General features: G+C 46.0%; 4 protein-coding genes and 1 non-coding gene across 7 annotated transcripts; 3 read left to right on the top strand and 2 right to left on the bottom strand.

The window, feature by feature from the left end:
- Window positions 1-40,472: 40,472 nt before the first annotated feature.
- Window positions 40,473-40,545, top strand: TRNAV-AAC (transfer RNA valine (anticodon AAC)). Its single transcript has one exon. It is a non-coding gene; the product is annotated as a tRNA-Val (tRNA).
- Window positions 40,546-40,804: 259 nt separating this feature from the next.
- Window positions 40,805-71,927, top strand: MYNN (myoneurin). Of its 2 annotated transcripts, XM_075340645.1 has the most exons (8): window positions 40,805-40,834; window positions 46,961-47,251; window positions 52,431-53,173; window positions 55,177-55,336; window positions 58,476-58,654; window positions 65,525-65,608; window positions 65,759-65,845; window positions 68,407-71,927. In XM_075340645.1, the coding sequence occupies exons 2-8, from the start codon at window positions 46,986-46,988 to the stop codon at window positions 68,667-68,669; spliced, it is 1,782 nt and encodes a 593-aa protein (XP_075196760.1). In that variant the 5' UTR covers window positions 40,805-40,834; window positions 46,961-46,985; the 3' UTR covers window positions 68,670-71,927. The 2 variants fall into 2 exon arrangements, with proteins under 2 accessions (XP_075196760.1, XP_075196761.1); XM_075340646.1 differs by lacking the exons at window positions 65,525-65,608; window positions 65,759-65,845; window positions 68,407-71,927 and adding an exon at window positions 63,246-63,573.
- Window positions 71,928-104,884: 32,957 nt separating this feature from the next.
- On the bottom strand, window positions 104,885-169,437 carry LRRC34 (leucine rich repeat containing 34). 2 transcript variants are annotated; one of them, XM_075340642.1, is made up of 11 exons: window positions 169,336-169,437; window positions 141,141-141,319; window positions 139,593-139,711; window positions 128,890-128,954; window positions 128,720-128,803; window positions 128,492-128,620; window positions 122,043-122,138; window positions 121,455-121,609; window positions 117,506-117,661; window positions 112,814-112,940; window positions 104,885-105,168 (listed from the first exon to the last, which is right to left on the bottom strand). In XM_075340642.1, the coding sequence occupies exons 2-11, from the start codon at window positions 141,242-141,244 to the stop codon at window positions 104,968-104,970; spliced, it is 1,236 nt and encodes a 411-aa protein (XP_075196757.1). In that variant the 5' UTR covers window positions 141,245-141,319; window positions 169,336-169,437; the 3' UTR covers window positions 104,885-104,967. The 2 variants fall into 2 exon arrangements, with proteins under 2 accessions (XP_075196757.1, XP_075196758.1); XM_075340643.1 differs by lacking the exon at window positions 169,336-169,437 and adding an exon at window positions 142,095-142,199.
- On the top strand, window positions 169,417-192,179 carry LRRIQ4 (leucine rich repeats and IQ motif containing 4). Its single transcript, XM_075340641.1, has 6 exons — window positions 169,417-169,497; window positions 177,324-178,443; window positions 187,506-187,679; window positions 188,114-188,252; window positions 188,345-188,541; window positions 191,815-192,179. The coding sequence occupies exons 2-6, from the start codon at window positions 177,349-177,351 to the stop codon at window positions 191,965-191,967; spliced, it is 1,758 nt and encodes a 585-aa protein (XP_075196756.1). The 5' UTR covers window positions 169,417-169,497; window positions 177,324-177,348; the 3' UTR covers window positions 191,968-192,179.
- A 7,673-nt stretch (window positions 192,180-199,852) lies between these two features.
- LRRC31 (leucine rich repeat containing 31) lies at window positions 199,853-264,556 on the bottom strand. The gene is made up of 10 exons (XM_075338558.1): window positions 264,323-264,556; window positions 257,319-257,555; window positions 233,718-233,855; window positions 228,652-228,819; window positions 223,963-224,130; window positions 221,832-221,999; window positions 218,057-218,224; window positions 207,753-207,920; window positions 207,265-207,432; window positions 199,853-200,212 (listed from the first exon to the last, which is right to left on the bottom strand). Exons 1-10 carry the CDS (start codon window positions 264,333-264,335, stop codon window positions 199,896-199,898), a joined length of 1,713 nt encoding a protein of 570 aa, XP_075194673.1. The 5' UTR covers window positions 264,336-264,556; the 3' UTR covers window positions 199,853-199,895.
- Window positions 264,557-288,358: the final 23,802 nt, after the last annotated feature.

The raw sequence follows: 288,358 nt of genomic DNA, 5'->3' as shown, positions 1-288,358 counted from the left end.
GGAGGAAGAGAATAGGCGAGGCTGAAGTCCCATCTGATCAGCAGTGCGTCCTCCGCATGAGGTCGCTCCATCAGATTCAAGGAACAGAACTGGGGAACCTTCCTGTTCTGGCGAGTCGCAAAAAGGTCTATCACTGGCATACCCCACTTCTCTGAAAGAAAAAAAAAATACGGACTAATTTAAGGCCCATTCCCCCTGCCACAGCATGCTGTGGCTGAGAAAATCTGCAGTACAATTTTCCTTTCCTCTGATATGAATTGCAGTCAGCGACTTTAGAGAACTCTCGGCCAGCACGAAGATTCTGGTTTGCTACTTCCATGAGATCTGGACCACATACGCCCCTGGTGATTGAGGTATGCTAGGTATCCGGAGATGGCCCTTAATGGAGCTTTTCAACATGCTCTTCATAAACAGAGGAGTTCCCTGCTAGTTCCAACTATAAAAAGAACTAACCCGGATGAGATCAGGGTTATTGGTACTTATAATGTGCAGGCGGAACGAATCTTTGGAATTTTGAGGAGACATTGGGGCATTTTGAAGGCGGATGAATCCATAGGAAAAAATATCTTGGAAGATCCTAAGATAACTTTTAGGAGAGGTAGGTCATTAGTAGACCGATTGGTGCATAGCCACTATAAAAAAACCAGTACTGGAGGGGACCTGGTTGAACCGTCGGGTCTGTGGTACTTTTAGATGTGGTAGATGCCACTTCTGTGGTTGGATTAATGTCTCTAAGTATTAGGTCAGTGTAGCTACAGGGATTAAGTACTTTCTGAGGGACTTTGCAAATTGCCTGACAAAAGGGGTAGTATATGTGGCAACATGCACATGCCCAAAGAACTATGTTGGGAAAACGTGACGCGAATTTCGAAGGCGTATAGGGGATCATTTGGGAGATATCCGGCACAAACGGGATACCCCCATATCCCGTCATGTTTGGGAAAATCATGGAGGCGACTCAGGCGTACTTAAATTTGAGGTCTTAGAAGTAATCACACCAAGTGAAAGAGGAGGGAATTGGGACAATAAGATTCTTAGGAAAGAAACGGAATGGATATTTCGTTTGGGGTCGGTACAACCAATGGGCCTTAATGAAAATCTAACATATGGGTGTTTTTTTGGATTAACGGATATTGGGTTGTGATGTATTTGGGAATATACTGAGATGGTTTCACTGGGGGGGAGGGTACTTCTTCCCTTACTATTTTTTGTGCATGGTCCGGAGGTATTGGAAAGACTAGATGAGGTTAGATTGAATGGTAACCTTCCTAATATAAACCCCCATTATTGATAGTGGGTTTGGTTTTATCAATAGTATCAGTAAGCTAAAGGTCAAGAAATTATGAAGAGAGGGGTATAATCAGTGTAGGTTAGGGTAAGAATGTCCCCCCTGTTTCTGGGAGTATTGAATTGACCCTTAATGATTGTATTAACTAAGTCTATATATGTATGCAGAAAGGCCCCTTGATTTTTTAAATACATCTGGTTTATATTGTAACTATGAGATCAGTCAGTAAGCTCAATCCCCTCCATGTGGCCCTTTTTGTTATTTGGAATCTTGTGGCATGTTGTTTTTAGCCTGTTTGCTCTTAATACCTCGGGCGCATGCGCGGCGCTGCGCTATGGGAACTACGCATTGCCGTTTGGAGAATATGGGCGGCTGCGTGGTTGGCGCGGGTCTGCGCATGCGCGGTGGCTTTGATGAAGCAAACAGGAAGTAACATCGGGTTTGTATATGAAACAATGTGAATGACGTGACTGCGCCTGTGCGCGGTCGTGATGAATGATGGGAGGCGGCTGAACCGGAAACATAATGGCGCCCGCTCTCATTTAAAAAGCTGCCGCATGGCTGCTGGCAGGTGTGCCGGTGTCCTCATTTGGGGATTCTTTGTGACGGATGTTATCATGGCATCTTAGCCAGCTCATACTGTCTTATCTTATTTGGACCCCTAAACTATTTCTGTAGTGGTCCGGTTCGGCATACCATGCTTTATTTGAGGCGATTTTGGGGTAAGTGATATCGGTTACATCTATTATATATTTAAAATCAGCTGACCGATTTGGTATATGTGGTCATTGATTTGGGTACATGTATACATATCTGTGTACTCCTTTCTATTTGTAAGGAGTAGACTTATATTGATGTAGGGAATATGTATATTGAATAGGGCAATTTGTATCTAGTGGGACTATTTATAGCCTCATTTTGAGTAAGACCCTGATGGTGTAGTCTTCTTATATATATATATGTTAGGAAGTGTATGTCACCTTTATTGAGAGATTGTATATATTTCTCTCCTCCTCTTTTAGATCCATATTGAATATTGATATTGAACTCATGGATCAATAAAACCTGCTGATGAACCCTTTGGCTCTATCATACAAGGGGGGAAACGCGTCGAGGTGTAAGGTGTAAAGCGTATCCCAAGAGTGTGAAGCTATCAAGCACAGAGTGTCTAACCATTACCAGAAGGAACCTGTGACATATCATGTGTCTGAAATCAACTATCTTTATGAAGAGGAATACTATTTTTTAACCTCAAGGGCATATGTGATCAATATTCCATCTATCAAGAATTTTATCAAGGAACAAATTATGGTTATTGGACTTATTCTGTGTTATCTTTGGCATATATGTGTTTGTTGCTTTGCTGAAAAAAATCCTTTTTCTAACAGTTCAGATGATGGCGTTGAGCCAGTATTAGGCCTCTGTTCTGCAGTGAATGACCTTTTGGCATTCTATAAGGTGGATGGCATCTAAAATAACAGTTCAGTAGATGAGTGTACACTATATGTTGGGTGTTGGTTCTGTTAGGAATAACCTATGGGTATTCCAGGATGTGCCTAGTTTTAAAGTTATCCCTGTTTTTTCCTCTGTAAAATTGACCAGCTGTGGATGTGATCTGGATGTTGAATAGCGGTCATAAAATACATCAAAAGGAGCTATCAGGGATGACACTTGTATTACTGTGGGTATATGGTCTCTAAAACTGGACAGGGGTTGGAACTAGATATAGAGACGAAATATCTTTTTGTCTCTGTTTACAGTTCCTAAACCACTGTGTAACAGTGAGTTTAATAGTTGTTTTTTTAAAAATATTTAATATGAACAACGGTATGAAACATATATAAATCCTTGAAAAATTTCAATTTTTCCCTCTGAGGAATTGTTTAGGAGGAGAAATGTATATTGATCTGTGATTGAAGGATGAATTATTGCTATGTATCTACCCCTGTATTGGCTGATTCCAGTTGAGACATTGTATTTTTAGCTTTGATATAATAAAGGAGAATTTTTTTAGAAATTTGGGGTTAATACTTTTTTGAGATAAAATTGACCCCTGGAATATATCAAATTGTATTTGAAAAGAAAAAACCACTCCCCCTGCCACAGCATGCTGTGGCTGAGAAAATCTGCAGTACAATTTTCCTTTCCTCTGATATGAATTGCAGTCAGCGACTTTAGAGAACTCTCGGCCAGCACGAAGATTCTGGTTTGCTACTTCCATGAGATCTGGACCACATACGCCCCTGGTGATTGAGGTATGCTACCGTTGCTCAATTGTCCGAGAGGACTCTCACTTGATGACCAGACAGGAAGGGCAGGAACTGGTACAAAGCTTCTTCTACTGCCAATAATTCCTTGGTGTTTGAGGAAACATGATACTCTTCCAGACCACCATCCCTAGATCAGCTGAATCTGCAGACTTGCGTTAGTTGTAAGAACCTTGGATATTTGAGTCATCCAAAGTACGCCTCTTTGTAAGTTCTCCGGAACTAGCCACCATTGTAGGGTGTCGACTGTCCTGGGCTGGAGTATAATCATCCTGTCCATATGTCCCCCATGATCTGCTTTGTCTTTCAGGATGTCAGATTGAAGGACTCTGATATTTACCTGGGCTCAAAGAGTTGCTAGGATGGTTGATGTAAGGGAGCCCAAGAGGGACATCCTTGGAGATTTCATCGCCCGGACTACCTAGATCTGGTGATTCACCATCTTGGATTCTGGAAGGCAACATTCTTGAATTCCTGAATCTAAAATGAGACCTAGGATAAGCTGGATTTTGTCTGGACTTAAACTGGGGGGGGGAAATAAAAAAAAATAATCAAGATTAAGAGCCATCAAGGGGCCGCTAGAGAGGAACACACCTCTTGCAGTGGTGGGCAGACCTGCTGACAATTAGGAAGTCATCCAGATATGGGATTATAAGAACTTCCTACTGCTTGAGATGAGCTGAAACCTCTGCTATTATTTTTGTGAATATTTTCGGTTCTACTGCGAGACCGAACGGGAGGGCTGCGTACTGGAAATGTTCGATCTTTCTGTCTACATATAGGACTACTCTGAAATTTGGTGTGTATTGGGACATGGTAATACGCATCCTTCAGATCCAGCACCGCCTTTTGAAAGCCTGGAAATAGATGTTTTACTGTGGATCTGAGACTCCATTTTTAGGCGCTCTATGGCTAAATAGGCGTTGAGGCCTTTCAAGTTGATTATCGTGAGATATGTGCCATCTGGTTTCTTACCAAAAATAGGGTTGAACAGAAACCTACTCCTTCCTCCTGAATGGGAACTTTTTAGACAGCACCTTCTTCTGTACCAGATTCTGAACTTAAAAACAAGCTGTTCCCTTGGTGAAGATCTTAGAGGCGTTATCACAAATTATTGAGGAGGCAAGTTTTGGAACACAATTCTGAGGTCAGATCTTATAAGGCTTCCATTTGTTGGAGGATATCCTTTCCCAGGTCGGAAGGAATCAAAGTATTTACCCGACCTGATGGGGACAAGTCACTTACGGGATCTTTTGACATCCTTAGTGGAATGTTTAAACATGAATCCTTTCCTTGGTTTTCTTCTGTCAGACCAATTACTCCGATCTCTAGTGGGCGTTCTTCTGTCAAACCTACTCTTCCAAAAGGACTAAAGGGCGTACTTAGAAATCCTTTCTTCTTATCCTTTGCTTTTTCTAAAATCTCATCAAGAATAGTCCGAACAGGATTCCCCCTGGCACGGAATAGTACAACGTTTTGATCTGGTCTGAATATCCCCCAGGGCAACACTTAAGCCATAGTGAGTGCTCTTCTGGCAGCATTAGATAAGGCTGATGACTTAGCTGCCAGCCTAGCTGAGTCTGCGGAAGCGTCTGCCAAGAATGCCGCTACTCCACGTAACAAGGGAAGAGGTGAAACAATAGACTCTCTTTGCGTTGATCCTTGAGTTGACCAATCTAGAAGCCTACGGAACGTGTTGTGCAGGTAGCTGCAATGGCCGGTCTTAAAGCTCCAGTTGAAGATTCCTGAGCATAAATAAGGAATTGGTCCACTCTCCTATCTAAAGGGTCTTTTAAAGATCCCATATCCTCGAAAGGCAGGGAAAACTTTTTGGATGCCCTGGCAATAGCGACATCCAGCTTAGGAGCCTTGTCCCAGAAGGAACAGGCTGCATCCTCAAAGGAGTACTTTCTCTTGAAGGGTGCCGGTATGGAACTTCTCTTATCCGGCTTCTTCGATTCCCTGGAAATGAGGGACTTTACCCTGTCAACAAATGGGAAGGCCAGTCACTTTTTCTGATGCAGACCGCTAAACATGCGGTCCTGAAATGTTTTTTTGGGTCTTCTCTTCTAGGATACCCATAACAGACCTGACTGCTTTTACGAGTGTTCCCGTGTTTTCAATTCGGAAGCACTAACAACCTTTCGAATCACTATCTGAGGTGGAAATAGAAGCAGAGTCAGATGACTCGGACTCCCCTTCAGACTTGTCCGACTCATTATTAGGGGAGGCATGGATATCCTTTTCAAGACTATGACCCCTCTTAGAAAATGAGTTCAAGGATTCTTTATAATCTCCACTCTAATTAAATGATCTCAGATCTGAGGCAAACCCCGGGGTTTCCACTGAGAGTCTGCTGTATGCAGGCCTGGCAAAGTTTCAGGACCACGAACTGGACAGTTCCTTGCTGCAGAGTGCGCATTCCCTATGCCTGGTCTTAAGCCTGCTTTACATGTTACGATTTCGCATACGATATCGTATGTGATCGTAACCGCCCCCATTGTATGTGCGACACGTTCAATTTGTTGATTGTGCCGCACAAACGATTAACCCCTGTCACACGTACTTACCCGTCCATACGACCTTGATGTGGGCGGCGAACATCCACTTCCTGGAGTGGGAGGGACGTTCGGCATTACATCGACGTCACGCGGCAGCCGGCCAATAGAAGCGGAGGGGCGGAGATGAGTGGGACGTAAACATCCTGCCCTCCTCTTTCCTTTCGCATTGCCGGCTGGAGCCGCGGGAGGCAGGTAAGATCTGTTAAATGTTCCCGGGGTGTCACACACTGCGATGTGTGCTACCTCGGGAACATTGAACAACCCGACGTGCAATTCGTCAGGATTCAACGACGTGTATGCGATGAACGTTTTAACATTCAATCGCACGTACCTGTCACACACTATAATGTACCTTACAATGCCGGATGTGAGTCACTTACGACGTAGCCCCGCCGACACATCGTAAAATATATTGTAGCGTGTAAAGCGGGCTTTAGAGGTGCATTTTTTAGGTCTGTCCTGAACTGGGTTAGGAGGAGGAATAATTTCCGCCGACAACTCTCCTCTGGAGGATTTCCTGGGTCTACTAGGCTTTAGGCTCCGCTGGCTGGACCGAGCGTCACTTCTTCCAGAGTGTCGACCACCAGAGCCAGTAGCACTGCTCTCTCAACTTTGCTGGGCCCACTTTTCTGCTGCTTCTTTGCAGTAACGGCCTGTGGCTGTGGAGACCGCACTGGCTGTTGCTGCTCCTCATCATCCATTTTTGCTGGAGGCAAGGTTGAATGTACCCTAGCCTGCTTCCAGCCAGCTCGGTCTTTAAATTTCCCTCTAGACCAAAGCCGCATCACTACTGGGAATGAAGTCAACACCGTGTCATTCAGGAACTCTCACTAGCCGGAGAAGTTCCCGCGCATGAGCAGACTGATACACCATTCAAAGATGGCACCACCCTGCATGTGGCCACGCGCTGGAGCACCGTGATCCCCAGCACTTACCGGATAAGTGCATACCTGGCAGATGGTCAGGACTGTAGCGCAGGCGGCCTCCCGACACATCGATCTGACCCCCGTGAGCTGATGTGGTTTCACTTCGATCCATAAAAGAACTATATCCATGCGCACAGGTGTATCTCCCAGTTCCCCTTCCGACTGAGGCAGAGCCTGTGCAGCTGCCAAAACTGATCAGACAGGAATGGGATGCTTACAGGCTTCAGCCCCTATGGGCCCTTTAAACCGCAGTTCCTGGAGGTTTCTTGTTCAAGGACAGGAAACCAACTGATGTGGGGAGAAGTGCAGCCCCTTTTTGTCCTGTAGGTTTCCTGTCCTTGATGGATGGATCCCCTCTCTAGTGCTGCTGTGATGGGTGCTGGGAAAAACTCAAATTGAACATGGGTGGGGACTGTGGGGCTGGACAGGAAAGGGCAGTGGTTTGGTATTGGGAGGGCTGCGGATACTGAGAGTACAGCAGGTACTGGGAGGGCAGCAGATAATTGGTCCTGCTGCTGGATTTTCCAGCAACTTCACCTGGAATACGTGGAGGCATTATCCACTTCAAGTCATATAGTATTCTGATGAGTTCACGTGGCTCATTTTGTCCTTTAAAAATGTCAAGCACGGTGGCTATGGCTGCAATGCAGTGCAGCCTCTGCTCCAGAGCAACCCCACAAAGGAAGAGGCCAGATCCCGCATGAACACCTCTCCTGACCCCTCTGCTGAGGTACGTGAGCATATGTTTATCAATAAGTGCCCACGTTGCTTCAGTAGACACTCAATGAGGGGTGTGGCAGCATCACCTTCGTGGAGCAGAAGGCATGCGCTGTGCAGCAGCCACAGCAGCCTCTGCCTGTTCCAGAGGGGGAGGGAGATTGGTGTAGGTATTGGGGAGGATAGGGAGATCGGACTGACTGTCATGAAATAGTCATCCAGGTTGTCTGTGGCTCTGTGATAAACAATCATTAATGTCTATATTTTGGAGATAAATACGTATTTCTACACTTCTTTTTACATTTTACTTACGGTCTTAAGTCCATCACGGGCTTGAGGAAGGAGGGCTGCTGGCTGTGTATATATACAGCCGTTTTGCAGCCCTCTTTTCCCACTCCTTCCTTTTTTTATGAGCTTGCGACGGTACTGGTCACGACATGAGTTCCATCGTCGCTTACATACGTCAACTGTAAAGAAACAAGCACAATCAGTTAGAAAAAAAAAAATGCACTATATTTTTAAACTAGACTTCTATCACATACTCCCTTGACACGATCAAATCATGTCACACACAATACGCACGCTAAGCTATACTTTCAAATATTCTATACACTACATTTCAAAAGTTTAGGGTCATTAGATATTTCTTTATTTTTGAAAGAAAAGCACATTTATTTCGATGAAGCGAACATTAAATTAACCCCTTAACGACCCATGACGTACTGGGTATGTCATAGATAGTGTGAGGTTAATCCCCGCCCCCTGCCGTGGGCAGGTCGCGGCGATCCGCGCACATATCAGCTGTTTTCAACAGCTGACATGTGTGCCTGCTAGTCACGGGTGGAATCGCTTCTGACAAAATCTGGCAGAGAGATGTATATGCGCGCCGCTATGACAGTGACTTACCCCGCCCCCACCGGAAGTCACGTGACATGATTACGTGACTTTTGGTGGTTGCCATGGTAGTACAGGGTCATGTGATGACGCCTGTAGCTAACATGAGTCATTTTCTCTCAATGCCGGAATACAGCCGGCATTGAAAGTAAAAGCACCAAATCTGCAGTTCTCAGCTCTGTAGCTGTGATCTGCAGATAGCGATCAGCAAACCAATCGCTCTGCCCTATAGTCCCCTAGGCCTAGGGGGACTAGTAAAATAAAAAAAAAAAAAAAAAAAAAAAAACACATTTGGTATCGCCATGTTCAGAAATGCCCGATCAAAATAGAAAATCAATTAATCTGATCAGTAAACAGCATAGCGACAAAAAAAAATTCCAAACGCCAAAATTACGTTTTTTGGTCGCCGCAAATTTTGCGCAAAATGCAATAACAGGTGATCAAAATGTAGCATCTGCGCAAAAATGGTATAGTTAAAAACGTCAGCTCGAGACGCAAAAAATAAGCCGTCACTGAGCCATAGATCCCGAAACATGAAAACGCTATGGGTTTTGGAAAATGGCGCAAAACATGCACCACTTTTTTTTTGGACAAGCTTATGAATTTTTTTTAACCCCTTAAATACAAGTAAACCTATTCATGTTTGGTGTCTACAAACTCGCACTGACCTCAGGCATCACAATGACACATCAGTTTTACCATATAGTGAACACTATTGTGCGATCACACTTTTTTTGCAATTTTTCCGCACTTGGAATTTTTTTGCCGTTTTCCAGTATACTATATGGTAAAACTTATGGTTTCATTTAAAAGTACAACTCGTCCCACAAACAAACAAGCCCTCATATAGCAAGATTGACAGAAAAATAAAAAAGTGAAGGCTCTCAGAAGAAAGAGGAAAAAAACAAAACGGAAATACACAATGCCCGGGGGCTGAAGGGGTTAAACAGAAATACACTCTATACATTGTTAATGTGGTAAATGACTATTCTAGCTGCAAACGTCTGGTTTTCAATGCAATACGTACATTAGGTGTCTAGAGGCCCATTTCCAACAATCACCACTCCAGTGTTCTAATGGTACATTGTGTTTGCTAACTGTGTTAGAAGGCTAATGGATGTTTAGAAATCCCTTGAAAACCCTTGTACAAGTTGTTAGCACAGCTGAAAACAGTTGTTGATTAGAGAAGCTATAAAACACCTTCCTTTGAGCTAGTTGAGAATCTGGAGCATTACATTTGTTGGTTCCATTAAACTCTCAAAATGGCCAGAGAAAGAACTTTCATGTGAAACTTGACAGTCTATTCTTGTTATTAGAAATTAAGGATATTAAATGCGAGAAATTGCCAAGAAACTGAAGATTTCCTACAACGGTGTGTAATACTTCCTTCAGAGGAGAGCACGAACAGGCTCTAACCAGAGTAGAAAGAGAACTGTGAGGCCCCGCTGCACAACTGAGAAACAAGACAAGTACATTAGAGTCTCTAGTTTGAGAAATAGACGGCTCACAGGTCCTTAACTGGCAGCTTCATTAAATAGTACCCGCAAAACGCCAGTGTAAATGTCTACAGTGAAGAGGCAACTCCGGGATGCTGGCCTTCAGGGCAGAGCGGCAAAGAAAAAGCCATATCTGAGACTGGCTAATAAAAGGAAGAGATTATTATGGGCAAAAGAACACAGACATTGGACAGAGGAAGATTGGAAAAAAGTGTTATGGACAGACGAATCGACGTTTGAGGTGTTTGGATCACACAGAAGAACATTTGTAAGACACAGAACTACCGAAAAGATGCAAAATGAGAGATTTGTACAATGTAAAAGGTATTTTGAATTGAATAAGGAAGGCTATCACTTTAAGGAAGCCTACGATTTTTCAAGCCATGCCTTACCCTGTGGACAGCCCCTGAATTAAGCCAATTTCATCCTACAACAGGACAATGACCCAAATCACACCTTCAAATTAAGCATGAACTATTTAGGGAAGAAGCAGGTAGCTGGTATTCTATCTGTAATGGAGTGGCCAGCCCAGTCACCAAATCTCAACCCTACTGAGCTGTTGTGGGAGCAGCTTGACCGTATGGTACGCGAAAAGTGCCCATCAATCCAATCCAACTTGTGGGAGGGGCTTCTGGAAGCATGGGGTCAAATATTTCCATCTTACCTCAGCAAATTAACAGCTAGAATGCCAAAGGTCTGCAAAGCTGGAATTGCTGCAAAGGGGGTATTTTTTGACAAAAGCAAAGTTTAAGGAGAAAATTCTTATTTCAAGTAAAAATCATTATTTCTAACCTAGTTAATGTCTGGACTATATTTTCTATTCTTTATGCAACTCATTTGATAAATAAAAGTATGATTTTTCATGGAAAAGACAAAATTGTCTGGGTGACCCCAAACTTTTGACCGGTAGTATACTTTCACTTTAAAAATGGCATAGGACATGGGTGCACTTATTTTTTGGGGTGAGTATTTCACATATGTACGGACCAAGTTTTTTCTTCTGTGACCTGGTAGCTTCCTCCCACCCTTCTCCAAATACAGCATGTGCCACCGATTTCCACGCTGCGTCTCTCAGACGCCGATCATGGTACTCATTTTTGTGTCCCAGATTGCTGGGCGCTCCTGTACGTACACAATTTTCCTGGATCCACAGAACCCATGTCTCTTCTCCTCACACTCTGCCTGAAATTAGGCTACAGTACCATCTGGTCCTAAGGAGTTTCTGCAGGGGTCATAAGGAGATTCCTAATATCAAAACTGCAGGGGTTAAATATATGGAACACGGAAGCCACACAGAAGTGCTACCATGTGGCTTCCGTTTTTGTTCTCTTTTTGTGCCATTCATTTTTTAGACAAAACACAGAAAAAGATGGTCTTGTCATTTAAAAGCTACTAGGATGTGTACGTTTTGTATATTTTTGTACCCTATTTTCTTACCCATGGACAAAAAGACTTGACAAAAAAAAAAAAGCTACTTTGGTAGGTTACACACATAGAAAGCAAAATACAGCAACAGTCTACAATATTGCCAGTCTACAATATTGCTATTGAATATAACAAATGGCACTTACTTGAAATGGTGAATATTATGTAGATGGAAAGGGGTGCACGGCGGACCCCATGCAGCAGTGGATACCGCGTTGTGTCACGAGCACCATCCAGTTTCCCCATGTGCAACTGAAGGTCTTCTGTGACCGAAAACGTTATTTATGCACATCCACTGTTAAATAAAATCACAGCATCAAGAATTTTGGGAGTGCCTTGTGTCTATACTTACAATATTGCTATAGCATGTATAGTTGTAAAAATAGACTAGTAAAACAGTTATGAAAATATGCAAATACTTACCGGTAATGTCTTTTTTCGGAACCCACGACAGGAGTCACAGAGAGAGGATCCGCCCTTCTAGCACAGGAAACCTACTGAATAAAAAGGCAGTACCTCTCCAACGCATAACTTGCATTATAGAGCATGAGAGGACCTCCGGATAAAACGTTTTTAACCTAACCTACATCCAATCACCGAATAGGCTATGTCCACTGTAGTCATCACATATACACATGTGAAGATCTGATTTCCCCCTTTTTGTTTTTTTTTTTTTATATATAAAAGTAAAAACAAAAAACACCCCACATGTGAAGAGAGGGAATATACGGGTGCTGTCATGGGTTTAAAAAAACAAAAAAAAAACCAACACATTACCGGTAAGTAATTCCGTATTTTTCCTACCACCCATGAGAGCACCACGGAGAGAATTACAGAGAACTCAGCTAGGGAGGGACCACAGCCTCTAGAACCCTTCTACCAAAGGTGAGATCAGAGGAGGATGAGAGATCCAGCCCCTAGTTCTAATAAAAATATAGAGGGTGAAGACCATGTTGCCGCCTTACAAAATGTGCTAGATGGAGACATCAGATTTTTCTGCCCAGTAGGTTGCCACCGCTCTTGTGGAATGAGCCTTTAGCCCTTCCGGGGTGACCTGCCTGCTCACGTGTAGGCTAAACTAATGGGCTCTCGAATCTAGCCCTGAAAGGTGACAAATAATGCCCTCTCTTGTCTCCAAGACTCTGTGGCCTCAAGATATCTTAACAGGCAATTCCAGACATCTAGGGTATGTAGTTTCTCCTTCTGATTCCTGGGGCTACTGCAAAAAAGAATGGGAGAACCACCTCCTGAGACCTAGAGAATTTAGAAACAACTTTTAGGAAATATGCTGCATCTGGCCTCAACACAATCCTATCCTCTAGAATCTAGGTGAAAGGAGGGTCCGCCAATAGGGCCTGGATATCACTAATCCTACGGGCTTATGTTAATGCCACTAAAAGAATAGTTTTAAGTGAAAGCAACTTAATTGGTGTTGAAGCTATGAGTTCAAAGGGAGGCTGAGTCAGGGCCGTCATTACCAGATTTAGATCCCAAGTAGGCATTCTAGGTCTAACAATAGGAGTTGCTCTGGAGCGGGCCTTAATAAATCTGGAAATCCATCGGTTATGTGCTAAATCATAATTATTATATAAAGACTCAAGTGCGGACACCTAGACTTTTAGGGTGCTAGTGGAAAGCCCAAAATCTACTCCTTTCTGCAGGAATTCCAAGATGGAACCGACAGGGACCTCATCAATGAGCTGGACTCCTGGAGTAAACAGGAATCTGTTCGAGGTTTTGGCATAAATTTTGGTGGTTAGTGGCTTTCTACACTTGAGCAAAGTTGAAATCAGAGAAACCTTTACTTTCTAGCAATGACATCTCAAATTACATGCCGTTAGATGAAGGCTGTAAATTTGAGGACAAGTGACTGGTCCCTGCAAGAGAAGGTTCGGGATGTCAGGAAGTACCAATGGGTCAGAGATGGACATCCTCTGTAACCAAGAAAACCAGGACCTTTTGAGCCAAAATGGAGTTATCAGGATGACCCTTGCTCGATCTCTGATCTTCCTCAGTACAGCTGGAATCAGTATCACTGGAGGGAAGGCGTATGCTAGAGTGAAGTCCCATCTGACCAGGAAGGAGTCTAGTGAGTGAGAATTTTCTTTGGGGTTGAGGGATCAGAATGTTTCCACCTTCGGGTTCTGTCTGGTTGCAAACAGGTCTATAACTGGTTGCTCCCACAAGTCCACAATTTGGGAAAATACTGAGTGATTTAGGACCCTTTCCCCTTGTCATAGCCGATTGCAGCTCAAAAAAAAATCCACTTTGCAGTTGTCTTCTCCTCTGATGTGTAGGGATGTTAATGACTGCAGGTGTTGCTCTGCCAGTTAAAATATGCGGATAGGTGTCTCTAACAGGGGTTCTGGAATGAGTTCCCTCTTGACGGTTGATATAGGCTACAGTTTCTGAATTGTCTGAGAGGATTTGCACGTGACATCCTACTAGAAGGAATAGAAAGTTTAGCACTGCGTGTTCTACCACCATCAGTTCTTTAAGGTTTGAAGAGGTCTGTTTCTCCCTTTCGAACCAAAGCCCCTGAACTAGATGGTCCTGCAGATGAGCTCCCTGGAGGAATTCTGTTCTCCATCTAATCCTGCAGTTGCTACAATTCTCTTCTGCAAAGAAAATTGGATCACACTAACCAGTCACTGATCAGAGTCCATTAGCATAATAGGCCTGATTCTCTCACATAAGAATCTACGCTCATGTGAGCAAGCCCTAATACTGATGCTACCTAATGTCCTTGGCGGCCATATGCACTGTTATGCCTAATATTCACGTGCTCAAATGGGTGGGTATATCGTCTGGAAGAGAGATGATAGAGAAAATGCTACTGCTTGTGAACCTGAGTTCTAAATCATAAATGCACTTGGCCTGTAACCTTATGTTTAGTCATAGAATTCTTGAATGCTTGAATGCTTGCTAGTATTTTTATACAGGAGTGGATTCACTATCAAAAAAAAAAAAAAAAAAAAAAAAAAAGAAAACCACACACACCGAAAACACATCTACATTGCAAGCATTTCTTTTTACATTTCCAGGCTCTCTCTGACAAGGTGCAGTTTTGGTTGCAGAAAAACTGCAGCGTGCGCATGTAGCCTTAGGTTTTTAAATCCAAGAAAGTAAAGTTTATAAAATCGACAGCTATTTGAGTGACAGCAGCTGAGGTTTAGATAATATCTGGGGGGTATACCTAAACATCCAAGCTAACCACTACAGGTATATATAGAATCAGCCTGATCGTGCCAGTATAGCACTGGCTTTATGTTCTATACGAAAATCCTGGTGATTGGTTCCCTTTAACTCCAAATTTTTTATTTTGTAAAAAAGGTTTAAGGGAACCGGTCACCTAGAATATGCATTCTGACCTAACAGCAGACGCATGTGTGCCCTAATTACACCTCCCTACCCATCACTGTGCTGTAAAATTGCATAATATGAAAGTAATAAAAAATTTTTTATTAACTTCATATTTCCTATGTAAATAGCAGGGTATTTGGTCCCATGGGCGGTGACTTGCCCTATGGACCTCTGCATACTTTCCGTGGTATCACGCCCCTGTGGGCGTGATACTATGCAGTCACATGAGCGATGTCCCCGTCGCTCATTCTATCCTGCGCGCATTGTTGCAGGCAGCGATTTGAAGCACAGATGTGCTGACAAATCGCTGCATACATTTCAGCATGTACAGTGCGCACACAGCCTAAGGGCTCGGGCACACAATGCGTAATTGCATGCATTTACGCTGCATATTGCACTGCAGCGTAAATGCATGCGTCCTGCGTCCCTGCACAATGTAGATTGTGCATGACACGTGCGCACGTTGCTTTTATGAACACAGCTATTTGGGTGCTAAAATTTTGTCCCAAATAAGCCCGTTCATAAAATGAGCATGTAAATTATTCCGTGCGCTATGGATGCAGCTCCCACTCTGTCTATGGTGGGGGCAGCAGCCATAGCGCATGAAAATCTGCTTTTTTCTACAAAAAATACTGCATCCATTATGCAGTGTTTCTGCGGCGATTTGTGCTGTTGAAGATTACCGCACCTGCATCAAATCCGCGGGAAAAACGCATGCGATTTTGCAACGGTTTTTCCGCAGGTTGGTCCCTGCGTTTTTTTTTTCGCTGAACAGAAATAAATAATATTAGATAAATCGATAGATGAATAGATAGATAGATGAGAAAGACATATATAATGTCCCACCCCCCTGCATATTCTAAGCTGGCACCCTTTAGTGACTTTCATGTGGCACTAAAGGGTGCCTAGCCTTGTATTTAGCTTAAAAAAAAAAAATAAAAAAAAAACGTGGGGTTCCCCCTATTTTTGTAGCTGGCAAGGGTAAAGCAGACGGCTGCAGCCTGAAAACCACAGCCGGCAGCTTCACCTTGGCTGGTAATCCAAAACAGAGGGCACCCCACGCTGTTATTTTACATTAAGTAAATAATTTAAAACAAAAACTTGGGGTCCCCCCCCCCCCCAAATTGGATCACCAGCCAAGGTAAAGCTAACAACTGGGGTCTGATATTCTCAGACTATCGGGAGGTCCACTGTTATTGGACACTCTCCAGCCTAAAAATAGTAGGCTGCAGCCGCCCCAGAAATGGCGCAGCCATTAGACGTGCCAATCCTGGCGCTTCGCCCCAACTCATCCCGTTGCCCTGGTGCGGTGGCAAACGAGGTAATATATGGGGTTGATGCCAGATGTTTAATGTCACCTGGCATCAAGCCCTGGGGTTAGTGATGTCACGCGTCTATCAAATACCCGACATCACCAACCCAGTCAGTAAGAAATAAAAAACAAACAAAAAAAGTTTTATTTGAAGAAAAAAAGAAAAAAAAAACCACTACCCACATTCCTTCTTTTACCAATTTATTGATAAGAACAATCAATTCCACGTCTGGCATAATCCAATAAGGTGGGGGCGTCCCACGGCGATCCATACCATAGTCACTGTCCCAGTCCATGAAGAACAGAATGTTCTCCATTGGCTGGGAGAGCAATGCAGTGACCTGAGCTAACATCAATAGCCCAGGTCACTGCAGGGGATGACGAGCGCTGCTGTCAGGATGAGATCATTACCTGCTGTGATCATCTCCTGTACTGCTGACGTCAGCTCTGTCACTGACTTCTATGCCCACCTCGTTGTCAGCCGTATCGCGAGTGAGAGCCCATGACGTCACCGCTAGTGACAGTCTCGGGCCGCTCAGGAGACGGGCATAGACAGCAGTGACATCAGGAGATCGTCACAGCAGGTAATGATCTCATCTCACCTCCTGACAGCAGCACTCGGCATCCCAGTGGCTGGACGCACTGCTGTGTGTCAGTGTCTGCCTGCGCTGCAGGGTGACAAGCTGCTGACACAGCAGGCAGACACTGATACTGCTGTGCGTGTAGCGGCGGGGGTGCAGCAGGACACAGACTGCATGGGCACCTGCCGGACGTCACACGGAAGAGCTTCTGTGCGGCGTCCAGGGAGTGTGACGTGTGTGTTTACTCTGCTCCGCTTCCTCTTCTGTCATGACATCACTTTCTGCAAAACCACAGGCAGCGATGAGCATTACCGCAGGTAAATTGCAAGTATACCGCACATCATTTGCTACCTGCGGTATACCCCCGGAATTTCGCAATTACATTACAGTCAATGGAGTGAAATTCCGGGGGTATACCGCAGGTAACTGCGGAAAAGAAGTGACATGCACATTTTCTCGAGAAATTCTCTCAAGAAAATCTTCACTAAGAATTTTCTTGAGAAAAAAAAACACAGCGTGCGCACAGCTAATTTTTTTTCCCATAGGTTTTGCTGGGAAATGTCTGCAGAAAGATTTCTCAAGAAATTTCCACGGGTAAAACGGCCTAGTGCACACATAGCCTAAGACGTTCTGCCAGTGTCATATGTAAACTGCAATGCATTGCAACAGCAATCAGATTGATAAAAGTTAAGGCCCAAGTAAAAGAATTATAAAATAAATAAAAATGTATGCAATAAACAAATTTCTGCAATGTATGCAACAAATACAAAACATTTCTGTAATATATAAAACAAGGGTTTAGTTGTAATTGTACTGACCTGAGGAATAAAGCTGTGTTATCACTCATCATATAGAACAGCATATAGATAAAAAATTAAATTTCTGAATTACTGGTTTTTGTTCATTCTGCCTCCCCAAAAAAAAAACAAACACAAAACAAGCCCTCACTTGACTGTCAGCAGAAAAATGAAAAGAAAAAAAAAAAACCTCAAAATATGCATTTACGGAAACAAGACTGACCGTTTTATTATATATATATATAAAAAAGCCACAAAAGGCTCAAAATAAAAGCCATATTAAGGTGTTGGTTTTTGTTTTATATTTAGGGATTAAGGTCCCCCATGCCCAGCCAGAACAGGGCATTATACCTCCAGCTTTTCGCATTTTGAAAGATACAGTATAAGTAGTGTATGGTGCCCTACTCGTTTAGATGGCATTGTAGCTTCGGAGAGCTGCCACTAGAGGGCGTCCTCTGCACATTGTCCTGCTGAGCTCCGTATATGGACACAGTCCCTCTAGCGGTGGTTCCACGACACGACACAAAAGTAAACCAAGTGCAGAGTGTGACGCATGCGCACTACCCCGGTGTCTACAGGACGTCACTATGGCAGCAAGAGCCAGTTATTACAATGGAAGTATTGGGAGATTTCCGTACACCCCACACACAGGGAACCCGGGCAGGAATGTCGGAGCCGTGTGAGCCGCACACCCCACACACAGGGAACCCGGGCAGGAATGTCGGAGCCGCACACCCCACACACAGGGAACCCGGGCAGGAATGTCGGAGCCGTGTGAGCCGCACACCCCACACACAGGGAACCCGGGCAGGAATGTCGGAGCCGCACACCCCACACACAGGGAACCCGGGCAGGAATGTCGGAGCCGCACACCCCACACACAGGGAACCCGGGCAGGAATGTCGGAGCCGCACACCCCACACACGGGGAACCCGGGCAGGAATGTCGGAGCCGTGTGAGCCGCACACCCCACAGCTCCGGGGCGGCAGGTAGCGCGGCTCGCGTTTCTCTCCCGTGCTCGCACGCCGGGACCTCATACTGCGCTCGCGGCTGCTCAGGCTGACAGAGACGAACTCTTCGCGACCACCAGTGACGGCGGACCGCGGCCTCAGGAGTGGAAGCTGCCGGAGCATTTGAGCGAGACCCCCGGAGTGGAGACGCCGGGTGTGGTGGGGACAGGAGGGCTCACGGCTGCCGTTTTTTTGTTCTGGGTGTGTTGAGCTCTATCGCCCGCTGAAAGGCAACCTGGAAAACAACAGGCGCCACAGAAGAGCCCACAGCCAGCGCATTAGGGTTAGACGACTGCCCTCCTGCGTGATCTCCACTGCCAGCTGCAGCGGCCGGTCAGGCTTATATACTCAGCGTGACGTCACCGTGCGCCTTTGAATTAGACATGGCGGGAATCTTACAGCCTATCACGGGAGGCCCTGCGCACCACATGATCTGAGTGTCGCTCTTATATCAGTGACATTTGCCCGGCGTTGGGAGTAGTGTCTGGGGAGGAGCCGAGCTGCAGCTGTTGGTGACATGGGAGGGCGGGCTGGAGAAGGTGCCATGTCGTCATGGCTGTGCTGTAGTAATCAGTTCTCATCGCAAATTGTCTCCTATGATTGTAAATAGCAGCCATTTACTGATTCTTTGCCATCCTTCAGATATGAAAACGTGTATTTACAGCTCATTGCCTTGCTGACCCACCACCACTGCTGGACAACCGACCATGTTTTCCAGCTGGCCAGGAGCGCACTGTTAGGCTCTGTGCCCACGTGTGCGTATTGCACCGCAGCGTAACTACATGCGTCCTGCGTCCCCAGCACAATCTATGAAGATTGTGCATTATCCATGCCCACGTTGCGTTTTAAAACGCAGAGATTTCCATGCTGCCAAAACGCTGCGTTCTAAAAAGCAACATGTCACTTATTCCGTGGCTTAGGATGCAGGTCCCGCTCTGTCTATGGTGGGGGCTGTATCCAGAGCGCATAAAATCTGCTTTTTCACTGCAGTGCTTCTGCAGCGATTTGAAGCGCACGTGTGCTGTTCAAATTGCTGCAGAAATTTCTGCAGGGACACAACGCAACGGGGGCACATAGCCTTAGGCTGCTGATCCCGGCCAGCTTCAAGCAGGACTGCAGCAGTGGTCGGTTTCCTAGGCAACAATCTGAAAAGAAAAATAACATCTCAAGAACAGCTGCAAATGTTTATTATTATTATTATTTATTATTATAGCGCCATTTATTCCATGGCGCTTTACAAGTGAAAGAGGGTATACGTACAACAATCATTAACAGTACAAGACAGACTGGTATAGGAGGAGAGAGGACCCTGCCCGCGAGGGCTCACAGTCTACAGGGAATGGGTGATGGTACAATAGGTGAGGACAGAGCTGGTTGCGCAGTGGTCTACTGGACTGAGGGCTATTGTAGGCTTGTTGGCAGAGGTGGGTCTTGAGGTTCCTCTTGAAGCTTTCCACGGTAGTGGAGAGTCTGATGTGCTGAGGTAGAGCATTCCAGAGTATGGGAGATGCACGGGAGAAATCTTGTACACGATTGTGGGAAGAGGAGATAAGGGAGGAGCAGAGAAGGAGATCTTGTGAGGATCTAAGGTTGCGTGCAGGTAGGTACCGGGAGACTAGGTCACAGATGTAGGGAGGAGACAGGTTGTGCATGGCTTTGTATGTCATGGTTAATGTTTTGAACTGGAGTCGTTGGGCGATGGGAAGCCAGTGAAGGGATTGGCAGAGTGGCGAGGCTGGGGAGTAGCGAGGGGAGAGGTGGATTAAGCGGGCTGCAGAGTTTAGGATAGATTGGAGGGGTGCAAGAGTGTTGGAAGGGAGGCCAGAGAGCAGGAGGTTGCAGTAGTCGAGGCGGGAGATGATGAGGGCATGCACTAATGTTTTTGCAGATTCTTGGTTAAGGAAAGCATGGATCCGGGAGATATTTTTGAGTTGTAATCGGCATGAGTTGAAGAGGGCTTGGATGTGTGGCTTGAAGGATAGAGCAGAGTCGAGGGTCACTCCAAGGCAACGAGCTTGTGAGACTGGGGTGAGTGAGCAACCATCAAGTTTGATGGAAAGGCTTGTTGGAAGAGATGAGTGAGCAGGAGGAAAGACATTAAACTCTGCTTTGTCCATGTTAAGTTTTAGGAATCGTGCAGAGAAGAAGGATGAAATAGCAGACAGACATTGTGGTATTTTGGTTAGTAGAGAGGTAATGTCAGGTCCAGAGAGGTAAATCTGTTTGTCATCGGCATAGAGATGATACTGGAAGCCGTGAGACTCTATGAGCTGTCCCAGGCCGAAGGTGTAGATGGAGAACAGCAGGGGTCCAAGAACTGAGCCTTGAGGGACACCGACAGATAGGGGGCGAGATGAGGAAGTGGTGTGAGAATGGGAGACGCTGAAAGTTCGGTCAGTTAGGTATGAGGAGATCCAAGATAGGGCCAAGTCTGTGATGCCCAGAGATGAGAGAATCTGTAGTAGGAGGGAATGGTCTACTTTGTCGAAGGCAGAGGACAGGTCCAGGAGGAGGAGGATAGAGTAGTGTCGCTTGGCTTTGGCGGTTAGTAGATCATTGGTGACTTTGGTTAGGGCAGTTTCGGTAGAATGATGTGGTCGGAAGCCAGATTGAAGCCGGTCAAAGAGGGAGCAGGAGGAGAGGTATGAGGACAATTCAAGATGGACATCCTGTTCCAGTAGTTTTGAGGCGTAGGGGAGAAGGGATATGGGGCGATAGTTTGACACAGAGGATGGGTCAAGGGAGGGCTTTTTGAGGATGGGTGTAATAGAGGCATGTTTAAAGCATGAAGGGAATACACCACTTGCTAGTGATAGGTTGAAGAGAAGGGTTAGTAACTGAATAGGATAACTGAAGTGAGCACTAATATATATATTATGAGTGCAAGCCAAAAAATACATACTATACAAAGGATAAGGCTGCACATCAAACATAGATAATGGTATAATGCCTCAAGCATATGGAAAAATATTGGAATATACAATGAAAAATGCTACTTGCTAATTTGAACATGTGAATAATGAATTGCATACCTGCTATGAATATTAGGAAAAAGGAGATATTTAGCAATCGCATTGATCAATGTAACTGAGCCCCAAAGCCTCGTCAAGGCATATCTCTATATTGGGGTCCCTAGCTCTGTGACCCTAACTGTGTGTCATCTCATTGCAATTAAAAACTGCTGTGGGTGGAGAGGGGTAACTAAGGACTTTCTTATATAGGAGATGGAAAAAACATGGCCGAAAGGGGCGGAGCTGTGTTCACATTCAGAAAAAAAACTACATATAACTGAATAGGATAACTGAAGTGAGCACTAATATATATATTATGAGTGCAAGCCAAAAAATACATACTATACAAAGGATAAGGCTGCACATCAAACATAGATAATGGTATAATGCCTCAAGCATATGGAAAAATATTGGAATATACAATGAAAAATGCTACTTGCTAATTTGAACATGTGAATAATGAATTGCATACCTGCTATGAATATTAGGAAAAAGGAGATATTATCTATGTTTGATGTGCAGCCTTATCCTTTGTATAGTATGTATTTTTTGGCTTGCACTCATAATATATATATTAGTGCTCACTTCAGTTATCCTATTCAGTTATATGTAGTTTTTTTTCTGAATGTGAACACAGCTCCGCCCCTTTCGGCCATGTTTTTTCCATCTCCTATATAAGAAAGTCCTTAGTTACCCCTCTCCACCCACAGCAGTTTTTAATTGCAATGAGATGACACACAGTTAGGGTCACAGAGCTAGGGACCCCAATATAGAGATATGCCTTGACGAGGCTTTGGGGCTCAGTTACATTGATCAATGCGATTGCTAAATATCTCCTTTTTCCTAATATTCATAGCAGGTATGCAATTCATTATTCACATGTTCAAATTAGCAAGTAGCATTTTTCATTGTATATTCCAATATTTTTCCATATGCTTGAGGCATTATACCATTATCTATGTTTGATGTGCAGCCTTATCCTTTGTATAGTATGTATTTTTTGGCTTGCACTCATAATATATATATTAGTGCTCACTTCAGTTATCCTATTCAGTTATATGTAGTTTTTTTTTCTGAATGTGAACACAGCTCCGCCCCTTTCGGCCATGTTTTTTCCATCTCCTATATAAGAAAGTCCTTAGTTACCCCTCTCCACCCACAGCAGTTTTTAATTGCAATGAGATGACACACAGTTAGGGTCACAGAGCTAGGGACCCCAATATAGAGATATGCCTTGACGAGGCTTTGGGGCTCAGTTACATTGATCAATGCGATTGCTAAATATCTCCTTTTTCCTAATATTCATAGCAGGTATGCAATTCATTATTCACATGTTCAAATTAGCAAGTAGCATTTTTCATTGTATATTCCAATATTTTTCCATATGCTTGAGGCATTATACCATTATCTATGTTTGATGTGCAGCCTTATCCTTTGTATAGTATGTATTTTTTGGCTTGCACTCATAATATATATATATTAGTGCTCACTTCAGTTATCCTATTCAGTTATATGTAGTTTTTTTTCTGAATGTGAACACAGCTCCGCCCCTTTCGGCCATGTTTTTTCCATCTCCTATATAAGAAAGTCCTTAGTTACCCCTCTCCACCCACAGCAGTTTTTAATTGCAATGAGATGACACACAGTTAGGGTCACAGAGCTAGGGACCCCAATATAGAGATATGCCTTGACGAGGCTTTGGGGCTCAGTTACATTGATCAATGCGATTGCTAAATATCTCCTTTTTCCTAATATTCGTAGCAGGTATGCAATTCATTATTCACATGTTCAAATTAGCAAGTAGCATTTTTCATTGTATATTCCAATATTTTTCCATATGCTTGAGGCATTATACCATTATCTATGTTTGATGTGCAGCCTTATCCTTTGAAGAGAAGGGTTAGGGCTGGGATGAGGACTGCGGTGATGTTGGGGATGAGGTGCGATGGGAGCGGGTCCAGTGCACAGGTGGTTAGATGTGATCTTGAGAGTAGAGTGGAGAGATTGTTTTCTGCCATGGTGGAGAAGCTGGATTTGGAGGAAGAAGGATGAGTAGCTATGATGAGGGGCTGTGGTGATTGTGGGCCAAAGCTTGCTCTGATGTTGTCAATCTTCCGCTTGAAGAAAGAGGCAAAGTCTTCAGCTGAGAGGAGAGGAGAGGGAGGTGGTGCTGGAGGACGGAAGAGAGAATTGAAAGTGTTGAATAGCTCTTTAGGGTTGTAAGAGAAAGAAGATATGAGGGATGAGAAGTAGGTTTGTTTTGCAGCAGTGAGTGTGGACTTGAAAGTGGTGAGGGACTCTTTATATGCAATGAAGTGCTCAGTGGAATGAGACCTCTTCCATCTGCGGTCAGCAATTCTGGAAGCCCGTCTTAGTTCTTTAGTCTGCCTTGTGTGCCAGGGTTGCCTGTTGATTGTGTGGGTTTTGGTGTGTGTGAGGGGGGCAGCTGATTCGAGAGCTGCAGAGATTGTAGTGTTGTATAAAGTTGCAGCGGCATCTGCATCATGTAGAAATGCAATGTCTGTGAGGGGGAGAAGGGACTGAGAAAGGGCGTGTATATAAGCAGTAAGTTACAAGTGTATGCTTTTATTTTTCCCAATACTGGAAAAATCATATCCATCTATGATGGGAATAACCCCATAATATATTCTCCACGTCTTACCCAAATTTTCTTTAGAAACTGCAATCGTATAAGACCCTCCTTGTGTCTGTAAGCTTTCCGTAATGTATCTATTTGTAATGTAAGATTTTTCTGTAATATCTGCAGTAAAATCCATTCTTTTTGCAGTTTCAACTGAGATTTCACCCCTTCCATTGCTAAGAATAATATCCTCACTGTAATCAGCACAAAGAATTAGCAGATTGTGAAGTCCATACCACATGCTCGTGTCTGCAAAAATGTGTCGATCATCTTCTTTATAGAGCTAGTTCTGTATCAAACTGGATTTTCTGCACCGGAAAAAGTCACCAAACACTAAGGGACATTCTTACTAATAGTCCCAAGCAGAATGCTAATATGGAATTTTAGTATAATGGATAGGAAAGGGTTAAAGGGAACTTGTCACCAGATTTGTGAGGTTTAAACCAGAACTAGCGCCTTAAACAACGCCTGTGCTGCATTCCCTAAAGGTGCATGTTATCCTTCAACTCCTCCGTACACCCAACAATTACCTTTTCATATTCTCCCACGCTCTATGTAAATTGTTGGGTCCAGTCCTATGGGTGTCCTTGCTTGCGACTTCTGTCTCTCCTCTCCACACTGATCGCCATCCTCTTGTGGTGAGTGACGTGGATGACGCCTCCTGCGCCATCCACGTCACTGTGCAAAATCTTGCGCCTGTGCAAAGACATTTTGCCGGCTCGCACAGGCGCACTTCGGTGTACTTGTGCGAACCAATGAAGTGGCTGCGCAGGTGTGAAATCTTGCCTCGATATGTAGATGACACAGCATACGTCATCCACATCAATCACCACAGGAGGACGGCTATCAGCGCAGAGACTAGGGACAGGAGCCACAATCAAGGACGCCCATCGGAATGGACCAAACGATTTACATAGAGCAGGGGAGAATATAAAAAGGTAATTGTGGGGTGTACAGGGGAGTCAGTGGATAATATGCACCTTTATACTGTAGAATGCAACACAGGTGCTGCTTAAGGTGCTAGTTTTGGTTTATACCTCAAAAATCTGGTGACAGGTTACCTTTAAATATGCACTGCTAATAGAGGAAACCAGGATGGATGAAAACAGTACTTTATTGAGTCTACGCGTTTCAAAGCATGAGGCTGCTTTAGAACATAAAACTGTATTGTATACTTGGTATCAGTGGCGTACCGTCAATAGAGGCAGACAAAGCCACTGCTACGGGGCCCGTGAGCTGGAGGGGCCCGGAGGCAGCTGCCCACTGTGTGTACATTTTCACTTTCTCTTTCATGCCCCCGTGGCGTCACCAAGCAGCTGATTAAGGCCGCTGGGTACCCGCACTGATTCTATAGATGCAGTCTCACTGCACACTGTGTGCAGCCTGTGCTGAAGAGGAGGGAGTGGCCAGGCAGCTTCCTCTTCCAGTCAGAGAGCAGTGAGAGATGCCAGGAGAAAAACAGCCAAGCAGGAGAGGAGGCGGAGCTTCTTCAGTAAATCGCTGCCCATGGCGCACAACATCGCCCAGACCAGTCACACTACTTACCAGCCCTGCGACGTCGCTGTGACCGGCGAAACGCCTCCTTTCTAAGGGAACGGTTCATTCAGCGTCACAGCGACGTCACAGCTGCGCCACTGAACCGCCGCCCAATAGAAGTGGAGGGGCGGAGATAAGCGGGACGAACATCCCGCCCACAACCTTTCTTCCGCATTGCGGGCGGGAGGCAGGTAAGGAGAAGTTCTTCGTTCCTGCAGTGTCACACGTACCGATGTGTGCTGCCGCAGGAACGAGGAACAACTTCGTTACTGCTGCAGCAACGATATTACAGAATGGACCCCCATGTCACCGATGAGCGATTTTCACATTTTTGCAACGATGCAAAATCGCTCAAAGGTGTCACACGTAACGGCATCGCTAAAGCGACCAGATGTGCGTCATTTGGTACAAAAAGTATTCAGACTCCTTAAAATTTCACTCTTTGTTTCATTGCAGACGTTTGGTAATTTCAAAAAAGTTCATTTTTCTTCTCATTAATGTACACTCTGCACCCATCTTGTCAGAAAAAATACAGAAATGTAGAAATTTTTGCAAATTTATTAAACAAGAAAAACTGAAATTTCACATGGTCATAAGTATTCAAATCCTTTGCTAAAATGGTGAGCCTGTCATGTGTTATGTACTCATAGCAATCCGTTCGTCAAGGATTCTCACACTTGCGAGTCCCTACACTGAATTAGTTAGAAAAACCACAAAGAACTATATCAAAAAAACACCAAAAAGGAGCCAAGACAAATGATATGTGCACACACAGAATGTGGTGAGCCTTCCTCATAAAGATGGCTGCAGCCGAGGTGCAAGATGCTGATGTCACAGCCACTCAACCTCCACACTAGGGGGGAGGGGCGGCTGCTTAGCATAAGACATGCACACTAATAAGGCTTGCACTGGGAGCCCATCATATAATGAGTGAAATGCACAGTGTCTGAACTGTGACCTATAAATGACGCCAGAAACCCAGGTCAGGCGGGCAAAACAGCACTATATAGGTGCATCTCGCACGGATACACGAGACGCACAGTGTCTGAATAATGGCCTATAAATGACGCACAACACCAGGTCCAGGCGGGTCAGTTAGCACTATGAGTACATAACACATGACAGGCTCACCATGTAACCACCTGAATTCAAAAGGTCTACACACATCCTGCAAAAATGGATAAAATGTGCCATACCTCTAATAGTGAGATATTAGTTTAATTAAATGGTGAGCCTGTCATGTGTTATGTACTCATAGTGCTAACTGACCCGCCGTTTGTTGTGCGTCATTTATAGGCCATTATTCAGACACTGTGCGTCTCGTGTATCCGTGCGAGATGCACCTATATAGTGCTGTTTTGCCCGCCTGACCTGGGTTTCTGGCGTCATTTATAGGTCACAGTTCAGACACTGTGCATTTCACTCATTATATGATGGGCTCCCAGTGCAAGCCTTATTAGTGTGCATGTCTTATGCTAAGCAGCCGCCCCTCCCCCCTAGTGTGGAGGTTGAGTGGCTGTGACATCAGCATCTTGCACCTCGGCTGCAGCCATCTTTATGAGGAAGGCTCACCACATTCTGTGTGTGCACATATCATTTGTCTTGGCTCCTTTTTGATGTTTTTTTGATATAGTTCTTTGTAGTTTTTCTAACTAATTCAGTGTAGGGACTCGCAAGTGTGAGAATCCTTGACGAACGGATTGCGAGCTTACATATTTTGGGCCAAAATATAAACTAATATCTCACTATTAGAGGTATGGCACATTTTATCCATTTTTGCAGGATGTGTGTGGACCTTTTGAATTCAGGTGGTTAAATGGTGAGCCTGTCATGTATTTGAGAGAACCATTGTTTTTCAATATAATATTGAACTAGACAATAAAAAATATGGGTGAACCACTCTTTTAAGTCACATGCTGTCCATTTCCTTGCGATCCTCCTTGAGATGGTTCTACTCCTTCATTGGTGCCCAGCTGTGTTTAATGAAACTGATAGGATTTGATTTGGAAAGGCACATAGCTGTCTATATAAGACCTTACAGCTCACAGTGCATGTCACACTAAATGAGAATCATGAGTGGCGTGATCCTTGAAACACGTACCAGAAAAACATGTACATTGAAAATAAAAAGCTTTTTATACTCACCTTCTCCAGCGCTGCTGTGTTCAGCCACTGATGACTGCTGCTTTCAGGCCGGCTAATTATGCTCATGCATATGCATTTATGCACAGCACAGCCGACCCGGAAGTAGGCGGCCGGAAACACAGCAGAGCTGAAGAGTTCAGCACCATGGACAGCAGGAGCAGGGACAGGTGAGTATCACGGATAGCACATGGATAACCCACATGTGCCGTGAATCACGGCACACGGCGGGACTTATGCGTTTTTTACACATCAGTGAAAAACGTGTGTTTTTCACTGACGTGTGAAACAGGCCTAAAACATATGAAAGTCCGCATAGAGTTTGCAAAAAAACACACGAAGGACTCCCAGACTATGAGAAATAAGATTCTCTGGTCTGATGAGACAAGGATAAAACTTTTTGGTGATCATTCTAAGCGGTATGTATGGAGAAAACAAGGCACTGCTCATCACCTGCCCAATACAATCCCAACAGTGAAACATGGTGGGGGCAGCATCATGTTATGGGGGTGTTTTTCAGCTGCAGGGACAGGACGACTGGTTGCAATTAAAGGAAAGATGATTTCGGCCAAGTATAGAGATATCTTGGAAGAAAACCTCTTCCAGAGTGTTCTGGACCTCAGACTTGGCTGAAGGTTCACCTTCCAAAAAGACAAGTGTGGTTAGCGTAGGAGGCGTCATGCACCTGGGCCTGCAAAGAAAGAGTATGGCCATTGCAGCAGAGAGGAGGTGCTGGACTGGACCGCCCCCTACATGAGTATTATAAAAGTGTTTTTTACATTATACAGATTGGCCTGGGCTGTTATATACAGTATTCTGGAATGCTGTATATAAGGGCTCACTGGTGGTGGCCTCAGCCTTATAGTCACCAAATCTGGTGACAGGTTCCCTTTAATACTTACTCTTTTCAGGAAATAGTACATGCATATTAGCCACAATAAACAGACTCTGACCCTGTTTTTTGTATTCAAGTGCCTAAGGAATGTGTGCAGGTCATAGTGGAAGGGAGCAAGGTCAGCAGTCAGATCGCCTATTGAGTTTGGTGAATCCTTTTGTTAACAGCTGTGTATAAAGATGTACCTGTAGAGATACGCGAATCTGTGCAAGTTTAGTTCGACGAGGTAAGCCGGACTTTAGATTAAGTTCGGTTTGGGACTTGGACTTGACCTGAACCCCAATGAAAGTCACTAATTGGGCAGATCGGGTTTGCGCCCACATGCAGCCAGACATAAACACAGCATTTCCAGAGGGTGGATGGGGTTTTTCAATTTTTGTTTTTTGTACACACTACATTCGATCACACTGTTATTACCCCCAGTGTGAGATGTTCAAACACTGCAAGTAGCTTGCAGCGGGCTGAGTACCGAGCATACCCGAGCCCAGCGATGCTCACTCAAGTGGTCAGCATATGTAAAGCACCCAAACTCTGTGTTTTTGGTAAAGTCTGTGTTAAGTATGAACACCGAACTTCAGGTTTGCTCATCTGTGTAGTGGCTCCTAGTATACTGGTGGAGGTGATTCCATTTCCATCCCTCTTGTCATACTGGACTACGAACAGGATTTCACTACATTGAATCCTGCGGTCACCCTTTCTCAGCAGTTGCCCAATTAGTGACTTAAGGAGGCCACTCTTTTAGGCCTCGCTCACACAAGCGTATTCAGACAAGTTAAATTCACTCAGACCATTGTTAGTCAATGAGTTAGAGCAAGTGGTCACTTTTTTTTTCCATCCAGATTCTGGAAGAGAAAAAAGTTGCAGCATGCTGCGAATGAATGCCGAAATCATGCAAGACTCGCCAATACAAATCAATGGGTGCAAGAAAAAAAACGGATGGCACACGGACCATCTTATTGACATCCATTTTTCACAGATACATTGCTATTCTATAGCATAGAACACTGTAAATGGTCCTGTTAAAAACTGTAAATGAATAATACAGTCATGGCCAAAAGTTTTGAGAATGACACCAAAATTATATTTTCACATGATCTGTTGCCCTCTGGTTTTTGTTTGTCTGATGTTTACATCACATACAGAAATATAATTGCAATCATATTATGAGTACCAAAAGGTTATATTGACAGAATGAGTTAATGCAGCAAGTCAATATTTGCAGTGTTGACCCTTCTTCTTCAGGACCTCTGCAATTCTCCCTGGCATGCTCTCAATCAACTTCTGGATCAAATCCTGACTGATAGCTGTCCATTCTTGCATAAGCAATGCTTGCATTTTGCCAGAATTTGTTGGTTTTTGTTTGTCCACCCGTCTCTTGATGATTACCCACAAGTTCTCAACGGGATTAAGATCTGGGGAGTTTCCAGGCCATGGACTTAAAATCTCTATGTTTTGTTCCATGAGCCATTTAGTGATCACCTTTGCTTTATGGCAAGGTGCTCCATCATGCTGGAAAAGGCATTGTTGGGCGCCAAACTGCTCTTGGACAGTTGGGAGAAGTTGCTCTTGGAGGACATTCTTGTACCATTCTTTATTCATGGCTGTGTTTTCAGGCAAGACTGTGAGTGAGCCGATTCCCTTGGCTGAGAAGCAACCCCACACATGAATCGTTTCAGGATGCTTAACAGTTGGCATGAGACAAGACTGGTGGTAGCGCTCACCTCTTCTTCTCCTAATAAGCTGTTTTCCAGATGTCCCAAACAATCGAAAAGGGAATTCATCTGAGAAAATGACTTTACCCCAGTCCTCAGCAGTCCACTCCCTGTACCTTTTGCAGAATATCAGTCGGTCCCTGATGTTTTTTCTGGAGAGAAGTGGCTTCTTTGCTGCCCTCCTTGAAACCAGGCCTTGCTCAAGCAGTCTCCGCCTCACAGTGCGTGCAGAAGCACTCACACCAGCCTGCTGCCATTGCTGAGCTAGCTCGGCACTGCTGGTAGTCCAATCCCGCAGCTGAAACAGTTTTAAAATACGGTCCTGGCATTTGCTGGTCCTTTTTGGGCGCCCTGAAGCCTTTTTGGCAACAATGGAAGCTCTCTCCTTGAAGTTCTTGATGATGCGATAGATTGTTGACTGAGGTGCAATCTGTGTAGCTGCGATACTCTTCCCTGTTAGGCTATGTGTCCACGCTGCGGAAAATGCGCGGATTTTGCCATGGATTTCTCGCGGAAAAGCCGCGGATTTCCCGAAAATCTGCAGCTCAGGCACTTCCCAGCCATTTCTATGGCATTTTGGAAATGCTGTGCCCACGCTGCGGATTTTTCCGCAGCGGATTTTGTGCGGATTTTGATCCGGAAAAATCTGCAACATGTCAATTATTGTTGCGGATTTTCATCCGGATTTTGGCTTTAAAATTGGGGAAAAAAAAAATCTGCATCAAATCCGCACCTTTTCAAAGATTTTGCGAGAAAGCTGCGGATTTTGATGCAGAAAAATCCGCAGCTACATTCTCTCGTGGACACATAGCCTTAGGCCATTTTTGTGCAGAGCAATGATGGCTGCACGGGTTTTTTTAGAGATAACCATGGTTAACTGAAGAGAAACAAGGATACCAAGCACCAGCCTCCTTTTAAAGTGTCCAGTGGTGTCATTCTTACTTAATCATGACTGATTGATCGCCAGCCCTGTCCTCATCAACACCCACACCTGTGTTAATGGCACAATCACTAAAACAATGTTATCTGCTCCTTTTAAGGCAGGAATGCAATGATGTTGAAATGTGTTTTGGGGGTTAAAGTTCATTTTCTTAGCCAATATTGACTTTGCAAGTAATTGCTGTTAAGCTGTTCACTCTTTATGACATTCTGGAGTATATGCAAATTGCCATTAGAAAAACTTAAGCAGTAGACTTTGGAAAAATTAATATTTATAGCATTCGCAAAACTTTTGGCCATGACTGTAGTTTCTGTGAAAAAAAACTGATTGCATATGTACAGCACAAGTGAGAAAAAAAGTGTCCCACTTTTCTGGATGAAAACGTGACCCAATTTAATACGCTCATGTGACCCCAGCCTTACACACAGTATACTGTGGTAGCTCTGGCACAAAGGGACTTGAAGAGTGGGATGCTGGTGGAGAAGAAGCCCACCTATGTAGAGGTGGTAACCCTAGTAGGATCACCAATTCCCACCTAATTTTTTCACCCTCATCCAAAAGAGGGTGGCATTCCCTTCATAAATCCTAAATCTGCGGGGTTTTCCCCTGGCACTTTCACACAGGATATACATTTTTGGCAGGTATTGTCGGGATTTAAACAGGTTGTCCACTACTAGGACAAGACCTCAATCCCTGTGTTTGCTCTTAGTAAAATAATGACCGTGCTTCCAGCCTCAGCTATCCTGGTGGATCACCCCACACCAGAAACTATGCACACGTAGCCAGGGTACACATCGGGTTACTAAGCAAAGCGCTTTGCTTAGTTACCTGACATTTACCCTGGTTACGTGTGCAGGGAGACAGTGCTAAGCGGTGTACACTGGTAACCAGGGTAAATATCGGGTAGCTAAGCAAAGCGCTTTGCTTAGTAACCCAATGTGTACCCTGGCTATGTGTGCAGGGAGCCAGCGCTAAGCGGTGTACCCTGGTAAGCAGGGTAAATATCAGGTAACCAAGCAAAGCACCTTGCTTAGTTACCCGATATTTATCCTGGTTACCAGCGTACGCTGCTTACACAGAGTCGGTGCTCGTTGGTTTCCTGCCGTCAAGCACGTCGATTTGTGCTGCACAGCGGGAGACCAATGAGCAAAAAATGAACCAGAAGAGTGTGTAACGATCAGCGATTTCACAGCAGGGGCCAAGTCGCTGCTTAGTGTCACACACAGCGAGATCGCTGATGAGGTCACTGGTACGTCACAAAACCTGTGACTCAGCAGCGATTTCGCTATGTGAGAAGTACCCTTAAGTCAAAAGACAAGAGCCATTGCTGTCAGGTGCTCCTTTTTGTATGCTAACTTGTTGAATGCCTGCTGTTTACAGGTTGCATCAGCTCCCAGTGGTGTACTTGACTGCATCATTTGGAGGACAATTATGCAGTCTAATTGAACTGGCCAACAATTAGGGAATAGCCATGTTTATCTCCCCCCAATTCTGTGGGGCACCATGCCCTGAAATGGGAGCTGAGCACCTGACACTGGTGTGCGTCTACTGGACTTCAGCCTAGGAAGAATGCTTTTTTTGTTTTTTTTTCTGACAATATAGACAATACAATGTATTATTGTTTTCTTTTTGCAGGATGAGTTGAACTTTTAAAAGATACCATTCATTTTACCATATATTGTACTGGAAAACGGGGGGGAAATTCCAAGAGCTGTGACATTGCAAAAAAAAACGTGCAATTCCACAACAGTTTCAGTTTTTGTTGTTTTTTTATTTACCATGTTCACTATATGGCAAAACTGACCAGACAATATGATTTTCTAGGTCAGTACAAGAGCGTAGATACCAAACGTATAGTTTCCTTTTGTATTTAATTGGTAAAAAAAAATTGGAAATTTGTCCAAAACAAATGTCACTTTTGTCGCCATTTTCCATCACTCGTTTTTCAGGATCTGGGGCTGTGAGATGTCTTATTTTTTGAACCTTGAGCTGTTGTTTTTACTGATAATATTTTGGTGTAGATACAATATTTTGATCACCTCTTATTGCATTTTATTGCAATATTTCAGCTGCCAAAAAACATAATTTGTTTTTTTTCATTATGCTGTTTACTGATCGGATTAATCTAATATATATAGCTGAGTGTAGGTATGTATATATATATGTGTGTGTGTGTGTATATGACTGCTAAAGGAATCTGCACCGTCGCATGTACAATCACGAAATTTTGCACACACCTCATGTGACTCAGGGAATGTCATAGGCGGGCTTTGCACGTTGCGACATCGCAAGCCGATGCTGCGATGTCGCACGCGAAAGTCCCCGCCCCCGTCGCAGGTACGATATTGTGTGATAGCTGGCGTAGCGAACATGATCGCTACGCCAGCTTCACATGCACTCACCTGCCCTGCGACCGTCTGTGGCCAGCGACCCGCCTCCTTCCTAAGGGGGCGGGTCGTGCGGCGTCATAGTGACGTCACACGTCACACGGCAGGCGGCCAATAGCGGTGGAGGGGCGGAGATGAGCAGGATGTAAACATCCTGCCAACCTCCTTCCTTCCGCATATCCTACGGAAGCCGCGGTGACGCCGGTAGGAGATGTTCCTCGCTCCTGCGACTTCACACACAGCGATGTGTGCTGCCGCAGGAGCGAGGAACAACATCGGACCGTCGCGTCAGCGTAATTATGGATTACGTCGACGCTGCACCGATGATACGATTACGACGATTTTGCGCTCGTAAATCGTATCATCTAGGCTTTCCACACTACGATGTCGCATGCGATGCCGGATGTGCGTCACTTTCAATTTGACCCCACCGACATCGCACCTGCGATGTCGTAGTGTGCAAAGCCCGCCATAGACTATGTTTTGAGGGGGAATTTTAACCCTGCGCTTTATTGTTATTTGTCAAAAAACTTGCTTCCATTAAAGTCAATGGAGCTGGGAGCTACAGGTCATTAATAGGAGCTCTGATTGGTTGCTATAGGTAACGAAGGACATTCTTATTATAAGACAGCTTATGTGTGAGGTAGTATTATGTTGGTGGAGAGACAGATAGAGAGAGAGACAAACTGAGAGACAGACAGACATAGTCACAGGCAGACAGAGAAAGAGGCAGACAGGGAAAGAGACAGACCGAGGCAACCAGGGAAAGAGACAAAGAGGCAGACAGGGAAAGAGGCAAACAGGGAAAGAGACAGACAGGGAAAGAGACAGAAAGACAGAAGCAGACAGGGAAAGAGAGAGCCAGGGAAAGAGACAGAGAGGGAAAGATACAGAGACAGACAGAGGCAGACAGGGAAAGCGACAGGCAGACAGGGAAAGAGGCTGACGGAAAGAGATAGACAGACAGAGAAAGACAGCGGCAGACAGGGAAAGAGACAGAGAGACAGGGAAAGAGACTGACAGGTAAAAAGACAGAGTGTCAGACAGGGAACTAAACAGAGGCAGACAGGGAAAGAGGCAGACAAAGACAGATAAACAGGGAAAGAGACAGAGAGACAGACAGATAAAGAGCAGACAGAGAAAGATGCAGACAGGGAAAGAGACAGACAGAAAGAGGCAGACAGGGAAAGAGACATACAGACAGACATGGACCGAGACAGACATGGACCGAGACAGACATGGACCGAGACAGACTTGGACCGAGACAGACAGGGACCGAGACAGACAGGGACCGAGACAGACAGGGACCGAGACAGACAGGGACCGAGACAGACAGGGACCGAGACAGACAGGGAAAGAGGCAGACAAGGAAAGAGGCAGACAGATAGTGAGAGACAGACAGAAATACAGACAGAGACAGACAGTGAGTGGAGGAGTGGGAAAGAAACACTTAGTTACTATCCTGGGCAACACCGGGTACTACAGCTAGTTTATTCTATATTTTGATAGATGGGATATTTCTGAACTCAGCGATAACAAATATGTGTATTTTTTTTGCGGCGTCCCGCAATGAAGTTACATATGCGCCGATGGGAACGATGCACTCCCCGACAGGGATTGGTCTATTTCGCTGTCAAAGATTGACAAGTGGTATTTAACTGGATAACAGATCGCGGCTGTTGAAGGCACATGACGGCTGATCAAATGAGCTGTCATGTGTGGGGAAAGATCTCTGCTTGGCGTGCAAGCCCGCATCAAAGCAAGGGACATGACATATCAACTAAATATACGTTATATATTGTGAAGAGCTTAAAATAATTTTATATTTTGATAGATCCCCTATTTAATTTTTTACCGACATTGGACGTACTGGGTACGTTTTGCATCATGTCGGTATATTCACTGCCAGCTGCTGCGGTGAGCTGGCGGTGAGTTCTGCACATGTCAGCTTATTTGAACAGCTGATGTGTGGCTATCGGGCACGAGTGGATTCGCTATCCACTCGAGCCTGTTAACCCCTTGCACCTTGCTGTCAAAATGTGAGTGTGGAGTACAGCCCTCCACGAAAAGCACTCACCCGGCTCCATTGGAAGTCACGTGACGTGATAACGGGGAGCCGATAGTTGCCACGGTAGCTCAGGGTCATGTGATGACTCCTGTTGCTATTATGAGTCACTTCCTCTTACTTCCAGCAGAGCGCTGTCTCTAAGGGTAACATCTCACTAAACAACATACCAGTTATTCCAACCACGATATGACCTGGTCAGGATCGGTGGTGCGTCGCTACATGGTTGCTGGTGAGCTGTCAATCAGGCAGATCTCACCAGTGGCCAGTGACAAGCCAGCAGCGACTCGTGGAAACGATGCTGCGCTTGGTAACCAAGGTAGATATTGGGTAACTAAGCAAAATGATTTGCTTGGTTACCCGATAGTTACCCTGGTTACCAGCACACACCGCTTAGCGCTGGCTCCCTGCACTCGTAGCCAGGGTACACATCGGGTTACTAAGCAAAGCGCTTTGCTTAGTTACCCGATGTGTACTCTGGCTACGAGTGCAGGGAGCCAGCACTGGCAGCCTGAGAGCGGCGTACACTAGTAACCAAGGTAAATATCGGGTAACCAAGCAAAGCGCTTTGCTTAGTTACCCGATGTGTACCTTGGTTACCAGCGTCCGCAGCTTCCAGATGCCGGCTCCCTGCTCCCTGCACATTCAGATCGTTGCTCTCTCGCTGTCAAACACAGCGATGTGTTCTTCACAGCGGGAAAGCAACGAGCAAAAAAAAAACCAGAGGAGTGTGTAACAATCAGCGATTTCACAGCAGGGGCCATGTCGCTGCTTAGTGTCACAGACAGCGAAATCGCTAATGAGGTCACTGGTACGTCACAAAAACTGTGACTCAGTAGCGATCTCGCTAGCGATCTCGCTATGTGAGAAGTACCCCTAAGAGGAGAGCAGCTTTTCTGCAAATTAGAGCAATGCAGCTGTAATCTACAGAAATGAACAAGCGATCAGACTGCTGATCCTTATAGTCCCCTAGGGGGACAAAAAAAAGTAAAAAAAAAAAGTTTTAAAAAATTGAAAAAAAAATCTAAAAGTTCAACTTGCCCCCCCCATTGAAAATTAAAGGGTTAAAAAAATAAAAAAAATATACACATATTTGGTATCGCCGCGTTCAGAAATGCCCGATCTATCAAAACATAAAATCAATTAATTTGATCGATAAACGGCGTAGCGCCAAAAAATTTCCAAACGCCAAAATTACATTTTTTGGTCATGACAAATTTTGCGCAAAGTACAATAACAGGCGATTAAAATGTAGTATCTGCGCAAATTAGTACCGTTACAAATGTCAGCTCGAGACGCAAAAAATAAGCCTTCACTGAGCCATAGATCCCGAAAAATGAGTATGCTACGGTTTTTAAAAAAGGCACAAAAAGTGCGACAAATGTGTTTTTTTTTCACCCCTTAGATAACAGTAAACCTATACATGTTTGGTGTCTACAAACACGTACTGACCTGAGGCATCACAATGACACATCAGTTTTACCATATAGTGAACATGGTGAATAAAATATCCCAAAAACAATCATGCAATCACACTTTTTTTGCAATTTTTCCGCACTTGGAATTTTTTGCCATTTTCCAGTATACTATATGGTTAAACTTATGGTTTTATTTAAATATACAATTCGTCCCGCAAAAAATAAGATTGACAGAAAAATAAAAAAGTTACGGCTCTCAGAAGGGGAGCAAAAAACAAAAACGGAAAAACTGAAAATTGCCCAGAGGTCAAGGGGTTAAATGCTGAATTTACAGTTTGGCGGTGACAGATTCCTTATAAACTTTTGTATTTGTATCACATTATTTTTCAGTTCTCTTAAGGGACTTAAGGGGGCTTTACATGGTAGCAATATCGCTAACAATTTGTAGCGATAGCGAGCATGTAAGTACCCGCCCCCGTCGCGCATGCGATTGTTTGTGATCGCTGCCGTAGCGAACATTATCGCTACGGCAGCGTCACACGCACTTACCTGGTCGGCGGCGGCGCTGTGACTGCCGAACAATCCCTCCCTCAAGGGGGAGGGACGTTCGGCATCACAGCGACGTCACCGCAACGTCACTAAGCGGCCGGCCAATCAAAGCGGAGGGGCGGAGATGAGCAGGACGTAACATCCCGCCCACCTCCTTCCTTCCTCATTGGGGCCGGCGGCAGGTAAGGAGACGTTCCTCGCTCATGCGGTGTCACACATAGCGATGTGTGCTGCCGCATGAGCGATGAACCACCTGGATAAACAACCCCTACCGATTTTTGAGTTTGGGACGACCTCTCCATGGTGAACGATTTTCACCATTTTTGAGGTCGCTTAAGGTCGCTGGTCAGTGTCACACGCTGCGATATCGTTAATGACGCCGGATGTGCGTCACTAACAACGTGACCCCAACCATAAAACATTAACGATATCGTAGCGTGTAAAGCCCCCTTTAATACTGTGATTGTTCGACCACTTATTCTATACAATGTGCCGATGGGTTGTCATGTCAGCCGGGGGTCAGCTGATGACCTCTGTGAGCCGGTGTTCAGGAGATTGTGATTTCTGCTATACACAGCATTACTGATGCACTACTCTGTATAGCAGAAATGAGCAGACGATTGTAGTTTGAAGTCTTCTGAGGGGACTAGTGAATAAACCCCACAAAAGTTCAAATGACTCCCCCTTCATAAAGCAAAAAATACCCATATTTGGTATAACTGCGTTCAGAAATGTCCAATCTCTCAAAATACCGTGTTTTTCCGAAAATAAGACCTCCCCCAAAAATAAACCCTAGCGGGGATTTTCAGCATTTTCGGAGCAAGGCTTAAATATAAGCCCCCCCAAAATAAGCCCTAGTCGCAGATCAATAATGAAGTGTCCGTGCAGCTAAAAATTCTACAGATACTGCAGGACACTTTCATTATAGACAGCGGGCACCCGGCAATCACACTCCCCAGACACCGAGCATAGAACCTGCAGTGACCGCACCCCCACACACATCAGCTCTCACAGACACAATCATATCTCACACACACACCAGATCTCACAACAGATCACACACACAATCAGATCGCACACACAAACCTCGGATCACACGCAGACATTTGATCGCACACACATCAGATCGCATACATAATCACCACATCCAGCGACACCGATCTCCTCACGGGCAGAATCCTGAGAGGCAGTGCGGTGGAGCGCAAGGACCTGCGGCTGCACACGGGACTTCCTTCCATTATTCCCTGCTGCCAGTTGCGCTGGATGTAATGTGTGCGTGTGCGATCTGCTGTGTGTGTGTGATCTGCTGTGTGTGTGTGATCTGCTGTGTGTGTGCGATCTGCTGTGTGTGTGTGATCTGCTGTGTGTGTGTGTGTGTGTGTGATCTGCTGTGTGTGTGTGTGTGTGTGTGTGTGTGTGTGTGATCTGCTGTGTGTGTGTGTGTGTGTGTGTCTTTGTGTCAGGTGTGTGTGCAGCACCCACCAGAGATCACAGGAGGACCTGAGAGCCATGCAGACGTCCGGGTCTGGTGAGTATGAGTCTCCTGGGAGGTGGGGGATAAACTTACCCCCCAACCATGTTTCTCCAAGAATAAGACCTCCTACAAAAATTAGCCCTAGTGCTTTTGGGGGGGGGGGGGGGGGGGGGGGAATATAAGACAGTGTCTTATTTTTGGAAAAACACGGTATAACATAAATTAATCTGATCGGTAAACAGCGTAATGGGAAAAAAAATCAAAATGCCAGAATTAAGGGGTTTTTGCCACCGTAACATTACAATAAAATACAATAAGAGGCGATAAAAACATCATATCTGCACCAAAAAATGGTATCAATAAAAATGTCAGCTCAGAGCACACAGCCTCAGATCCTGAAAAATATAAAAAAAATACGGGTCTCGGAAAAATCGCACTAAAAGCAAATCTTTATTTATTTATTTTATTTTTATTTTTTTTACAAATTTCTGATTTTTTTTCACCTCTTACATTAAAAAAAGCTACACATGTTTCATATCCACGCACTCGTTCTGACTTGGGGAATCCTAACGCCAGGTCGGATTTACTATATAGTGAACATGGTAAATAAAAAAAATCCACCCCCCTCAAAAAATGTTTTTTGCAATCTCGCCGCACTTGGAATTTCTTTCCCGTTTTACAGTACACTACATGGTAAAGTGAATGCCGCAAAATAACAAGCCGTCATGTGGCAAGATTATCAGTAAATTAAAGAAGTTATGGCTCTTGGAAGAAAAGGAGGAAAAAATGAAAACGCTAAAACGGAAAATGGCAGGGTAGTGAAGGGGTTAAAGGCAAACTGTCACCAATGTTATTAGTGTGTGAATAAGCGCCACTATGCTTTCTAGCTGCTGTACTGCATTCCAGAAAGGTGTCTATCATTACAGGGTTGTGCATAATACATACAGTATATACAGTTTTCCAGAGACACTGTATATAATTGTCATATGGTAAATATGCGTACAGTTGGAGCGTGTACTGTTCTGCAGAGGGATATACCTTATTTACCCAGCACTGTGTATGAAGGTTTCCGTAGTGTAGTGGTTATCACGTTCGCCTAACACGCGAAAGGTCCCCGGTTCGAAACCGGGCGGAAACACATTTTTATCCTCTTCCTTATTTTATTTCTTTTTTCATAGTAAATTTCATCCCAACTAGCGTTTTATTTCCAGGCGCTATCTCCGGTGTTTAACCCTTACATTACTACATATTGCGGTAAGTGTTCACATGCGCTGGTGTTTGTGATGCCGGTCACGTGCCCTTACGATCTGCGCGCAGCAGAGATCCCGCTCCAGGCACTACAGCACACCACACCACTCTGCCAGTGTCATCTGCTCCCGAGTGACGTCACTCGGTGACGTCGTTCCGGCTACAACAATGGCTGACTGGTGAGATGAGCGGCGCGGATGGTGGGGGTTCTCCTGGCCGCGGGGACGCGTATACTGCGCTCTGCTGACAGCGCCTCTGATCGCTCAGAGGTCGCACACGATCTGATGTTTGGGGCGATGTGGTGTATTAGCTGAAAATGCTCCAGAATGGAATCTGCCACTATTTACATTTAGAGATGATGAAGATCCCTGTGTGAATAGAGACCACCGCTCTATTCACTTCTATGGGACGACTAGAGACAGCTCAGCTGTCAGCCAGATGTGAGTAGTGGTCCCCACAGATGTGAGCGGAGCGCTGGTCCCTACAGATGTGAGCGGAGCACTGGTCCCCACAGATGTGAGCGAAGCACTGGTCCCAACAGATGTGAGCGGAGCGCTGGTCCCCACAGATGTGAGTAGTGGTCCCTACAGATGTGAGCGGAGCGCTGGTCCCCACAGATGTGAGTAGTGGTCCCTACAGATGTGAGCGGAGCGCTGGTCCCCACAGATGTGAGCGGAGCGCTGGTCCCCGCAGATGTGAGCGGAGCGCTGGTCCCTACAGATGTGAGCGGAGCGCTGGTCCCCGCAGATGTGAGCGGAGCGCTAGTTCCCACAGATGTGAGCGGAGCGCTGGTCCCTACAGATGTGAGCGGAGCGCTGGTCCCCGCAGATGTGAGCGGAGCGCTGGTCCCCACAGATGTGAGCGGAGCGCTGGTCCCCACAGATGTGAGCGGAGCGCTGGTCCCTGCAGATGTCAGCGGAGCGCTGGTCCCCACAGATGTGAGCGGAGCGCTGGTCCCCGCAGATGTGAGCGGAGCGCTGGTCCCCGCAGATGTGAGCGGAGCGCTGGTCCCCACAGATGTGAGCGGAGCGCTGGTCCCCACAGATGTGAGCGGAGCGCTGGTCCCTGCAGATGTCAGCGGAGCGCTGGTCCCTGCAGATGTCAGCGGAGCGCTGGTCCCCGCAGATGTGAGCGGAGCGCTGGTCCCCACAGATGTGAGCGAAGCGCTGGTCCCCACAGATGTGAGCGGAGCACTGGTCCCCGTAGATGTGAGCAAAGCGCTGGTCCCCACAGATGTGAGCGGAGCGCTGGTCCCCACAGATGTGAGCGGAGCGCTGGTCCCCGCAGATGTGAGCGGAGCGCTGGTTCCCACAGATGTGAGCGGAGCGCTGGTCCCCGCAGATGTGAGCGGAGCGCTGGTCCCCACAGATGTGAGCGGAGCGCTGGTCCCCGCAGATGTGAGCGGAGCGCTGGTTCCCACAGATGTGAGCGGAGCGCTGGTCCCCGCAGATGTGAGCGGAGCGCTGGTCCCCGCAGATGTGAGCGGAGCGCTGGTCCCCACAGATGTGAGCCGAGCGCTGGTCCCCGCAGATGTGAGCGGAGCGCTGGTCCCCACAGATGTGAGCGGAGCGCTGGTCCCCGCAGATGTGAGCGGAGCGCTGGTCCCCGCAGATGTGAGCGGAGCGCTAGTTCCCGCAGATGTGAGCGGAGCGCTGGTCCCTACAGATGTGAGCGGAGCGCTGGTCCCCGCAGATGTGAGCGGAGCGCTGGTCCCCGCAGATGTGAGCAGAGCGCTGGTCCCCGCAGATGTGAGCAGAGCGCTGGTCCCCGCAGATGTGAGCAGAGCGCTGGTCCCTACAGATGTGAGCGGAGCGCTGGTCCCTACAGATGTGAGTAGTGGTCCCCGCAGATGTGAGCGGAGCGCTGGTCCCCGCAGATGTGAGCGGAGCGCTGGTTCCCACAGATGTGAGCGGAGCGCTGGTCCCCGCAGATGTGAGCGGAGCGCTGGTCCCCGCAGATGTGAGCGGAGCGCTGGTCCCCGCAGATGTGAGCGGAGCGCTGGTCCCCACAGATGTGAGCGGAGCGCTGGTCCCCGCAGATGTGAGCGGAGCGCTGGTCCCCGCAGATGTGAGCGGAGCGCTGGTCCCCACAGATGTGAGCGGAGCGCTGGTCCCCGCAGATGTGAGCGGAGCGCTGGTCCCCGCAGATGTGAGCGGAGCGCTGGTCCCCGCAGATGTGAGCAGAGCGCTGGTCCCCGCAGATGTGAGCGGAGCATTGGTCCCTACAGATGTGAGCGGAGCGCTAGTTCCCGCAGATGTGAGCGGAGCGCTGGTCCCTACAGATGTGAGCGGAGCGCTGGTCCCCGCAGATGTGAGCGGAGCGCTGGTCCCCGCAGATGTGAGCGGAGCGCTGGTCCCCGCAGATGTGAGCAGAGCGCTGGTCCCCGCAGATGTGAGCGGAGCGCTGGTCCCCGCAGATGTGAGCAGAGCGCTGGTCCCCGCAGATGTGAGCGGAGCATTGGTCCCTACAGATGTGAGCGGAGCGCTGGTTCCCACAGATGTGAGCGGAGCGCTGGTCCCTACAGATGTGAGCGGAGCGCTGGTCCCCACAGATGTGAGTAGTGGTCCCCGCAGATGTGAGCGGAGCGCTGGTCCCCACAGATGTAAGCGAAGCACTGGTCCCTGCAGATGTGAGCAGAGTGCTGGTCCCTGCAGATGTGAGCGGAGCGCTGGTCCCTGCAGATGTCAGTGGAGCGGTGGTCTCCTGCTGTTACAGGTTGTCCTCAGGTGTCACAGGTGATAATGCCACATCCCTCCTGTACATTAAAGGGGATTTCTGGGATTTTCCTTTCCTTCAGCTTCACTGTACACATAATAAAATAATCTTTACTCCCGAGGAATGGAGATAATGTTCTCCACTTTTTTGCCCTAAATGATGGCTTGTCGGCCCCCTGATCGCAGCGGAGGTGCTGCTCCATCCCTGGTGCTTTCCATAGTCCTTGACAGAGGTTTTATCTGTAGCGTTATTGGGCCGGGTATGAAAAACCAACTTAGCAGAATTATGTATCTTATAGAAATGTAGGAATAGGATCACATGGGTCTGGAAAAAATAGAGCTGATTGTGTCAATGTGAACAGAGCCAAACCTCGGTGCATTGATGGTGTCAGTGTGATCAGAGCCTAACCTCAGTGCATTGATGGTGTCAGTGTGATCAGAACCTAACCTCAGTGCATTGATGGTGTCAGTGTGATCGGAGCCTAACCTCAGTGCATTGATGGTGTCAGTGTGATCGGAGCCTAACCTCGGTGCATTGATGGTGTCAGTGTGATCGGAGCCTAACCTCAGTGCATTGATGGTGTCAGTGTGATCAGAGCCTAACCTCAGTGCATTGATGGTGTCAGTGTGATCGGAGCCTAACCTCGGTGCATTGATGGTGTCAGTGTGATCAGAGCCTAACCTCGGTGCATTGATGCTGTCAGTGTGATCAGAGCCTAACCTCGGTGCATTGATGGTGTTGGTGTGATCAGAGCCTAACCTCGGTGCATTGATGGTGTCAGTGTGATCAGAGCCTAACCTCGGTGCATTGATGCTGTCAGTGTGATCAGAGCCTAACCTCGGTGCATTGATGCTGTCAGTGTGATCAGAGCCTAACCTCGGTGCATTGATGGTGTCAGTGTGATCAGAGCCTAACCTCGGTGCATTGATGGTGTCAGTGTGATCAGAGCCTAACCTCGGTGCATTGATGCTGTCAGTGTGATCAGAGCCTAACCTCGGTGCATTGATGGTGTCAGTGTGATCAGAGCCTAACCTCGGTGCATTGATGGTGTCAGTGTGATCAGAGCCTAACCTCAGTGCATTGATGGTGTCAGTGTGATCGGAGCCTAACCTCGGTGCATTGATGGTGTCAGTGTGATCGGAGCCTAACCTCAGTGCATTGATGGTGTCAGTGTGATCAGAGCCTAACCTCAGTGCATTGATGGTGTCAGTGTGATCGGAGCCTAACCTCGGTGCATTGATGGTGTCAGTGTGATCAGAGCCTAACCTCGGTGCATTGATGCTGTCAGTGTGATCAGAGCCTAACCTCGGTGCATTGATGGTGTTGGTGTGATCAGAGCCTAACCTCGGTGCATTGATGGTGTTGGTGTGATCAGAGCCTAACCTCGGTGCATTGATGGTGTCAGTGTGATCAGAGCCTAACCTCGGTGCATTGATGCTGTCAGTGTGATCAGAGCCTAACCTCGGTGCATTGATGCTGTCAGTGTGATCAGAGCCTAACCTCGGTGCATTGATGGTGTCAGTGTGATCAGAGCCTAACCTCGGTGCATTGATGCTGTCAGTGTGATCAGAGCCTAACCTCGGTGCATTGATGGTGTCAGTGTGATCAGAGCCTAACCTCGGTGCATTGATGGTGTCAGTGTGATCAGAGCCTAACCTCAGTGCATTGATGGTGTCAGTGTGATCGGAGCCTAACCTCGGTGCATTGATGGTGTCAGTGTGATCAGAGCCTAACCTCAGTGCATTGATGGTGTCAGTGTGATCAGAGCCTAACCTCGGTGCCTTGATGGTGTCCGTGTGATCAGAGCCTAACCTCGGTGCATTGATGGTGTCAGTGTGATCAGAGCCTAACCTCAGTGCATTGATGGTGTCAGTGTGATCAGAGCCTAACCTCGGTGCATTGATGGTGTTGGTGTGATCAGAGCCTAACCTCGGTGCATTGATGGTGTTGGTGTGATCGGAGCCTAACCTCGGTGCATTGATGGTGTTGGTGTGATCGGAGCCTAACCTCGGTGCATTGATGGTGTCAGTGTGATCAGAGCCTAACCTCAGTGCATTGATGGTGTCAGTGTGATCAGAGCCTAACCTCGGTGCCTTGATGGTGTCCGTGTGATCAGAGCCTAACCTCGGTGCATTGATGGTGTCAGTGTGATCAGAGCCTAACCTCGGTGCATTGATGCTGTCAGTGTGATCAGAGCCTAACCTCGGTGCATTGATGCTGTCAGTGTGATCAGAGCCTAACCTCGGTGCATTGATGGTGTCAGTGTGATCAGAGCCTAACCTCGGTGCATTGACGGTGTTGGTGTGATCAGAGCCTAACCTCGGTGCATTGATGCTGTCAGTGTGATCGGAGCCTAACCTCGGTGCATTGATGCTGTCAGTGTGATCAGAGCCTAACCTCGGTGCATTGATGGTGTTGGTGTGATCAGAGCCTAACCTCAGTCCATTGTGTTCTCATGTATGTGTGCACCTATAGAAATGTCTAAAAATACCTTATTAAAATATGTACAGTAAGATCTTCTTCACATGTTGTATTTTTGCCACATTTTTTCTGCTTGTTTTTGCCATGAAAAAAACCTCCCCACATTTTCCTGTCCCAGCGGTGAATGAGATCTCTGAAATCTGCACACATGCCTATTTTTTTCCTTTTCAGCATTTTGTTTTTCATATCTGCATCTTTCACCCTCTCAAGTGAATAGGAAAAATATGGAGTAAAATTGCACAGAAATCCACGCTCATTTTATGCGGCATTTTTCTGGCCAACACTGGGGTTTTTTAACAGAAAATCTGCAGCGAATCCTGAATGGTGCACACAGCCTTATAGGGGTTGTCAGCTACTTTTACAGTGGTGGCCTATTCTTCGGGTAGGTGATCAATGTCTGATCGGCCGGAGTCCGACACCCCGCACCCCCGCTGATCAGCTGCTCTCAGTGCCGGCGGTGACAGTAGGGGTGGCGGAAATCCTCAGTTCTGGAGCTGCGTCATCTTCTGATCACGGCCTGGTACTGCACATCTGCCTCCTATTGATTTGAATGGGTGGCGGCTCTGCAGTATCTGGCTGTGGCGGCTATCAGGAGACGAGGCAGGTCCAGAACTGACCCCGAGAACACCGAGCACAACTGATCAGCGGGGGTGGGGGGTGTCGGACCCCAGTCAGTCAGACATGACCTAACCTAAGGATAGATCATCAATGTAAAAGTAATGGACAACCTCTTTAATCATCTCTCTAAGGCGTCATACACACTCCAGCTATAAACACTGGTACAAAGTATTTTTCCTCATCACTTCTTTGAGTAGAAAAAGTTCAAAAATGACAAATAAGTACATGATGTAAAAGATCCATTGCCAGTCGCATGGCTTGAGAAAGGGAAGGTCCCCAAAGTCTCACACAGGTGCCGATGGTGGGTCCCTAATGCAGCGTCTCTGCAGAACTTGGCTGACATGGAGCCATGACAACCTTGTTTTATTGCACTGATTCCGCTTCGGTGATGGGGTTTTTGCACCATGTACTCGTGTTGCCATTTTGACCTTTTTTATATTGAGGAGTAATACTTTGTACTGGTGTGTGCTCATTGTGATCTTCTCTTCCAGGTAAGACTTCCCAGGCCTCGCCAACATGGCCCGTGCTGAGCACTGTATACGGCTGTCAGACATGTTAATGAGACAGCGAGAGGCCGGCTTCCTGTGTGACTGCACCATTGTGATCGGTGACTTCCAGTACAAAGCCCATAGGAATGTGTTGGCTTCTTTCAGTGAGTATTTCACTGCCCTTTTCAAGGACACCATGGACTGTAACATTCTCCTTGACCAGAAGCAAGTGACAGCAGCTGCTTTCCAGACAATGCTGGATTTTATTTATAGCGGTGACCTTCATGTGGACAGGTGAGATGCTTGTCTTTTACCTTACCTATAAAATTTACAATGCGATGTTGTTGGAAGGGGTTTTTTTATATCAAAAATCCTCCACCAGACATTACTTCTGTGAGGATTAAGCAGATCTGGCAGTAGATTTCACAATATAAACTTCATACGTTACAAAACAGATCTTAAGGTGGCTTTACACACTGCTACATCGCAAACGACATCGCTGTAACGTCACCGGTTTTGTGACGTTATAGCGACCTCCCCAGCGACATTGCAGTGTGTGAAACACATCAGCGACCTGGTCCCTGCTGTGAAGTTACTGATCGCTACAAATCGTTCAGGACCATTCTTTGGTCCTTTGTTTCCCGCTGTGCAGCAAAGTTTTAGTGTGTAAAGGGGACTTTACAGCGACTTCGTTAGCGACTTCCCTTTCAAAAAGCTGCTTTACAACGTCCCCAATGACTAGCTAGGTCGTTCTGCAGGTCCGGATCGCTGTTGCGTCGTTGGCCACCTGGCCACCTGCCTGTTAGACAGCTCACCAGAGACTTTGTAGCGATCCCGGCCAGGTTGGGATCGCTGGTGGGATCGCTAGAAAGTCTCAGTGTGTAAAGGGGCCTTTAAGGCTGCTTTACACGCAGCGACATCGCTAGCGATAGCACCCGCCCCCGTCGTTTGTGCGTCACGGGCAAATCGCTGCCTATGGAGAACAATTTTGCCGGTACGCGTCACACCATATTACCTTCCTGACAATATCGCTGTGGTTGGCAAACAACCTCTTTTTTTAAGGGGGGGTTCGTGCGGCGTCACAGCGATGTCACACAGTGGGCCACTAATAGAAGCAGAGGGGCGGAGAGCAGCCACATGAACGACACTCCCACCTCGTTGCCGGAGGACGCAGGTACGGTGTAGTTCCTTGTTCCTGGGGTGTCACACGTAGCGATGTGTGCTGCCTCAGGAACGACTAACAACCTGCGCCCAGAATGAGCAACGATATTTTGAAAATGAACGAACTGTCAACAATCAACGATTTGGTGAGTATTTGGGATCGTTAGCGGTCGCTCGTAAGTGTCACACGCAACTACGTCGCTAACAAGGCCAGATGTGCGCCACGAATTCCGTGACCCCAGCGACATCTCATTAGCTATGTTGTTGCGTGTAACGGGGCCTTTAGACAAATCCATATCCGATTGGCTGTATAATCCTTTATGAACTTTTAATGCCTGCTTTACACGAGTCGATCTATTGTGTGATAGCACGAGCGATCATACCCGCCCCCGTCGTTTTTGTGTCACGGGCAAATCGTTGCCCGTGGCGCACAAACTCGTTTAATCCCCATCACACGTACTTACCTTCCGGACGACCTCGGTGTGGGCGACGAACGTCCACTTCCTGAAGTGGGAGGGACGTTCGGCGTCACAGCGGCACCCGGCCAATAGAAGCGGAGGGGCGGAGATGAGCGGGATGTAAACATCCTGCCCACCTCCTTCCTTCCATTAAGCCGGCAGGTGCCGTGGGACGCAGGTACGCTGTGTTCATCGTTCCTGTGGTGTCACACGGAGCAACGTGTGATGCCACGGAAACGATGAACAACCTGCACCCATGACAATAAACGATATTATGAAAGTTAACGACACTCACGATTTGTGAGCGATACTGCGTCACACGAGACAACGACGTGCGCTATGCCGGATGTGCGTCACGAAAACCGTGACCCCGACGACATATCGCACGATATATCGTCTCGTGTAAAGCCTGCGTTACTAAATCTTCATCCACCTGGCCTTATTGTCACTGTCCCTCCTCCTTGCCGAGACCTTACACTGCTCAGAACAAGCTACAGCTGTCAGTCAGACTGGGTGAGCGGAGACTGAACACACTTTGTCTTACAAGATATTTCCTTCTACAGTAAAAGGTGCTTTACACGCTGCGACATCGCTAGCGATGTCGAGCGCGATAGCACCCACCCCCGTCGTTCGTACGACATTTGGTGCTCGCTGCCGTAGCGAACATTATCGCTACGGCAGCGTCACATGCACATACCTTGTCAGTGACGTCGCTGTGAAAGCCGAACAATCCCTCCCTGAAGCGATGGTGCGTTCGGCGTCATAGCGACGTCACTGCGGCGTCACTAAGCGGCCGGCCAATAGAAGCGGAGGGGCGAGAGATGAGCGGGACGTAACATCCCGCCCACCTCCTTCCTTACGCATTGCCGGTGGACGCAGGTAAGGAGATGTTCGTCGTTCCTGCGGTGTCACACATAGCGATGTGTGATTCCGCAGGAATGACGAATAACATCGTATGTGTGGCAGCAGCGATATTAAGGAAAGGAGCGACGTGTCAACGATCACCATTTTTGAACGATTTTGCGATCGTTGATCGTCGCTCCTTGGTGTCACACGCTGTGATGTCGCTAACCCGGCGCCGGATGTGTGTCACTAACGACGTGACCCCCGACGATATATCGGTAGCGATGTCGCAGCGTGTAAAGCACCCTTAATGCTCTTCATCATAGCTGGACTATGCAGCCAATCTGACATGGATTTTTAAAGTAAATACATCAGCTTCATCAGGTCTAAGAGATCTCTAATATTGTATATAGTTTATATTGTTAAATCTAGTGACCGATCTGCTTTAAATAATAAATAAACACATAGAAAAAGGTTTTACTATTACTACTCCTGCTGCTTGTGGGATATAAGATAAGGCAGAAGCAGGTGAAGCTGTGACAGAACACATTAGATGTACATGGGATGAATCTGCTAATTCTGTCTGGAAGTACTGTACTGCCTAATGTGTGGGGGGCCTCCTGACTCCCCCAAACTAGGTGTTTCGGGAAACAATGATAAGGCAGTGGCAATTTAACTGTCGACTCGTTTGCTCTCTAGAACATTAGTTAGCGTAGTAGACATCTGAAAGCAGCTTCCTCCTTTCTTCACTTGCACACTTAGCTGAACCAAGCATCCATGTGTATGTGAGACCAGGAGAGATGAAGCCAAAGCCATCAGGCCGAGAGAGATGAAGCCACAGCCATCAGACCGGGAGAGATGAAGTCACAGCCATCAGGCCAGGAAAGATGAAGTCACAGCCATCAGGCCAGGAGAGATGAAGTCACAGCCATCAGGCCAGGAGAGATGAAGCCACAGCCATCAGGGCCGGGAGAGATGAAGCCACAGCCATCAGGCCGGGAGAGATGAAGCCACAGCCATCAGGCCAGGAGAGATGAAGCCACAGCCATCAGGCCGGGAGAGATGAAGCCACAGCCATCAGGCCGGAGAGATGAAGCCACAGCCATCAGGCCGGGAGAGATGAAGCCACAGCCATCAGGCCGGGAGAGATGAAGCCACAGCCATCAGGCCGGGAGAGATGAAGCCACAGCCATCAGGCAGGGAGAGATGAAGCCACAGCCATCAGGCCAGGAGAGATGAAGCCACAGCCATCAGGCCAGGAGAGATGAAGCCACAACCATCAGGCCAGGAGGGATGAAGCCAAAGCCATCGGGCCAGGAGAGATGAAGCCACAACCATCAGGCCCGGGAGAGGGGAAGCCACTGCTATCTAATGTGCTTGGTTTCCAAAGTATGACTGACCCAATAGCACTGAGATTTCTTGGGGCACTGTGCCTTTTATTGTTTTAGAGACAATGTTGGGCCTATTAATCAAAGTGTTTTTGCCAAAAAACTGTCATAAAATACTTTAAAAAGCTGCACTTTTTTTTTTACAACTCCGAGTTGCGCATCAAATTCAACAGATGTGCCAGTGTTTCTTATCCAAAATGATACTCCAGTTCCTGGCTGTAGTAATGAGCTGCACGGGGGCGCATGTGTGACGCCCTGGCCTATCAGGTCGTCACAAGGGTACTGTGCCAGTCTGCCCTTATGCATGGTACCCGCTCCTCCTTGGTTATTGGGTCCTGTCCCTTTGGTGTTGCTAAGAACAGGTATACACAAATCCTGAGGAACACTCTGCACCACCACCTACCAAACACCCTTTGGGCAGCCTGAGGGGAATAGGGTCGCCCAGATGGAGGGATGGTAGAAGGAGGGCCAGAAGTGTCAGTTGTAGTCAGAGAGTGTCAGTGAGCAGTGACAGGAAAGGTCACGCTGCGGAGCTGGGCTCCTGTACCCGTCCCAGGTGCCAGACGTTGGCCTGGCCTAGAAGGAGCTGGAACCCCGGTCGCAGGGGGTAGTAGCAAGGGGCACGGTACTGCCACGGAGGGCAGTTCGGCGACCTTGTGCTACAATCGGGCAGGGGCCAGGGCACGACTGGGGTACGGCGGACCCTAGGCAGGGAAGTAGCTTTATACAGCCCAGTAATTCACCAGACGAGGACGGAATCTTCATGAACCACTCTCCACCCGCTCCAAAATCAGGGTACTAGCGCAACAAGGGGGATAGGACTTCCCCAAAATCGTCCAGAAAATCCCAAGCGTGAACCCTGAGAGCAGGCTCACCTTGCTAGCCACGCTGGTGAGCGGGACCGAGTAGTCATAGGCGAAAGGGATCCACCAAGTTACACACAGTGCCAAGGATAAGGCTTCAGACCAACCAGCAACGCCAAAAGGGCACAGACCCAGCGTGTTCGGCTTAAGGCCGCAGGACATTCAGGACTTTGGTTTACCCGGTGTCCTTGTCAGCATCTCTGGACTGTGTGAGTATGTTGTGCCCCTTTGCCTCCAACGGGTCCCCCAGCCTGCCCAGCACCGAGACCCGGGACACCTTCCCCTGCCCAAGGAGGGGTTAACATCTCCAGCTGCCATCCCATCACTCCCGGGCGCTCCCCCAACAGCAGCGGTGGTATCCCATTTTTACACTATCCAATCCACCCTTTCACCCCCTTTGTATTTTCGAGCGGCCGTGCGATCCCGCCTCGGGTCCGGAGACCCCTTGAGCCACTCCGGATCCGAGCGGGGGGCGGCACACATGCCTCTGAGAAGATGCGCCAAATTCATCCATGTTGTACACGTCATTGAATTTGGCGCATCATACTCCAGTGAGTCCTTCGTAGACCATTCCAGACTTAATGGATCAGCCTCTGAGACGTTTATAAGAACATTGTAGTACAGCTGAGGAGGTAAAATAAGGTTGAATGATATTCATATGAAATTGCTGTCTCCTTAGAAGCAATGGGATGACTGTTATTTCCTACCATGCTATCCCTGCACAAGTTACATAAAATATCTTACTAACTTTTTCCTACAGGTGTCATTTAGAAGAAATCCTTACTGCCGCAGAATATTTGAGGCTAGAAGAAGTCATTTTGACGTGTAGAACTCAATTGGACTGCGCTATGATGAAGAAATCCTGTAGTACAGAGCTGCCTCCTGCTGACGACTGTCCTGACACCAATACATATCCAGTATATACGGCAACAACGGAGAAGAGAAAAAATATCTGCCGGTCCAAGAAGTTGACAAATAGGAAAACTGCAAGGAGTAAAAAATGGAAAAGGAAAATACCATCAACCCAAAAAACTCCCAAAAAGATGGCGGAGCAGCAGAACTCTACGTCAGACTCCTGCCTGCCTATCCATAAACGCGGAGAATCTGTAGAAGATCGTCCCACTCAGGAAAAGGATAATTGCTCACTGCCACTTATGGCTGCCCTGGACTGTGAGAGTTTTCTCCCCGAAGCTAATGCTGCGGCTACATTGAAGCAAAGGCAAGTCAAGCCGCCACCAAGCAGTGCATTGAAGGAACACTGTATGGCGGATATTACAAGTGCATCTAACATGTGCAAGTTGGAAGGTATAGTGAAAGACGTGGATGAGAAATACTTTAAGAATAAACCAACGTGCAATATTTGTGGGAAGGTTTTCTCAGAAGCCAGCAGTCTTCGGCGACACATGCGGATCCACAAAGGTGTTAAACCTTATGTGTGTCATCTGTGTGGAAAAGCGTTCACTCAGTGCAACCAACTAAAAACTCATGTAAGGACCCATACAGGTAAGACCATTATTTGTCTTATGGGGCCCTAATCACCAGAATTATTTTACTAGGTTTTGCTGGTTAAATGGAATAATGCAATACTCAAAACAGCTGCTACTTTGTGGACAGCAGTCCCTCTGTCCTGTCAAAGAGTTGATGGGTGAGGGTGCTCAAAGTAGGTACTGCTGATCAAAGAATAGGACATCAATATTCTGAACCTAATTCCTTGAACCATAATTCTTTAAAGAGCAACTAAACCTGCTGTAAGTGCTGCTTTAACTGCCTAGTTCATACTCTTTTAGAAGCTGCTTTGAACTGCTGCTCTAGTTAGGCTCAATACTCAAACACTTCCCTGCCTGAATATGGGGTAGAGGCAGAGACATTTACATAAGCAGAGCGTTTATAAATATTAGTTGTCATCCTATTTGTGCTTCTTCTTATTCACGGATATGAACTTGGTAGCCTTGTCTGCCATGTTACAAATGCATTGAAGCTTAGCAGTCGCTGCCTCTACAAACCTGCTTACACTCATTGCATACACCACCCGTCCTCTCGCCCCTAACATATTGCAGGGACAGAGACTACGTGTGTGAGTGCCAATGCTGCTGTCATCTGAGGCTATTATTAGTTAGCAAATCTAATATCGAATCGTTTTACTAACTGACTAGAAGGACCAGTGCTGATGTCATGCCCATGTGACCAGAAGGGGCGGGGCCTCATCCAACAGAAAAATAATGTTGCTTCCTGATATTAGCTATATTGGCTGAGGCCCTGCCCCTTCTGGTCACATGGGTATGAAATCAGCACAGGTCCTTTTCGTCACTTAGTAAAATGATTCTATAATACAATTAGCATAAATAACAGGGAAAAGCTGGAGGCGGGAATCACTATGAATACCCATCCCAGCTATCAGCTGATCGGCAGCTGCTGTCATTCAAAAAGCTGCTAATTTTACAAATTTTACTTGTATTTGAAAATTTAGACATTTTAGCTGACAACTAAAGGTATGCATAGAATCAGCATGATAGCGCCAATTTAGTACTGGCTATAGGTTATATAGGAAAATTTTGGTTAATGGGGAGCTTTAGGGGTACTTTGCACACTACGACATCGCAGGTGCGATGTCGGTGGGGTCAAATCGAAAGTGACGCACATCCAGCGTCGCTGTAGACATCTGAGTATGTGAATCCTTTTTACTACGATTAACGAGCGCAAAAGCGTCAATCGTATGATCGGTGTGGCGTCGGTCATTTCCATAATTTCGGAATGACCGATGTTACGATGTTGTTCCTCGTTCCTGTGGCAGCACACATCGCTGTGTGTGAAGCCGCAGGAGCGAGGAACATCTCCTTACCTGCGTCCCGGCTGCAATGAGGAAGGAAGGAGGTGGGCGGGATGTTTACGTCACGCTCATCTGCACCCCCCTGCTTCTATTGGCCGCCTGCCGTGTGACGTCGCTGTGACGCCGCACAACCCGCCCCCTTAGGAAGGAGGCGGGTCGCCGGCCAGAGAGACGTTGCAGGGCAGGTAAGTGCATGTGAAGCTGCCGTAGCGATAATGTTCGCTACTGCAGCTATCACATGATATCGCACCTGCGACGGGGGCCGGGACTATCGCGCTCGACATCGCAGCATCGGCTTGCGATGTCATAGTGTGCAAAGTACCCCTTAGACCTGATCATGCAATTTATGAGGCTCTGTTTAAAACAAATTGCACTTGGAAGCCATCAGCTTTTAATGCCTATGTTCTTTTACATCTGCAAACATGAGCATCATTGTCTCAATATGCCCTAATAGTTTATAAAATAGAATTGTAGATGGTGTTCCTAGGACTGCTTTTTGGATAAATTACTTTGTGGTCCTTGCAATCAGAAGCCACAAAATGCCAAAAAAGCGTTGTGTACAAATACAGCATAAACCAAACCCGACACCGTGTATTCAGCAACCCGTACAACTGCTGATCCATTCATATCGTAAACACGGTCCACACTTCAGTCACTTCTATTTGTGCTCTGGTTTCAGGAGAAAAGCCATATCAGTGCAAGCTTTGTGATAAAGGGTTTGCGCAAAAATGCCAACTGGTCTTTCACAGCCGAATGCATCACGGAGAAGAGAAACCATATAAATGTGATGCGTGCAATCTACAGTTTGCCACCTCCAGCAACCTAAAGATTCATGTCAGGTCAGTAAGAATAGTAATGTTGTTCTACAGGATGATATATATATATATATAATGTCCATCTATCCACAGTGGTAGGATTTGTCCCACTTTTTCAGGATTCTCCATCCTCTATAATGTTTAAAGGGGTTTGGGCTGAAATAAAAAGTCTGAAGTAAACTTATTATTACATGACACTTTCCATTTGAAATAATAAAGTCAAAGACAATATTCATGAACGATACAAGGCACATACTGATACAGGAGGATATATGTTTATTAATTGTATCTTAAGGCTAAGTTCACACTTCCATTTGTAGAACACTTCAAATTGAACTTTCCCTTTGCTTGTAGCATTATTAGGAACAGAATTGATGACTAATACAGATCCGTGTCATACTTGATGCATATAAAAGCAGAAGGGGCCTGCTAGTTATTACGGTGTCTGTTTGGGGTCCATTATGTCTGTTTTTAGAGCAGATAGAAGAAGTCCTGCATGCTGTACTTTTTTGTCCACACCAAAAAAACAGATTTATAAGGGTACCCTGAAGGACCCCCTAATAAGCCTCTGTTTCCATTTGTATCAGTTATGTTATGCAACATTTTTCCATTAAGCGGTGGTTCACTACTTATTTTTCCAAGCCACATTAATATACTGTTGAGAAACAAGGTTTCTCTCAAATACCTTGTGTTGCCAATAGTGTCTGTGAGCGGCGCTATTGCTGTCCACTCATCCCCTTCTCATGACCTCCCGGGCTCAGTGACTTCTGATGACCGGTGATGTCACGTCAACTTCCAACTGACCTGACATCGCCGCGGCCGGCCCCAGGCTTCCGTGAGTGACTGGGCTGTGGGCAGCATCTCCAACAGTCCCTAGACTTGGGAGTTTCCCCACCTGATGAGACAAGAACGAGTGACATGTTTTGCGCTGCTAGAGTAGAAGCACAGTTCTTTCGAACAATGATATACTTGCCGCTGCTCGGTTAGCTTAACGTAATCAACCTGCATCAGTTTTGGAGCGGCTACGGCGTTGGAGTCTGGGTGATAAGAGGGCTCTGGAAGGATGGAGCTAGGTGCAGTGGTCATCTCTCACATGCCATTTTTTTTACTCAATCCTGGAACATGAGATCATCCAGGTAGCTACGGAGATGAGATCATGAAGGGTAGTGGGGATATCATAGCCAGCCAGCTCATCATTGATCCTCCTGGACAGACCTTCCCAGACAGTGGTTCCCAGAGCATCATTAGACGGAATTGCACCACATATTGACCTACAGTCTGACTACCTTGACACAACTTGAGAAGTAAGGATGCTGCAGAGGAGACCCAACCTGGCTTGTCGATGACCTTGTGGAAGGCCCCCAGGAAGACCTGAATGTCTAAATTGATAGGGTCTCCTCTCTCCCACAAGGGTTGATCCAGGTGAGAGCCTCTCCTCCTAGTGTGCACTGGTTGATGAACCCTCGGCATAGTTTAGGGTCACTTTCAAATTGTGTTGGGGCGGAGAGACATGCATCAGTTCCGGGTGCAGGCTGAGGATGCAGCATGGGCTGGCGAAGGAGAAACAGCTGGTGCCACAGTGTTCAGACGGACGTTCACCGACTGCAGGAAGGTCAAGAATAGATCCTGCTGTTCTCGTTCGCTGGTCACCGAAACAACTCTAAGAGTGGTGGAGGATTAGAGTCAGGGGTCCGTGGCCTGAGCAAACTGTGTTATGCTAATGGGTGTGGACCCACTGCGCCACGGACCGGGCTTATTCTGGAGGGGCATGAATAACTGCCTACTAAATTTTTATGAGCTGGGCTACCTATAAACACAAATTACCCCTCCAGCACAGTTTCTTGTACTGCAGTAGCTGAACCGAGGGTCAGGGAAACAGGTACGGAGGTTAGGCAGGAGTCAACATGAGTTTTTATCTCAGGCTGAGTCGGCATGAGATTAAAAACCGCTAGGCGGCACTGCCCCATAGTATAATATTGGAGCGAGTGCTGTCCGATAGCACTCTACCGAGTTATACTCTAGCTTTACATTAGTGTGAGAGTACCTATAAAGTTTAACCACAATTAGTCAGTATCATAAGATACTCAAAAATGTTGGGAAATGGATGCAGTTTTGTAATAATGCTGTCATATACAGTACAGACCAAATGTTTGGACACACCTCATTCAAAGAGTTTTCTTTATTTTCAGGACTCTGAAAATTGTAGATTCACATTGAAGGCATCAAAACTATGAATTGAAACATGTGGAATTAAATACTTAAAGTGTGAAACAACTGAAAATATGTCTTATATTCTAGGTTCTTCAAAGTAGCCACCTTTTGCTTTCATTACTACTTTGCACACTCTTGGCATTCTCTTGATGAGCTTCAAGAAGTAGTCACCGGAAATGGTTTTCCAACAGTCTTGAAGGAGTTCCCAGAGATGCTTAGCACTTGTTGGCCCTTTTGCCTTCACTCTGCGGTCCAGCTCACCCTAAACCATCTCGATTGGGTTTAGGTCTGGTGACTGTGGAGACCAGGTCATCTGGCATAGCACCCCATCACTCTCCTTCTTAGTCAAATAGCAGTTACACAGCCTGGAGGTGTGTTTGGGGTCATTGTCCTGTTGAAAAATAAATGATGGTCCAACTAAACGCAAACCGGAGCATGCCACTGCAAGATACTGTGGTAGGCATGCTGGTTCAGTATGCCTTCAATTTTGAATAAATCCCCAACAGTGTCACCAGCAAAGCACCCCCACACCATCACACCTCCTCCTCCATGCTTCACGGGGTGAACCAGCCATGTAGAGTCCATCCGTTCACCTTTTCTACAAAGACACGATGGTTGGATCCAAAGATCTCAAATTTGGACTCATCAGACCAAAGCACAGATTTCCACTGGTCTAATGTCCATTCCTTGTGTTCTTTAGCCCAAACAAGTCTCTTCTGCTTGTTGCCTGTCCTTAGCAGTGGTTTCCTAGCAGCTATTTTACCATGAAGGCCTGCTGCACAAAGTCTCCTCTTAACAGTTGTTCTAGAGATGAGAAGGTGTGTCCAAACTTTTGGTCTGTACTGCATGATCAGACCAAGATTATGCCACTTGCAGTTCTCTTGTTGATGTGTTTAGTAGAGCTGTGTGACATTTTTCCTTTTATAATAAGATTTTGTTTTCCCCATGTTAGAAAACACAGTGGAGAAAAGCCATATGTCTGTGACCGGTGTGGTCAGCGATTTGCGCAGGCGAGCACCCTGACCTACCATGTCCGGCGACACACAGGAGAGAAACCTTATGTCTGTGACACCTGTGGAAAAGCATTTGCTGTCTCAAGTTCTCTAATTACTCATGCAAGGAAGCACACAGGTAACTGAATTATTATTTGATAGTATGTAAAATCCTATTTTTGTGTCCTTCAGCAAAGTGTATGCAAATAGTCCCTTCAGAGAAAACTTGAACTTTAGTGCCACCCATTGGAAGTAGCAATCCTAAAAGTCATTATCATTCACTTTAACGAGTTTTGCCATATGACTTGGGGTAAAAGCCAAACCAGAATTTCAATTTGCAGACTTGGTGTTTTGGGGTGTTGCACCTCGGTAGTGCAAAGCTTCCTTTAGGCTACGTCCACTTGTGGTTTTAAACCACCGCAGCCCATGCAACTGCGATATTTCTGCAGTTCTTTTTTACTAGAAAGATCTTTGGCAGCAATATGAGTAACTAACAGTAATGCCATGTGGTCCACTGGGATCTCTCCAATTCCAACAGAATATCCAAGATAAATCACACGCCGACCACAATGTTTCAGCCAAAAGGATTATTCGCCTTTATATAAACTTCAACGCCACGTACAATTCTTTTGTCATGATGGCAAGAAAACATAAACTAATAATTTCAGCATATTTACCACATACGATGCCCTTAGCCCAAATAGTCACAGACCTCTACAACCCACAGAGGACATTTTCATTTCATGTGTGACCATGACTGATTTAATGCCTATGTAGGATATTTGAATGAGCAATATCAGTCAATTATTTACAGTTCTTTATATCACTTGAGATGCCGCACAGTGATTGCATTAAGAACTGCATACCTGGACGTTTTGGGATTGTACCTCCTTCTTCAACCCCTTGCTGACAATGTACGTCCTGATAGCCAGTGCGCTCCTGACTAAGGATGAACAGGGTACATCCTAGTGATCGTGCAGGCACAGGATTTGTGCCTGTGCAATCACTGCCGGGACTTCACTTTTCCTGCACCGTCCCTGGCTGTTTAACTCCCCTAAATGGGGCAATTGCAGCATTTAGAAGTCTAGGATAAGGAGTGCGCTCTTTCTCCCCTCCAATTGGTGCCCCCGGGACATCACCATGAAGGCCCGATCATTGCCCTGGAGTTCCGAGGTCATTATAACAACCTCCAGGTACAGAAAGCTTCTGTGATCATGCCAGGAGCATGATCACTGAGGCTCACATAGGCATGCAAACTTTTGGGCACCCCTTGTTAAAATTACTGTTATTGTGAACAGTTAAAAGGAACCTGTCAGGTGCAATATGCACCCAGACCCACGAGCAGTTCTGGGTGCATAGTTCTAATCACTGCCTAACTGTCCCTGTATCTAGTAGCATAGATAAAGAGATCTTTAGAAAACGTATTTCTAAAGATCCTTTCTAATATGCTAATGAGTCCAGGGATTAGTCGCAAGGGCATTAGTTCCCTTGGCTAGTCGGCCCCCTTAGCATGTTAGTACGTACCTGTGGGTGTGGTAACAGGCTAATGAATGCGCAGCATCAGAGGCATGGTTGCTCACCTCTGTTGCCACTGCTGGTTTTCGTCTCAGTGCGCACGATCAGAACATCTCTGGACTTCCGGTCACGTGCACTAAACTAGTTTGAAGCCAGGACATGTACACCCAGCTTCATAGTACGCATGACTGGAAGTCTGGGACCTCTGATCATGCGCACTGAGCCGAAATCCAGCATCGGGCGTGGTGGCAGCAGAGAGCAGTGAGATAGACCATGCCTCTGACGCTACACATTCATTACCATGTTAGCATGCCCACAGGGGCGTGCTTACATACTATGGGGGGCTGACTAGCCAAGGTAACTAACGCCCTTGCGACAAGTCACTGGCCTCATTAGCATATCATATGGGATCTTTAAAAATACTTTTTCTATAGATCTCTTTATCTATGCTAGTGTATACAGGGACAGTTAGGCAGGGATTAGCAATTTTCACCCAGAACTGCCTGTGGTTCTGGATGCAAATTGCACCTGACAGGCTCCCTTTAAGCAAGTTGAAGATAAAATGATCTCTAAAAGGCATAAAGTTAAAGATGACGCATTTGCTTTGTATTTAAGGCAAATAAAAAAAAAATCATCTTTTACATTTCTAAATTAACAAAAAAGGAAAACTGACTGATGCATACATTTGGGGTCCCTGCATTGCTAGCACCTAGTAGCAACCCCTTTGGCAAGTATCACTGCTTGTAAATGCTTTTTGTAGCCAGCCAAATGTCTTTCAGTTCTTGTTTGAGGGATTGGAAAAAGTCATCCAATGAAAAGTTCCTCGTCTTGGAATAATTAAAAAAAAAAAATCTGTTTTTGATATTTTTCATAGCAATAGTTTTCCTAAATGTAAGTGATTGTTGTAAATGCTTCTAGATTTGGCTTCTCTTTTGAGCAAATACCAATATTTAATATGGCCTTTGTATTCTGACAGACGAGGATATGGATAGTTCTCGCTGGTCATCTTTTTTTTCTTTCTTCTTACTTTCATCTGCTTACGGTGACATCCGTGCCGGTGCTTTTCCCCTCTGTTCCTGCTCCAAGCAATAGTCGACCGACCAAGGGAGACTATTCACTAGACCTGGTTTACTCCTGGGCTTTGTGGCTCTGGCCAGTCCAGAAGCTTTGGGATTGAATCCTTGTTGGGTTGCCTTTCTTCTTGCTGTCAGCCTTGGGTTGGGCTGCTCACTATTTTAGCCCCTGAGAATCAGTTCCCACTGCAGTTATAACCTAACTAGCTCTGGTGTTGTGTGCAATTTACTTATCCTGTGTCTTAGGGGTGCTTCACACATAGCGACAGCGACAACGACGTCGCTGTTACGTCACCATTTTCTGTGACGTAACAGCGACCTGGTAAGTCGCTGTTATGATCGCTGCTTAGCTGTCAAACACAGCGACGCAGCAGCGATCATAACATCGCTACATGTGCAGAGAGCAGGGAGCCGCGCACACTGCTTAGCGCTGGCTCCTTGCTCTCCTAGCTACAGTACACATCGGGTTAATTAACCCGATGTGTACAGCAGCTACATGTGCAGAGAGCCGGAGCCGGCAGAACAGGCAGCGTGAGAGCTGCGGAGGCTGGTAACTAAGGTAAATATCGGGTAACCACCTTGGTTACCCGATGTTTACCCTGGTTACAGCTTACCGCAGCTGCCAGATGCCGGCTCCTGCTCTCTGCTCGCTTCATTTCGTCGCTCTCTCGCTGTCACACACAGCTATCTGTGTGTCACAGCGGGAGATCGCCTTTGAAGAAAACGAACCAGGGCTGTGTGTAACGAGCAGCGATCTCGCAGCAGGGGGCAGATCGCTGCTCAGTGTCACACACAGCGAGATCGCTAATGAGGTCACTGTTGCGTCACCAAAACCGTGCCGTAGCAGCGATTTCGGTAGCGATCTCGCTATGTGTGAAGCACCCCTTAGTCAATATTTCTGATCTTGACTTTGATTTGTTTACTGACATTTACCTGCCTGATGATTTTGTACCTACTGCGACCTCCTGGCTGTGATCTGGCTACCTATTCTGGCTAGCTTGCACAATACAGCAGCTGACTTGGAGGTCCATGTATAACTCCTGGTCTCTCTACGAAGGTTAAAGCAATATTCCCATCTCCAAGATCCTATCCCAATATGTAGTAGGTGTAGTAGTAGTAGTAGTAATAATAATAATAATAGTAAACACCTCAAATGTAGTATAGTTCTCCTTTTGTAGCCTTGCCTCTTCCATCATGTGCAGGGCATTACAGCGTAGGTATCCATGGTTATGTCCACTCATATAGTGAGTATAACTGTAAGAGGTTCCGCTATGATACAGTGATGCCACTGACAGGACAGATGAGTTTTCCGGAAACTATGATAAATCAATAAAGATTTATTACCAAACTTGCCCCTGTTTGTATGGGGAAGGAAAAGGAACTAATAGCATAAGCATTGAATATCAAACAACTCATACAAGGGAATTATGTTTCTAGTTTTCTTACCAGGAGAACAGCCACATATTCTTGGTGTTTGAAGAGGGATGTCTTCCCTGGGGCCAATAATACCACCCCCCTCCCCTAAATAGGTCTGGATTTTACTCCGGGTTACTTCCAAAAGGGAAGCCGTAATATGTGTCTTTTCTGCTGGTTCACAATCATAACACTATTCCTGATTAGTAAACTCCCCGGGATCCCAATATGACCAGACTCAGCTGTACAGCTAAGCAGAATTCAGCCCACGTTTACCTACAAGAATAACATAAAATAAGTGACCATATTCAATTCCCATTTACATGAAATACAATTATTAACAATCTCATTTGATTAAGATACTCTGCGGGAAAATCCAATGCAAGCAGGAGGGTGCCTTGTGGACTTCACCACGGACTGTGGCCTTCCTGAACTCCACACCGCGGTATCAACAGTCGTTGGGAAGATGAATACAGTTCACCTCACTGACACCGTCCCATAGAGATCAGTTATTTAGGTTGGTCTAAGCACCTGGCTAACCCTAGCTAAACCCATTGGACCGATCAAGGAGAATTTAATATAGAACGAAAAACATGAGGTACCTCATCCTTGTTTTGGGTATAGAGTGCTTTATCCTTCCACGGGCACCGTGTCACACTTCACAAATCGTCCGTCTCTTTTCAATTACCTTCCGTTGTTGGTTTTCTTTCTTTTTCACTCTCTCCACAGAAAGGAAAATGAGGATTATTGTCCCAGACGTCACCAGTCACAGGAACACACAAAAAACACAGCTCGTCTCAGCTTCATCTCCATGGCAACCAACTGACTTCTGTTCACCACAAAACTTTATTCATCCTCAACTTGACTGACAGAGCAATGGTGCAATAAAAGTATTTTATAAATCAAGCAGCAAAATCGCATTTTCACTGCACAGTTCGGCTATTATTTACATCACAGTACTCACAAAATGATTCAAGTATTGTTTTGTTAACACTTAATAAAATTTAGAACAACAGTGAGTGATGCTGACATCTAGTGGTCAGATGCCATCGTTACAGGTGTGCCTTTTGCTCATAGTCAACACCAACACGCATATCTCTATACACCTTTCTACATAACCATGGATATCTAAGCTGCAATGCCCTGCACTTAAGGTAGCAGACATGGCTATATCAGGAGAACTATACTACATTTCTAATTGAAGGTATTGACTAATATTATTATTATTACACCTTCCACATATTGGGATAGGATCTTGGAGATGGGAATACCCCTTTAATGCTTTGTCAACCCCTGGGATCTGAAAAACGGAGTAGCTGCGCCGAGCCTATTCATGGTAGCCATGATTAGAGCTGCCAGGTGACCACAGTGTCCCAATGACACTCACATTCATATTTTAGCTACTTCCTCCATTACTCGGACAATCTCCTCTTTTTTTTTTATTTCTTCTTTGTTCATATTTTTTAATCATCCTGACCTTATTTCTATGATACTCATCACTGTTACAAATGTGACCTGCCTGCAAAAATTGTTTGGGGTTTTTTTTGTATAGAGACAAAGGTTTGGAGAACAGAAAACTATCTCTCCTTAATAAATAGTTTCTCTCCATATGTTCAGGATATAAAGTGGAATCCAAAAAGTAAGTTTATTCATCTTCATTTTAACATTCAAAAAGTGCATCATGTCTTCATCAACTTCTATGGAAAACTTAATTGACTGATATTGTTAATTCAAATATGCTAAAAGGGCATCTGATAGCTCCTGGTCGCACTCCATTAAATAAAAATGTCATCTATCAGCTGTAAAGGACTGTCAATATTTATACTTAAGTCATCTTATGTGTTGAATATACTGAAATTATGAGTTTAAGTTTGGTTGCCATTAAGAAAAAAAATTTGCATGTAGATTTGAAGTTTATATATAGGTGAAGAAAACTTTTGGCTGAATTATCGTGGTCTGAGTGTGATTTACCGTATTTTTCGATTTATAAGGCGCACCGGATTATAAATTTAGAGATAAAAAAGGTAATAAAAAAATGGAGTCCGTCTTATACTCCGGTGGTGTCTTACCGGAGGGGAGGGCGGCAGCAGTGGTGGGGCGGGGTCACAGGAGGCAGGGGCGGTGCTGAAGTAGGTCGATGCTGCAGGCGCTGCGGTGGAGCTGTGCTGGTTGCGGTGGGGGCTGTGCTGGCTGCGGTGGGGGCTGTGCTGGCTGCGGGCACAGTGCTGGCTATGTGAAGCAGGGTGTGGTGCGGCGGGTGTCACAGATGCTTTGTCGGTGGTGCGGGCTTCAAAGAAATAGCACTCAAAGTCGGCGCATGTGCAGATTGAGCTCTCGGCTCAATGACAACGCGAGATCTCATCTGTACACACGCCACTTCCGGATGCCATTTTCTTTAAGTTTATTGCTGGGAGATCAATAGGCCGGAGGCGGCGAATGCGCAGATGAGATCTTGAGCCAAGAGCTCCATCTGCGCATGCGGCGACTCCAGGCGCCATTATTTGAACCCTGCACGGATGACAGACCATCTCACCTGCCATACTGCCCTGTTCCACACAGCCCCCACCGCAGCCAGTACAGCACCCACTGCAGCCAGCACAGCATCTATTCTTCACCTTCGGGTAAGCTACATTCGCAATATAAGACGCACCCCTCATTTTCCTCTCAAATTTTTGGCTGGAAACGTGTGTCTTATAAGCCAAAAAATACGGTAAATAGTTTTTTGGGGTTTTTTTAAAGGTTTTCCTGCATAATCATTACTATGCGGTCTATTGGAATGCTTATGTAGGATGAGAATCAGTGAGTTCCCTGCAAATTTAAGAGAATGCGCAGGGAAACCATGGAAAGATCGCTGCTGCACAGGGCTTCTGGGGTGTAAAGGTGCAGTCTGACCCCCGCATGTGAATGCATCCTGAGAGATAAAACTCTATTCCGTAACATCACATGCCTATCTTGGATTGTTCTCCACTCACCTTTACTTAGTTATCTTTAATGTCTGTTAATTGTAGGGGAGAAGCCTTATATCTGTGGAGTTTGTGGCAAGAGTTACATTTCTTCTGGAGAACTTAACAAACACTTTCGGTCTCATACAGGTAGGTGACAGTGGAAAATAGTTTACAAGTCTTGTGATTGCAGAATTGATCAGTGCAATCCATACAAAGGCCAAAATGAATGCGATCAAGAAGTGTTTGCCTAATGACTAAAGCCTAGGGCATGCATTAACCATACTGTCCAAAATATAGGAGAAAGGCCTTTTGTCTGTGACGTGTGTGGAAGCTCATATACTGATGTGAAGAATTTGAAGAAACACTCATTGAAAATGCACAGTGGTAAGTCCTGCCACTATACTTTTATAAAAATGTAAATCTATAATCCATGGAAATTTTCAAGTGTCTTTTGAGCAGCCCTGTTCTCCAGACAGGTGGAGGTCCTGATGGTTAGACCCCAGTGATCAGTAAGGTATTCTCTATCCCATCTAATAGATAAGGAGTAACCTTCAATCTTGATAAAAACCTATTTAAGGCCATGTGACCACGGGAGCTTTTTGCTGCGGGGTTTGCCGCGGAAAACCTGCGGATTTTTCTGGATTTTCCAGATAAATCCGCAGGTTCTAGCATGTACAGGCACTCCCCATGTTACCCTCTGGGACATGGGGAGTGTCTGTGTCCACGCTGCGGAAAGTGCGGATGCGGAATCTCCTGCGGAGATCCCTCAGCCGCACCTAACTGCATGTCAATTATTCATGCGGATTTACTTGCGGAGATCCCGGCCCTCCGCTATGGAGATAGAGGCCGGGACGTCTGCAGGTAAATCGCGTGAAACTCCGCATGTTGCGGGAAACATGCGGCCGTACCTGCGAATATATCCGCAGGTACGAGCTCCCGTGGGCACATGGCCTAAAGGGTCATTTCCATCTCCAAGATCCTATCCCAATATGTAATAAGTGTAATAAGAATATTAGTAAATACATCCAATTAGAAATGTAGTATAGTTCTTGTGATTCACTATGTCGCTTACCTTATGTGTAGGGCATTGCAGGACCCTAGGTATCCATGGTGATGACTATGCATATAGTGACACTTAAGGCCCCGTTACATGCAACGACGGATCTAACGATATATCGCCGGGGTCACGGATTCCGTGGCGCACATCCGGCATCGTTAGCGACGTCGTTGCGTGTGACAGCAAGGAACGACCGTTAACGATGGAAAATACTCACCTTATCGTCCATCGTTGACACGTCGTTCCTTTCTAAAAAATCGTTGATTGTTGCAGGCCGCAGGTTGTTCGTCGTTCCCGAGGCAGCACACATCGCTACGTGTGACACCCCGGGAACGACAAACTGCAGCTTACCTGCGGCCGCCGGCAATGCAGAAGGAAGGAGGTGGGCAGGATGTTACGTCCCGCTCATCTCCGCTCCTCCGCTTCTATTGGGCGGCCGCTTAGTGACGCCGCTGTGACGCCGCACGAACCGCCTCCTTAGAAAGGAGGCGGTTTGCCGGCAACAGCGGCGTCGCTAGGAAGGTAAGTACGTGTAACGGCTCCAAACGATTTTGTGCGCCACGGGCAGCGATTTGCCCGTGGCGCACAAACGACGGGGGCGGGTGCTTTCACCAGCGATATCGCTGCGTGTAACACCCCCTTTAGTGGCCATAACCATGGATACCTCTGGTCCTGCAATGCCCTGCACATGAGGTAAGTCACATAGTGAATCAGAAGAGCTATACTACAATTCTAATTGAAGGTATCTGCTAATATTATTATTATTACACCTACCACATATTTGTATAGGATCGTGAAGATGGGAATACCCCTTTAGTCATGAAATGATCACATAGTGTTATCTATTCGGGAATTAACGGCCTGTGTTTGATCTCCCTTCAATTCCACCAGTGATTATATGGGGCCAAATGAATAGGCTTAGGCTGGTTTCACACTACGTCTTTTTAACATCCGTCCTTAACGTTATTTTAGCGGACAAGCGGATCCAGTGCAAATGCGTTTTCATTTCAATGCATTTGCAATGGACTCGCGTTAACATCCGTTCACCTGCGTTTGCCTGCGTTATAGTGAGGATCCAGTGACTTGCAGTTTTTTAACATGTTTCAAAAACGCTACTTGTAGCGTTTTTGAGCTCCGTCCAAATACTGCAAATTGCTGGATCCTGACTATAACGCACGCAAACGCAGGTGAACGCTGGCGTGCTGATAGACAGGATCCTGCTTTTGTACTGAGCATGCCCAGAAAGTACTGAGCATGCCCAGAACCAGTCTCGCGTGATCTGTCTATCTCTCTACTCCCTCCCTCACCCTCTCTCTCTCTATCTCTGTCTTTCCCCCTTCCTCTCTCTCCCACCTGAGAGCTGCGGACACTCGTAACCAAGGTAAATATCGCGTAACCACTTCTCTTAGTTACCCGATGTTTACGTTGGTTACGCGTGCAGGCAGCCCTGCTCCTAGCAGCTGCAGACACTCGTAACCAAGATAAATATCGGGTATCCAAGGCCGATGTTTACCTTGGTTACCAGCGTCTGCAGCTGTCAGAAGCCTCCTCCCAGTCTAGCTCCCCTCACTCCCGATCACATGACTCCAATGCCCGCCCCTAAACATCCAGTGCAGGATCCTGCAAAATAACATATGCGTTTGCATACGTTATTTGCTGTAAAAGCAGGATCCGTACTTCCGCTAAAAAAACGTTTTCAGCGGATGTTAAAAAGACGTAGTGTGAAACTAGCCTTACAGACATGACTGATCCTCCAGGACAAGAGATGCTCTTTGTACTCTTTCTGGCTGATAGATAAGGGTCTATACAGGAGGGCTGCTTTTATAAATTTCGATTTCCTTAGAACATTATTTGAAAATTGTGTTTTTTATCATTGAATGCACTGCAGGAAATGTAGAGGAAGACGAAGCAGAACCTACGGACGGAAGCGTTAATGAAGAAAGCCCAGCAAACCATAGTCCTGCTCCAGACTGTCTGGATTTGAAGCCATCTGAGTTATACCTACCTCTCACTCTCCACATTGGCCCAGAAGACCATCAGATGTTGCTTCCGGTCACAGATAATCAGTGTCTCTCTTCCGATGCTTTGCTGAGAACATCGGTGAACAGCTATTCAGAGCCACAGTTTATATTTTTACAGCAAATGTACTGATAAAAAATTGTCTAAAATACTTTTTCTATCAGACTCCAAACAGAATTTTTGCATAGTGAGCGTAAGCTGGAGTTTTAGACCCACACTTTTTTTTGCTTTAGACAGAGATTTTATTTTATGTGATGTAGATGTTTATTATACCATCATACATTTTATTATTGACGTTTTCACCAGCACATTGTTGTTTGCCAGGCTTATTTCTTAACGAAAGATTATATGTTGTGATGTGTTAGATTGTTTACAGAACTGTATTTTGTTTGATGAGCATTTACATCTAAAGCGAAGTTTAGGCAGGCGATGGTTAAACTGCTGATCAGCTACATTCAAGCCCAATGGTGGTTGCTTAACGTCTTGTTTAGACAGGCCGACCATGATTCAGTTTAATACAATAGTTCAGTGCACATAAAATATAATGTACTCAGCAGCACGTATCCTGGTTACACAGAATAATGTGCTGCCGAGAAAAATATTTAGGCAAGCTTTTTCCTTGCTCATCGGGTCATTGCCGGCCTATGTAGACAGGCCCATAATTAGGAAGTAATAGTTATTAGTAATACCCATTTTCTATTATAAGCCAGCATAAATGATCCCTCAATCTAAACCTCTGCTCTGGGTATTTGAGGAAGTTTGCACAGTGCAATCATGGTGGTGACAGTGGCAGGTTTACAGATTACCTAGCTGCCCTAGTGGATCATATACAATAAAGCCATTCTTTATTACTTGTTATTAAAATTGCCTTGTCCACCAACAACATATAGGTAGGTCAAGCCACTTAAAGAGATCCAACCAACAAGATTTTGCTATATGACGTAAAGGCAGTGCCATACAGATACTAAGATGCTGATTGCAGGCATACCTGTTTTAGAAAGATCCAATGCTTGGTTGATGAGATATCTTTAATCAAAGTTGTAGAAATACACTGCACTTTGATGTGTGCAACAGGGGTGGGCCTTTGTGGGTCTGTTCGTTGGCGTTTATTCCGACTACGGCATCCTTCTGGCTTGCCCCTATTCTTTATTTGAATATCACCCCCCCCCCCCAATTTTCTTTCTTTGGATATTGTGCCGCACCGCCATTGCTGTTGTTGGCGGCAAATGCGCATTGCCACAGTAATCCTGTCTTCATTAAAATGGCACCGGAGTTCGCGCATGCACGTACCGCGATCTCTGGCGCCATTTTATTGAAGACACTGCGGGGAAGACTATGACCGGTAGAGGAGCGTGCGCAGATGTAATAAAAAAAAAAATCTGTCCACGTGCCAATGCCTCTCATGGTCTTCACCGCAGTGTCTTCAATAAAATGGTGTCGGAGATCGCGGTACGTGCATGCTTGAGCACTTTACTGCAGGGATATCAGCATTGCCAGGACCTGATGGGTTTAATACTTATTAATAAGTGCAATAATTCATTTCCTTTTGTTCAGAAAGACTGTTAGGCCTGGGACACATGACGAGAAAATCGGAGCGAATGAAATGCGATAAAAACCTCACATTCCACTCGGCCCAGTATTGCTCTACGGGGCAGCTCCCATGTGCGATTATTTTCTCAGCTCTAATCAGACCGAGAAAACAGTCGCAGCATGCTGCAAGTGTAATGCGATCCTGTTTCTCTCACACCCATTCAAGTCTATGGGGCAACAGAAACTTTGCATTACAACGGTGTAATGCCAGTGCAGTGCAATGCTCGCAGCAGTCGGCAACGGAGGAAATAGGGAGATAAATCCCTCCCTCTCCTTCGCAGCGTCGGCCCTCCCCTTCGTAAATGTGGTCTGATCGCATGATCGGACCACAGTCGCATGACCCTTGCATGACACTCGGCTCCTGCTGTGCTGCGAGCGAGAGTCGAGTGTCATGCGAGGACACGCAGTAATCCCCGTGTGTCCTCAGCCTTAAGTGTGCTGACCTATACGTTGTTGGTGGACAAGGCAATTTTAATAATAATTAATATAGAATAGTTTTATTGTATATGATCCACGTGGTCAGTGAATGTATTTAATATTGTGGATTCTACTAAGTGACTATACGTAGCTTCCCTCCATCATGAGATTGTGCCAGTAAAGAAAAAACCTATTGTTAGTGAAAAATGTTGCAACTTCACTTTCTGCTGCCCTAAAGCTGTAGGGAGCATGCAAAATACCATCAGCAATTAAAGAAGCGCTAAAGTTTAAAGAATACTCAATAAATCCCATCAGTTCCCCTTTAATATTATACCTTATTTGAATACATAATCTCAGATAATCAAACCTGTGCAAATATATAAAGAATGTATGCCTGTCTCCCTGGAGAACACTTATTGCCTCCACTACTCACGAAGCTGAGATTAGACCTGTTTTTGGTGGTATGGTAACAGGCTGCAGCAGAAGTCCTCCGCCTCACATTACTTTTTATGCAGCAGCAGACCAGACATGGCAAACCTTCTTTTAGGGGTCATTATTCAATATTTTATCTGTTTTAGAAGCTTATAATAGAAAACACTGAGGGCACTTTTAAGTCTCTTTTTTTGTATTATTAATTTTAACATAAATTTTATTTTTCTATGTTGACTGTTTCTTTAAAGCGGTATTTTGGCCAGTAACTTTTAAGTCATTCTTGCCCCATTGGTCGTTTTTTTGTGTCTGTAAAAAGGTATGCTAAAAGTACGCACACATGCCTGATTGCTCATAAGATAGTGATCATAAATCAGAAATAGTTATTTTTAATTCCAATACCTTGCTATTACCGTACTGTGCAGCCCCCTATATAATGCTGTTCATAACTGCTTTAGGTGGGATCAGCAATGTGAATGACTCTAGTTTCACTACACCTTTTAAAGAGAACCTGTTAAGTCCCTTAGGCGTTCTAACCTAGAAGCAGGGTGATGTGTGGCCTGGAAACCCATTCGTACCCATCCCTGTGTTGTAATATTGTGTAATATGAATGTATAAAAAAACGTTTTATAACTTAGAAAATGTGCAAAGGATTCCGGCGCAGTTTTGTAATTTCCATAAAATCCTTAGATTGAAATTTTAAGAATTTATAACAATGAAGACAAAGATTTTATGGAAATTACAAGACTGCGCTGAAATCCTTTGCACATTTTCTATATTACTGGTGACCTCAATCATCTGTGCGCCTGGCTTGGAACCTATGGTGACTGCATCAAGTTGGTGAGCTAAATGTGTCTATATTTTTTGTTTTATAACTTACGTGTTCCCTATGTAAATATGCAGAGGGTCTAGTCCCCAGGGTGTCGCTTCGCCCCGTGGGTGTTTGCATGCTTTCCCTGGTATCACGCCGCTGTGAGCATGATACCATGGATTTACATGAGCGATGTCAGCTTCTGGAGATCCCGCGCATACGCACTTGCCATTCGTGCAACCTTCTTATCCGGGTGCACGCTTGTCGGTTTCACAAGCGCACTGCGCATGATCAGAAGACTCCTGTGGTTCCGACCACGCGCAGAACGCGTCTAAAGTCGTCAAGTAAACACCCGATAAGAAGGCTGCGCGAATGAGAAGTGCGCACGCGCGGGATCTCCAGGAGCTGACGTCGCTCATGTAAATCCATGGTATCATGCCCACAGCGGCGTGATACCACAGAAAGCATGCAAACGCCTACGGGGCGAAGCAACTCCCTGGGGACTAAACCTCATTTACATAGGGAACACGTAAATTATAAAACTTTTTTTTTTTATAAATTCATATTACACAATATTACAACACAGAGATGGGGAAAAAAAGGGAGCCAGCACGATCTGAAATTGGCATGCATCATATAAAAAGTGAAAATTCACAGATTTATTCCAACTGTACTATAATAAAAAAAAATGAGATTTTTAGCAAATAATTGATCAATTTTTTGAGCCACCCCTGCCAACGTCACGGCAAATCTCAATAGGGGGGTCCTACTCTATATTCTGTATTTCATGTGCCATGCGGCCTCCTAGATAAAGTTAAAAGCAGAACCATAATGGAGCACACATACCTGTAACCTGTATATAGCCGCTTCCATGTTGCAAAAAAGGCAATTGTGGATAGAGACCAGCCCAGGTCCCAGCATGTGGAGCAAGCTCTACACATACCAGGACTATATCAGAACTGATCCTCCCAGTGCCAAACAGCAACCATTGATAAAGGCGGACCAGATCCAAGAATGGTGCTTAATTAGCATTGCCTGTGGAAAGGGGTGAGGTAACTGAATCTGAACAGCTACCAACAGGAGGAATACATTGCAAACCAAAATCAGGCGTGCATGGTATGGTGATGGTCAGTCACCAGAAATTGTAGCATAACTACGGTCATAACAGAGAAAAAAAGGGAGCCAGCACGATCTGAAATTGGCATGCATCATATAAAAAGTGAAAATTCACAGATTTATTCCAACTGTACTATAATAAAAAAAAATGAGATTTTTAGCAAATAATTGATCCATTTTTTGAGCCACCCCTGCCAACGTCACGGCAAATCTCAATAGGGGGGTCCTACTCTATATTCTGTATTTCATGTGCCATGCGGCCTCCTAGATAAAGTTAAAAGCAGAACCATAATGGAGCACACATACCTGTAACCTGTATATAGCCGCTTCCATGTTGCAAAAAAGGCAATTGTGGATAGAGACCAGCCCAGGTCCCAGCATGTGGAGCAAGCTCTACACATACCAGGACTATATCAGAACTGATCCTCCCAGTGCCAAACAGCAACCTGCCGTGACGTTGGCAGGGGTGGCTCAAAGAATTGATCAATTATTTGCTAAAAATCTCATTTATATTACAGTACAGTTGGAATAAATCTGTGAATTTGCACCTTTTATAGGATGCATGCCATTTTCAGATCGTGCTGGCTCCCCTCTCTCTCTGTTTGGTTGTAGTTATGCTACAAATGTCTGGTGGCTGGTCACCACCATGCTATGCACGCCTGATCTTGGTTTGCAATATATTCCTCCTGTTGGTAGCTGTACACATTCAGTTGCCTCACCCTTTCCACAGGCATTGCTAATTAAGCACCATACTTGGATCTGGTCCGCCTTTATCAATGGTTGCTCTCTGGCACTGGGAGGGTCAGTTCTGATATAGTCCTGGTATGTGTAGAGCTTGCTCCACATGCTGGGACCTGGGCTGGCCTCTATCCACAATTGCCTCTTTTGCAACATAGAAGCGGTTATATATACAGGTTACAGGTATGTGTGCTCCATTATGGTTCTGCTTTTAACTTTATCTAGGAGGCCGCATGGCACATGAAATACAGAATATAGAGTAGGACCCCCCTATTGAGATTTGCCGTGACGTTGGCAGGGGTGGCTCAAAGAATTGATCAATTATTTGCTAAAAATCTCATTTATATTACAGTACAGTTGGAATAAATCTGTGAATTTGCACTTTTTATATGATGCATGCCATTTTCAGATCGTGCTGGCTCCCCTCTCTCCAACACAGAGATGGGCAGGAAGGGGCTTCTAGGCCACACATTACCCTGCTTGTAGGTTAGAACGCATATGGGACCTGACAGGTACCCTTTAAAGACATTTACAGTCCTGAATATATTGCTACTTTAATTTGTAAATTAGTGCTGTAATCACTCCATTTGCTTTGCTATTCTTTTACTCACTGCATGTTCTGTTGCCCAGCATGTGAAACGCAATCCCACCAGAGAGAGGGGGAAAGGGGTAATATACAGATAACAATGCAAATAGACGGCATGTGATGTATGATGTATAATACTATTAAGGTAGGGATAGGAGATATGATCACAAGTATCATGGCCACGTGACGACATACGAGACTGGTGTACTGAGGCATCTTGGTTCAGCCAACACATTAGTAAGTTACTAATCTTACTGCATATAAATCATTTGCACATTAATTTTAGATTTTGAAAACCCTTTTAAGATAATTGTGAGCAAATGGATCAGATTCTATCTGCTCTGATGATTCCCAAAGAAGATCCAGGACAAAGAGTTGCAGAAAGTGGTTTAAAGGGCTATTACACAAAGTGTGTACCATTTTTTTTATTTTTTAAAAAAAAAAAGAAACCAGTGATCAGCTGTTCTCACCAACGGAAGCTGTCTGCATTACATAGTAGTCAACTCATTTAGTGATACCTATCAGTAGAATAAAATCTGGAAGAGACAAAATGGCAGAAATGGTGTATTATCTTAGTGAAACGGAAAGAAGGAGATTTGGAAAAACTTACCTTCGGGAGTTATGAGGGTCACAACTACCATTAGAACATAGTGTCAAACCATGTTGGCTGCCGCGTACCCAGTAGATTCAAATAGTAACAGGAGGGATGAAGGGGTTAATCGTGCTGCCTTGGATATAAGCAGGAGATGAATCCATGTACATAGCCATAATGGAGAGACCACGACCCTAACATTTGTGGCATCTAATGAGCAGGTGCAAAGGTCACTGTGAAGGAAGATGGAGTAGGGTCAGCTGTGACCGCCTATTGTTACTGCTGGAAAAAAAATATGAGTACTAATTTTTTTTTTCATGAAAAAAGGAAACCTAAAGCACAAAAATCTGATGTACTCTATAGATCCATTTCTGATTATAGCTTCCCTTTAGTTTACGTTTGAAGCCAATTGTGAATAATGTTAGATACGTTTTCCTTTTGTTTTAGGCTGTTTTGCTATCTGGCCAGACAATTCTATTGATAAAGTGCCAATAGCTTAGTAGGATTTACAGTCGTTGCAGCCTTGCTCTTCTGCCATGTGAGAGACTTGCAGCACTGTAAGTAGATGGTATACATAGCTGTATATTTACTATATGATGCTACAGGTGCTTCTCAATAAATTAGAATATCATCAAAAAGGTAATTTATTTCAATAATTCAGTACAAAATGGGAAACTCATATTACCGTATTTTTCGCTTTATAAGACGCACCTGATTATAAGACGCAGCCCCCAAATTTGGTAAAGGAAAAGAGAATTTTTTTTAATGTTAAATGGGGTCAGTCTTATAATGCCAGTGTCCGTCTAACAAATTATATAGGGTATATGTCCCTCATAGCCCCCCCATCCTAAAATTAGCCCCCTTAATCTGGATATGGCCCCTTTATATTGAATATAGCCCCCTTGTGCTGGCACACGTCCCCCAGTGATGCCACATGTCCCCCATTGATGGCACACGTCCTCTATTGCTGGCACATGGGCCCTATTGATGGAACACGTCCCCTATTTATGGCACATGTCTCCTATTGATGGAACACGTCCCCTATTTATGGCACACGTCCCCCTGTGTTTGATATGGCCCCCTATGGATGGCACACCTCCCCCTGTGTTTGATATGGCCCCCTATGGATGGCACACATCCCCCTGTGTTTGATATGGCCCCCTATGGATGGCACACCTCCCCCTGTGTTTGATATGGCCCCTTATGGATGGCACACCTCCCCCAGTGTTAGATATGGCCCCCTATGGATGGCACACCTCCCCCTGTGTTAGATATGGCCCCCATGCTGCTGCCCATAGTAAATAAAACACTTTCCTTACCTTCTTCAGCGTTGCACTTCCTGGTTCTCGGTGCCGGTCATGTGATCGGCACAGCAAAGTGATATCATCTCTGCATGCCTGATCACAGCGGCAGCAGAGAGACCGGGAGATCAGCGCTGGAGGCAGTAAGTAAAGAGTTTTTATTTTACTATGGGCAGCAGCATGTAGGCCATATCTAACACAGGGGGCATGTGCCATCAAAGGGGGGCGCAGGCAGATATAATATGCGCCGCTCCCCCAGCCCATCACCGCGGTGCGGTTTCAGCACCACGGTGATGGACAGTGGCAGTGCATATTATATGAGCGGGTGCAGGATATCTCCCGCTGCCTCCTGCAGCTTTCACCAGCGTCCAGCACCGCTCCAGAGCTGCTCCCACCTTCCCTGGGCCCTGTAGTGTGTGTATATAATATATATATATATATATATATATATATATATATATATATATATATATATATATATATATATATATATACCCTTGTATTCGGATTATAAGACGCACCCCCTACTTTCCCCCAAAATTTGGGGGAACAAAAGTGCGTCTTATAAAGCGAAAAATACGGTATATAGAGTAATTGCAAACAGAGTGATCTATTTCAAGTGTTTATTTCTGTTAATGTTGATGATTATGGCTTACAGCCAATGAAAACCCAAAAGTCATTATCTCAGAAAATTAGAATAATTACCACAAAACACCTGCAAAGGCTTCCTAAGCATTTAAAATGGTTCCTTAGTCTGTTTCAGTAGGCTACACAATCATGGGGAAGACTGCTGACTTGACAGATGTCCAGAAGGCAGTCATTGACACACTCCACAGGCAGGGTAAGCCACAAAAGGTCATTTTAAAGAAGCTGGCTGTTCACGGAGTGCTGTATCCAAGCATATTAATGGAAAGTTGAGTGGAAGGGAAAAGTGTGGTAGTATAAAGTGCACAAGTAACTGGGATAAACGCAGCCTTATTAGCATTGTTAGAAGAGGCCATTCCAAAATTTGGGGGAGATTCACAAGGAGTGGACTGCTGCTGGAGTCAGTGCTTCAAGAGCCACCACACACAAACGTATTCAGGACGTGGGCTATAACTGTCGCATTCCTTGTGTCAAGTCACTCATGACCAATAGATAACGCCAGAAGCGTCTTACCTGGGCCAAGGAGAAAAAGAAATGGACTGTTGCTCAGGGGTCCAAGGTGCTGTTTTCAGATGAAAGTAAATTCTGCATTTCATTTGGAAATCAAGGTCCCAGAGTCTTGAGGAAGAGTGGAGAGCTGCTTGACGTCTAGTGTGAAGTTTCCACAATCAGTGATGGTTTGGAGAGCCATGTCATCTGCTGGAGTAGGTCCACTGTGTTTTATTAAGACCAAAGTCAGCGCAAACGTCTACCAGGAAATTTTAGAGCACTTCATGCTTCCCTCTGCCGACAAGCTTTTTGGAGATGGAAATTTCATGTTCCAGCTGGACTTGGCACCTGTCCACACTGCCAAAAGTACCGATACCTGGTTTAATAACCACAATCACTGTGCTTGAATAGCCAGCAAACTCACCTGACCTAAACCTCATAGAGAATCTATGGGGTATTGTCAAGAGGATTCCATAACACCTCAGCACTGCCACAGGCTGATAGCCTCCATGCCACTCCACATTGATGCAGTAATTCATACAAAAGGAGCCCTGACGAAGTATTGAGTGCATTTCCTGTACAGACTTTTCAGTAGGCCAACATTTCTGATTTAAAAATTGGATGGCACACCTCCCCCAGTGTTAGATATGGCCCCCTATGGATGACACAAAAAATTTTTCTGGTGGTCTTAGCAAATTAGAATATTTTATGAGATAATGACTTTTGGGTTTTCATTGGCTGTAAGCCATAATGATCAACATTAACAGAAATAAACACTTGAAATAGATCAATCTGTAATGACTCTATATAATATATGTGTTTTCCTTCTTGTATTGGATTACTGAAATAATTTTTGATGATATTCTAATTTATTGAGAAGCACTTCTATCTGTAACATGACATCTGAATCTCCATTGAATTATTAGAGCAGATATACGGTAACTTTTGACAACAAGACTCATAATTTTCCAGTCACTTCTGTAACATAATGGCTTTTATACCAGCATAAGCTATCATATCAGGTCCCCTTTAAGTGCATCACATAGGATTTACCCATTTTATATACAACAAACTTCAAGTAAATGACTGACGTCGGCACACGTCTGTCTCCCCACAGTTTCCTGAGAACATTCTACGTGCCTTAATGTTAGTTTTGGAGTTATAATTAGGGCGGCATTATGTAACAGTACGTTTTGTGTGCATTGTCTTCTTGTGATTTCACAGTACCTTTTTGGTGAATTATGTGCAATAAATTCTAAATAGTTCTAACACTATAAGGAATACCTTGCACTAAGAGAACTTTGGAAATGTTTTAGATGTGGTTATTAAGTTCACTTGTACACCTGCTTTGTGATAGCTGCATTTTTATTGTTTTAAATAAAAGTGCATTTTCTAAATCCTAATGTACCGCCTGTGTGTTCTTACCTAATGTGCATAATTACCATAAATGTAGGTATCAAACGTACAGGTGAAATATATCTTTGTACCATGTTGGCCAATAGTATCAAACTTACAAAGTCATATTTGTATATGTGATTCTTTCTTCCATGGGTAATGGTATATGCCCATTAGGTTGTCCTCTCCGGAATACGAGTATATGGGAGAAGGAGACGTAGGAGAGCATTGGGTGTAATGTGCATGTACCAGGCTTTTGACTTAATTTACATACATTGCATATGCCATGGACCTATTACCTGACATCCCAAAAATACAATGATCTAAAGCCGTTAGGCAAAAAATTAAATAGAACATGAGGTTCTTTGTTACCATTCTGATCAGATTGTATTAGGCCCACCGCCACGTCACGGCGAACCTCTGAGTGGGTCCCTAATCTAAACCTTGTAGTGCGGCACTGTGCACTAACTGCTGCTGCAGCGACAAAGCACCATGTCTGTTTCTTCATAGTGTGATTATATATATCAGTTGAAACCAGGGTACATATATACCAAGAAGAGAAGCAAGAAAATACACTGTGTTCCAAATTATTATGCAAAAAAGATTGTTTCATATTTTCCTAAATTAACTTTATGAATTGCAGTCATTGTTATTTTCTAGTCATCTACTATTCGAGTATAATTGAAATGTTTTTGATCAAACTGTCTATGAAAACAGTATATTTTTTAAAATAATAAACACTCAAAATGCATGTTCCAAATTATTATGCACAGCAGAGTTTTCAACCTTTTTATTTTTATTTTGAAAAACAAAATGGTCTATTGTGAAGTTATAAGCATTATCAGCTTATTACAAAATGAAATCAAACAGTTTTCAAGTCAAAACTTAATTCTAGGTGATGTTACATTTGCACATAGGACCCCTTGTTCGAAAGAAGCTTCTGAACTCTCTCGTCCATTGAATTTGTCAGTTTTTGGATGGTTTGTGCTTCAATTGTTTTGCATGTGAACAGAATACCCTCCCAGAGCTGTTGCTTAGATGTTAACTGCCTCCCGCCATCATAGACACTCCTTTTGATGATGCTCCAGAGGTTCACAATGGGGTTGAGGTCAGGGGAAGATGGTGGCCACACCATAAGTTTGTCTTTTTTTAATGCCCAAAGCAGCCAGAGATGCAGATGTGTTATTTGCAGCATGAGACGGTGCATTATCATGCATGAAAATGATCTTGCTGCGGAATACACGGTTCTTCCTCCTTACCATGGCAGGAAGGGCTGTTTTAGAAATTCCACATAGATTATATAGTTCATATTTACCCCTTCAGGGATCCTAAAGGGGCCAACAATCTCTCTCCCCATGATTCCAGCCCAAAACATTACTCCACCTCCTCCTTGTTGGCGCATTAGCCGTGTTTTCATGGGGAGTCCATCAACTAGCTATCCTCCACTCCATCCATCTGGACCATCGATCGTTGCACGGCACTCATCTGTGAACAAAACAGTTTGGAAGTCAGTCTTCATGTATCGTTTGGCCCACTGTAGCCATTTTTGCTTGTGTGCAGTGGATAGAGGTGGTCGACAGGATGGCTTACGCACAGCTGTAAACCTCTGAAGGACCCTGCATCTTGTTGTTCGTGGGACGTTGGAGGCACCAGCAGCTTCAAAAACTTGTCTGCTGCTATGACAAGGCATTTTAGCAGCTGCTCTTTTAACCTAAGGCAATTGCCTGTTGGAAAGAGTCCTCAATTTTTTCTTATCAGCACGCACACGTGTGTGCTGTGAATCAGCTACATGATTGTGCGATGATCACGATGAAGTGTCTTGGCAATGTTGATTGTAGTCATGCCTTGACCTAAATACTCCACAATTTGTTGCTTCTCAGCAGCCGACACATCCTTTTTCTTTCCCATTTTGAAAAAAATGTAGGCTGCTTAATAATGTGGAACATCCTTCTTAAGTAGTCTTGCCTTTATTTGGACACACCTTCCAAACTAATGTGCACAGGTATCTGCAATTGCTTTCAGTGATATAAAGAGCCCTGACACACATCACCATCAATGAGTTTAAATGACAAACAAAAAATTTCTAACCTTATCACTCCAAAACTCTTTTTGCATAATAATTTGGAACACAGTGTAGAAACGGCGCTTGTAAGGAACCAGCTTGAAGTGGTTCATATAAAATATCCAAATTTATATAGAAAAGTTGCAAATAAAAATACAGGACAGTCATGACTATCTCCTTGTAGGACTAGATGGTCAGTGGGGACAACGCATTTCTGCCAATTTCTTGGCCTTAATCATGTATCAGTCCGGCATGTTTCTCTGATCTGTTGTCAAATATTTGGGGACCCATTTTGCAGATAGCTTCCTCATGTCCAAATGTTCATGGATAATGACACAAACATGTTCACATGAAATCCAAATGATGTCTGCTATTGCTTTAGCTGAGATTCGTCGATTCTCCAGTATGAGGTTGTGCACAGCATCGACGACCTCCGGCACAACAATAATAATAATATTTATTCATTTATATAGCGCGATTGATTCCACAGCGCTTTACATACGTTGGACACACTGTGCCCATTGGGGTTCACAATCTAAATTCCCTATCTGTATGTTTTTGGAGTGTGGGAGGAAACCGGAGACCCTGGAGGAAACCCACGCAAACACGGGGAGAACGACCTGAGCGCTGCAAGACTGTAGTGGCATGACCGTCGTCAGCGACGCGTTTCGAGTGACGCAGCACTCCTAATCATGATGTCGGTAAAGGTATAAAATCACATATATATGGTAACATAACAGGTGCATCAAATGCTTCAATCTAATATATAAAGCTGTATGTGTGTGTGTGTGTGTGTATGTATGTGTGTATGTCCGGGATTGGCATCTTCTTCCGTCGCAGCTACAGCCACAAAGTTTTGCACACTCACACGTTTGGACCCCGAGAGCGTCATAGGCTATGTTGTGAGGCGAAATTTTACCCTGCGCATTACAATTTACCAATCAATTTTGCCCCTATCTACATAATGGGGAAAAAGTGAAACGAAAAGTGTATCCGCACCGTCACATTTACGATCACAAAATTTTGCACAGACACCTCATGTGACCCAGGGAACGTCGTAGACTATGTTTTGATAGGAAAATTTAACCCTGCGCTTTACAGTTACTCTCCAAAAAACATGCCTTCATTAAAGTAAATGGAGCCTGGAACTACAGGTTATTAGTAGGAGCTGTGAGTGGTTGCTATAGGAACAAACGACATTCATAGTATAAGAAGCTTATATGTGAGGTAATAAGATATCGGTTGGGAGACAGATAGAGAGAGACAGACAGGGAAAGAGACAGAGATATAGACAGATAGGGAAAGAAACAGACCTGGAAAGAGACAGATAGGGAAAGAGACAGACATACAGACAGGGACAGAGACAGGCAGACAGGGAAGGAGGAGACAGGCAGAGAGACAAAGATAGATGGGGTAAGACACAGGCCTTGATAGAAACAGACGGGGAAAGAGAAAGAGAAATAGAGACAGACAAAGACAGGCAGACAGGGAAAGAGACAGGAAAAGACAGAGACAGATACGGAGAGACAGACGGGGAAAGATACAGACCTGGGAAAGAGACAGACCTGGAAAGAAACAGAGAGATAGAGACAAAGAAAGAGACAGAGACAGGCAGACGGGGAAAGAGACAGACTGGGAAAGAAACAGACGGGGAAAGAGACGGACAGAGGCTGACGGGGAAAGAGACAGACGGGGAAAGAGACAGACTGGGAAAGAAACAGACGGGGAAAGAGACAGACAGAGACAGACGGGGAAAGAGGCAGACGGGGAAAGAGGCAGACGGGGAAAGAGGCAGACGAGGAAAGAGACAGACGGGGAAAGAGACAGACTGGGAAAGAAACAGACGGGGAAAGAGACAGACAGTGGCAGACGGGGAAAGAGGCAGATGGGGAAAGAGGCAGATGGGGAAAGAGGCAGACGGGGAAAGAGGTAGACCTGGAAAGAGGCAGACCTGGAAAGAGGCAGACCTGGAAAGAGACAGACGGGGAAAGAGACAGACCTGGAAAGAGTCAGATCTGGAAAGAGACAGACGGAGCACATTACTTAGCCAATTTAGTTAAATCTGTGTGGAATATCTGTGGTGATGAAATATATGTTGTGTAATGCTTCTATTAGCTTAGTTTTTGCCTTTAATAATTACATTTCTATCTATTTGTTTTGTGGTTTTTGTGTGCAGAATACATTTTTGTTAATACATTCTATTTTGTTAACAGCAGTTAGTAACCCGGGCGAAGCCGGGTAGTACAGCTAGTATATATATACAAATGAAGTTTACATACAACACATATGCTTTGTTTCTCACTATCTGACAGACAGATTTTCTCACTATCTGACAAAATTTACCTTTACTTTTTCAGGTCAATTAGGATTGCAAAAATCTATATATATAATTGCCTTATGTCTGACACAAAAATGACGTTATTACAGTGACAACCGTCGTATTGGCTGCTCGGCCCCGCTCCCCCGCACGGATTGGCCGATCAGCTCGGCCTGGCCCCGCACCCCGCACGGATTGGCCCCTTGGCCAGGCCCCGCCCCCTCACGCATTGGGTGCTCGGCCTGGCCCGCCCCCCGCAAGCATTCCCCAAACCCACACGGAGCCCCAACTCCCAGGTGAGTGCTGCACCCCCGGGAGCCCACACCGGCAACCCAGCTGAGACATACCCTCGCATTGCTGGGGTTGCCGGCGTACGCTGGTAACCATGGTACACATCGGGTAACCATGGAAACCACTTTGCTTAATTACTCGATTGTGTACCATGGTTACCAGTGTATGTTGGCTCGCTGCCCATTCAGATCGTTGGTTTCCCACTGTCAAACACGCCGATGCGTGCTGCACAGCAGGACACCAACAAACAAAAAGTGAACCAGCACTGTCACTTTGAATAGTTACCTGATGTGTACCATGCTTACTAGCTTACCCCGACTCCTAGCACACGTGTCCCGGAGCCGGCCTATGCTGGTAACCATGATACAGATCGGGTAACTATGGAAACCGCTTTGCATAGTTGCCCGCTCGGCCACTCCCCCCACACACTCTGCCCGCTCAACCACGCCCCATACACACTCTGCCTGCTCGGACACGCCCCCACACACTCTGCCCACTCGGACACGCCCTCCACACACTCTGCCCGCTCGGCCACAACCCCCCACACTCTGCCCGCTTGGTCACGCCCCCCACACACTCTGCCCGCTCAGACACGCCCCACACAAACTCTGCCTGCTCGGCCACGCCCCCCACACACTCTACCCACTCGGCCACGCCCCCCACACACATTGGGCACCTATACACCTCCCCCAGGACTATTCCACCTAATAGACACCTCACCCCAGGACTACTCCACCTATTAGACAGCTCCGCCAGGACTACTCCTATTAGACACCTCCCCCCAGGACTACTCCTCCTATTAGACTCCTCTCCCCCAGGACTACTCCTCCTAATAGACTCCTCTCCCCCCAGGATTACTCCTCCTATTATACTCCTCTCCCCTAGGACTACTCCTACTATTAGACTACTCCCCCCAGGACTACTCCTCCTATTATACTCCTCTCCCCCCAGGACTACGCTTCCTATTATCCTCCTCTCCCCCTAGGACTACTCCTCCTATTATACTCCTCTCCCCCCAGGACTACTCCTCCTAATATACTCCTCTCTCCCCAGGATACTGCTCCTATTATCCTCCTCTCCCCCCAGGACTACTCCTCCTATTATCCTCCTCTCCCCCCAGAACTACTCCTCCTATTATACTCCTCTCTCCCCAGGACTACTACTCCTATTTTCCTCTTCTCCCCCCAGGACTACTCCTCCTATTAGACTCCTCTCCCCCCCAGGACTACTACTCCTATTAGACTCCTCTCCCCCCCAGGACTACTCCTCCTATTAGACTCCTCTCCCCCCAGGACTACTTCTCCTATTATACTCCTCTCACCCCAGCACTACTCCTCCTAATATACTCCTCTTTCCCCAGGACTACGCTTCCTATTATCCTCTTCTCCCCCCAGGACTACTCCTCGTATTATCCTCCTCTCCCCCCAGGACTACTCCTCCTATTATTCTCCTCTCCCCCAGGACTCCTCCTCCTAATATACTCCTCTTTTCCCAGGACTACGCTTCCTATTATCCTCCTCTCCCCCCAGGACTACTTCTCCTATTATCCTCCTCTCCCCCCAGGACTACTCCTCCTATTATACTCCTCTCTCCCCAGGACTACTACTCCTATTATCCTCTTCTCCCCCCAGGACTACTCCTCCTATTATCCTCCTCTCTCCCCAGGACTACTCCTCCTATTATACTCCCCTCTCCCCAGGACTACTCCTTCTATTATATTCCTCTCCCCCCAGGAGTACTCCTCCTATTATACGCCTCTGCCCCCAGGACTACGAGTCTTATTATCCTCCTCTCCCCCCCAGGACTACTCCTCCTATTATCCTCTTCTCCCCACAGGACTACTCCTCCTATTATACTCCCCTCTCCCCAGGACTACTCCTTCTGTTATATTCCTCTCCCCCTAGGAGTACTCCTCCTATTATACTCCTCTGCCCCCAGGACTATGCCTCTTATTATCCTCCTCTCCCCCCCAGGACTACTCCTCCTATTATCCTCTTCTCCCCCCAGGACTACTCCTCCTATTATACTCCCCTCTCCCCAGGACTACTCCTTCTGTTATATTCCTCTCCCCCCAGGACTACGCCTCTTATTATCCTCCTCTCTCCCCAGGACTACTACTCCTATTATACTCCTCTCTCCCCAGGACTACTCCTCCTATTATCCTCCTCTCCACCCAGGAATACTCCTCCTATTATACTTCTCTCCCCCCAGGACTACTCCTCCTATTATCCTCCTCTGCCCCCCAGGACTACTCCTCCTATTATCCTCTTCTCCCCCCAGGACTACTCCTCCTATTATCCTCCTCTCTCCCCAGGACTACTCCTCCTATTATACTCCCCTCTCCCCAGGACTACTCCTTCTATTATATTCCTCTCCCCCCAGGAGTACTCCTCCTATTATACTCCTCTGCCCCCAGGACTACTCCTCCTATTATACTTCTCTCCCCCCAGGACTACGCCTCTTATTATCCTCCTCTCCCCCCAGGACTACTCCTCCTATTATCCTCCTCTCCCCCCAGGACTACTCCTCCTATTATACTCCTCTCTCCCCAGGACTACTCCTCCTATTATCCTCCTCTCCACCCAGGACTACTCTTCCTATTATACTCCTCTCTCCCCAAGACTACTCCTCCTAATATACTCCTCTCTCCTCAGGACTACTCCTCCTATTATCCTCCTCTCTCCCCAGGACTACTCCTCCTATTATACTCCTCTCTCCCCAGGACTACTTCTCCTATTATACTCCTCTCCCCCCAGGACTCCTCCTCCTAATATCCTCCTCTCTTCCCAGGACTACTCCTCCTATTATACTCCTCTCCCCCTAGGACTACTCCTCCTAATATACACCTCTCTCCCCAGGACTACTCCTCCTATTATCCTCCTCTCCCCCCAGGACTACTCCTCCTATTATCCTCCTCTCCCCCCCAGGACTACTCCTCCTATTATACTCCTCTCTCCCCAGGACTACTCCTCCTATTATACTCCTCTCCCCCCAGGACTACTCCTCCTAATATACTCCTCTCTCCCCAGGACTACTACTCCTATTATCCTCCTCCCACCCAGGACTACTCCTCCTATTATACTCTTCTCTCCCCAGGACTACTCCTCCTATTATCCTCCTCTCCACCCAGGACTACTCCTCCTATTATCCTCCTCTCCCCCCAGGACTACTCCTCCTATTATCCTCCTCTCCCCCCCAGGACTACTCCTCCTATTATACTCCTCTTTCCCCAGGACTACGCTTCCAATTATCCTCCTCTCCCGCCAGGACTACTCCTCCTAATATACTCCTCTCTCCCCAGGACTACTACTCCTATTATCCTCCTTCCACCCAGGACTACTCCTCCTATTATACTCCTCTCTCCCCAGGACTACTCCTCCTATTATCCTCCTCTCCACCCAGGACTACTCCTCCTATTATACTCCTCTCTCCCCAGGGCTACTCCTCCTATTATACTCCTCTCCCCCCAGGACTACTTCTCCTATTATCCTCCTCTCACCCCAGGACTACTCCTCCTATTATCCTCCTCTCCCCCCAGGACTACTTCTCCTATTATCCTCCTCTCCCCTCAGGACTACTCCTCCTATTATACTCCTCTCTCCCCAGGGCTACTCCTCCTATTATACTCCTCTCCCCCCAGGACTCCTCCTCCTATTATCCTCCTCTCCCCCAGGACTATTCCTCCTATTATTCTCCTCTCTCCCCAGGACTACTCCTCCTATTATACTCCTCTCTCCCCAGGACTACTACTCCTATTATCCTCCTCTCTCCCCAGGACTACTCCTCCTATTATCCTCCTCTCCCCCCAGGACTACTCCTCCTATTATACCCCTCTCTCCCCAGGACTGCTACTCCTATTATCCTCCTATCCCCCCAGGACTACTTCTCCTATTATCCTCCTCTCCCCCCAGGACTACTCCTCCTATTATACTCCTCTCTCCCCAAGACTACTACTCCTATTATCCTCCTATTCCCCCAGGACTACTCCTCCTATTATCCTCCTCTCCCCCCAGGACTACTCCTCCTATTATACTCCTCTCTCCCCAGGACTACAATTCCTATTATCCTCCTCTCCACCCAGGACTACTCCTCCTATTATCCTCTTCTCCCCCCAGGACTACTCCTCCTATTATCCTCCTCTCCCCCCAGGACTACTCCTCCTATTATACTCCTCTCTCCCCAGGACTACTACTCCTATTATCCTCTTCTCCCCCCAGGACTACTCCTCCTATTATCCTCCTCTCTCCCCAGGACTACTCCTCCTATTATACTCCCCTCTCCCCAGGACTACTCCTTCTATTATATTCCTCTCCCCCCAGGAGTACTCCTCCTATTATACGCCTCTGCCCCCAGGACTACGCCTCTTATTATCCTCCTCTCCCCCCCAGGACTACTCCTCCTATTATCCTCTTCTCCCCCCAGGACTACTCCTCCTATTATACTCCCCTCTCCCCAGGACTACTCCTTCTGTTATATTCCTCTCCCCCTAGGAGTACTCCTCCTATTATACTCCTCTGCCCCCAGGACTATGCCTCTTATTATCCTCCTCTCCCCCCCAGGACTACTCCTCCTATTATCCTCTTCTCCCCCCAGGACAACTCCTCCTATTATACTCCCCTCTCCCCAGGACTACTCCTTCTGTTATATTCCTCTCCCCCTAGGAGTACTCCTCCTATTATACTCCTCTGCCCCCAGGACTATGCCTCTTATTATCCTCCTCTCCCCCCCAGGACTACTCCTCCTATTATCCTCTTCTCCCCCCAGGACTACTCCTCCTATTATACTCCCCTCTCCCCAGGACTACTCCTTCTGTTATACTCCTCTCTCCCCAGGACTACGCCTCTTATTATCCTCCTCTCTCCCCAGGACTACTACTCCTATTATACTCCTCTCTCCCCAGGACTACTCCTCCTATTATCCTCCTCTCCACCCAGGAATACTCCTCCTATTATACTTCTCTCCCCCCAGGACTACTCCTCCTATTATCCTCCTCTGCCCCCCAGGACTACTCCTCCTATTATCCTCTTCTCCCCCAGGACTACTCCTCCTATTATCCTCCTCTCTCCCCAGGACTACTCCTCCTATTATACTCCCCTCTCCCCAGGACTACTCCTTCTATTATATTCCTCTCCCCCCAGGAGTACTCCTCCTATTATACTCCTCTGCCCCCAGGACTACTCCTCCTATTATACTTCTCTCCCCCCAGGACTACGCCTCTTATTATCCTCCTCTCCCCCCAGGACTACTCCTCCTATTATCCTCCTCTCCCCCCAGGACTACTCCTCCTATTATACTCCTCTCTCCCCAGGACTACTCCTCCTATTATACTCCTCTCTCCCCAGGACTACTCCTCCTATTATCCTCCTCTCCCCCCCAGGACTACTCCTCCTATTATACTCCTCTCTCCCCAGGACTACTCCTCCTATTATACTCCTCTCCCCCCAGGACTACTCTTCCTATTATACTCCTCTCTCCCCAAGACTACTCCCCCTAATATACTCCTCTCTCCTCAGGACTACTCCTCCTATTATCCTCCTCTCTCCCCAGGACTACTCCTCCTATTATACTCCTCTCTCCCCAGGACTACTTCTCCTATTATACTCCTCTCCCCCCAGGACTCCTCCTCCTAATATCCTCCTCTCTCCCCAGGACTACTCCTCCTATTATACTCCTCTCCCCCTAGGACTACTCCTCCTAATATACTCCTCTCTCCCCAGGACTACTCCTCCTATTATCTTCCTCTCCCCCCAGGACTACTCCTCCTATTATCCTCCTCTCCCCCCCAGGACTACTCCTCCTATTATACTCCTCTCTCCCCAGGACTACTCCTCCTATTATACTCCTCTCCCCCCAGGACTACTCCTCCTAATATACTCCTCTCTCCCCAGGACTACTACTCCTATTATCCTCCTCCCACCCAGGACTACTCCTCCTATTATACTCCTCTCTCCCCAGGACTACTCCTCCTATTATCCTCCTCTCCACCCAGGACTACTCCTCCTATTATCCTCCTCTCCCCCCAGGACTACTCCTCCTATTATCCTCCTCTCCCCCCCAGGACTACTCCTCCTATTATACTCCTCTCTCCCCAGGACTACTCCTCCTATTATACTCCTCTCCCCCCAGGACTACTCCTCCTAATATACTCCTCTCTCCCCAGGACTACTACTCCTATTATCCTCCTCCCACCCAGGACTACTCCTCCTATTATACTCCTCTCTCCCCAGGACTACTCCTCCTATTATCCTCCTCTCCACCCAGGACTACTCCTCCTATTATCCTCCTCTCCCCCCAGGACTACTCCTCCTATTATCCTCCTCTCCCCCCCAGGACTACTCCTCCTATTATACTCCTCTTTCCCCAGGACTACGCTTCCAATTATCCTCCTCTCCCCCAGGACTACTTCTCCTATTATCCTCCTCTCACCCCAGGACTACTCCTCCTATTATCCTCCTCTCCCCCCAGGACTACTTCTCCTATTATCCTCCTCTCCCCTCAGGACTACTCCTCCTATTATACTCCTCTCTCCCCAGGACTACTCCTCTTATTATACTCCTCTCCCCCCAGGACTCCTCCTCCTATTATCCTCCTCTCCCCCAGGACTATTCCTCCTATTATTCTCCTCTCTCCCCAGGACTACTCCTCCTATTATACTCCTCTCTCCCCAGGACTACTACTCCTATTATCCTCCTCTCTCCCCAGGACTACTCCTCCTATTATCCTCCTCTCCCCCCAGGACTACTCCTCCTATTATACTCCTCTCTCCCCAGGACTGCTACTCCTATTATCCTCCTATCCCCCCAGGACTACTTCTCCTATTATCCTCCTCTCCCCCCAGGACTACTCCTCCTATTATACTCCTCTCTTCCCAAGACTACTACTCCTATTATCCTCCTATCCCCCCAGGACTACTCCTCCTATTATCCTCCTCTCTCCCCAGGACTACTCCTCCTATTATACTCCTCTCTCTCCCCAGGACTACAATTCCTATTATCCTCCTCTCCACCCAGGACTACTCCTCCTATTATCCTCTTCTCCCCCCAGGACTACTCCTCGTATTATCCTCCTCTCCCCCCAGGACTACTCCTCCTATTATTCTCCTCTCCCCCAGGACACCTCCTCCTAATATACTCCTCTTTTCCCAGGACTACGCTTCCTATTATCCTCCTCTCCCCCCAGGACTACTCCTCCTATTATCCTCCTCTCCCCCCAGGACTACTCCTCCTATTATACTCCTCTCTCCCCAGGACTACTACTCCTATTATCCTCTTCTCCCCCCAGGACTACTCCTCCTATTATCCTCCTTTCTCCCCAGGACTACTCCTCCTATTATACTCCCCTCTCCCCAGGACTACTCCTTCTATTATATTCCTCTCCCCCCAGGAGTACTCCTCCTATTATACGCCTCTGCCCCCAGGACTACGAGTCTTATTATCCTCCTCTCCCCCCCAGGACTACTCCTCCTATTATACTCCCCTCTCCCCAGGACTACTCCTTCTTTTATATTCCTCTCCCCCTAGGAGTACTCCTCCTATTATACTCCTCTGCCCCCAGGACTATGCCTCTTATTATCCTCCTCTCCCCCCCAGGACTACTCCTCCTATTATCCTCTTCTCCCTCCAGGACTACTCCTCCTATTATACTCCCCTTTCCCCAGGACTACTCCTTCTGTTATATTCCTCTCCGCCCAGGACTACGCCTCTTATTATCCTCCTCTCTCCCCAGGACTACTACTCCTATTATACTCCTCTCTACCCAGGACTACTCCTCCTATTATCCTCCTCTCCACCCAGGAATACTCCTCCTATTATACTTCTCTCCCCCCAGGACTACTCCTCCTATTATCCTCCTCTGCCCCCCAGGACTACTCCTCCTATTATCCTCTTCTCCCCCCAGGACTACTCCTTCTATTATCCTCCTGTCTCCCCAGGACTACTCCTCCTATTATACTCCCCTCTCCCCAGGACTACTCCTTCTATTATATTCCTCTCCCCCCAGGAGTACTCCTCCTATTATCCTCCTCTGCCCCCCAGGACTACTCCTCCTATTATCCTCTTCTCCCCCCAGGACTACTCCTCCTATTATCCTCCTCTCTCCCCAGGACTACTCCTCCTATTATACTCCCCTCTCCCCAGGACTACTCCTTCTATTATCCTCCTCTCCCCCCAGGAGTACTCCTCCTATTATACTCCTCTGCCCCCAGGACTACTCCTCCTATTATACTTCTCTCCCCCCAGGACTACGCCTCTTATTATCCTCCTCTCCCCCCAGGACTACTCCTCCTATTATCCTCCTCTCCCCCCAGGACTACTCCTCCTATTATACTCCTCTCTCCCCAGGACTACTCCTCCTATTATACTCCTCTCTCCCCAGGACTACTCCTCCTATTATCCTCCTCTCCACCCAGGACTACTCTTCCTATTATACTCCTCTCTCCCCAAGACTACTCCTCCTAATATACTCCTCTCTCCTCAGGACTACTCCTCCTATTATCCTCCTCTCTCCCCAGGACTACTCCTCCTATTATACTCCTCTCTCCCCAGGGCTACTTCTCCTATTATACTCCTCTCCCCCCAGGACTCCTCCTCCTAATATCCTCCTCTCTCCCCAGGACTACTCCTCCTATTATACTCCTCTCCCCCTAGGACTACTCCTCCTAATATACACCTCTCTCCCCAGGACTACTCCTCCTATTATCCTCCTCTCCCCCCAGGACTACTCCTCCTATTATCCTCCTCTCCCCCCCAGGACTACTCCTCCTATTATACTCCTCTGCCCCCCAGGACTACTCCTCCTATTATCCTCTTCTCCCCCCAGGACTACTCCTCCTATTATCCTCCTCTCCCCCCCAGGACTACTCCTCCTATTATACTCCTCTCTCCCCAGGACTACTCCTCCTATTATACTCCTCTCCCCCCAGGACTACTCCTCCTAATATACTCCTCTCTCCCCAGGACTACTACTCCTATTATCCTCCTCCCACCCAGGACTACTCCTCCTATTATACTCCTCTCTCACCAGGACTACTACTCCTATTATCCTCCTCTCTCCCCAGGACTACTCCTCCTATTATCCTCCTCTCCCCCCAGGACTACTCCTCCTATTATACTCCTCTCTCCCCAAGACTACTACTCCTATTATCCTCCTATCCCCCCAGGACTACTTCTCCTATTATCCTCCTCTCCCCCCAGGACTACTCCTCCTATTATACTCCTCTCTCCCCAGGACTACAATTCCTATTATCCTCCTCTCCACCCAGGACTACTCCTCCTATGATCCTCTTCTCCCCCCAGGACTACTCCTCCTATTATACTCCTCTCCCCCCAGGACTACTCCTCCTATTATCCTCTTCTCCTCCCAGGACTACTCCTCCTATTATCCTCCTCTCCCCCCAGGACTACTCCTCCTATTATACTCCTCTCTCCCCAGGACTACTACTCCTATTATCCTCTTCTCCCCCCAGGACTACTCCTCCTATTATCCTCCTCTCTCCCCAGGACTACTCCTCCTATTATACTCCCCTCTCCCCAGGACTACTCCTTCTATTATATTCCTCTCCCCCCAGGAGTACTCCTCCTATTATACGCCTCTGCCCCCAGGACTACGCCTCTTATTATCCTCCTCTCCCCCCCAGGACTACTCCTCCTATTATCCTCTTCTCCCCCCAGGACTACTCCTCCTATTATACTCCCCTCTCCCCAGGACTACTCCTTCTGTTATATTCCTCTCCCCCTAGGAGTACTCCTCCTATTATACTCCTCTGCCCCCAGGACTATGCCTCTTATTATCCTCCTCTCCCCCCCAGGACTACTCCTCCTATTATCCTCTTCTCCCCCCAGGACTACTCCTCCTATTATACTCCCCTCTCCCCAGGACTATGTGGCGCCCCTGACCTGGTCAGGCACCACTGAGTACTGCACCCATGCTGGGGACAGTACAATACAGGTAATCCAGAAGGCTGACCGAGGTGTGACTACACAGGCGCATAGTGATCAGGTCTCACACATGTACCTTTGAGAGGACCCCTGGGGAACCCAGGAGGGGGCAAGCCTTCACCTCCACTGGAATAGTGGAGGGGGTAGAGCCTCCATCTCCAATCAAGGGGTGTGGTAAGAGAATCTGGTTGCTAGGTGGCGTAGGCAGGCACAAAAGGGAAAAGAGAAGGAGGAGTAAACAGTCTAGAGTCTGAAGCAGAGTGTGGAGGAGTGAGGAGCAGGAAAGTGGAGCTCAGACAGGAGCAGCAGTGAAGGTCCCAGATGTGAGCCGGTTCAGTGCAGAGTCCAGGGAGCTCAAGTGAGGAGCAGATCCCGTGGGCTGCTGTAGTCTGACAGCGTCCGCGCAGTGGCTACCAACGGGGGAGAACGGTCAACTAGGAGTGCTACCCGAAATCCATCTTCAGCTAAAGAGAGGGCACGGAGTGGGAAGTAAGGAGACTGCTAGAGAGTACCAGGCCCAAACGGGCGGCAGATCCCGGAGCGAGGATAGATTCACCTTTCCCTGCCAAACCTGCCGGTGTGGGGCCCTCAAAGCCCACACCACCACAACCAAAAGCCGCAGCCACGTAGCCACAGTTAGGGCCCATAGGTCGCAGGAGGCAAGTAGCTGGAGTGGCCTGGTCCAGGCGACAAGCACACGGCAACCGAAGGGGAGAGAGGCTGCAGCATCTTCCCTGGGTGATCCCCATAGGGACTAAAAGTCGGGGTCACCCCAAACCTAAAAGGGCTAAGGAAGGCGAGTTGGTAGTCACCATCAGAAGTCAGCCTGAAGGACACCTGGTTCCCACTTGGTCCATCCCAGCTATGCCCGGGTCACTCACCTTGCCATCAACTGTGAGTAAAAACCCTGAAAGACATCCTGCTTGTGTGGAGTCATTCTGCGCCTTGTAGTTCTACACATCTACACAGGGCCCTGGGGCTTGCCTCACTCTCAGGAGGCTACTACATCCGACTGCACCCACCATCAGTCCCAGGCAGCCCTTAACCTGCAGTGGCGGTCCCCACTGACCGCAAATCTGAGAGTGGCGTCACGACAAATAGAAGATTTCCTACCTGTAACAAGATACAGCCGAGTGGAGTCCCTGAAGGTAATGCACCGACACTACAACGCCTGTGGGGCTTCACAACTACTCCTTCTGTTATATTCCTCTCCCCCCAGGACTACGCCTCTTATTATCCTCCTCTCTCCCCAGGACTACTACTCCTATTATACTCCTCTCTCCCCAGGACTACTCCTCCTATTATCCTCCTCTCCACCCAGGAATACTCCTCCTATTATACTTCTCTCCCCCCAGGACTACTCCTCCTATTATCCTCCTCTGCCCCCCAGGACTACTCCTCCTATTATCCTCTTCTCCCCCCAGGACTACTCCTCCTATTATCCTCCTCTCTCCCCAGGACTACTCCTCCTATTATACTCCCCTCTCCCCAGGACTACTCCTTCTATTATATTCCTCTCCCCCCAGGAGTACTCCTCCTATTATACTCCTCTGCCCCCAGGACTACTCCTCCTATTATACTTCTCTCCCCCCAGGACTACGCCTCTTATTATCCTCCTCTCCCCCCAGGACTACTCCTCCTATTATCCTCCTCTCCCCCCAGGACTACTCCTCCTATTATACTCCTCTCTCCCCAGGACTACTCCTCCTATTATACTCCTCTCTCCCCAGGACTACTCCTCCTATTATCCTCCTCTCCACCCAGGACTACTCTTCCTATTATACTCCTCTCTCCCCAAGACTACTCCCCCTAATATACTCCTCTCTCCTCAGGACTACTTCTCCTATTATCCTCCTCTCTCCCCAGGACTACTCCTCCTATTATACTCCTCTCTCCCCAGGACTACTTCTCCTATTATACTCCTCTCTCCCCAGGACTACTCCTCGTATTATCCTCCTCTCCCCCCAGGACTACTCCTCCTATTATTCTCCTCTCCCCCAGGACACCTCCTCCTAATATACTCCTCTTTTCCCAGGACTACGCTTCCTATTATCCTCCTCTCCCCCCAGGACTACTCCTCCTATTATCCTCCTCTCCCCCCAGGACTACTCCTCCTATTATACTCCTCTCTCCCCAGGACTACTACTCCTATTATCCTCTTCTCCCCCCAGGACTACTCCTCCTATTATCCTCCTTTCTCCCCAGGACTACTCCTCCTATTATACTCCCCTCTCCCCAGGACTACTCCTTCTATTATATTCCTCTCCCCCCAGGAGTACTCCTCCTATTATACGCCTCTGCCCCCAGGACTACGAGTCTTATTATCCTCCTCTCCTCCCCAGGACTACTCCTCCTATTATACTCCCCTCTCCCCAGGACTACTCCTTCTGTTATATTCCTCTCCCCCTAGGAGTACTCCTCCTATTATACTCCTCTGCCCCCAGGACTATGCCTCTTATTATCCTCCTCTCCCCCCCAGGACTACTCCTCCTATTATCCTCTTCTCCCCCCAGGACTACTCCTCCTATTATACTCCCCTTTCCCCAGGACTACTCCTTCTGTTATATTCCTCTCCCCCCAGGACTACGCCTCATATTATCCTCCTCTCTCCCCAGGACTACTACTCCTATTATACTCCTCTCTCCCCAGGACTACTCCTCCTATTATCCTCCTCTCCACCCAGGAATACTCCTCCTATTATACTTCTCTCCCCCCAGGACTACTCCTATTATCCTCCTCTGCCCCCCAGGACTACTCCTCCTATTATCCTCTTCTCCCCCCAGGACTACTCCTCCTATTATCCTCCTGTCTCCCCAGGACTACTTCTCCTATTATACTCCCCTCTCCCCAGGACTACTCCTTCTATTATATTCCTCTCCCCCCAGGAGTACTCCTCCTATTATCCTCCTCTGCCCCCCAGGACTACTCCTCCTATTATCCTCTTCTCCCCCCAGGACTACTCCTCCTATTATCCTCCTCTCTCCCCAGGACTACTCCTCCTATTATACTCCCCTCTCCCCAGGACTACTCCTTCTATTATCCTCCTCTCCCCCCAGGAGTACTCCTCCTATTATACTCCTCTGCCCCCAGGACTACTCCTCCTATTATACTTCTCTCCCCCCAGGACTACGCCTCTTATTATCCTCCTCTCCCCCCAGGACTACTCCTCCTATTATCCTCCTCTCCCCCCAGGACTACTCCTCCTATTATACTCCTCTCTCCCCAGGACTACTCCTCCTATTATACTCCTCTCTCCCCAGGACTACTCCTCCTATTATCCTCCTCTCCACCCAGGACTACTCTTCCTATTATACTCCTCTCTCCCCAAGACTACTCCTCCTAATATACTCCTCTCTCCTCAGGACTACTCCTCCTATTATCCTCCTCTCTCCCCAGGACTACTCCTCCTATTATACTCCTCTCTCCCCAGGGCTACTTCTCCTATTATACTCCTCTCCCCCCAGGACTCCTCCTCCTAATATCCTCCTCTCTCCCCAGGACTACTCCTCCTATTATACTCCTCTCCCCCTAGGACTACTCCTCCTAATATACACCTCTCTCCCCAGGACTACTCCTCCTATTATCCTCCTCTCCCCCCAGGACTACTCCTCCTATTATCCTCCTCTCCCCCTCAGGACTACTCCTCCTATTATACTCCTCTGCCCCCCAGGACTACTCCTCCTATTATACTCCTCTGCCCCCCAGGACTACTCCTCCTATTATACTCCTCTCCCCCCAGGACTACTCCTCCTATTATCCTCTTCTCCTCCCAGGACTACTATTCCTATTATCCTCCTCTGTCCCCCCAGGACTACTCCTCCTATTATCCTCCTCTCTCCCCAGGACTACTCCTCCTATTATACTCCCCTCTCCCCAGGACTACTCCTTCTATTATCCTCCTCTCCCCCCAGGAGTACTCCTCCTATTATACTTCTCTCCCCCCAGGACTACGCCTCTTATTATCCTCCTCTCCCCCCAGGACTACTCCTCTTATTATCCTCCTCTCCCCCCAGGACTACTCCTCCTATTATACTCCTCTCTCCCCAGGACTACTCCTCCTATTATACTCCTCTCTCCCCAGGACTACTCCTCCTATTATCCTCCTCTCCACCCAGGACTACTCTTCCTATTATACTCCTCTCTCCCCAAGACTACTCCTCCTAATATACTCCTCTCTCCTCAGGACTACTCCTCCTATTATCCTCCTCTCTCCCCAGGACTACTCCTCCTATTATACTCCTCTCTCCCCAGGACTACTTCTCCTATTATACTCCTCTCCCCCCAGGACTCCTCCTCCTAATATCCTCCTCTCTCCCCAGGACTACTCCTCCTATTATACTCCTCTCCCCCTAGGACTACTCCTCCTAATATACACCTCTCTCCCCAGGACTACTCCTCCTATTATCCTCCTCTCCCCCCAGGACTACTCCTCCTATTATCCTCCTCTCCCCCCAGGACTACTCCTCCTATTATACTCCTCTCTCCCCAGGACTACTCCTCCTATTATACTCCTCTCCCCCCAGGACTACTCCTCCTAATATACTCCTCTCTCCCCAGGACTACTACTCCTATTATCCTCCTCCCACCCAGGACTACTCCTCCTATTATACTCCTCTCTCCCCAGGACTACTCCTCCTATTATCCTCCTCTCCACCCAGGACTACTCCTCCTATTATCCTCCTCTCCCCCCAGGACTACTCCTCCTATTATCCTCCTCTCCCCCCCAGGACTACTCCTCCTATTATACTCCTCTTTCCCCGGGACTACGCTTCCAATTATCCTCCTCTCCCGCCAGGACTACTCCTCCTAATATACTCCTCTCTCCCCAGGACTACTACTCCTATTATCCTCCTCCCACCCAGGACTACTCCTCCTATTATACTCCTCTCCCGCCAGGACTACTCCTCCTAATATACTCCTCTCTCCCCAGGACTACTCCTCCTATTATCCTCCTCTCCACCCAGGACTACTCCTCCTATTATACTCCTCTCTCCCCAGGGCTACTCCTCCTATTATACTCCTCTCCCCCCAGGACTACTTCTCCTATTATCCTCCTCTCACCCCAGGACTACTCCTCCTATTATCCTCCTCTCCCCCCAGGACTACTTCTCCTATTATCCTCCTCTCCCCTCAGGACTACTCCTCCTATTATACTCCTCTCTCCCCAGGGCTACTCCTCCTATTATACTCCTCTCCCCCAGGACTCCTCCTCCTATTATCCTCCTCTCCCCCAGGACAATTCTTCCTATTATTCTCCTCTCTCCCCAGGACTACTCCTCCTATTATACTCCTCTCTCACCAGGACTACTACTCCTATTATCCTCCTCTCTCCCCAGGACTACTCCTCCTATTATCCTCCTCTCCCCCCAGGACTACTCCTCCTATTATACTCCTCTCTCCCCAGGACTGCTACTCCTATTATCCTCCTATCCCCCCAGGACTACTCCTCCTATTATCCTCCTCTCCCCCCAGGACTACTCCTCCTATTATACTCCTCTCTCCCCAAGACTACTACTCCTATTATCCTCCTATCCCCCCAGGACTACTTCTCCTATTATCCTCCTCTCCCCCCAGGACTACTCCTCCTATTATACTCCTCTCTCCCCAGGACTACAATTCCTATTATCCTCCTCTCCACCCAGGACTACTCCTCCTATTATCCTCTTCTCCCCCCAGGACTACTCCTCCTATTATACTCCTCTCCCCCCAGGACTACTCCTCCTATTATCCTCTTCTCCTCCCAGGACTACTCCTCCTATTATCCTCCTCTCCCCCCAGGACTACTCCTCCTATTATACTCCTCTCTCCCCAGGACTACTACTCCTATTATCCTCTTCTCCCCCCAGGACTACTCCTCCTATTATCCTCCTCTCTCCCCAGGACTACTCCTCCTATTATACTCCCCTCTCCCCAGGACTACTCCTTCTATTATATTCCTCTCCCCCCAGGAGTACTCCTCCTATTATACGCCTCTGCCCCCAGAACTACGCCTCTTATTATCCTCCTCTCCCCCCCAGGACTACTCCTCCTATTATCCTCTTCTCCCCCCAGGACTACTCCTCCTATTATACTCCCCTCTCCCCAGGACTACTCCTTCTGTTATATTCCTCTCCCCCTAGGAGTACTCCTCCTATTATACTCCTCTGCCCCCAGGACTATGCCTCTTATTATCCTCCTCTCCCCCCCAGGACTACTCCTCCTATTATCCTCTTCTCCCCCCAGGACTACTCCTCCTATTATACTCCCCTCTCCCCAGGACTACTCCTTCTGTTATATTCCTCTCCCCCCAGGACTACGCCTCTTATTATCCTCCTCTCTCCCCAGGACTACTACTCCTATTATACTCCTCTCTCCCCAGGACTACTCCTCCTATTATCCTCCTCTCCACCCAGGAATACTCCTCCTATTATACTTCTCTCCCCCCAGGACTACTCCTCCTATTATCCTCCTCTGCCCCCCAGGACTACTCCTCCTATTATCCTCCTCTGCCCCCCAGGACTACTCCTCCTATTATACTCCTCTGCCCCCAGGACTACTCCTCCTATTATCCTCCTCTCCCCCAGGACTACTCCTCCTATTATCCTCCTCTCCCCCCAGGACTACTCCTCCTATTATACTCCTCTCTCCCCAGGACTACTCCTCCTATTATACTCCTCTCTCCCCAGGACTACTCCTCCTATTATCCTCCTCTCCACCCAGGACTACTCTTCCTATTATACTCCTCTCTCCCCAAGACTACTCCCCCTAATATACTCCTCTCTCCTCAGGACTACTCCTCCTATTATCCTCCTCTCTCCCCAGGACTACTCCTCCTATTATACTCCTCTCTCCCCAGGACTACTTCTCCTATTATACTCCTCTCCCCCCAGGACTCCTCCTCCTAATATCCTCCTCTCTCCCCAGGACTACTCCTCCTATTATACTCCTCTCCCCTTAGGACTACTCCTCCTAATATACTCCTCTCTCCCCAGGACTACTCCTCCTATTATCCTCCTCTCCCCCCAGGACTACTCCTCCTATTATCCTCCTCTCTCCCCCAGGACTACTCCTCCTATTATACTCCTCTCTCCCCAGGACTACTCCTCCTATTATACTCCTCTCCCCCCAGGACTACTCCTCCTAATATACTCCTCTCTCCCCAGGACTACTACTCCTATTATCCTCCTCCCACCCAGGACTACTCCTCCTATTATACTCCTCTCTCCCCAGGACTACTCCTCCTATTATCCTCCTCTCCACCCAGGACTACTCCTCCTATTATCCTCCTCTCCCCCCAGGACTACTCCTCCTATTATCCTCCTCTCCCCCCCAGGACTACTCCTCCTATTATACTCCTCTCTCCCCAGGACTACTCCTCCTATTATACTCCTCTCCCCCCAGGACTACTCCTTTTAATATACTCCTCTCTCCCCAGGACTACTACTCCTATTATCCTCCTCCCACCCAGGACTACTCCTCCTATTATACTCCTCTCTCCCCAGGACTACTCCTCCTATTATCCTCCTCTCCACCCAGGACTACTCCTCCTATTATCCTCCTCTCCCCCCAGGACTACTCCTCTTATTATCCTCCTCTCCCCCCCATGACTACTCCTCCTATTATACTCCTCTTTCCCCAGGACTACGCTTCCAATTATCCTCCTCTCCCCCCAGGACTACTTCTCCTATTATCCTCCTCTCACCCCAGGACTACTCCTCCTATTATCCTCCTCTCCCCCCAGGACTACTCCTCCTATTATACTCCTCTTTCCCCAGGACTACGCTTCCAATTATCCTCCTCTCCCCCCAGGACTACTTCTCCTATTATACTCCTCTCCCCCCAGGACTACTTCTCCTATTATCCTCCTCTCCCCTCAGGACTACTCCTCCTATTATACTCCTCTCTCCCCAGGGCTACTCCTCCTATTATACTCCTCTCCCCCCAGGACTCCTCCTCCTATTATCCTCCTCTCCCCCAGGACTATTCCTCCTATTATTCTCCTCTCTCCCCAGGACTACTTCTCCTATTATACTCCTCTCTCCCCAGGACTACTACTCCTATTATCCTCCTCTCTCCCCAGGACTACTCCTCCTATTATCCTCCTCTCCCCCCAGGACTACTCCTCCTATTATACTCCTCTCTCCCCAGGACTGCTACTCCTATTATCCTCCTATCCCCCCAGGACTACTTCTCCTATTATCCTCCTCTCCCCCCAGGACTACTCCTCCTATTATACTCCTCTCTTCCCAAGACTACTACTCCTATTATCCTCCTATCCCCCCAGGACTACTCCTCCTATTATCCTCCTCTCCCCCCAGGACTACTCCTCCTATTATACTCCTCTCTCCCCAGGATCACAATTCCTATTATCCTCCTCTCCACCCAGGACTACTCCTCCTATTATCCTCTTCTCCCCCAGGACTACTCCTCCTATTATACTCCTCTCCCCCCAGGACTACTCCTCCTATTATCCTCTTCTCCCCCCAGGACTACTCCTCCTATTATCCTCCTCTCCCCCCCAGGACTACTCCTCCTATTAGACTCCTCTCCCCCCAGGACTACTCCTCCTATTATACTCCCCTCCCCCCCAGGACTACTTCTCCTATTATCCTCCTCTCCCCCCAGGACTACTCCTCCTATTAGACTCCTCTCCCCCCAGGACTACTCCTCCTATTATCCTCCTCTCCCCCCCAGGACTACTTCTCCTATTATCCTCCTGTCCCCCCAGGACTACTCCTCCTATTATCCTCCTCTCCCCCCAGGACTACTCCTCCTATTATACTCCTGTCTCCCCAGGACTACTCCTCCTATTATCCTCCTATCCCCCCAGGACTACTCCTCCTATTATCCTCCTCTCCCCCCAGGACTACTCCTCCTATTAGACTCCTCTCCCCCCAGGACAACTCCTCCTATTATCCTCCTCTCCCCCCAGGACTACTCCTCCTATTATCCTCCTCTCCCCCCAGGACTACTGCTCCTATTATCCTCCTCTCCCCCCAGGACTACTCCTCCTATTATACTCCTCTCTCCCCAGGATTACTACTCCTATTATCCTCCTATCCCCCCAGGACTACTCCTCCTATTATCCTCCTCTCTCCCCAGGACTACTCCTCCTATTATACTCCTCTCTCCCCAGGACTACTACTCCTATTATCCTATTCTCCCCCCGGGACTACTCCTCCTATTAGACTCCTCTCACCCCAGGACTACTCCTCCTATTATCCTCTTCTCCCCCCAGGACTACTCCTCCTATTAGACTCCTCTCCCCCCCAGGACTACTCCTCCTATTATACTCCTCTCCCCCCAGGACTGCGCTTCCTATTATCCTCCTCTCCCCCCTGGACTACTCCTCCTATTATCTTTTTCTCCCCCCAGGACTACTCCTCCTATTAGACTCCTCTCCCCCCAGGACTCCTCCTCCTATTAAACTCCTCTTCCCCCAGGACAACTCCTCCTATTATCCTCCTCTCCCCCCAGGACTACTCCTCCTATTATCCTCCTCTCCCCCCAGGACTACTTCTCCTATTATCCTCCTCTCCCCCCAGGGCTACTCCTCCTATTATACTCCTCTCTCCCCAGGATTACTCCTCCTATTATCCTCCTATCCCCCCAGGACTACTCCTCCTAATATCCTCCTCTCTCCCCAGGACTACTCCTCCTATTATACTCCTCTCTCCCCAGGACTACTACTCCTATTATCCTCTTCTCCTCCCAGGACTCCTCCTCCTATTAGACTCCTCTCCCCCCCAGGACTACTTCTATTATACTCCTCTCTCCCCAGGACTACTCCTCCTATTATCCTCTTCTCCCCCCAGGACTACTCCTCTTATTAGACTCCTCTCCCCCCCAGGACTACTCCTCCTATTATACTCCTCTCCCCCCAGGACTACTCCTCCTATTATCCTCCTCTCCACCCAGGACTACTTCTCCTATTATCCTCCTCTCCCCCCAGGACTACTCCTCCTATTATCCTCCTCTCTCCCCAGGACTACTCCTCCTATTATCCTCTTCTCCCCCCAGGACTACTCCTCTTATTAGACTCCTCTCCCCCCAAGGACTACTCCTCCTATTATACTCCTCTCCCCCCAGGACTACTCCTCCTATTATACTCCTCTCTCCCCAGGACTACTCCTCCTATTATACTCCTCTCCCCCCAGGACTACTCCTCCTATTATCCTCCTCTCCCCCCAGGACTACTCCTCCTATTATCCTCCTCTCCACCCAGGACTACTTCTCCTATTATCCTCCTCTCCCCCCAGGACTACTCCTCCTATTATCCTCCTCTCTCCCCAGGACTACTCCTCCTATTATCCTCTTCTCCCCCCAGGACTACTCCTCTTATTAGACTCCTCTCTCCCCAAGGACTACTCCTCCTATTATCCTCCTCTCCCCCCAGGACTACTCCTCCTATTATACTCCTCTCTCCCCAGGACTGCGCTTCCTATTATCCTCCTCTCCCCCCAGGACTACTCCTCCTATTATCCTCCTCTCCACCCAGGACTACTCCTTCTATTATCCTCCTCTCCCCCCAGGACTACTCCTCCTATTATACTCCTCTCTCCCCAGGACTGCGCTTCCTATTATCCTTCTCTCCCCCCAGGACTACGCTTCCTATTATCCTTCTCTCCCCCCAGGACTACTTCTCCTATTATCCTCCTCTCCACCCAGGACTACTCCTCCTATTATCCTCCTCTCCACCCAGGACTACTTCTCCTATTATCCTCCTCTCCCCCCAGGACTACTCCTCCTATTATCCTCCTCTCTCCCCAGGACTACTCCTCCTATTATACTCCTCTCTCCCCAGGACTACTCCTCCTATTATCCTCCTCTCCCCCCAGGACTACTCCTCCTATTATCCTCCTCTCCCCCCAGGACTACTCCTCCTATTATCCTCCTCTCCCCCCAGGACTACACCTCCTATTAGACTCCTCTCCACCCAGGACTACTCCTCCTATTATCCTCTTCTCCCCCCAGGACTACTCCTCCTATTATCCTCCTCTCCCCCCAGGACTACTCCTCCTATTATCCTCCTCTCCCCCCAGAACTACTCCTCCTATTATCCTCCTCTCTCCCCAGGACTACTCCTCCTATTATCCTCCTCTCCACCTAGGACTACTCTTCCTATTATACGCCTCTCTCCCCAGGACTACTCCTCCTATTATACTCCTCTCCCCCCAGGACTACTCCTCCTATTAGACTCCTCACCCCCAGGACTACTCCTCCAACACACACACACTGCACAAAACATACCTCCCTTCAAAACACACACACGCACCCCACACACACACACACCCACACAAACCGCGCAACACAGAGCACCACACACACAACGCTGCAGACTCACAGCGCTCCACAAATAACGCAACACACACAACGCAACACACAAACAACACCGCTCTCACATACACCCCCACCCAGACAACACCCAGAACATGTACAGCGCCCTACACAAACACTTGGTAACTACAGACAACAACATCTATATATTTAACAGAAATCATACATTAACTACACATAAATTCTAGAATACCCGATGCGTTAGAATTGGGCCACCTTCTAGTATATATAAGGCATTTTAAAAGGGTTTGTCCAGTAGTGGACATCCCTTTTTATTTCTATTTAAATGTGATCATGAACTACAAGAGAAACTTAAGTAGTATGTTATTCCAGTTTTAATATGGTTGGGATTATAAAAATTGCATATATTTTCAAAATAGATTTAACGTAATTTTGTCTTTCAGAAAGTATGATTATTTATTATCGTGAGAACGGAGTTGCATACAGGATCATTGGCAATTCCATACGATGGAGTCCAGTAATAATGCTTCTTTAGACCATGACAAAGTTCTGCTAGGTAGACACGACCGTCAACCATATACGGCCGTACATCTGTTGAAGAGGCATCCAGGCGACCAGTCGAAAGAAGCTCTGAAAATGCCTGAAATGGTACACACATATATTATTAGGGTTGTTTAGACCCACAGTACAATAAACCGCCACCCGACATCAAATTTCAAAGGTATCTTAATGCATAGGGTGTTGAAACCATTGAATAGAATAGTATAATAAAGCTGTCAGCTCCCTCTTCTATCACACAGCCTGAGCGTCTGAGTCTCAGGGCAGCAATAATAATCATTTTTATTTCTATAGTGCCAACATATTCACAGACCTTTACAATTCAGAGGGTACTTGTACAGACACTGTGAGAGATTTCAGAGTAATATAATTCAATAGATTTTAAGAGGAGTGGGGTCCCTGTTCGCAAGCTACAATTTATGAGGAAATAGCGGAGGCACAAAAGGTAAATGGTAAAAAGTGCTTGTGTTGTCTGGTCCAGCCATCAATAGGGTTCTTAAATAATGCTGCAGGAACCGGTCACCAGCCAGTATGTGTATAAGTACAGGTATAAAGAGCAATCATGTGCATGGAGGGTGTAAACAGAGGATACAAGGACCAGATTTGGAAGGAAATTTTGTAACGGCAAAATGCGAACAGCAAGCGCAATGATGTTGTGGCGCCCCTGACCTGGTCAGGCACCACTGAGTACTGCACCCATGCTGGGGACAGTACAATACAGGTAATCCAGATGGCTGACAGGGGTGTGGAACACAGGCGCATAGTGACCAGGTCTCACACATGTACCCATGAGAGGACCCCTGGGGATCCCAGGAGGGGGCAAGCCTTCACCTTCACTGGAATAGTGGAGGGGGTAGAGCCTCCATCTCCTCTCAAGGGGTGTGGTAAGAGAGTCTGGTTGCTAGGTGGCGTAGGCAAGAACAGGAGAGGAGGGGCAGTGAGCCAGTTCAGTGTAGAGTCCAGGGAGCTCAAGTGAGGAGCAGATCCCTGGAGCTGTGCAATCTGACAGCGTCCGCGCAGTGGCTATTGACGGGGGAGAACGGTCAACTAGGAGTGCTGCCTGAAAGCCAGCTTCAGCTAGGGAGTGCAACGGAGTGGGAAGTAAGGAGACTGCTAGAGAGCACCAGGCCCAACCGGGCGGCAGATCCCGAAGCGGGGATAGATTCAACTTTCTTCTGCTAAACCTGCCGGTGTGGGGCTCTTAAAGCCCACACCACAACACTACAAAAGCCGCAGCCACGTAACCACAAGTTAGGGCCCATAGGTCATAGGAGGCAAGAGGCTGGAGTGGCCTGGTCCGGGGAACAAGCACACGGCAAAACAAGAAGGGGAGAGAGGCTTGGAGCATCTTCCCTGGGTGACCCCCATAGGGACTCAAAGTCGGGGTTACTCCAAACCACCAAGGGCTAAGGAAGGCGAGTCAGTAGTCACCCTCATAAAGTCAGCCTGAAGGATACCTGGTTCCACCTGGTTCGTCCCAGCTACGCCCGGGTTACTCACCCTGCCATCAAATGTGAGTAAAAACCCTGAAAGACACTCTGCCTGTGTGGTCATTCTGCGACTTGTAGTACTACGCATCTACACCGGGCCCTGGGGCTTGCCTCACTCTCAGGAGGCTACTACATCTGACTGCACATATCATCAGCCCCAGGCACCCCTAACCTGCAGTGGCGGTCCCCACTGACCGCAATACTGAGAGTGGCGTCACGATCAAAACCGAAGATTCCCTACCTGTGACCAGCACCAGCTACGTGGAGTCCCTGAAGGTATGCACCGACACAACACCTGCGGGGCTTCACATTTGGCGTCACGAACAGGATAAGGACTAGACCTGTTCAGACAGGTGACCATGTGCCTGGGCGGTCCGCTTGAAAAATTGGAAGCGCCGCCATATTGCCACCATGAAAAGCGCGCTGAAAAACAACAGCAGCCCGCGCTGGAAGAAGTTACCGCCCACGAAGAGGTGTGGCTACCCAGAGATCCCCTGCAGAGGTCTGACCTTGCCGGCTATGAGAGCGGAAGCGTCCAGAAACGGCGAGAGAGAAGGGAAGCCACAAACCTGCTGCTGCGGAGAGCAGAAATGGAATCCAGACGCGGATACCCAGAACCAGGCTCTGCTGCCTGGTGGTGCCGGGAGCTTGCCCTCTTCTGTGATCAGCTGGAGGCCAGGATTATGCGACGGCTCTATGAGGAACGCAAGGAGCTTCTAGAGAAGGCTGCAGCGGTCCGGACCTATGAGGAGAGAGCCGCGCGGAGCCTGCCGGATCGAGCGGCGACGACGATTCAGACCCCGATGGGTGAGTCCGGTGTTGCCCCGGCTAGAACAAGAGCCCCGACCCTAGCTGCTACGACCGCGGTCCCAGAGGAGGCGCCCGGTGCGGCGACGCTGAGTGAGGCCGCAGCCACGCTAGGTGCGGCCCGCCAAGCCCAGGCCGCTGCAGCGATGCCCCGCCTGTCCCGCAGGGCTCCGACCACCACGGCAGTGCTCATCCGTGCTGCAGGTGTGACGCTGACCCAGGCTGCCACCCTGCTGAACCCGGTCCGCCAAGACCCCAACGCAGCAGCGACGCTCGTCCGCGCCGCAAGTGATATGCTGAACCAGGCCGCAGCCCCGCCGGGTGCGGCCCGCCAAGCTCCGATCACTGCAGCGACGCCCGGCTCAGCCTGCACGGACCCCATCGAGGCTGCGACGCCAAGTGAGACCGCGGCTGCAGTGTCCAGTCCGGCCCGCCAGGAACCGGCCGCGACAGAAACGCCAATTCAGGCCGCCGCCATACAGGGCGCGGCTCGCCAAGACCAGGCCGCCGCCATACAAGGCGCGGCCCGCCAAGACAAGACAGACGTACCATTTACCCCGGCCTGCAAGGCCAGAGCTGACGCCGCTCCCCAATCCACGGAGGTCCCTGACAGGAAGCCCATGATAGGAGAGGAGCCCGACTACTGGCGGCTGAAGGCTGACATGGAGGCCAAGTTCCCCCAGTGGTTGGTGGATCTGTACCTGCGCCCTCCACGCACCTCCAAGGAGATTCAGGCAATCCCTGCAGCCGCGCCAAAGAGTCCCCCACCTGGGCCTGCCGAAGAGCATCCCTCCCCGGCGCTGCCACCGACGGAGTGCCAAGAAGAACTAAGGGGGAGAGGAGGCCAGGAAGCAGAAGGGCTGACTCCGACGCCAACCGCAGCAGACCCCTACCCAGAGCCGGAGATGCTGCCCTATTCCCGCTGGGAGGAGGAAGACTTGACACCGTCAGCAGATGAAGATCAACCCAAAGACCTCACCTGGGAGCCCACAGGCATGAATCCAGCCCGCAAGACACGGCGCAGCAGAACACAGGTTGCTCCAGCACCACAATCCCCAGAGCAGAGAGAAGTCACGGTCAGAGACCTGGAGGAGAAAAGGTGCCTAAGAAGGTCCAAAGCCCAGGCCAGAGGACCCCTGTGTTATGGCGTAGTGGAAGATTTCAATCTGAGAAGTGGTTATGGATTCATTGTAGCCCCTGGCATCAAGGAGGGGATATTTGTTAACAGGAGAGATGTAAGCGCTCATCTGCCTAGAGGACACCCTGGCAGAAATCTAAAGATGGGAGACTCAGTTCAGTTCACCATGCATCAGGGCGAAAGGGGATTGTATGCCCTGGACGTAGCGCTATGTCCCAGCAAACCTTACAGCCATCCCATGCTACAGGAAAGACAAGAAAGACAAGAAAGACAAGAAAGAAAAGACAGAGATAAAGAACCAGATGTAGAAACAGACGAAGACCAAGAAAGGAAAGATAAAGAACCTACAGATGAAACAACCACAGACAAAGATCCTACAGATGAAACAACCACGGACGACGACGGAGAGCAAGAAAGTCACAGGTGCCGGTGCCCTACATGCCCACGCCCTGGTGAAATGGAGGAGTAGAGTAGAGAGAAGTAAAGAAATACAGCAAGTTACCAGTTGAAGTTTTGACAAGTTTTGTTTGCAACGTTTAAGAAATGCGCCCACAAAAACTATTGTGAGAAAACCATAAACCTTAAGGCTATGAACTTGCTATAGCCACAAACTCTCGCAGTGTAAATAGTTACACCAGTGGCACCACCACCAGGGCCAGCCTGTTTAGGGGCTTGGCTCGTCTGCAACCAGGGGGGCCCGTCCGTAGAAAAGGGCCTTGGCTCACCTGCGACCAGAGAGCACGCCTGTTTATGGGGCCTTGGCTCACCACCACAAAGAGGGTACCTGGTCAGCACCAACTGTGGAGGCCGCCTCTGCATCCTGCCAGAAGAGGCTGAAGGCACGGATCCACCAGGCCAGGTATACCCTGAAACCACCAGCCCATGAAAGCCGCCTCTACATCCTGCCAGAAGTGGCTGAAGCCGCGGCCAACGGGAGAGGAAGATTGGAGGAAAGGTCTGGGGAAACGGATGGCCCAGACCTGGTTACCAACAGGACCGGTGACCTGCCTCCTGAGAGGGTTTTGGGTGGGTTAACGGACTTGTGGGTGGAGGGTGGTGATGTACGATAACTGGTGATCTTAAAATGTTTTACCATGTTTTAATGTTTTATGCATTTTAAAATGTTGTCTTGCAGCCCGAGGACGTGCTGGTGATAACTAAGGGGGAATGTGGCGCCCCTGACCTGGTCAGGCACCACTGAGTACTGCACCCATGCTGGGGACAGTACAATACAGGTAATCCAGATGGCTGACAGGGGTGTGGAACACAGGCGCATAGTGACCAGGTCTCACACATGTACCCATGAGAGGACCCCTGGGGATCCCAGGAGGGGGCAAGCCTTCACCTTCACTGGAATAGTGGAGGGGGTAGAGCCTCCATCTCCTCTCAAGGGGTGTGGTAAGAGAGTCTGGTTGCTAGGTGGCGTAGGCAAGAACAGGAGAGGAGGGGCAGTGAGCCAGTTCAGTGTAGAGTCCAGGGAGCTCAAGTGAGGAGCAGATCCCTGGAGCTGTGCAATCTGACAGCGTCCGCGCAGTGGCTATTGACGGGGGAGAACGGTCAACTAGGAGTGCTGCCTGAAAGCCAGCTTCAGCTAGGGAGTGCAACGGAGTGGGAAGTAAGGAGACTGCTAGAGAGCACCAGGCCCAACCGGGCGGCAGATCCCGAAGCGGGGATAGATTCAACTTTCTTCTGCTAAACCTGCCGGTGTGGGGCTCTTAAAGCCCACACCACAACACTACAAAAGCCGCAGCCACGTAACCACAAGTTAGGGCCCATAGGTCATAGGAGGCAAGAGGCTGGAGTGGCCTGGTCCGGGGAACAAGCACACGGCAAAACAAGAAGGGGAGAGAGGCTTGGAGCATCTTCCCTGGGTGACCCCCATAGGGACTCAAAGTCGGGGTTACCCCAAACCACCAAGGGCTAAGGAAGGCGAGTCAGTAGTCACCCTCATAAAGTCAGCCTGAAGGATACCTGGTTCCACCTGGTTCGTCCCAGCTACGCCCGGGTTACTCACCCTGCCATCAAATGTGAGTAAAAACCCTGAAAGACACTCTGCCTGTGTGGTCATTCTGCGACTTGTAGTACTACGCATCTACACCGGGCCCTGGGGCTTGCCTCACTCTCAGGAGGCTACTACATCTGACTGCACATATCATCAGCCCCAGGCACCCCTAACCTGCAGTGGCGGTCCCCACTGACCGCAATACTGAGAGTGGCGTCACGATCAAAACCGAAGATTCCCTACCTGTGACCAGCACCAGCTACGTGGAGTCCCTGAAGGTATGCACCGACACAACACCTGCGGGGCTTCACAATGTCACTAGAACATGCCAGCTGTGCGGAATCTAAGTCTGCACACAGTACAGAGTGGAGCACTATATCAGGGTAATAGTGCTAGGTGAGATTTTTTTTTAAGTACATGTGGGGACCCTAATAATATGTGTGGGGGACATAATATTGTATGCAAGCACCTTCATAATGTGTGTTAAGGATATGATGCTGTGGGGGAGCATGGGAACCATGATACTGTGCGTGAGGGACATGATATTTATAGGGAAACTATGGTGACATGATACTACTGTATGAGGAGCACTTCAGGGGCATCTTGCTGTGGAGATATCTTACTGTGTTGGGGGGCTGTAGGAGGTATTATACTGTGTTGAGGGTTACTGTCGGGTCATCATACTTTGATGGGAATTTTGTGGCAGCATCATAATGTGCGTGGGGAACTGTGATAGTATGAGACTTTGCATATGGGGAGAATTCACTGTGGGGATATCCTACTGTATGTGGGGAGAATCATACTCTATGAGGCCATGAATGGGATATCGTGACTGAGAAAACGAAGGGCATTCAGTAGGGGCATAATCTTTGTGTACATGTCCCTCTCCCTGTTATTAAAAGTCAGAAGCATGAGCCCATGTACTCCACTGAATATACTTCTTATGGGTGTTGGGAGCGAGAGGGGCTCAATTAGGTCTTTTCCTATGGGATCTTGTGATGTCTATGTGCACCCATGAACATTTCCAGTATCATAAGAAACAATACTGTAAGAGCTAAATAGTCTGTCAATAAGACTGTCTGTAAAACTAAAATACGATGCCTTCATAGTCTTGAACATTAGACATAAATGTTTACAGATATTGGCATGTTTCTGTTGTGGCACCATGTACATCAAGTGCGACTATTACTAATATGCCATATTGGATGGAAATCCATATGTTTACTGTGAGTTCCATGGATACGCTAACAGTAATTGCCATTGAAATAACCGACCTAAACGCTGCCTCACCTGTATTTTTCTCAGACTACAGTAACTCATAAGTTATGACCAACTAATCTACAACTATTCCAATCTATGCAACAGATTAGAATTTTTCAGAAGTATAGTTATTAAGGACTGCCATGAAACAGTCTGTATTATGTTGTGCAGACAGGAGAATTGACATTTTTATAACTTCCCAGCATATTAAATTTACATTTAGTCTGGTACTATGAAAGGTGTTGTCTCAAATAGGCAGGCTCTTCTTAAAAAGGAATGTACCTGCTGTGATTCTGTTGTAAGTACAATAAGCCACTCCTTGGCACCCATACTATGTGTGCCAGTCCCCAATATGACATCCGTAGGCCCAACAGTGCATATGGACAAGGGTTGTACAGGAGCAATTACTTGACAGAAGTTATCCCACAAACAACACCTATATACTGGATACATTTATAATGACTTGGTTACTACCACTAGGACCCCCAAATATTACAAGAGAAAAGGTTCTGGATTCCCCAAGTGCATACACCAGCAGTGCTATTTCCACTTGTTTGGTTCTACGGGTAGAGTAGTGCACATGCACAACCAACGCCTATAGACAGTGAATGGATTGATTATTGCCCCGCATACGCACTACCGCTTCATTAATACAGATATATGGGACCCTTGTTTTAGTGATCTGTTGGGATCCCAGAGGATGAAGCGTCAGCAATCGTACATGCAGATAGGTGACAACTGTTGTACATGGGACAAGCCTTTTAATAGTTTTCGATCTTAGTTGCTATGGGTCTGAATCTTTCTTTTCACTGTTGAGGAACAAATCTAACCTACACGTTCTGAATTCCCCCCCTATTACTACGGTTGTAGTATAGTATAAGTGCACTAAATACTAAAGCAAGAATTTACAGCCACTGATAAGATCCAGCAAAGACGTCATATAAAGCGTTACAGTATATAGGCTCTTGGTTCAATAATATAACAAATATTCAAAGAAACACAAGATAATTAAGTACAATAGTATACAAACCTGACAGGCATCTTCATCAAGTATATTCCCCCAAATGTAGATATATTCTAGTCCTTTGTTTAGTTTAAGGGCAGCTGCCAAAGCCTTGAGACCTTCTCCTGTGATATTGTTACTGACAATTGATAACCTAGTTTTTAAAATAAAGAATACTGTGCTGACAAGGGCTCAAGACTATACCTGTAACCCCCCCACCACCACCATTATCACAGGATATTACTGATCAATCCCCATTGATTAGCAGCAATGATTACACATTAAGAGCAATTTTCTGATTGGTTGCTGTGACTCCCAAATAATTAGTTGGCCATGATTTTCTTCCACCTATCCACTAGTGTAAAGGGGGCTTTACACGCTGCGATATCGCTAACAATTTATCGTCGGGTTCACGGTGTTTGTGACGCACATCCAGCGCCATTAGCGACATCGCAGCGTGTAACATGTACGAGCGACCTTAAACGATCGCAAAAAAGACAAAAATCGTTTTGGAGAGGTCGTCCAAAAAACAAAAATCGTTGTCTCGTACATAGTGATGTTGTTCGTCGTTCCTGCGGAATCACACATTGCTATGTGTGACACCGCAGGAGCGACGAACATCTCCTTACCTGCCTCTACCGGCAATGCGGAAGGAAGGAGGCGAGTGGGATGTTACGTCCCGCTCATCTCCGCCCCTCCGCTTCTATTGGACGGCTGCTTAGTGATGCCGCAGTGACGTCACTATGACGCCGAACGCACCTCCCCCTTGAAGGAGGGATTGTTCGGTGGTCACAGCGACGTCACTGACAAGGTATGTGCGTGTGACGCTGCCGGAGCGATAATGTTTGCTACGGCAGCGATCACTACATATCGCACAAACGACGGGGGTGGGTGCTATCGCGCTCGACATCGCTAGCAATCGCTAGCGATGTTGCAGCGTGTAAAGCACCCTTAAGTGTAAGTCCTAAGACATGAGATAGTAAATTAACAGACAAACATGAAGGAAAAAATAAATTCCTTGTCAAAAAAATCCAATATGCGCTCCAATAACTCCATCTGTATGAAAGTTATGTAGAGGTGACCTGACCAAAAGGCAGGTTTAGGGGTTCGATGCTAACTACCACCCAAAAGGTATAGTACAGAACTAGATACAACACTAGGGTTAAAGCTGGAGATGCATTAGCACATTAACCATCTACACCAGTAGATAATCATCAAAGAGTATTCATAGGAATATCGGTACCTAATTATCCGCTACAGTAAACATGCTGGTGATTACTGTTCTTCAATCAGATCGCTTATTAATAATAATTGTTCTGCCCCACAACTGTTTGTCGACCTGTGTAAACAGGCTGGTAAAAGAACATCAAATGAGTTGTGTATAGTTGATCAAAGCTCATTAATGGTGCACTGACAGGCCAAAATCAACAGGTCTAAATTGACCATAAGATTACTGGTTAAAAGAATGGTAATATATTAAATGAATACAAATTTCTGTATAGTTATTCTCCCTCTTTGTGGTTTACTGGTGTTATTAAGACATTTGCTCTGGGCATGCATAGACATTTATATAAGGGCCTTATAGTCCGCATCATGCAGGTATACATAAAGCACCTCACGATAGGCAACTAACAGCCCGACTTCTCACCACCTCCTGCAATCTTCTATAGTGGGGAGGTCTGTGTACTCCACCAACCTGATCCAGGACACACGACACCTTGACACCAGATATCCTGCCAACAGCACTCATCCAGTAAAGGTCTACTGCATTCGTCGGGGGGGGGGGGGGGGGGGGAAGGTGAGTTGCATGTCAAATATAGCGTCAGCCTAAAGGTACCGTCACACTAAGCAACTTACCAGCGATCCCAACAACGATAGGGATCGCTGGTAAGTTGCTAGGAGGTTGCTGGTGAGATGTCACACTGCGACGCTCCAGCGATCCCACCAGCAACCTGACCTGGCAGGGATCGCTGGAGCGTGGCTACACGAGTTGCTGGTGAGCTCACCAGCAACCAGTGACAAGCCCCCAGCGCCGCGTGGAAGATGCTGCGCTTGGTAACTAAGGTAAATATCGGGTAACCAACCCGATATTTACCTTGGTTACCAGCGCACGGAGCTACACGTGCAGAGAGCAGGGAGCAGCGCACACTGAGCGCTGGCTCCCTGCTCTCCTAGTTACAGCACACATCGGGTTAATTTCCCGATGTGTGCTGCAGCTAAATGTGCACAGATAAAGGCCCAAGGACTGATCAAGTTTTTCAGGGCATCCAAGAGAAACACCGCCTCCTTTTTCAAGTGGGCTAAGATGTCCTGATGTCTTCTCCAACACTGACGGCTCTGGTCATGGTGAGTGCACTACAGCCACATCTTTCTAGAGGAGGGTTGCATCTTTCGCTAAACACTGTTTCATATCTTATATCTCCATCTATACACGGAGCCTTCACGCTATGAATAAATGTTAACTCCTCGTGGCGATTGCAAGGTTTCAGTGTCTCTCAGCTGAGCTCCTGCGGCGGCCGCTGCACACACTGGGATGGCGTCCTCCGCTCCGAATACCGGAGGTTTCCTCATCCGACTGAGGCCTCCCTTCTGGTGTCTCCGCTACACGGCCAGCAAGCAGCAGTATACGGGCGGAGGACGCCATCCCAGTGTGTGCAGCGGCCGCCGCAGGAGCTCAGCTGAGAGACACTGAAACCTTGCAATCGCCACGAGGAGTTAACATTTATTCATAGCGTTCAACTACTGAAATTAAAGTTCTGGTGGAAGTTTGCAGCCGGTGTCCCAGTTGCCATATGCTTTATGTGGAGTAGACGACACGGACACGCGGATTACAGGGAAGACCGCCATAGCGTGAAGGCTCCGTGTATAGATGGAGATATAAGATATGAAACAGTGTTTAGCGAAAGATGTGGCTGTAGTGCACTCACCATGACCAGAGCCGTCAGTGTTGGAGAAGACATCAAGACATCTTAGCCCACTGGAAAAAGGAGGCGGTGTTTCTCTTGGATGCCCTGAAAAACTTGATCAGTCCTTGGGCCTTTATTGTTGCTGTAGCCTATCTGCAGACAGAAAGTTGCTCTCTAATAAATGTGCACAGAGCAGGGAGCAGCGCACAATGCTTAGCGCTGCTCCCTGCTCTCCTAGTTACAGCACACATCGGGTTAATTAACCCGATGTGTGCTGCAGCTAAATGTGCACAGAGCAGGAGCCGGCACTGACAGTGAGAGCGGCGGAGGCTGGTAACGAAGGTAAATATCGGGTAACCAAGGACAGGGCTTCTTGGTTACCCGATGTTTACATTGGTTACCAGCCTCCGCAGAAGCCGGCTCCTGCTCCTGCACATTTAGTTGTTGCTGTCTCGCTGTCACACACAGCGATCTGTGCTTCACAGCGGGACAGCAACAACTAAAAAATGGCCCAGGACATTCAGCAACAACCAACGACCTCACAGCAGGGGCCAGGTTGTTGCTGGATGTCACACACAGCAACATCGCTAGCAACGTCACAAAAGTTGTTCGTTACCAGCGATGTTGCTAGCGATGTTGCTTAGTGTGACGTGGCCTTAAGGCCAGGGCCACACGGGGCACTAGTGCGATGCTCGCATGACACTCGGCTCACACTGGCAGCACAGCAGGAGCAGAGTGTCATGCGAGTGTCCCTGCCACTGAGGTCCTGGACTGGCACTGCGGAGGGGCGGGCCGGCACGGAACAGGGGCGGGCCGACACGGAGGAGGGGAGGGGGAATTTCTCTCCCTCTCTCCTCCGTAGCTGGCTATTGCGATTCTCACTCTGCACGCGCGGTACACCGGTGTACCGCGAGTGCAGTGCAATTTTTTTCTCGCCCCATTCACTTGAATGGGTGCGAGAGAAAAGAGTCTCGCATTACAATCGCAGCATGCTGCGATTGTTTTCTCGGTCCGATTAGGGCTGAGAAAATAATCGCTCATGTGCGCTGACACACAGGCTAGAATTGGTCCGAGTAGAATGCGATGTTTTATCGCACTCCACTCGCACCTATTTTCTCGCTGTGTGGCTTAGGCCTAACTCTATCAGCAGGGAATTAGGGCAACTTTTTTTTAATGTTTTACATGCATCGTCTTGGTAAAAAGAAAGCAGGCACTCTTCAGCAATACTGCTTCCTGGCTGGGCTCACCGGCAGGTCCTTTTTCATACACACTCTCTCTGAGGCTGAACATCAGCATGGCTTTTATGCGGTGTCCTTCCCCATCCAAGTGGACATCGGCAGTTGCTGTCTCTCACATCATTGTCTCACTCCAGGAGGGCCTCTGCCAATCTCTTCAGCCTCATACTACACAGATCATCTTGCTCTTCCCAGTGACAACTACAAAAGTTCAGGACTGTACAACAAAGAGGGTGCACTGTGTATGTTTTTCGCTAACCACCCTTGTGCCACTGAGTCTGATACTTGTATGCTGGGTTTTCATATTTATAGTGAAGCAACGCCCAGTATGTCCTTAAGCTGCGATGGCTTTTCCCCTCTTCTCACAGCTGCACATCATCTCCTGGTAGCAACAGTCTACTAAAGCATTAACACCAGGGAACCGGCAGATATCATCAACTTTCTGTTAAAGGGATGCAAATCTAATTTGAAGTCCTGAATGCTGGACACGCTCCAAGGCACTTGCCACGGTACCAAAAAGCAGAAAGTATATTTTATAATCACATATACTGACATTAAATGTGAAATGCAATACTAACGCTTTGAGGCTGCTGTCGTATAACTGAATGGCTTCAGCAAGGTAGATAGCACCTTCATCCTCCATCCTGTTTGAAGTCAAGTCTAAGATCTCCAGTGTTGCATTTTTCTTAAGTAGTTCAGCCAAACACTTGATGCCATCACGAGTAATTTTATTGCTGAAAAGATAAAACATAAGAATGTTTGTTCAGTTTACTTCAGATCTCTTTAAAAGCCAGTGCACTTAAAGGGCTTCTTGACTATTGATAATTCCTAAACATCAGAAAGATCCCTCCACTATAAGCTGATCTCAGAGTCCTACAAGTACAAATAAATAAAAATCGGCACTCACATCAAACTTGCTTCTTTCCTTTCCTTACTTATTCCATTTTCAAAGTAATACAATACAGTGACGCGTTTCAGTCAGAAGAGCAGACCTTTCTCAAAAAATGTACATGGTTTGAGAAAGGTCTGCACTTCTGATTGAAAACGCGTCACTGTATTGTAAGTTTGATGCGAGTGCCGATCTTTATTCGTTAATGTGGAGTCAATCCTGGGATCCGAGCACGTATGAGAGTGCCCACCTGTTCTATGATTATACTAGAGTCCTACAGATGAGACCCCCCTTGATCAGCTATTATCTGTGGGGAAACAGAGCAGTAAGTGACACTTTTTACTGCAGCATCAACATAGAAGGTACCGTATTTTTCTAACAATAAGATGCACTGGCCATAAGACACTTAAGTTTTAGAGGAGGAAAATAAGAAAAAAATGTGGTCACACATTAACATTTTGTGTTTTACTGCATTTTATTTTCAGGTATTTTCATATGTGATCTTAAAACTTCATGTGTTTTTTTTTAGGACAGGCTTGGCTATATCATGCACATGCTTTATATGCTATATTATACTGTATATATTGCTTTTGTAGACATGTGCTATTATGCATGTTGTGTCCATTAGTCATTATGTTGACTTGCAACTAGGATAGAGATTGGTTTTTATTTGGCTTGTATTGTTTAGCCACTTAAACCATTGGTGTCTTCATATTTATTATAATATAGACGCAATGCATGGAAATGGAATCCTTTCCCCACTTCTTTGACCTTTGACTTGGTTTTAATGCTTTTTTTCGCACTGTCTTTTGAATAAAGCATACATTCTTTTGCACTTTATATACTTGTGAATGTTTTTATATGTGACTATTATAGGACTAACTGGTGCCTTATATATATATACGTCCTTAGCTAATTTTCATTCCACTTTTCTCATCTCTCAAGGCACCCATTTCTACTTTAGCGAAGAAGGGGGCTAATACCAGACTCTGTCCGAAGTCGGCCTTCCAGCACTTGAAAGAGGCCTTTGCAACAGCCCCGATTCTGCACCATCTTGTAACAGTACTAGAGCGGTTCTTCTGCAAAGAGCTTCTTCAGGGGAGTCTGTCTCTTGCATTTTTTCTGCAAACTGTTGTCGCCGGCCAAACGAAACAGTACCATTGGGGATCAAGAGCTTCTGGATGTTAAACTGGCGCTTGAGGAGTGGCGACATCTACTGAAGGACACCAGCTCTCCAGTAATAATTTACACAGATCAAAAGAATCTGACCTTTCTGCAGAGCGCCCAGTAGTTGAATCCTTGTCAGGCCAGGTAGGCTCTTTTTTTACACCTGTTTTAACTTTGAATTACAATTCCACTCTGTGGAGAAGAACATCTAAGCTAATGCCGTGTCCCAGACTTTCGACATTTCTGATTCTATGGAGGAGCCTCAGCCATCATTGACCCAGCCAGGATTATGAAAGTGGCTTCTGTAATTTTTAAAGACATTCCTCTGGGCAAAACCTTTGTTTCTACAGCTAGAAGGAGAAAAATTATGTCCTTGGGTCACAAGTCCAAGTTGGCCGGTCATATGGGCATATGCAAATCCACTGAGCTGATTGCTCGCCACTTCTGGTGGCCCTCGCTGGTTAAAGTTGCCCGGAATTTCATTTCTGCCACTGTGCCAGGAATAAGTCTTCCAGGGACAAGCCTGCTTGTCTTCTTCAACCCCTGCCGGTTCCTTCCATTCCCTGGCAACATTGCTATGGATTTCATCATGTACCTGCCTCTCTCCAAGGGTTATGACACCATCTGGGTTGTGGTGGATTTATTATCTAAGATGGCTCACTCCATCTGCTTGGTTGGTCTGTGGCCGCACCTAAGCTTTGCACACACATCTTCCAGCATGTTTTTCGCCTCTGACTGTGAAGTCCAGTTCACTTCTAGGTTCTGGAAAGCCATGTGCAAGCTACTGATGATAGAGCTGCATTTTTCTTCTGCGTACCATCCGTAGACCAAGGGGAAAGTGGAACAGGTTAGCCAGATCCTTGAGAACTACCTTTGCCATTTTATATCTGCTCATCAGGATGGCTGGGTTCAACTACTCCTCTGGACAGAGTTCTCTTACAATAACCACGTTAGGAAGTCCACCGGAGCATCATACTTCCAACATCCCAACATCCTCAGGTACCCTTTCCTATGTCTACTTTCTCAGGTATACCAGCAGCTGTTTCTTCTTATAGCAACTTTCTTCAGATCTGGCAACAAACTCAGTCCTCTCTACTTTAGGTCATGTCTCAGAAAAAGATTCATGTGGACAAGAAGAGAGTTCATTGCCTCAGTATCGTCTTGCAGATAAGGTCTGGTTGTCCTCCCGGAACATTCGCCTGAAGGTGTCTTCATGCAAGTTTGTCTCTGGGTATATTAGACCATTCAAGGTTCTCAGGCAGATTAATCAGGTGTCCTATAAACTTCCGCTGCCTCCCAGTTTTCAAATCCAGAATTATTTTCACATACCTCTCTTAAAGCCTGTTGTCCTAAATTGTTTCTCCAAGGCACATACTGTAGTCCCTGCATCCAATACTGAAGGTCACTTGGTTGTGTACAAGGATAAGGAGATCTTGAACTCTAAGAAGGTCCAGGAGAAGTCCTTCTATTTGATTGATTGGAAGGATTTTGGTCCCAAGCAAATATCTTAAGGGGATGCTGGTGACTCGCACAGGTAGTAAGTGCCGCTCTACTCGCTGCAGTCACAGCTCTACACTTCCCAGTGAGTTCCACCTGGCTACAGGGAATCACGGCCAGTTCCTGCTGGTATTTAACCCCACTGTGTCCAGCTGAATTTTAGTTCCCTAACCTATCACAAAGCAGCTGGGGGTTTATGAGGTAGTTCCTCCTATCACTGCTCGCCTGATCTAAGTTCTAGTTCTATTCCAGTCTACATTCCTGTAAAGTGGTGTCTGTATTGTCTCTCCCATTTTCTGACCCATCTCACCTACTTATCTTTCTCATTCTCTCTGTTCCTGACCTTGGTTACATATATTGAACCTGACCCTGGATTGTCTGACTATGGCTTTTGCCTTTGTCTGCTTGCATTTCACGCTCATGTCTCTGTAGCCTCTGGTCAGCTACTGCAGTCCTGGGAATGCCCTGGAGTGGTACCTGGTGACTACCGGTGCCCCAGTTTATTCTCACCACCAAAGGCTCCACTGAACACCCAGTAGTCACTTAATCACGCCCCTCCAGGGTAAAACCGGCCAATGGTGCAGTATTGTATAATACCCACAAGTGTCACACAATAGCCTTTATTTGGGGGAATATTTTGTAGTATGGTATCTCATAAATGTTAACAGTGAAAGGAAACAAGAGGTTTTCTGACAAACCTGATGAGGTGTACTCTATTATGCTGAGCACTGGATATCTTTTTCTAGCTAAGAAACAGAGAACTTACATACAGTCTGCTAGTAAAGCCATTTTTCCATTATGTTGTTATATTGAACTTTTAGTTTTCATTATCACAAACTACTCTGATTCTCTGTGAACCACATCAAAATAATCCAGTACAACTGCAATGTGTGAACACACTGTATAATCCTAGTAACTACTGTAGACATAATGCACATATTTACACCATAGGACAACACTGAATTACACCTCACCAGCTTAGATCTAGGTATCTAAGTGTCTTGTTTTCGTGTAAGGCTTCACAAAGACGCTCAACTCCAGAATCTGTCATCTCATGTTTTGACAAATGGATCTCCTGCAGAGTATTGTTCACCTTTAACATCAGAGCTATATGAATGGTAGTATCTTCCTAGAAAAGTAAATAAAGATGTATACTTTTATAATGCACAATAAAATTCAGTTTAAGGGGTTTCTATTTTAGGGGTTTAGATTTTTTGGGGGTGGTTTAAAGGCATGGTATGTTGAAAATTAACAATCATCCTTACTCAGCCTTGGCACTCCAGCACTGCCTCTCCACCGCTGCTTCAGGTCTTTCTTGACCCGGTGGCTGCAGTGATGTCACGACTACGGCACATGAATCCAGAGCAAGATCACTGGGTTCAGTAGTCATGTCAAGTTATGATAAAGTCATGACATCACCAGTGTATCCTTGCCAACAAAAAAAGGGCATTGATGGAGTGGCATGAGGTAAGTAAGGCTTATTTTGTCACATACCAAGCATTTGGATAGAAAAAAAAATAAAGATGAAAAAACCTTTAAAATAGTTTATTCTGAGAACTCACCTGTAGAATATAAAATAAAGGCCGGTTTAGAGTTATTGATTTTACCGAATTGTTCTGTTTTAGGACTGTGGCGAATGCTATCAAGCTTTGTATACCCTGTAAAGGTAAATAAGAAAGAGCAATACATTTTATTACCTATAGGAGTATGCCAATAAGAAAAGTTTGACTGGATGCGTTAGTCCTTTGTTGGATGCGTCTACACATTGTAGAAAGACAACAACACAAGAGGTCCCTATGGTTTCATTTTAAAGGCTTGTAAGCAGTAGATGACAAGCAATCATATTCTGCAAAAATTCACGAGAAGGAACCACTGTATGTCTCACTATGAAATCAAAGGCATTATATTTCCACTAGAAGGTGGCCCGATTCTACGCATCGGGTATTCTAGAATTTACGTATTGTGTAGTTAATGTATGATTTTTGTTATATATATAGATGTTGTTGTGTGTAGTTACCAAGTGTTTGTGTAGGGTGCTGTACATGTTCTGGGTGTTGTCTGGGTGTGGGGGGTTGAGAGCGGTGTTGTTTGTGTGTTGCGTTGTGTGTGTTGCATTGTTTGTGGAGCGCTGTGTGTGTGTGTTGTGCGGTTTGTGTGGGTGTGGGGTGTGTGTGTGTGTTTTAGTGGGAGGTATGTTTTGTGCAATGTGTGTGTTGTGCGGTATGTGCGTATATTTGTGTGTGCCGCGCTGTTTGTGTATTGGGTGTCTGTGTAGGGCGATGTTTGTGGTTCCCAGTGTGTGTGTGGTGTGTTGTGCAGTGCGTGTGTGGTGGTGTGTGTGTGTTTTGGGGGGAGGTGTGCACCCCCCATCGTGCTCCATCCCCCATGCTGCGCACCCATCGTGCTCCATCCCCCATGCTGCTCACCCCCCATCGTGCTCCATCCCCCATGCTGCGCACCCCCCATCGTGCTCCATCCCCCATGCTGCGCACTCCCCATCGTGCTCCATCCATGCTGCGCATCCCCATCGTGCTCCATCCCCCATGCTGCGCACTCCCCCATCGTGCTCCATCCCCCATGCTGCGCACCCCCCATCGTACCCCATCCCCCATGCTGCGCACCCCAATCGTGCTCCATCACCATGCTGCGCACTCCCCATCATGCTCCATACCCCATGCTGCGCACTCCCCATCGTGCTCCTTCCCCCATGCTGCTCACCCCCCATCGTGCTCCATCCCCTATGCTGCTCACCCCCCATCGTGCTCCATCCCCCATGCTGCGCACCCCCCATCGTGCTCCATACCCCATGCTGCGCACCCCCCATCGTGCTCCATCCCCCATGCTGCCCACCCCCCATCGTGCTCCATCCCCCATGCTGCCCACCCCCCATCGTGCTCCATCCCCCATGCTGCGCACCCCCCATCGTGCTCCATCCCCCATGCTGCACACTCCCCATCGTGCTCCATCCCCCATGCTGCAAACTCCCCATCGTGCTCCATCCCCCATGCTGCGCACTCCCCATCGTGCTCCATCCCCCATGCTGCGCACCCCCCATCGTGCTCCATCCCCCATGCTGCGCACCCCCCATCGTGCTCCATCCCCCATGCTGCGCACCCCAATCGTGCTCCATCCCCATGCTGCGCACTCCCCATCGTGCTCCATTCCCCATGCTGCTCACCCCCCATCGTGCTCCATCCCCTTTGCTGCTCACCCCCCATCGTGCTCCATCCCCCATGCTGCGCACCCCCCATCGTGCTCCATACCCCATGCTGCGCACCCCCCATCGTGCTCCATCCCCCATGCTGCCCACCCCCCATCGTGCTCCATCCCCCATGCTGTCCACCCCCCCATCGTGCTCCATCCCCCATGCTGCGCACCCCCAATCGTGCTCCATCCCCCATGCTGCACACTCCCCATCGTGCTCCATCCACCATGCTGCAAACTCCCCATCGTGCTCCATCCCCCATGCTGCGCACTCCCCATCGTGCTACATCCCCCATGCTATAATAGTTCTCCTATTATACTCAGAGAGGAGTATAATAGGAGGACTATAATAGGAGGAGTAGTCCTGGGGGGAGAGGAGTATAATGCCGGCTCCCTGCACATGTATACCGGGAGCCGGTGTACGCTGGTAACTATGATACACATCGGGTAACTAAGGGACCTTAGTTACCCGATGTGTATAATAGTTACCAGGGTTCACCGGCTCCGTCACGATCCCAGCATCGCAAGGGTATGTGTGGCGCTGCTGGGATCGTGACGGAGCTGGTGTACACTGGTAACTATGATACACATCGGGTAACTAAGGGACCTTAGTTACCCGATGTGTATATTGGTTACCAGCGTTCAGCGGCTCCGTCATGATCCCAGCATCGCAAGGTTATGTCTGGCGCTGCTGGGATCGTGACGGAGCCGGTGTATGCTGGTAACTATGATACACATCGGGTAACTAAGGGACCTTAGTTACCCGATGTGTATAATGGTTACCAGCGTTCATTGGCTCCGTCACGATCCCAGCAGCGCAAGGTTATGTCTGGCGATGCGTGCGGAGGGGCGGGGCGAGCGGCCAATCCATGCGGAGGGCGGGGCCAGGCCGAGGCGAGCGACCAATCCGTGGGGGGGCGGGGCCAGGCCGAGCCAGCGGCCAATCAGACGGTTGTCACCGTAAGGACACAATTTTGGAGCAAGACAGACAGACAGACAGGACAGAATAAGGCAATTATATATATAGACTAGAAGGTGGCCCGATTCTACGCATCGGGTATTCTAGAATTTACGTATTGTGTAGTTAATGTATGATTTTTGTTATATATATATATATATATATATATATATATATATATATATATATATATATATATATATTGTTGTCTGTAGTTACCAAGTGTTTGTGTAGGGGCTGTACATGTTCTGGGTGTTGTCTGGGTGTGGGGGGGTGAGAGCGGTGTTGTTTGTGTGTTGCGTTGTGTGTGTTGCGTTGTTTGTGGAGCGCTGTGTGTGTGTGTTGTGCGGTTTGTGTGGGTGTGGGGTGTGTGTGTGTGTTTTAGTGGGAGGTATAGAAAGACAACAACACAAGAGGTCCCTATGGTTTCATTTTAAAGGCTTGTAAGCAGTAGATGACAAGCAATCATATTCTGCAAAAATTCACGAGAAGGAACCACTGTATGTCTCACTATGAAATCAAAGGCATTATATTTCCACTAGAAGGTGGCCCGATTCTACGCATCGGGTATTCTAGAATTTACGTATTGTGTAGTTAATGTATGATTTTTGTTATATATATAGATGTTGTTGTGTGTAGTTACCAAGTGTTTGTGTAGGGTGCTGTACATGTTCTGGGTGTTGTCTGGGTGTGGCGGGGGGTTAAAGCGGTGTTGTTTGTGTGTTGCGTTGTGTGTCGTTATTTGTGTGTCTGTATCGTTGTGTGTGTGTTTTGCGCGGTTTGTGTGGGTGTGGGGTGTGTGTGTGTGTGTTTTGGGGGGAGGTATGTTTTGTGCAATGTGTGTGTTGTGCGGTATGTGTGTATATTTGTGTGTGCCGCGGTGTTTGTGTGTTGGGTGTTGTTTGTGTGCGGCGTTGTCTGTGGGTGTCTGTGTAGGGCAGTGTTTGTGGTTCCCAGTGTGTGTGTGGTGTATTGTGCAGTGCGTTTGTGGCAGTGTGTGTGTTTTGGGGGGAGGTGTGCACCCCCCATCGTGCTCCATCCCCCATGCTGCGCACCTCCCATCGTGCTCCATCCTCCATGCAGCACCAGCATCAGCCTCTCTGCCCCCAGCATCAGCCTCTCTCCTCCCAGCATCAGCCTCTCTCCTCCCAGCATCAGCCTCTCTGTCCCCAGCATCAGCCTCTCTCCTCCCAGCCTACTCCAGCCTCAGCCTCCCCCAGAATCAGCCTCTCTTCTCTCAGCCTCCCCCCTCCCAGCCTCCCTCCTCCCAGCCTCCCCCAGCATCAGCCTCCCCCTCCCAGCCTCCCCTAGCATCAGCCTCCCCCTCCCAGCCTTCCCCAGGATGAGCCTCTCTCCTCCCAGCCTCCCTCCTCCCAGCCTCCCCCAGCATCAGCCTCCCCCAGCATCAGCCTCACTCCTCCCAGCCTCCCCCAGCATCAGCCTATCTCCTCTCAGCCTCCCCCAGCATCAGCCTACACCCTCCCAGCCTCCCCCAGCATCAGCCTCCCCCAGCATCAGCCTCCCCCAGCATCAGCCTCCCCCAGCATCAGCCTCTCTCCTCCCAGCAGCAGCCTCCCCCTCCCAGTCTTCCCCAGGATCAGCCTCTCTCCTCCCAGCCTCCCCCAGCACGCCGTGCTCCTCTGCCGACACTCACAGATCCGATCACATACACTCACACACACACACTCACACATCAGAACACACTCACACACATCCGATCACATACACTCACACACACACACTCACACATCAGAACACACTCACACACACCCGATCGCATACACTCACACACACCCGATCGCATACACTCACACACACCCGATCGCATACACTCACACACACACACTCAGACATCAGAACACACTCACACACACCCGATCGCATACACTCACACACACCCGATCGCATACACTCACACACACCCGATCGCATACACTCACACACACCCTCACACATCAAAACACACTCACACACATCCGATCGCATACACACACACACACACACAGACACTGACGATCCGCGAGCCGGGATAAGGTAGTGTTTCCACTTTGTCCTGGCGGTGTTCGGGGGCTCTGTGTGGGTTCTATGAATGCGTGCAGGGGGGCGAGCGTCTAATGCGTGAGGATGAGGGGGCGGGTCCAGGGCGAGCGGCGGGTCCAGGGCGATTGGCTAATCCGTGTAGGGGGGTGGGGCAATGGCGAGCCCATCGGCCAATCTGCTGTTTGGGGCGAGTGAGGGGGCGTGTCCATGGCGAGCGGTAAATCCATGTGAGTTCTAAGAATGCGTGCCAAGCGGCCAGTCCGTGCGGGTGAGCGGTGCCATGGCGAGCAAAGCGGCCAATCCGTGCGGGTGGGTGGGGCCATGGCGAGCCAAGCGGCCAATCCGGTGTTTGTCACCGTAATGACATGGCCAATCCGTGCGGGGGGGGCGGACCCGAGGCGAGGCGAGCGGCCAATCCGTGCGGGGGGGCGGGGCCATGGCGAGGCCAACGGCCAATCCGCTGTTTGTCACCGTAAGGACATGTCACAGTAAGGACACAATTTTGGAGCAAGACAGACAGACAGAATAAGGCAATTATATATATAGATTCTCTTCTCCTTGATTTTATTATTTCTTGGTACATGTATCAGAAATAGATAAATCTGCTTACTAATAAAATGCTTTTGTGACTTTTGTATAAACAACATTTTTCTAAATAAGAGCTGCGCAAAGCTGAAGGATAATAATGGACTTTACCTGATGACTTTATGGACATTCTTGACGTTGCCCCACAGGAGTGGGCCAATTGGCTTTTTATCTGCTACTTACCTGCTCTCACTCATTACATGTAAATTTACTGCTACTTTGGGCTTAATCAGACAACAGTGTTTTTGATAGTGTGATCCGACAAAGAATTGGATCACACTTGGACCACTGCTATTCAATAAGGCAGTGCATATGTCCAACTTGTTCCTCAAACAACTGGTCTGAGAAAGAAAATTGGAACATGCACAATTTGCCTCTAAGGCGGGGTTTGCACACTAAGACATCGCAGGCCGATGCTGCGATGCCGAGTGCGATAGTCCCCGCCCCCGTCGCAGCAGCGATATGTGGTGATAGCTGGCGTAGCGAAAGTTATCGCTACGCCAGCTTCACACACACACTCACCTGCCGTGCGACGTCCCTGTGGCCGGCGACCCGCCTCCTTGTTAAGGGGGCGGGTCGTGCGGCGTCACTGCGACGTCACACGGCAGGCGGCCAATCAGAGCGGAGGGGCGGAGATGAGCAGGATGTAAACATCCTGCCCACCTCCTTCCTTCCGCATATCCTACGGAAGCCGCAGTGAGGCCGGTAGGAGACGTTCCTCGCTCCTGCGGCTTCACACACAGCGATGTGTGCTGCCGCAGGAGCGAGGAACAACATCGGACCGTCGCGTCAGCGTAATCATGGATTACGCCGACGCTGCACCGATGATACGATTACGACGCTTTTGCGCTCGTTAATCGTATCATCGAGCCTTTACACACTGCGATGTCGCATGCGATGCCGGAAGTGCGTCATTTTCAATTTGACCCCACCGACATCGCACCTGCGATGTCGCAGTGTGCAAAGTGCCCCTAAGAATTGGATGGCATTCAACCATTTAAGTCTATTCTATAGTACATCAGAAAAAGCAAACTATGCTCGGATGGCATCCGAGCGCAGTCCAATTGTCACAGACTGACAGAATGGAGAAGACAGATATAGTCTTTCGAGAAACCACTTACCTTGTGAAACACCATACAAAAATACAGTGACTATACTTATAACTACACATTATTAATGTCCTATTTTGTATGTCATGAATAACCTATGAGATTGTTTCTTTACCAGGTCACAGTCTCCAAGGTCCAATTCTTCAAGAGTTGAATTTATTTGTAGCATCGCTGCAAAGAACATTCCTCCCTTGTTGCCAATTTTGTTACCTGTCATTCTTAGGCTCCGGAGTGTGTCATTCCTCTAAGCAAGAAAATGTAGAATAAAAGTAGAACAATATAAGGAGCTATATCACTTTTGGAAATTTGTAACATTCAGAAAAAACTGAAAAAGCTTACTTACATACAAAGCTTTAGCAATATGTTCTGCACCATATGTTTCAATGTCGTTCCCCATAAGATTAAAATAACACAAGGAGCAATCTTCCTGGGAGACAAAGAAGTAAAAAAGTACAATAGCCTGAAGTCAAAAACAATCAACAGATATGCTATTATTCTGCTTCTTTGACATACCTGGAGAAACTTGGCGATGTAAACTGCACCATTATTGGTCAACATGTTGAACCTAAGATCAAGATCTTTAATAAAAGCAAGTTGAGAAGAAAATAAATGTTATTAATTATCTATCAATCTATCTATCTATCTAGCTATCTAACTCCGCTTGCTGTTCTCCCATATCTGCTGCATTATACTCCTTCTGAATTCCTTTTACGGTACATCTAACTCCACCTGCTATAACTTGTTATGTCATCTGTTGTATTCTGTTCAATACTCACTGATGTATGACTGTATTTTCCTTTTTGTATACATTATCTGATGGTGGAAGGTGTGATTTTGTCACGCTCCGGTCCCCGGTCCCTCTGTCCGCAGCTGCTCCTCTCGCTCCCCCTCCTGTGCGTCCTCCATGCCTCCCGTCTGCCGGTCTCGGCGTCCCGCTGTGACCCGGGACTCTGTGCCTGGCTCCCCTGCATCTCCTCCACCTCCCTCTCTGCTTCCTGCACTGGTCTCCAGCACTCGGGCCTCGCACATGCGCATTAGGGCGCGGGCGCGCTCACTCACCTCTTATTAAAGGGCCAGCGTTACTGGAACAGGATATGGCTGATTACAGGTACAGGGTATATAAGACTTCCTTTTCCATGTGGGCGGTGCCTGTTCAACGTGTTCTTGTAGCTAGGTGTGCAGGTCCCTCTGTGCTTTGTACCCAGGTTAACACTCTCTTCCGCAGTGCCTGTCTGCCGTCCTGAGTGTGTCCAGCTTGCTGGTGTCCCAGGAGTTGCCCCGGTGACTATCAGCTGTGGATCCCACCATCTTCCGTCTGCCTGTACCCGTCATCGATCTTGTATTCCACCTGGTTACTTCTTCAGCCTACACGTCTCGCTGGACCTGGACCCCGTCTCCGGTCTGCTGTTACCACTCGGCACCTGTACCCGGTTCCAGTCACCCATCCTGCATATGGTTCCCGTTGGACTTATAGCCTTATCCCGTACAGACGTCTGAAGGACACGAACCCCGAACTCACTTGTGTCCCAGCCGCTGTGCATCTAGGCCAGACCTGGGCAAGGGGCGGCCCGCGGGCCACATCCGGCCCGCCTACTCTCTGTGACCGGCCCGCCTGGCTCCGGGCGTCCTTGCTGGCCGGTCACTGATGAGGGCAATATGACCTGTTGTCCGGAGCTCCAGGCTCCGGGCGGCCCGTGGTCAGATTGCCCTCATCACACGCTGCGTGCCGGCAAGGAACAGAAGACAGATACTGCAGCACCTCACAGTGCAGCAGCGGAACGCAGGAATCTGTCCTCTGTTTCCTGCCGGCACTTTCTCTGTGACACACACGCGCGCGCCCTGATGTCGTCAGTACAGCGCGCGTGTGTGTCATTTGAAAAGTTCCCGCCCGGCAGGAGAAGAAGATGCAGCTGCCGGAGCCCGTACGGAGAGAGGAAGCAGCTCAGCGGGGGGCCGTACAAGAGAAGAAGGATGTCAGCGGGAGCCCGTACGGAGGTGTCTGAGGAGGGAAAGGTGAGTGGTGACTAGTAACCTGAGGGGACAATGGGGGGAGTGGAGGTGAGGGGGGGGTAACTGGTAAGTAATATTTGGGGGGAGTGATGTAGTATATGGCAATGTAGTTTTACAGGTGTAGTATATAGGGGTCTAGTGATGTATATGTGGATGTAGTGATGTATATTACAGGAGTATATAGCGATGTAGTGATGTATATTACAGGAGTATATAGCAGTGTAGTGATGTATATTACAGGAGTATATAGCAGTGTAGTGATGTATATTACAGGTGTATATGGGGGTGTAGTGATGTATATTACAGGTGTATATGGGGGTGCAGTGATGTATATTACAGGAGTATATAGCAGTGTAGTGATGTATATTACAGGTGTATATCGGGGTGCAGTGATGTATATTACAGGAGTATATAGCAGTGTAGTGATGTATATTACAGGTGTATATAGGGGTGTAGTGATGTATATTACAGGTGTATATGGGGGTGCAGTGATGTATATTACAGGTGTATATGGGGGTGCAGTGATGTATATTACAGGAGTATATAGCAGTGTAGTGATGTATATTACAGGTGTATATAGGGGTGTAGTGATGTATATTACAGGTGTATATGGGGGTGCAGTGATGTATATTACAGGTGTATATGGGGGTGCAGTGATGTATATTACAGGTGTATATGGGGGTGCAGTGATGTATATTACAGGTGTATATAGCAGTGTAGTGATGTATATTACAGGTGTATATGGGGGTGTAGTGATGTATATTACAGGAGTATATAGCAGTGTAGTGATGTATATTACAGGTGTATATGGGGGTGTAGTGATATATATTACAGGTGTATATGGGGGTGCAGTGATGTATATTACAGGTGTATATAGGGGTGTAGTGATGTATATTACAGGTGTATATGGGGGTGCAGTGATGTATATTACAGGTGTATATGGGGGTGCAGTGATGTATATTACAGGAGTATATAGCAGTGTAGTGATGTATATTACAGGTGTATATGGGGGTGCAGTGACGTATATTACAGGAGTATATAGCAGTGTAGTGATGTATATTACAGGTGTATATGGGGGTGCAGTGATGTATATTACAGGTGTATATGGGGGTGTAGTGATGTATATTACAGGTGTATATGGGGGTGCAGTGATGTATATTACAGGAGTATATAGCAGTGTAGTGATGTATATTACAGGTGTATATAGGGGTGTAGTGATGTATATTACAGGTGTATATGGGGGTGCAGTGATGTATATTACAGGTGTATATGGGGGTGCAGTGATGTATATTACAGGAGTATATAACAGTGTAGTGATGTATATTACAGGTGTATATGGGGGTGCAGTGATGTATATTACAGGTGTATATGGGGGTGCAGTGATGTATATTACAGGTGTATATGGGGGTGCAGTGATGTATATTACAGGTGTATATAGCAGTGTAGTGATGTATATTACAGGTGTATATGGGGGTGCAGTGATGTATATTACAGGTGTATATGGGGGTGCAGTGATGTATATTACAGGTGTATATGGGGGTGCAGTGATGTATATTACAGGTGTATATAGGGGTGCAGTGATGTATATTACAGGTGTATATGGGGGTGCAGTGATGTATATTACAGGTGTATATGGGGGTGCAGTGATGTATATTACAGGTGTATATGGGGGTGTAGTGATGTAGTATATGGGGATTGTTTGTGTATATATGTATATAGCGTGTGCGTGTGTGTATGTATGTGTGCGTGCGTGCAGAGAGAAAAGCCCGTAACTGCGAGTGGTACTGGAGTTACATCGGGTACCACGTGCTCTCTCCCCGCCCCCTGCAGCGCCATACCGCCATTACAGGGCCTGATTGCGTTTCTCCGGTACCTGTTTGCATACATGTGACAGGTACCGGAGAAAACACGAGTCTGTGAAATAAAAAGATTTTCCATATTTACCTGCTTTCTTCAGCTCTGCTGCCTCCCGCTCCTGACCACTGCAATATTCAGTGAGTATAATTACCAGCGATAAGGAGCGGGAGGCAGCAGAGCCAGAGACAGCAGCGCTGGAGTTAGGTAAATATAGAAAATCTTTTTATTAAAAAGACCCGTATTTTCTCTGGTATTTGTCACACTGATGTCACACAGATCACATCAGTGTGCGATCCGTGTGACACCCGTGCTGCCAGAGAAAAAAAGGACATGTGTGCGTGCAGGGCCACGAGGGGTCACACAGTCCGTAACTTACTGTTTGTATATGAAGGGATAGTATATATGCTATATACAGTATTGGGTAAAACTGAGTTAATTATATTAGTCCGGCCCTCTAAAACCATCCCAATTTCTCATGCGACCCCATGGGAAAATTAATTGCCCACCCCTGATCTAGGCCCTCTGGGGAGGCCGCCAGACAGTCCCTGTATAGGGGTTCGCTCCTGGTTGTCTCTCTAGGGGAGTCCGGTACACGGTCCCGTGGATCCACCTCTGGACTGAACGTTACAGATTTTGTGTAGTCTGGAGTCAGGCCTGGTGTCAAATGTGTCCTGTTTCCTTTGATTCGTTATTTATTCCCTGGTGTGCTCACCATTTGTTAATTTTCTTAACAAGCTGAGTTCCCACAATCCCTCTTATCTACTCCTCTAGTCTGCCCTATATACTGTATTTGGGTGTTTCATAAGGGGTGCATGCATGTGCGCCCTCTTATGCAAAGCGCCCTCGTTGCCAAGTGCCTTGCAATTATTTCAATGGCAGTTAGTCAGAGCAGAAGGCAGGTAACCTACTCTTTGACAACCTCTATTTCAACTATGAACTTTATTTCTATCTCAATCCTCCTATGTGCTTTTACTGTCCACTTTCACCGCTCAGTCCCCCCTCCATCCTCACTCATCCACGTCAGCCCCTCTCTCCTCCCCTCTCCCATGTACAGCTCCCATGTTCTTTTCACCTTTGTAAAGAGTCTCAGTTCTTCATGCTCCAGGGTCTTGCAGAATAAGTCATGTCATAACTCCAAAAACGATCTGCTCTTTCTCCTTTTACTACTACTTCTCTCAGGCGATATCTCTCTTAATATTGGTCCACCCCATGCCAACTTTACCCCCTCCCCCACCTCTCATAGCAACCCTGCTAACCTCATTAACATTAGTTATCAACCTTCATCTCCCTCTTTTAATTGTGCTCTCTGGAAACGATGATCTGTATGTAAAGGCCCCGTCACACTAAACAACATCGCTAGCAACATCGCTGCTAACGAACAACTTTTGTGACGCTGCTAGCGATGTTGCTGTGTGTGACATCCAGCAACAACCCGGCCCCTGCTGTGAGGTCGTTGGTTGTTGCTGAATGTCTTGGGCCATTTTTTAGTTGTTGCTGTCCCGCTGTGAAGCACACATCGCTGTGTGTGACAGCGAGACAGCAACAACTAAATGTGCAGGCAGCAGGAGCCGGCGTCTGCGGAGGCTGGTAACCAATGTAAACATCGGGTAACCAAGAAGCCCTGTCCTTGGTTACCCGATATTTACCTTTGTTACCAGCCTCTGCCGCTCTCACTGTCAGTGCCGCCTCCTGCTCTGTGCACATGTAGCTGCAGGACACATCGGGTTAATTAACCCGATGTGTGCTGTAGCTAGGAGAGCAGGGAGCCAGCGCTAAGCAGTGTGCGCTGCTCCCTGCTCTGTGCACATTTAGCTGCAGCACACATCGGGTAATTAACCCGATGTGTGCTGTAATTAGGAGAGCAGGGAGCCAGCGCTCAGTGTGCGCTGCTCCCTGCTCTCTGCACATGTAGCTCCGTGCGGTGGTAACCAAGGTAAATATCGGGTTGGTTACCCGATATTTACCTTAGTTACCAAGCGCAGCATCTTCCAGGCGGCACTGGGGGCTTGTCACTGGTTGCTGGTGAGCTCACCAGCAACTCGTGTAGCGACGCTCCAGCGATCCCTGCCAGGTCAGGTTGCTGGTGGGATCGCTGGAGCGTTGCAGTGTGACATCTCACCAGCAACCTCCTAGCAACTTACCAGCGATCCCTATCGTTGTTGGGATCGCTGGTAAGTTGCTTAGTGTGACTGGACCTTAACAGGCTTTCTTACATCCACAACTTCTTTCTCAATAACTCTCTTAATCTGTTGGCCCTCACTGAAACCTGGCTTCAAGATTCTGACACTGCTTCTCCTGACACCATTTCTCATGGCGGCTTACACTTTTCCCACTCACCAAGACCTGAAAACAGACATGGTGGTGGTGTTGGCTTACTCCGGTTCCCACAATGCACTTTCAAGGTAATCCCCTGAGATCCATCACTCTCATTCCCTTCTTTCGAGGTTCACACCATAAGGCACTTCCATCCACTGTTGTATACTGTACATCAGGCTCATCCACCCAGTTCTTGACCACTTCTCAACTTGCCTGCCACACTTCATGTCCTCAGACTTACCAACCCTTATCCTGGGAGACTTTAACATCCCCATGAAGAGCCCAACCTCCCCATCTGCATCCCAGCTTTTATCTCTAACCACCTCCCTTGGCCTCTCATAGCTCTCATCCTCTGAGACACATGAAGATGGTAACACCCTTGATCTGGTCTTTGTCCGCCTCTGCTCAATCTCCCACTTTAATAACTCACTTCTTCCCCTCTCTGACCACAACATCCTCTCCTTGAAGCTCACAAACCCTTGCCCACCCCAGCATACTCCCACTTATCACACATTCAGAAATCTTCAGGCCATTAACTCTCAGACACTTAAAGACTCTCTACACTCATCACTGTCCCCTATCTCCTCGCTTTCCTGCACGGATCTGGCTGTAAACCACTACAATCACACACTCAGAAATACCCTAGGTAAAGTTGCACCCCTCACCCTCAGAACCTCCAAACACACAGTAAAACAGCCCTGGCTCACATACCAAACTCTATTTCTCCAGCGATGCTCCAGGAGTGCCGAATGCATATGGAGGAAAACCCGCACACCAGAAAACTTCATCCACTACAAATTCATGTTAAGAACCTACAACACTACCCTTCACTGTGCCAAACAGACATACATCATCACCCTGATCTCCTCTCTTCCCACCAATCCAAAAAAACTCTTCAACACCTTTCACTCTCTCCTCAGTCCCAAAGAACAGACCCCCTATCACAGACCTTCATGCTGATGACCTGGCCTCGTATTTCACAAAGAAAATAGAAAACATCTGCCAGGAGATCAGCTCCCAGCCACCAAGCGTCATGATTTCCATCCCTCTCTACATCCCATACAGCTCACTTTCCATGTTTGACCCAGTCACAGAGGAAGAAGTCTCCAGGCTCCTCTCTTCTTCTCGTGCTAACACGTGCCCGACTGATCCCTTCCCCTCACATCTACTCCAGTCCCTCTCTCCGGTCGTCACTACTCACCTAACTAAAATTTTCAATCTCTCTCTCTTCTGGTATCTTTCCCTCCTCCCTCAAACACTCTGTCATTACTCCATTATTAAAAAAAAACTTTCTCTTGCCCCATTCTGTACAAACAACTACAGGTCAGTCTCCAATCTCCCGTTCATCTCCAAACTCTTGGAGCACCTGGTCTATTCCCGCCTCATCCGCCACCCTCGCTACTCACTCTCTTCTAGATACTTTGCAATCTGACTTCCTCCCCCTTCACTCAACAGAAATTGCCCTCGTCAACGTGACCAATGACCTTCTGACAGCAAAACGTAATGGTGACTACTCTCTACTTATTCTTCTTGACCTCTCTGCAGCCTTCGACACTATTGACCACCATCTCCTTTTCTCTATGCTCCATTCAATCGGCCTAAAGGACACTGTGTTCTCCTGTATCTCTTCCGGCCTTTCTGGCCACTCATTCAGCATATCATTTGCTGGCTCCACATCTTCTCCTCTTCCTCTCACTGTTGGGGTCCCTCAAAGTTCAGTCTTTAGCCCTCTTCTTTTCTCCCTCTACACTGCCCCAATTGGACAGACTATCAGTAGATTTGGCTTTCAGTACCAACTATATGCTGATGACACACAACTATACACCTCATCCCCTGACCTCATCCCTGCTGTACTACAGTATACCAGTGACTGTCTGACTGCAGTATCCAACATCATGTCTGCTCTCTATCTAAAAGTTAACCTTTCTAAAACTGAACTTCTTCTATTCCCTCCATCTTCTAAACTTCCTAAACCTGACATCTCCCTCTCTGTGTGCGGTACCACAATAACTCCTAGGCAGCAGGCCCGCTGTCTGGGTGTTATACTTGACACCAATCTTTCCTTCACCTCCTAGCTACAATCTCTTGCCTGCTCTTGTTGCCTGCACCTCAAGAACATCTCTAGAATCCGCCCCTTTCTCACCATGGAAACCTCAAACCCTCACCATGGCCCTGATCCACTCCCGCCTTGACTACTGTAACTTTCTATTAATTTGTCTCCCCTTAACTAGACTCTCTCCTTTACAGTCCATCCTTAGTGCAGCAGTCAGGGTCACCTATCTGGCTCTGGCAAACCGTTACTCAGATGCTTCCACTCTGTGCCAGTCATTGCACAATTCAAATTGCTTGTTCTCCCCCACAAAGTTCTCCACAGTGCGGCACCCCCCTACATGTCCACTCTCATCTCGAACTATCACCCTACCCATTCTCTAAGCTCAGCAAATGACGTTCGACTAACATCCACAATAATCCGAACTTCCCACTCCCGGATACAAGACTTCTCCCGAGCTGCACCAATCCTCTGGAATGCTCTACCCCAGGGGTCTCAAACTCGGCTGGGTGTATGGGCCGCACAGAGGAAAAAAATAATTTGGGGGGCCGCATTCTTTGCGGGACAAAGTGACATTTTTTTTGGTACCATATATATTTTTTTACACACCTTTGGATCACTTATTTTCAACATTTTTCACTTGTTTATTATAACGAATGTGCACATTTTTTGGTTAAATATAAAAAAAAAAAAATTGATGGTAAAAAAAAAAAGGTCATGCCTTATTTTGGTTTTTTTTTTACATTTTATCCCTTTCTTGTAACTAATAGTGTTACAATTATCACTATATAGAAATTTTGGCCAACATCTCTTTTAGTAATGTTCCCCATCCTATAGTAATGTGCCCACCTTGTCCCCATCCTATAGTAATGTGCCCACCTTGTCCCCATCCTATAGCTTTGTCCCTATTCTAATGTCCCCATCCAATAGTATTATGCCCATCCTTGTACTGTCCCCATCTTTTAGTAATGTGCCCACCTTGTCCCCATCCTATAGACATGTTCCCACCTTGTCCCTATTCTATAGTAAGGTGCCCACCTTGTCCCCATCCTATAGACATGTGCCCACCTCCCCATCCTATAGACATGTGCCCACCTTGTCCCTATTCTATAGTAAGGTGCCCACCTTGTCCCCATCCTATAGACTTGTGCCCACCTTGTCCCTATCCTATAGACATGTGCCCACCTTGTCCCTATCCTATAGACATGTGCCCACCTTGTCCCTATCCTATAGACATGTGCCCACCTTGTCCCCATCCTATAGACTTGTGCCCACCTTGTCCCCATCCTATAGACATGTGCCCACCTTGTCCCCATCCTATAGTCATGTGCCCACCTTGTCTCCATCCTATAGACATGTGCCCACCTTGTCCCCATCCTATAGACATGTGCCCACCTTGTCCCCATCCTATAGACATGTGCCCACCTAGTCCCCATCCTATAGTCATGTGCCCACCTTGTCACCATCCTATAGTCATGTGCCCACCTTGTCCCCATCCTATAGACATGTGCCCACTTTGTCCCTATTCTATAGTAATGTCCCCATCCTGTAGTAATGGGGGGGGGCAGTGGCGGCGGGTGAAAGGGGGCGCTATAATTTACCGATCGCTCTCGGCTTCCTTCCACCCACAGACGTCGGAGTGAGTGAAGGTGAGGGGGCGGTCTCCGGCCCCAGATCCACAGTGATTGGAGAGATGGGTCACAAGGCCGGTCTCTCCAATCAGAGCTGGGGGCGGGTGAAACACAGGTCACCCAGCTCCAGCCAATGATCAGGGCTACAGCTGCCCTGATCTTGGCTGGATTTCAATGTTACAGCCATTTTCAATGGCTGTAACATTACAGTGGCTGTGATTGGCTGACGAACGCCGCACAGCCAATCACAGCCTCCGTAGGTCTGGGGAGGAGACACCACCCCTCCTGAGGTTCCCTCCTCCCCGAATCTAAGGTATTTGCTATTGGCAATGCAAACAGCGATCGCAGCCACCGGGGCTGCGATTTCACCATAACGTACTGGGTATGTCATGGGTCCTTAAGTACCAGGGAGCCATGATGTACCCAGTATGTCATAGGTCGCTAAGGGGTTAATGTGCCGTCCTTCACATACACAAAAAATAAACAAACACCATTCTTCTCACCTGTCCCGCATTCCCTCGGCTCCTCACCTCTGCTTCTCGCTGTCTGCAGGCCGTGCCCCGGTGACTATCGCGGCCGCTGCAGGGACCGCAGCCACTGGCAGCGATTTATGTCAGATGAATGTTTTGCCGGCGCTGCGCGCGCACAGTCCTTGCTTCTGAGAGCGCAGCGCCGGCAAAACACTCATCTAACAAAGTGCAGACAGTGGCTGCGGCCCCTGCACCAGCGGCGATAGTGACCAGGGGCACGGGCCAGGGGGCCGCATGAAGCAGCCTGACGGGCCACATGCGGCCCACGGGCCGCGTGTTTGAGACCCCTGCTCTACCCCAAGAAGCTAGGACGAATCACAACTTATTCAGCTTCAGACATTCCCTAAAAACACATCTTTTTAGGGTGACCTATCACATTCCATAGCCAAACTAAATTCACATAGTCCCTCCACAACTTCTCAGAACATAACCCCCCATCAAACTCCACTGCGCCCAAAAGCATCTCAAAGTTTTGGCTGACTGGTTCAGGCAGCCTTTATCTATCCCTCATTTCTTTGAGATGGCTGGATTGTCATTGTAAATAAACATTTGTACCTTGTCCTCCCTCACCTCATTCTAGATTATAAGCTCTCACGAGCAGGGTTGTCTTCTTTTGTTTTCTCCTCTAATTATTGTATTTTCTATAACTGTTACTTGTTTGTATATGATCCTCCTGAATTGTAAAGCGCTGCGGAATATGTTGGCGATATAGAAATAAAGATTTATTATTTTCATTATTATTATCTGTCTGTCTGTCTCTATTTATCTATCTATTTTACCATACTATATTGCACTTTCATAAAAATACTAAAAATCACCTACTTGTTATGAAACTATTTTTTTTCAATACTCGAATAATAGCCAGAAAATCTTCATCTGTAACACGTTTGACATCCAATAGTCGATTATTTCCACATATCTTCAGTGTAGACACATACTGCCTAGAGAAATGCATTGTTTAATTAAAACATTATTCTCACTTTGGTAAATTGATTAAATTGCAAAGTACTTGTGAAAACAAGCAATTCTATTGTGTAGTGCTCGTTGCCTAGTTTATCATCCACCGCTCTAGTTTATCAGTGGTGGCCAGTCTAATGGGCAAGGAGTGCAACGCTTACAAGCTCTTTTTCGTTGAGTTTATATGTGCTGTTCTGAAGCTAGTCAGATCACTGGATCAGCCTCACTGCTCCTGCGTTCTTCTTATGACTAAAGCGGGCTTTACATGCTACGAGATCGCTACAGCGGTCTCGTTGGGGTCACGGATTTTGTGACGCACATCCGGCAGCTGTAGCAATCTCGTTGTGTGTGACTCCTAGGAGTGATTTTGGATCGTTGCAAAAACGTCCAAAATCGCTCCTCGTTGACATGGGGGTCCATTCCCAATTATCGCTGCTGTCGCTGGGGCGAAGTTGATCCTCGTCCCTGCGGCAGCACACATCGCTACGTGTGACGCCGCAGGAACGAGGAACCTCTCCTTACCTGCCACACGCCAGCAATGAGAAAGGACGGAGGTGGGCGGAATGTTCGTCCCTCTCATCTCCGCCCCTCCGCTTTGATTGGGCGGCCGCTTAGTGACGTCACTGTGACGCCGAGCGAACCGCCCCCTTAGAAAAGAGGCGGTTCGCCAGTCACAGCGACGTCGCCAAGCAGGTAAGTACGTGTGACGCTGCCGTAGCGATAATGTTCGCTACGGCAGCGATCTCCACATATCGGCATAACGATAGGGGCGGGTGCTATCACGCTTGCCATCGCTAGCATCGGCTAGTGATGTCGCAGCGTGTAAAGCCACCCTAAGAAACGTGTCAACCATTACAGTCTTTTCTGTGGGACTTTTTTTCTCTGATTGTGCCATGTTGGAAATGTTTTCATTTTTCAAATATAAATCTGTTTTTATGGAATTGCTGGATCATCTGCCATCTTTGGATTGCACTTGGATTTCTGTGCTCTATCGATGCTGCAGGGGCAAAGCTGCCAGTTTGGGAAAGTTCACAATTTGAAGCTACAATGTAAAGATACAGTTGTTTGCTGTGAATCAAGCAAGAACGCACTCACCCATGGCATAACGAAAGATGGATGACAAGGAAGCAGTGTGCTTCTAAAAAATCAGTGTATGCATTTTTATAAAAAATAATTGGTGTCGGTAAAAATAAAGCTTAAATATACAATTGAAAATATTTAACCAATACAAATTTGAGCTATTGGTAAAATAGACAAATTGTGTTGAAATTATCCCACAGCTGATGGCTGACTCAGGATACATTAAAATGTAATTTGCATATTTAGATTTCGATCAACCTGATTTCTTGATAAAATAATTAATAATGGTATGAATGACGATATTTTGATTTTAGTTCATACAAGGATACTTACCCAGGTTGTTCACTTTGTCTGAACACTTCTTCAATGAAATGGTTGACTGGTTGTTGTAGTTCTGTACACGCCATATTATACTGCTGGCTCAGACCTGCCGTCATGGCTGAGGAAAAATACTGGTACTCAGTCTGCGATTTATTAATACAAAAGTTATGTTCCCCAGGTCAGTAAGAAAGCTGGAAGTAAGAAGAAACAATATTCATTCATTTTATAAACCATTTGACTTCTTGAGGTCAATGAAAAAGGAGTAACAACTAGCCTCAAACGTCTACAACTGATGTACAGATAAGGAGAAATAAAGGCACCGAGAACATGACTGCAATGTGAAAATCAGCAAATTAAAGGGATGTCTAGTGCCTTTCCCTTCCACCCGACCAAGCAAGCATGGAGAGATACTGCTGGATGAGGAGCTCTCATATAATAGGATGTCCCAGTGGACAAAACCAGCTGTGACAGCCCCAGTATCTGCCCCGTCCATATACAGCAGGGTCTCTCCAAACCTGAGGTCAAATCAGATGGAAGAGAAAGGGGCTGAATATCCCATTTAAAATTTGGGTGAAATCGCTCAGAAAAATGCATAAATAAGAAGTCAACAATAGCGTGTCCATCCCCATGTACTATCCCCATTATCATTGCTCTCAGCACATTGTTTTGCTTGTGAAAGTCCCAACTGGGTTTTTTTCCTTCTTGCTTTGTTGTTTTTTTTTTTTACTTTATTTTATAAATGGGGGAAAAATGCTCTTTTAAAAATGAGAGATCAATTTATATTTGTTTCTCAATGACTTCTAAGATTCTGCTCACATTTGATTTAAGTTTGCATTGTGCTCAGCTTGTCACATGGCAGACCCCAGCAGTGCCCAATGGACTCCAATAACTTAAAGGAGTTGTACACTACTCATATGTCCTAAGGCAAGATGAGAGAAAACAACAGTGATCAGGAGCGGGACTTACGTGACGTTACAACTGGAACGAAAGCACTGACACCGTTGGAATGACGCTGGCACTGGAGGTGGAGGGAAATGTGGAATGAGAAGCAGTTGTCCTGGTACTGGCCAGCCCCTGTAAAGTCTGGTCAACTGTGCTCTGCCTGGTTGTCTGTCATTCTGGACTTCTAATCCAGTGCTACATGTTCTGCAAAGAATGACAGAATCTGCAGTGGATTTGTAGCGCCCTCACGGGGCCTCAGGGGTTACTCGTCACCACCAGGCCAGTGGTTTTGTGGGGTTGCTGTGACTGGCCTGGCCTGGCTCCATGGCCCCGTCGGCTACATGTAAAAGACTAAGGCGGGCTTTGCACGTTGCGACATCGCAAGCCGATGCTGCGATGTCGCACGCGATAGTCCCCGCCCCCGTCACAGGTACGATATATTGTGATAGCTGGCGTAGCGAAAATTATCGCTACGCCAGCTTCACATGCACTCACCTGCACTGCGACCGTCGCTCTGGCCGGCGACCCGCCTCCTTCCTAAGGGGGCGGGTCGTGTGGCGTCATAGCGACGTCACACGGCAGGCGGCCAATAGCGGCGGAGGGTCGGAGATGAGCAGGATGTAAACATCCCGCCCACCTCCTTCCTTCCGCATAGCCGGCGGCGGTAGGTAAGGAGATGTTCCTCGCTCCTGCGGCTTTACACACAGCGATGTGTGCTGCCGCAGGAACGAGGAACAACATCGTACCTGTCGCGGCACCGGCATTATGGAAATGTCGGTGAATGCAACGATGATACGATAACGACGTTTTTGCGCTCGTTCATCGTATCATCTAGCTTTTCTTTTTTTTTTTTTAACTATATTTTTATTCAAATTTTTCAATAACATAACACTGGCATAAGCGAATTCAGCATTGTAAATTCAACATTACATTGTCATATTTGATCATCCCAAATTCCATACCAATTTTTAAAATCAATAACCGTAACATGGCAAGATAAAGCAAAGGAAAGCAGCGACCCCTTAACCCATCATTCTTATCATTCCCCCCATTGAACCCTTGTGAACATGGTAATGACATATAATAAAGAAGTCCCACTCAAATCAGTTATTTCCCCCTCTCCTTTTAGTCAGCTTTCGGCCTTTCCTCCCCCACCTCCAAGCCATCCAATGTATCCTTCAATTTTTCAGTATGATACCAGACTGTGTCTTTGAAAGGTGACATAATCCTGACTATCTCCTCCCGAGTACAATAGGCCAGTATGAATTTCTTCCATTTGTTAAAGTGCTGTCGTATTCTATCCGCCCTCCTTTCTGCATCCAATCCTTCTATTTCAAGAAGATGCATGAGCTGACCCAAGATCTCTTCAATCGCGGGGACCCTAGACTCCAACCAATTTTTTAGTATCGCTCTCTTGGCTGCCAGAAGTATCACATGTATAAGTCTGGGTGGGTTAGTCATCTTCCCTTTGGTATCGTTCCCCTCCTCCCAATGGTGAAAAATAGCGAACCCAGGTGAGAGCCGAACTTCAAGACCCCACACCTTTTGTATACAACTTTTGATCTGTGACCATAATGGACTCAAATGGGGGCAGGACCACAACCCGTGAAGGAGATCAGTTCCACTACTCTTACACTTAGGGCAATACGTAATCCTGTCTGGCTTTGTTGCTGATGGAGGGAGATTAAAACCATAAATTGCCTTGTGCATAATTCTAAATTGGGTTTCTCGCCAATTCTCATTTAAAATTGATTTACGAAGAGCATTCCACCCTCCCCTAATTTTTACCCCCATAGACGGGTCCTCAAATTGTTTCTCCCAAGATTTAAATAAACCTTCCGGGTGCTGTCCTATTAATAGATCACGCATGGCTCCATAAAGAAAAGAGATAGATGATGAAGTTATTGAGTTCTTTACCAGACAATCAAAAGAGTTAAATACTACCTCCTGGGTCACATCATGCAACTGAGTCATAATACTATATCTCACTTGGTCATATTGGATTACTTGGTTAGGCCCCAGGCCATACTGCGCTATAATTTCATCTCTACTCAACCATCTAGGTTCTGAGGTGTGCAAGAGATGAGCAACAGTCCTTATACCCCTCACCTTCCACTCTTCAAACAGCTTATTGCTTGTCCCCTGCACAAACTCTGGATTCCCCCATATAGGCAAGTATTTGGATATTTTATGGGGAAGTTTGTAGTTTTTCCTCAACGCCTTCCACGCTGCAATCGTGTCTTTAAATAAGGAAGAGTGCTTGATTTTCACTGGGAGATTAGCCTGCCTAGTATGAAGCAATGCCACCAGATCCCAAGGTTGTGCATAGTCTCTCTCAAGCTCCAACGCTGAATAATGCCTAGAGCCTTTAATCCAATCCAGTATATATCTAGTCAAACAGGCTATATTGTAACCCCGAATGTTCGGCAAACTCAGACCTCCATGAACCTTAGATGCCATCAACTTCTTAAGCCCTATACGAGGGCGTTTCCCCCTCCAAATGAAGTGTGAAAAAGCTCTATTTAGCTGGACAATATCTTTATGCTTGAGAAGCAGGGGAAGTGTTTGAAGATGATACATTAATTTTGATATCGACATCATCTTAATTAGGTGGACTCTACCAATTATGTTCAATGGAAGGTCGTGCCATCTTTTAAGATCTTGCTCTATTTGGCTCAGAAGGGGTGGATAGTTTAGACTATAAAGGGTTGCCGGAACCTTACCTATTTTAACTCCCAGGTATGTGATATATGACTTAGCCACTGTAATTCCTTCAAAAGGGTTCTGCTCCCGTGTTTGAACATTTGTCCCTCCCAGGTATAGGAGCTCGCACTTTGACGCATTAATCTTGAAGCCTGAATACGCTCCAAACTCTCGCAAAATTTGTAAAATCTCGGGGACCTGCTGAGCTGGATTCGAAAGGAAAAGCAAAATGTCATCTGCAAAAAAAGCTGACTGAATTTGTCTATTATTTACAGAAATACCCTGGAAGGTGCTATGTGTAGATAACAATCGTACCAATGGTTCCAGAGCCAGATTAAAAAGTAATGGGGAAAGGGGGCAACCCTGTCTGGTTCCTTTCAGTAACGGAAAAGGGGCTGACAGATATCCTGGAATGTAAACTTGAGCCTTCGGATTTGTGTAAATTTCTCTAATGTAGGTATAAAATGACCCCGAAAAACGCATTTCATCTAGAACTCTATAAAGCCATGACCACTCAATATTGTCAAAGGCTTTCTCGGCATCTATTGTAAGCAAAGCGGGAGATTCTCCTTTCAGAGGCCGAAGGTTAACCCTATCCAGGACAAGAAGAACTTTTCTAATATTTAGTGTCCCTGATCTTTTCTGAATGAAACCGGCCTGTGCTGGGGAAATCAGTTGGGGAAGAATTATAGCTAGACGATTCGCCATAATCTTTGACATTATCTTCATATCTAGGTTGATAAGTGATATGGGCCTATACGAACCCGGATCCTTCGGGTCCTTCCCCTGTTTAGGGATCAATTTTATATATGCCCGGTTATTATTTTGGAAAGACGCATTACCGTCTAGTATGCTATTATACAGTTCTAGTAATGTAGGTAAGATCTCTTCCTTTACTGTTTTATAGAATTCTCCCGTAAATCCGTCAGGGCCAGGGGCTTTATAATTATGCATGGAGTTGATTGTCCCCAATACTTCTTCCCCCGTAATTTTAGCATTCAGAAAAGTGCGATGCTCTTCTGTGAGTCGAGGTAGTGTCACTTTAGATAAAAGATTATTATCAGGAAATTTGTCTCCCTTTTCCGACGAATAAAGGTTTCTATAATACGTGCCTAAAGTCTCAATTATTGTCTTAGGGTTTTTGTGTATCTCCCCCTTTTGATTTTTTATTTGCATGGGTCCCTGAGTTATAGTCCTATTTTTCGCTAAGTTGGCCAGTATTTTCCCTGCTTTATTTCCAAAGCGATGTAATGTAGCTTCTTGCATTGACCTAGCCATTTGTTCCCGTTTTTCCGCCCACTCATTAAAAGCTCTTTGGGCTATTACCCATCTATCTCTATGGTCCCTATCAGGATGCTTTTGAAAAGAAGTATATGCTTCCCTCAATTTATGGGAGGTTTCAGTAAATTTAAGATGAGCCTTTTTCTTCAAATAGGAAACATGTGCTATCGTTCTGCCCCGTAATACTGCCTTCGCCGTATCCCATAATAACATAGGTGTGTCTTTATGTTGATCATTATGTACCATAAATTCCGTCCACCATCCCTTTAATTTCAAGGAAAAATCTTCGTTATCTTTAAGGAAGGAAGGATATCGCCACAGATAGTCCGTTCCTCTGGGATAAATGTTTGCTAGGTCTAGCACCACCGGGGCATGGTCAGAAATCACCAAATCCTGGATAGTAGCTGAGTGGAGCGCACGTACCAGGTTCCCTGAAATAAGGAAGTAGTCAATGCGAGACCAGGAGCTATTAGCATGTGAATAGTGCGTAAATTCCCTATCCTGAGGGTGCAGTAGTCTCCACGCATCCCATAAGGCCGTGGCATTTAACAGAGGACGCATAACTTTATCATGGCCGCGCGGTACATTTGGGGGGCCTTTAGCATTTTTCCTGTCCTCTAGCACAGATACCACCGAGTTGAAATCCCCCCCAATTATTAGATTAAAATGGGCATGTTCTAAAATTTTGGCCTCAAGTCGTTGAAAGAATGATTTGTTGTTTTCGTTCGGGGCATAAATATTAAAGATTTTATAAATTCCTCCAGGTATCTCCACTGAGACCATCTGAACCCTACCTTCCGTGTCCGCATATGTTTCCAGGACTTGATGTTGTAATCTCCTACTTACTAATGTAATAACCCCTGCTTTCCTTTTAACTGAAGATGACCCATAGACTCCTCCAACCCACAATTTCCCCATCCTCTGCATGTCTGAACCTTCCAGATGAGTTTCCTGAAGGAGCGCAATGTCCGGTTTGAGGCGATTAAGGTGGCGTAATATCTTAATTCTTTTTTGGGGGGAACGTAACCCCTTAACATTCCAGGTGACTATTCTCATAAAGTGCATGTAATAAATGGAAATCCTGCCTTTCGTTTACCATGTTTTTGCTGCCCTCCTTTGCCAAAAAAAAATTCAACCAATTAGACAATTGAACATAGTGCTCACTTGCAATAACGAGAGTAGTAGTAATAATAATAACTCTGTGTAAAATCTTTGCTACTTCACTTGAATCCAAAATCCCCAAACATTTCAAACATCTCCCTCCCCTCCCCCCCCCAACTATACCATAATACTCAGACTTCACTTTTTTCTGATCATCTTCCAAGCTCAGTCAACCTTATACTTGTATAGCATTTCACCAATATAAAGGAGTGTCCCACCTACAAAGAAAGAGAGAAGGAAGAAAAAAAAAAAAAAAAAAAAGGTTCTCTTTCCTTTCCTCCGCCTCAGATTTCTTGAACTTTTTCCACTGCGGCTTCTCCAGCCTAAATCAAAAACAGGTGTCCCACCTTGAACTTCATACATCCGACATTTGTCTATTTGACTCAGGTTCCCTTAAGTTCCTTGTTTTGTTGTCTCCGGTCCTTCGGGGAAGCTGTAGCGAGCTTCACAGAGCTCCCTTTGGTCACTCTCTGGTTCGGTGAGTCGTTGCGCCCTTGTCCTGGAGAATTCCTGAGGTCACGAGGACTGTTGATCCGCTCAATAAAGGCCTCTGCCTCCTTTGGACTTGAGAAAGAATTGTAGGATCCATCCTGATGTCTGATAATCAACGTTGCCGGGTACTTTAACTGGAAGCGTATATTTCTCTTAAATAAGGCAGAGCATATGTATGAGAATGCCCTCCGCTGCCGTGTGACCTCCGCAGAAAAATCCTCGAAGAGCAAGATGCGCGAGCCTTTCACCTCCAAGGGATGTTTCAATTTCTTGTATGCCTGTAATATTTCCTGTTTATCGGAGAAGTCCAAGTATTTCATTATGACTTGTCTTGGGCGTCTGTTATTTTCACTCTCATCACCTCTCCTTGGCGGACCAATGCGGTGCACCCTTTCCACTTTTCTCCTTCCTGCTACTCCCAGGGTTGTAGGAATAGTGGATTCACACAATGTACGTAGCTCACCAACCGGGTATGTTTCAGGCAGGCCGACAATGCGCAAATTGCTTCTTCTGGAGCGGTTCTCCAGATCGTCCACACGGTCCCTCAGGATCAGATTCTCCTTGGCCAGACGCATGACTGTAGTGTGGTCAGAGCTGAAGTCCTCCTCTAACGTCGACATTTTGGTTTCCATAGCCGCAACCTGTTCCACCGTCTCATCAAGTTGGTTCTGTATGGCACTGAGAGCTTTTGCTATTGATGCTTTAATTGTAGCGGAGATGTCAGGTAGCAAACGATTGGCGACTTCATCAGCCAGACGCTTATAATCCATACCCTCCACTGTTTTGAATACATCCGGGGTCCCCGTGGAATCCTCCATCTCCATCTGATGAGTATTCTCAGGTGACCGAGGGACACTTAATTCTGTATGGGCAGTCACAATCTTTTTTTCACACTGTACGCTGGATGTATGAGGATTTTGTGTTTTGGAGCTGCTACGCAGCAGGTATCTTTCCATCAAATAGTGAATGAAGGGACGCAAGTTTTGACACTGATTTAGTGTGGGTTGTCAGACAAATCTTGATTCTGCTCCCCCTTTTGTTTATTCTCACTTTCACCCCTTTCTCCCCCCTGCCAGAGTTATATGAATTCTCACTGTCCTGAAACTTTGCAGGGATGTATGTTTAAACTTCCCTCCTTCAGCTTCTTTCACTTTCTCCAGAGCTTTGCACTGATTCTGTATGCCTAGAGATTCAGCACCTGCTTGTTAAGCACAGGTCTGGACAAGATGGGGGAAGGGCCCAGGGATTCCCGGCGTTTTAACTCTGCTCTTTGCAGAACTTGTCAGTAGCGTTGTTTGCAGCTGATATCTTATCAGGACTCCAGGAGATTTATTATTCTGCTGCCGGTTAACTGTTTAGTGCTGGGGGAGTGAGTGCAAGGTAAGCTGTGTCCTGCTCTCTGTGTACAGATCTGATGTTAGTGCAGGGCAGGCTCCGGCGCCATCTTTATCACGCTGCCAGATCTTGAGAGGGAGGGGGAGAGCGAAGTTCACCGCGCTGTTTCAAGTGATTATCTCCACGGCTCCCCATGAACATCCCTGCATTCAGCAACTTCACTCACCGATGGTATGGAGCGGGGGAGGCTGGTGGGATGTCCGGTATATATGTCAGAGCTGCAGGGAATGACAGAGCTCAGGCGTCCTGTGTCCTACATGATCAGCGCAGGAGCCGGAAGTCGTATCATCTAGCTTTTACACAGTACGATGTCGAAAGTGACGCCGGATGTGCGTCACTTTCGATTTGACCCCAACGACATCGCACGTGCGATGTCGCAACGTGCAAAGCCGCCCTAACAAGCGGGTGCAAGGTGTAAAGGGGGATGGAAGGAGGGTGAAGGGTCCCTGGGAAGTGTGTCACTGGTTGGTGCTGAAGCGAGAGGCGGCGGCGCCAGCAATAATAAGGACAACACCGGAGCTGCGGTTCAAAGTTCCTTTTACTCACAGTTCTTAAAGCTCCCCGGAGATGCCGCTTTCCTCCGCCATTGATGGACTCCAGCCGGTCCCGGTTGAATCGGAGGCAATCACCGGTGTCTGTGGAAATGTGTGAGACCTTCCTCCTTGCGCTTGGTTGTGGATCCACGTGGCTTGAAGCAACTTGGGGACCCCGCTGTTCGTTTTAAGTGTCCCGTCCTGTGTGCAGGTGATGTGAGTCCTTGCTGTGGGGCTTGACTGTAATCCCAACCCCGGATCCTATACAGTTAGGTCCAGAAATATTTGGACAGTGACACAATTTTCGCGAGTTGGGCTCTGCATGCCACCACATTGGATTTGAAATGAAACCTCTACAACAGAATTCAAGTGCAGATTGTAACGTTTAATTTGAAGGTTTGAATAAAAATATCTGATAGAAATTGTAGGAATTGTACACATTTCTTTACAAACACTCCACATTTTAGGAGATCAAAAGTAATTGGACAAATAAACCAAACCCAAAAAAAAAATTTTATTTTCAATATTTTGTTGCGAATCCTTTGGAGGCAATCACTGCCTTAAGTCTGGAACCCATGGACATCACCAAACGCTGGGTTTCCTCCTTCTTAATGCTTTGCCAGGCCTTTACAGCCGCAGCCTTCAGGTCTTGCTTGTTTGTGGGTCTTCCCATCTTAAGTCTGGATTTGAGCAAGTGAAATGCATGCTCAATTGGGTTAAGATCTGGTGATTGACTTGGCCATTGCAGAATGTTCCACTTTTTTGCACTCATGAACTCCTGGGTAGCTTTGGCTGTATGCTTGGGGTCATTGTCCATCTGTACTATGAAGCGCCGTCCGATCAACTTTACGGCATTTGGCTGAATCTGGGCTGAAAGTATATCCCGGTACACTTCAGAATTCATCCGGCTACTCTTGTCTGCTGTTATGTCATCAATAAACACAAGTGACCCAGTGCCATTGAAAGCCATGCATGCCCATGCCATCACGTTGCCTCCACCATGTTTTACAGAGGATGTGGTGTGCCTTGGATCATGTGCCGTTCCCTTTCTTCTCCAAACTTTTTTCTTCCCATCATTCTGGTACAGGTTGATCTTGGTCTCATCTGTCCATAGAATACTTTTCCAGAACTGAGCTGGCTTCATGAGGTGTTTTTCAGCAAATTTAACTCTGGCCTGTCTATTTTTGGAATTGATGAATGGTTTGCATCTAGATGTGAACCCTTTGTATTTACTTTCATGGAGTCTTCTCTTTACTATTGACTTAGAGACAGATACACCTACTTCACTGAGAGTGTTCTGGACTTCAGTTGATGTTGTGAACGGGTTCTTCTTCACCAAAGAAAGTATGCGGCGATCATCCACCACTGTTGTCATCCGTGGACGCCCAGGCCTTTTTGAGTTCCCAAGCTCACCAGTCAATTCCTTTTTTCTCAGAATGTACCCGACTGTTGATTTTACTACTCCAAGCATGTCTGCTATCTCTCTGATGGATTTTTTCTTTTTTTTCAGCCTCAGGATGTTCTGCTTCACCTCAATTGACAGTTCCTTAGACCGCATGTTGTCTGGTCACAGCAACAGCTTCCAAATGCAAAACCACACACCTGTAATCAACCCCAGACCTTTTAACTACTTCATTGATTACAGGTTAACGAGGGAGACGCCTTCAGAGTTACTTGCAGCCCTTAGAGTCCCTTGTCCAATTACTTTTGGTCCCTTGAAAAAGAGGAGGCTATGCATTACAGAGCTATGATTCCTAAACCCTTTCTCCGATTTGGATGTGAAAACTCTCATATTGCAGCTGGGAGTGTGCACTTTCAGCCCATATTATATATATAATTGTATTTCTGAACATGTTTTTGTAAACAGCTAAAATAACAAAACTTGTGTCACTGTCCAAATATTTCTGGACCTAACTGTATGTCACTGTGCTCTGGGAAAGTGAGTGGTGGGCGATGGGACATGCAATCCCCAACCCCTGCAGATTTGTTAGAGTCCATGAAGGTTTCCCCAAACGAGGGCTCTGTACCCCGACTGCGCTGGCACTGTGGGAACGGTTAGGCTCGACCTCTGCTACTATGTCTCCTCTGTCCCCAGGACCAGCCTTGCTCTCCTTCCTCTCTTAAGGCTGTCTGCTCTCTCCTGCTTCCAGAGTGAACTGAAGTGAAAAAGGTTTGTGTCTCTCTTACTCACTCAGTGCCCCCACCCTTGGGATAACTTTTAGTAGCTGTTGCCCTGGCAATCTGGATTTCCTCAGATTGCCTGGCTTCCTGTGCAAGTGGTGACTCATATGACACATGTTTTGCAAGTGAAAAACAACACCAGTGATTAACTCCTTCATCACCCGAATCCAAGCATTGCACCCTAAATGAAATACAATGCCCTGTGGCGACTGAAGCCTCAGGGGTGCCACAGAGTCACTGACACAGATGTAGATGGAGGCTGAAAGAGAACTTCGAGGAGTTATTTTTTTAATAGCCAGAAAACCATAAGGGTACATGCCCACGATACGGACATGATGCATCCTGGATGCAGCATGTGCTCTCCTTTGGGGCGGTGAGTGTTCTCCATAGGTACCTGCAGCTGCCCTTGCCCACGGTCAGGTTTCGGGCCACTACGGTCTTTTTCTCTGTTCGCCCTGCGAAGAACACTGGCAGCTCCGCAGCAATAAATTGACATGCTGCAGCTAGGGAAGCCACACCGCATGTCAGTTTATACTATGGGGAAAAAAAGCGCAGTGGGCATGAGATTTCTATAAATCCCATCCACTATGCTTGTACTGTACAATGCAGCATTTTGCACGTAACGAAAACACTCTGCGTCCAAAACGCTGTGAACACTGATCATGGGTATGACACACCCGCACCGGGGCCGTGGGATGACTCGTTATCGTGCCACGGTTCTGATCTGGAACGTTGCGGCGGCGAGGCCCGGTTCTGTGAACCCGGCGGTGTCATTTAAATATAAAGGGGATGATGACAGTCCATTTGTGACACTACCTGTGGTCTGCGGCAAGTTAGGTGCCGCCGCTGTGGGATAGGGTTCCCTGGGGAAGATGGTTACGCAGCTTAGATGGTGTAGCTCTCCACAGGTAGAGATGGGCCCCAGGGCTGATGGGGGGTGATAGTAGTCTATGATGGCGGGCGCAGGCGAATAACGGAGCGACACAGGGATGCAGTCTCAAGGTTTTTACTCACTGTAACAGGTTACAGGGTTAAACAACATGCCAGTGACCACCTTTGGAGTGCTGGGGTTTCAGTATGATGGGCTCCAGCCGATCCCGGGTAGTTCGGAGGTCGAGTCCGGTGCCCCGTTCTTAAATGTATCTTCCCTGGTCGTCTTCCTGCGCTTGCTTCGTTCTCCAGCCTTGCGCCCTCGCTCACTGAACCCTGAGCCAGTGCCCGTGGACCCTGTTGAGTGGCATGAAGCTCTATCCCTTGGTCCTTTTGGGTCACCATCCAGCGAATTTGTGTGCCGATGTGGCTTCGGTGCTTAAAGTCACCTCAGCCGCTGGTTTTTCTAGTGGAGTACGTAGGTTCTTCTCTAGCCTAGGGACCAGTCCCCGTGTTGCAACCCAGTCCTTCCACCCATAGATTATATGTGGAACAAGGCCACGAGAGGTTATGACGTTCCCGTAGTCTCTAGGATCCCTTCTGTCTGTGCCTGGGCCAAGCAGTACCAGCTCCAGGCCTCGGGCCTTCGCTCCTCCATTGCTTCTCTGCCACACACTGCCTCCACACTTCACACTGTGTTCCCACTTGTAGTATTGTGTTCCCACTCCAAGACTCCACCCCCCCAGCCTGGCTTCGGGTATAATCACGCACTTGGCATGTCTGATGAGGTGTTTCTGAGCCTGGGTGTTGTGCTTTTGTGAGAACTGGTGTTGAACACCTCCTTACCCAGGATGGAATACCGCTCCTCTGGATGAGATGCAGTACCTCTCTGGTGACTGAAGCCTCAGGGGTGCCACAAGTACGCAACCTTACCCAATTTGACTGAAGTGACGGATACGTGGCAGATTGTGGTAAAACTGATGAGCCACATCCAGTAAAAAAACAGATCCGTCATACCATATTTTTTACATGGCAAAGTTCATTTGAGCTACATGAACCCATCCCGGAAAAAAGAGAGAGAGATGGTAAAAAAAAAACCTGATGTGTGAAAGAGGCCTAAGTCTACATCCACTTTGCACTCACCATTTTCATACGTTTTTCAAAATTGAAGGATGCAGACTGGATTTTTTTCATTTATACTTAGCAACGGATCAGCTAAAAACAGATATAAAACTAATGTGTCTGTCCTCAGTCATTTTTTTGATGAATGCTTATAAGTGTGAGTCACAAATGAAATGAAATGAAGTGAAATGAAGTCTGAGTCACAAAAATAGATGAGACGACAAACTCTATGGGTTCGTGTACTGGCAGTCTCCATATACAGCCCTGCAGTCTCTATACAGCAGTGCAGTCTCTATACGGCTTGAAACACACATCCGTGAAACACGTGCGTGTTTGGTCCGTTTCCGTGTATACTGGAGACACGGCCAAACGTGCACCAATGTTACTATATCTCAGCGGTTACACTTGCGTTTTTGGTTATGTCCGTTAGTCCGTCTCCGTGATGCGTTTTGTGGGCCGTGTCTCACGCCAGCATGTCCGTTTTATTCACGCAACACACAGCACGGACCCAATGAAAGTCAATGGGTCTGTGCGCACGTCCGAGTGACACGGACGCATCTCTGTTTGTTCCCTGTATGTTTTGTGCTTTTTTCATGTGATGTCAGTCTTTTTTCTTTTTATGTTTCGTTCTCTCCCTCAGTCCGTCGGTCGGTCTCTATGTCTGTCGGTCGGTCTCTCTGTCTTATCTGTCCCTCTAGCTGTCTGTCGGTCAGTTCCCCCCCCTCTCTCATACTTACCATTCCCCGATCTCCGGCGCGGCGCTGCACGGCTGTTATAAAAACTCCGGCGGCTTTTCCTCTTTTGAAAAAGCCGGCCGCCCATTAATCAATCTCGTATTCCCTGCTTTACCCGCCCACCGGCGGCTGTGATTGGTTGCAGTGAGAAACGCCCACCACGCTGAGTGACAGGTGTCCCACTGCACCCAATCACAGCAGCCGGTGGGCGTGTCTATACTGTGCAGTAAAATAAATAAATAAATAATTAAAAAAAACGGCGTGCGGTCCCCCCCCATTTTAATACCAGCCAGATAAAGCCATACGGCTGAAGGCTGGTATTCTCAGGATGGGGAGCTCCACGTTATGGGGGGCCCCCCACCCTAACAATATCAGTCAGCAGCCGCCCAGAATTGCCGCATACATTATATGCGACAGTTCTGGGGCTGTACCCGGCTCTTCCCGATTTACCCTGGTGCGTTGGCAAATCGGGGTAATAAGGAGTTATTGGCAGCCCATAGCTGCCAATAAGTCCTAGATTAATCATGTCAGGCGTCTATGAGACACCTTCCATGATTAATCTGTAAGTTACAGTAAAAAAACACACACACCCGAAAAATCCTTTATTAGAAATAAAAAACACAAACAAATTCCCTCATTACCAATTTATTAACCCCGACAAACCCTCCATGTCCGGCGTACTCCACGGACCTCCAGCGTCGCTTCCAGCTGTGCTGCATGGAGGTGACAGGAGCTGCAGAAGACACCGCCGCTCCGGTCACCTCCACGCAGCTAATGAGATGAGTAGCGCGATCAGCTGCTGTCAGTCAGGTAACTCGCGGCCACCGCTGGATCCAGCGGTGGCCGCGGGTAACCTCAGTGACAGCAGCTGATCGCGCTACTCATCTCATTAGCTGCGTGGAGGTGACCGGAGCGGCGGTGTCTTCTGCAGCTCCTGTCACCTCCATGCAGCACAGCTGGAAGCGACGCTGGAGGTCCGTGGAGTACGCCGGACATGGAGGGTTTGTCGGGGTTAATAAATTGGTAATGAGGGAATTTGTTTGTGTTTTTTATTTCTAATAAAGGATTTTTCGGGTGTGTGTGTTTTTTTACTGTAACTTACAGATTAATCATGGAAGGTGTCTCATAGACGCCTGACATGATTAATCTAGGACTTATTGGCAGCTATGGGCTGCCAATAACTCCTTATTACCCCGATTTGCCAACGCACCAGGGTAAATCGGGAAGAGCCGGGTACAGCCCCAGAACTGTCGCATATAATGTATGCGGCAATTCTGGGCGGCTGCTGACTGATATTGTTAGGGTGGGGGGCCCCCCATAACGTGGAGCTCCCCATCCTGAGAATACCAGCCTTCAGCCGTATGGCTTTATCTGGCTGGTATTAAAATGGGGGGGGACCGCACGCCGGTTTTTTTAATTATTTATTTATTTATTTTACTGCACAGTATAGACACGCCCACCTGCTGCTGTGATTGGGTGCAGTGTGACACCTGTCACTCAGCGTGGTGGGCGTGTCTCACTGCAACCAATCACAGCCGCCGGTGGGCGGGTAAAGCAGGGAATACGAGATTGATTAATGGGCGGCCGGCTTTTTCAAATTAGAAAAAGCCGCCGGAACAGTGTGAACGCCGTGCAGCGCCGGTGATCGGGGAATGGTGAGTATGAGAGAGGGGGGGACACTTCAGTCACTCGGGGGATTAGTGGTCACCGGTGAATCCTTCACAGGTGACCGCTAATCAGTACACGGCACAAAGACAGAGCCGCGGCATGACAATGAAGTCGGGTGAAGTTCACCCGAGTTCATTTTCATCCCGCTACTCTGTCTTCCGACATGTAGTAACGACATTTTGCATCACACACGTACATTTCACACGGACAACACATACACATGTCAGTTATTTCACTCATGCACACACGGACATTCCACACGCACATACGGCTAGCATACGGGATACACACGCAGGCCACACATACCATAAAAACGGACCTAAAAAACGGAAAACGGACCTGAAAAACGGCCCGTTTTACACGGACGTGGTTTTCACGGATGTGTGGCGGAGCCCTACAGCAGTGCAGTCTCCATATACAGCCCTGTAGTCTCTATACAGCAGTGCAGTCTCCATATACAGCCCTGTAGTCTCCATACAGCAGTGCAGTCTCCATACAGCAGTGCAGTCTCCATATACAGCCCTGTAGTCTCCATACAGCAGTGCAGTCTCCATATACAGCCCTGCAGTCTCTATACAGCAGTGCAGTCTCCATATACAGCCCCGCAGTCTCCATATACAGCAGTGCAGTCTCCATATACAGCAGTGCAGTCTCCATATACAGCCCTGCAGTCTCTATACAGCAGTGCAGTCTCCATATACAGCCCTGCAGTCTCTATACAGCAGTGCAGTCTCCATATACAGCCCTGTAGTCTCCATACAGCAGTGCAGTCTCCATATACAGCCCTGCAGTCTCTATACAGCAGTGCAGTCTCCATATACAGCCCTGTAGTCTCCATACAGCAGTGCAGTCTCCATATACAGCCCTGCAGTCTCTATACAGCAGTGCAGTCTCTATACAGCAGTGCAGTCTCCATATACAGCCCTGCAGTCTCCATACAGCAGTGCAGTCTCCATATACAGCCCTGCAGTCTCTATACAGCAGTGCAGTCTCTATACAGCAGTGCAGTCTCCATATACAGCCCTGCAGTCTCTATACAGCAGTGCAGTCTCCATATACAGCCCTGCAGTCTCTATACAGCAGTGCAGTCTCCATATACAGCCCTGTAGTCTCCATACAGCAGTGCAGTCTCGATATACAGCCCTGCAGTCTCTATACAGCAGTGCAGTCTCCATATACAGCAGTGCAGTCTCCATATACAGCCCTGCAGTCTCTATACAGCAGTGCAGTCTCCATATACAGCAGTGCAGTCTCCATATACAGCCCAGCAGTCTCTATACAGCAGTGCAGTCTCCATATACAGCCCTGCAGTCTCTATACAGCAGTGCAGTCTCCATATACAGCCCTGCAGTCTCTATACAGCAGTGCAGTCTCCATATACAGCCCTGTAGTCTCCATACAGCAGTGCAGTCTCCATATACAGCCCCGCAGTCTCTATACAGCAGTGCAGTCTCTATACAGCAGTGCAGTCTCCATATACAGCCCTGTAGTCTCCATACAGCAGTGCAGTCTCCATATACAGCCCTGCAGTCTCTATACAGCAGTGCAGTCTCTATACAGCAGTGCAGTCTCCATATACAGCCCTGCAGTCTCTATACAGCAGTGCAGTCTCCATATACAGCCCTGCAGTCTCTATACAGCAGTGCAGTCTCCATATACAGCCCTGTAGTCTCCATACAGCAGTGCAGTCTCGATATACAGCCCTGCAGTCTCTATACAGCAGTGCAGTCTCCATATACAGCAGTGCAGTCTCCATATACAGCCCTGCAGTCTCTATACAGCAGTGCAGTCTCCATATACAGCAGTGCAGTCTCCATATACAGCCCAGCAGACTCCATACAGCCCTGCAGTCTCCATATACAGTCCTGCAGTCTCCATACAGCCCTGCAGTCTCCATATACAGTCCTGCAGTCTCCATACAGCCCTGCAGTCTCCATATACAGCACTGCAGTCTCCATATAGAGTCCTGCAGTCTCCATACAGCAGTGCAGTCTCCATATACAGCCGAGCAATCTCTATACAGCAGTGCAGTCTCCATATACAGCCCTGCAGTCTCTATACAGCAGTGCAGTCTCCATATACAGCCCCGCAGTCTCTATACAGCAGTGCAGTCTCCATATACAGCAGTGCAGTCTCCATATAAAGCCCTGCAGTCTCTATACAGCAGTGCAGTCTCCATATACAGCAGTGCAGTCTCCATATACAGCCCCGCAGTCTCTATACAGCAGTGCAGTCTCCATATACAGCCCTGCAGTCTCCATATACAGCAGTGCAGTCTCCATATACAGCCCTGCAGTCTCTATACAGCAGTGCAGTCTCCATATACAGCCCTGCAGTCTCTATACAGCAGTGCAGTCTCCATATACAGCAGTGCAGTCTCCATATACAGCCCTGCAGTCTCTATACAGCAGTGCAGTCTCTATACAGCAGTGCAGTCTCCATATACAACAGTGCAGTCTCCATATACAGCCCTGCAGTCTCTATACAGCAGTGCAGTCTCCATATACAGCCCTGCAGTCTCTATACAGCAGTGCAGTCTCCATATACAGCCCTGCAGTCTCTATACAGCAGTGCAGTCTCCATATACAGCCCCGCAGTCTCTATACAGCAGTGCAGTCTCCATATACAGCCCCGCAGTCTCTATACAGCAGTGCAGTCTCCATATACAGCCCTGCAGTCTCCATATAAAGCAGTGCAGTCTCCATATACAGCCCTGCAGTCTCTATACAGCAGTGCAGTCTCCATATACAGCCCTGCAGTCTCTATACAGCAGTGCAGTCTCCATATACAGCCCTGCAGTCTCTATACAGCAGTGCAGTCTCCATATACAGCCGAGCAATCTCTATACAGCAATGCAGTCTCCATATACAGCTCTGCAGTCTCTATACAGCAGTGCAGTCTCCATATACAGCAGTGCAGTCTCCATATACAGCCCTGCAGTCTCTATACAGCAGTGCAGTCTCCATATACAGCAGTGCAGTCTCCATATACAGCCCTACAGTCTTTATACAGCAGTGCAGTCTCCATATACAGCCGAGCAATCTCTATACAGCAATGCAGTCTCCATATACAGCCCCGCAGTCTATATACAGCAGTGCAGTCTCCATATACAGCCCAGCAATCTCTATACAGCAGTGCAGTGTCCATATACAGCCCTGCAGTCTCCATATCCAGCCCTGCAGTCTCTATACAACAGTGCAGTCTCCATATACAGCCCTGCAGTCTCTATACAGCAGTGCAGTCTCCATATACAGCCCAGCAATCTCTATACAGCAGTGCAGTCTCCATATACAGCCCTGCAGTCTCCATATACAGCCCTGCAGTCTCTATACAGCAGTGCAGTCTCCATATACAGCCCAGCAGACTCCCTATACAGCCCTGCAGTCTCCATATACAGCCCTGCAGTCTCTATACAGCAGTGCAGTCTCCATATACAGCCCAGCAGACTCCATACAGCCCTGCAGTCTCCATATACATTCCTGCAGTCTCCATACAGCCCTGCAGTCTCCATATACAGCACTGCAGTCTCCATATACAGTCCTGCAGTCTCCATACAGCCCTGCAGTCTCCATATACAGTCCTGCAGTCTCCATACAGCCCTGCATTCTCCATATACAGTCCTGCAGTCTCCATACAGCCCTGTATTCTCTATATACAGCCTGGCAGTCTCCATATACAGTCTTGTAGTCTCCATATACAGTCCTATAGTCTCCATACAGTCATGCAGTCTCCATATACAGCCTAGCAGACTCCATATACAGCCCAGCAGACTCCCTATACAGCCCTGTAGTCTCCATACACAGCCTAGCAGACTCCATATACAGCCCTGCAGTCTCTATACAGCAGTGCAGTCTCCATATACAGCAGTGCAGTCTCCATACACAGCCCTGCAGTCTCTATACAGCAGTGCAGTCTCCATATACAGCCCTGCAGTCTCTATACAGCAGTGCAGTCTCCATATATGTCACGCTCCCCGGGTCCTTGGCTCCCCTCCCCGGGTCCTCTGCTCCGCTCCCCGGGTCCTCAGCCCCGCTCCCCGGCTCACCTGCCACGCTCCCCGCTCTCCAGCCTCCGGTCCTCGTCCTTCCCAGGCCCCCTGGTCCCCGATCGCGGCGCCCGACGGCTTCCCAGGCCCTGGCCGGCTCCCCTGCGTCCTCTTCTCAGCCTCCTTCCCTGGCTTCTGGCACCCGGGCTGCGCGCATGCGCATTAGGGCGCGCGCGCGGTCACTGACCCTTTCTTAAAGGGCCAGCGTCCATTAACAGGTAATGAGGCTAATCAGGTACAGGGTATAAAGGGGTGTATTGTCCAAGGGGGCGGGGCCTGATCTTCGTGTTCCCTAAGCTAGGAGTCAGGTCTCCTGGTGTTTCAGTGCATGTACTCACCTATCTCTCTTTGTAGAGCCGTGCTTGCCTCGCCATCCTGTCTGCCGTATCCTGAACCCCGAACGCTGTCCATCTGCCATCCTGACAGTCCGCACCATCTCGGATCCCTGCGGTGACCCGTCATCTTGCTCCCAAGGTTCCGGACCCCGCCTGACATCATCTCGGCTTCCGAACCTGAGCTGCGTCACCCGGACTACCACCCGTAACTCCGTGGTCCCAGGGACTTCTCCGCTATTCCCGTGTGCAAGGACTGTTCTGTTGTTTCTAGTGTTCCAGCTGCCGGACTCTTTCCTACCATCTAGGAGTTCGGTCCAGTGGATCCACCTCCTGGGCCTGCCCGTACACCTGGCCGTGACAGTAAGATCAGGCCATGGATCCCGCTGCAGCACTAGCGGCCTTGCAAGAGGAACTCCAACGCCAGCGTGAAGTCCAGACCCGCATGCTAAACTTCATGACTTCCGTGGACACCCGCCTGACCACGCTACAAGCGGCAGTCACGTCTACAACATCCCAAGCCGCCACTAGTCAAGCCACGTCCCCCGCTCCCGTGGCCGCTTCTTCGGATGCTTCCAGACTGCGTTTGGCCTCACCACCCCGGTACGCCGGAGATCCCAAGACCTGCAGGGGGTTTATAAACCAATGCTCCCTCCACTTCACGCAGCTGCCACATCTGTTTGCCTCCGACCAAGCCAAGGTCGCCTTCATCATGTCTCACTTGGAGGGCGAGGCACTGGCGTGGATGAACCCGTTGTGGGAGAAGGAGGACCCTATGACCAAGGATCTTCAAGAGTTCCTGCAGGCCTTCCGCAGCACCTTTGACGAGCCGGGACGCGCCTCTGCGTCTGCTTCATCTCTCCTCCGCTTACGTCAAGGAACACTGACGGTGGGCCAATACGCCATCCGTTTCCGCACGTTGGCTTCTGAACTCGGGTGGAATAACGAGGCCCTAACAGCCGCCTTCTGGGAAGGACTCTCGAGTCGCATCAAAGATGAGTTGGCGGGTCGTGACGTGCCCTCCACCCTAGATGCTCTGATTGCCCTAGCAACTCGAGTGGACATTCGGTTTCAGGAGCGCTCCAAAGAGCTGTCTCGGGAGAGACGTCCGGTACGGCATTCCCCTCCTCCACAGAAGCCCTCCGTATCGCAGTCATCAACAGCTGGGATTCCCGTCCACGAGCCCATGCAGATCGACCGTGTACGGCAATCTGAACAACGTCGAGCAGAGCGGCTCGCCAAGGGCCTCTGCTTTTACTGCGGAGAGGACACTCACCTCCTACGCTCCTGTCCGGAAAGGCCGGGAAACTCCAAAGCCTAGGGTTGGTAGGAGAGGCCACCCTAGGTGCTGGGACTCTCTCAGACCCGGTTATGTGGACTGTGCAAGTGTCAACGGGAGAGACGCGCTTCACGGCTGAGGCATACCTCGACTCTGGAGCAGCAGGCAATTTCATCCAGCAGGCCACGGTGGACAAGTACCAGCTGCCTGTTACTCCACTCGAGAAGCCCCTAGTGATTGCCTCTGTGGATGGGAGACCCCTCTCTGACACCATCTCCTGGGTCACCAGACCGGTCGAACTGCGTATCGGTGCCCTGCACACCGAGAACATAACTCTCTACGTCCTTCCACACATGTCCCATCACATCCTGCTGGGACTTCCCTGGTTGCGGACACACGAACCATCAGTCAGCTGGGGTACTGGCGAAATCACCCGATGGGGTTCTGCTTGTCATGAGAAGTGTCTGAAGTCCATACAACCCATCCGACGACCTCCGGTTCCAGAGAACCTACCGGAACTGCCCTCGGCCTATTGGTCCTTCGCAGACGTTTTTGACAAGAAGGAGTCTGAGGTACTTCCGCCACACCGTCCCTACGATTGTGCCATCGACCTGCTCCCAGGAACAACACCGCCTCGAGGACGGATATATCCGTTGTCTCCGGCCGAAACCAGGGCCATGTCTACCTACATCACAGAGAGCCTGGCAAAAGGATTCATCCGGAGATCCTCCTCTCCTGCGGGAGCAGGCTTCTTCTTCGTGAAGAAGAAAGAGGGTGACCTACGCCCATGCATCGACTACCGGGGTCTGAATCAGATCACCGTCAAAAACAAATATCCTCTGCCGCTCATCCCCGAATTGTTCGATCGGCTCAGAGGAGCCCGTGTGTTCACCAAGCTGGATCTTCGGGGTGCCTACAACCTAGTTCGTATCCGCTCTGGGGACGAATGGAAGACCGCGTTTAATACTCGCGATGGGCACTATGAATACTGCGTGATGCCCTTCGGCTTGTGTAACGCACCAGCAGTCTTCCAAGAATTGGTGAACGACATATTCCGGGACCTCCTCTACGTCTGTGTCGTAGTTTATCTGGATGACATCCTTATCTTCTCTCCGGACCTCCAGACCCATAGAGAGAACGTACAGCTGGTTCTGCAAAGACTGAGGGAGAATCGTCTTTACGCCAAATATGAGAAGTGCGTCTTTGAGCAGTCTTCTCTCCCTTTCCTGGGATACATCATCTCGGGCACTGGACTGCAGATGGATCCAAAGAAGGTCTCCTCCATACTCAACTGGCCTCCTCCTTCTGGACTGAAGGCAATCCAACGGTTCCTGGGATTCGCCAACTACTACCGCCAGTTTATCCCTTGCTTCTCTGCCCTGACTGCTCCTCTCTCCGCTTTGACCAAAAAGGAGGCTAATCCAAAGGACTGGTCACCTGCGGCCGACGCCGCGTTTTGCTCCCTGAAGCGAGCATTTGCCTCCGCTCCTGTACTCCACCGTCCGGAGTTAAACCGCCAGTTCACCTTGGAAGTGGATGCCTCCTCCTCGGGAGCTGGAGCAGTGCTCATGCAGAAATCCTCCTCCGGCAAGATGGTGACTTGCGGTTTCTTCTCCAAGAGCTTCTCAGCGCCGGAACGTAATTACACCATCGGTGACCGAGAACTATTGGCGGTCAAACTGGCTCTGGAGGAGTGGCGCTACCTCCTGGAAGGAGCAGTGTACCCCGTGATTATCTACACGGACCACAAGAACCTGGAATACCTGCGGTCCGCCCAGCGACTGAACCCACGGCAAGCCAGGTGGTCCTTATTCTTTGCCAGGTTTGACTTCCAGCTCCATTTCAGACCCGCGGACAAGAATGTACGCGCTGATGCCTTGTCTAGGTCTTTCGTGCCCATGGAGCAGGAGGAAGAGACTACCCAACCTATCATCCCTCCTAGCAAGATTATTCCGGTGGCCCCTGTCACTCTGGCCCAGATACCGCCCGGAAAGACCTACGTCTCTGAAACTGACAGGCAAAAAGTGTTACACTGGGGTCATGCCTCCAAAACAGCCGGTCATGCAGGCCAGAAGAGAACATGGGGTGCGATTGTACGCCATTACTGGTGGCCATCCCTTCGCACGGACGTCGCTGCTTATGTCTCTGCCTGCTCCTCTTGTGCCAGGAACAAGACGTCCAAACACCTGCCCTATGGCCGTCTTCTGCCTCTGCCTATACCCTCAGTTCCGTGGCAACACCTAGCGATGGATTTTATTACGGACTTGCCATTATCCTCCGGACACACAGTCATATGGGTCGTGGTGGACCGGTTCTCCAAAATGGCTCACTTCGTCCCTATGGCCGGACTGCCCTCTGCTCAGGAACTCGCGGAAGCCTATATACATCACATCTTCCGCTTGCATGGCTTTCCATCCCACATCGTGTCCGACAGAGGAACTCAGTTCACCTCCCGCTTCTGGAGGGCGCTCTGCAAGCATCTGGGAGTGACTCTGGACTTTTCTTCTGCTTACCATCCTCAGTCTAATGGCCAAGTGGAGAGGGTCAATCAAATCTTGACCTCTTTTTTACGTCACTATGTCAACGCCCATCACGACGACTGGTCCACGCTTCTGCCTTGGGCTGAATTCTCACATAACCACCATATCAGTGAGTCGTCCTCCAAATCTCCCTTCCATGTCGTTTACGGACTTCAGCCCTCCGTTCCATTGCCTATATCCCCTTCTTCGGATGTCCCTGCGGCTGATACTGTAGCCCGTGACTTCGCTACCATTTGGGACTCTGTCAAGGCGTCCCTTGGACGCGCTTCCCAGCGGATGAAGAAACACGCTGACAAGAGGCGTCTGGACCCTCCGTGTTTCTCTCCTGGTGACCTGGTCTGGCTTGCTTCCCAGTACATCCGATTGAAGATACCTTCCTACAAGCTGGGTCCTCGCTACATCGGGCCGTTTAAGGTCCTCAGCAAGATCAATGAGGTCTCCTACAAGCTGCAGCTCCCGGCCACGATGAGGATACCCAACTCGTTCCACGTCTCCCTGCTCAAGCCGGTTGTCCTTGGTCCCTTCTCCGCTGCTGCCAGTCCGGCTCCTCCACCTATTGCCGATGACGACATCTATGCGGTAAGGGATATCGTGGCCATGAAGACCGTACGAGGTCGACAGTTCTTCCTGGTGGACTGGGAAGGGTATGGTCCTGAGGATAGGTCCTGGGAGCCCAGGGAGAACGTGGGCACTCCTCTGATCCGTGCCTTCATGTCCCGGTTGCGGGGAGGGGGGCGTGGGGGGGGGGGTACTGTCACGCTCCCCGGGTCCTTGGCTCCCCTCCCCGGGTCCTCTGCTCCGCTCCCCGGGTCCTCAGCCCCGCTCCCCGGCTCACCTGCCACGCTCCCCGCTCTCCAGCCTCCGGTCCTCGTCCTTCCCAGGCCCCCTGGTCCCCGATCGCGGCGCCCGACGGCTTCCCAGGCCCTGGCCGGCTCCCCTGCATCCTCTTCTCAGCCTCCTTCCCTGGCTTCTGGCACCCGGGCTGCGCGCATGCGCATTAGGGCGCGCGCGCGGTCACTGACCCTTTCTTAAAGGGCCAGCGTCCATTAACAGGTAATGAGGCTAATCAGGTACAGGGTATAAAGGGGTGTATTGTCCAAGGGGGCGGGGCCTGATCTTCGTGTTCCCTAAGCTAGGAGTCAGGTCTCCTGGTGTTTCAGTGCATGTACTCACCTATCTCTCTTTGTAGAGCCGTGCTTGCCTCGCCATCCTGTCTGCCGTATCCTGAACCCCGAACGCTGTCCATCTGCCATCCTGACAGTCCGCACCATCTCGGATCCCTGCGGTGACCCGTCATCTTGCTCCCAAGGTTCCGGACCCCGCCTGACATCATCTCGGCTTCCGAACCTGAGCTGCGTCACCCGGACTACCACCCGTAACTCCGTGGTCCCAGGGACTTCTCCGCTATTCCCGTGTGCAAGGACTGTTCTGTTGTTTCTAGTGTTCCAGCTGCCGGACTCTTTCCTACCATCTAGGAGTTCGGTCCAGTGGATCCACCTCCTGGGCCTGCCCGTACACCTGGCCGTGACAATATACAGCCGAGCAATCTCTATACAGCAATGCAGTCTCCATATACAGCCCCGCAGTCTCTATACAGCAGTGCAGTCTCCATATACAGCCCAGCAATCTCTATACAGCAGTGCAGTCTCCATATACAGCCCTGCAGTCTCCATATACAGCCCTGCAGTCTCTATACAACAGTGCAGTCTCCATATACAGCCCCACAGTCTCTATACAGCAGTGCAGTATCAATATACAGCCGAGCAATCTCTATACAGCAATGCAGTCTCCATATACAGCCCCGCAGTCTCTATACAGCAGTGCAGTCTCCATATACAGCTCTGCAGTCTCTATACAGCAGTGCAGTCTCCATATACAGCAGTGCAGTCTCCATATACAGCCCTGCAGTCTCTATACAGCAGTGCAGTCTCCATATACAGCAGTGCAGTCTCCATATACAGCCCTGCAGTCTCTATACAGCAGTGCAGTCTCCATATACAGCAGTGCAGTCTCCATATACAGCCCTGCAGTCTCTATACAGCAGTGCAGTCTCCATATACAGCCCTGCAGTCTCTATACAGCAGTGCAGTCTCCATATACAGCCGAGCAATCTCTATACAGCAATGCAGTCTCCATATACAGCCCCGCAGTCTCTATATATAGCAGTGCAGTCTCCATATACAGCTCTGCAGTCTCTATACAGCAGTGCAGTCTCCATATACAGCCCTGCAGTCTCTATACAGCAGTGCAGTCTCCATATACAGCCCAGCAGTCTCTATACAGCAGTGCAGTCTCCATATACAGCCCAGCAATCTCTATACATCAGTGCAGTCTCCATATACCGCCCTGCAGTCTCTATACAGCAGTGCAGTCTCCATATACAGCCCTGCAGTCTCTATACAGCAGTACAGTCTCCATATAGAGCCCAGCAGACTCCCTATACAGCAGTGCAGTCTCCATATACAGCCCAGCAGACTCCATACAGCCCTGCAGTCTCCATATACAGTCCTGCAGTCTCCATACAGCCCTGCAGTCTCCATATACAGTCCTGCAGTCTCCATACAGCCCTGCAGTCTCCATATACAGCACTGCAGTCTCCATATACGGTACTGCAGTCTCCATACAGCAGTGCAGTCTCCATATACAGCCGAGCAATCTCTATACAGCAGTGCAGTCTCCATATACAGCCCTGCAGTCTCTATACAGCAGTGCAGTCTCCATATACAGCCCCGCAGTCTCTATACAGCAGTGCAGTCTCCATATACAGCAGTGCAGTCTCCATATACAGCCCTGCAGTCTCTATACAGCAGTGCAGTCTCCATATACAGCAGTGCAGTCTCCATATACAGCCCCGCAGTCTCTATACAGCAGTGCAGTCTCCATATACAGCCCTGCAGTCTCCATATACAGCAGTGCAGTCTTCATATACAGCCCTGCAGTCTCTATACAGCAGTATAGTCTCCATATACAGCCCTGCAGTCTCTATACAGCAGTGCAGTCTCCATATACAGCAGTGCAGTCTCCATATACAGCAGTGCAGTCTCCATATACAGCCCTGCAGTCTCTATACAGCAGTGCAGTCTCTATACAGCAGTGCAGTCTCCATATACAGCAGTGCAGTCTCCATATACAGCCCTGCAGTCTCTATACAGCAGTGCAGTCTCCATATACAGCCCTGCAGTCTCTATACAGCAGTGCAGTCTCCATATACAGCCGAGCAATCTCTATACAGCAATGCAGTCTCCATATACAGCCCCGCAGTCTCTATACAGCAGTGCAGTCTCCATATACAGCCCAGCAATCTCTATACAGCAGTGCAGTCTCCATATACAGCCCTGCAGTCTCCATATACAGCCCTGCAGTCTCTATACAACAGTGCAGTCTCCATATACAGCCCCGCAGTCTCTATACAGCAGTGCAGTCTCCATATACAGCCCAGCAATCTCTATACAGCAGTGCAGTCTCCATATACAGCCCTGCAGTCTCCATATACAGCCCTGCAGTCTCTATACAGCAGTGCAGTCTCCATATACAGCCCAGCAGACTCCCTATACAGCCCTGCAGTCTCCATATACAGCCCTGCAGTCTCCATATACAGCCCTGCAGTCTCTATACAGCAGTGCAGTCTCCATATACAGCCCAGCAGACTCCATACAGCCCTGCAGTCTCCATATACAGTCCTGCAGGCTCCATACAGCCCTGCAGTCTCCATATACAGTCCTGCAGTCTCCATACAGCCCTGCAGTCTCCATATACAGCACTGCAGTCTCCATATACAGTCCTGCAGTCTCCATACAGCCCTGCAGTCTCCATATACAGTCCTGCAGTCTCCATACAGCCCTGCAGTCTCCATATACAGTCCTGCAGTCTCCATACAGCCCTGCATTCTCCATATACAGTCCTGCAGTCTCCATACAGCCCTGTATTCTCTATATACAGCCTGGCAGTCTCCATATACAGTCTTGTAGTCTCCATATACAGTCCTATAGTCTCCATACAGTCATGCAGTCTCCATATACAGCCTAGCAGACTCCATATACAGCCCAGCAGACTCCCTATACAGCCCTGTAGTCTCCATACACAGCCCTGCAGTCTCCATATACAGCCTAGCAGACTCCATATACAGCCCAGCAGACTCCCTATACAGCCCTGTAGTCTCCATACACAGCCCTGCAGTCTTCATACAGCCATGCAGTCTCCACACAGCAGTCTCCATACAGCCCTGCAGTCTCCATACAGCCCTGCAGTCTCCATACAGCCCTGTAGTCTCCATACAGCCCTGTAGTCTCCATACAGCCCTGTAGTCTCCATACAGCCCTGTAGTCTCCATACAGCCCTGTAGTCTCCATACAGCCCTGTAGTCTCCATACAGCCCTGCAGTCTCCATATACAGCCCTGCAGTCTCCATACAGCCCTGCAGTCTCCATATACAGCCATGCAGTCTCCATACAGCCCTGTAGTCTCCATACAGCCCTGTAGTCTCCATATACAGCCCTGCAGTCTCCATACAGCCCTGTAGTCTCCATACAGCCCTGCAGTCTCCATATACAGCCCTGCAGTCTCCATACAGCCCTGCAGTCTCCATATACGGTACTGCAGTCTCCATACAGCCATGCAGTCTCCATATACAGCCATGCAGTCTCCATACAGCCCTGCAGTCTCCATATACAGCCATGCAGTCTCCATACAGCCATGCAGTCTCCATACAGCCATGCAGTCTCCATACAGCCATGCAGTCTCCATACAGCCATGCAGTCTCCATACAGCCCTGCAGACTCCATATACAGCCCAGCAGACTCCATATAGCCCTGTAGTTTCCATACAACAGTTTCCATACAGCCCTGCAGTCTCCATACAGCCGGTGTATACACTGTGAGCCCCCTGTCAGCGCACATAATATGAGAATTACTACAAAGCACATGCCGTTACCTGTAGCTATAACACCGTCCTGCCCCGGCCGGTCTCCCCCGTCTGTTGTGTCCCGGTTGCTATAGCAGCCGTTGTACACTGCTGCTCAGAAGTCGCTACAGCTGCAAGATCCCAAGCCCGCGGTGAAGAGAGGGCACGGTGGGCACGGGGCACACTACACCGGTAGGCGCTGCACTGCTGCACTCCGGGAGCTGGTCTTCCTCCGATATTATCACTGAGTTGTAGCGAGGCAGTGCCCAGGCCACCATAGGGATATTCTGTACTTCTGCTCCGCACACTTTTATAGGCACCTTGTGTAATGGGACGACTGGTAATGCCGGCGACAGGGGAAGGCTGCAGAGTAATACAGCTCGTGTGCCTCATGCTGGATAACAGAATGGCCTGCTGCAACTTTTACAAAATCGGTTACACAACCTTATGCCTGACAGGCCTATAGGCAGTAGCATAACTAGAGCCCGATGTGCCCTGTTGCAAAATTTAAACCTGCCACCCCGTCCCCTTTCCCGCATGTTGGTCAAATGTTGGGCTCTTTTAGCTTTCTATGCCCCCATCCTGGTATATATATCCCTAATCCTGATATATGTCTCTCATCCGTGGTCCCTTCCTGGTATATATGTCCCCTTCCTAATACTGTATATATGTCCCTTATCCTGCTATATACAGTATATCCACCATCCTTGCATATACTGTATGTCTCCCATCCTAGACCCCTCCTTAGTATATATGTCCCCATCCTATAGGTCTCCCATCCTGGAATATATGTCTCCCATACTGGGCCCCTTCCTGGTATATATGTCCCCATCCTGGTATATCTACGCCCCCCCCCATCCTGGTAAATATGTCTCCCATCCTGGTATATATGTTTCCCATCCTGGGCCCCTTCCTGGTATATATTTACCCCATCCTGGGCCCACTCCGGTATATTATATGTCCCCATCCTGGAATGTATGTCTCCCATCCTGGTATATATGTCTCCCATCCTAGTATATATGTTCCCCATCCTGGTATATCTGTCCCCATCCTGGTATATCTGTCTCTGTCCTAGTACATATGTCTCTGATCCTGGTATATACGTCCCACATCCTGGTATATATGTTCCCCATCCTGGAATATATGTCCCCCATCTTGGTATATATGTCTCCCATTCTGGTATATATGTCCTCCATCCTGGCCCCATCCTGAAATATATATCCCCATCCTGGTGTATATATGTCTACTGTCCTGGTATATATGTTCTCCATCCTGGCCCCATCCTGGTATATATGTCCCTATGCTGGTATATATGCCCCTCATCCTGTACCCCTTCCTGTTATATATGTACCCCATCTTGGGCCCATGCTGGTATATGTCCCCCATCCTGGTATATATGTCCCCCATCCTGGTGTGTATGTCTGTCATCCCGGTATAAATGTCTCCCATCCTCGGCCCCTTCCTGGTATATATATTCACCTTCCTGGATATACACTGGTATATGTCCCCCATTCTGGTATATATGTCTCCCATCCTGGTATATATGTTCCCCATCCTGGTATATCTGTCCTCATTTTAGTATACCTGTCCCCGTCCTGGAATATATGTCTCCCATCCTGGTGTGTATGTTCCCCATTCTGGTATATATGTTTCCCATCCTGGTATATATGTCCTCCATCTTGGCCCCATCCCTGGTATATATGCCCTTATCCTGGTATATATGTCTACCATCCTGGTATATATGCCCTCCATCTCGGCTCCATCCTGGTATATATGTCCCCATGCTGATATATACTGTATGTCTCCCATCCTGGTACATATGTTCCCCATCCTGGTATATCTGTCTCTGTCCTGGTATATTTGTCTCTGTCCTGGTATATATGTCCCACATCCTGGTATATATGTTCCCCATCCTGGAATATATGTCCCCCATCCTGGTATATATGTCTCCCATCCTGTTATATATGTCCTCCATCCTGGTCCCATCCTGGTATATATGTCCACATCCTGGTGTATATATGTCTACTGTCCTGGTATATATGTCCTCCATCCTGGCCCTATTCTGGTATATATGTCCCTATCCTGGTATATATGCCCCTCATCCTGTGCCCCTTCCTGTTATATATGTACCCCATCTTGGGCCCATGCTGGTATATGTCCCCCATCCTGGTATATATGTCCCCCATCCTGGTGTGTATGTCTGTCATCCCGGTATTAATGTCTCCCATCCTCGGCCCCTTCCTGGTATATATATTCCCCTTCCTGGGTACACACTGGTATATGTCCCCCATTCTGGTATATATGTCTCCCATCCTGGTATATATTTTCCCCATCCTGGTATATCTGTCCTCATCCTGGTATATCTGTCCCCATCCTGGAATATATGTCTCCCATCCTGGTATGTATGTCCTCCATCCTGGACCCATCCTGGTATATACAGTTAGGTCCAGAAATATTTGGACAGTGACACAAGTTTTGTTATTTTAGCTGTTTACAAAACATGTTCAGAAATACAATTATATATATAATATGGGCTGAAAGTGCACACTCCCAGCTGCAATATGAGAGTTTTCACATCGAAATCGGAGAAAGGGTTTAGGAATCATAGCTCTGTAATGCATAGCCTCCTCTTTTTCAAGGGACCAAAAGTAATTGGACAAGGGACTCTAAGGGCTGCAATTAACTCTGAAGGCGTCTCCCTCATTAACCTGTAATCAATGAAGTAGTTAAAAGGTCTGGGGTTGATTACAGGTGTGTGGTTTTGCATTTGGAAGCTGTTGCTGTGACCAGACAACATGCGGTCTAAGGAACTCTCAATTGAGGTGAAGCAGAACATCCTGAGGCTGAAAAAAAAGAAAAAATCCATCAGAGATATAGCAGACATGCTTGGAATAGCAAAATCAACAGTCGGGTACATTCTGAGAAAAAAGGAATTGACTGGTGAGCTTGGGAACTCAAAAAGGCCTGGGCGTCCACGGATGACAACAGTGGTGGATGATCGCCGCATACTTTCTTTGGTGAAGAAGAATCCATTCACAACATCATCTGAAGTCCAGAACACTCTCAGTGAAGTAGGTGTATCTGTCTCTAAGTCAACAGTAAAGAGAAGACTCCATGAAAGTAAATACAAAAGGTTCACATCTAGATGCAAACCATTCATCAACTCCAAAAATAGACAGGCCAGAGTTAAATTTGCTGAAAAACACCTCATGAAGCCAGCTCAGTTCTGGAAAAGTATTCTATGGACAGATGAGACCAAGATCAACCTGTACCAGAATGATGGGAAGAAAAAAGTTTGGAGAAGAAAGCGAACGGCACATGATCCAAGGCACACCACATCCTCTGTAAAACATGGTGGAGGCAACGTGATGGCATGGGCATGCATGGCTTTCAATGGCACTGGGTCACTTGTGTTTATTGATGACATAACAGCAGACAAGAGTAGCCGGATGAATTCTGAAGTGTACCGGGATATACTTTCAGCCCAGATTCAGCCAAATGCCGCAAAGTTGATCGGACGGCGCTTCATAGTTCAGATGCACAATGACCCCAAGCATACAGCCAAAGCTACCCAGGAGTTCATGAGTGCAAAAAAGTGGAACATTCTGCAATGGCCAAGTCAATCACCAGATCTTAACCCAATTGAGCATGCATTTCACTTGCTCAAATCCAGACTTAAGACGGAAAGACCCACAAACAAGCAAGACCTGAAGGCTGCGGCTGTAAAGGCCTGGCAAAGCATTAAGAAGGAGGAAACCCAGCGTTTGGTGATGTCCATGGGTTCCAGACTTAAGGCAGTGATTGCCTCCAAAGGATTCGCAACAAAATATTGAAAATAAAAAATTTTTTTTGGGGTTTGGTTTATTTGTCCAATTACTTTTGACCTCCTAAAATGTGGAGTGTTTGTAAAGAAATGTGTACAATTCCTACAATTTCTATCAGATATTTTTGTTCAAACATTCAAATTAAACATTACAATCTGCACTTGAATTCTGTTGTAGAGGTTTCATTTCAAATCCAATGTGGTGGCATGCAGAGCCCAACTCGCGAAAATTGTGTCACTGTCCAAATATTTCTGGACCTAACTGTATACCCTTATCCTGGTATATATGTTTACCATCCTGGTATATATGCCCTCCATACCGGCTCCATCCTGGTATATATGTCCCCATACTGGTCGTCTTCCTGTTATATATGTACCCCATCATGGGCCCAGCTGGTATATGTCCCCCATCCTGGTATGTATGTCCCCTATCCTGGTATATATGTCTCCTATCCTGGTTATATACAGCATGTCTACCATCCTGGGCTCCTTTCCGTTATATATGTACCCCATCCTGAGCCCATGCAGGTATATGCCCACTATCATGGTATATATGTCCCCCATCCTGGTATGTATGTCTCCCATCCTGGTATGTATGTCTCCCATCCTGGGCCCCTTCCCTTCTATATACAGTTGTACTCAAAAGTTTACATACCACGGCAGATTTTTTGTTTTCTTGGCCTTTTTTAGAAAATATGAATGATAACACAAAATCTTTTTTTCCACTCACACAGTTGGTGGTTGGGTGGTATTGTCAATCTCTGTTTTCTCTTTTTAAATCATAATGACAACCAAAAATATCCAAATGACCCTGATTAAAAGTTCACATACCCCAGTTCTTAATACCGTGTATTGCCCCCACTTACATCAATCACAGCTTGACGTCTTTTGTGGTAGTTGTGGATGAGGCCCTTTATTTTATCAGATGGTAAAGCTGCCCATTCTTCTTGGCAGGAAGCCTCCAGCTTGTAAATTCCTATGCTTTCTTGCACGAACAGCGTGCTTGAGTTCTTCCCAGAGTGGCTCAATGATATTGAGGTCAGGAGACTGAGATGGCCACTCCAGAACCTTCACTTTGTTCTGCTGTAGCTAATGACAGGTCAACTAGACCTTGTGTTTTGGATCGTTGTCATGTTGGAACGTCCAAGTACATCCCATGCATAGCTTCCAGGCTGATGAATGCAAATTTGCCTCCAGTATTTGCTGATAATGTGCTGCATTCATCTTTCCTTCAACGTTGACCAAGTTTCCAGTGCCTTTGTAGCTCACACATCCCCCCATCATCAGCAATCCACCTCCATGCTTTACAATAGGAATAGTGTTCCTTTAATCATAGGCCTAGTTGACACTTCTCTAAATGTAACATTTATGGTTGTGGAGAAAAAGTTTGATTTTGGTCTCATCACTCCAAATTACCTTGTTCCAGCAGTTTGGAGGCTTGTCTCTGTGCTGTTTGGTGTATTGTAGGCCAGATACTTTGTGGCATTTGTGCAGTAATGGTTTTCTTCTGGCAACTCGATCATGCAGCCCATATTTCTTCAAGTGCCTCCTTATTGTGTATCTTGAAACAGTCACACTGTTAATTTTCAGTGAGTCCTGTATTTCAGCTGATGTTATTTGTGGGTTTTTCTTTGCATCCCGAACAATTTTCCTGCAGTTGTGGCCAAATTTTTTTTTGTCTACCTGATCGTAGTTTGGTTTTTACAGAGCCCCTGATTTTCCATTTGTTAATCACAGTTTGAACGCTGCTGACTCGCATTATCAATTCCTTGGATATCTTTGTGTATCCCTTTCATGTTTTATACAGTTCAACTATCTTTTCCTATAGATCCCTTGACAATTCTTTTGCTTTCCCCATGATTCACAATCCAGAAACGTCAGTGCTGTAGAACATATGCAAGAGTCTGTCTGGATCCCTGAAACTCACTCAGCTTTTATGCACACACACTGACTACAAACAAACAGGTCACAGGTGAGGATAATACCTTTATTAGCCATTCAAACCCATTTGTGTCAACTTCTGTGCATGTTATCAGGCCAAAATCACCAGGGTATGTCAACTTTTCATCGGGGTCATTTGGATGTTTTTGTTTGTCATTAAGATTTAAAAAGAGAAAACACAGTAGCTTGACAATAAATAGCTTTACCCAACCACTAACTATGAGTGGAAAAAAAAGATTTTGTGTTGTCATTCAAATTCTTTTAAAAAAGGCCAAGAAAGCAAAAAATCTGACGTAGTATGTAAACTTTTGAGCACAACTGTATGTTCCACATCCTGGGCCCACGCAGATATATGTCCCCATCTTGGTATATACGTCCTCCATCCTGATATATGTCTCTCATCCTGGAATGTATGTCTCCCATCCTGGGCCCCTTCCTGTTATATATGTTCCCATCCAGGTATATATGTCTCCCATCCTGGTATATACAGTGGCATGCAAAAGTTTGTGTACCCCTGGTCAAAATTACTGTTATTGGCAACAGCTAAGTAATTTGAAGACAAAATGATTGTCATGCGGTGTTTGGCTCCACACTTACAGGGTACCACAATGGCATCAGACTCTGCTCACAATGTAAAGTCTGACAGGCAACTTGATGTCTCCTAGTTGCTCAGCCAGAGCCGGGCTTCACCTGATTCATTAAGTGTTGAGCTAATTCCTGTGGATTGGTGTGCGACTCTTGGGAGCTCAGGTTGCTGATTACCATCCACAGCCGTCTTCTTCCTATTTAAGAGATGGGAGTCTGTTTCTCTGAGCCGATAATAGCTTTAGCATAGCTCCAGCAAGTCCGGTCTTTTTGGTGATCCAGTTCTCGGTGACCTGTAGTTTGCTATTTTGAGTGGTGTGTAAGTTCCCCTATTTGCGTGTAATTTACAATACATAGGGTACACTATTATTGTATCTGTTCACATCAGGATGAACAAACATAGATCCAATATCAAAAATGATATTCTTAATCACAACCTGTCCAGACGTTTTTGTTCACATGCACAACAGGGATCCAGAGGGTTTGAGGTTGTTCATAATTGAACACATCCCGGCTGACTGTGCTAACAGATATCAGTTAGTAAACAAAGAGTCTTTTTGGATTTTATCCACTTTAGTACCATATGGTTTAAATGAATGTATAGATCACACTGTGTAATCCAAACCTGGTTTTAGCAGTTGTATGTCCATTTTATTATAAGTGTGTTAGGTTTTTGTATATATAAAGAATATATGTACTTGTAATAGGGAAATAAATAAAAAAGGGGAAAAGGAAGGGAGAAAAGGAAAAGAAAAAAGAGAGAACATTTTTAAAAAGGTTTTTTTTTTTTGGCAGTTAGCACAAGTGCAGCCATATGGAAGTGAGATTTGGCCAGATAACCCATATCTGTGTAAATAGCTATATATATTTGGTTTGTTTTACCATTTTATGTAGTGAGTGGCATGGTCTCAATGCGTTGTTTGGGGGTTTTTTTTAATAAAAATTCCTCTTTGAATCACATCGTGACAGCGTCTATTCATCGTCGGATATTCTTGTTTTTTTTCTTTTCAACTCTATATCCCTGTTTTGGGATCGGCGTTGTGCTGTAGTTACGTTTAGGCCTTCATCAGTGTTGTGCCTGTATGTGCACAACCGGGCCAGGTGAACCTATCCATTAACTACCAACAACCCATTCCTACCTTGCTGATCTGCACCAGGAAAGCGCCTCTCTCCTTTTTCTTTTTCCACAGAGTAATAATGACCCATCTGTATTACTGCACATTATTAGTGCCCCACTGCGCTTCCATATACTAATAATAAGTCTGAGCCTCCACATAATAATAATGCCCTCGCTCTGTCCCCAGACAGTAGTAATGCCCTGTTGTGACAAGACATAGCAATAGTAATTGATGCACCATATGGTCAAGTTATATTTACTTTTTGATACAAAGGTATACAATAAAATCACAAACTGCACCAACTACATTTTTGGTTTTTATACTGAAAGTTTATTAACAATGCTATACATCACAGCCACTCTCCAAGGTATATGCCAGGAGATCCTCCCAATAGATGCCTCCAATGTGGGCTGAGAATATTGTGGGAACAGATGAACAGAGGTTTACTACTTCACTGGGCAGTCTGTACGTTTCATTAGAAAACCTTTCCATATGACATCAGTAATTATTAGATTTACAATATTAATATCTTTTAATCTTATTTTTTTTAGACATATGTAAACTGGATTTACCACCATGTCTGAACTAATTGAATGCCCATCTGGTAAGATGCTCAGTGTTCGCTTTTCAAATACTGTCACTTCTGTTTTCTTGGACACCAATGAGCAGATATTGGAGACAGTTCAAGAGAACCAAGAATCTATGTTTTTTCACCCTGTGAAATACCGTGTTCTGTTCATGGATTCTGCTCAACAAAAGCACGACCTGATCCCTGTCTCCATTTTCGATCTTGAAGACCTTGAAGAACTGCACTTAGAGAAGAACGATATCAAGGTCATCCCAAAGGAGATTCGCCATTTCCAAAATATCAAAGTCCTCTACCTGAATAATAACAATATTATGCATGTTTGTGAGGAACTTGGTGAGCTAAAAAGTCTCCAGAACTTAGACCTTAGCAGCAACCCTCTAAATTACAACTCATTGGATGCCATAAGCAAGATTCATCAACTTCGTGAACTAAGACTTTACAATGTAAGCCTTCAAGAGTTCCCAGTTGAGCTTTGCAAGCGGCTTTATCATTTACAACTACTTGGTTTGTCCAACAACAAACTTAAGTCTCTCCCAACAGAAATAACTAATTTATTACACCTGAAAGAAATATATTTGCAGCATAATGCTTTTATGTGTTTTCCTGTACAGATATGTGCTCTGAGAGATCTGGAGGTGGTCGATTTAGAAAAAAATAAGTTGACATCTCTACCAGTTGAAATTGGATCATTATCTAATCTGGTTAAACTGTTCATTAGTTTCAATAAGCTTTCCTCCATCCCAAAGACCCTTTGTCAGTGCAAGAAGCTGGCAGTTCTGGACCTCTCTGGAAATCGCCTGCAAAAATTTCCTCATGTCATCAGTGAACTGAAAGAGCTAAATGAACTGGGGCTGTCAAATAATGAGTTAACAAAGCTACCATCTAGGATATGTCATTTACAATCCCTTGCTGTCCTCTATCTGAAACACAATGGCTTGTCTAAATTACCTGCTGGATTTGCAGAGTTAGAATCACTCCAGACACTAGATCTCAGCCAAAATTGCTTTACTGACTTCCCTCATGAAATTTGTGGTCTCAAGAATCTTCGAGTTCTATCGATGGATGACAATTTAATAAGTACGGTAAGGCCAATTTAATTAAGAATACTGAATACATTTCCTTACATGGATTTTAGCCCCTTGTTTCTCTGTTGTCCTGAGTTTAAAGTGGCTATAAACAATAGTTTAAAGGTGATCAAAATGGATATTTGCATTGGGAAATTTCAAATGAAATCATTTTAGCTGACCAATTACAGTCAGTCACCGTCTGGAAAAAGTTGTATAAACTTTTTGTACGATAGTTGCTGGTTTATAAATGATCTTTTCAGATAGAAAATTCCTAGAATGTTCCTAAAACGGTCATTTGTCGTTTGCATTTATCTATAACCCTTTTTAAAATATTAGCTAAAACATGAAGTGAACCAAAGAGTGTAAATGTGCAATGGGAAGATGTCTCCAAATGGCCATATGATTATCGTAACGCCAGACAGTGGTTTACACGGATGAACAAAGGGGTAACAATGTTTTCAAGTTTTGACTTTTAGACTCCATATCTCACCATCCACTATAGCTTTGAATGTGAGATTACCTTCATTTTATAGACAATCATCTTGGCTATCTGATACATAAATTTGCCTTGCAACTATTTAGCATATGATTAGTTATGTAGATTCTTGTCATGTCACTGCATTATTACTGTTTTGCTCCTGGTGAAGGGAAAAATGTTTTTCCTCTAGTATACTACAAATTATAACTTGTTCTCATATTCCCTAACAGCTCATGTGTTATTAGGTTAATTCCCAAATGAAAGGTCACTGTCTAAAATCGAGGAGCATTGATAAAAAATTTTTTCCAAGAAAAGAGAATCGACATCATCCAGCTCATCGATAGTGGTCTCTCGGCGAAAGAAATTGCCAAACTGCGTCATGTGATTACCATTACAGTTGGACAAATATGAAATAAAGTCTTTCCATCCATTTAAAAACCAAGTGGTGGACAACCAGGGAAAATATGAGAGTCAAAAAGTCGGCTTATCACAAGGTCTATCAGTGCTGAAGTGACAAACACGGCAGTGGAGGTGGCTCGTATGCTTCATAATAGTGAGATAACAGATGTCCATGTAAGCACCATGTGGCACACATTACACAAATCTGAAATAGTGACCAGAAAAATGGTGAAGAAGCCTCAACTTTAATATCATGATAAGAAGCGTTGACTCGAGTTTGTAAAAAAGTACGAAATGTGGAAAGTATAAGATTAGAAATGGGTGATTCGGAGCAATGAGACAAAAGTCAAAAGACTAGACTCTAATGGGTCCAAATAGGTCTGGAAGAAACAAGGGTAAAAGGTGGTAACGGATCGAGAAATTGAAGGAACTGTCAAGTGTATTGGCAAAAACCTGATGATATGGGTTTTTCTCACAGCCAAAGGTGTTAAATACTTGACCAAAATTGATGGTGGCCTCAATGCTGAGCTATATGAGAGTATCCTGCAATATGACTAACTTCGTACACTCGAGTATTATAGGTATGAAAAGGATGACGTAGTGTTCCAGCAGGACAACGACTTGAAGCATATGTTGAAATGGTTCAATGACAATAAAGTAGAGGTGCTGGATTGGCCCCCTCAGTCCCCAGACCACAACCCAATCGAACACATTTTAGTAGAGTTGAAGAAAAAGCTGTATACAGTACATACCCAAGTAAGTTGACCAGTATGCACCAACATTGGGAACGTGTAGAAGAGACCTAGGATGAGATTTGGGTTTAAACATGCTTGAATCTGACTAAAGCTTTCAGGCAGTGTTAAAAGTCAAAGGTGGATTTGCAAAATACTAACAAAATTAAAAAATTTTGCTTTTTAAGAGCAAAAATTTCAAAAATGCACTGACATGACAAGAATTTGCATAACTAATCATATGGTAAATAAATGCAGGAGAAAATAGAGTACAAAAGCACAGAATAATTTATATAGTGGAAAATTACAAAACTTCATTGATATAAAACCAGATAAAATCAATAATGGAAATAGAGATGATCCAGGATGAAAGAGATAAATGAGAAAAGAACAGGGCAGAAAAGAGGGCCCTAGAGAGTCTGGCCGTGTCTCCCTATAACCAGGTGGAGAAACTCCAGACAGGAGGATGCAGCACAGCTGGGAGTGCTACAAAGGTGCATCGCAAAAGACCTGCAACTAAGGGGAGTATGAAGGCGCGTGTGGGTCACAGGTAAGACAGTTTGTTTTCGCCATCAGAGTTTCATCAGCTTTTTTCTCATCCACCCCCCCCATAAAAACTAAAAGAGGTTTTTGTAGGTTTCAGTCAATGAATAGTGGGCAGCACACAGATGCAACTAGGATACCATCAGAGATCTGTCTGAGATTTTCACCAATCCATACTAGGGTCAAAATCAGATGTGTCTTTTTTTTTGTGGATACCAGGTCTGTATTAAGAAAACAAACATTTGAACAGCCACATAGACTATAATGTGTTTCTGTTCTATCCATTAAGAGCACAGATAGAATGTGTACAACAAATTCTGACGAGTAAAGGGTGCTTTACACGCTGCGACATCGTTAGCGATCTTATTAGCGATGTGACACACCAGATCGCAGATGCGATTTGCCGGATCGCACATAGGTTGTTTTTTGTAGCGGCTGTCACATGTGCGATCTCGGAAGATCGCATCTGCGATCTGGCGTGTCACATCGCTAACTTGATCGCTAGCGATGTAGCAGCGTGTAAAGCACCCTTTAAAAGGGGCTTCATCATAGAGTTTATTAGGCCTACAAAGTTACAAATGGCAAAAAGCACCAACACTTCATACATCAAGAAGTTATTGAAATTAACAGAAAGCAGTAGGGACATAAGGTCACTGCCATAATGATCTTTGGAGCCCTAATAAATTGTACTTTTAACTGTGTATTGACTCTTAATTCTGTGTATGTTGTAATTGCAGTAAACATTTAGATCCCAAGTTTGAGTCAAAATATGTTATCTTTAGCAATACAGAGATTTTGGGTCGCCACCTACCTACAGTTAGGTCCAGAAATATTTGGACAGTGACACAATTTTCGCGAGTTGGGCTCTGCATGCCACCACATTGGATTTGAAATGAAATCTCTACAACAGAATTCAAGTGCAGATTGTAACGTTTAATTTGAAGGTTTGAACAAAAATATCTGATAGAAATTGTAGGAATTGTCCACATTTCTTTACAAACACTCCACATTTTAGGAGGTCAAAAGTAATTGGACAAATAAACCAAACCCAAACAAAATATTTTTATTTTCAATATTTTGTTGCGAATCCTTTGGAGGCAATCACTGCCTTAAGTCTGGAACCCATGGACATCACCAAACGCTGGGTTTCCTCCTTCTTAATGCTTTGCCAGGCCTTTACAGCCGCAGCCTTCAGGTCTTGCTTGTTTGTGGGTCTTTCCGTCTTAAGTCTGGATTTGAGGAAGTGAAATGCATGCTCAATTGGGTTAAGATCTGGTGATTGACTTGGCCATTGCAGAAGGTTCCACTTTTTTGCACTCATGAACTCCTGGGTAGCTTTGGCTGTATGCTTGGGGTCATTGTCCATCTGTACTATGAAGCACCGTCCGATCAACTTTGCGGCATTTGGCTGAATCTGGGCTGAAAGTATATCCCGGTACACTTCAGAATTCATCCGGCTACACTTGTCTGCTGTTATGTCATCAATGAACACAAGTGACCCAGTGCCATTGAAAGCCATGCATGCCCATGCCATCACGTTGCCTTCACCATGTTTTACAGAGGATGTGGTGTGCCTTGGATCATGTGCCGTTCGCTTTCTTCTCCAAACTTTTTTCTTCCCATCATTCTGGTACAGGTTGATCTTTGTCTCATCTGTCCATAGAATACTTTTCCAGAACTGAGCTGGCTTCATGAGGTGTTTTTCAGCAAATTTAACTCTGGCCTGTCTATTTTTGGAGTTGATGAATGGTTTGCATCTAGATGTGAACCCTTTGTATTTGCTCTCATGGAGTCTTTACTGTTGACTTAGAGACAGATACACCTACTTCACTGAGAGTGTTCTGGACTTCAGTTGATGTTGTGAACGGGTTCTTCTTCACCAAAGAAAGTATGCGGCGATCATCCACCACTGTTGTCATCCATGGACGCCCAGGCCTTTTTGAGTTCCCAAGCTCACCAGTCAATTCCTTTTTTCTCAGAATGTACCCGACTGTTGATTTTGCTACTCCAAGCATGTCTGCTATCTCTCTGATGGATTTTTTCTTTTTTTTCAGCCTCAGGATGTTCTGCTTCACCTCAATTGAGAGTTCCTTAGACCGCATGTTGTCTGGTCACAGCAACAGCTTCCAAATGCAAAACCACACACCTGTAATCAACCCCAGACCTTTTAACTACTTCATTGATTACAAGTTAACGAGGGATACGCCTTCAGAGTTAATTGCAGCCCTTAGAGTCCCTTGTCCAATTACTTTTGGTCCCTTGAAAAAGAGGAGGCTATGCATTACAGAGCTATGATTCCTAAACCCTTTCTCCGATTTGGATGTGAAAACTCTCATATTGCAGCTGGGAGTGTGCACTTTCAGCCCATATTATATATATAATTGTATTTCTGAACATGTTTTTGTAAACAGCTAAAATAACAAAACTTGTGTCACTGTCCAAATATTTCTGGACCTAACTGTATATTCGCCATAGTACCTGCATGGAGCATTGCCATAATTTATTCAATACCCTATAACTCTAGAAACAGACATGAACCATCATGACATGAACATTTTTCATTTTACTTGGTACCACCACTCCTCAAATTTGACCCAGGTGACTGCATAGGTTCTGCCTGTTTTACACCCACCTTTTTGACTGAGCACAAACATGTGGAAGGTGAGGTTTTATTATCCATTCACTAGGTGTTAGTGCTGTGTGGTTGGTATTATTGCTATTTTTCTATGCCTATAGGGTGGTGTGGCCTGGAGCCATAGGGGATTTGCCATGCAACATGGGTGCTTTGTATCACCAGGACATTCCCCCTGTTGGTGCAGTACTGCCTCAGCAGCGACCACTGCAGGGTACTACATCTTTAAGGTCAGGGACACATTAAGAGGTTCCTGTGGCATAGCAGTAGGCTTCATACATTCTGATAATAATGTTAATTAGGAACCTCATGTTCAGTTTTGTACATTTATGTTTAGCCTCAATAGATCAATGTATAAGTTTGGAATGTGTGGTCCATGTCTATTTCTTATACTTCGTATACATATAATCCATAACTGCCTGACAATAATATGAGGAAGCTGGCAGTCATCAAACATTCTGGAATTTAGGGAAATCATAATAGGGGGATTTGCAACCATTACAGGCAATCCCCAGGTTATGAACTAGAAAGGTTCTGTAGGTATGTTTGTAATATGAATTTGTATGTAATAATACTCATGTCTTCGCTCACCTCTCCGGTCACCCCACTGCTCTCTATTCTTTTTTCTTTACCACATCTCTAGCTTTTTTTGCTATAAGCCAGGATTTCTGGCTGTCTTCAGGTCTTGGAGGACATTGTGTGTTGTGAGGTCACAACTTCGTGACATCAAGATGTACTCTCTGACCTTATGATAAGTAGCGGCATCTAAAGCTTCAACACTGCTGGAAGTCCTGACCAATAGCGAAGGGATGTGGCACACAATAGCAGAAAGGAGAGGACTGGATGGCAGACAGCGAGTATTAAATATATATATATATATATTTTTTTTTTTACCAACGCTCGCCTTATCACTCACCTCTCTGGCTACCTCACTGCCCACTGTCCAGTCTTCTTCTCTTCGGCATCGGGTGCTTCATCTCTGACCTCTTCACTATAGGCCAGGCCTGCAGGACACGTCCATGTGACTGTATGTCATAAGGTCACAGTGCATGTGTTGATGTCATGACCTTACAAGCACAATAGCAGGGACTAAAACTTAACCTTTAATCTAACATATAAAATTGAATATCAAAGTACAAGGTGCCAAAAGGGCAATAATATGGATAAATCTCACCCGATCTTTCTCCACAGGCAAGGATAAGCACAAATCGTAAGGAGAGGAATCACAGGCTGGACAGGTCTAAACAGGTCAGCAGTCGGGTTATCAAGTATCAGCCCCTGTCGTGCCCCGTAAATAGACTTCCAACCTGACAAGGGCAGCACCCTAGTAAGCTGTTTGCCCCGCACCCTCATCAAAAAAACGCCCTCTCGACGCGTTTCCCTCTCAATAAACTAGAGTTCATCAGGGGAGAGAAAAATATCAACCTGCAATGGCAGGGATTGGTACAAAAATTACAAGTAAAAAAACTTGTGTCTGCAGAGATAGATGGTGGTACCTATTTTTCTCTCCCCTAATGAACTCTCGTTATTGAGAGGGAAACATGTCGGGAGGGCGCTTCTTTGATGAGGTTGCGGGGCAGACAGCTTACTAGGGTGCTACCCTTGTCAGGGCGGAAGTCTATTTACGGTGCACGACAGGGGCTGATACATGATAACCCTACTGCTGACCCTGTTTATTCCTGCCTGTGATTCCTCTCCTTATGATTGGTGCTTATTAGGGATGATCGAATACCTCAAATATTCTGCTTCGCGAATATTTGCCGAATAGGTCGCCGCTATTCGACTATTCGCGAATATTCGATGCACAATGTAACTCTATGGAAAACCCGAATAACAACTATTCGTAACTATTCGGGCTTCCCATAGACTTACATTGCGCTTTGAATATTCGCATAGCGGTGTCCTATTCGACGGATATTCACGAATCTGAGTATTTGAGGTATTCGATCATCCCTAGTGCTTATCCTTGCCTGTGGAGAAAGATCGGGTGAGATTTATCCATATTAGTGCCCTTTTGGCACCTTGTATTTTGAAAATTGCACTGCACTTTGATATTCAATTTTATAAGCTAGATTAAAGGTTAAGTTTTATGCTAGGGTCACACGTAGCGACGCAGGAGCGATCACGACTGACGACCTACCTTATCAGGATCGCTGCTGCGTCGTTACATGATCGCTGGTGAGATGTCAAACAGGCAGATCTCACCAGCGACCAGTGACCAGCCCCCAGCCAGCAGCGACGCGTGGAAGCGATGCTGCACTTGGTAACTAAGGTAAATATCGGGTAACCAAGCAAAATGCTTCGCTGGTTACCCGATATTTACCTTGGTTACCAGCGCACACCGCTTAGCGCTGGCTCCCTGCACTCCTAGCCAGAGTACACATCGGTTTAATAAGCAAACCTTTGCTTATTTACCCGATGTGTACTCTGGCTACACGTGCAGGGAGCAGGGAGCCAGCACTGGCAGCCTGAGAGCGGCGGACGCTAGTAACCAAGGTAAATACTTCGCTTGGTTACCCGATGTTTACCTTGGTTACAGCTTACCACTGTCGCGGGCGGAGGAGGGGACGCCGCGCTCTCCCACTGCTTGGGTCCGGCTGCCGCTGCGGCCTGCTGCTGCTGCTCGGTGGCTCGAGCGATGGGCCGGATCCCGGGGACTCGAGCGGCGCTCCTCGCCCGTGAGTGAAAGGGGATTGGGTTTTGGGATAGTTTATTGTCCGTGACGCCACCCACGGTTGTGGTGATTAAGTGGACACCACCGCTGCTCTTTCTGGGGAGCCCGGGAGTGATGGTATGGAGCAGCCAGTTGTTGGTTTGCCCCTCCGTGGGTAGGGGGTTTGGTGGTCCCGGGGCCCAGTGATGGGGTCGGTATGGTGGACAGGCGGGTATGGGGCCTGCGGAGGTGCAGGGGCGCAGGGACAGCGCTGTGCCGCACGGCACGGAGGTACTCACTCAGCCAGTAAACACGACACAGTTCTCGGTAAACAAACGGCTGGTTGGACGGGTCCCTCGGACGGTTACGGTGCTGATGTTCCCTGCAGTTAGCGGTGACGGTCTCTTCCCTGCACCTATGTAAAGTCTTTTTGGTAGCGATGGGTTCCCACCGGTTACCCGCTCCCTGACCTGGATATGAGCCGGAGGAGCCCCTCTCTTGCCCGCAGGCGCTGGCCCTGGGAAACTGGTGCCTTGGCGGTGGCGGTGTCTCCCCTTAACGGTCGGGCTGTTGCCTTCAATCGGGACTTGGTTGTTAGGAGACAGAGGTCCCCTTCACTGACGGATTTGGCAAATTATGGCGACTCCTAGCCTTGCCGGGATCCGAAAGGCCCCTGCCCTGGTGCTGACTGTTCTTCGTATACTGCTCCGGTACCGCCGGGTCACCACCCGTCCGCGGTCCTTCCAGCAACCTCCAAGCAGTCCCCCTGCAGACTATCACCGCCGTCTGCTGACCTTGCTGTCTCAGTCCGGGGCACACACCCGGACCAACTTCAGGGTTTCTTAACTGTTCCTTTTTACTTCTTCACTCAAGCTCCTCTGCCACTTCACTTCCTTCTACTTTCACTTCCCTAACTGTTCTGCCTGGTTTTCCCGCCTCCAGGGCTGTGAACTCCTCGGTGGGCGGAGCCAACCGCCTGGCCCACCCCCTGGTGTGGACATCAGCCCCTGGAGGAAGGCAACAAGGATTTTAGGTTAGCTTAGATGTACCTGCCGGGAATGTGGGGTGCATGTGATGTTGTGACCTGTGACCCCTGGCTTGCACAGGGCGTCACACCACAGGCAGCCAGACGCCGCCTCCCTGCTTCCTGCTCGCTTCAGTTCGTCGCTCTCTCGCTGTCACACACAGCGATGTGTGCTTCACAGCGGCAGAGCAACGTCCAAAAAATGAAGCAGGACATTCAGCAATGACCGGCAACCTCACAGGAGGGGCCAGGTCGTTGCTGGATGGCACACACAGCGACAGCGATTGGGACATCGCTGCTACGTCACAGAAAATGGTGACTTAGCAGCGACGTTGTTGTCGCCGTCGCTGTGTGTGACACCACCTTTAGTCCCTACTATTGTATTTGTACAATTTAGGACTACTGGGCGCTATCATCCTGCTTTCAGATTTTGCTTTTGTTATCACAACCTTACAAGACATAATGAGCTACAAAGCCTGGATGTAGCCAGAAGTCTTGGCCTACAGTGAGTAGCAGGACAGCCGGATAGGTGAGTGAGTAGGTGAGTCGAGAGCTGCTTATGGTTTTCATTTTGTTTGTTGACAATGTAATGAATATGAACTGTGTTCTTACTCCAGATTACATCAGAGGTGAGATTCTTAAAAACACTGTCATATTTCGGGATCTCTGGGAACAGATTTCCTGCTTTCCCTGAAGAAGTCTTGCAGCTTGAATCTGTGCAAAAACTTTATATCGGTCAAGATAATGGTTTACGGCTTTCAAGTTTACCAGACAACATTTTTATGCTGAAGGTAAAACAATTTTAAATGGATTTCTTAAGTAATAAGAGAAGAATAAGGCTATGGCTGCCCAACACATATGGACTGGTCAAATATCATAGGCCACAGCTACATGGTGACAGGCTGGAGTATTGCACTGCTGCATTACAACGCAATGACAGTTATGTAGTTACATCACTCAAAACTGAATTTTACCGGATTTTTGGCCACTTGGTGTCATGATCCCTTTGATTTGTGGGTCCAACATGACCACATTTATTGTAATGCAGCATTGTGATACTGCAGTTTGTGTAGCCCTAGCCTATTAATGTTTGTGAACAGTTATGAGTAAATCGAAGACATGAGATTCCACTAGCTAGTGCTACAACATGCCTTTAGGACGTTGAATAATATAGTATGTTTTTAGTGAATAAGAGCTGGAATTTTCTATCTTTGCTTCCATCTAGAATTTGAAAGAATTGTATATTGAAAACAATAATTTGGAATTCCTCCCATCCACATTGAACTTGCTGCACAATCTTGAAGTTTTGGATTGCCACAATAATAACCTGAAGATTCTGCCTGATACCATATGCCAACTTCACAGTAACATACTTTCTTATCATTTTACTGTATTGTGCTTGATGCTATAATGTAAGTAACATGAATCCGCAAATTATTCTTTTTTTTGTGCTCAGGTTTGCACCAATTGCTTCTTCAAAGTAACAATCTGGCCAGTCTGCCAGATAACCTGGACATGTTATGCAAGCTGGAGCTACTGTTACTAGATGGCAATCCAATGGTAGAGCCTCCAGTAGATGTATGCAGCCTTGGCAAAAGTGCTGTATGGGAATACTTACAAGACAAAAGACGAAAACATGCTTTAGCTACAAAGGTAACTATAATGCTCTAATCTTGTATTAATTCATCCTCGTTAAATTTAAAGTGAATCTGTCAGCAGGTTTGTGCTAAGTAATCTCAAAGCAGCAGGTGATAAACGCTGACACACAGAGTTCAATGATGTGTCATTTATGACCCTATGTGCTTTTGTTTGCTTATAGTGAAGGTTTAATCCCTGGGGTTATCATTACTGGGACTACCTAGTCCAACCTTGCACCTCCCCCTCTGATTAGCATCTCACTGCCTACAGACTTTGTACATAGAGAACCTGTGTTGGTGGTGGGGTTAACTGTCTGAGCTCTGCCGCATTGCTGAATTGATAAACTCCTATTGTGTCACAACTGCTGCACCCAGTAAACTAAGTGGTACATCGTTGGATTCAGAGTCTCTTTGCTTACATCATACGTCTCTCAAATGAGTATAATAAAAAATACAAAAGGCTATGAATAGGGACTTATAAGTCTGAAACATATAAATTTGGATTTTTTTATTATACTCCCCGAACGATGATGCGGGATACCTCTTTCGACTCACCATGTGAACATGCTGCCGACATTTCTGTGTCCCTGCACCGCCAGTGAAAAGCTGTTTCCTAGAGATTGGTGAGCTGGACTTTTTTCTTTTATGCTCTGAAATGAGGAAGCATAAAACAAAAACCTGCTGACAAAAAAGAGATATCTGCTGACAAATTCCATTTAAGTTCATACTTGAACTAAGGATTTAATGAAACGTCAGCTGAATCCATATGTTTTGAGGGAACCAACGATAATATAAAATGTACGTCTGTGTTTCGGCATCATGGAAAAGAAAGATTGGGCATGTTTGATTTTCAAGGAAATCTGTCAGGAGCATCAACCCTCTTAAACCATCTACATAGGCATGTAGGTAATAGGAAGATGAATAAAATGATACCTTGTTATCTGTGATCCAATGGCATATTCCAGAGATATTCACGTTTTTCTCAGCATGTAAATGAGCTGCTAAAGCTGCTTTCACACTTGCGTTGTTATGAATCAGTCGCAATCCGTCGCCTTGAGGAGTTACGGTATCCTGCAAAATATTTTGCAGGAATCAGTTTTTTCCCCATTGACTTGTATTAACGATGGATTGCGACTGATGGCCTTGCGTTGCATCCGCCGCACAGCGGATGCGTCTTAGAATGACTGATCGTCGGGCGGTATGAACGCACAATGTAACTTTTTTTGGAGCGGCAAAAAAACGCACTGCGCAGGATTCTGTCGCCATCCGTCAAGAGCTATAATGGATGTCTATGGTGCTGGATTCTGTCATGCTCTACTGAGCATGCCCAGCATGTTTGGCACACCCATTGGGCTTTCCCAAACACAAACGGATCACGACGGATCTGTCAAAAAACGGACACACAGCAGATGTAATGGACGCAATGGATCAGTTTTTTCACAGGATTCCTGTGAACGGAATGCTGTGAAATAAGACTAGGTTCGCATTTCCGTTGTTTTGCATCAGTCACATGCGTTGCGGATCCTCTACCTACTTGTTTTGTTTTTTTTAATCACTCATATTTAGAAAAAAATATTTAGTGTAGTGCTAGCTATTGTTTTTGTGATAAACACAAGGATCAAATTGTTGGTAGCCTTCTGTTAAAAGTAAGAGAAATCCATAATGGTCACTAAAGCCTGCTTTACACGTTGCAATTTCGCATACGATTTCGTATGCGATTTACAACGCCCCCATCGTATGTGTGGCACGTTCAATTTGTTGAACGTGCCGCACATACGAGTAACCCCTGTCACACGTACTTACCCGTCCATACGACCTCGCTGTGGGCGGCGAACGTCCACTTCCTGGAGTGGGAGGGACGTTCAGCGTCACAGCGACGTCACACGGCAGCCGGCCAATAGAAGCGGAGGGGCGGAGCTAAGCGGGACGTAAACATCCTGCCCACCTCCTTCCTTCCGCATTGTGGGCCGGGAGCCGCAGGACGCTGGTAAGATCTGTACATCGTTCCCGGGGTGTCACACACTGCAATGTGTGCTACCCCGGGTACGATGAACAATCTAACGTGCAATTCTAGAGACAGGTACGATGTGTATGCGATGAACGTTTTAACGTTCAATCGCAATCGCACGTACCTGTCACACACTGCAATGTACTTACAATGCCGGATGTGCGTCACTTACAACGTGACCCCGCCGACACATTGTAAGATACATTGCAGCGTGTAAAGCGGGCTTTACAGTGAGCAGGACATTTCACTCAAGAATGCCTTGATAGTCTTGACGACATTTTGTTGTACCCCGCATAGATTCAAGATACCCTGTGCCAGATGCAGCAACGTAGACCCAAAACATAACCAAGCCTCCTCCATGTTTCACTTCAGGTACAATGTTCTTTTCTTTGTGTGCTTCATTTTTACGTCTGTGAACATAGAGCTGATGTGACAATCCAAAAAGCTATTTATCACTAAGCTCTGGAGGCAGATTCTCAGGGAAATCTATGTCCGGACAGTAGATCTTAACAGCTCATTTACATATTAAGAAAAACATGGATTTTTCAGGAATAAGACATTAGATCACGGATACCAAGGTATAATTTTATTTAACTTTCTATCACATAAATGCTCATAGTAGATGGCTTAGGAAACTTGATCCTCTTGACAGATTTCATTTAACTCCCAAATCCTTATTCTCTTATTCTCATAGGAGAAAGCTACTTTCAGAGGTGTCTGACAGCAGCTTATTTTCTCCCTTTAAGGCCTCGGTTCCACTTGTGCTTAGATCCCAATGTGAGAGCATCGGAAGCGATATGCTAATGATCCTCTACTGCGGGTGTGAGCCGAGGGTCATGCGACTGTGATGCGATCTTTCTTGTGATTGGATCTCAGCTGCGGATAAGAGGGAGGGTGCACTTTATCTCCCTCTCCTCCGCAGCCTGTCTATGTGTACATCGCACTGCACTCTGATGACATGCAAGTGCAATGCGATGTTTCACACGCACCCATAGATTTGTATGGGGGTGCATGACCTGAGACTCACTGCCAAATGGAGCACGCTGCTATTCATTTCCCATGCCGATATGGCATGAGAAATCAATCACACATGGACACTGCCCCATTATTTTGCACTGTTGCGAGTGCCATCCGATGTTTTATCAGATGGCACTCGTCTGTGCAAAACGCAAGTGGAACTGAGGCCATTAAGTGGATCTATGCTCACTCACTTGTTATTTAAAAATAGGAAAACTTATTTGAATCATAATTCAAAATATGTTTTTAATAACTTTCTTCAAGATCCAGACTTTGTGGCGTGGGATAATGGTACGAAAAGGACTCGGACCCTTTGTTTATCTTCTTCAGTTTGGGAAAAAAGGAAAGAAATCAAAAAAGGACAAAAAAGTCAAGGGTAAAAACAAGAAGAGTGATCCAAAAGGAAAGAAAAAGTAGAGAGCTGTCACAAGAGCATAAAAGATAAATGAGATAAATAGATTTCTGTACTTTATATCCAATAATGTAGTCCATTGATTTTTCTATTTGTGTGATCCACAACTGTGAAGACGTATCTGTACTGTGTCAAAAGGGATAGTAGAGAAAAACAGGATTTAATACATTTCCTGCAGATAAACTGTGATCTAACAGATTTTTCTAAGAAAAAAGTAATTATGGTTATTCAATAAAATTCTTATGTAATCTCATAATAGCACTGTAAACTTCTCAGTGAAAACTTAAGGGTTGTCAACAAAAAAACTAAATATCTCCTTGTGCTTATCATCTTAGGATGTTACTGATGTCAGATGCTGTAAATGTCTTGGTCTCATTAATTTTCATGCTGAGAACAATGGTACCCTATGCACACTGAACAATTTATTACAAATCACTCAATGTGCTTCATTTTACATTGTCTGTCTGCAAACAAAGGCTTTTAACAACCGCTTATCGGTAAATATTTACCGATTGACTGGTGTTACATGGCAAATTTGGCCACAACACATTTTGTACCACCAGATTGCTATGTGTCATTGCTACATTGCAGTGAAGTACAAGTGAATAGTGGTGCATTGCTGAACCGAGTGCACTACAGCAAACATATTGCAAAAAAGTGGTCATTTAAAAGCCTGTGCACAAGGGCAAAGTGCACTAAACGATGCTTACTGAATGATCTTTAAGAAAATGACTGTGTGCATAGGATTACATTGTCATTGGTAGCTCAAGTCCTGTTTACACATGATAATACACATTCAAGAATGATTATTTTTAAGCCTGCTTAAAAATTATTCCACCTGATGATTGAGCATTTTGCTTATTCATCTAATGATCAGCAGCAGCCTGTTTACACTGCAAGATTGTGGAGATTTAAGTGTTCCAAGGAGGAAACTCGATCATGATAATCTTTCAGTGTAAATGCACCTTAAGGCCTCTTTCACACGTCCTTGTCTCCGGTACATGTTCGGTCCTTTTCCTCACGTACCGGAGACACGGGCACACGTAGACCCATTAAAATCAATGGGTCTGCGCTCACGTGCGTGTTCTGCCATGGACCGTGTGTACGTGTGGATCATACGTATGCCCGTGTGCTCCACACGTCAACATGTTCGTTTCTCTCCGGCATCACGGGTGTCACACGGAACGCAAATGGACCACACGGAGGTGTTCCGTGTGACACGCACCGGAGAAAACACACGTGTCTGAGAAAAAAAAAAACAAACAACTTTACTCACCTTCTCCAGCCCTTCTGTCTCTGCCGCTGCTGTCACTTGCTTCTGACCGCCGCTCATTATTCTCATTGCATATTCACTTCACTGCGGCCAGAAGCTGCAGCAGCGGGGAGTCGGCAGAACCGGAGACCGAAGATCAGCACCACGGACAGCAATGCCAGGGACAGGTGAGCAGAAAGTTCCCATTCTCCGTGTGTTATCACGGATAACACACGGAGAACACATGTGTGTCATAAAAACGGCACACGGAGCACAATACTCACCTTTGACACAACCGTGAAAAACGTGCGTGATTTTCACGTACGTGTGAAAGAGGCCTTAACTAAAGCATGCTCAGCAAACTGGGATTACACTATCTAGAAGTTCAGACCCAACTACATCTGATGAGTCGGATCCTTCTGATGTAGTATACAGACAGTTTTAATTGTTTTGGTTTTTTTAATCACTCATATTTAGTAAAAAAATATTTAGTGTAGTGCTAGCTATTGTTTTTGTGATAAACACATGGATCAAATTGTTGGTAGCCTTCTGTTAAAAGTAAGAGAAATCCATAATGGTCACTGTAATAACTTGAAACTGACAAAGGTCGTTTTCAATTGAAAGATATTGAATATGAACTAATGAAAATCAAATGTTGCTTTTGAATTGTGGTTCAACAGAAAAATGTAACAAAAAAAATCAAAATGGTCATTCTTAGATGTTTTTAGCTGTGTGTTTTGATCACTATCCTGTTGGAGGACCTATGTCCTGCGACTCAGACCAAGCTTTCTAACATTGAGCAGGACATTTCACTCAAAAATGCCTTGATAGTCTTGACATTTTGTTGTACCCCGCATAGATTCAAGATACCCTGTGCCAGATGCAGCAAAGTAGACCCAAAACATAACCAAGCCTCCACCATGTTTCACTTCAGGTACAATGTTCTTTTCTTTGTGTGCTTCATTATTACGTCTGTGAACATAGAGCTGATGTGACGATCCAAAAAGTTTCAGTGTTGCCTCATCAGGCCAAAGTACATTGTCCCAGAAGCTTTGTTGCTTCTCAGTATGTATTTTGGCAAATTCCAGTTGTACTTTTTGATGATTTGCTTGCAACAGTGGTTTCCTCTTCAGTCGTCTGCCATGAATTACACTTTGGCCAAGGCAGCTATGGATGGTACGATATTACACTGATGACCTTGGAGTTCACATCTAATCTAGGCTCTCTGGTTGACATTGATATTATCCACATCTTCAATTTTTCATCAATTTTCATCTTGCAGCCTATACTTTTCTTTCTAATCTCCTAAGACAACTCTCTCCTTAGCTTACTTTGGCCCATGTTCAGTGTGGTGCACACCATAATACCAAACAGTACATTGACTACTTTGTATCTTTTGAATATGCATTGACTGATTGCAAGATTGTGGACCCTTGTTATGCTAATTACAGGACACATCTTATTTTAATATGTCCTTATGGTCCGTCAAATTCTTTTCAATCTTTTCTAAATGTACCATCAGTTTTGTCCAGGTCATTTTCATTAGTTTTTTTTTTTATTTAGTTAGTTTTATGTTATTTCAGTGACTGTTGCATTGTGAGTGTTCCGTACTTCACAAGAATGGTACCACTAATTGTGGTCATATGTGTAGGTACTCTTTAAGTGCTGTTGCCTTATTGTTTTGCTTATGGTGGAGTGCATGAGTTTGAACCTACACTAATTACACATTCATTATCTTTAATGTACCTACTCAGAAAATTCCTTTAAGAAATCAATAGTATTGGATACAGATGACCTTTTTAAGCCTAATAATAATAACATAATATATGTTTGATTGTAATTGAGTGATCTTTTAAGGTAGCCATTAAAAGGATCAACCACTGAGGAAACTCAGTTCTTTTAAACAATTTTTTTTAGATATAAAATCACAACTTCAAACATTCCTTCCTGGTCTCAAATGGATAATTACTGAGAAAATTATTTTTATGTAAATGAGGCTTCAAGTGCAACACAGATGGGCAGATTCCTGTAAAATGCACCTAGCCACCTTGGTGGGTTTAATTGATGTGTCTTCTGGACCACTATGGCAGATGCAACACAACAGAGACCTAATTAATGCACAAGGGGGTAGCGCTTATAATGGAATATTGAGTTGTAGCACCACTTACATGAAACTTCAAAGTTAATTTTCTCATAAAAAAAAACAATTTGTGACCAAAAAAAGTTCCAATATGTCTTTTACTGCTCAGCCAAGACTTCTAATTAGTTTGGGGACCCTAATTAATTTACAATGAATTTACTATGGTAAACCTATAATATCAGTTTCATGTATAGTGTATTGTGTGATCGTTACATAAATATCTGTCATAGTTCTGTGCCTATCTGTTCCTTGGCATCGTAGAACTCACAGAGGCATCTAGATGATCACCTGCACAAGTTAAATGAATGTCACCTGAATTTAAAGGGTATTTCCGAAATAGCACGTTATCCCCTATCTACTGTATAAGAGGTGCACATACTCAACCTCTGCTCCCATTTATTGCCAATTGAACTACCAACTGCTATAGCTTTCTCCAGCAGTTCTGTAAACAATTAATAGATTGGCAGCTAAGTATGCAATTAACTAACTTGCAATTATGGGAAAACTCCAGAAAGCCCTCAGCTTTTGTTCTGAGGGTTACAGATTCCTTAAATATACAATCGTGGTTACATGATAGAAGAGAGCTTCTCTCCTTAATCCCTTAGTGACCGCCAATACATTTTTTTACTGACCTGAGATGTTAGTGAATAACATCCCCCGAGGGAGGAAAATGCAGCAGCTGTCAGCTGTACACTATAGCTGACACCCTCACAACATCAGTCACAATTTGTGGATTTACACCGACTATGGCTGTTTAACTGCTTTGATGCTGCTGTCAAAAGTGACTACGGCATCTACATGGTTTAAAAGTTTTGGGGGGCTCATCTTTAACCACATCAGCACTCAGATCATGATTGTATGGTCCTGATGGTTGCCATAGCAATTAACAGCCAAATTATGGCCTTAGAGTCTGCTGGCTATAGGGGACTATTCAGAAACTTAGCAACATGTTTGTTTCCGGTCATGCCACTTTGCATTAATTTATGAAAAGCAGCTGAAGGGATAATAAACTACCTGGCAGCAGTTTTAAATATGTTGAGGGGTTGTGTTTTTAAAATGTTATCACTTTTAGGGGTCTTCCAATATATAGGTCCCCCAAAGTCATTTAAAATCTAAATAGGTCCTTAACCCCTTAGCGACCCATGATGTACTGGGTATATCATGGATCGTGTGAGGTTAATCCCCGCCCCCTGCCACGGCGAACCGCACACATATCAGCTGATTTCAACAGCTGACATGTGTGCCTGGTTGTCGCCAGTGGAATCGCGTTCCACACTCGACTATTAACCCCTTACATCTCGCTGCCAAAATCTGGCAGTGAGATGTATATGCACGCCGCCATTATGATAACTTACCCCGCCTCCATTGGAAATCACGTGACGTGGTCACCTGACTTCCGGTGGTTGCCATGGTAGCACAGGGTCATGTGATCATGCCTGTAGCTAACATGAGTCACTTTCAATGCTGGAATAGTGCCGGCACTGAAAGTAAAGTCTCAGCTCTGTATCTGTGATCTGGAGATATGGAAGAGCGATCAGACAATTGATCCATATAGCCCCCTAAGGGACCTAGTAAAATAAAAAAAAAAAAAGTTTTAAAAAAATAAAAAACCTAAAAGTTCAAATCACCCCCCTTTCGCCCCATTGAAAATTAAAGGGTTAAACAAATAATAAATATACACATATTTTGGTATCGCCGCGTTCAGAAACGCCCGATCTATCAAAATATAAAATCAATTAATCTGATCGGTGAACGACGTAGTGGCAAAAAAATTACAAACGCCAAAATTACGTTTTTTGGTTGCCACAAATTGTGCGCAAAATGCAATAACAGGCGATCAAAACATAGCATACATATCGAAAAATGAGAACGCTATGGGTTTTGGAAAATGGCGCAAAACATGCGCCACTTTTTTTGGACAAACTTGTGAATTTTTTTAACCCCTTAGATAGAAGTAAACCTATTCATGTTTGGTGTCTCCAAACTTGCACTGACCTCAGGCATCACAGCAACGCATCAGTTTTACCATATAGTGAACATGGTGAATAAAATAGCCCAAAAACTATTATGCAATCACACTTTTTTTGCAGTTTTTCCACACTTGAATTTATTTTGCTGTTTTCCAGTACATTATATGGTAAAACTTATGGTTTCATTGAAAACTACAACTCTTCCCGCCAAAAACAAGCCCCAATATGGCAAGATTGACGAAAACTTAAAAAAGTTATGGCTCTCGGAAGAAAGAGAGAAAAAAAAAAAAACGGAAAAACGCAAAACACCCGGGGGTCTTAAGGGGTTAAAAAATAAAAAAAAGAAGAAAAGTCAGCTCACCGCATGTTTATTAACCCTTTGGATCCAATCAAGAATGCTCGGATCTGTTGGAGCCACCATAACAATTGAGAAGTTGTGAGGAACATAATCCAGCACAGTCCTTGGGATTCTCTTAAAAATTTCTTAATCCTTCATTCTGTCCTTACTCAGATCATGAGTAAAGGCCGCTTTACACGCTGCGACATCGCTCAAGCGATCTCGTTGGGTTCACGGAATTTGTGACGCACATCCGGTCGCTTTAACGATGTCTTTGCGTGTGACACCTATGAGCGATTTTGAATTGTCGCAAAAACGGTCAAAATCGCTCATCAGTGACATGCCCCCCTATTCTCGAATATCGCTGCTGCTCAGTGTACGAAGTAGTTCATCGCTCCTGCGGCAGCACACATCGCTATGTGTGACACCACAGGAACGAGGAACCTCACCTTACCGGCGGCCGCCCGTAATGAGGAAGGAAGAAGGTCGGCGGGATGTTACGTCCCGCTCATCTCCGCCCCTCCGCTTCTATTGGGCGGCGGTTCGGTGACGCTGCTGTGACGTCGCTGTGACGCTGAACGAACCGCCCCCTTAGAAAGGAGGCGGTTCGCCGGTCACAGCGACGTCGCTAGGCAGGTAATTAGTGTGATGGGTCCGCACGATGTTGTGCGCTACGGGCAGCGATTTGCCCGTGTCGCACAACCGATGGGGGCGGGTATGCACGCTAGCGATATCGGTCACGATATCGCAGCATGTAAAGCAGCCTTAAGGCATAATGCTGAAATGTGTAGATCTGTATGCTATACTTGTAATGTCTATGATTGAATGCATGCCAGTATGTAAATGGACGGAATAAAGGACTTTAAGAGAATTCCATGGACTGCGCTGGATTATTTTCCTCACTACTTCTAAAAAAATAAGTATTGTAAATTTCCTTGAAAAAAAAAATGGAAAATAACTGCTACAATTTTAAAGATCATAACATCATAACAAAATAAAAGAACATTATACAGATGGTGCTGATGTGAAGCAGACATGAGCTAAATGTTATTTATTAACTATTTTATGTGGTGTGACTAGCTGGATTAAAGGAATAATCATTCAAAGTTTGCAAATTGCTAATTTTTTTAAATTTTTGTCAAAGTTTTGATATTTTTATAAATAAACGCTAAACATATGGACCTACATTCACCATTACAATAAAATATAATGCATCCTGAAAAAACATTCTCAAAGTCACTAGGATATGTTGAAACATTGTGGAGTTATTGGCACATAAAGTGCCAAATGTCAGATTTGAAAAATTTGGTCTCATCACTAAAGGCCCCGTCACACGCAGCGATATCGCTAGTGATATCGTTAGCGAGCGTACCCGCCCCCGTCATTTGTGCGTCAGAGGCAAATCGCTGCCCGTGGCGCACAATATCGTTAGGAGCCATCGTCACACATACTTACCTGCCTAGTGACATCGCTGTTGCCGGCGAACCGCCTCCTTTCTAAGGGGGCGGTTCGTGCGGCGTCACTAAGAGGCCGCCCAATAGAAGCGGAGGGGCGGAGATGAGCGGCTGTAACATCCTGCCCACCTCCTTCCTTCCTCATTGTCGGCGGCCACAGGTAAGCTGTAGTTCGTCGTTCCCGAGGTGTCACACATAGCAATGTGTGCTGCCTCGGGAACGAGGAACAACCTGCGTCCTCAACAATCAACGTTTTTTTGAAAATGAACGACGTGTCAACGATGAACGATTTGGTGAGTATTTTCCATCGTTAACGGCCGTTCATTGGTGTCACATGCAACGACGTAGCTAACGATGCCGGATGTACGTCATGGAATCCGTGACCCCGGCGATATATCGTTAGATACGTCGCTGCGTGTGATGGGGCCTTAAGAGTTCCATGCCATGTTAAATCTGAGCTTCCAAATCTTGCCAAGTACATTCAGTTCATATAATATTTTTTTCCAGAGAATAAGGAGAACATTTCAAAACAGAATATCAATGTGCATTGTAATGCCTACAGAAAGATGGTTTCTTGTTTCTCATTCCTGCATAACCAGTTCTGTATTAAGCAAATAGACACCTCATTATATCTAAGAACCTTGTAATTTCCAATGTACGTAGCTCAGTCGTCGCACTTTGTTATGAAGGTTAAAGGAGTTTCCCCTCTTATGAGTCAATGTCTTATCACATAAAACTTGTCATGTTAATGATAATTTTATATAGTATATACACAAAAGATTAGTCATAATGTATATTGATATTCATCTCTGCTTGAATACGGCTCAGCTGTTGACGCTCAGCTGCGGACAGCGCCCAGCGTTGCATTCCCAGTTCCTTCAGTTTAGGCAGCTTTATCAAATTGGATAGTAAATGTATGAACCATGGTCCACATTCACGCGATGAAGCAGGCCTCAAGCTGATATCTAATTCCACAAGGTTCTTCAGAGCAGACACACTTTCAAAGAATAGGGACCACCCTTCGTCAGGCACTGTGTCATTGTAAGCAATGTCTAGCTGCTCTAGTCTTTCCAGATGACCATTTTGAGCTGCTGATGCTGCAAGAAATGGAATAAAATGTCTTCAAATATACAATACTTTACCAAAATACACTACAAGTTATCACTAAGTAGAACCATGTTCTCATGTGTGCCCCCCTAGATCACATTAGCAAAAGAACTGCTTTCAAAGAATACTTCAAAAATCTCAGATAACCATCCAAAGAATAACATGAAAATGGTTAAATAGATGACTTATAAAATATGGCTACAGTAAAGGCCACTTTACACACACAGATAAATCTGTGGCAGATCTGTGGCAGATCTGTGATTGCAGTGAAATTGTGGACAATCAGTGCCAGGTTTGTGGCTGTGTACAAATGGAACAATATGTCCATGATTTCACTGCAACCCCAGATCTGCCAAAGATTTATCTGTGTGTGTGACAGGGCCTTTAGAGCAAAGTCCAGATTGACAGGGATTGTCTAAAGATGGGACAAATCATTATTAGAGATGTTCGGACAGGGTACTTTTATGTAGATTTTTTCAGGCTGAAACCTTCACAGCTAGAAGTCACTTCTAGAGAATGTGTGGTTACCATGGTTTTGTGAAAATATGTTTTTGACACTGTTTCATGAGGTTTTTGATTATTTTTATGATAATATGGGGTACTGTAGTAGCAAAAACGTCTCCAAAAAAATAATCGAAAACAGCAACAAAACAGCAGTTTTTCTAATCCGTGATATATGCACAGAAAACAAACAAAAAAATGTACATACTAATTTTTCTGCCTCATGTTTTCGCTTAGTGAAAGCAAAATTGAGTTTCTCTTGAAAATATAGTAGGTAAACACTTTATTACAAAAAGACAAAAAATGATTTTGAGGGAAATTTATAAGCACTCTACCACTAGGGCCTTAGTTCCACTTGTGTAAAAATAATCACTCCGATACTCGTCCGGAAACGTGGGACAAGTGTCATGCGTATGGTCTTGCGTATGTCATGTGAGTGCGCTTTTTTTCTCGTATGAAATGCGAGTGCTGTGCAAGTGCTGTAGGTTTTTCTCACCTAGTATCTGTGTGACATGTGTGTGCCATCTGTATGACATGCGTATGCCATCTGTATGACATGCGTATGTAATGCCATGCAATATTGTTCTTGCACCCATAGGCTTGCAATAGCACTTCTGGGGCGATCTGCGCAGTCATATGCAGAATGCTGTAATTTGATCCTCAGCATGATTAGAGCTGAGGACAAAAAAATAGAAGGACACTGCCTGATTGATTAACACTGGGGCAAGGGCAATCCAATGTTTTATCGGATTGCACTCATCAGTGGAAATCATAAGTGGAACCGAGCCCTAACTTCAAGAAGAGTTCTTCATTCTTGCTTTCAATAAGCTAACTGGTCTATGAAGACAATAGAAAACATCCTTATTCTGTTAAATGTATGAACCACATTTTTACATTATTTCTATAGAGTGAATGTACATTTTTTCTTCTGTTAAGTGCAGTAGATAAAATCTGATAAACAGTTTGTTAGAGAAGGGGAGGTTAGTTATTAGATGACCTTTTACTATGTAATGTAACATAATCTCATTTCTCTTTGTATTTTGTGTATTGAATTTTTGACCTAACAAAAGCATTTTACAAAAAGTGCATGGGAAAATTTTAATGTGCACTCAAATTAATGGAAATCTTGTTTGAAGCAGGTTTTTAAGTGCTTTTTCTGGTGCAGAATCCACACCAAATACTTATTCATGTCAAAGAAACTGTCACCAGGTTTTTGCCACTTGAACTGAGAGCAGTGTAATGTGAGACGGAGATTTTGATTCCAGCGATGTATCTCTTACTGAGCTGCTTAGTGTAGATTTTTTAAAATCACAGGAGACTTTCATTAGAGGACTAGTAAACCTGCTGCCATGTAGTCCTCCATATTCATGAGCTCTGTATAACCTTCCTCCACCACTGTTTGGCAGTTCTATGTCCACGTACACAGAAAACTGCCAATCAGTGGTGTGGGTGGGGTTATACAGAGCTAAGTATTCAGTGAAATAGTAGATCTGCAGCAGATAAAACAGGGATTATATAAAAATGATATCAAGCAGCCCAATAAATGACACATTTCTGGAATCGGGGAATCTGCAACTATAATATGCTGCTCTCAGATAGGGTTGTGGTGAAAGATTCCCTGTAATGTGATATAGTCATGTGATAAACCCAGTGGGCACCTTCAGGAAGAGATCTATTACCAAGTTCTAGCAACACAATAGTAGTAAAGAATAATGACAATATCTCTGTAAGTAGAAATTCCGTACATAATTGAAATTTATCTGCTCTTGAATGATTATAGAAATCCGCCTTTAACCCCTCTTCTATACCTTATTTATTTGCAAGGGACAAAAGGCCCCTTTACACACAGATTTTCAGCGATCCCACCAGCGATCCCAACCTGGCCGGGATCGCTACAAAGTCTCTGGTGAGTCTCTGGTGAGCTGTCAAACAGGCAAACCTGGCCAACGACGCAACAGCGATCCGGACCTGCAGAACGACCTAGCTAGTCAAACACTGGAAACGAGTGATGTGTCACAATATCTGTCAATCACTATTCTCTGTCAGTCGGTCTCTCCCTCTCGGTCTCTATTCTCTCTCTGTCGGTCCGTCACTATCTCTGTCCCTCTCTCACAGTCGGTCGGTCATTTTCCCCTTCTCTCTCATACTCACCGATCCCCGATCCCCGGCGCGGCGCTGCACGGCATTCACACTGCTGCGGCGGCTTTTACTATTTTGAAAAAGCCGGCCGCTCATTAAACAATTTCGTATTCCCTACTTTCCCCGCCCACAGGCGCCTATGATTGGTTGCAGTGAGACACGCCCCCACGCTGAGTGACAGGTGTCTCACTGCACCCAATCACAGCAGCTGGTGGGCGTGTCACTATGGAGTATAGAAATAAATAAATAAATAATTAAAAAAAACGGCGTGCGGTTCCCCCCAAATTTAATACCAGCCAGATAAAGCCATACGGCTGAAGGCTGGTATTCTCAGGATGGGAAGCGCCACGTTATGAGGAGCCCCCCAGCCTAACAATATCAGTCAGCAGCCGCCCAGAATTGCCGCATACAGTTAGGTCCAGAAATATTTGGACAGTGACACAAGTTTTGTTATTTTAGCTGTTTACAAAAACATGTTCAGAAATACAATTATATATATAATATGGGTTGAAAGTGCACACTCCCAGCTGCAATATGAGAGTTTTCACATCCAAATCGGAGAAAGGGTTTAGGAATCATAGCTCTGTAATGCATAGCCTCCTCTTTTTCAAGGGACCAAAAGTAATTGGACAAGGGACTCTAAGGGCTGCAATTAACTCTGAAGGCGTCTCCCTCGTTAACCTGTAATCAATGAAGTAGTTAAAAGGTCTGGGGTTGATTACAGGTGTGTGGTTTTGCATTTGGAAGTTGTTGCTGTGACCAGACAACATGCGGTCTAAGGAACTCTCAATTGAGGTGAAGCAGAACATCCTGAGGCTGAAAAAAAAGAAAAAATCCATCAGAGAGATAGCAGACATGCTTGGAGTAGCAAAATCAACAGTCGGGTACATTCTGAGAAAAAAGGAATTGACTGGTGAGCTTGGGAACTCAAAAAGGCCTGGGCGTCCACGGATGACAACAGTGGTGGATGATCGCCGCATACTTTCTTTGGTGAAGAAGAACCCGTTCACAACATCAACTGAAGTCCAGAACACTCTCAGTGAAGTAGGTGTATCTGTCTCTAAGTCAACAGTAAAGAGAAGACTCCATGAAAGTAAATACAAAGGGTTCACATCTAGATGCAAACCATTCATCAATTCCAAAAATAGACAGGCCAAATTGCTGAAAAACACCTCATGAAGCCAGCTCAGTTCTGGAAAAGTATTCTATGGACAGATGAGACAAAGATCAACCTGTACCAGAATGATGGGAAGAAAAAAGTTTGGAGAAGAAAGGGAACGGCACATGATCCAAGGCACACCACATCCTCTGTAAAACATGGTGGAGGCAACGTGATGGCATGGGCATGCATGGCTTTCAATGGCACTGGGTCACTTGTGTTTATTGATGACATAACAGCAGACAAGAGTATCCGGATGAATTCTGAAGTGTACCGGGATATACTTTCAGCCCAGATTCAGCCAAATGCCGCAAAGTTGATTGGACGGCGCTTCATAGTACAGATGGACAATGACCCCAAGCATACAGCCAAAGCTACCAAGGAGTTCATGAGTGCAAAAAAGTGGAAAATTCTGCAATGGCCAAGTCAATCACCAGATCTTAACCCAATTGAGCATGCATTTCACTTGTTCAAATCCAGACTTAAGACAGAAAGACCCACAAACAAGCAAGACCTGAAGGCTGCGGCTGTAAAGGCCTGGCAAAGCATTAAGAAGGAGGAAACCCAGCGTTTGGTGATGTCCATGGGTTCCAGACTTAAGGCAGTGATTGCCTCCAAAGGATTCGCAACAAAATATTGAAAATAAAAATATTTTGTTTGGGTTTGGTTTATTTGTCCAATTACTTTTGACCTCCTAAAATGTGGAGTGTTTGTAAAGAAATGTGTACAATTCCTACAATTTCTATCAGATATTTTTGTTCAAATCTTCAAATTAAACGTTACAATCTGCACTTGAATTCTGTTGTAGAGATTTCATTTCAAATCCAATGTGGTGGCATGCAGAGCCCAACTCGCGAAAATTGTGTCACTGTCCAAATATTTCTGGACCTAACTGTACATTATATGCGACAGTTCTGGGACTGTACCCGGCTCTTCCCGATTTGCCCTGGTGCGTTGGCAAATCGGGGTAATAAGGAGTTATTGGCAGCCCATAGCTGCCAATAAGTCCTAGATTAATCATGTCAGGCGTCTCCCCGAGAAACGTTCCATGATTAATCTGTAAATTACAGTAAATAAACACACACACACGAAAAAATCATTTATTAGAAATAAAAAACACAAACAAATTCCCTCATCACCAATTTAATCAGCCCCAAAAAGCCCTCCATGTCCGGCGTAATCCACGGACCTCCAGCGTCGCTTCCAGCTCTGCTGCATGCAGGTGACAGGAGCTACAGAAGACACCGCTGCTCCTGTCAGCTCCACGCAGCTAATGAAGACAGCCGCGCGATCGGCTGAGCTGTCACTGAGGTTACCCGCTGTCACTGGATCCAGCGGTGGCCGCGGGTAACCTCAGTGACAGGTCAGCTGATCGCACTACTCACCTCAGTTGCTGCGTGGAGCTGACCGGAGCGGCGGTGAGTAGCGCGATCAGCTGAGCTGTCACTGAGGTTACCCGCGGCTACCGCTGCATCCACCGCTGGATCCACCGCTGGATCCAGTGACAGCGGGTAACCTCAGTGACAGCTCAGCCGATCGCGCGGCTGTCTTCATTAGCTGCGTGGAGCTGACAGGAGCGGCGGTGTCTTCTGCAGCTCCTGTCACCTGCATGCAGCTGAGCTGGAAGCGACGCTGGAGGTCTGTGGATTACGCCGGACAAGGAGGGCTTTTTGGGGCTGATTAAATTGGTGATGAGGGAATTTGTTTGTGTTTTTTATTTCTAATAAATGATTTTTTTCTGGTGTGTGTGTTTATTTACTGTAATTTACAGATTAATCATGGAAGGTATCTCGGGGAGACGCCTGACATGATTAATCTAGGACTTATTAGCAGCTATGAATAGTATGTGACCCCAGCACTCAAAATGAAAGCAAGATAATTTTTTGTGATGCAAGTGGATTTATTGACACACTGCAAAAGTGAACCTTAAAACAGAGCAACACCGACGTTTCGGCGTAGAGCCTTTCTCAAGGTAGTTGCATCAATGGTTACAGCTGGATGGCACGGGTCACATAGGACAACCGAAATGCATAAAATGAGGAAAGGTTCTTTCACAATTGCAGAGTGTGCTCGTATGCAGAGGAGTGACAGTGTCACTGTGGAGGATGGGTGAACGCCTGCAGTAACGGCCCGTTGAGAACAGCAGAGGCTAGGTGTGTGGCAGCAGCGGCATGTCACACTCTGCAACTGTGAAAGAACCTTACCTCCCTTTATGCAAACTAAGTGGTTGAGCCTGAAATTACCATTGCTTTATTAGCAGCTATGGGCTGCCAATAACTCCTTATTACCCCGATTTGCCAACGCACCAGGGCAAATCAGGAAGAGCCGGGTACAGTCCCAGAACTGTCGCATATAATGTATGCGGCAATTCTGGGCGGCTACTGACTGATATTGTTAGGCTGGGGGGCTCCCCATAACGTGGCGCTCCCCAACCTGAGAATACCAGCCTTCAGCCGTATGGCTTTATCTGGCTGGTATTAAATTTGGGGGGAACCGCACGCCGGTTTTTTTAATTATTTATTTATTTATTTCTATACTCCATAGTGACACGCCCACCGGCTGCTGTGATTGGGTGCAGTGAGACACCTGTCACTCAGCGTGGGGGCGTGTCTCACTGCAACCAATCATAGGCGCCTGTGGGCAGGGAAAGTAGGGAATACGAAATTGGTTAATGAACGGCCGGCTTTTTCAAAATAGTAAAAGCCGCCGGAGCAGTGTGAATGCCGTGCAGCGCCGCGCTGGGGATCGGGGATCGGTGAGTATGAGAGAGGAGGGGAAAATGACCGACAGACTGTGAGAGAGGGACAGAGATAGTGACGGACCGACAGAGAGAGAATAGAGACCGAGAGGGAGAGACCGACTGACAGAGAATAGTGATTGACAGATATTGTGACACATCACTCGTTTCCAGTGTTTTAAGTCCCCTTTACACACTGAAACTTTCTAGCGATCATGCTGCACAGCGGGAAACAAAGGACCAAAGAATGGTCCTGAACGATTTGTAGCGATCAGCAACTTCACAGCAGGGGCCAGGTCGCTGATGTGTTTCACACACTGCAATGTCGCTGGGGAGGTCGCTATTACGTCACAAAACCAGTGACGTTACAGCGATGTCGTTTGCGATGTTGCAGTGTGTAAAGCCACCTAAATTCTAGTAAACAGGAAGAAGCATTAATTGACCTTATCTGTGAAATCTAGCATTACAGTCATGCATTACAGCCTCCATAATACAGACGTAACTACCTATGACTGCCAGATCCTGCGTGACCAGGTTGCAGCTGCTCAGAAGCAGGCTTTGTAGACCAGTTGCACTCTGTAGAGCTCCAGAGAGTAGATTCAGGTTTCCTCCAATAGATTTATTCCAGGAAAGGTCCAGCGTCTGAAGGTCCATTAGGTAAAGTGAGGCTTCAGCTAGGGATACATGGTATAATTACTTGTCATGTAACATTCACTTCACGGTAAAGTTTGTAGATTTTTTGCAACCTGAATATATGTTAAAGTCTATTCTTCTATTACGGTGCTTTATTTATCACATATAATACAATGGAAATAGAAATATGGAACCATATTACAGTATTTCAGCCTCCAGTAACTTGAGACATGAAGGTTAAAATATTTTCAGGAAATATATATTGTAGATGACTGCCCTTTCTATATCACATTTCAGAGGGTGATCAATTACTAATGCCAAGAATATGTTGTGAAAGTGATTTTTAGATTTAACTCCTTACCTAGTCCTGCAAAGGATTCTTTCTTTAAAGTGCAATTGCTGATATTCACGGATTTCAATTTAGGCAAAAAACGTAAACGGCTGAAAAGATGTTCAGAAGAAAGTCCTATGCTTTTGTTGGATGATATGTCTAGATACTGAAGGTTGGATAGGAGTGGTATGACTTGGGCTACAAATAAAAATAAAAATATTATACAGAAGCCTATTTTTTATTTTTTCTATACATTCACAATCCCAATATTCCTAGTACGGTGCAATACTTGTGAAATGTGGGGTATTTTTACAATTTTAAAGAAATACCAGTTGCGTTAAACAATCTCTATGGGGATGAATAATACATGATCGAATAGGCCAAAGGACAAAAGACATTCAAATATCTTGCAGATTGTAAATAAAACCTAACTTTAATTATATATAGTTAGATGCTAACCCTAATAGTTAAAATTACAGATCTGCTTATATACTATTCTAATATTAGTGATGCATGTGTTAGGTCCGGGTGATGGTGGATCCTCTGGGCCGTGTACCGGACTCCCCCAGTGAAGCAACCTGGAGCTAACCCCTATACAGGGACTGTCCAGTCACCCCACCAGAGGGCCTAGGTACACGGTAGCCGGAGTACTAGCGGAACCGGGGTAGCGTCCCACAGGGAAAGGGTAAAACGGATTCTTTGGAGCCACAGAGTCCTCGGAGACAATTACGGGAGTCCAGTACGGGTGCCGGTTAGGAAGCTCAGGCAGGATCCGGGTTAGCTGGGTGTGACGGGAAGGCAGCTGGGTGAAGTCGGAGATACCAGAAAGGCACTGGCTGCCGAAACGGTGGTTGGATTCCCCACCGACGGACACCGGAGAACTTCTTGGCAATACTGGATTCAGGGACCGGTTACGGAGGCAGAGCAGGCTCTACAGAAGAGGCATAGTTTTAGTACGAGTAAGGCACAAGGGACCTGGACTTCTAGCTTGCAGAACTCGACGAACAGGCGACGCCCTCCAGGCAGGAAGCTCCTAATATACCTGACCCTGACTGATGCAATATCCTGTTAGGGAGTGCAGAGCCTTTAAGAGGAGGTCAGTGACCGCGCGCGTGCCCTAATGCACATGCACGACGCCCGGGTGCCGGAGGCCAGAGCAGTGCCGATGAGGACGTGTGGCTGGAGGCAGGGGACCCGGGGACCGGAGCGGTGAGTGAGGAACGACGTCGGGACCCGGGGAGCGTGACAGTACCCCCCCTCCCAGGCCCCCCTCCCCGCAACCGGGACATGAAGGCACGAATCAGAGGAGTACCCACGTTCTCACGGGGTTCCCAGGACCTATCCTCAGGACCATAACCTGCCCAGTCGACCAGGAAGTACTGCCGTCCCCTGACGGTCTTCATGGCCACGATATCTCTTACCGCATAGATGTCATCATCGGCTATGGGAGGAGGAGGACAGGCATCAGAGGAGAAGGGACCGAGGACAACAGGTTTCAGCAAGGACACATGGAAGGAGTTGGGTATCCGCATGGAGGGAGGAAGCTGCAACTTGTAGGATACCTCATTGATCTTCCTGAGGACCTTGAAGGGACCGATGTACCGCGGACCCAGCTTGTACGATGGAATTTTGAGTCAGACGTACTTGGAGGCAAGCCAGACCAAGTCCCCAGGAGAGAAGCGAGGAGGATCAAGACGTCTCTTGTCCGCATGTTTCTTCATTCGTGCAGCAGCATGTCCCAGGGAGGTCTTGACTGAGGCCCATATAGCGGAGAAGTCTCTGGCTAGGGCATCTGCTGCAGGTACATCGGAAGCTGGAGAGACTGGTAACGGCACAGAAGGCTGGAGACCATAGACAATATGGAAGGGAGAACTGAAGGTGGATTCGCTGACCTGGTGGTTATGAGAGAATTCAGCCCAAGGAAGGAGCGTGGACCAGTTGTCCTGGTGGACGTTGACGTAGTGACGAAGGAAGGTGGTCATGATCTGGTTGACTCGTTCCACTTGTCCGTTTGACTGAGGGTGGTAGGCGGAGGAAAAGTCCAGAGACACCCCCAGGTGTTCACAGAGAGCCCTCCAGAAGCGTGAGGTGAATTGGGTTCCTCTGTCGGACACGATATGGGCAGGAAAGCCATGCAGCCGGAAGATGTGCTGTATGAAGGCGTCCGCGAGCTCTTGAGCAGAGGGCAATCCGGCCATAGGAACAAAATGAGCCATTTTCGAGAACCGGTCCACCGCGACCCAGATGACCGTATGACCGGAGGACAAGGGCAAGTCCGTGACAAAGTCCATGGCTATGTGTTGCCATGGAATGGAAGGAGTCGGCAGAGGGAGAAGAGGACCAAAGGGCAGGTGCTTAGGCGTCTTGTTCCGGGCACAGGAGGAACATGCAGAGACGAAGGTGGTGACATCCGTACGAAGAGACGGCCACCAATAGTGACGGGCAATGACGCCCCAGGTTTTCTTCTGGCCGGCGTGTCCGGCCACTTTCGAGGAGTGTCCCCATTGGAGGACCTTGAGTCGGTCGGTCTCCGTGACGTAAGTCTTCCGAGGAGGGATCTGTGCCAGAGAGACGGGAGCCACCGGGATGACCTTGCTAGGACAGATGATGGGCTGGTTTGGCTCCTCCTCTTGGTCTACCGGAACGAAGGACCGAGACAGGGCATCCGCCCATACGTTCTTGTCCGCGGGCCGGTAGTGTAACTGAAAGTCAAACCTGGCGAAGAAGAGAGACCAACGTGCTTGGCGTGGATTCAGCCTTTGAGCGGAGCGTATATACTCCAGGTTTTTGTGGTCAGTATAGATGATCACCGGGTAAACCGCTCCATCCAAGAGATATCGCCATTCCTCCAACGCCATCTTAACGGCCAGGAGCTCTCGATCACCAATGGTATAATTGCGTTCTGGGGCTGAGAAGATCTTGGAGAAGAAGCCGCAGGTGACCATCTTCCCGGTGGCGAACTTCTGCATAAGTACGGCTCCTGCCCCTGCAGAGGAGGCGTCAACCTCCAGGGTGAATTGGCGGTTCAACTCAGGCCGGTGAAGGACGGGAGAAGAAGCAAAGGACCGCTTCAGAGAGCAGAAGGCGGCTTCTGCCTCGGGTGTCCAAGCCTTCGGATTGGCCCCCTTCTTGGTCAGGGCGGAGAGCGGAGCAGTTAGGGTCGAGAAGTGAGGGACGAACTGGCGATAGTAGTTAGCAAAACCGAGGAAACGTTGGATGGCTTTTAGTCCCGAAGGAGGAGGCCAGTCGAGGATAGCAGAGACCTTCCCGGGATCCATCTGCAGTCCGGTGTCCGATATTACATAGCCCAAAAAGGGAAGGGATGATTGTTCGAACACACACTTCTCGTGTTTGGCGTATAAGCGATTCTTCCTCAGCCTCTGTAGCACGATCTGCACGTGCTCTCTGTGGGTACGTAGGTCTGGGGAGTAGATTAAAATGTCGTCCAGGTATACGACTACACAGACATAGAGGAGGTCCCTGAACACGTCGTTCACCAGCTCCTGGAAGACTGCCAGAGCATTGCAAAGGCCGAAGGGCATCACGCAATATTCATAGTGCCCGTCCCGGGTGTTGAAGGCGGTCTTCCACTCGTCCCCGGAGCGTATGCGAACCAGGTTGTAGGCCCCACGGAGATCCAATTTGGTGAATATACGGGCTCCCCGGAGCCGATCAAAGAGTTCAGGGATGAGAGGCAGGGGGTATTTGTTTTTCACTGTGATCTGGTTCAGTCCCCGGTAATCAATACAGGGCCGTAGGTCGCCTTCTTTTTTCTTGACGAAGAAGAAGCCCGCACCAGCCGGGGACGAGGACCTTCGAATAAACCCCCGTGCCAGGTTCTCGGTGATGTAGTCAGACATGGCCCGGGTCTCAGCAGGGGACAAAGGGTATATCCGTCCCCGAGGGGGTGTGGTTCCCAGCAGAAGGTCAATGGCACAGTCGTAGGGTCGATGTGGAGGCAATACCTCCGACTCCTTTTTATCGAACACATCTGCGAAGGACCAATAGGCTGGAGGAAGACCAGGTAAGGAGTCCGGGGCCGGAGGACGATGGACGGGCTGGACTGACTGGAGGCAGTTCTCATGACAAGACGGGCCCCAGCGGATGATTTCTCCAGTACGCCAGCTGACTGTAGGTTCATGTACCCGTAACCAGGGTAAACCCAGCAGAAGCGGATGAGACATGCGTGGCAGGACATAGAAGGCGATTTCTTCGGTGTGTAGCGCACCGATACGCAGTTTCACAGATTTAGTGACGAACAGGACGGGATCAGAGAGGGGTTCCCCATCCACAGAGGCTATCACAAGCGGTGTCTGCTGCGGGGTGACAGGTAACTGGTACTTGTCCACTGTGGCCTGGTGGATGAAGTTACCCGCTGCCCCGGAGTCGAGATATGCCTCTGCCGTGAAGCGGGTTTCTCCTGTTGTCACCTGTACAGTCCATGTTACTGGGTCAGAGAGCTTCCCAGTACCTAGGGTGGCCTCTCCTACCAACCCTAGGCTTTGGAGTTTCCCGGTTTCTCTGGGCAGGCACGCACCTGGTGTGCGCCTTCTCCACAATAGAAGCAGAGACCCTTGGCGGCTCGTTCCGCTCGACGCTGCTCGGAGGACCGTAGCCGGTCCACTTGCATGGGCTCCATGGGCTCATGGATGGAGGAGCCAGAGAGCCCGGATGAGGAGAGGATAGGCTTCTGTGGAGAAGCGGAGTGCCTTACAGGGCGCCGCTCGCGGGACATTTCCTTAGACCTTTCTTGAAAGCGGAAGTCTATCCGGGTTGCGAGGGCGATCAGGGCGTCCAAGGTGGAGGGGACGTCTCGGCCGGCCAGCTCGTCCTTGATACGACCGGTAAGCCCCTCCCAGAAGGCGGCAGTCAAGGCTTCATTGTTCCACCCCAACTCAGATGCCAGCGTGCGGAACCGGATGGCATACTGACCAACTGTCAAAGTCCCTTGGCGTAGCCTGAGGAGGGATGAGGCGGACGAAGAGGCACGCCCGGGTTCATCGAACGCGGTACGGAAGGTGTGCAGGAAGTCCTGGATGTTGGTGGTTACTGGATCTTCCCTCTCCCACAAGGGGTTCATCCATGCCAGTGCTTCACCCTCCAGATGAGACATGACGAAGGCTACCTTAGCTTGGTCGGAAGCGAAGAGATGTGGGAGCAGTTTGAAGTGCAGAGAGCACTGGTTCAAGAACCCACGGCAGTTCTTGGGGTCCCCGGCATACCGAGGCGGAGAGGCTAGTCTCAGTTGCGAGGTCGCAGAAGATGTCCCTATGGGAGCCGTGGATGTGGTGGAAGTGGACAGGGACGTGGCTGTGGATTGCAGTGTGTTCAGGCGGGTGTCCACTGACGTCATGAAGGCCAACATACGGGATTGGGTCTCTCGCTGACGTACCAGCTCCTGCTGCAATCTGGCCAGTTGGGATGCTAGTGCTTCGGCGGGATCCATGGCCTGTTCGTTCTGTTAGGTCCGGGTGATGGTGGATCCTCTGGGCCGTGTACCGGACTCCCCCAGTGAAGCAACCTGGAGCTAACCCCTATACAGGGACTGTCCAGTCACCCCACCAGAGGGCCTAGGTACACGGTAGCCGGAGTACTAGCGGAACCGGGGTAGCGTCCCACAGGGAAAGGGTAAAACGGAGTCTTTTGAGCCACAGAGTCCTCGGAGACAATTATGGGAGTCCAGTACGGGTGCCGGTTAGGAAGCTCAGGCAGGATCCGGGTTAGCTGGGTGTGACGGGAAGGCAGCTGGGTGAAGTCGGAGATACCAGAAAGGCACAGGCTGCCGAAACGGTGGTTGGATTCCCCGCCGACGGACACCGGAGAACCTCTTGGCAATACTGGATTCAGGGACCGGTTACGGAGGCAGAGCAGGCTCTACAGAAGAGACAAAGTTTTAGTACGAGTAAGGCACAAGGGACCTGGACTTCTAGCTTGCAGAACTCGACGAACAGGCGACGCCCTCCAGGCAGGAAGCTCCTAATATACCTGACCCTGACTGATGCAATATCCTGTTAGGGAGTGCAGAGCCTTTAAGAGGAGGTCAGTGACCGCGCGCGTGCCCTAATGCACATGCACGACGCCCAGGTGCCGGAGGCCAGAGCAGGGAGCGGTGCCGATGAGGACGTGTGGCTGGAGGCAGGGGACCCGGGGACCGGAGCGGTGAGTGAGGAACGACGTCGGGACCCGGGGAGCGTGACAGCATGATGGTATAACATTGATGGTATAATGGCACGGTGTCTCAGTGGTTAGCATTCCATTCTTGCATTGCTGAGGACCTGGGTTTAAATCCCACCATGGAGTCTGCAAGGATTTTGTATGTTCTCCCCTTGTTTTCATGGGTTTCCTCAGGTTTATATTATATAGAGTCATTACAAACAGAGTGATCTATTTCAGGTGGTTATTTCTGATAATGTTGATGATTATGGCTTACAGCCACTGAAAACCCAAAAGTCATTATCTCAGAAAATTAGAATATTATATAAGACCAACTGAAAAAAATTAATTTAAACTCAGAAATGTTGGCTCCTACTGAAAAGTCTGTACAGTAAATGCACTCTATACGGGGCTCCTTTTTTAAAATTATTCTAATTTTCTGAGATAATGACTTTTGGGTTTTCATTGGCTGTAAGCCATAATCATCAACATTAACAGAAATAAACACTTGAAATAGATCACTCTGTATGTAATGACTCTATATAATATATGTTTCACTTTTTGTATTGAATAACTGAACTTTTTGATATTCTAATTTATTGAGAAGGATTTGTATGTCTTTTTAGATACTGTATGTAAATTGCTGGTTTCAAGTGTATATTTATATGTACAGATGAAGCCAGACATTTACATACACTATCTATAAAAACACATCTGCATGTTTTTCTCTCTATCTGACTTGAAATCAGTACAAACCTTTCCTGTTTAAGGTCAATTAGGAACCAAAATTATTTATATTTGCCAAATGCCAGAATAATGAGAGAGAATGTTTTAAGACATTTTTATTATTTTCTGCAAAGTCAAAAGTTTACATCCATTTCATTAGTATTTTGTATCGTTGCCCTTAAACTGTATGACTTGAGTCAGACATTTTGGATATCCTTCCACAAGCTTCTCACAATAGTTGGTAGGAATTTGGGCCCATTCCTCCCTGACAGAACTGGTGTAACTGAGAGATGCTTGTAGGTCGCCTTGCATTCACTGCCTTTCAGCTTTGCACATACATTTTCAATAGGATTCACATCAGTGCTTTGTGATGGCCACTCCAAAACATTGATTTTGTCATCCTTAAGCCACTTTGTAACCAGTTTGGCAGTATACTTCGGGTTATTGTCCATTTGGAAGACCGATTTCCGCCCAAACTTTAAGTTCCTGGCTGATGTCTTGAGATGTTGCTTCAGTATTGCCACATAATCTTCTTTCCTCATGATGCCATCTATTTTGTGAAGTACACCAGTCCCTTCTGCAGAAAAACAACCCCACAACATGATGCTGCCACCCTCATGTTGCACAATTGGATGGTGTTCTTAAGCTTCAAAGCTTCTCCCTTTTTCCTCCAAACATAACGAAAGTCATTATAGTTTTTTTAATTTCGTCAAACCACAGGACATGTCTCCAAAAATTAAGGTCTGTGTTCCTGTGTTCATTTCCAAGCATTAATCTGGCTTTTTTATGTTTCTTTTGGAGTAATGGCATCTTTCTGGTAGAGTGGCTTTTCAGCCCATGTTGATACAATACTCATTTCACTGTGAATAATAACACAATTTTACCAGCTTCCGCCAACATCTTCACAAGTTATTTTGCTTTTGGGTTGATATGCACATGTCTGATCAAAGCACAACCATCTCTGGTACACAGAACCCTTCTCCTTCCTGAGCGGTATGATGGCTGGACATTCCCATCTTGTTTTTACTTTTGTATAATTGTTTGTACAGATGAATGAGGCACCTTCAGCTATCTGGAAATTGCACCCAAGGATTAACCAGACTTTTGCAAGTCCACATTTCTCTTCCTGAGATATTGGCTGATTTCTTTTAACTTTCCCATGATGCTACACAAAGAAGCAGTGTGTTTCAAGTGTGCATTAAAATACATTCACAGGTATGTCTCTAATTAACTCAGATTTTGCCAATAAACCTATCAGAAGCTTCCAAAGACATGACATCATCATATAGACTTTTCCTTATTGCTTAAAGGCATAGTACTCTTAAGGCTGCTTTACACGCTGCAACATCGCTAGCGTTTGCTAGCGATGTAGCGAGCAATAGCACCCGCCCCCGTCGTTCATGCGACATATGGTGATCGCTGCCGTAGCGAACAATATCGCTACGGCAGCGTCACACGCACATACCTGTTCAGCGACGTCGCTGTTGCTGCCGAACAATCCCTCCTTCAAGGGGGAGATGCGTTCGGTGTCACAGCGGCGTCACAAAATGGCCGCCCAATAGAAGAGGAGGGGAGGAGATGAGCGGCCGGAACATGCCGCCCACCTCCTTCCTTCCTCCTTTCCGATGAACGCAGGTAGGATGATGTTTGTCATTCCTGCGGTGTCACACACAGCGATGTGTGGTGCCACAGGAACGATGAACAAACCGGCGGAATGAAACACCAACGACATTATGATTTGTAGCGATGTGTCAACGATCAACGATTTTTGCCGTTTTTGCGATCGTTGATCGTCACTCCTAGCTGTCAGACGCTGCGATGTCGCTAACGACGCCGGATGTGCGTCACAAACACCGTGACCCCGACGATATATCATTAGTGATGTCGCAGCATGTAAAGCACCCTTAAGTGTATGTAAACATTTGACTTTGCAGAAAGTACTAAAACTAGACTAGACTAGAGTCTGCAAAAGACCTGAGACTGGGACGGATATTTGTCTTCCAAGACAATGATCCCAAACATAAAGCAAAATCTACAATGGAATGGTTCCTCACTAAACGTATCCAGGTGTTAGAATGGCTAAGTCAAAGTCCAGACGTGAATCCAATCGAGAATCTGTGGAAAGAGCTGAACACTGCTGTTCACAAATGCTGTCCATCCAACCTCACTCAGCATGAGCTTTTTGCAAAGGAAGAATGGGCAAGAATTTCAGTCTCTCGATGTGCAAAACTCATAGAGACATACCCCAAGCGACTTGCAGCTGTAATCGCAGCAAAAGGTGGTGGTACAAAGTATTAACTTAAAGGGGACAAATAATATTGCACGCCCCAATTTTCAGTTTATTTTTTTTTTTTAACGTTTAAAATAACCAATAAATTTCTTTCAACTTCACAATTGTGTCCCACTTGTTGTTGATTCTTCACCATAACATTAAAAATTTTATCTTTATGTTTGAAGCCTAAAATGTGGGAAAAGGTTGAAAAATTCAAGGGAGCCGAATACTTTTGCAAGGCACTGTAAATTTGGTAATCCTAACTGACCTAAAATGGGAAAGGATAATTCAAATTTCATGTCAGATAGTGAGAAAAACATGCATATGTGTCTTTTTAGATAGTGTATGTAAACGTCTGGTTTCAACTGTACATATATGCATATATGATAAATACGGACCACAGCCACACCATGATTTAGCAAGTTAGCATATAATGAATGATTAGTCAAATTGCATGGTGAAGTGAAAGACCCAGACGGTCGCTAATATTAAATTAAGGGAAAAAGAGAAAACACGCGACCACATGCCTGATAGTGCAAAAGTGATGTCTTTATTGAAGCCAGGGAAGGTGAAAAATGGCGGCACAGTTACAAGTGAAAAATGCAGGAAACAGGAAATCCAAGGTATTAAATACAATCAAAGACCGTGCACACTACTATACCAGTACCATCCTATAATCAATAGGGTGGCACACACTGTCAACCAGGATGAGGTCAAAGCTGTATAGTAACCAGACCATAGTAGATCATAGTGGTGGGGGAAGGCTTCCCCCTGACGAAGGCTTGGACAGCCGAAACGGCCGTCGGGTGACGCAGGTCACGGTATACTCCGAGGTTTGTCCTCCAGGTATGTCTGTACTCTCTATATGCGGTTAATTATAACTTTAACATACTTCCCTACCCTATATGTATCTGGGTGTGTAACCACTATGATCTACTATGGTCTGGTTACTATACAGCTTTGACCTCATCCTGGTTGACAGTGTGTGCCACCCTATTGATTATAGGATGGTACTGGTATAGTAGTGTGCACGGTCTTTGATTGTATTTAATACCTTGGATTTCCTGTTTCCTGCATTTTTCACTTGTAACTGTGCCGCCATTTTTCACCTTCCCTGGCTTCAATAAAGACATCACTTTTGCACAGGCATATATGCATATATATAGAAAAATCATTGTATTACTCAGTGCTGTAACATCAGCTCTAGAAAGGCAGCATTGATGAATATCCAGTAGTTCCAGTTGTTTGAAGGCAGTCAGACGTGCCGCAGCCTCAGAGAATCCACCACCTGCTGCCTTATTGCATGACAGATCCAGTTTTCGTAAGTAAGGCCAATACTGAAATGCAGCACCTTAAGAAAAAGAAAAATGTATTTCTTCATGAAACCTTTTTGAGACGACCAATAAAAATTGTATTTCACCAAGCAGAGAAAAATACATACATTCTGTAAAGATATACATTATTCCTTCTATCTGCTAATCGAATTATCCAAACAAAATTTCATCAAAAGGTGAGATCAGGGGTCTCAAACACTTGGGCCATGGGCCACAAGCAGCCCCTGGGGCTGCTTCTTGAGCCTGCAGACACATGGACCCCTGGATGATTGCAGCCGGGCTGATGCAGGGACCGCCACTGTCAGTGCTTTATTTCAGTTGAATGACTTGCCGGCACCACACAGAGAAGCTCTCTGCACAGCTATAGCAATAGCAGCCACCAGCCAATCAGAGGCGGCTGCTATTTCTACCTTACCGATCTGCAGGCTATTAAAGTGCCTGCTAAATATTAAAAATCATTAAGAAATGTTACTTAAGGCTGCTTTATCGTGCGATAGATCGTCGGGGTCACGTTTTTTGTGACGCACATCTGGCATCGCTGGCGATGCCGGCCTGTGTGACACCTCCTAGCGACGCAGTATCGCTCACAAATCGTGAGTCGTGTACTGGTCGCAAGGTTCCATAATATCGGTTCTGAAATCGGGCGCCGGTTGTTCATCGTTCCCGTGGCATCACACGTCGCTCCGTGTGACACCACGGGAGCGATGAACATCGCGTACCTGCCTCACGCATCAGCCGCCGGCTCTATGTGGAAGGAAGGAGGTGGGCGGGATGTTTACATCCTACTCATCTCCGCCCCTCTGCTTCTATTGGCCGGCGGCCGTGTGACGTCGCTGTGACGCCGAACGTCCCTCCCACTCCAGGAAGTGGACGTTCGCCGCCCACAGCGTGGTCGCACGAGAGGTAAGTATGTGTGACGGGGGTTACCGACTTTGTGCGCCACGGGCAGTGATTTGCCCGTGACGCAAAAAGGAGGGGGGCGGGTATGATCGATTGTGAAATCGCACAATCGGTCGTACCATGTAAAGCAGCCTTTACTCTTTACAAGGCTGAAAGCCCATCTGTCACTTATAATACGTAGTAAGTACAGGTCCTCTTGAGAATATCTGTGTGCCATTTGTCTAATAACCCTTATAAAAATAAATAAAACAACACTCTGTGAGGTGTAGAAGGATAAGCAGGCAGGGCAGTGCCAGCCTCCGTCCACCAGAGCTTTTTGTTAAGACTGACTTGGAGACTCTTTGGTAGTGCTAGGGAGACAGGGCATCACTGGGAGCAAAGCAAGCAAAGCCTGAGGTCGTGTGAGAGACATCTCCATGAGAGGTTTGAGAGATTTATGCCATGAAGTACAGAGACTATCCTGTTTGCCAGTGTTTGTGGAGAGCGGCTGCAGTCTATCGTGGAGTTGAATCCCCCTCAAGCTTCTTCATTAACAGCTGGAGGAATCACTAAAAGCCTGACAGAGGACCTCCTCCATCCATAGTGACAAGCTTTATAACCCAGCTCGGTTCCACAGTTTCCAGACAAGCTCAGGCCCCGCAGTGGACATCCTTGGCAGGATGCTTGCATGTCAAGATAGTTTTTGGTGCCAAACCAGGTTAGATAGGCTGCAGCCATTGTAAGAACAATTACATACCTAAACTTTTAACTAAAACAGATTGTGGTCAGTGGTTATGTTTGGTGCCAGGGCATTCTTCTGATGTGTACAGGTTGAAGGGGGAGGTCTAGAACTTTGTATAAGTTTGTGAACTACTGTGCTGTACCACCAACAAAGCATTTCAACTCCCCAGTAATTTATGCTGTGTCATCAGGGTAATTCACATGCTCCTGTATTAGGCAGGGCGTACCACAGGTAAATTTGATGTGCATTTCCTGTGACATCCCTGGTTAATGTCGTTGGGGCAGCATGGTGGTCCTGATCAATCCTGACAGGGTGCATGTTATATAGTTTTGGTTGTTTTTCTTGTTGCATTGTCGGAAATCTTCATCCAATACCCTTTAGTAAAAACATCCTAGTTCTCTGCAACTGTCTGGTCTCATTTCTGATCCGTGACCCGCTGTATCCTGATACGAATCTCTCGGCACTCAGCTTACAATTGCTCTCGCCTGAAGCCATTCTTCATGCTGCATAATGGCAGCCTCCATATTACTTTGTATAGTGACACAGATAGCAATGAGTGGGAAGGGTAGATGAAGCAGGTGCAGCAGTACACTCGGGAATACTATTGACCTACAAGCATTTGTCGGTTGTATTTCTTTATCGCCAATATTAAACAAATCACTGCATATGTAACGCCCCTGTAGCATGGACGTTACAGGGTACTGTATAATATCCTTTTCCTGGGCAGGAGGAGGTATGTTTACACATACACATACACACATCACACCACCATATAGCAGGGAGAAGCAGTCACTAGGAAAGGGTTAACAATGTTACTACAGACACAGGAAGTGACTCAGCCAGAATCTAGGCCTAGGTTGCCATAGCAACTTGGGAAATTGGTGAGGGCATGAGCAGTTGGGTAGAAAACAGATAGTTTCACTTTAGCCAGGCAGAGTAGCTTGGACACAAGACAGAGCAGACGTGTGCAGCTCCCTGAAGGGAAGCTATCAGGCCTTCAAGGAGGCAGAGCAGAGCTGTCTGGATGTAACACCGAGCAGACAACACCACCAAGCTGGGGGCCAGTAACATCTATAGAGACGGCACCTGGTACCTGTAATCGTGGACCAGAAGAGAGTAGTCGCCAGAGAAAGGGACTGAGCACAAGAGAAAGGTACAGAGCCCTAGTCAAGGTGGCGATGGCGCGACAGCAGAGAGGGAGCCTGGGGAAAGGGATAGGAGTTCAACCCACGAGAGGCTCAGGCTGCCGGCTGTTCGGGCCAGGACCGGGGGACAGTACAGAGTTGTGCATGGAGCAGAAAAGTCACAGATTGTCAAACCGGATCCAGCCTCTGACCTGCCCGGGAAGCGACCGGAGTCTCTGATGGCGAGGACCAGCACCGGGGGTGCGATACCACCTGAACCAGTGAATAAAGTGACTGGAACCCGCACTCGGTGACTCTGAGTAACTGCCACCGCCCTGCGCTCCAGCGCTCCCCTGGACTGCTGCCCCCATTCTCACTAAAACCTCCCGGGGTACCCCGCTCCGCCCGTGGGGAGCGATACTATCCTGGCTGCACATAACACCTGCCCCGGAGAGAGACTGTGCAGCAGCGGCTACTTCCTGGCCGCATACCGCGGGTGGCGCTGCAAAGCATCCCCATTCCCCATCCACTACTGCCCCTGGAAAAGGACTAGTCACAGTAAGGGTCGGCGGCGGAGGAGGCCGAGACCCCAGTCACCGCTGCAACCGGTGACACGCTTCCCAGGGGCCCGTCACTCTCCTTCCATCCTCATCTGTATTGGACACTTGTCCGTTTGCTGTTCTTTGCTGTTTCTTTAACATGTAGCCGACGGGGTCACGTAACCGGGTCAGGCCAGTCACAGCTACCCCAAGGAACCACTTGCCTGGTGACGAGTACCCTAAGGCCCAGTGGACGCTTCACATATATCTATGTAGGCTTGTGGGAGTCAAGCAAATTAATATACAGACTTTATATAATATAGGACACATAGTTACTGACTCAGATGTCTGATGCTGTCCTGATGTAAGCATGTAGAGCGTAGCTTTAAAGTCCACAAACATGAGCAATTTTTTAGTTCCTCAGCGATATTCTTCATTGTACTTCCAATCTCTCTATTTTCTGACAGTTCCAAAAATTCAATTTTTGCCATCTTGCTAATGGCCTGTGCTGAAATACAGGAAACAAAGCTTATTCACACAGAACAATGTAGATATAGCTACTCATAAAAAAAAAAACCCAACAGATTTAGGGAAGGAATATCTCTTCTGCTAACTGTGCCAGTACTGGTTTTCATAATACAACAACTTAAAAGATATGTCAGAAAAGTGGAGCTGTCACTTGTAGGTATACAATATTTTCATTGAATAAGCATACATTGCCCATTGTGTTTAAATGTAGACATTGTGGTGGCCCAACATATTGGACTGTGCAATCTACTGTGCTAAACTACACACGTGAGGCAAAATGGAAAATTCCTCTGTGGTCAATCAAAATTGCAAATTCTTTATGGAAACCATGAATGCTGTGTCTTGTGGCCTCAAGAGAAGAGGGACAACCCAGCTTGTTATCAGTGCAGAGCACAAAAGCCTGCATCTCTGATGATATAGCGATGCATTATTGACTATGTGGAAAGTGACATGCCAGTGTGAGGAGACTTAAACACCTTACATGCTCCTTTGGGAAATGAAATATGCAAATTGCCTCTTGAGAGAGGAAGAGGACTTCAACTCTAGTGCCACCTATTGGAAGTGGCAATCCTAAAAGTCAATATCAACCCTTTAACGAGCTTTGCCATATTGGTGTACTCATTCCCAAAAGTTTATAAACTGTTGTAAATAGAAGAGATGGAGCTACACAATGGTAGACGTGACTGTCACATCCGTTTTTAGATGTGTTCCTGCCATTAATTTCAAAATAAGTAATTTTTTTCAAATGAAATGTCTAATGTTTACCTTTTTATCTATGTTCTTTGTTCTGTTGTGATACAATATGGCTCTAAAGCTGGGTTTACACACTGCAACATCTCAAACGACATCGCTGTAACGTCACCGGTTTTGTGACGCAATAGCGATGTTGTTTGCGATGTTGCAGTGTGTGAAACCTATCAGCGACCTGGCCCCTGCTGTGAAGTTGCTGGAAGTTGCTGATCACTACAAGTCGTTCAGGACCATTCCTAGGTCCTTTGTTTCCCGCTGTGCAGCATGAAGTTTCAGTGTGTGAATCCTTTTCAGCGACTTTGTTAGCAACTTCCCTTTCAAAAGGCTGCTTATCAACGTCCCCAACAACCAGCTAGGTCGCTCTGCAGGTCCGGATCGCTGGTAAGTTGTTGGCCAGGTTTGCCGGGTTGAACGCTCACCAGAGACTTAGCAGAGACTTAGGGAGGTCGCTATTGCGTCACCAAACCGGTGACGTTACAGCGATGTCCTTTGCGATGTTGCAGTGTGTAAACCCAGCTTAAGAGATTTGATAATCATTGTATTCTTGGTTTCTTAACATTTTATGCAGCGTCACAACTATTTTGGAATTGGGTTGTACATCTCCATAAGAGATATGAGCGGGCTCAGGATTAGAGATTAGCGAACCTGACTTATAAAGTTTAGGGCTCGTACTGAACACTGGGTGTCCGGGTCTTGAACATGCACACAGTCTTTTAAAAAAAGCCTTAACCACTCAATCGTGCATCATGGGGGGGGGGGTATGCTCAGTACTTGGTCCAATGATAGCTGCTTGCAGTCTCTAAAAGGCTGTCACTGGGGGTAAAAAGAACATTTTCGGATGCTGTGTGTAAAAGTAAAAATAAAAAAATTCCCTCCCTTGGAAATGCTCTGTTTATGGATGGCTGTATGTGGCCAGAGAACTGAATTGCCCAATCTTTGACTTCCATTATACTCATTACTCAAGTCGGGCCTGTTAGTTCGGACCCCAATTGATTTATATGGGGTTCAGAGTCAGGGAACAAGTTCAGGTCAAGTCTGGGTCCCGAAACAAACTTAACTAAAGTCCGGCCGAACCCAGTGAACCCAAACATCTACGAGTCTGCTCATCTCAACTCAGGGTAGCCGCTTTGCCTGATCCCACCCTTCCTGCTTGCTGCTCCTCTTTCTTCAGGTAGTGATATTGATGATTTTACCTAATGCATCACCATCCTCGGCTTTTAGGCTGCACTCTGTTAAATTCAATGACTTTAATTCACATTTGGTTGTAAAGTGTTGTGTGAGTCTGGATAAGGCTCCTCCGAGATCATTGTTCCATGATAAATCCAGTGCTTGCAAATTAGGAATCAGTTGAAGTGCTTCCCCTGCATGGAGGAGAAAACTAGTGATACAATCCATATATCATACACATCATATTCTTACTATCAGACATTAAAGTGCTTTCATAATTTCATCAAAGATTATTTGAGGTTGTTATATTTAAAAATGCTTGCAAAACGCTTGTTATTAATTTCTACATGAAATACATATTACTATTCATATAAGAGGGTTTTTTTTAAGGTATTTTTTCCAGAAGAGGTTTTGAAGAATATATAGGGGGAATAAAATGCATGTCATATCTATGAAGTGAGTGGTGCTGGAATTTGTTCCAAACTAGTCACTGTTAGATCAAAAGGCTGTAAAATAAAAACAACCAAAACTCTTCAAAATCTCTTCAGGAAAAGAAAACATAGCCTGTGGCTTTTGGTTGTAAGCTGAGACTATATTCAGATTGAGTTTTTAAGGAGCTAGCGGCTATGTGAACACTCGGTTTTTGAGTCGTTTTTGGAGCAGAAAATCTCCAAATCATCCTCAAAGATGAAAAACGCCTCAAAAACTTGGAGGTGCTGCTCACTTTCTGCTCCAAAAACTCTGCAAAAAGCCTCTGTGTTACGCATAGCCAGTTTATCTTCCAAAAACTCAGCAAAATAGATTCAGTGTGCCATTGATTCACTCCAAATTCCTTATACAAAAATGTTTGGAAAAATCTTCCTTTTAATTTCTATGGGAAATCTACTTTGTTGTTCATATCTGAAGGGGTTTTTTTATTTTTTTTTTTCCTGAATAGATTTTGAAGAAGGCCTGGCAGAAAAAAAATGTATGTCACTTTTTAAGTGGATACTAATGGAATCTGCTACATTTTCTCCAAGCTAGGGACTGTGATATCAACAGGCTGTACAAAATAGTTTGGGGGAAATACTCTTTCAAAACCTTTTCAGAAAACACTTAAGGAAAAGAAAAACTTCTCGAAATCTACTAAAAAAAAGTTATGTGCACACACAGTGATTTTGCAGTGTTTTCGGAGCAACAACTCAAAGTTTTTAAGGTGTTTTGAGATTTTGATGAAGACTTAGAAGTTTCCATTCACTTTCAGCTGAGTATCTGATCCAAAACTTTCTAAACCCCCCCTTCCCCCCTCTGTTTGCACACAGCTTAAGGCCGGAATAATACGTCCGTGTTTTTGGTATGTATAACATCCGTTTTTAACACAGTTGTCACACGTACCCATGTTATTATCTGAAATTACACACACGTCCGTGTGTTCACATGGACCGTGTGACTCCGCGTGGCCCCGCACGCACACAGGGAGACATCTGTTTTTTCTTCGGCATCACGGGTGTCACACGGATCGTACACTGATGTGATCCGTGTGACATCAGTGTGACACGTAGCAGAGAATACACGTGTCTTTGAATTAAAAAGATTTTCTATATTCACCTGTATCCAGAGCTGCTTTCTTCGGCTCTCCTGTCTCCTGTTTCTGACCCCCACTAATTATGCTCATGTAATATTCACTGCACCTCTGAGAACTTTTATTTTATTTATTTAAGTTTATTGAGAACTCTGATGACCTTCTAGACGTCATTGCACAGACACTGCTTGCTAGATACTCACCTTTCACCGGTGATGCTATCCCCAGCGATGCTGTCCTCGGTGATGCTGTCCCCAGCCATGCTGTCCCCGGCGATGTTGTTCCAATACACGTGACTTCTCTGGTATGTGTCACTCGTATGCAAACACAGATGTCACATGCGTGACACACGTATGACCATAACCATGTGTGTGGCTTGTACCTGATTAAAGACGGACATCTGAAACCAGCCTAAGGCCTCTTTCAGACGTCAGTGATTGTGGTACGTATGTGACAGTTTTTATACGTACCATAATCACTGACATATGCAGACCCATTATAATCAATGAGTCTGCACACACATCAGTGATTTTTCACTGACCGTGTCTCCGTGCGGCTTTACACGTGTCCGTGATTGCCGCACGGAGAAAAGTCCGTTTTTTTCTGGCATCACTGATGTCTCACGGACCACACTATGGTGTGATCCGTTAAACACATACCAGAAAAACATTTTCAACTCACCTTTCCAGCTATGCTCTGTGCAGCCTGTGCTCTCTGCAGCTTCCTGGCTGGCTCATGCATATTCATGAATGCAGCCAGAGCCGACCCGGAAGTAGCTGCAGAGAGCGGTGGGCGGATGTTGCAGAACTGTGGAGTTCAGCACCACGGACAGCAGGAACGTGACAGGTGAGTAATGTCCATGTGCAATCACAGAGTAAGGATCACGTATCACGGATTGTACATGGACAGCCAATGTGTGCTGTGAATCATGGCACACAGAGGGACATAGGCCTTTTTTACAAGTCAGTAAAGAACGTCTGTGTTTTTTACTGACGTGTGAAACAGGCCTAAGGGAGTATTTATTGAAGCAGCTTCCACTTAAAAAACTGAACTCATCAATAAAGCTCTGTAAACATAGCCATATGAGTCGTCAAAGATTTTTTTTAAAGCTTGTGTAATATTTTTCTCAGTTTAAGGCTAAGTTCACATGAGCGTATAAACTTTGTCCAATTTTCATCCAGAAAAAAAAGGATTATTTTTTAATGGCGTTGTCATCTGTATTGGCATTCATTATTATTCATCAGCAATAAATAAAATTTACAATACCAAATATTATGTTAATATTACAGCTTCCTATATGTCAATAATGGTAATGTATAGGTAAAAATAATGGCAATATATAGGTAAAAATCAGATGCTATACAGTTAATTGATATACAATCTGATTTTTTTTTGCTCAGTTTGTGTGAAAAAAAGACAAAAAACAGTCACCCCAACACCCCTAATTAGATGTCACTGGTCCGAGTGCTGTCTGGTTTTTTTTCCACTGACAGCACTCAGACCAAAGATATGGTGGTGTGGATGTAGTCTAGCAAACGTAGTTTTTATGTTCATATTTATATATTTTTCTTTATATGCAACATATCTCAAGCCAAAGTAAATTGTCAAGGAGAAAGCGTCTCTGAGTAATCCAATCATATATTTATTTTTAGGGAGGCATTTGGAACATGATTATTCTGAGTAATGAAAATGATGCGTCCCACACCTTGAATGTAAACATGTGCATATGGAGAGCACGGCAGTAAGGACTCTGCTGCAGTCTCTGTTGTCTCATGAGGAAGTGATACAATTACTATCATAAGGCCACAGAGTGGAGCAATTAGAGGAAAAGTATATGGGTATGCTGACACGAGAAAATCTCGCATGGCACTCTGACCAGTGTTATTCAATGATGGAGAGAAGATGGTAATCTTTTTTCTCATCCAGATTATGGATGAGCGAAAAAGTCTCAGCATGCTGTGATTGTCATGGAGAGCCATGTCACTCGCACCCATACAAATCTATGGGTGTGAGAAACATCGGACTGCGCTTGGATGACATCCGAGTGCAGTGTGATAATCACATCAGCTGAGAAGTCTGTTCCTCTCCTCCGAAGCTGTGATCTGATCGCAGGATTGGATCACAGGATCACAGTTGCATGACACTCAGCTCACGCTGGCAGCACAGATGGAGCCGAGGGTCATTAGCATATTGCATCCGATGCACTCACATCACATGCCATGCGATCGTGTGACTCCAGCCTAATAGAAACATGGGCACCACTTCTGTTTTTTTAACCACTCATGGTTTTGGCTTACAAATAATGAGGTAAAAAAACTCACCAAAATACTTAATGTGTGCATGTGGCCTAATACAAAAAAGTGCTTGTGGATGTGTGTTTTTTTTAGCTCCAAATATATGCATTTCACTATAAATGAATGCCTCTAAAGTTATCCATATACTTTAACATTATATTTCTAGAGGATTAAAATCTGTCTTGAAAATGGATATATGGGTATACAGCTCATTATGGCACCGCTCTGGTACTGTACCATAGAGTTATTACATACTATCCTTTTGTCCAGAACAAGAACAGAGTAAATTATATCCTCCAGAATTAAGCATTGAAGATATCTATTGGATGACTGCTAGCAGAGATATTAAAACCATGATACATTGATACAAAAGGAATGTTCTAAAATTGTGTAACTTTTCATTTTACCAGTAAGTCTATAAATGTATAAGGACTCAATCAGACATCTTGTGTGTAAAAACATCAGTGTTTTGGGTCCGAGTTTCATCGGTGTATGTTTTTACTATCAGTGTTTCATCAGTGATTTTCACAAATGGAAAGAAAAAAATAACCAAGCTTCTGTACATTGCAATGTAAATTACAGACCGCACACAGATTGGTTGCTGGCCGTGATCAACACGGACCCATAGACGTCTATGGGTAATCTTATCTGTGACTTGGATAAAATACAGACATGTGAATAGCACTATAACCTTTACTGACAATCACAGATAGAAGGTGATTCAGGGATGTCGGAATGAGGCCCAAAAGTGAGCGATCATGATCAAAAGATTCAACTTGGCAGCCCCACAACATGTAATCATAAGATCACAAAAATAAAATTGTAACCTGGTTGGTCATGCCCGTCCCAAAAAGCCATACCTAAAGCACCAGCATCATCAGCTGTCAGGCCACAGTTACTGAGGCTCAGTATTCTTAAACTGCTGACATGACCGAAGTGTGGGGTCAATAACGTCATAGATCCACCAAGCAACTCATTCCAAGAAAGGTCAATTTCTTCAGCATCTGTTAGAAATTGCATCAATGAACCTAAGAGAAGACAGAAGTATACAGCTATAAAGAGCAAATTTGCCATAGAAAATCGTCATTTAGATGCTTATTATAAGAGATAACATTTACAATCATCGCTGATCTGCATCTCTTCTTCAGGTCGTCTTCCTTCGTTGTATCAACATGTCCTTTTCTCTGGGGCACAGCAGCCAAATGCTTGATATAAGTCAAAAGGACTTTAGGGCATCTTCTCTTGTTATGGCAATGGCGGTGTTTATTCTGTATTTTTTATTTTAACTGTATGTATTGTGTCTGTTCTATTCATGCGGTTTATTATCTAAATAAAGCTGTTCCTATTTGAACTAAATATGGGTGTGCACGGATTTTACTAATGTGTGTCTGACCACTTCTTCACACGCATTTGCCTTTTTAATACACAGTGTGCAGAATTATTAGGCAAGTTGTTTTTTAGAGGATTTTTTTATTATTGATCAACAACTATATGCTCAATCAACCCAATAGACTCATAAATATCAAAGCTTAATATTTTTGGAAGTTGGAGTGTTTTTTTTTTTTAGACTTGGCTATCTTAGGAGGACATGTGTTTGTGCAGGTAACTACTACTATGCAGAATTATTAGGCAACTTAATAAAAAACAAATATATTCCCATCTCACTTGTTTATTTTCACCAGGTAAACCAATATAACTGCACAAAATTTAGAAATAAACATTTCTGACATGCAAAATCAAAACCCCAAAAAATTAGTGATCAATATATCCACCTTTCTTTCTGATGACACTCAACAGCCTACCATCCATAGATTCTGTCAGTTGCTTGATCTGTGTTCGATCAACATTGTGTGCCGCAGCCACCAAAGCCTCCCAGACACTGTTTTGAGAGGTGTACTGTTTTCCCTCCCTGTAGATCTCACATTTTATGAGGGACCACGAATTCTCTATGGGATTCAGATCAGGTGAACAAGGGGGCCATGTCATTATTTTTTCATCTTTTAGACCTTTACTGGCCAGCCACGCTGTGGAGTAGTTGGATGCAAGTGATGGAGCATTGTCCTGCATGAAAATCATGTTTTTCTTGAATGATACCGACTTCTTCCTGTACCACTGCTTGAAGACATTGTCTTCCAGAAACTGGCAGTAGGTCTGGGAGTTGAGCTTCACTCCATCCTCAACCCGAAAAGGTTCCACAAGTTCATCTTTGATGATACCAGCCCATACCAGCACCCCACCTCCACCTTGCTGGCGTCTGAGTCGGAGTGGAGCTCTCTGCCCTTTACTGATCCAGCCTCTGGCCCATCCATCTGGCTCATCAAGAGCCACTCTCATTTCATCCGTCCATAAAACTTTTGAAAAATCAGTCTTAAGATATTTCTTGGCCCAGTCTTGACTTTTTATCTTATGTTTCTTGTTCGTTTTTCAGCTTTCCTTACCTTGGCCATGTCCCTGAGTATGGCACATTTTGTGCTTTTTGATACTCCAGTAACGTTGCAGTTCTTAAATATGGCCAAAGTGGTGGCAAATGGAATCATGGCAGCTTCATGCTTGATTTTCCTCAATTCATGGGCGGTTATTTTGTGCCTTTTTTGCCCAACACGCTTCTTGCGACCCTGTTGGCTATTTGCCATGAAATGTTTGATTGTTCGTTGATCACGCTTCAAAAGTTTGGCAATTTCAAGACTGTTGCACTCTGCAAACATCTCACAATTTTGGACTTTTCAGAGCCCGTCAAATCTCTCTTCTGACCCATTTTGCCAAAGGAAAGGAAGTTGCCTAATAATTAAGAACATCTTATATAGGGTGTTGATGTTATTACACCACACCCCTCAGCATTACAGAGATGCACATCACCTGATTTATTTAATTGGTACTTGGCTCTCAAGCCTATACAGCTTGGAGTAGGACAACATGTATAAAAATGATCATGTGATCAAGACACTCATTTGCCTAATAATTCTGCACACAGTGTAAACTGTGTCATTCACAGACACACAACACACTTCAGCCCCACATTGTTAATCCAACCTAAGTGAAAGGGAAATTGAAGGGGGTTGTGTAAGATAAGAGAAACATGGCTGATTTTTTCCCAGTTTTGTATATACGTTGTTTCAGGTATTACATCTTAGGCTGTGTTCACATGTCCAGTAATTATATATCTATTAGATCGGATCCTGAAAAGATATGTTGGCAAAAATGTTGTGCAAACACACCTTTTTTGTCCATTGTTAAACAACTGATGTCTGCCAGATCAAATTTTTTTTTTTTAACTTTGGAATGTATAGGGAACGGATCCGTTAACGGTTTGCAATTTAGCCCTTTGTTTTACTTGAATTTGCAAAGGATTCATTTTTTTCTTACAGAATCTGTTACAAATGGAAGATAAATAGTAATCCGTTAACGGATCCGTTCTCCATAGACTCCAATGTTAAAAAAAAACCCAGATCCGGTAGAAATCATTTAGTCAACGCATCTCTACAGGATCTATTCTGATGCATGTTTACAGGGCATGTGAACTCAGCCTTTGCTTGTTTCACTTGAGCAGACCTGAGCTGCAATACTAGATAGCCAACAGACAGTAAAGACTGTCCAGGAGTAGAGATGAGCGATCCTGCTAGGAATGGATTGTGTCAGGATCAACGAACCCACCTGGGTTCACCGATCAGATTGCCGATGCGATCGACGATCCTAGCCAAACCCATTGAATTCAATGGGAGGCAAAACTTATGTGTTTTTCATCAAATGTTCAGTTTTCCAATTCCGCCTCGAATTCGCCAAGGATCCAACAATTTTGTAATTTTCCAATCACAATCACTCATCTCTATCCAGGAGGAAAGCAGCCTTTTTTTCTAACCTCTAGGATATGTTCACACTGAAGAAATGCTAGTGGGGTCTTCATTTTTCAATGAAATGAAAAAATGACCAGAAAACAACATTAAAAAGATGTCAGAAAAATTATTCGAAACCCTCCAAAAAATTCGTCGGCGATCAAAACATTAAGAAAAAAGCTCAGGAAATGACCAAAAAGATTACACAATAGATGCTTCAGGAAATAAATGCTAAAAGATCTTCTGCTTGAAAAGCTCAGAGGGTTGACCTGAGTTTGAAAGACGCTGTGTGCACAAACCCTAAAACTGCTCAAGAAAATGGTTCAGAAATGGAAAAACTCCAAAAACTCCACATAACAGGAGCGTTTCCTGAAGCAGTTTCTGCTTGTAAACAAATGGCTTTTGAATTACTAAACACTGTGTGAATGTAGCTTTACTGCCATTGTAAGTGATCTTTTGTGACTGTGTCGAACTATCGCCCCATATCACTTCTCCCCATGCCTCAAAGCTACTTGAACAACATATCCATCTTGAACTGTTCTCCCACCTCACTTCCTGCTCCCTCTTTGACTGGCTACAATCTGGCTTCTGACCGGATCATTCTACTGGAACTGCCCTAACTAAAGTCAAGAATGACCTACTAACTGCCAAAGCCAAGCGACACTACTCTGTCCTCCTACTCCGGGACCTGTCCTGTGCCTTTGACACAGTAGACCTTTCCCTTCTACTACAGATTCTCTCACATCTGGGCATCACAGACTTGGCCCTATGTTGGATCTCCTCATACCTACCCGACCGAACTTCTGCATCTCCCACTCTCACACAACTTTCTCATCTCGCCCCCTTTTTGTCGATGTCCCCCAAGGTTCAGTTCTTGGACCACTGCTGTTCTCCATCTACACCTTCGGCCTGAGACAGCTCATTGAGTCCACGGCTTTCAGTATCACATCTATGCTGATGATACGCAGATCTAACTCTCTGGATCTGACATCACCTCCTTACTAACCAGAATCTCACAATGTTTGTCTGCTATTTCATCCTTTTTCTCTGCTGGATTTCTATAACTGAACTTGGACAAAACAGAATTCATCATTATCTTTCCTACTCACTCAACCCCCCAATTGACCTATCCATCAAAGTCAATGGCTGCTTACTTTCCCCAGTCCCATGTGCTCGCTGCCTGGGAGTAACTAGACTTTGCTCTCTCGTTCAAGCCACACATCCAAGCCCTCTTCACCTCCTGCCACCTCCAATTCAAAAGTATTTCCCAGATTCGTACATTCCTTTTCCAATAAGCTGCAAAACCCCTAGTGCATGCCCTCATTATCTCCCGTTTGGACTATTTCAACCTCCTGCTCTCTGGCCTCCCTTCTAACAGTCTCGCACCCCTACAATCTATTCTAAACTATGCTGACCAACTAATCCACCTGTCCTCCCGCTACTCCCCGACGTCTCCTCTCTGCCAATCCCTTCACCGGCTTCCCATTGCTCAATGACTCCAGTTCAAATCCCTCACCATCACCTACAAATCCATCCACAACCTGTCTCCTCCTTACATCTGTGACCTAATCTCTCGGTACTTACCGGCACATAACCTTCGATCCTCACAAAATCTCCTTCTCTACTCCCCTTGCATCTCCTCTTCCCACAATTGCATTCAAGATTTCTCCATACTCTGGAACGCTCTGCCCTAACACATCAGACACTCGCCTACCTTCACAAGCTTCAAAAGGAACATGAAGACCCACGTCTTCCAACAAGCCTACAACTTGCTGTAACCTTCAGTCCGTTACAGCGCTGCATGACCACCTCCACCCTCACCTACTGTATCCTAACCAATCCCCTGTAGGTTGCATGCCCTCACGGACAGGATCCTCTCTCCTGTACCAGTCTGTTCCTTGTTTTGTTTATGATTATTGTACTTATCCCTATTATGTATACCCCTTTTCACATGTAAAGCACCATGGAATAAATGGTGCTATAATAATAAATAATAATAATAATATAAAATGTGCATGCAGTATTGCTAAATAAGATTTAATACAGGAGACTTCACAACATTTTAGATCACTTATGTCGTAAGCCATTTTACTTACCAAGTTCTTTTAGGCCAGTAGCTGTCAGCCCACAGTTATTCAGGTTTATAAACTGATATTCTGCTTTTTTACCAAATTTCTCCATAAACTGCTTTACTTTCAACCATCCGGATGTGTCAGAATCCAACTCATCCTCTTCTGTGAAATGGACAATATTGTAAGTGACATGATACATGTCCACTGTATCGCTTCTTAAAGTCTTAATGTACACAATTATATGACAAATCAACACTATCAATACTACGGACGTGCATTCATTTGTTTCTACGCTTTGTTCTGTACAGGAATCATGAATTCTACACCAATTCCTGCTTCAACACCATTCCTTTTTGGCAGTTTGGATGAGTTTGGTACGCATATGGATTTTTTACATGTTCCGTATTGATGGATGTAATTTTTAATAACTTTTCGAAAAAATCAGAAAACATATAGCACATGCAGAATCACACGTAGGTGCAAAGGATAACTCTGCCATTATATTATGGCTTTGGTTGTGTGTGAGGCCTCATTCTTTTCAGGGTTTATAGAATGACAACAGGGCATCTCTAAAACATTGCAGATTTTTTAAAAAATGCTGGTTTTAATGGTTTGTGCAAAGATAACACATTATCCACCAATCCAGTTATTGATCAGTGGCGGTCCAACCACTGGGACACCACGTTCTAATATTTTGGTATAAACCATCAATTTCCTACTAATCCAGCAATTCTAGTAGTTTTGGAGGATTCTGTGTTATATCACCCTCCTACAATAAGAGGATTCGGCTAGTATAATCAGTGACACTGGTACAGTATATAATATAATATAATAATATACTGGGTAAAGCATTCTTACTGCAGTAATATGTTAAGTGAATTGTTCTTATTTTAATTGATTTCCTAAGTTTTAAAGTATTGAATACATTTTTCTAAATTGTTAGCAGTTTAATGGTGGGCTGAGATGTTGCTTCGAGATCTTCAAACTTAAGGCCACTTTACACGCTACGATTTATCTGACGATATGTCGTCGGAATTACGGTTTTCATGACGCACTTCCGTCACCGTTAGCGACGTCATTTCGTGTGACACCTACGTGCAACTCCAAACGATTGCAAATAGGGTGAAAATCGTTGATCATTGATACGTCGTTCAGTTTCAAAATATTGTTCGTCGTTTGGAACGCAGCAGACATATTGCTATGTTTGACACCCTGCCAACGACGAACAACATCCACATGACCGCCTTGATCAAGCAATATATTGCCGAACGATGTAGTGTCGTTTGTCAGATGTGTACGTGTGACCGCTACAAAATCATCTATGAGCGATCTCGGCAAATCGTAACAACGATCTGGGTGTGTCACATCGCTAACGAGATTGCTAGTGATATCGTTGTGTGTAAAGCAGCCTTTAGGTTCCAATTCATCAAAGTGATTACGTCAGAACTGGGGCGTGACAGGGTGTGGTGACACCCACTCATCAAATTCATGACAATGATGATGTTCCTTATGCCTTATCTTATGGGAATAAGTATGTTACAAAGCGTACATGGAGGAACATGCCCTTTTGTGCCTCTCCTGATTCATTACGAAATGTGTGCCTCTTCATGAATCAGGCACCTCACATTCCACCCTTCCTCTTTCCTCAAGACCAGAGTGAAAAACACTGGTCTTGATGAATCAGGGCATACGTCTCTGATAGTTTCAGCTATTTAAAGAACCTGTCAATGTATTCATGCTGCCTGAACAATGTGCAGCGTGAATCTATAATGCAGCCATGAAAGTTTTACTCTGAAAAGCTGCAGTCTTTCAGAGAAGACGAACTTTGAAGAGTCACCTAGAAATTATGTGTGTCTGATGACTTGTCAAAGGCTGATTCCCGAAGGCTTCTGCCTGCCCTGCTCGTAGACTGACAGGTCTCTCCTTGTTTGTTTGTGTATAAGAAGAGACCTCTAAGTACTCCGGCGGCTTTTCAAAGGATGTTTTCTCTGAAATCCCAGTTTTTGAGAGTGAAACATGCACAGGCTGCAATAACACAGCCTTTGTCTGATTCATGCTACCGGTGATTCATAGTTAAAGGGAGCCCGTCTCCTCCAAAATGTATATTAAATGGCTATACTGAGTTGTAGGAAACTTAGCCCATATAACAACCTTACTAGCACTGTACCTATTACTGATACAATGCCTGAGAAATAACTTTTAATCCACATAGAATTGAGGAGGCTTCATTGCTCCCTTGATGTGGCCAAGAGTTTGGTGCACCATTATGCTTCCTCATTTGTATATTTGGGCCCTTTTCTCTCTTCTGATTAATGGTGCTTACTTACCAGAGTGAGCTGGTCTGCATGCTGCCAGTACGTATGCGGCTGTGTAGGAAGGGGGAGAACAGCACCCTCTCCTATGAAGGTATCGGTAGTGTAAACTTAGTATGCATAAAAGTGTAATGTGTATATGTACTGTGAATACCATGTAAAATGTATAGTGGGAGTACTGGCCCCTCATGCTGTGTCAGGCAGGAGACGTAGTACAGGGCCAGGAGTGTTGTATACAGTTAGGTCCAGAAATATTTGGACAGTGACACAAGTTTTGTTATTTTAGCCGTTTACAAAAACATGTTCAGAAATACAATTATATATATAATATGGGCTGAAAGTGCACACTCCCAGCTACAATATGAGAGTTTTCACATCCAAATCGGAGAAAGGGTTTAGGAATCATAGCTCTGTAATGCATAGCCTCCTCTTTTTCAAGGGACCAAAAGTAATTGGACAAGGGACTCTAAGGGCTGCAATTAACTCTGAAGGCGTCTTCCTCGTTAATCTGTAATCAATGAAGTAGTTAAAAGGTCTGGGGTTGATTACAGGTGTGTGGTTTTGCATTTGGAAGCTGTTGCTGTCACCAGACAACATGCGGTCTAAGGAACTCTCAATTGAGGTGAAGCAGAACATCCTGAGGCTGAAAAAAAAGAAAAAATCCATCAGAGAGATAGCAGACATGCTTGGAGTAGCAAAATCAACAGTCGGGTACATTCTGAGAAAAAAGGAATTGACTGGTGAGCTTGGGAACTCAAAAAGGCCTGGGCGTCCACGGATGACAACAGTGGTGGATGATCGCCGCATACTTTCTTTGGTGAAGAAGAACCCGTTCACAACATCAACTGAAGTCCAGAACACTCTCAGTGAAGTAGGTGTATCTGTCTCTAAGTCAACAGTAAAGAGAAGACTCCATGAAAGTAAATACAAAGGGTTCACATCTAGATGCAAACCATTCATCAATTCCAAAAATAGCCAGGCCAGAGTTAAATTTGCTGAAAAACACCTCATGAAGCCAGCTCAGTTCTGGAAAAGTATTCTATGGACAGATGAGACAAAGATCAACCTGTACCAGAATGATGGGAAGAAAAAAGTTTGGAGAAGAAAGGGAACGGCACATGATCCAAGGCACACCACATCCTCTGTAAAACATGGTGGAGGCAACGTGATGGCATGGGCATGCATGGCTTTCAATGGCACTGGGTCACTTGTGTTTATTGATGACATAACAGCAGACAAGAGTAGCCGGATGAATTCTGAAGTGTACCGGGATATACTTTCAGCCCAGATTCAGCCAAATGCCGCAAAGTTGATCGGACGGCGCTTCATAGTACAGATGGACAATGACCCCAAGCATACAGCCAAAGCTACCCAGGAGTTCATGAGTGCAAAAAAGTGGAACATTCTGCAATGGCCAAGTCAATCACCAGATCTTAACCCAATTGAGCATGCATTTCACTTGCTCAAATCCAGACTTAAGACGGAAAGACCCACAAACAAGCAAGACCTGAAGGCTGCGGCTGTAAAGGCCTGGCAAAGCATTAAGAAGGAGGAAACCCAGCGTTTGGTGATGTCCATGGGTTCCAGACTTAAGGCAGTGATTGCCTCCAAAGGATTCGCAACAAAATATTGAAAATAAAACTATTTTGTTTGGGTTTGGTTTATTTGTCCAATTACTTTTGACCTCCTAAAATGTGGAGTGTTTGTAAAGAAATGTGTACAATTCCTACAATTTCTATCAGATATTTTTGTTCAAACCTTCAAATTAAACGTTACAATCTGCACTTGAATTCTGTTGTAGAGGTTTCATTTCAAATCCAATTGGGTGGCATGCAGAGCCTAACTCGCGAAAATTGTGTCACTGTCCAAATATTTCTGGACCTAACTGTATATAGATTTGGAGATAGGAAGTAGGGTTAAGTTGTAACTAGGGAAAGAAGCAGCAGGAGGAAGATGAAAGAAGTAGTTAGTTAGCTATAATAAGGTTCAGCAGGAATACAGGAAGTGTAGCAAGATGGTTACTAGGGAGATGGAGATAGGAGGGAGGAGAAGCTGAGGGTATTAGAATGTGTGTAGGATGTGATTAGTTAGTTGCGGCAGGAGCTGAAGCTTACAGCCAGGATCCAGAGCAAGGGGTCTGCCTAGACAGGGAGGAATCCTCCCGTGTAGCGAGATCTCACCTAGCGGACGGGCAGTGGGGCATCTGAGATTGATGGGATGTCGGGGTACAGAGACCGCGCAGCGGGATCCTGAACTGGTCGAGGGCAGCCACGCATCAGAGGGCCCGAGTAACCACGGAAGCCACCAGGAAAGGTTACCGGGGGGGGCAAGGTCATATAGGACTTGCTGGAGGACAGCGCCAAGGGCGAGTGCCAGGAACAGAGAAGTTCCCCCCGAGGTAGAACGGACACAGCACGAGTGGTGCTAAGGGCCTGAAGTGTTAGAAGGAGAGTGATCTGTAATAAAGAAGTTCCTGTTTTGTTTATCAAAGTCTGCATGTGCTTAATGTCGCCATCCCTGTCTAAGGCGAGGGTCCAGCAAGTACAGATGAAGGTAATAGTGACTGTGACAACTAATGACTCAGGTCCCAATGGGAGCCCAGCACGGACATTGACAATATTATCTGAAACAGGGTAACGAACCATCGGCCATCACCTTACTCCCCTCTTCAGTTGTGTGTCCATAAGGTGGTCATATGCATTCTCCTCCTTGTTTCTTTTCTTCTGGCGTCACTCTCTACATTAATACACCCCCCTCCCGGAGTGCAGCAAGTGATGTCAGAAGAAAGGACACAGTGAGTAGAACACGCATGGTCACTGCCCTTAGGGGACTTGAAGCTGTGACTGTCTAATCACTGGTGCTATAAACAAAAATTCCCCAGTAAGGCTGCATGTAGTGAAAATCACAGCGTCCTTTGAAGCCCCGCCACAGGCAGTGTTTCAAAACAGCACTGTAATGACAAGCACGGAGGACTTTAACCTATCAGTAACCGAGGTTATTTTGACCTTCAAGACCAAGACAAAATTTATAAATTATACCAGTGTCACTTTATGTGGTAATAATTCTGAAACGCTGAACCCCTTCCCGACATTGGAATACCCTCTTGATGCCAGTGCGATCCCTACAAAAAATGTATATATATGTATATATGTATATAATGTACATTCTAGCGAATTTGCAGGCACAAGAGCTATGCCTGGCACGATCGCCACTGAGACTTTAGCTTTCCTGACAGCTGAGCTTTGGCTGTCACAGCCAAGGATGGTCACTATGCTATCTGTAGCTATTTGCCCCCTAAATGCCTCGATCAATATCGATTGCAGCATTTAGGGAGCTGGGAGAAGGAGTGCGCTCCCTCTTCCCTCCGCTTGGTGCCCCCCATGACATTATTGTGAGACCTCGAATGTTGACATGGCGACCCAAGGTCTTCATGCCATCCTCCAGGTCACCCTGCTATGGAAAGCCTCTGGGTTCATGCCAAGACCATGATAGCAGAGGCTTATGTCAGTGTTACACTAACAGCTATAATGTTAGTAAAAAAAAAAATATACATAAATATATACCGTGTATATATATATATATATATATATATATATATATATATATATATATATATAAAATAAAAAGATAGGATAATAGAGAAGAAAAATATACCAAAAATATGTATATTTATGTTTAAAAAAATAAAGGAAAAAAGGACACATATGTAGTATCGCCGTGTCTGTAACAATCCAATCTATAAAACTGTAACATTAGTTAAGCCCCTCAGGGAACACGTAAAGACTAAACTAAAAAAAAGATTTTAAAAAATGTCTTTTTATCGTACAGCTGACAAAAAGGTGTAATAGAACTTGATAAAAAAGGGTACCACTGAAAACATCATCTTGTCCCACAAAAAACAAGCTTCCTCACAGCTCCATCAGCAAAAAAATAAAAAGTTATAGCTCTCAGAATACAGCAATGCAATTTTTTTTTCCATAAAAATGTATTTATGGCATAAAATTGGCAAAACATAAAAAAATATATATAAATATGGTATCGCTGTATTCGTACTGACCTGAAGAATAAAGCTTTTTTCTTTTTATTACAGGGTGAATGGCATAAACCAAAAAAACAACAATTTCTTTCTTACTGTTGACTCTGCAAAAACTCTTATTGTCGTTCTTATTCATTCTCGCCTGGATTACTGTAATTCTTTACTAATTGGTCTCCCCTTTACTAAACTCTCCCCTCTCCAATCCATTCTGAATGCCGCAGCCAGGATCATTTTCCTCTCCAACCGCTTCACTGATGCCACTGCTCTGTGCCAGTTCATTGCACTGGTTGCCTATCTATTACAGAGTCCAATATAAACTTATCGCTCTCACCCTCAAAGCTCTCAACAGTTCCGCACCGCCCTACATTTCCTCCCTCATATCTGTCTATCACCCTACCCGTGCCCTCCATTCTGCTAATGACCTAAGACTGACATCCCCAATAATTCGAATCTCCCACCCCGTCTTTCTCACGAGGTGGGCCAATGCTCTGGAACACACTACCAAGAACAATTCGATTAATTCCCAACATCTACACCTTTAAGTGGGCCCTAAAAATGCATTTCTGTAGACTAGCCTATCACCTCACCTCCCTCATCTAATCTAATCCTCTTCTGCCCTTCATAAAATTTACTTCCAGTTCTTGTCCCCTGTATCTTCTGATTCCATTCCTCTCCATGTACTTTTTTACGCTCTGTATGTATAAATTCAGGCTGGTTTTGAATCCCCTATTAAATCGATTGCTGGACTATATATGACAAGCTTTTCACCCTTCATTCACCATTTGTGCCTCCCCATATTTCTTCATAGACTGTAAGCTTACGAGCAGGGCCCTCACTCCTCTTGGTATCTGAATTTTGTTATTTTGTATTGTCTCATATTGTCTATACATGTCCACTCTGAATTGTAAAGCGCTGCGGAATTTGTTGGCCCTATATAAATAAAAATTATTATAAATTATTATTATTATATTATTCTTGATTCTGCCTCACAAAAAAAGTAATCAAAAAATAATATGTGGCACACAATGGTACCCAACTCATCCCACAAAAGCAGGATCTCACATGACTCTGTTGGCAGAAAAATATAAAAACTATAGCCTTCAATATTCGGTAATTTTTTTTGTAAAAAAAAAAATATGAATATTTTAAGTATGATAGTAGCAAGACCTTGAAAAGCAATATAAATCTGGTATCTGTGTAATCATACTGAGCTGAGGAATAAAGCCACCTACTAACGTATGCTGCATGGTGCACAGCATAAAAAAATAAAGCTAATTCTTCAACTGAAGTTGATGTGTTTACACAGCTCACATTTATCTTTTGCTCTATGCTGAGTGCTTAAAGCAAGAATTACGTGTAAATCTCTAAAAACTCAATTACAATTCCCAATGGAAAATTCACTGTAATGACGTAGAATGAGTCACTTTGAACTCCTATCTGGCCTGTGGTCCGTCGGTGTCCATCTATTTACACTACTTTTTAGGCGTGCACAAAAGTACGGGTCAACAACAGTTTTGTGTACCTTTGAAAATACAGACCCGATGGAATAGAGGCCAAATGAAGTCTGAAGTAACTCTGCTGCCTCATTATAGTGGATGGATCTGAGGGGGTTTTACCTGTATCATGAGTTTTTAACATGTAGATGGAAATCCTAATGTAAGTGCTCAGCATAGAGCACAGAATAAATGTGAACTTATCCAAAATATTCTCAACCCCAAATTGCCACCGAATAGCATTCAACTCAACTCATAAAAACACGTCCCCACAGGTCCATCATCTGTTAATGGAAATATTAGCAGCTTTCACATTACTGGCAGTAGAAAGGCTCTGGAAAAGTGCTATGGTTTGCCCAGTTGAAAAAAGAAATCCAGCAAAATCTGCACTCACAAATCCAAATGCCCCTCTCTCTTCTGAGCACCATAATGTGCCTATACCACAGTTAATGTCCACATGTTTGGCATTTTTGTAGTGAGGAGAGCCAGCTTAATTTACATGGTGTGTGTCTTCACAATCATGGGTTGGGCACAATTTACAGGCACTACAATCAAGCATGACATGGGCTTATTTGCAATTTTTAATTCTGTAACATTCACTGTGTTTGACTTCATGAGTGTTTTCCAGAGACTATATCATTACACCTGTAGATGAACTCCCAGAGAGCTGTAATTTCCAGAATCTGGACACTTGAGAGGGTTCCTGCTGTTTTGGCACTTAGCGGCACTGCAAATTGAGTCCGCAAACTATTGTAAGAAAATCTGTGCTCCAAATATCAAATGGCGCTCCTTCCCTCACGAGCCCAGTGGTGCAACCAAACAGTATTCTACAGTCACATGTGGCATATTGCCATGTTCAGAAGAAATTGTATAACATATTATAGGGCCTTTATTACCTAGTAAAAATTGGAAATCTGGGGTTATATCAACATAATAGTGGTAAAAATTAGGGATGATCGAATACTATTATTATTATTATTGTTATTACTGGTATAAGAGGAGAGAGGACCCTGCCCGCGAGGACTCACAGTCTACAGGGAATGGGTGATGGTACAATAGGTGAGAATACCACAAATATTCGGCTTCGCGAATATTCGCCGAATAGGTCGCCGCTATTCAACTATTCAAGAATATTTGATGCGCAATGTAAGTCTATGGGAATCCCGAATAACAACTATTCGGACTTCCCATAGACTTACATTGCGCATCGAATACTCACATAGCGGCGACCTATTCATTGGATATTTGCGAAGCCGAATATTTGTGGTATTCGATCATGCCTAGTAAAAATGGAATAATTTTTTCTTCACCACCCAATAGTATAAAATTTTGTGACACGCCTGTAGTGTCAATATGCTCACTGCACCCCTATATCAATTAATTGAGGGGTGTAGTTTTAAAATGAGGTCACCTGTGGGGAATTTCTGCTATTCTGGCATCACAGGGGCTCTGTCAATGTGACATGGCTCCCCAAAACCATTCCAACTAAATCTGAACTCAAACATTCCCTTCTTCACTTTGTATTGTGCCTCAGTAGTAGTTTTCGATTTACATATGGGGTATTGGCGAACTCAGGAAAAATTGCAAAACAAATTGTACAGTCCATTGTCTCCTGTTACCCTAGTAAAAGGAAAAATTTAGGGGGTTAAAACAACATTTTTGTGGTAAAAATGTATTTTTTCATTTTCATTTTCACGGCTCAGCTTTATAAAATTCTATGAATCACCTAGGGGTTTAAGGTGCCCACCAAACAGCTAGGTAAATTTCTTCAGGGGTCTAGTTTCCAAAATGGGGTCGCTTGTTGGGGATTTCTACTGTTTAGGCACATCAGGGGGTCTCCAAATGCAACATGGCATCCGCTAATGATTACAGCCAATTTTGCATTCAAAAAGTCAAATGCTGTTGCTTCCCTTCCATGCATTCAAACAGTAGTTTTTCACCACATATGGCGTATTGTACTATGCATTTTCTCCAGTTACCCTTGTAAAAAATGAAAGATCCGGGGTTAAAGGAACAGGTGGTAAAAAATGTTTTTCATTTTCCCGGCTCAATGTTATAAAATTGTGTAAAACACCTGGGTGTTTAAGGTGCTCACCAAACATATACATAAATTCCTTGAGAGTTAAGTTTTCAAAATGAGGTCTCTTGTGGGGGTATATCGACTGTTTAGGCACATCAGGAGCTCTCCAAACATGACATGGTGTCTGCTATTTATTCCCGACAGTTTTGTGTTTAAAAAGTTGAATGAAGTGTGCTGTGCTCACAAACAGTGGAGGCAGGTAATGGCTGCAATACACAGGTGTGTTCTGAGCACCTTGAACTCCCAGGTGCTTCAGATAATTTTATAATGATAAGCTGTAAAAGGAAAAAAATCCAATTTTTCCCACAAAAATGTTTCTTTAGCCCCCAATTTATTACTTTCACAAGGGTAACAGGAAAAAAAATGCATAATACAATTTTTGTTGTGTAATTTCTACTAAATACAGCAATACCCCATATGGAATGGAAAGCTACTATATGGGCAGACAGCAGGACTTGGAAAGGAAAGAGCATCATTTTACTTTTGGAATGCAAAATAGGCTGGAACTGATAGTGGATGCCATGCCACGTTTGCAGTGCCCCTGATGTTCCTAAACAATGGAAACTCCCAACAAGTGACATCATTTTGGAAACAAAACCTATCATGAAATTTATCTATATGTGTTTTGAGCACCTTGAAACCCCAGGTACTTCACAGAGTTTTATAAAAATAAAAAATCATATTGCTTTAGCATCAAATTTTTTATTTTTACAAAGGTAACTGGAAATAATTCCCCAATTTGTTATGCAATTTCTCCTAAGTACGGCAGTACAGCATATAAAGTGGAAAACTACTGTTTGGGTGCACAGCATGGCTGGAAAAAAAATGCGAACGCCATGTCACATTTCAAGAGCCCCTAACATGCCAAAACCGTAGAAAACCCCATTTTGGAAACTACACCTCTCAAGGAATTCATCTAGGAGATTAGTGAGCATTTTTAACTCACATGCGAAAAATTAAAATAACCGGTTTTTTTTCCACCAAAATGTTACTTTGGCTTAAAATCTTTAATTTTCAAAAGTGATATTGGGAGAAAATGAACTATACAATTTCTCCTGAGTTTGCGAATACCCCATATGTAGTCAAAAACTACTTTTAAAGAACAGTGCAAAGCTTAGAAAGGAAAGAGCAGCATATTGGACTTTGAGTATACCATGTCACATTAGCAGAGCTTATGAGGTACCAAAACAGCAGACCCCCCCCCCCAATAAGTGACCCCATCTTACAAACTACAACCCTCAATTAATTCATCTAAAGGTGCAATGAGAATATTGGCACTACAGGTGTGTCCATTGGGCAGTGAAGAAAAAAAAAATTGCCCCAAAAATGTTATTTTAGCCCCAAGTTGTACATTTTCACACAGAAAAATTGGTAAAAATGGCACCAAAATTTGTCACACAATTTCTGATGAACGTGGCAATATCCCACATGTGGCTGTACAGTACTGCTTATCCACACGAAAAGATTCAGGAGGGAAGGAGCGCTATTTGACTCTGAGTACAAATCTTCATACAATACCGTGTGGACTCCATATACAGAACCCCTAAGTGCCAGAGGAGTACAACTCCCCATGCGACTGCATTTTGAAAATTACACCTCTCTAGGAATTTACCTACATGAAACAGCAATTCAAGAATATTGGTTTCTTTTGTTGCTTGTTTTTTAAATGCTGTACACCGTGTGGTATAATTATTAACACAGCTTTATTCTTCAGATCAGTAAGGTTACAGCAATACCACATTTATGTAGTTTCTTTTATGTTTTGCGGCTTTTACACACTAAAAATAATTATTTTTCTGTGAATAGAGCTGAGTGGGAGCTTCTTTTTTGCAGGACAAAATGTTTTTTTTAGCTATACTATTTTTATTTACATGCAACTTTTTGATCTCATTTTATTCAACTTTTTTACAGTAGTATGATGAAAAGCATTGTTTTTTCCACTTTTTATTTTACATTGTTTACTGAAAGGGTTAATTATTGTGAAAGTTTTGTGATTTAATTTTATATTTTTAAATATTTTTTTTTACTTTTTTACCTAATGCCAGGGTGGGACATCGACTTTTCTTGCCCTTGTTGCTGATCTAATGCTCTGCAATGATATTACATCATTGCAGGGCATCAGACCAGTGACTGGCACACAGGCAGGAGTTGTATCAGGATCTGCTCAAGGCAGGACCTCACCTGTCTCTGTACTTGGGTCACCCCGTGGCCATTATTCGGCCCAGGGTCATAATGGAGACCATCAGCACAACGCGATTGCAATTGTGTTGTAGCGATGGGAGCAGAGAGGGAGCCCCCTCCCTGTACAGGCCAATCTATGCTGCTGTCAATATTGTCAACCGCATCAGAGGGGTTAGCACTGATCGTGGTCCTTAAAGGAAGGTGTCAGTTAAGATACATATGTGCCGCCCCGTGGCCCCGTTACCTTCAGGTCGTCTCAGGGTCTTGGGTCCTTCTGGTCACAGGTAGGTTGACTTCTATGGGATTCGTGACACCACTCTCGCTATTGCGGTCAGGGCGACCACCACTGCAGTTTAGGGGACACCTGGGGCTGATGGTGGGTGCAGTTAGATGTGGTGGCCTCCCGAGAGTGAGGCTAGCTCCTGGCCCCTGGCCTGGTGAAGGTGTGTTGTACCACAGGTCGCAGAAGAACTGACACGCACAGCAGGAATGTCTTTCAGGGTTTTTACTCACTTCAGGTGCCAGGGGTGAGTTAACCCGGGCGATGCTGTGATGTTCCAAGACGGGAACCAGGCTTCTTCAGGCTGACTTATGAGGGTGGCTACTGACTCGCCTTCCTAGCCCTTGTGTTTTTGTGGTGACCCAGACTTGTAGTCCTACGGGGTCACCCAGGGAAGTTGCTTCTGCCTGTCCTCCCCTTTTTCAGCCCGTCTGCTTGTAGCCTGGACCAGGTCACTCCGGCTGCTTGCCTCTTGCAATCTATGGGCCCTCTCATTGCTACGTGGCTGCGAACTCTGTGGTGTTTTGGTGGAGGGTATGAAGTACCCCCTTCTGCAGGTTGAGCAGGCCAACTGAATGGGCCCCTGCTCTGGTGACCTATACCCCATGCGGGCAGGGTCCACTAGGCAGTCCCCTTACTCAGCCACCTCCTTGCACTCCGGTCTCAGGTGGTTTTTGGGCGGCACTACCAGGTAGCCCTTTCTTCCCCGCCAGTAGCTACGAACGGTGCAGTGTCTGGAAGGGCTCTGCTCACTGCTCTGCCCTCCAGACGCGACTCCTCACCTCCACTTCCTCTGACTGACTCTCTGCCTCTGCACACTCCTGTTCCCAGTGACACCACCCATCACTAGCTGGGAGGCGAGGGCCACGCCTCCTCCCTGAGTCTGCTCAGGGGTCCCCTCTAGCTGTGTGTGTGCTCCTGGTTAAAATTGTTCCGTGTGTCCACACCCCGGTCAGCCTTCTGGATTACCTGTGTTGTACTGCCCCTAGCATGGGTGCAGTACTCAGTGGTGCCTGACCAGGTCAGGGGCGCCACACATAGCTGACATCCAGTTATCTCACTGATCCCGCTAGCATCGCACATGAGCCGGTGTAATCATGCTGCCATACGCCGGTTTGCGGGGACTTACCTTCCATGGCACTGTACATGTATGGAGGATGTTGTTGTAATGTACAATGATTATACAGTCATATGAAAAAGTTTGGGCACCCCTATTAATGTTAACCTTTTTTCTTTATAACAATTTGGGTTTTTGCAACAGCTATTTCAGTTTCATATATCTAATAACTGATGGACTGAGTAATATTTCTGGATTTAAATGAGGTTTATTGTACTAACAAAAAATGTGCAATCCGCATTTAAACAAAATTTGACCGGTGCAAAAGTATGGGCACCTCAGCATAAAAGTGGCATTAATATTTTGTAGATCCTCCTATTGCAAAATTAACAACCTCTAGTCGCTTCCTGTAGCTTTTAATGAGTTCCTGGATCCTGGATGAAGGTATATTTGACCATTCCTGTTTACAAAACAATTCCAGTTCAGTTAAGTTTAATGGTCACCGAGCATGGACAGCCCGCTTCAAATCATCCCACAGATTTTCAATGATATTCAGGTCTGGGGACTGGGATGGCCATTCCAGAACATTGTAATTGTTCCTCTGCATGAATGCCTGAGTAGATTTGGAGCGGTGTTTTGGATCATTGTCTTGCTGAAATATCCATCCCCTGCGTAACTTCAACTTCGTCACTGATTCTTGCACATTATTGTCAAGAATCTGCTGATACTGAGCTGAATCCATGCGACCCTCAACTTTAACAAGATTCCCAGTGCCGGCATTGGCCACACAGCCCCAAAGCATGATGGAACCTCCACCAAATTTTACTGTGGGTAGCAAGTGCTTTTCTTGGAATGCCGTGTTTTTTTGCCTCCATGCGTAACGCCTTTTTGTATGACCAAACAACTCAATCTTTATTTCATCAGTCCACAGGACCTTCTTCCAAAATGTAACTGGCTTGTCCAAATGTGCTTTTGCATACCTCAGGCGACTCTGTTTGTGGCGTGCTTGCAGAAACGACTTCTTTCGCATCACTCTCGCATACAGCTTCTCCTTGTGCAACGTGCGCTGTATTGTTGACCGATGCACATTGACACCATCTGCAGCAAGATGATGCTGTGGGTCTTTGGAGGTGGTCTGTGGATTGTCCTTGACTGTTCTCACCATTCTTCTTCTCTGCCTTTCTGATATTTTTCTTGGCCTGCCACTTCTGGGCTTAAGAAGAACTGTACCTGTGTTCTTCCATTTCCTTACTATGCTCCTCACAGTGGAAACTGACAGTTTAAATCTCTGAGACAACTTTTTGTATCCTTCCCCTGAACAACTATGTTGAATAATCTTTGTTTTCAGATCATTTGAGAGTTGTTTTGAGGAGCCCATGATGCCATTCTTCATAGGAGATTCAAATAGGAGAACAACTTGCAAGTGGCCACCTTAAATACCTTTTCTCATGATTGGATACACCTGCCTATGAAGTTCAAAGCTCAATGAGGTTACAAAACCAATTTAGTGCTTTAGTAAGTCAGTAAAAAGTAGTTAGGAGTGTTCAAATCAAGAAACTGATATGGGTGCCCATACTTTTGCACTGGTCAAATTTTGTTTAAATGCGGATTGCACATTTTCTGTTAGTACAATAAACCTCATTTCAATCCAGAAATATTACTCAGTCCATCAGTTATTAGATATATATGAAAACTGAAATAGCTGTTGCAAAAACCCAAATTGTTATAAAGAAAAAAGGTTAACATTAATAGGGGTGCCCAAACTTTTTCATATGACTGTATCTATCTCTTTAAGAAAAAACAGGTCTGGTGAATTGTGGGTAGGGACAGGAAGGGAGGTGAAAAAGAAGTTTTTAGTTTCAGTTTAGACCATGCTGATGAAACTGTTATGCTGTATGCTGGAGAGAGAAGGTGAAGAAAAATGTACAGTTAGAATTTACTCTCGTGCATTCCTTATATCGTGTGGATATTACAACTGGCGGCGAGCATAGGATGTAATCACCGGATCGATGAACGTGTGAGTACTGATCCCTGTTTTACCGCTCCACATGCCAGCACCACTGAGAGCCTCCATCATGGCTGAATACTTGCACACCTTCCCACAGTTTGATATGAGTGATGTAATTAATCTCTCCCATAACTGGAGAAAATGGCTAAACAGGTTTGAGAACTTCCTAGAAGCTATGGACGTAAAAGAGGAGAAAAGAAAGAAACCAGTGCTCCTGCATTGCACGGGCACAGGAGTCTATGACATATAGAGCACATTACCAGCAAGCCAAGACAGACACGTACAGCAATTGCACCAAAGCTCTCACTGACTATTTCAACCCCAAACAAAACATCAGATATGAAAGATACAAGTTCAGGATTGCTAAGCAGCTTCCGGAAGAATCCATAGACACCTATGTCACCCAGCTGAAAGACTGAAAGAGCTAGCACAAGGATGTGCATTCACAGATGTAGATGATGAAATTCTAACTCAACTAAATGTCACCTGCTCGTCTAATAATATAAGGCGCAAAGCTCTGCAGCAGTATCTCTCTCTGCATGACTTACTCAAAATGGCCTGTGCTATAGAAATAGCAGATCATCAGCCTACCGCAATGAAGAATGGGGATAATTTACATGTGCATAATTTCAAACATAAAAGTACATCAGACAAACAAGCCCTGAAACAAAAGAAATGTTATAGATGTGGACAGGATTTCCCTCACCACTTGAACAAATGTCCAGTTATAGGACAGACGTGCAGTAAATGCGGAAAAGGGAATAATTTTGCAGCTTCTGCAAGTCAGCACACAACAAGTCTTCATTGCCTATGACAAAGCCCGCAAATATAAAAATGGTGAATCAGGACACAGAAGAAATATCTGTGGCTGAAAACTATGTGTTCACCACCTCTGCCACTGGCTCAGTACAGTCCCCCTGTATCACACTCCAAATCTGCAACACCAGCATCACCTTTACAATAGATACGGGAGCTTCAGTGAGACAGCAATACATATGAACAATTGAAAACAAAGCCAGTTTTACAGCAAGTACATACTAAAATTTTTCCATATGAATCTAAAATACCTCTAGCTACAAGGGGACAATTTGACGCGGAACTTAGCTACAAAGAAAATAGGCAGAAAACCACTTTTCACATACTACAAGGATCGGGAGGTTGTTTTCTCAGCTATCATACTGCCTTGACGCTAGGTCTCATCCAGATCATTCATACCATAACTGACCCTGCGGATATGGAGATACAAGCCATGGTGAACAATTTTCCCTCCCTATTTAGTGGATTAGGGAAACTAAAGGATTCTCAAGTACATCTTCATGTGGATGACAGTGTTCGTCCGGTGGCCCAGCCTCATAGTCATATTCCCTTTCACCTGAGAATGAAGGTAGAAAAGGAACTACAATTCCTCATGGATGAGGACGTTATTGAAACTGTTAATGGTCCCACTCCGTGGGTCTCTCCACTGGTGGTAGTTCCAAAATCAAAGACTCCTGAGCAGGTGAGACTGTGTGTTGACATGCGCCTGCCCAACACCGCTATGCAAAGAGAAAGACATATCTCACCCACGATTGATGACATCATTCATCTATTAAATGGAGCGACGGTCTTTTCAAAGCTCAACCTCAATAAGGGCTATCACCAATTAGAACTGAGTCCAGAACCCAGATACTTGACAACAATTTCCACACATGTGGGCCTCAGGAGATATAAAAGAATGACTTTTGGGGTCTGCTCAGCAGCGGAAATTTTTCAGGATGCAATAAGGAATGTCATTCAACACATTCCAAATGCCTTAACTTACAGTGATGACATACTGGTTTTTGGTAAAACTCAAGCTGAACACAATCGTGCTCTATATGCTATCTTCGAATGCCTGCTCTCTGCTGGAATCACTTTAAATAAAGAAAAATGTGAATTTGATAAAAGTTCATTAGAGTTCTATGGTCACATCTTCTCGGCGAAAGGAGTACAACCTGATCCCAAGAAAGTGGAATCCATCAAAGCAGCCTCAATTCCACAGAATGCCAGTGAAGTACGCGCTTTTCTTAGAATGGCAAGCTACTGTGCTAGATATATTCCAAATTTTTCAACAATCAGCAATCTATTAAGGGAACTTACAAAGCAAAACTGTGTTTTTCAATGGTCCCAAGACTGTCAGACCTCTTTTGAAACAATTAAAAATGAACTTTGCTCAACAACCACCATGACCTATTTTGATCCAGCCCTTTGAACCGAACTAATTGTGGGCGCCAGTCCCATGGGACTGGGTGCTATTTTAGCGCAATATAAGGATAACAATCAAAATCCGCACATCATTTCTTATGCAGATAAAAGCTTAACAAGCACTGAACAGAAATATTCACAACCTGAAAAGAAAGCTTGGCAGTTGTCTGGGGATGTGAACATTTTCATTTATTTCTATATGGCGCTCCTTTCACAGTTGTCACAGACCATCAAGCACTCCTTACGATCTTTGAAAATCCCAGAGCTAGAGTGCATGCACGCATAGAACGATGGGGTCTACGTCTACAGGACTACAACTACAAAATTGTTCAGAAACCTGGAAAATTCAGCAATCCAGCTGACTATCTTTCAAGACATCCTATGAATGATGATCTACCTAAGCATTCCGCCATTGCAGAATACATACGCTTCGTTACAGCTCATGCAGTGCCAAAAGCACTCTCTATTGATCAGTTTGTGAATACAACAACAAGTGACAAGACACTGTGTGCTTTAATACAAATCATACAAAATCAAAGGGGGCATGAAATCCAAATGAAAAAATTTCCCGATTCTGAGATTGATCTGATGGAATTAAAACTATTCTCAAGTGTACGGGAAGAATTATCAGTTACTGAAGAAGAGCATCTCATCCTTCGAGGTACCAAACTGGTTGTACCTAAGACCTTGCGCAGCTTAGTCATACAGATAGCACATGAAGGTTATCTGGGAATTGTTGGCACAAAAAAATTACTCAGTGAAAAAGTGTCGTTCCCAAATATGGATCAATTGGTGGAAGAGAAGATTAAACACTGCTCCACCTGTCAACTGATTACTCCATCATCAAATTTAGAGCCATTACAAATGTCTCCGCTACCCACTGCTGTCTGGGAGGACGTGTCAGTCGACATATATGGGCCATTACCCAATGGCCAATACATTCTAGTAACAATTGATGAATATTCTAGATTCCCTGTCATTTCATTTGTCTCTTCAACATCTGCTACTAGTGTCATACCAGAACTGGATGACATATTTTCAGCATATGGCATTCCAAAAATGGTCAAAACAGACAATGGACCTCCGTTCAATGGACATGTGTTCACACAATTTGCTGAATGCTTGGGATTCAGTAACAGGAAAATCACACCTTGCTGGCCGCAAGCCAATGGAATCATAGAACGTTTTATGCGCACTATGGGAAAACGAATCAAGGTAGCTAGTCTGGAGCACACCCCACTGAAACAGTCATTATACAAATTCATGCGCAATTACCGCAATACGCCACATTCTACTACCAATGCTGCTCCAGCTCATTTAATGTTTGGCAGAACTCTGCGTATACGTATCCTTGACATGACCAGCCATCCCCTACCAAGTGACTCCTCTGTGTGATCAACAGATTTCTCTATCAAACAAGCCATGAACCATTATGTAGACAGAAAGCCAAGGGCACAAACAAGTGCTATCAAAAGAGGTGATATCATTGTTGTGCGTCAAAGACCAACCAACAAGACCTCAGCTGTATATAGTCCTACAAAATATAATGTTACTGAAAGAAAAGGCAGCATGCTCACGGCTGATCGTGATGGACACTTTATAACTCGAAACTCTTCACATTTTAAAATCATACTGCAAAATAATGGTAATGAACTTAGTCTGGTGGAAGATTTGGTACTCGACAGTGGAGAGGAACATCAGGAGGTAACAAATTCATCATCAATAGACACCCCCGCTGAGTCCAGACGTTATCCAACACGAGAAAGAAAGCCTCCATCGAGGCTTATTGAAGAAGTATAACTGTTTTTCCTGATTTGAATTGACCAAATAAGGCAGAATGGACATTCAGTACGTCTTTCTTTCTTACACTTATATGTCTATCTGTGACACTTCCAGTCTCTCTGTATCTCTATTGCAACCTGCTAATGACACTCTGTGACACTCTAAGCTCACTTGCCACATCCATCTGAGAACATCCTCATTAAAACCCGGCAATGGCAAAGTACTGTTGATCAATTGTTAGGTGTCGTTTTGGTCTCATGATGTCAAAATGTGAACAGCATGATGAGAAGGACTGTTAAAATACCAAGTCTAATCAAAGCCTGAAATTTATTAGGTGATTCATGGATGAAATACCTGTTGTAAATTTTGAAATTTAGCTCCTTGTTGGAGAACATCAAGTTGTGCAAAAAGTGCTGAAATATGAACAGCGGGACATGTGCATTCAAAAGTTTAGAGAAGGTCACATTAAGTTCCCTTGAAAAGGTTAGAGGGCATTACGATCATCCTCAAATTTCACCAGAAAGCCAAGTCTCCCTAACTTTTGTGAGTAGTATATATAAGATTACCTCAGAACAGGAATTTTTTTTTATACACATCTAATCGTGGAAATTATTACTATTCCAAGAATTAGTGATTGAAATGAACTTAGTTTGTTTGTGGGATAATCCCTTTAAGAACTAGGCAATTTTTCATTTTTGCGCTTTAATTTTTTCCACCCCTAATTCTATTGTTATAATATTTTTATTTTTCCGTCAACACAGCCATGTGAGGGATTGATGTTTGCTGGACTAGTTATACTTTTTGAATGAAACCATCCATTTTATCATGTGGTATACTGGAAAGTGGAAAAAAATGCCAAGCTTGACAAAATAGCAAAAAAGTACAATTCCACAATTGTTTTTTTTATTTTCATTTACATCGTTCATTTTACAGTAAAAGTGATCCTGCTATATGATTCTCCGGTTCAGTACGATACAGAGATACCAAACATGCATAGTTTTTGTTGTATCTAAGTGGTGAAATTTTTTTTTAGAAATTTGTAAAAAATATAATTTTGCTTATTTTGCCATTTTTGGAGAGTCGTAACATTTTCAATTTTCAGGATATGGAGCTGTATGTGGGCTTGTTTTTTTGTGCACAAAGCCAATATTTTTATTGACATAATTTTGGGATAGATATCATGATTTAGTTGCTTGTTATTACATTTTTCTGTATTATTGTAGCATTTAATAAAACACATTTCTGGCGTTTTGATTTATTTTTTATTATGGAACTTGAACCTGTGATCATCCAATCACTTGTACTATACACAGCAATGCCACAGTATTGCTGTGTATAAGGCCCCTTTCACACGTCAGTGATTCTGGTACGTTTGTGCTTTTTTTTAAACGTACCAGAATCACTGACATACGCAGACCCATTATAATGAATGGATCTGCTCACACATCAGTTATTTTTCACTGCACGTGTCTCCGTGCGGCGTACCCGCGTGTCCGTGATTGCCGCACGGAGACATGTCCATTTTTTTCTGGCATCACTGATGTCCCACGGACCACGCAGTGGCGTGGTCCGTGAAACACGTGCCAGAAAAAAACGTGCATTTAAAATAATAAACATTTTTACTCACCCGGCTTCAGCCGCGCTCTCTGCAGCCCGTGCAGCTTGCTGCTTCTAAGCCGGCTGATTACTGTCGCGCATCTTAATGATGCACGACACAGCCGACCCGGAAGCAGCTGCTGCAGTGGTCACCGCCGGCCGGATGCTGCACCGCGGGAGCGATCAGCACCATGGAGAGCGGGAGCGGGCACAGGTGAGTTGATTTCTAAGTGCAATCACGGGCCACGGAGAACGGAGCCCGGATTGCACTTAGACAACCCACGTGTGCCGGGATTCACGGCACACGCAGGGACATGTGCGTGTTTTACACGCCAGTGAAAAACGTCTGTGTTTTTCACTGACGTGTGAAACGGGCCTAACAGAAAGCACGAGCTTCTATGAAAGCCAGCCATAAACTGGCTTTCATAGGAGTACCATCATGACAGGCACATGGATCTTAAGCAGCCCCCAGAGTTTCACAGCAACCCATCGAGACGGGAGTGGCAATGAGGGGTTAGAATGGTGTGCCCACCTGCCAGCTGGCTGTAAATCTCGAAGTCACAAATTAACAGCTGCATTCAAAGGGAATCTTCAGCAGATTTTTGATACTTCATCTGAAAGCAACATGAAGTAGGCAAAGAGATCCTGAATACAGTGATGTATCACTTACATTACTATGTGCAGCCATTCTAACACAATGAGAGGTTTTAGATTTAGCATGAACGAGAACTCAAAAAGCTGCCCCTGCTCACACAATCCGCACAACACAGCGATCAGGTTATTTATGGTGATCGGTAAATGGCAGAATTTTTTTTAATAACATTTTAACTCTGAGTTCATGTCCAGATTTAGCATAAATGCTGCATTGTCTCTACTGCTTTTTTCTGCAGGTGTCCGCACCACTTCACCCAATAACAATCTTCTCTGATTATTGTGTGTTTTTTGTTTTCTCCCCTTTATTTTTGGTGCAGATGTGAATCTGGGTTTTTAATGCTTTTTAATACTTGGGTTTTGTAATTGCGTTTTTTCAGGCTCCCCATAGCATTTTATAGAGGAAAAAATAATCAAAATTGCAAAGTACGAAAGTGTCTTTAGATGCACATAGGACTGAGATTTCATGAAATCACGTCCACTTTCCTTGGACATTTAGGCCGTGTTCACTCATAGCATAAACGCTGCAGTTTTTCTGCTACTTTTTTTGCACAGAAATGCTTCTTTGTTTAAGGCTATGTTCACACACTACATCTTTTATTGCATTTATGGTGCGTTTTTGAGGTCACAAAGATGCACATAAGTGCATGCATTTCCTTCTCCCAGGAAAGTCTATAAGATTTTTATTTTGCTGTCCACACTGGGCATCTTTTCTTGGCTGCATCTTGGCTACGTTTTTGAAGATGCAGAATGTCATTTCTTTTTCCACGTTTTAAAGCCCTTCCAGTCAATAGATTTGACTTAAAAAAACCGCATTGAGCATAATACGGTAAAAGCACGGCAAAACCGAGTAAAAAACGCATGCATTTTTGTTGCGAGTGCATTTTTTGTGCGTTTATGGGGAGCAAAAATGCTGTATCTTTGTGGTTAGAAAAGATGCACTGTGTGAACATAGCCAAGTGAAAGCTGCATCCACTGAGCATCTAAAGATGCTGTTGAACTGTTAGGTTTTGATGTTTTTTTTCTCTCTAGAGGTTTCTATGTGGAGCCTAAATAATATGCATGTAAAAAACTGTAGTCAGTTACTTTTGCAGAATTAAAGTTTTTCAGAACTATAATAAAAACATTAAAAACACTGCTTCACATCTGCATCAAAAATGCATCATATAGGTGGGTAAAGGCATAAAACCTACAATAACCCTCAGTCCAGTACACCACTGTGCAACCAGCTCTGTCCTCACCTATTGTACCCTCACCCATCCCCTGTAGACTGTGAGCCCTCGTGGGCAGGGTCCTCTCCTCCTATACCAGTCTGTTTTGTACTGTTAATGATTGTTGTACTAGTTTTTATGTATACCCTTTTCACTTTTAAAGCACCAAGGAATAAATGGCGCTATATTATTTTTATTATTATTATTATTATTATTATTATTATTATTATTATTATTAATAATAATAATAATAATAATAATAATAATAATAATAATAATAAAAAATGCATTACAAAATACAAAAACCAGAGGAGGTTGGTATTGATATTGTGTAGTTTAGTGTTGAAACCTACAGAAAACAAAAGACAGAGTATTTGTGCAATGTGTGAACACAGCCTTACAGACACGAAAAGCCACAAGTCATATAGTGACGCTTATGTCAAAATAAGAAAGTTCTGGCTGCTACAACTATGAATCAATTAACAAAAAATAAATCCATAGATCCCAACTAGAGATGAGCAGGACGCACAGATGACGTTGCCCCAGCCCTATAATCAAAAGCCGCGTTGGGGACGCTGGAAAGGAAGGGAAATACGGCGCCTCCTGTCCAGCCTCCGAGTAACGCTGACCGCAAATCGATCTGCTCATCTCTAGCCCCAACCCTCCTGGATGAAGCTTTGGGATGCTCTGAAAACAGACAGAGTTGATTACTGACCTTTGATAGTAGTGGTTTCTTCATTTCCCTGTTTATAATCCACATGATCCCCAGCTACAGATTCTTGATCATCCTTTGGATTTGTTGTTTTTGTAGACTCTTTTTCGAAAACCTTGAAGAATTTCTTTACTTGGAATATGTCACTCTTTCCTTTATCTGATTTTTTCCTTTGTATCTGACTAAATATCAAATCAAATGGAGACTTTTTTTGCGCTTCTCCCTCCTTTTTCTCGGATCCTTGTTAAATGTAAAAAGAGGGACATAACTGTCTTCTGTGTATAACAATGTAGAATATATTAGCATTATGCATATACTGTACAGTGCCTTGAAGAAGTATTCATAACTCATAAACTTTTCCACATTTTTTCATGTTACACCAACAAACTTAAATGTATTTTATTGGCATTTCATGTGATATACTAACTTTAAGTAGCAAGTATATGTGACGTGTAAAGGAAGTGATACATGGTTTTATAAATATTTAAAAAATATAAATCTGAAAATTGTGACGTGCATTTGTATTCAGCCCCCGAGTCAATACTTTGTAGAACAACCTTTCTCTGCAATTACTGCTGCAAGTCTTTTGGGGTATGTCTCTACTAATTTAACACATAAAAGCTGAAAATGTTGTCCGTTTTTGTTGATACCTGGCTCTAGTTCAGTAAGATTGGATGGAGACCGTCTGTGAACAGCAATTTTCGAGCCTTGTCACAGATATCCTCAAAGTGATTTAGGTCTGAACTGTGATTGGGCCATTCAAACAGATGAATAAGCTTTGCTCTAAACCATTCCATTGTAGCTCTGACAGCCTGTTTAGAGTTGTTGTCCTGCTGGAAGCTGAACTTATTCCCCAGTCTCCCGCCTCCAGGCTTTTGCAGCCTCTAACAGGCTTTCCACGATTACCCTGTATTTAGCCTCATGTATCTTCCCATCAATTTTGACTAACTGCCCTGTCTCTGCTGAAGAAAAGCATTCCCACAGTATAATGCTGCCACCACCATGTTTGACGGTAGATATGGTGTTTTCAGGGTGATGTGCAGTGGTTAGTTTTCTGCCACACAGTTTTTTGCATTTAGCCCAAAAGTTCAACTTTGGTCTCATCTGTCCAGAGCACCTTTGTCCACGTGCTAGCTATGTTCCCTACATGTTTTTTTGCAAAATGAAAATGGGACTTCTTATGGCTTGTTTTCAAAATTGGCTTTATCTTGTCTTTCTTCCTTAAAGTCCTGGTTTGTGGAGCACACAACTAAGGGTTCGCTCCCACTGGGTTATAATAAATCAGTCTGATTTTCATCCAGAAAAGTTGTAAGAGTTATAAGAGTAAAATTTGTTTAGTATTCCATACGTCATTCCAGTGCTATGTAAATTTACGATTTTTTTCTTGCCTAGCACCGGAATGATATGTGTATGCCATCCATATTCAATATGTTTTTTTCTCAACAGCTATTATTCTACAATCATTTACAGGACCATTCACAGTGTTTTGTGCTACAGAATGGTAATGTATCTATAAAAAACGGACGGCATACAAATGGTCCATGTGCCGTCCATTTGTTTTCTCGCACCCGTAGACTTGTAGTGCGAGTCTAGTCTTATAGATGTGGACATACTCCGCATGCTGTAATTTTTTTCCTCAGTCTGATTATAACTGAGGACAAACTTACAGATCTGCTCTGCCTCATTAAATTACATGGGTCCAAGAGCAATACAATTTTTTCTCACATTGAACTCGTCCGTTTTATACACAAATGGGAACAAGAACTAAACGTTATCCTAAGGGCAGATTCTCCCATCTAAGTTGTGAATCTCTGCAGCTTTTCCAGAGTGACCATGGACATCTTGGCTGCTTCTTTACTCAGTGCTCTCCTTGCTTGGGATGTCAGTTTAGGTGGATGGCCATGTCTTGGTAGGTTTGTAGTTGTGCCATGCTGGAATAGTGCTCCGTGAGTTGTTCAGAGCTTGGGCTATTTTGTTTATATCCTAACCATGCTTTACTTCTCTTCGCAACTTTATCTTTGACCTGTCTGGTGTGTTCCTTGGTGTTCATAATGCTGTTTGATATCTAATGTTCTCAAACAAACCTCTGAGGCTTTGTTTTGTTTGCTTTCACAGAACAGCAATAATTAAAATGAAAATAAATTACACTTTGGTCACTCAGGATTTTATTTTGGGTTATCAGGCTACAGGGAGGCTGAACAAATGGTCATCACAATTTTCAGATATATATATTTATAATATTTAGAAAACCATGTGTCATTTCCTTAACACTTCACACTTTACACTTTACAAATACTTGCGCTGCGTCGGCATACCACATGAAAGCCTTATACAATATATTTAAGTTTACATACAGTACAGACCAAAAGTTTGGACACATTCAAGGAGTTTTCTTTATTTTCATGACTCTGAAAATTGTAGATTCACATTGAAGGTATCAAAACTATGAATTAACACATGTGGAATGAAATACTTAACAAAAAAGTATGAAACAACTGAAAATATGTCTTATATTCTAGGTTCTTCAAAGTAGCCACCTTTTGCTTTGATTACTGCTTTGCACACTCTTGGCATTCTCTTGATTAACTTCAAGAGGTAGTCACCGGAAATGGTTCTCACTTCACAGGTGTGCCCTGTCAGGTTTAATAAGTGGGATTTCTTGCCTTATAAATGGGGTTGGGATCATCAGTTGTGTTGTGCAGAAGTCTGGTGGATATACAGCTGATAGTCCTACTGAATAGACTGTTAGAATTTGTATTATGGCAAGAAAAAACAGCTAAGTAAATAAAAACGACTGGCCAGCATTACTTTAAGAAATGAAGGTCAGTCAGTCCGAAAAATTGGGAAAACTTTGAAAGTGTCTCCAAGTGCAGTGGCAAAAACCATCAAACGCTACAAAGAAACTGGCTCACATGAGGACCGCCCCAGGAAAGGAAGACCAAGAGTCCCCTCTGCAGCGGAGGATAAGTTTATCCGAGTCACCAGCCTCAGAAATAGCAGGTTAATAGCGGCTCAGATTAGAGACCAGGTCAATGCCACACAGAGTTCTAGCAGCAGACACATCTCTAGAACAACTGTTAAGAGGAGACTTTGTGCAGCAGGCCTTCATGGTAAAATAGCTGCTAGGAAACTGCTGCTAAGGACAGGCAACAAGCAGAAGAGACTTGTTTGGGCTAAAGAACACAAGGAATGGACATTAGACCAGTGGAAAGCTATCCTTTGGTCTGATGAGTCCAAATTTAAGATCTTTGGATCCAACCACCGTGTCTTTGTGCGACACAAAAAAGGTAAACAGATGGACTCTGCATGCCTGGTTCCCACCGTGAAGCATGGAGGAGGAGGTGTGATGGTGTGGGGGTGCTTTGCTGGTGACACTGTTGGAAATTATTCAAAATTGAAGGCATACTAAACCAGCAAGGCTACCACAGCATCTTGCAGTGGCATGGTATTCCATCCGGTTTGCGTTTAGTTGGACCATCATTTCTTTTTTAACAGGATAATGACCCCAAACACACCTCCAGGCTGTGTAAGGGCTATTTGACAAAAAAAGAGAGTGATGGGATGCTACACCAGATGACCTTGCCTCCACAGTCACCAGACCTGAACCCAATCAAGATGGTTTGGGGTGAGCTGGACCGCAGAGTGAAGGCAAAAGGGCCAACAAGTGCTAAGCATCTCTGGGAACTCCTTCAAGACAGTTGGAAGACCATTTCCAGTGACTACCTCTTGAAGCTCATCAAGAGAATGTCAAGAGTGTGCAAAGCAGTAATCAAAGCAAAAGGTGGCTACTTTGAAGAACCTAGAATATAAGACATATTTTCAGTTTTTTCACACTTTCTTGTTAAGTATTTTATTCCAGATGTGTTAATTCATAGTTTTGATGTCTTCAATGTGAATCTATACTTTTCAGAGTCATGAAAATAAAGAAAACTCTTTGACTGAGAGGTGTGTCCAAACGTTTGGTCTGTACTGTGTGTGTATATATATATATATATATATATATATATATGCCTGTATGTGTAAGTATCTGTTTATGTGCATTTCTGTGTGTGCACGGGGCTCACTGAGACTTTTTTGCCCAAGGCCCACAAAAACCTGGAACCAGCCCAGATCAATTGTATTGGCATCAGAGATTCCGATACAATTGAAAGCAATGATGAGAGAGGGAGCGGCGCACACCCTCTCTCATCATTCTCCCGCTGTGTCTGCAGTGCTCTGACAGCTCTGCAGAATGGTGTCTCTACTTCGTGCCTGCTGCGCTGAGATGTGCAGAGTGCAGCGGGGGAACAAGGAGAAGTGAGTATGTATTTAATCATGGTGGCCAGAGGACTATGGGGATACATTAAATTATATGGAGGTTGTATACTACTACATAAGGGCTGAATAATGGTATATGGAGGCTGCATAATACTATATGGGGGCTACATAATTCTATATGGAAGAATATGGGGTGCGTTATAATACATGGAGGACTATGGGGGTGCATTAAACTATATGCAGCACTATGGGGATGCATTATAATACATGGAGGACTATGAAGGCTGCATTATAATATATGGAGGACTATGGAGAGTGTATTAGAATATATGGAGGACTATGGGGAGTGTATTAGAATATATGGAGGACTATGGGGAGTGTATTATAATATATGGAAGACTATGGGAGGTGCATTATAATACATGAACGACTATAGAGAGTGTATTATAATATATGGAGGACTATGGGGAGTGTAATATAATATATGGAGGACGATTGGTAGTGTTCTAGAATACATAGAGGACTATGGAGAGTGTATTATAGTACATAGAGGACTATGTGGAGTGTATTATAATTCATGGAGGACTATGGGGAGTGTATTATAAAACAAGGAGGACTATGGGGAGTGTATTATAATATATGGAGGACTATAGGAAGTGTATTATAATATATGGAGGACTATGGGGTGTGTATTGTAATATATGGAGGACTATGGGAGGCTATTATAATATACGGAGGAGTATCAGGAGTATATTATAATATATAGAGGACTATGGGGAGTGTACTATAATATATGGAGGACTGTGGGGAGTGTATTACAATATATGGAGGTTTATGGGGAGAATATTATAATATATGGAGGAATATGAGGAGTGTATTATAATATGTGGTGGACTATGTGATGCATTATATGATATGAGGGACTATGGGGAGTGCATTCTAATATATGGATAACTATGGGGGTGCATTATAATATCTGAAGGACTATGAGATGCATTATAAAATCGCATATTATATTGGGATATCGGAGTATGGGAAAGCTGGGTGCTGAGGGAAATAGCCAGCGTAATTATCCTGGACCCTGAGGGGGTGGAGAAGGGGGGAGCAGGTCTGAATTTTGCACCAGGGCCCATCGAATTCTAGTTACACCACTGCCTGTAACTGTTCAGAAACAGATAGGAAAGCCAACTTAAACAGCTCCTCTTTGTTTATATTATTTTATAGATAGCAACATAATGCAAAGTCTTCCTGTGTTGATTTTGAAGATCTGAGTTTACAATGTTTTTCCCTCTCTTTTCACAAGTGTAGTGCCCCTGAGCCACTCAGGGCACTACGAGGTACTGCATCCTCACAAGGATGCAGGGCCTACCCCCAGGAACCTGGAACACCAGTGCCAGTAACACCTAAACACACCAAAATCCCAGTTTCCACTCCACACCAGGGGACACTAGCTAGTTGGACACAAGGGGATGGCCACCTAGAGGGCGGAGCCAGACCAGAGGAACTAGACAGCCTGGTGGGAGGGGACAGTCAGTCAGTAGTAGAGAGTGAAAGTGGAAAGAGGTTCCTGAGAGCTGGGTCGTGTAAACGGTGACCTGGGTGCACAGGAGAGTGGTCGCCAGGGCAGGTACACCCAAGTACCGCTGTGACCAGAGCACCGACAGGGCACAGGGCCCTAGGTCAGGCGACAGTTTCATACGGCCTGACAAATAGACCTTCATGGACCTCACTGACCCACAGATCCGGGGGCACCAGCAGTAAAGCAAGGATCAGGGTTTGGGACACAGACCAGCGCTACAGGGTCCACATTGCCCTCCGTACAGACAAGGAGACTGCAACACAAAGAGACAGTTGCGGTACCAAACCGCTTCAAGCTACGGGGACCAAACCACACTGAGGGTGCCTGGGACAGAGTAACTGAGTCATCAAGCTGGCACTGGACTCCAAGGAACCTGAACCGGCTATCCGAGGGTCAAGAGTGAGTAGAGACTGTTAACTACAACTACAGTGTGGCCTCCTTTATTAACGGTGAAAGTCTCCATTATACCAATCCCCTGACTCAGCCCTACCTGCAGAGGGCCTACCATCAAAGCTGCCATCACCACCAGCCTTAAGGGTAACCCACTCAGCAGTGGCGGTTCCACCATACTAACCGCAACCCGCTTGTGGCATCACACTAATGACTTTAATCTCCCCTGTAAATACTCCCCATATAAAAAGCACCCAGGGCACAGGACTGGGCAACGGCCACCAAAGTGACATCCCCCAGTTGCAAACCGCCCGGTACCGAGTACCCCATTCCCTGAGTGACACACAAGCACAGCAGGAGACTTATAAGCTTGTGGACTTGTGCATTTTGATGGGCTCCTGGGCTGCAAATGGCCATATATTGTTCTTGCAAAGGGGCCGTTTTCTTTCTGGGTCCGCCAGTTGCTTAAGAACATTATCTTCAGGCTTAGTGAGACAGGTTATAATATGGATTAACATCTAAACATGCTTGAAAAGTCTTAAATTGATTAATATAACATTATAAAAATGTAATTAAAATTTAAAAAAGACTCATTAAAACATGCTCCCTGGTAATACTTCTTACTATTTATCTCATTTGCTTAGATGTGAACAACTCTGCATTCATCCAACTTGCTATACAAGTCTTTCATTCAAGTCACTTAAAATGTCGATACCACTCCCTGATTCAGTTTCCCAGATGATATGCACGGTGAATTGAATCACCATGTATGTTAGCATACCTTTAATGTCCATGCTTTCTACTGCATCACAGAGGTTGGGCACTCCGAGATTTTGGGAATTGCAGGATTACGTTTCTTGGAGTTGCCCGGTGTTATACCTTCATTGTTTCAAGCAAATCCCAAGGCGTCTTCTCTATGTACACCAGGCTGCATTCCTGTCCACCGTACAAGACTAAAAGTAAAAAGGTGTGATCATGTAACTAAACAAGCTCCTCGACTCAGAACAGTTCTATCTACACTAGAACAGGTAATGCAGCGCAGAACATAACAACCCAGGAAATAAACAGGTGGACTTTGCCTTAAAACTTCCTTCTCATATGAACTGCCAAGAAGAATGCTGGTAAGAGGCTGACTCAGTTACCATCTCAAATTACAGAATGAGAATGTTAAAATATGTCGATTGTGTACTTTATAACGTGAATGTACAATCCAGACTAGTGTAGACTCTTAGATTTGAGTCATGTAGGGTCTGAAGGAGACTGTACAATTGTTTTCAGAATTCTTTGTATTTTTCTACCATTCTCATTAAGAACATCATATTTGCTCTTATTGTCATCTAGCGTATGTCCACATGATGTGTCTTTCAAACAAGGAAGATGGATCCTTTGATGCATTGAGGAGGAAGACTCAAGAAATGGCAGCATTTTTTGCCCCTAGTGTTTTCTAGCAATTTTTTGGTGTTTCTACCTGAACTCTATTGATGGTCTACTGGTTGTTTAGGGTTTCTGTCTGAGTATCTTTCCATTATTTTTAATGGCCTTCATTGTCCTGACATTTTCCAATTATTTATTCAAGTCTATTCAACAATAAAAAAACTGCCACCCTTTTTTCAAGAAGAAATATTGGCCAAATACTCAAAGAGAAGCCGTGGTAACTCCCGAGAACCTTTTGACTCTTTCCTATTGATTTCTATTATGAAGTAAAAATTATCTTCAGAGTAGAAAATTCTTGAGGAATGGCCTGCTCACTTCTTTTACCCACTGGGCATCTTTGGAAACCTGAAGCAGTAACAAGACGTTGAAAATACTGAATATATGAAAACAAATTGTTTTTACATAGAAATACAAATGATTAGGGATGAGCGAGTATACTCGTTACTACTTGGTACTCACCGAGTAGCACGGTATTCGGGCTACTCGTTACTCCGCGAGTATCCTTGTAATTACTCGTTAGGAGTAGCGAGTCCACTGTAAGTCAATGGGAAATGTGAGTAATTATCTGCTGGACCCTATAAAGCAGTCTGGGGGGCTGAGTAAAAGGCTGAAATGGATGCATGATTGTTTAAAAGCTGGGCAGTAAAAAGCTGCCGGTGTTTTTACGCAATCAGCTGATGCATGCTCCCCTCTCGGGTCCTTCGCCTCCTCGTGCTCCGCTCCCCGCTCCTTGGTGCTGCGCTCCCCGCCCGGTCCTAACTTAGGATCAGGCAGGGAGGTGGTGGGGGAGCGAAGGACCGGGCAATGGGGTGGGAAGCACCAGGCGGGGGAGCGAGGCATCGGGGAAGGAAGCATCGGACGGGAAAGCCGTCGGTGAAGTCTCTCTCTCTCCCTCGGTCTGTTGGTCGGTCAGTCTTTCTCTCTCTGTCGTCTCTCTCTTTCTGTCTGTTGGTCGGTCTCTCTCTCTGTCGGTCTGTCAGTCAGTCTCTCCCTCTCACCTCCTCTCTCATACTCACCGATCACCGGCACGGTGCTGCACGGTTGTCACACTGCTCCCGGCGGCTTCTCCTGTTTTTGAAAATTTCGGTTGCTCATTATTCCATCTCGTATTCAATGCTACCCCTGCCCACCAATGCCTATGATCCTATGATTGGTTGCAGTGAGATGCGCCCCCCACACTGAGTGACAGCTGTCTCACTGCAACCAATCACAGCCGCCGGTGGGCGGGTCTATATTGTGCGTACAATATATAAAAAATAATTTAAAAAAAAGGCGTGCTGTCCCCCCAATATTGATAGTCAGCAAAGGTAAAACAGATAGCTGGGGGTTGGTATTCTCCCCCTGGTGGGGCACATAGTTATTGCCCCCCCAGGGTAAGAATAGCAGCCAGCAGCTGCCCCAGATTTGGTGCGTCCATTAGATGCGTCATATCTGGCATTTATCCCGACTCGTGCAGCTGCCTTGGCACACTGGGTAATAAGGGGTTAATGTCACCTGAATTTTACCAGGTGATATTAAGCCCTGAATTAATAAAGATCAGCTTCTCTTGAAACCAGACTTTATTAATTCACTTGTAGTAAAGTAAAATAACACACTCAAAACACCTTTATTCAAAATGAAACAGACAACAAACTTTTACTGTAAATAAAATCAGACAAAGCCTCATTTACCATTTTATTAAATCCCCCAAATCCCTCCAAAGTAGTTTAATACAAGGTCCCATGCAGTCATCACAGCTCAGCTCCATGTTAGTGATGGTAGTGAGGGTTAATCCTCTCTCTACCGCCGCTAAGAACAGAATGACTAGAGTTCATGCGGCGGGGATTAGGCAGGTCTGACAGTGCCCACTACAGTTTAGCGTTGGCAGGGAGACGCCTAGCCGCAGAATAAGAGCTCTGACATCATCGTTCTGATAACAACGGGCTTCAGAGCTGTTATTCTGTGCTGGTTCTCGCTCTGAGCGGCAGCTTCATGTCACCGCTGGACTGGATACAGCAGAGCCGGCACTGGACCTCGGTTGTGAATTTACGTCGGAGCTGGGTATGTTTGGGTTTAATAAATGGGTTAAAGAGGATGTCTGGGTGTTCATTTTTAAATAAAGGATTTCTATGTGTGTGTGTGTGTGTGTGTGTGTGTGTGTGTGTATGTGTGTGTGTGTGTGTGTGTGTGTGTGTGTGTTTTATTAACTATTTAATTACAGGATTGGTAATATGGAGGTCTCATCGAAACCTAAATATTACCAATCCAGGGCTTAAAACAGGTGTCAATTATAACCTGTCATTAACCCCTTCAATTACCCCGATTGCCACCGCACCAGGGCAATTGGGATGAGCCGGGATAAACACCAGATATGGCGCATCTAATGGATGTGCCAAATCTGGGGCAGCTCCTGGTTGCTATTCTTACCTTGGGGGGGCAATTACTATGTTCCCCCCCAGGGGGAGAATACAAACCCCCAGCTGTCTGTTTTATCTTGGCTGACTATCAAAAAATTTTTAAATTATTTAGTTACTAGCTGTACTACCGGTCTTCGCCTGGGTTAATAACTTTTGTTAACAAAATAGAATGTATTTATTCTGCACACAAAAAACACAGAACAGATAGAAATGTAATTATTAAAAGGCAAAAACTAAGCTAATAGAAGCATTTCACAACATATATTTGAACACCACAGATATTCCACACAGATTTAACTAAATTGGCCAAGTAATGTGCTCCATCTGTCTCTTTCCAGGTCTGTCTCTTTCCAGGTCTGTCTCTTTCCAGGCCTGTCTTTCCCCGTCTGTCTCTTTCCCCTTCTGTCTCTTTTCCCGTCTGTCTCTTTCCCCGTCTGTCTCGTTCCCCGTCTGTCTCTTTCCCCGTCTGCCTGTCTTTGTCTGTCTCTTTTTTTGTCTGTCTCTATCTCTCTGTTTCTTTCCCCATTTGTATCTTTCTAGGTCTGTCTCTTTCCCAGGTCTGTCTCTTTCCCCGTCTGTCTCCCCATCTCTTTGTCTGTCTTTTCCTGTCTGTCTCTTTACCTGTATGCCTGTCTGTCTGTCTCTTTCCTTGTCTGTCTCTATTTCTCTGTCTCTTTCCCTGTATGTCTCTATCAAGGTCTGTGTCTTATCCCATCTATCTTTGTCTGTCTCTCTGGTTATCTCCTCCTTTCCTGTCTGCCTGTCTCTGTCCCTGTCTACATGTCTGTCTATCTCTTTCCCCATCTGTCTCTTTCCCCATCTGTCTCTTTCCAGGTCAGTCTCTTTCCAGGTCTGTCTCTTTCCAGGTCTGTCTCTTTCCAGGTCTGTCTCTGTCTGTCTCTTTCACCGTCTGTCTGTCTGTCTCTCTGTCTGTCTCTCTGTCTGTCTCTCTGTCTGTCTCTTTGTCTGTCTCTCTCTATCCGTCTCCCCACCGACATCTTTTTACCTCACATATAAGCTTCTTATACTATGAATGTCTTTTGTTCCTATAGCAACCAATCACAGCTCATACTAATAACCTGTAGTTCCAGGCTCCATTTACTTTACTGGAGCCATGTTTTTTGGAGAGTAACTGTAAAGCGCGGGGTTACATTTTCCTGTCAAAACATAGTCTACGATGTTCCCTGGGTCACATGAGGTATCTGTGCAAAATTTCGTGATTGTAAATGCGACGGTGTGGATACACTTTTCGCTTCACTTTTTCCCCATTATGTAGATAGGGGCAAAATTGATTGGTAAATTGGAACGCGTGGGGTTAAAATTTTGCCTTACAACATAGCCTATGATGCTCTCAGGGTCCAGAAGTGCGAGTGTGCAAAATTTTATGGCTGTAGCTGCGACGGTGTAGATGCCAATCCTGGACATACACACACACACACACATACATATATACATACACACATTCAGCTTTATATATTAATTTATTGTACTGCCCGATATAGATCCACCCACCGGCTGCTGTGATTGGTTGCAGTGAGATAGCTGTCACTCAGCGTGGGGGCACGTCTGACTGCAACCAATCATAGGCGTCGGTGGGCGGGGGCAGCAGTGAATACGAGATAGAATAATAAGCGGCCGGGATTTTCAAAAGCAGGAGAAGCTGCTGGAGTAGTGTGACAGCCGTGCAGCGCCGTTCCGGTGATCAGTGAATACGAGAGAGGGGGTAAGAGGGAGAGAATGACCGACAGACCGACAGAGGGATAGAGAGAGACCAGAGAGACTGACCGACCGACAGACAGAGAGAGAGAGACCGACAGACAGAGAGATAGAGAGAGAAACTTCACTGATGGCTTTTCCATCCGATGCTTCCCTCCCAGCTGCCTCGCTCCCCCGCCTGGTGCTTCTCTACCCACTGCTTCATTCCCCCACCGTCTCCCCACCCGATCCTAAGTTAGGACCGGCCGGGGAGTGCAGCACCAGGGAGCGAAGGACATGGGCGGGGAGCGTGCATCAGCTGATTGCTTAAAAAAGCCAACTCACAACTCCCAGTTGGTTTCAAAGAAAGGAAATAAAGCTGTTATAATGGCCCAGCCTATCACATGACCTCATTCCAATAGAAAACAATTGAAGGAACTAACGGCGGCATCACATGGTATGATCTATCGTGCGATTGCACGAGCGATCGTACCCGCCCCCGTCGTTTGTGCGTCACGGGCAATTAGTTGCCCGTGGCGCACAAAGTCGTTAACCCCCTGTCACACGTACTTACATCCCGAACGTCCTCGCTGTGGGCGATGAACATCCTCTTCCTGAAGGGGGAGGGACGTTCGGCGTCACAGCGATGTTACACAGCGGACGCCCAATAGAAGCGGGGGGGCGGAGATGAGCGGGACGTAACATTCCGCCCATCTTCTTTCTTCCTTCCACATTGCCGGTGGGATGCAGGTAAGCTGTGTTCGTCGTTCACGGGGTGTCACACGGAGCGATGTGTGCTGCCACGGAAATGACGTACAACCAGCGCGCAGAAGGAGGAACGACTTGTCAACGAGCAACGATAAGGTGAGTATTTTTGCTCGTTCACAGTCGTTCGTAGCTGTCACACGCTACGATATCTCTAATGATACCGGATGTGCGTCATGGAATCCGTGACCCCGACGACATATCGCCCGATATATCGTAGCGTGTGACGCCGCCCTGAAGCTCAGAGATCATAGAAGGAACCCACTGAATCTTGAGGATTTTAAGATGTGTGTGGAAGAATGGGCCAAAATCACGCCAGAGAAATGCATGCGACTAGTTTCTCCATACAGGAGGCATCTTGAAGATGTCATCACCAACAAATGCTTTTGTACAAAATATTAAATACATTTCATTAAGCATGTTCAATACGTTTTACATGTCATTTCTCATTATTATATATTATATGTATGGACATCTATTGTTTTTTTATTTTTTTGCCTCTGTGAATTGCATGGTTTGTATCTGTAAAGGCCACTTCACACATAACGAGATCGCTAACGACATCGTTGCTACGTCACAGTTTCTGTGACGAAACAACGCCTTCACCAGCAATCTCGTTATGTTTGACACGTACCAATGATCCGCCCCCTACTGTGAGATCGTTGGTCGTTGCTGAATGTCCTGGGACATTTTTGGCTCGTTGGAGTCCTGCTGGGCAGGATGGATCTGTATATTTGACACCTACCAACGATCTCATTAACGACCTAGATGAGAACTTAAAGTGTGACACGTAGGCGTGTAGTTGCGTCACCTTTTCCGCGCCCCTTCTGCACCGATTTGGTTGTCGCTGAGAACAGTATTGCATTCTGACTGGGTATCGCTTCATGCTTTGTTCCTTTTTGAGCATTGCTTTGAGGATAGAACCTGCGACTACACCCAGATTCATTCGTACTTTGTTCCGATTGCTTGCTTGCTTTTCGGATCGAAGCTGAAGTCGCAGGTTCTATCCTCAAAGCAAGGCTCAAAAAGGGACAAAGGATGAAGCAATACAAAGTTGCCTTCTAGGCCGTCTGCCTAATTAGAACGCAGTATTGGCCACTAATCGGAGCGGAGGGGTGTGGAAAAGGCGACGCATATGCACGCCTACGTGGCTTACAGCGGCAAACACTACGCCCCTATTCGAAGTCGGAATCATTAGATAGCTGCTGTGTGACAGGGTCCCAACGACCAACGAGATCGTTATACAGGTCACTGCATCGTTACTAAAGTCGTTGGGAAAATGACTGTGTGATATCTCACCAACGATCTCACCAATGATTTAACAACGATCCGGAAACTGTGACGTAGTAACGATTTCGTTAACTATCTCGTTATGTGTGACTGGACCTTAAAACCTTATATTACCTGCTGCCAATCTCTTCAACAACTTTTCTTTACTTTTGAGATGTCTGTGTCACACTTAATGCAAGAAGGCACACACTCTCAGTACTTGATGCAGCATCTATCCTGGCCAACTGTTTTTGGCCAGTAATATAGTGATGACTACTTTGCAATCTTATGCACTCTTCTGGTTTGCTCTCACAGTTATCATGAATCAGTCCCTCACACCCAAGCACTAGCCTCTGTGATATCTCTGATGTGTTGCTTTTATTTACAGTCAAGTATTAGCACAACCTTATGTGTGGCTATCTCCTCGCCCCATTACGGGTGGCTAATTTTCTGTTTATTTGCTTGCAAATGTAAAGTTCACCAAATTTTCTGCGATTTCTGTGCTTGCGCTCTCAGCTTAGAACTTCTCTAAGATCTGACCACTTCTCGTCTGCTTTTGGGGGACGTCGCTCTTTGGTTCCTCTTGCTGATATTCCCGGCAGTTGTTTCTGTTTTACAATTTTCAGTCAGCAGATGACGATGTGTACTTGCAAACAATTCTGCATTCCCTTACCCAGGGGTGGGGAACCTCCGGCCCGCGGGCCATATGCAGCCCGTGACGACTTTTTATGCGGCCCCTGGGCACATTCTCGGGGACCGCAGTGCTCTGGCTCCGGCTGCCAGCCCTTTAAATTCCACTACCTGATTCCCTGTGGGTAGATGCTAGAATGTACGGGCTCCATCCAGATCCTGACTTCAGCCTGTACATTGTAAACAAACTTACTGCTAAACGCTAGAATGTACAGGCTCCTTCCAGGACCTGACTGCAGGCCATACATTCTATGCTTAACTCCGACCTGTGCTAGCGTGCTCTGGTGGGCGGGGTAAGCAGCACGCTGCGATAAAGTCACAGAAGAGCTGCAGCAGATTTACCGGCCTCCCAAACCTGTGCTGTGTTGTGTGTGTGTGACTCCTCCCCCACCCCAGTACTGTGAGTACTCAACCCATTGCTGCCCTCCTCGCTCAGTGCTGTGTACCCCTAGTACTGTGTGTACCCCCTTGTGCTGTGCATACCCCCCTCATGCTGTGTATACCCCCTCGTGCTGTGTGTACCCCCCAGTGCTGTGTACCACCCAGTGCTGTGTACCTCCTAGTAGAGTGTGTGCCCCCTAATGCTGTGCGTACCCCTAGTATTGTGTACCCCAAGTGCTGTTTGTACCCCTAGTACTGTGTACCCCCCAGTGCTGTGTACCCCCTAGTACAGTGTGTGCCCCCTAGTACTGTGTGTCCCCCCTAGTACCGTGTGTACCCAACAGTGCTGTGCACCCCCTCAGCGATGTGTAACCCCCCCACTGCTGTACGTGCCCCCCTAGTGCTGTCTGTACCCCCCTGGGTGATGTTTATGCTCCCCCAGTGCTGTCCGCACCACCTAATGCTATCCATGCTGCCACCAGTGTTGTCCATGCCACGGTCAGTGCTGTCTGTGCCCCCCTTATGCTGTACGTACTTCCCAGTGCTGTGTGCCACCCCTTAGTACTGTGTACCCCCTAGTGCTCTGTACTCACCACTGGTGTCTGAACCCTCCCACTGCTGTCTATGCCCTCCAGTGCAGTCCGTGCCTTCCTGATGATGTCTATGCTCCCCCAGTCCTGTCTGTATTTCCCTAGTGATGCCACCTAGTGTTGTCCATGCTGCCACCTAGTGCAGTCCGTGCTGCCTCCTAGTGCTGTCTGTGCTGCTACCTAGTGCTGTCCGTGCTGCCACCTAGTGCTGTCCGTGCTGCCATGTGGTGCTGGCCGTGCTGCCATCTAGTGCTGTCCATGCTGCCTTCTAGTGCTGTCCGTTCTGCCTCCTAGTGCTCTCTGTGCTGCCTCCTAGTGTTGTCCGTGCTGCCTCCTAGTGTTGTCCGTGCTGCCTCCTAGTGCTGTCCATGCTGCCTCCTAGTGCTGTCCGTGCTGCAACCTAGTGATGTCCATGCCTCCGCCAGTGCGGTCCTTGTCCCCAGTTATGTCTGTGCCACCGCCAGGGCTGTCCATGCCCCCTAGTGATGTATATGCCCCAGCATCTCCTGTGATGTATATGTCCCTAGCCCCTCCTGTGATGTATATGCCCCAGCCTCTCCTGTGATGTATATGCCCCAGTGTCTCCTGTGATGTATATGCCCCAGCCCCTCCTGTGATCTGTACTCCCAGTGTCCCCTGTAATTTATCCGCCCTAGCGTCTCCTGTGATGTGTATGCCCCCAGCATCTCCAGACTGAGAAAAACCTGGAAAAGCAGCTGTGAGAAACAAGATGATCAATATCATCGAACTAGGCCGTCTTCTAGGCCGTCCGCCTAATTAGAACGCAGTATTGGCCATAATCGGAGCGGAGGGGTGTGGAAAAGGCGACGCATATGCACGCCTACGTGGCTTACAGCGTCAAACACTACGCCACTATTCGAAGTCGGAATCATTAGATAGCTGCTGTGTGACAGGGTCCCAACGACCAACGAGATCGTTATTCAGGTCACTGCATCATTACTAAAGTCGTTTGGAAAATGACTGTGTGATATCTCACCAACGATCTCACCAACGATTTAACAACGATCAGAAACTGTGACGTAGTAACGATTTCGTTAACGATCTCGTTATGTGTGACTGGACCTTAAAATCTTATATTACCTGCTGCCAATCTCTTCAACAACTTTTCTTTACTTTTGAGATGTCTGTGTCACACTTAATGCAAGAATGTAATTTATCCGCCCTAGCGTCTCCTGTGATGTGTATGCCCCCAGCATCTCCAGACTGAGAAAAACCTGGAAAAGCAGCTGTGAGAAACAAGATGATCAATATCATCGAACATCACAGCCGCACCAAAGAGAAGCAGCTCCAGCCACCACAGTAGGGGTGAGTTAATTAATTGTTTGACCAAATATAGCACGGTAGTTTTCAAGTTGATAATTTTGTGCGGCCCCCGATGGTTGGTAGGAAATTCCAAATGCCCCCGGCAGTAAAAAGGTTCCCCACCCCTGCATTCCACAATCATCATTCCCAGGAATATGCCTTTTGACAATCCTCACCCTCTTTCCACAGCGGTGTTACTCTTATGCAGAAAGGCTTGTCCACCTGGGAAAAAGTACAGTAACTGCTATAGAACCTGTAGAGGTTTGTTTATTCAATTCACGGTGGTCCTATGTGAATTCCAGGGGGGTAATGTACAATGTATAGTGAATACTGCTCACCTGAACTTACATAGCCCCACTTTTTTGCATTCACACTTCTGTTAAGGTGTACATCTAAAAGGAAACATGTCAGAAGGTTTTTGCCATGTCTACTACATAGTACTGCTTCTGCAGTTTTTAAACATATGTAAGAGAGGTAAACATAGGCCCACCTCCTTCTTAAAAAATTAAGAACTTATGCCACATGGACCCCACTGTTCAGAACTATCTGGGACTTTCTTATCTTTGGCTCATGTTGACCCTATTGATATGTAGATAGAGTCCGGATGCTTATGTTATACTATTAAGAAATTTCATATTACTCCTTGTATGTGTCATTCTATTATATGTATGTAGCACCCCTGAGACTGGGTGCTACAGGGTATTGTATTGTATGTATTTTTATGTATTTTATAATGTCCGTCCACCCTGGCAGGAAGAGGTTAAGTCTGTTTCCTGCTTCACTCAGCCTCTCACACACACACACACACACACACACACACACACACACACAGAGGGAACATTCCTTAGGTGGGGGCACGTGCAGGAGGAAGTTACAAAAGAGACAGTTTACTTTCAGTTTACTTCAGAACTCCTTGGGAAAGCAGAGAGAGAACATGCAGTGATCAGCTCTCTAAGAGCTCTCTCTTAGGGAGGCAGAGCAGAGGAACCACCAAGTGCAGACCGGTCAGCGCCAGTTAGGAAGCTCCAGGTCCATTAGCCGGCAGAGGCCTGGAATGGGAGAAGTGGCTTGCCGAGATAAAGGTACCCTGCAGCAGCGGCCTTATCTCTGGCCGCAAACCACAGGTGGCGTAGTCAATATCATCCGTTCCACTCCTGGAGGAGGAAAGGTCGGAGGAAGGGTCCATAGCAGATGAGGACAGGACCCCAATCACCACCGTAACGGTGACTACCTCTCCAGGAACAATCTTTGCTAGCCTTCCTTTACTGTGCACCATGGGGCCACGACTTGTACAAACCACTGGCCCGGCGACGGATATACAAGGTATGGACTGAAGTTCCTCCTCCTCCTCCTCCCCCTCCTCCTCCCCCCCAAGAGCAGACCGGTTCATACACCCTTTCCTAACCTGGGACCGGGTGAGTGGATGGCTGAGGACCCCTAAGCTGAGAGAGAGGACAGCGCCAGTTAGGAGGCTCCAGGTCCATTAGCCGGCAGATATTTCAAAAGACTGACCTGCACATCCTACAAGTGTGTATAGGTGCCAGCTGAAAAAACCTAGCAAATACAAAATGGATACAGCCGCACACTAAATGCCATCAATGTATAAGGGAACTCTGGTACTGCATTACTGCTATATGAAAAAATGAGATTTTTAGTTTATGAATTGGCCAATGCATGTAAGCCCGGAAACCAAACGGCAAGGTAAATCTCAATATTCCGGGTCCCTAACTAAAATGCCACTATCTAGGTTAAAAACATCCTTGTCTGGGCAGCTAGACTAAAAATCTAACTTGAAATGCCACTATCTGGACTAACCTCCATGTCTGGGCAGCTAGGACTCCTGGTATAAGGATTGTGAACACAGCCTGGTTTATAGGGCGGAGTGCTCAGTCAGAAAAAAACTCCTGCAAATATTTCAAAAGACTGACCTGCACATCCTACAAGTGTGTATAGGTGCCAGCTGAAAAAACCTAGCAAATACAAAATGGATACAGCCGCACACTAAATGCCATCAATGTATAAGGGAACTCTGCATTGGCCAATTCATAAACTAAAAATCTCATATAGCAGTAATGCAGTACCAGAGTTCCCTTATACATTGATGGCATTTAGTGTGCGGCTGTATCCATTTTGTATTTGCTAGGTTTTTTCAGCTGGCACCTATACACACTTGTAGGATGTGCAGGTCAGTCTTTTGAAATATTTGCAGTGAGTTTTTTTCTGACTGAGCACTCCGCCCTATAAACCAGGCTGTGTTCACAATCCTTATACCAGGAGTCCTAGCTGCCCAGACATGGAGGTTAGTCCAGATAGTGGCATTTCAAGTTAGATTTTTAGTCTAGCTGCCCAGACAAGGATGTTTTTAACCTAGATAGTGGCATTTTAGTTAGGGACCCGGAATATTGAGATTTACCTTGCCGTTTGGTTTCCGGGCTTACATGCATTGGCTAATTCATAAACTAAAAATCTCATTTTTTCATATAGCAGTAATGCAGTACCAGAGTTCCCTTATACATTGATGGCATTTAGTGTGCGGCTGTATCCATTTTGTATTTGCTAGGTTTTTTCAGCTGGCACCTATACACACTTGTAGGATGTGCAGGTCAGTCTTTTGAAATATTTGCAGTGAGTTTTTTTCTGACTGAGCACTCCGCCCTATAAACCAGGCTGTGTTCACAATCCTTATACCAGGAGTCCTAGCTGCCCAGACATGGAGGTTAGTCCAGATAGTGGCATTTCAAGTTAGATTTTTAGTCTAGCTGCCCAGACAAGGATGTTTTTAACCTAGATAGTGGCATTTTAGTTAGGGACCCGGAATATTGAGATTTACCTTGCCGTTTGGTTTCCGGGCTTACATGCATTGGCTAATTCATAAACTAAAAATCTAATTTTTTCATATAGCAGTAATGCAGTACCAGAGTTCCCTTATACATTGACGGCATTTAGTGTGCGGCTGTATCCATTTTGTATTTGCTAGGTTTTTTCAGCTGGCACCTATACACACTTGTAGGATGTGCAGGTCAGTCTTTTGAAATATTTGCAGTGAGTTTTTTTCTGACTGAGCACTCCGCCCTATAAACCAGGCTATGTTCACAATCCTTATACCAGGAGTCCTAGCTGCCCAGACATGGAGGTTAGTCCAGATAGTGGCATTTCAAGTTAGATTTTTAGTCTAGCTGCCCAGACAAGGATGTTTTTAACCTAGGTAGTGGCATTTTAGTTAGGGACCCAGAATATTGAGATTTACCTTGCCGTTTGGTTTCCGGGCTTACATGCATTGGCCAATTCATAAACTAAAAATCTCATTTTTTCATATAGCAGTAATGCAGTACCAGAGTTCCCTTATACATTGATGGCATTTAGTGTGCGGCTGTATCCATTTTGCATTAGCCGGCAGAGACCTGGAATGGGAGAGGTGGCTAGCTGGGATGAAGTACAGAGCCTGGGACCGGTAGTCGTGTGGCATGGAGGAGAAGAGGGTTATAGAGCCCCGCAGCTTCGGGTGTCAGAGTAGCGGGTCCCAAGAGCTCCAGAGACAAGGGGGGACCACCATACGAGCGCACAAGAAGGGGAAAGCCCACAGGCTGCTCTACCAGACTTTGACCTCTATTTTGCCTGGGAACGGCCGGAGTCATTGCAGTAATGACAGAACTGTGAGTAAACAAGATCTGAAACACGCAACCCAGTGACTCTGACTCTGTTTGTCGTCGCCTAGTGATCTGGTGATTCCTAGTTCCCCGTTCTCCCTCCCAGGGGCTGCTCCGCCTGTGGGGAGAGATATCATCCTGGCTGCACCCCAACATCTGCCCCGGCGAGGTACCCTGCAGCAGCGGCCTTTTCCATGGCCGCACACCACAGGTGGCGTAGTCGACATCATTAGTTCCACTCCTGGAGGAGGAAAGGTTGGAGGAAGGGTCCGCAGCGGTGGAGGCTGGGACCCCAGTCACCACCGTAACCGGTGACTTCCTCTCCAGGAACAATCTTTGCTAGCCTCCTTTTACTGTACACCACGGAGCCACGGAATCGGGTCAGGCCATGACTTCTACAAACCACTGGCCCGGCGATGGGTAAACAAGGTACAGACTGAAGCTCCTATCTTGAGCTCCATGAGGTGTCACATGTACTTCTGTGTTCTGCAATATTTACTGCATACCAAAGACAAATAGTTGTTGCAAGTTATTACAATACTTCATTGAACCCTATTGTTAGTGGGTTCAATTGTGTGGGATGTGACAGAATTTTGACAAAATTTGTAATAACAGATCACCAATGGAAACACCTTTAAAGTGCATGTAGGTGTGAGATGGAGATGTGCCCAGCTCTAGAAACTTTCTAATCTATGATGACACTAAACTGGAAGAAAGGGGTGCAGAGACTTTTGCTGTATAACAGTGTAGCTGCTGAGCTAAAAGCAACAATAATTCACAAATATTATTAACAGCAGTTCACTGCAATTATCATCTACTTTTATCGACTAAAGCAGGCTTTACACGCTACGATATATCAAAAAATATGTTGTCGGGGTCACGTCGTAAGTGCCGCACATCCAGCGCCGTTTGACATATCGTAGCTAGCGTGTGACAGCTACGAGCGTCTGTTAACGAGCAAAAAGACTCACCTTATCGTTGCTCATTGACACGTCGCTCACTTTCTAACAATCGCATGTCCTTCTCTGCGCCGGTTGTTCATCGTTCCGGGGGCAGCACACATCATTCTGTGTGACACCCCGGGAACGCTGAACTGCAGCTTACCTGCATCCCACTGGCAATGCGGAAGGAAGGAGGCAGGCGGGATGTTTACGTCCTGCTCATCTCCGCTCCTCCGCTACTATTGGCCAGCCGCTGTGTGACGTCGCGGTGACGCCGAACGTCCCTCCCCCTTCAGGAAGAGGATGTTCGCCACCCATAGCGAGGTCGTTCGGAAGGTAAGTACGTGTGACAGGAGTGACCGACTTTGTGTGACAAGGGCAACAAATTGCCCATATCACACAGACGATGGGGGCGGGTGCGATCGCAAATGCGATCGCACGAGAAATTGAAGCATGTAAAGCAGCCTTAAGTCTGATACCTCTTGTACTGTAACCACCAAGCTTGTTGCCTTTTGTAAGACCCTGTAACTATCAAGGTCATTGACTCTCTTTGACTAAAGTTCATCAACCTTTATACACCTGATTCTTCCTACTCTACGACTATAAGCCATTGTAACCAAAATGTAAATATTTTAAGAGCCACACTACCATCATCCACAGCATACCTACAACCACTTACAGGTGTCCTTAATAGCCCTTTTCCTCATGGTAGGAATAAGGGTTGTACAGATTGACTTGACTCTTTAATGTCTTTGCCATCTTTACTGGATAGGCACGAATAGCATATGGCACAAGCATTAAGATTAATTTTTAGTCAAATGATATATTAACAGGGACTACTAATGCCGGCGTCACACGGTACGATATATCGGGCGATATGTCGGCGGGGTCACGTCGTAAGTGACCCACATCCAGCATCGTTTGATATATCCCAGTGTGTGACAGCTATGAGCGACGGTGAACGAACAAAAATACTCACCTTATCGTTGCTCGTTGACACGTCGCTCATTTTCAAAAAGTCGTTTCTTCTTCTGTGCGCCGGTTGTTCATCGTTCCCGGGGCAGCACACATCGCATCGTGTGACACCCCGGGAACGATGAACACAGCTTACCTGCGGCCGCCGGCAATGCGGAAGAAAGAAGGTGGGTGGGATGTTTACGTCCCTCTCATCTCCGCCCCTCCGCTTCTATTGGTCGGCCGATGTGTGACGTTGCTGTGGCGCCGAATGTCCCTCCCCCTTCAGGAAGAGGATGTTCGCCGCCCACAGCGAGGTCGGTCGGTAGGTAAGTGCGTGTCACAGGGGGTTAATGACTTTGTGCGCCACGGGCAACTAATTGCCCGTGACGCACAAACGACGGGGGCGGGTACGATCGCTTGTGCGATCGCATGATAGATCGTCCCGTGTGACGCCGGCATAAGAATATATATAAACAATTCAGGGAGAGTTCTAAAGGCCCTGTCACACACAGAGATAAATCTGCGGCAGATCTGTGGTTGCAGTGAAATTGTGGACAATCAGTGCCAGGTTTGTGGCTGTGTACAAATGGAACAATATGTCCATGATTTCACTGCAACCACAGATCTTCCAAAGATTTATCTCTGTGTGTGACGGGGCCTTAAAGGGTAGTCGTCGCACTTTGGAGGGCAAAATCCTTCTTCTTCCATCATATATTTTTTTCTAGTAGTTCAGTTGGGTTTTTAATTCTAAAAAGATGCATAATTATTAGAGATGAGCAGAACAATCTGCAAAGGATCGAGTTTGAGTCAAAGTTCTTGAAATTTGCGGTTTCACATGATTCAAATATTTTGAGATTTCCTTGCAGTCTTCCCCCCAAAAATTCACAGACTCCCTTTCCCGCCATGCAGAAGCATCAGAGACTGGGCTGTCATAATGCGTTGCCACTTAAGGGCTGCTTCTCACTTGCGAGTTTCTCGCAGTAGAGCAATGCGAGAAAATCTCGCATTGGAATCGGACACATGTTAGGGAATGATTCAGCTCTCATCTGCAATTTTTTTCTCAGTCCGAATCGGACTGAGAAAAAAATCGCAGCATGCTGCTTTTTTGCGAGTTTCTACTGTGAGTTTCTCCAATGCAAGTCTATGGGAGCGTGTAAAAAATCGGATGTCACGGGACGGCACTCACACCATCCTAGTGACATCCGATTTTCTAAATACATTTCTCGCATGTTTCCTAAAACACTGGAAACGAGCGATGTCTCCCAATGTCTGTCAATCACTATTCTCTGTCAGTCGGTCTCTCCCTCTCGGTCTCTATTCTCTCTCTGTCGGTCCATCACTATCTCTGTCCCTCTCTCACAGTCTGTCGGTCATTTTCCCCTCCTCTCTCATACTCACCGATCCCCGATCCCCGACGCGGCGCTGCACGGCTTTCTCACTGCTGCAGCGGCTTTTACTATTTTGAAACAGCCGGCCGCTCATTAAACAATCTCGTATTCCCTGCTTTCCCCGCCCACAGGCGCCTATGATTGGTTGCAGTGAGACACGCCCCCACGCTGAGTGACAGGTGTCTCACTGCACCCAATCACAGCATCCGGTGGGTGGGTCTATACTGTGCAGTGAAATAAATAAATAAATAATTAAAAAAAATGGCGTGCGGTCCCCCCCCAATTTTAATACCAGCCAGATAAAGCCATACGGCTGAAGGCTGGTATTCTCAGGATGGGGAGCTCCACGTTATGGGGATCCCCCCAGCCTAACAATATCAGTCAGCAGCCGCCCAGAATTGCCGCATACATTATATGCAACAGTTCTGGGACTGTACCCGGCTCTTCCCGATTTGCCCTGGTGCGTTGGCAAATCGGGGTAATAAGGAGTTAATGGCAGCCCATAGCTGCCACTAAATCCTAGATTAATCATGTCAGGCATCTATGAGACACCCTCCATGATTAATCTGTAAGTTACAGTAAATAAACACACACACATGAAAAATCCTTTATTAGAAATAAAAAACACAAACACATTCCCTCATTACCAATTTCATAAGCCCCAAAAAGCCCTCCATATCCGGCGTACTCCACGGACCTCCAGCGTCGCTTCCAGCATGAAGGTGACAGGAGCTGCAGAAGACACCGCCGCTCTGGTCACCTCCAAGCAGCAACTGAGGTGAGTAGCGCGATCGGCTGAGCTGTCACTGTTGGAGGATCCAGCGGTGGCCGCGATTAACCACAGATTAATCATGGAGGGTGTCTCATAGACGCCTGACATGATTAATCTAGGATTTAGTGGCAGCTATGGGCTGCCATTAACTCCTTATTACCCCGATTTGCCAACGCACCAGGGCAAATCGGGAAGAGCCGGGTACAGTCCCAGAACTGTCGCATATAATGTATGCGGCAATTCTGGGCGGCTGCTGACTGATATTGTTAGGCTGGGGGGCTCCCCATAACGTGGAGCTCCCCATCCTGAGAATACCAGCCTTCAGCCGTATGGCTTTATCTGGCTGGTATTAAAATTGGGGGGGACCGCACGCCATTTTTTTTAATTATTTATTTATTTATTTCACTGCACAGTATAGACCCGCCCACCGGCTGCTGTGATTGGGTGCAGTGAGACACCTGTCACTCAGCGTGGGGGCGTGTCTCACTGCAACCAATCATAGGCGCCTGTGGGCGGGGAAAGCAGGGAATACGAGATTGTTTAATGAGCGGCCGGCTTTTTCAAAATAGTAAAAGCCGCCGGAGCAGTGTGAATGCCGTGCAGCGCCGGGGATCGGGTATCGGTGAGTATGAGAGAGGGCTGCTAACTTCAGTCACTCGGGGGATTAGTGGTCACCGGTGAGCCCTTCACTGGTGACCGCTAATCAGGACGCGGCACAGACAGAGCCGCAGCATGACAATGAAGTCGGGTTAAGTTCACCCGAGTTCATTCTGATTGTGCGGCTCTGTCTGTGTCTGCTGTCATCTGCCATTCAGCTCTGCTACATGGCTGTCTGTGTCTGCTGTCAGCGGCCATGTAGCAGCTCTGAATGGCAGATGACATAGTAAAAAATACGCATTAGACACGCATTACACACGCATTACACACGCTAGTAAAATCATTAATTTATTCAGAAATAGCATCGCACTTGCGTTGCACTCGCACCTAACGTGAACTAAAATCAGCCGAGTTTTTTTCAGCCCAGTCGGACCGATTTTACTCGCATAGATGTGTTTCCAGCCTAAGGGTGCTTTACACGCTGCGACATCACTAACAATATATCGTCGGGGTCACGGTGTTTGTGACGCACATCCGGCGCCGTTAGCGACATCGCAGCGTGTGACACGTACGAGCGACCTTCAACGATCCCAAAAGTGGTAAAAATCATTGCTTTTGGAGAGGTCGTTCCAAAACAAAATATCGTTGTTTGTGCACTAGCGATGTTGTTCATCGTTTCTGCGGCATCACACATCGCTATGTGTGACACCGCAGGAACGACGAACATCTCCTTACCTGCGTCCACCGGCAATGCGGAAGGAAGGAGGTGGGCGGGATGTTACGTCCTGCTCATCTCCGCCCCTCCGCTTCTATTGGCCGGCCGCTTAGTGACGTCGCAGTGACGTCGCTATGACGCCGAACTCACTTCCCCCTTGAAGGAGGGATTGTTCGGCAGCCACAGCGACGTCGCTGACAAGGTATGTGCATGTGACGCTGCCGTTGCGATAATGTTCGCTACAGCAGCGATCACCACATATCGCACGTATGACGGGGGCGGGTGCTATCGCGCTCGAGATCGCTAGCTACCGCTAGCGATGTCGCAGCGTGTAAGACACCCTTTAGACCTCCCCATAATGCCCTGCAGCTATGACATGTAGCGGATTATCATACCTTGTTCAGTGGTGGTCAATTCCTGGGCCATCACAGATCAGCAATTCCTAGTGCAGTACAGCTTGTACGCAGTGGTGAACACATCGCTGTTGCACACGATTTCAGATTGATGTTGTTCCTTGGTCGCACATTTAGCTGTATTGTATTGTGGTGCAGGGAACCTGCTAGCTCCCTGTACTATAATACATCCTACTGGCCAATCAGAAGGTTGCAGCTGATGATGATATGACAGTGAGATCATGCGCTGAGGTCGCTTGTATGCTGACATCAGCTACCGATGCCTGCACCGCCTGTAGATGAGGACGGTGTGCAGCATGGGCTTGGAGTAAGGTGAGTAGAATCTTTTTTTTTTGTGCTGGACAAAAATGGGGCACATAATCCTAGAGATGGGTCCAGTATGGGCCACATTAAATCAGGAAGGTGACCATGATGGGGAACATTATACCAGGATGAGGCGCATTATACTAGGGGTGGACCTAGGATGAAACACATTATACCAAGGATGGACCCAGAATGGGACACATTATACCAGGGATGGTCCCAAGATGGGGTACATTATACCAAGAAGGGGACCAGAATGGGGCACATTATACCAGGAAGGGGACCATGGTGGGTCACATTATACCAGGGATGGACCCAGGATGGAGAACATTATTCCAATATGGGCACATTATACCAGGGATGGAACCAGGATGGGGCATATTATACCAGGATGGGATACATTATACCAGGTTGGGGCACATTATACAAGGAAGAGGACCAGCATGGGACAAAAAAAATGAGAAAAGCTGTTAACCTGAGTAACAATGGTAGGCTGGGTTTACACTAATGTTTGGAGTTCCATTTTTCTATTCCATCATAGAAACAGAAAAATGGAACTCTTGCAAAAAAAAACAGATGTGTCCTCTGATGGACACAATATACCCCCATTGAAAACTATAGGGTCTGTTTGGTGTACTTTTGCATGTTTGCATTTTTATAGAAAAAAAGCGGCATGCTGCACTTCTTTTTTGTTGTATTATACTCATACAGACAAAACATATGGTGTGTGTGTGTGTATATAGGCCATAAACATCAAAACACATGATAAATTCTTACTATCATTAAGAGAGGAGCCCCTCGGGTCCTTACAGATAGTGTCATTAGGGAATTGCGTATGAAATGTTTGTCTACAGCAGTCCAAGTGACACACGTTGCCCCCTTCACAATAAGTATGGGATTTTTCTGTTGCGTCTGTAACATTAACAGCTCGGAATTTGAAGAAACAATCCTATTAAGTCCAAAGTTAAATAATTAGTCTGTCTTGTATTTAATGTTCAAAGATTAACTTGGATTTTGCTACTTTGCCTCACTGTGACTCTTTAATATGACATGCTTTGTGAGGCATTAAAACCATTAGAACGATTAGTTCAGAAAAAAATGGTTTAACGCAAAGGAATTGGCAAGAGAATCCTAAACATCAAGCACAATCTACTCAGCAGTTCAGGATGTACCCTGAAGGCTTTACATGTAACTTTTCACAAACTACCACCCAGTTACACAGTTTAGTGAGATGTTGAGAAAATATTCTTAATTTATTTCTTTTTTAGCACACATGCACATCTAAAAATAAGAAAAATCCTTTTTACTTAACTCTGTCTTTGTGGGCACGCTGCAGCAGTGATGTTACCGCCAAAGCTTGTGACCACTGCAGTCAGTAACTGGGTTTATTGGTAGATAACACAATCTGACTAAATCCAGTGTTTGGTTGTACTGTTCACATGCTGTAGTTGGATTGTTACCACTGCAGCATGTCATTACCCCAGTCACGACGTCCGCTGTACATGTACGGCAAAAAAACAATCTTTTTTTCAACAGTGTAATAAAATGCGATTAAAAGTTGCATATAAATAAAAATGGTATAGCTGAAAATGTCATCTTGTTCCACAAAAAATAAGCCCCCACTCAGTTCTATTCGTGGAAAAATAAAAAACCTGTAGCTCTCAGAATACAGCAATACAAAAACAATTCTTTGTTTCTATAAAATTGTTCTTATAAAACTTTATAATTGTGGTACCGCTGTAATTGTGCTGACTTGAAAAATAAAGCTGACTCAATTCCTGAATTGCTGTTTTATGTTCATTCTGCCTCTTAAAAACCAAAATAGAAAGGGATCAAAAAACATTAGGTGTCCTAAAATGGTACCTAAAACAAGTCAAATTATTTTGCATAAAACAAGCCCTCACATGACTCATGTCAGCAGAAATACAGAAAAATTATAGCTCTTAAAATACGGAAATGCAAAAAAAATTTTTGTAACAAAAAAAAAGCATTTTTAAGTGCGTGATAATAGTCAAACATAAAAGCCAGGTATAAATCTGGTATTACTGTAATTGAACTTGACTCAAAGAATAAAGCCGTCCAATCACTTATACCACACAGTGAGTGGTGTAAAAAATAAATAAAAGCAATTCTTGACCTGTTTGCTGATCTCTTAATTCATCCTTCCAAAGATAACAGTAAAGCTCAGCTCACATTTATCCTGTGCTCTACACTGAGCACTTATATCGGGGTTTCCATGTAAGTCTCTGAAATACGTGATTCAGACAAAATTCCTGATGGAAGACTCCCTATGACACAGAGGGCATCACCTTGCACTCAGTCTATCCTATGATCCGGCAATCTCCACCTTTTCAGTGGTGCATAAAAGTGAGCTCGACCTTCTGAAAAGGACAACACTGAAAAGAGGCCAAACAGAGGCCAGAAAACTCTGCTGCCTCATTATAGCGAATAGATCCCTCGGGAGTGTTATCTGAATCCCACGATTCAGAGATTTAGATGGAAACCCCAATGTAAGTGCTCAGCATAGTAGAAGGGATAAATGTGATCCAAAATTTTATGTAAAATGTGCTTAATAAAAACATCAACTCAATCCTCCCCCAAAAAATGTCCCCACTCAGGTCTGACATCTCTAAACGGAAATATAGGGCGCTTCCAAATTAGTGGTAGCACAAAGGCCCTGTAAAAGCACTATGGCTCCCCACAACAAAGAAATCCAGCAAAATCTGTGCTCCCAAATCTAAATACCCCCTCCCTTCTGAGCCCCACAGTGTGCCAAACTACATTTATTGTGCTCGTGTTAGGCATTCTGTAATGAGGAGAGCACGCTTAAATTTTGGGGTACATGTCTTCAGAAGCACGAGCTGGGCACAATGTATGGGTATTGCAAAGTAGTGGGCACTAAAATGGCAAATTTGCAATTTTCACTCACAGCATTGAGTCTATGTGAGTCTATCTATTGTTTCCTGTTTCTGGAAAACACCCATAGAGTCAAAATCATCACTACACCAGTAGATACATTCCCAGAGGGGTATAATTTCCAAAATGGGAACACTTGAGGGGTGAGTATGCTCTTCTGGCACTTAGGGGCTCTGTATATGGAGTCCACAAACCATTGTACGAAAGTTTATACTCCAAGAGTCAAATAGCTTTCCTTGCCTCCTGAGTCTCACCTTGTGGCTAAGCAGTACTGTACAGCCATGCATGAGGTATTGTTACAATCAGCAGAAATTATGTGACAAGTTTTGGTGCCATTTTTACCCATTTTCCGTGTGCATCTGTAAAATCTGCGACTAAAACAAAATTTTTGTGGTAAAAATGTAATTATTTTTTCTTTAATGCCCAATGGTATAAAGTTCTGTGTCACACCTGAGTTGTCAATATGAACACTGCACCCCTAGATGAATTCATTGAGAGGTAAAGTTTGTAAGATAGGGTCACTTATGGGGAGGGGCTCTGTCCTGGTACCTATTGTAAGTTGCTCTGCCATGGCACCATGACATGACATGGCAACCTCAAACCATTCCAGCAAAATCTGCACTATATAATATCCTGCCATTCTAAGCTTTTCACTGTGCCTCAAAAGTAGTTTTTGACAACATGTGGAGTATCGGCATACTCAGGAGAACTTTTATAACAAATTGCATCCTTTGTTTATTCCCATTACCCCTTTTAGAAATTAAAAGCTTGGGGTCAAACAACATTTTAGTGGAAAAAAATGTTCATTTTCATTTACTCATCCCATTGTTATACAATTCTGTAAATCGCATGAGAGCAAGGGCCGCTTTACACGCTACGACTTCGCTAGCAATTGCGATGTCGAGCGCGATAGCACCTGCCCCCGTCGTTGTAACGATATGTGGTGATTGCTGCCGTAGAGAACATTATCACTACGGCAGCGTCACACACACATACCTGCGCAGCGACGTCGCTGTGACCTGAGAACCGCCTCCTTTCTAAGGGGCGGTTTATTCAGTGTCACAGCAGAGTCACTGAACCGCCACCCAATAGAAAGGGAGGGGAGGAGATGAGCGGCCGGAACATGCCGCCCACCCCCTTCCTTCCTCCTTTTCCGGTGGACGCAGGACGTAAGGAGATGTTTGTCGTTCCAGCGGCGTCACACATAGCGATGTAAAGCCACCTTTAGAAATGTTCACTAATCCCCTAGATGTGTAAAGCGTGTAAAGCCACCTTTAGAAATGTTCACTAATCCCCTAGATGAATTCCTTGAGAGGTGTAGTTTCGAAAATAGGGTCACATGTTGGGATTTCTGCTCTTTTGGCATGTAAGGGGCTCTTCAAATGTAACATAACATCTGCAATCAATATGAGCCAAAATGGCGCTTCTTCCCTTCTGAGCTGTGCTGTGTAACCAAACAGTAGCTTTCTACTGCATATGGGAAATCAATGTAACTTTTCTACAAAGTTGTAGAATAAATTGTATAGTGCATTTTCTCCTGTTACCCTTGTGAAAATAAACAAAATTGGTGTAAAAGCAACATATTTGTTGGAAAAATTTGATTTTTCATTTTCACGGCTCAACGT

Source organism: Anomaloglossus baeobatrachus, chromosome 3 (genome assembly GCF_048569485.1).
Source record: "Anomaloglossus baeobatrachus isolate aAnoBae1 chromosome 3, aAnoBae1.hap1, whole genome shotgun sequence".
NCBI classification, from domain to species: Eukaryota; Metazoa; Chordata; class Amphibia; order Anura; family Aromobatidae; genus Anomaloglossus; species Anomaloglossus baeobatrachus.
Note: the sequence above shows the minus strand (reverse complement) of the source record. Positions and strands in the feature narration are given on the sequence as shown.

What these genes read in the sequence shown, in the direction of transcription:
- MYNN (XM_075340645.1), top strand. Translation starts at nt 46,986, where the DNA reads ATGGCCCGTGCTGAGCACTGTATACGGCTGTCAGACATGTTAATGAGA. An exon ending in TCATGCAAGGAAGCACACAG is followed by an intron (nt 58,655 to 65,524) that starts GTAACTGAATTA and finishes TGTTAATTGTAG; the next exon opens with GGGAGAAGCCTTATATCTGT. An exon ending in ACACTTTCGGTCTCATACAG is followed by an intron (nt 65,609 to 65,758) that starts GTAGGTGACAGT and finishes TCCAAAATATAG; the next exon opens with GAGAAAGGCCTTTTGTCTGT.
- LRRC34 (XM_075340642.1), bottom strand. Translation starts at nt 141,244, where the DNA reads ATGACGGCAGGTCTGAGCCAGCAGTATAATATGGCGTGTACAGAACTA. An exon ending in AGACAAAGTGAACAACCTGG is followed by an intron (nt 139,712 to 141,140) that starts GTAAGTATCCTT and finishes GCATTTCTCTAG; the next exon opens with GCAGTATGTGTCTACACTGA. An exon ending in ACATCGCCAAGTTTCTCCAG is followed by an intron (nt 128,804 to 128,889) that starts GTATGTCAAAGA and finishes TTTGTCTCCCAG; the next exon opens with GAAGATTGCTCCTTGTGTTA.
- LRRIQ4 (XM_075340641.1), top strand. Translation starts at nt 177,349, where the DNA reads ATGTCTGAACTAATTGAATGCCCATCTGGTAAGATGCTCAGTGTTCGC. An exon ending in ACAACATTTTTATGCTGAAG is followed by an intron (nt 187,680 to 188,113) that starts GTAAAACAATTT and finishes GCTTCCATCTAG; the next exon opens with AATTTGAAAGAATTGTATAT. An exon ending in AACATGCTTTAGCTACAAAG is followed by an intron (nt 188,542 to 191,814) that starts GTAACTATAATG and finishes ACTTTCTTCAAG; the next exon opens with ATCCAGACTTTGTGGCGTGG.
- LRRC31 (XM_075338558.1), bottom strand. An exon ending in CGAGGATGGTGATGCATTAG is followed by an intron (nt 222,000 to 223,962) that starts GTAAAATCATCA and finishes CCTGTATTTCAG; the next exon opens with CACAGGCCATTAGCAAGATG. An exon ending in AGCTGATGTTACAGCACTGA is followed by an intron (nt 207,921 to 218,056) that starts GTAATACAATGA and finishes TTTTATTTGTAG; the next exon opens with CCCAAGTCATACCACTCCTA.